This window comes from Styela clava, chromosome 2 (genome assembly GCF_964204865.1).
Source record: "Styela clava chromosome 2, kaStyClav1.hap1.2, whole genome shotgun sequence".
Classification (NCBI taxonomy): Eukaryota; Metazoa; Chordata; class Ascidiacea; order Stolidobranchia; family Styelidae; genus Styela; species Styela clava.
In genome coordinates, this window is record NC_135251.1 from 26,332,516 (window position 1) to 26,620,873 (window position 288,358).

Here is a 288,358-nt window from a genome sequence, read left to right on the forward strand (position 1 = left end):
TACTAAAATGACTATGTCCCTGCTAAAATGGCTATGTCCCATCTAAAATTGCGTCTCCGATATTTTCCTAATAAAATGACTATGTCCGCTATGTCCCTACTAAAATGACTATGTCCGTACTGAAATGGCTATGTCCGCTATATCCCTACTAAAATGGCTATGTCCCTACTAAAATGGCTATGTCCCATCTAAAATTGCGACTCCGATATTTTCCTACTAAAATGACTATGTCCGCTATGTCCCTACTAAAATGGCTATGTCCCATCTAAAATTGCGACTCCGATATTTTCCTACTAAAATGACTATGTCCGCTATGTCCCTACTAAAATGGCTATGTCCGCTATATCCCTACTAAAATGGCTATGTCCCATCTAAAATTGCGACTCCGATATTTTCCTACTAAAATGACTATGTCCGCTATGTCCCTACTAAAATGGCTATGTCCGCTATATTCCTACTAAAATGTCTATATCTCTACTAAAATGGCTATGTCCCTACTTAAATGGCAAAGTCCTAAATGGCTATGTTCTAAAATTGCGATTCCGATTAGTTTCAACTAAAATAGCTATGTCTGGAATATCGGATCAAAATTGATAGATTTATATCGAACATGATCATCACCACAAAATCAATTGTGACGTAGGGTTAAGAAAAGAGACTTTGAAATTAACATCAAATCAACTGTTACTTTGTATCTAGATTCTTGACTATAGATGCAATTTTTCAAGTTCTAATTCTGATTTAAAATTTGCACATTTTTAAAATCAACTATTCTAGAATGTCAAAATAAATTGAATGGTAGTAGTTAATATTTTGTTTAAAACTTACCTATAAGGTAGATATCAAGGTGATCCAAACCCAGGCACGCAAGCCACATGTGGCCCGCCGCTTTATTATCTGTGGCCCGCCGCTTTATTATCTGTGGCCCGCGTCACATTCGGAGAGTAATCAAAAAATCGCATTTCGTGTTGTTTCGTAATAAAATTGAATAGAAAAAACTTTTGACATTTTGTTACATCAATAATGTCACTGAATTGACTAGTGTTATGGCTAGCTGAGGCAACTAGCGAAGTTGAATGATGTGCTTGGCAGTCTAAATCGTTATCTGGCTTTCTATCTTTTTGTTCGGGAATATATGCTAACAATATATATACCGTGTTTCGCCGAAAATAAGACCTACCCTAAAAATAAGACCTAGCCTAAATTTTAGGATTGATTTTAATATAAGTCCTCCCTAATAAGACCTAGTCAATAACGCGAATTTTTTTTTTACCTGGTCGATAGCAAGAAATCTCTCCCATACGTTATAAATGATTACCTAATCTAAAACGTGTGGGAGAGGAAAACGTGTCATTTAAGTAAATGGATATCGGTTTCAATATTTTTTTTTTTATTTGAAAATCTCCTAATTCTGTACTTTCTAATTTTGTTTTTGATGAATAAAATTATAAGACATTCCCCGAAAATAAGCTCTAGTGATATTTTTCGAAAGAAAATTGAAATAAGACACTGTCTTATTTTCGCGGAAACACGGTAGGCATCATAGAAAACTAAAAATCGAATGCGGATTCTATTAGCCTGTGATGGCTATTGTTATATCTTTATAACAAGTAATGAATACAGACTCATTACAAAACTGCACGCGATTTATTTGGACATCCGTCCGTCAACTTAGTTCAAAACAAAAGACCACTAAACAGAGGAAAAACAACTTACGGCACTAGACAGCATTGTGACGTAACAATATAGCACACAAGCAGATAGAGTAGTAAACAAGCTATGATAGTAAGCTCAACATAATATATAACACTCCTTCCCCCCTTTTTGGAAATATTGTACAAATTCAAGAACCAAATATTAAAAATAAATGTACAACACAATTACCCGAATTCCAACATTCCCAATCAAATGGTATAAAATATTGCAAAAACAAATATACAAGCAACGTACAGAATTTCACAAAGAAACTAAGAAATTCAAAGAAACTTTTACAACTATAATTCTGTCCAGTACAAAATTATAAAACTTCTTATAGAGATAGTTTTTCTGGCGGTTTTGATATTCTGCCAGATCTTGTTTTATAAGGTATGTTTGAATTACTGGACGATTCTGGAAAATTAGGAACTGGGTCTACATTGTCTCTGTCATTTTGAGATTCATCAGTCTCTTCAATAGCAGTAGAGGTAGGAGTTGAATTTCTATCTCCCACATCAACATCAGGTATTCCTGTTGGAATTGCAGCTGGTATTCTCTCACTCATTCTAAAATCTTGATTCCCTTCACGTACCATTACATCATCAGCAGAAAATCGATGTCGAATATGATCAAGATGACGTCTAAAAATTCTTCCATCGTTCAAACGAACACGACACATTTGACCCATAACTTCAGTTACTGTGGCAGGTAACCATTTGAAACGAGATCCAACGACTTCTGTAATAAAAACTGGGTCATCAATGTGAAAAGTTCTTATTATTCCACTTGGAACATTCTCTGCTGACTTCTTCAAACGTGATGAAGGTGCGATTAGATCCAGATGCGTTCTAATCTTACGACGAAAAAGTAATTCCGACGGAGTCTGACCAGTCGTTGTATGTGGTGTAGTTCGGTATTTAAATAACCAGCGAACAAGTCTGACTGACAAAGATGCTGGTGCTTGTTTCTTCAATCCAAGTTTAACTTGTTTTACCATTGATTCAGCTTGGCCATTAGAAGCCGGATGTCTCGGTGGTGAAAACAAGTGCTTCACTCCATTTGCCTTTAGAAATGTTGCAAATTCGTCTCCTGCAAAACAACCAGCGTTGTCAGTGACTACAACTAGTGGTAATCCATGTGTAGCAAATGAAAGTCTGACTTTTTCAATAGTTTCATGAGCAGAAACTGACGATGTAATCCACACATCTGGCCATTTGCTAAACGCATCAACAATAACAAGAAGCATTTTCCCATCAACTGGACCGGCATAGTCCATATGTATTTTTTGCCATGGACCATTAGGATAAGACCATGGGCTAGCAGGAACTTGAGGTGCACTGGGACGTAACTGTTGACACAAACTGCAAGATTTCACCAACTCTTCAATATCAGCATCAACCCCAGGCCACCATACATGATTACGAGCAATTCTTTTCATAGAACAAATACCAGGATGACCATCGTGAAGTAATTGCAACACTTTCTGTCTTCCTTGTGGCGGAATAATTACTCGACAACCCCAAAATAAACAATTTTCATGGACACTTAGTTCCGTCTCTTTGCTTCTATAAATTTGTAATTCTGGGTCTATGTCAGAAGATTTTGGCCAGCCCATTTGAGTATGATGCATAACTGCGGACAGTACAGGATCTCTTCTCGTCCAAGACTGAATTGCATCAACTTTAACAAGGGTAGAATCGACTGCTTCAAGAAGATTCACTACATCACCACAAGGCGGTATATAATCCGGTTTATCAGGCAAAGGCAAACGACTTAGTGCATCGCTATTGGCTTGGTTTTTACCTGGAACATACACTAATTCGTATTGATATCCATCAAGTAATACTTTCCAACGGATCATTCTCGGTGGAGCTGCATCAGGAAGTGGCTTATTCTTCCCAAGTAAACCGAGAAGTGGCTTGTGATCAGTTTCCAAAACAAACGGTCTTCCATATAAAAATGAATGGAACTTTGTAACAGCGAATACTAGAGCTAATCCCTCTCTATCCAATTGGCTATAATTACGCTCTGGTTTTGACAAAGATCTGGATGCAAAAGCCACAGGACGTTCTCCTTCCTGCGTTATTACAGATAAAACTGCTCCGATTCCATAAGGACTGGCATCTGCAGAAACAATGACGGCGGCATTTCCGTCAAAATGAGCAAGGCATGGAGCATTACACAATAGCGATTTCGTTTTCTTAAAAGCTTCCACTTGCCTTTTATTCCAGTGCCATCGAACATTCGAACGAAGAAGTTCATACAAAGGAGCAGCAACAGTTGATAAATTTTTAATGAATTTACCATAATAATTAAGCATCCCCAGATATGAGCGCAACTGATGTATATTTTGTGGTTCTGGGGCATCCAGAACAGCTCTCAGATTATCTTCAGTTGGTTGAACACCAAGTTTATTTATACGATATCCAAGATAAGTAATTTCTGAAACCATCCATTTACATTTGTTTGAATTAATTTTTAGACCTTCATTTGTAAGACGCTTGAAAACTTCTTCCAATCTGGCTATGTGTTCTTTATCAGAAGAACCGGTTACTCCAATATCGTCTTGGAAAACACCTACACCTGCTATGTCACCCAGCAGTGTTTCAAGATATCTCTGGAATATAGCTGGGGCACTTGATATTCCATAAACAAGACGATTTGTCGTGAATAATCCCTTATGTGTATTAACTACTGTGTACTTTTGACTCTCTTCTGCCAATGGTATCTGCAGATATGCCTCTTTCAGATCAATAACAGAGAATTTTTCCCCACCAGCAAATTTAGTCAATAATTCATCCACCTTTGGCAATGGATACTGCTCAAGACGACTTGCTTTATTTACAGTCAAGTCATAACTTCCACAGAGCCGAACTGACTTCTGATCAGCTTTTAATACGGTAACCATAGGTGCAGCCCAATCGGATGTTTTACATGGCTTCAAAACACCGATTTCAACTTGTCTATCAAGTTCAGCTTCAACCAATTCTTTGAGTGCAAGAGGTACAGGTCGTGGTTTATAAAATTTAGGCTTAACGCTGTCATCAATCTCCAATTTGGCTTCAGTTTTTGCACAACCTAATCCAGGTGAAGACAATTCAGGATACTTATCAAGCAGTGTACTGATTTTAACATCAGAATAGTTAATTTTGAAAATTGAATTCCAATCAAGTTTGATATGTTTCAACCAATTTCTCCCCAGCAATGGTTTACAGCGGTTACTATTTCTTACCACAGTGATTGGCAATACCATTGGGTTACCATTTTGATACGTTACAGTAACATCCCTTTCTCCCTCTACTGGAATAGACTCCCCCGTGTATGTAGACAGTTTAACATCGGTGTGGTTCAATTCTGCTTTTGGCCACAACTTTTTATATTGCACTAAAGACATGACAGATAGTGTAGCCCCTGTATCTACTTCCCAAGAAATGTTTTTGCCATCGACGTCAAGATCAAGATAGATTGGATTGCATTTCACACCCACATTGTTATTTTGCACGGACGACACTGTATGATGTAATTCGTATGATGAACCAGAGTTTTCATTCGTTTCACTTTCGCCCGGCGTATTCTTATCACCAGCGATACAACATTGAGAATTACATTGCTTACTTCTCTGGCCGTGTCTATACTGACTTGATTTCTTGAATCGACACACACTTTTGGTATGGCCCTTTTTACCACAACAAAAACACTTGGCATCTTTAAATGGACATTCACGGGCAAAGTGCTTAGAACTATCGCAGCGAAAACATCTAAGAGACTTACCCCCTCTAGGCGAAGAAAGCTGTGGTGCTCTAGGCTTGGATTTGCTATCGGAGTTCTTTTCACGCTGCACATCAATTTCATATAATTTCTCTGGTCTCGTGTGACGTTGTTCAATTTGTTTTGTTTGTTGCTTTGCTTGTTCTAGACTTTTTGCATAATCCAGAAGTTCTCGAAGAGACATACGCTGCTGTAGAGCTTTTTCCCTAACTCTAGAATCACATCCACCAGAAATAACTTGCTGTTTTATTTCACGATCAGCATCCGTAAAATCACAGGTAACAGCTAATTTACGCAAACGTGCCACATAAGTATCAATATTTTCGCCAAATTTCTGTTTTGCATTCCTGAAAACATCACATTCAAAATCAATGTTTATCTTTGGCACGAAATAATTATCCAATTTCTTAACGGTGTTGGTATAAACATTATCATTTTCATCTGCATTCGGCGGTTCGGGCAAGTTCTCATACAGGTCAAAAACTTCAGGTCCCGCAAAATGTAATAATAACGCTTTCTTTCTCTCTGCGTTGTCAATCGACATGGCGAGGCACATGTTTTCAAATTGTCGCAGCCATTGTTGCCATTCGTCTGGGCGATTAATGTTGAATTGCGCAACTTCCAATGATGCTGACGTCATTATTCTGTTAACAGTAGCAATCGTGCTTCAACGATGCTCAAATAATTTACTGCCGTTTAATTCAATATAATAACAGGCCTTGGGTTCCCAGTCCAGTGAATGCTGTTCACTATGAATATCCAAAGTCACTGATTATGCTGCAATAATCAGTTCTAATAGGCCGCGAGCCGAGGCCATTTATCTTTCAGTTTCGTAGCGCACATCAGGTAACTACCTGAAAATGATTTTAAAATGTTCCTTAGAAATTTAGTAACAAATATTGCCTTGTTCCCACTTCCAAAAGTTGCACGTTTTACAGAAAAGACGCTTTTACTACAATAAATATGTGTTACCATCTGTCCTATTTTCTCTGCTTTTCCGGTATCATGGGCCAATGAACGCAGACTTCTGCACGACGTAACAGTCAAGTTAGTCAGCTTTAGGTGGATCCCCAGTGGTCGGATGAATATCAGATGTACTCAACTGCTCGCTTTTGCGTTGAGTCTGTGAGTAGCCTTTCCATAGTTTTTTTCAGTTACCGGTAATATTAGTCCAGTTATTCTAAGGAGGTGTTGAAAAGTATAGGTAAGATATTAAACACTTGTATATCCTTGCCATAAATAGCAATTTCAGTTGAGCACTAGCTCATAAGACGTTGTTAAATAGGTACCGTACGGTGCGGTAACTCCAAGGAAGGCTAGACCTAGAATAATATGTCACAAACAACGATATTTTCTGGCTTGCATGAAATGTTTATGATTAATTTAATGACTCTTCTTGACTATTCAGCAGACTTATACTACTATATAGGCCACAGCATATTTGGAAATAGAAATGAATGGCTGTTTCTGTAATGCACGGTTGTGTGAAAGAGAAGAAATTAATCAATTTTACTAATGTCGGTTGGTCTAAATCTAAATTCATAGAGTCGACAAGAACCTGGGAAGCAATGATAAGTTATGCCGGAGTGGAAAGAAAGGTAGCATTGGAAATGATTGAGAGGTGAGAAATGAAGTTGTAGATAAACAGTTGATGTTTCATAATATAGTCTATAGTCCATACTCATACTGTCATAGGACATTTCAGACTGTGATATATCAAAATTTAGTGTAGATATAGTCTAGTAATGGTATGCAAACACTGCTGGACTGTAGAACATGAAATGAGCATATATACGCTCATTTAGTACATCAGATAAAATGCATTATGTATTCAAGGTATTAGTTAGTATTTAGGGGTATTTTTAAAATCATGCTGCTCCAAATATTATTTTCTTCCTTATTTTAGATACTGTACTACAAAAGAAAACGGCAATGTTCCACCAATCCGACCTAACGCAGGCTCTGATCCCTGCTGCTATCAGTGCTATAAAATGGATTAAACAAGAAGTCTTGAAGCTTAAAGGTATATGAGAATCATAATAGTTGCAAACAGCTTAGATGGGCTATTCATATTGAAATACTTTAGCACTTTTCTGCAATTGGAACTGCCCATCAAATTCATGTTGGAGACTTCATTGAGATTTTCAATTCATTTTTTTCCCTCGACTATGAAGATCTTTTGAGGTTAACGAGGTATTAATAAATAAAGCTGAGGAATTTGAAGAGGATATGAAGAATGTAAATGATACCAGGGCACGTCTATTTAACACTGTCAAACATAAGGATTATACTCTCCACCCAACAATGATTCACTGAAGAAGCATGTGGCCCTCAAATCAGTTCTTGAGTTGGCAAACTGCAAAGAAAAATAGTCAAAATAATTTATGAAAGTGTGCCAAAATCAACTTAAATTGCACAGATTTTTGTTTTTGTATTGACTGCAGAAATCACAGTACACCTATAGAGGAAAAGTCGATTTTTGAGATAGTGGATTTCGAAAACAATTCAGAAGAAAGTGAATTATATATTACAGTTGATTTAATAAGTATCATACATTTGTTTTTTTTTTCGGACATTTGTTAGTGTCGTAGTCCTGTTTCTAGAAATATTATTGCCTTTGTTCAAATACATAACCACATAAACTAAAAAAAGATTAATTGTAAATTGTAATATTTCTGTTCACTATGTTATGTACATATTGTACATTCATTTAATTTTCTTGACTTTTGCGGTAAATTTCTAAGTGAGAAATAACTGATTTATTTGTGTTTTCGTGCTCACGATGTTAATTTGTGACTTCATTGCTTAAAAATAAATACGTTTGATACTTGATAGCTTCTATAAAATGGATGTAGCTTTTTATGCTGTTTTTGTTGTAAACTGCTTGTGGTTATTACATAAAATTTATTCTCAAATGTGAATCCGCGTTGTTGGTGTCGCTGCTTTCGAGGTCACTCCCGACTCCTGTCACACAATTAAAGTATTTTTTGTTGTTGGTTACATGTATGCCATATTTTTCGTAATCTACCTAATAAATTATGATTGACTGAGGAAGTCCGATTTTGGTCAGGCAAAACATTACAGGAATACATTTGTGTTAGTGTGCTGTAGGGCTCTCGAATTGTATAGTTCTTATCTATGCGTTGTAAACTTATGGTTATTGAGTTTCCGGGAACCTCTTATATTCAATTTCGCACCAGGATTGTGGAACAAGCTGTAATGCGTTCATTATGTTCGTTTTCACACTAAACTGAAGAATTTATTTAGTTACCAGATGTGCGCTACGAAACTCATTTTCTGGGCGTTTTCATGGTTTCGTCTCACGGCCCATATCCGTGGTAAGGATCTACAAGTGTTTAATAATTTACTTATACATTTTTCAACAACGTCTTAGCATAACTTAACTAATAATAACTAAACAGGGCTATGGAAAGCCTGCCCAACTCAGCGCAAAGTCGAGCAGAAATAACTAATATTCATCCGCTCGCTAACAGCTGGTTTAATTCAATTGTTACGTCATGCAGAAGTCATTGTTCAGTGCCGAAAATGTAGAGAATATAGGACAGATCGTAGCACATATTTCTTGTAGTAAAAGCGTCTTTTCCGTAAAACGTGCAACTTTTGGAAGTGGGAACAAGGCAATATTTGTTACTAAATTTTTAAGGAACATTTTAAAATCATTTTCAGGTAGTTACCTGATGTGCGCTACGAAACTCACTTTCTAGGCGTTTTTCAGGGCCTCGGCTCGCGGCCTATAACTCCGTCGCAGTCCAGCGACTGTTCTCTTATCTATCCTCGAAATTAAGCTGTAACTTCGATATATTTTCCTTCCTTCCCCAAGAAATGGCTACAAAACGGCACAAAAAGGCTTTTTAATCCTCGTCGCCAATTTGTTATATCTTTATAACAAGTAATGAATACAGACTCATTACAAAACTGCACGCGATTTATTTGGACATCCGTCCGTCAACTTAGTTCAGAACAAAAGACCACTAAACAGAGGAAAAACAACTTACGGCACTAGACAGCATTGTGACGTAACAATATAGCACACAAGCAGATAGAGTAGTAAACAAGCTATGATAGTAAGCTCAACATAATATATAACAGCTATGTCTGAGTGATAACTATGTATTTGCACAATAAAAGTGTTTGTTTTGTATTGCACTGTTTACCTATTCTTGGCACTATTGTGGCCCGCGAACAATGCAAAAGTAATTTTGTGGCCCGCGAGGCGACAACCTTGGACCACCCTGTGAATATATATTCCGTATTAGTGACGTCACAAAGGACATTTCCAAGCTAGTTTTCCCAACGTTGCCACATAGTATGACTATACCGTAAAGAAGAAAGAGACAAGGAAATTATCAAAAATTAAGATAGCATTTTTAAAGTGCTTGTTGGACTGCGTATAATTTAGAATTTATTTAGCAAAACACATTTATTGTTTATGCTGGGAAAATTCATGAGTGTGGTATCTTTTTATTGCGAGTTGGCACCATGTTGTATTTGTCGACGCTGGCACAACGATTTTTTTCATTTCTGCCGGATCGAGGTATGTATCAGTCACAGGGTTGCCATATTGGCTTTTTTAACGCCAAATTTGCCATTTTTGGCTTTTTTCAAACGCGTTTGGCGTCAGAATTTCCGTTTGGCTTTTTGGCGTTTTTTTGGCTCTTTTTCAAGTCTATTATAGTGTCTATTATTAAAATCATATGAAATACGATATTTAGTGTGTAACAACTGAACAATACCGGTAGCCTATTACCTGATCTTATTAGCTACCGGTACTTAACATTAGGATTTCCTGGAGCATCGATTTCCTTGTTTGTTACATTAACTCTTAACCCTGTAACCATACCCAATAAAAAATAATTGCAGTTTCTGCAACTGCTCAGACAGATGTTCAAGCAGGGTTGTAAACATTGCCTCGTTTTTATAGTTTTGCGTGTTATTTGTCAGTTTTACGTTCCGATTCCAAAAAATAGTTGTACCCGTAACTGTTATAACTTAATTTCATTATGCCTGATATGGTTTATGTGAGCTTTAGTTTAATTCTGCAATTGCAGTAACGATGTGATTAACTACGCTAAAATTACTGAATTAGATATCAGTGGTCCACTTGCGAGCGGCAGAGGGTTAGATAATTTTTTAATAAAATTGATGGTTTATAAATTCTAAAAGTAAAAAAATTTTCAATAGTAAAGTACGATATAGGGAGACTTTTTTAAGGTATATCACAAGTTTAAGTAGAAACATGTAGGTATATTACATACTGACAGACTGAAGCGGCACCCTGTATTGTATATATTGAATGGTAAAATAAGGCTGTCCGCTTGATATTTATTTTACTTTCTAAAGTTCTATAGGAACTTTACTTTCTATTTGTGTGCCTCACTGAATGAACTGATGGCTCTACATCATCATCAGTATGTTGCCAAGGGCTTAAAATCTCACAAATCATGGGGCTTTTGTACTTAGTAAAATTGTTGGCTTTTTCTGGCTTTTTTTATGTCTTGATTTGGCTTTTTTTGATCGCTGGGGTCTGGCAACCTTGATCAGTCATCATACAAATGCTTGTTTTGCGGTTTGAATTGTTCAACTGGTTGCATTGAATGTTCTGGTTGTGAACGCTGGTGCCATTTCGATTGTGCCCGGATAGAAACCGAATTACGGCAACAATGGGGAGAAAAACATCTATCTTACTATTGTAAATCTTGTGTTTTTCTTGACCATGGCTATGATTTCGAGGTGTCGATGAGAAGAGTTATGAACAAAATTGATCGTGTGAGTTTTGATACCAAAAATGTATATAAATTCCTGAAAGAAATAGCTGAGCAGGAGCAAATGCTGATGGACGCACATAAAGTAAAGCTTCCTGAGTTTCCAGAATCGAGGAATTTTCAGGGTGAATTAGATGAACCGTCCAATACTCTGTTACAACAATTGTCGCCATCGGTTTTAGATGAATATGAACCGATATATACGATAGGTGATGGTTTGTTTGGTACACAGGATCATTTCCTTCATCTTCGCTTCTTAACTATTATTGAAATTCTGTCTTATCCCCAGTGTTACGACATCGAGAGTACAAATTTACATCCAGTCCTTAAAGACTTTAGGATCGTTACTCTGGATCTGAAAAACGTACTACACTGTGCAGCGACAATTGGCAGCCATTGTGGGATGGATTGCTTATTGGCTCTTAGCGCCGCATTGAAAGTTTCATACAACTCCTTACAGCCTTCTACCGGCCCAACAGACATGCGATCTCCCGCTTATTCAATAAGTATCCAGGGTAGGGAGGTTTCTTCGAGACGGGGTCCATATTTTCACATAATGTGGACTACAACAAATGTTCCTGCAAATTTTATTGATTTCGTACCCAATCACTTTGTTCCTTTATTAAAGAGACACCTTCGACAAAGTCAAAAATTGTCCTTGAATACTTGCATTGATCTGGAGGGACCAGGTCTGGAGATTTCAAATTGCCACACTGAAGAATCTGAAAATATGATATCCAGTATGATTTATGCGCAGACTGACCAAAACACTGTAGACGAGGGCTGGCATGAGCTTCCGTTTGGTATTTTCTTGGGTATTTCAGAATTGTTGAAAATATTCAAAAACAAAACCGTGAAAGTTAGTCCTAGAATACCAACGGGGGAGAAAAACAACTGTTATTTCATAGTTGATCACAACGAAAACATACGCAGAAAAGAGAAAAAAGTGAAGCAAATTTTCGAAGACGATTGCGGAAGCTGGAAACAAATCAATTATACCTCCGCTCTGTATTTACTTCAAAATGACGAGGTTAAATATATTTATGAGAAAGGGGGGAGATTTTGCATAAGATCGCGCCACGGAAAAAAACTGTCATATCCAGTTATTGAGCCACAACCCAAAACGAGTGAAATATGGAGAATTGGACGTTATTATGCTCGGCAACCGACTGGCTATGAACGACGAATCACTTGGATCGATGGCCACATTGGTATGAAGGTGGCAGTAGTGGAATACAAGGGCATATTTCCTGGTCATACACCCCATGGAAATGCAAAGATAAACCAACAGGCGTACATAAGAACATCAGCAGACGTTATGGAAAATATTATATCTAAATGTGAAGGCGTTACTGCAAAAAAACTTTATGTTAATCTTCAACAACATGCGGAGAAAAACCCCAGAAATCTAAGACAAATCGAAAATGCGAGGTTCAATCAAAAAAAGCAGGGAGCAGGAATAAAAATATATCATAAAAATTACGCTGACGAGATATTAGAGGTCATTAACATGGCGCAAACAAACGAATTTGTACAAAAAGTAACCCACAGTAAAATGGAATCTGTTAATGTACCTTTATTCTTTGAAGAGCAATGCTTGGATCTGAAGCGGTTTTGTTGCTCAGGTAAAACTATTCTTGGGATTGATAAAACTTTCAATTTAGGACGAGTCTACGTCACAGTTACAGTTTTCAAAAATCTTTCCTTGCTGTCATGTAAATCTGGTGAACACCCATTGTTTTTCGGTCCTATATTTTTACACCACAAATCTGACAAATCCACATTTACAGAATTTTTTACCAACATAAAGTCCAAACTTGGTAGAAAGTTGGATAACTTGACCGTTGGTACTGATGACGAATCGGCCCTACACGGTGCTTTCACATCTTCTTTCCCGGATTCAACTCATGTCCTTTGCAGCAGACACATGAGGGAAAATTTAATAAATTATCTTAAGGATAAGGTCGGTACTAGTGAAAACCTCCGGAGATCAATTGTTAGTGAAATTTTCGGTTTGTTTCATTGCCAAAATGAAAAAGAGTTTGATTCAAAGACTGAAGAAGTCGTATCGTACTGTAAAACCAGGTGCAAAGGTATTGTTGGATACCTCAAAACAAGATTTCTTCCGTTATTTAAAAATAATATTTGGCAAAAAAAGTCACATACAAATGGATACCTGTGGACAAATAACAACAACGAGTCCTTAAACCATGTATTGAAATGCGTTGCCAATTGGAGACAACATAAACTTCCTGATTTAATTCACATGCTTGGTGATATAATCAAGTCGTCGTATACCGATGTGAGAAAGGCACTGTTGAAGCAAGGGCCATACACGTTGTACGGACCATATGCCCAATTTTCGTTGTCCGTATACACTTGGATGCTGATGACGGAAGTCGAACGAAATAAATATTTTAAAGATTTTTTACAACGTGTTCAGTTGTCTTCCCCTGATAAATGTCCTCCTCGTCTTTGTTCATCAACTGATGGTAAATTGCAAACAATATCTCCATCACAAACAGCTGGATTGAAAAAGGGAGAAAAAAGGAAGAGAAAGACTCGAAAAATATAATTTTTCATTAATGACTATTAAATATGTAGACCTTGATAGAGTCGGCCCTTGACACAATTCGTTAATATGCCTAAGCAATAAACTTATTTTAATTGCATCAAGACATATACTAGCTTTTTTTCTCAGATATGCATGGCTATATTAAAAATGTAGTAGATGACATAGCCATTTTAGTAGGGACATAGCGGAAATAGCCATTTTAGTAGGGACATAGCCATTTTAGTAGGAAAATATCGGAGTCGCAATTTTAGATGGGACATAGCCATTTTAGTACGGACATAGTCATTTTAGTAGGAAAATATTGGAGTCGCAATTTTAGATGGGACATAGCCATTTTAGTGGGACATAGCCGTTTTAGTAGGAACATAGCGGACATAGTCATTTTAGTAGGAACATAGCGGACATAGTCAGAAAATATCGGAGTCGCAATTTTAGATGGGACATAGCCATTTTAGTAGGGATATAGCGGACATAGCCATTTTAGTAGGGACATAGTCATTTTAGTAGGAAAATATCGGAGTCGCAGTTTCAGATGGGACATAGCCATTTTAGTAGGGACATAGCCATTTTAGTAGAGACATAGCCATTTTAGTAGGGACATAGTCATTTTATTAGAAAAATATCGGAGTCGCAATTTTAGATGGGACATAGCCATTTTAGTAGGGACATAGCGGACATAGTCATTTTAGTAGGGACATAGTCATTTTAGTAGGAAAATATCGGAGTCGCAATTTTAGATGGGACATAGCCATTTTAGTAGGAAAATATCGGAGTCGCAATTTTAGATGGGACATAGCCATTTTAGTAGGGACATAGCGGACATAGCCATTTTAGTAGGGACATAGTCATTTTAGTAGGAAAATATCGGAGTCGCAATTTTAGATGGGACATAGCCATTTTAGTAGGGACATAGCCATTTTAGTAGGGACATAGCGGACATAGTCATTTTAGTAGGAAAATATCGGAGTCGCAATTTTAGATGGGACATAGCCATTTTAGTAGGGAAATAGCGGACATAGTCATTTTAGTAGGAAAATATCGGAGTCGCAATTTTAGATGGGACATAGCCATTTTAGTAGGGACATAGCGGACATAGTCATTTTAGTAGGGACATAGTCATTTTAGTAGGAAAATATCGGAGTCGCAATTTTAGATGGGACATAGCCATTTTAGTAGGGATATAGCGGACATAGCCATTTTAGTAAGGACATAGCGGACATAGTCATTTTAGTAGGAAAATATCGGAGTCGCAATTTTAGATGGGACATAGCCATTTTAGTAGGGACATAGCCGTTTTAGTGGGAAAATATCGGAGTCGCAATTTTAGATGGGACATAGCCATTTTAGTAGGGACATAGCCGTTTTAGTAGGAACATAGCGGACATAGTCATTTTAGTAGGAAAATATCGGAGTCGCAATTTTAGATGGGACATAGCCATTTTAGTAGGGATATAGCGGACATAGCCATTTTAGTAGGGACATAGTCATTTTAGTAGGGACATAGCGGACATAGTCATTTTAGTAGGAAAATATCGGAGTCGCAATTTTAGATGGGACATAGCCATTTTAGTAGGGACATAGCCATTTTAGTAGGGACATAGCGGACATAGTCATTTTAGTAGGAAAATATCGGAGTCGCAATTCTAGATGGGACATAGCCATTTTAGTAGGGACATAGCCATTTTAGTAGGGACATAGCGGACATATGGGACATAGCCATTTTATAACTACCCGGTACCGGTACCGTATACAAATTTTGCAGAGTTTTTCGAATATCTTCAGTCGTTTTTGATATCATAGATTTCAAATGTTTAAGCCAGTTTATATATAATCTGAATTAATTTTAGCAACACCGCACGGAAAATATCACAATTCTCATGATCATTAGAGCGTAACCATTGCACTAACCAATCATTCATCCGCGCGCTGTGCTTTGAATGCTTGTGGCTTTGTTGATATTTGGCTTTGGGGGTCGGGAGGTTTTGCTGGTTCCGTTAATTCTGCCATTGCAGCATTAGGATAGGATAGGATTTACATATTTATCCCGGGGGAGAGGAAAGCCGATAAGACGGCTTATCCATATGGCGAACCACGGCCTCTCGTCCGGTTACCATTCCAAGTCGGGTATGGGATTAGATTTACTGTATTGTTTGTTTTCGGAAGCATGGACTTGGTGGTGGAGGAAGCCGTAACCGACCAGCGGTTACGTGAACCACCCAACGACGGCGAGGAGTCCAGCAATCCTCTCGCACATAACCATCTCTGTCTGGGATTCGAACCTGCGAACCCACGCAGAGTAGTTAGAGGTGCGGTGGCGATCGTATTCCTAACGCTTAGCCCGTTGAGCCACACCGCCGCGCATTGCAAATGCAACACGAATTTTACTACATAACTTGAGCAATTGGAACACAGATTTATCATGGAATGTAAAGATAAATAGGAATGTAACTTGAATCCTATCAATGTCAGCATTTTGCATCTGATACCGTCAGACCGTACGGGCGTACGGTACAGCCGTAGACTAGTGCTGTAGTGATCCCGGTAAGTTAGATTGGTTAATAATATTAACTACAGAACTATATTAATAATACTGTAGTATAGGGCAGTAGGGGTGGATTTGCATATTAAAATAGAGTAAAAGCAATAACACGGCTCAATCATATGATATGGTGAAACACGGCCTGACGGCCTCTCATCTCCGATTTCAGGATTACCAATCCTGCAATCCATGTCCGGTACCAGTAGGTAGGTAGCCTAGTTAGGGTTTGCTTTTAAATGGGAAATTTTGACTATATTGGATAAAATGAATTATAAGAACATTAACAACTACGGTATGTTAATGCAGTAATGCCCATTCAAAAGTAAAAATGTGCGGAGTCATTTAAACACAAAACTCCAAATACATAAAAACCAAAGTGCATGAGAATAGTCACCACATTTAAAGACATCAATTTTAGTAATGAATAGAAACCCCGGGTCTCGTGTAGTTTCATACCTAACGTACTTCTAGTGGGCGTAGCATTAGCATATTATTTTATTATGTCACTGTGACATCGTAGTGACATAATTTTTGGATGGCGTAATCAGGTGGGGGTTAGGATTAACATATGCAAAAATTGTTATGATACGCTCACTAGAAGTACTTTAGGTACGAAACTACACTAGACCCCAAACCCCCCTATACGAGACAGTACGGACCTTCATATCGGCAAACCGACACTAGAAATAAACTAAAAGGAAGCGCAATCTAAAAACATCACCATTTAGTACGGCTCCTCATACAGCTCCTCATTGTCTCATTTCAGAGAATCCCATTTTGGCGATGAACAAACACTTCTTCTTTAAGTTGCACAAAAAACTACAAAGAAGTGCAATCTAAAAACATCATCATTGAATTCCTCAGGAAAAAATAATCCAAGTCACAAACGGAAAAATATTCTACCGTGGCATTCGTGAATTTAAAGCAAAAAGCGGCAATTTTGGTCACATGACTGCTGCAATTAATTTATATCATTATTGAGACAAACATGATGCGATATGACGTATCTGCTGTTGTACAGACACCCATCATTTGTGAGACACATGGAGTGTCTATTTTATCATTGAAGCAAATGACAGGACATTCTTGGAATTTAGAAAGTGTGCTGTACTGCCATTGAATTCCTTAGAAAAAATAATCCGATTCACTGAAGAACAGAAGGATAAATTATTTTACTGTTGCATTTGAGAGTTTTAAGCAAATAACCCCAATTTTATCGTGTGATGGGCCATGCACGCTATGATTGACTTAAATTATTATTGAGACAAGCATGGCGCGATCTAACGCATATGCTGTCACGCCAGACTCCGTCGTTTCAGAGACAAATAGAGTGTTATTTAACCAAATGTCAGTGTATTGCGGCCCCATTATAACAGAGAATAGTTTAGTGTACAAGACCTTGTTTGCCTATGTCACAATTGTTTGACTCGACAGAACACAGAGGTCTGATATTGATCGCCAATTTATTCAAAAAACTTGCAAAATAGGTTATGATAAGTTTTGCTTTGGCAAAAAAATTACCAACATTGGCTATTCAGGAGTATACTACAGGAAATGGATCTGTATAAAAAAAGTCTAAACTTAAATTTGCATGTATGAGAGCGAATAAACACTATTGTGTTTCATTTATTTAAACCACAGTTGGATTATTATACAAAAGAAATAGAATCAATATAATGTTTCTGTAAGAAATTTATTCACTTGTTTTTAGCTTACTTATTGTAGGCATATTTTTGAGTTTATTAAACACTGTCGTTTTTGGATTCTGGACGATTTATCAATCATCCTTCAAAGTCCAGTAGTCATGTTGTCCTCAGATTTAAAGTCAATGAAAAGAGCTGAATTACAGAAGCTGGCTAAAAAACATGGAATAAAAGCAAATTTGAAGGTAATTTGTTTATTCTTATCGCTTGTTATCATAATCCAAATGATAATTTATTTTATAGTATCTGTGATAAGCCCTTAAAATGAAAAACAATCAAAATTTATTCATGATAATTGGTGATTTCAATTTTAGATTATATTTTTATACCAATAATTACTTTTTTTTTATTTTGCAGACTGATGGAATTATTGCAGCGTTGCAGTCAGTATTCGATGCAGAAAAAGAAAATGCAAAAACACCTGATACTTCACTGGTAGCACAATCAAAAACACCAGTTAATGTGGTATAACATTATGACAAAGTTAATTTGAGTTCGTTTTCGTGTCATGTTCAATGTATTTCTTTTTAGCATTAGCCTTTATGGTCTTAATGACATTATCAAATTGTGTTTATATTAATAATAGGATGGGACTGATATTTATCTTGCATTCTCTGCAGGATTATTTGCAAAATATAAAGATTTATAAGATATTTCCATCTCTCTAATATATCTTAATGAAGTGCATTACTGTATTACCATAACCTATGAGTATTGTTGTGTTATATTTTATTATTTTTCTATTTTAGTTTCCAACTCCGCCATTAGACGAAGCAGAAGATTTGTTCTCAGTCAAACCACCATGGAATAATAGCGACTTAATGTCTTTTGTGAGAACAGTTTATTATATTTTTCTTTCATCAGAAAAACACGATATTGTGTAATTATTAATCATAATTTGGTTCTATTTTTCTAGGTTATCTAGGTTTTTATATTTAATTTTCGAATCAAATGCAACTGCAACTATACAGTCTATGTGTCTTCACAGGACTCTACCCCAGAACAAGATAGCAAGAATGACAAATCTTTGGAAGCAATTCCTGAAACTGGAACAAGAACAAGAAGTTCATCTGGGAAGAGGGTGAGATTACTTGTTTGTATTATTTTCTTTTTCAATCACAGTTGTACCCTTAAATGCCAACTATCCAATAAACTTTTCCAAGGATGTCAAAAACGAATCAAATATTCAGATCATTCCGAATGTTTTGGCAAGGAACTGTGCTGTATGACTATTCATCAGTAAACAAGGGATATTCATATAGTCTTTTATAGAAATTAGGGCGCTCCAGAAGTGTGTGTACCAACATGGGGGTAACTAATTTTGTTCGCCTACTTTACATCAAGTTGTGTAAAGAGACGGAAGCTAGGCTATGGGCACGGGCAATATTCACTTTACTAACACAGACAGTCTCCGAACTTGTAATAGAACCAAAATAACGAAAAACTGAATAAAATTATTGTAACTTAACTGGTACACACACTACGGGTGTGTCGAAATTAGAGCTATCTTTTGAAATTTTAGACTGTTTTTGCATAATTTACCATATTTTTACAAGTTTTTAAGATTGAAATTTATCGGAGAAGAAAGATCTTGATTGCCTGGAAGGGGACATTTTTATTCCAAACCTCATTTTTCAAATTTCAGTTTACTTTGTGTAATAAATAACCAATATAAAATTAGAATAACAGCTAATATTTTGCTCTCTCTGAATATGATTTTGGAGCTTCCAAGATATATTTTATGTATTCTTTTTGTCCTAGACCCCCAAAATAGCTAATGAATCGAAAGATTTTGCAACAAAGACATACAGCGTTGAAAGGGTTAAAACAAAATCAAGAACCGGTCGATCAAACAAAGTTGCTCCCACTTCTGGCAAGAAAACAGCTAAAGTTTTGAAGCGTCGATCTTCAAATGCAGTTGAAACCATACAGGTTAGGTCGTTTTCTGGAACAAGGTATTGACACTTGACAGTCATCGACCTATCATGCAATTGTTTATGAAGTGTTTTACATTTGTTAACCAGCAAGTATCAGGTTTTGCATTACCTACTACTAAATTTATTACCCATCAATGTGTTATTTTGAAAATAGGATGGGAATAAGATATGCTGACTTGTCATATGATATAATTATAAACACACTTTTTATTAAAAAAAATTTAATTAGAACTAATTTTTGCAATAAAAATGTATTCGAAATTTCAATGTTTCCCCGTTTGTTTCAAAACCTGTGGAATACTAAATATGACGTTAGAGTATTTTATCGAATATAGTTCTTTTTATTGACTGATGTACATTCTAGTTTTAAACCATTTTATATATAATCCAAAAGGCTAAAAAACCGAGGAAGAGTGGATCAAATACTGACCAAGAATCTGTAGATGAAAAAAGTGAAGCAATCGACATTGATCTTCAGAATGAAATTATGAATGAAATAAGAAAAAAAATTGATGCAACAGGTATGCATGAGCCTTCCTCTCACATCTCGACTCATTCCACATGTGCATAACAAGGTGTTATATTATATGCATATAGTAGCCTACTATGGAAAAAGGCCATTAAAATTTTATATGGCTCTTTGCTGTTTTTTATAACATATTATCCCCATTATTTTGAGAACTTCCATGCCGCACCGACACAAAGTTCTGTTTTTTTGTTCAATTAACCAGATGAAAAAAGTAAATATGGTGGCAGTGATTCTTTTGCAAGTAGAATTCCAAGATTTACTGCATCAGGTGTTACTATCGGAACAAGCAAGCCTATTACACCTGGAAATAAAGACTGGAATAAACTACACAATAAGTAGGTGTCATATCTGAATTTATATATATTGTACGCAATCTAATATCAATTCTTGAATTTAAAATTCTATTTTAGAAAATTCGATAAACTGGAATCCATTGATGATTATGAGCGAAGAAAAAAAGTGCGAGCAGAAAGATTACTCGGTTCCAACAAGAAAAACAATGCAAGTCTGAGCAAACTGGCACAACCAGTGAAAAGGGTGAGTTTTTATACTTGAATTGACTAGTTGCATAACGAAATGGCAATCTGTGAATTTGGGATATCGTCTGTGAAAGTCCAATGGATAGAAGAGCATTCATCAGAAAAAATTTCTTAATTATTTTATGCATGTTGGAAGTATCTACGTAGTGTTTCAATGAGCATCTCATAATTCATAAGCATACCAAGATTTATTATTACAGACTTAAACAGTAACTAAAAACTCCCAAGAGATTTCCTGATAACTTAATACTGTTATGAATATTAATTCTATCTGGCGAATAGGACGATGCCAATTTTTGGCACTAAAATAGTGGCTTTTTCCATATGCCATTGACCAATAAGTTGAGGCAGAAAAGTTGCGTTACTTTGTGTCTCTGTTTATCGGTTAAGCACCAATGCGCGCTCATAATTTTATATGGTACAGTTAGTTAGAACAAGAACATGTCTATTTCAGTAGAATCATACTTATCAAATTAACTATTCTGCCCAACAAGAGTCATAATTTGGAGTTAAAAATGAAGCAGCAATCATTCCGAACAACCGATTAACTGGAGCATTGCAATAACTAGTGAATATTGTGTCATAAGTACTGCACTAAACGTCCATGCGTTAACTGCTGTGTTGTCTAGTCTGGTGTCTTTTTTCTGGAAATCTGCAATACCAAAGTTCCATAAATAACTTTGGTTTGTGGTCGTTTTTTTTTATTGATGATATCGTCCATACATAGGGAGTGAGTGCATCATCACAATGGGAGTGTGCTTCATCATACGAGCCACGTTATGAATTATGATTGCCACTAAGATTTTAAAAGAAATGAACAGTCTTCGCATTACGCGCTCGTTACAGGGACGTCTTTTCAGCGTATAATGATTATTCTTGTCGCGTGAAATATTCAATCTCTGACAACTACAAAATTCTAAAATGTCTTTATATATTAGTTTAATTGTGTCCAACGTAACTCGCGGTTGCTTCTTCTTACGTCAAAATTAAAACATTAGTTCTCTGAAATGCCACAGCGATCGGTGGACATAAAAATAGGAGATAAACGGTGTATTTAATTTTAATACGTATTTTTGGAACCTTGTCAACTCGTTATCGCCGTTAGAAAAATCTCAATAACTGATATAAAATCCCGAAAAGTACAATTTTATTTCGTACAATGAAAATGCATATGAAGTATATCGTTAAATCAAAAATACATATTCATCGCCGCGATTACGCCACTTGTTAAAAGAGCCGACCTTTACAACGTAAAATGATTTTTCTGTTGTGCAAAGTAATCAATTCGTGACCGATAAGGGCATATTTAAAATGTCTTGCTTTATTAATTTAATTGTCTTCAATTTAACCAGCGTTTGCGTCGACAAAACAAAACAATTTTTCACAATTCACAATTTTAAAATACCTCGGCCATTTGCCGACATAAAAATAAAAATTTGTGGTAACTGCCCGTCGCCTATCATATATTGTTTTGATCCGTATTTTTTCTATTTTGCAAATTCGACAAATTTGAGATGTGCTTGTAACATTGACTCCGTTCAATCGCAATGCTGACACTCCGATTATTTTTAAAGATAAAACCTCCTGAAAAACCCGTAAATCTGCTGTAAATTCTCATGGAGTAAAATTTATTTCAGTACAATAAAAATTGATGGATATACTTCGGATTAATTATCTTATATATCATCACAAACCGGGAAAAAATCGCGTTTTCAACCTTGTTTAATGATAACACGAAAATTTTCTACGACAATTTTAAAGTAATGGATAAAAGGCAAATCCCACCCACAAGTATGTTCCTAAACGGCGACCAAACATAATGTGCGCCGTAGGTACACAAAATTTTGTGATTTTGCGACTAGAAAAGCGTTTTTAGACTGTCGCGGGACTCAACAAAACTTATATTGTTTACGGTTTTATTTTCAGTATTTTATAATGCCGCTTTTCAATCAAATTCAGATCGCGGTTTTACTCCTTCTTTTGTCTTTAGAACATCGCCACCCATGAACGTAACTCACGAATTCACAATTCCGTGCAAAGTACAAAAATAAAATAATTATCATGTTTATCGTGGCACAAATTTATGATTTAGAAAGAATAAAAACCGACGTAAGGGCGTTGACGGCCTAAATAACACGCTGATGAAAACATGGGCGATTTTAGCAGAAGGCAATTGCACGCTTTTTCAGTTTTCACATTTCCGTGCGGGTACAAAAATGAAATAATTATCGTTGTTCCCGCGGCACAAATTTGTGATTCAAAGAGAATTAACACCAATGTAAAGGGCGTTCACGGCATAAATAACATGCCGCGTCGATGAAAACGAACGGCGATTTTAGCAGAAGGCAATTGCACGTGTTATCGGCCACTTTTTCACTTTTCAGAAAATTTAAAAGGGGGGGGTTCGACCCCGAAAACCTCCGACCCCCTGGCTGCGCCACTGCAAGTACCATTGAATGTCTGTCAGTCATTGTAGTCCAATAGGTTGAATTTCTACACCTGCATTTATACTTGACTTATTGCTATTATCATGAGATTTGAAGAAATAATGATTATAACTAATTTGTATTATTTTTCAGAGTGGGCCGAAAATTATTAAACCAGTTGTTCAAAAAGGTCGTCCAAAGCCTGCGTTCATGTCGCCTGCTGTCCAAAGCGGAAACAGGTACACACCCAAAACACCAAAATCCATCATGAAGGACTCAAAAACTGACAATAAAACAGCAAGCTCGAAGACACCAAAAGTTTGTAGCAAAATTATTATATCCTTGTCAACTTTATTGTAATAGTGCCTCTCGTCTCATGCATGCTGAAACCTACCGTACCTTTTGTATTTCAAAAAGACTAATATACATTGAAATGTCCTGTATATCTATATTTTATAATTCCCAACACAACAAAGTTGTTTTAGCGCTCAGCATAAGGATATCTGTCTGTGTTTGGTATGTTTTTATTGGTGTTGGAGAAAATTTGAATTAGTTGGGAGTTAAATTCCAGACTTCTAATTGTGATAATCAAAGTCAAAATAAAGTTTATTAGTCGTTCTTAAAATTAAATACCAAACGTAAAACAGCCGTTTTCTGCTTTATGTGTAACATTATTGTATTACTTATGTGTTCAGGGTAACAACGTCTCGGTATTCAAACCTACTGTCACATCAACGAACAAATTAAATTTGAATTTTGCTCAAAAATCTGCAAAAGCTGCAACACCAAAAAGAGTCACTATTGTTTCAGGTAGTGGTTCTCTTTTGTTTTCACTTTTACACAATGACAGTATATTATAAGCTAGAAAGTCAATTTGCCACATCCGCACACGTGCAGAGCGCTGTGGTGTCTTTATAGTTTGAATTTAGTTTGAACTTTGAATTTATTGGAAAATGCTACGTTCCCGTGTCCGCCATCTTGGTTCACATACTTCGGGAGTACTGAATTTAGTTTCAATATTGTAGCACAGTCGCATTATTAGAGGCTATACCATAGTCATGTATATCTCTTGGAGTATAATACAGGGTTTCCTCAATAGAAGCAGCAATAAGATATTAGATAAGTTGACTATTTCTAAATCTACTAATTTGATATATATTATCCAGATCAAGGCGATAAAAAGCAAACATATATAAAAACACCTGCAGCAGTTTCAAGAACTAAATCTATGATCACACCTGGAGAAAAACAAAAATCTTTAGTTGGGACTCCGGCTGCTCTTTCAACTTCACTGAATAATAATCTGAACACTCCTACCAGCACTAAGAAAAATCCATTTGATCTCAAGGTAAGATGAAGTGAACAAGTAAGTCATATTATGACGTGGAAAGTTTTTTTGAACCTAAAGGAATGCAAACATCAAGTGCTCACAGTCGACTCTTTAAATCGACTCTATCTGTGTGAGATTTTTCTGAATTTTCAAAATGAAAAGGTGAATATCAAATTATTCTGAAATGCTTTTTTTCAGTAACAGTAAACAGTTATAAAAAAGAATGACTCTGTTTATTTTGTTATATGAGATTTCATACAATATTATCGCAGGTTGTTTTGTTGTATAAGCATTTAATTTTTTTTTGAAATTTGTTGAAACAGGAGAGTTTGAAGAAACCATTGTCATGGGTTCCACACAAAGGCCCTTTACGTCCATTCAATGACACATCGAAGAAACCAAAGTTCCAAGATCGAATAAATGATGTAAAAAAGTCAAACATTGGCACAAGGTAGGATAAAATGAGTTTTATATTTATAGTTAAGTACATAAACAATTATGTGCATGATTAAACTAGTCGAATGTATTCATATTTTTTCTGACAATACAAAAATAGAAAATTAACAGAATCACTTTTCTCTGGACATGACCTGATTGAAATTCCGATATATTCTGTTTTCAAAATAGTAGATTTTCCCAATTTGGCCATGGTGGCCTGGTTATGAATAATTGTCTAGTCCAGTTGGTACTTTGGATATTGATGCTGGATATTTATTTTCAGCTTCTTGCTATTTCTTTTTCTACAAAATGTTATTTTTGTTTCCACGTTCGCTTCAAATCTGACTTTCCCCTCGAGTCACAAGTACAGGCTGTGGGGTCAGAATTCCAACTTCCAAGTCAGGGGAGGATAGGAAGCCGGCTTAAACATATAGTGAACCACAGTCTTTCGTCCGGTTACCAGTCCATGTCGGTATGTAATTTGTTAGCCAATTATTTGTTTTCATATGCATGGACTTGATGGTGGAGCCGTAACCAACCAGCGGTTAAGTGAACCACCCTACGGCGGCGCGGATTCCAGCAATCCTTTCGCACTTAATTCACCTGCATGAAAGTTTAACAATACTACCCTACGGCGGCGAGGATTCCAGCAATCGTCTCGCACTTAATTCACCTACATGAAAGTTCAACAATACTTTGACATAACCCCATACTCTCATAATATCTCTCTGTTGGGTTTTATTCTGCATGTTTTTAGGAATCAATATTTCTCATTATTATTATTCATTACCAATTTTAAGGGATAAAAGGAAGCAGAGAGCGGTCGCTGCGAAGAAGCATGCTAAAGATGAGAGAATGATGATGAGGCGTGGAATAAAATGAAGCTTATGCTAATTTTTATGATTTTAAAACAAGCTTATTTAAGCTTTTACTGCCTTGGAATGTTATGTTCAATTTCCTGCCTGTTTTTATTGTTGCTACATGATCTCATTGTTCTTATATTCATTCATCAGTGACTGAGTTACAGTTCTCAGTTTTCTCCTGGAATCCATATTATACTTGCCTGTCTCTTAAAATATGTCTTGTGTCCTATATTTTTATAGTATATGGTTTTTAGAGATGGTACAAACTAACCCCATTGGTTAATCTTATTGGTCTTAAGTTTGGCCAATCCTAAATTACAAACGACAATTAATTCCATTTTATATTTTTTGAAATGCTTATTTTGTTGCAGAGTGACTATGGTGTTTTTGGTTACCTTGTCATTTGCGGCATTCATTGTTATACAGAAATGGTTGTAATATGCCTTTTTATTCCCTTTTGGGGAATAAAATATATAATACTTCTTCTTTTGTATTCTTTCATTAATGGGAAACTTTGTAAATACCACATTCATTCATTGTAATAAAGTCATATTTGGTTTTCATTGTTGTCCTTTTAGTGGGGGATCAAGTTATACGAAAGTGGCTAGCTTTCCATCCACAAATATTACATTGGCTACTTTATGCCATGTGGGAACATGCGCTGGTGCCTGGTTTCATTTTCACGTCACTGTTAATAGATAAAATACATTCTTTCAATTGAATGTGATATTAAAATATTGCAGAAGTGTAGCGAACCCGAACAATTTTTGTGGTTATAATCTGTTGTCGCATCGTTCTAAGCGCTAGGATTACGCTTACCATCGAGCCTCTGATAGCCATGTGTAGATTCGAATCCCTTGAGGGAAGATTATGCGAGAAGATCGCCGTCGCAGGGTGATTCGGGCGACCGCTGGTCGGGTCGGTTTGCTCTACTACCACCAAGTCCACGCTTCTAAAACAACTGGTTAACTATTCCTATACCCGGCGTGGACTGGTAACCGGACGAAAGGCCGTTCGCAATATGGATCTTATAAATCGACCGTTCGCAATATGAAAACAAAATCCACAAGACTATTTGAGTTCCCGCATTACAATTTTTCAACCACACGAGGCTGTCGTTCGTCAAAATATCCCCGCGCAGTCTTCGATTCTTGCGAGCTGCCTGCAGTTGCGCTATTGTTACCCATGTTGTGTATTACTACGGAGTCGTGTCGCGTTGTACGTATTAGTGTTTTATGTCCTCGCTCGGTCAGGAAGTTGTTCTCATTTGGGGTCTCATTACTTCGTTAAGTTACAGAAACAAGTCAGTATGCATTTTGCCACCACTGAAGAAAGTTATGTAATCGTTGGGGTATGCTAGAATGCAGTAATGTCGACCAATCTGTCGGAGATGGGAGCGTTCGGCGAATGTGAAGGCAATCGTACCAAGGATGCCGACTCAGTGTTGCCGACTGGCAGATCTGTGATTGCGGCTAACGAACAAGAGAATATACCCGAAGATGCATTCAAGGGAATTATGAAAATTGATAAGGTATTGTAGTCTGAAATAATAGCATTTTTTTTTATTTCTGACCTAAATCTAAATCATAAGTGCATGCAACTCGCAGAACTAAAGCCAGGCTGCAATGATTGCCTTGAATTCTGCAAGCAAGTGAAACTATAATATTCTAAAGCTGTAAAATTTAATTAGGCCTACTAGACGGGCACTAATTTTTTTTTGTAAATATTGCTCAATGTTTCGTTATATTTTAAAAACTATCATGATGTATTCTCATTCAGTCATTCAGTTTGTTCAAACCGATGGTTCATTCGCTTTTATTACTGTTAAAATATTTTCTTTTTTGGATTATGTTTATAATAGTGTTGACTTTGTTTTTGTGAAAATGGATCTTTCTTCCTGGTTTTCCAATGTCTGAATGTGTTTGGGTCAATATCTTAACCACTAGTTTATTATATCCATGGCTGCATGTGGCTTTCATCATATCTGATTTTTTTTAAAAAATTCTAATTGTTTATAGTTTAGTCAGAGACAAAACAGATAGTAGGTTCCATTAATAAGACACAACTCTAATAATACTTGACACAGTAAACATAAAAGTGTGAAACAAACAATATTCATTCTTGAATATATGCAACTTTTATTTTAATATGTTAATATGAGAACATTGAATTATAAAGTTTTAAGCAGATAAAATTGAAAACTCCAAGCTTTTTTAAATTTTTTTTTTTTGAAATAGTTACCCATTTACCCAATGTACACCTAATTTCCATATTTTCATAGATAAAAAAAAAATTACACAAAATAGCAATGTTAGAACAATATATAGAGATCACAAAAAACTACAATTTGTTTTTTAGTGCATCCATTTTTAAACTTTACAAATATGTTATTTGAATTGGTGTCTGTGCTCTTAAAAACAATTTTACAATCAACTTTGTTTGTTTTTTACAGAATAAAAATCTGCCAAACAGCTTCAGCTCTTTTCCGAATAGTAACATGACTCCTGGAGAGAAACAATTGTCGCATAACATGAGTAATAATAACAGCAGGACATGTAAAACGATGTCAACACATTCTACAGATTCTCAATTATTTTTGAATACTGTATCTGAGAATAAACCAATGGAGACTGCTGCCCCAACTTATACTTTAGATAATGTAATTAAATTCCTATTGATTTATTTTCGTCTGGTTGCTATGAATTTATTTACGAATATTACTCCTTAATCCTCTTTTTTTAAATAAGCAAACTTTTGTTTCACTTTTCATAGCAACCAGGTAATTTCAATTAATTTATAAAGTACTATTGAATTCCAGTTCCAATAAATGCGTTTGTTGTTATACATTTATGATAACAAGTTCATTCTTACTGATAGACAAAATATAGTTAGCTTTTTCTGCCAGTTAATCTTTTTAATATATCGGAATTGAATTACAAAGTAAAATTTGGAATACAATAATTTCTTGAAAGACATTTTTATACGGTAATAACAAAAAAATGTGAAATTGAAGTTTGATTTCTTGATATAGAACTCATTTGATACCTATATTCAAAATATATAATAAAAAATATGGCCATTGAGCATTGTGGTTTGAAATGAACATATTTTTCTTCACAGATATCCTGCATATGTAAGGCACTGAAACAAAGTGAAGATTTTCATAAACTTGAAAATTTTTTGAAAAAAATACCACCAGATGATTATAATTCTGATACAGAAAATATTGTGATGGCCAGAGCATATATTGCCTTTTATAGGTATGATATAGTTCTAAGCGTTAAAATTATTTCTGCTAACAAGATACCTGGTTCTAACTTTTAATGTGTTAACTCTTCGTAAGCTTTGCCCACTGGAAGACACCACTCACACATACCATCATCAACAAGCTTCTGTTTTGTAAGATGGGCTATGTTGTGTCTTTGAACATTTTATCCCAATGTCTGTATAATGTTTCAGAAAATAACTGAAGCTATTTTTTTATTCATGATTCTGTCAAATTTATTTCTCCAGCTGAATGGTATGGCCCATTTAATATTTATTAATGTATTATATTTTAACAGGAATAGTTACAAAGAAATGTTCAATTTATTGGAGAGTCGCACATTTTCATCATGTAATCATAAATCCCTACAAAATTTATGGTATATGGCTCATTACGCTGAAGCAGAGAAGGTAGGAAAGTATTCAAATTATCTTATTACTGAAATTTTTGCTTTTCTATAGATTTCAGACAATATTATGTTTAATTATATTTGAAGTTTTTATAAACATATTTTTATTAGCTTACCTGTCGGAATATTACAAAAGTTCATCGATTTGCCTATTTCTGTAGATCAGAGGAAGGGCACTGGGTGCTGTAGATAAATATAGAATCAGAAGAAAATTTCCACTTCCTATGACAATCTGGGATGGGGAAGAAATGGTTTACTGTTTTAAAGAAAAATCAAGAAAAGCCTTGAAGGTATTTTTAGATTTTTAAGTCTGACATAAAAGTTAAAATTACGAAAAAATTACTGTCCTGAGTTAGTCCTGTGTTTTGAAATAATTCGATAATTGAAATAATCGAATCCTATCAATGTTGAAAAAAAAACACTATGGGAATTTTGTTGGAAATTTAATATGAAGCATTCTCAAAAATAAGCTTCAAATAACACTGTTACACGATTTTTTTTGTGTTGTATAAGCATACTTTTTACTCCATTGTTATTAGCTTTCTGAAATATCTGACTTTTTAATTTTGAATTTTGGGAGAACCCTAGTTCTCACTGAGCGATTTTCATTTTGATCTATTGATTTAATAAACCAGGATTGTTACAAAACAAACCGTTATCCAACGCCTGATGAAAAACGAGAACTTGCAAAAATGACGGGGTTGAGTGTGATACAAGTTAGCAATTGGTTCAAAAACAGAAGACAAAGAGATCGGTCACCTCAGCAGTCGCCAAATTCAAGGTGATTATATCTCTGAATCTGTGAAGAATTGAAATTAGCTGCTAAGTTTGAAATGTGTTTGTATCAAAGTTTTAAAAATTAAGAAATAGTTTTTATTTCTTAGTCTTGTGTTTATGTTTTCATGTTTCCAATAATTTATTCCAGATTTATAGCAACATCTAGGATGGGAAGCCATTAATGTTTTGTCCTGTTTTGTTTGGTTAAAATGACGAATAAATGTAACGATATTTATCAGTTTTAAAAATTTGTTTTTGTATTGATCATTACTCTACTTGGTACCAATGATGATAAAATGAATGAATCAATTTAAAAATAATAATAATCCATATTTAAAATCAGGGAAAAATGTCAGGTAAATTCAAAATGGAATTATTGAGGAACCTCATTTTAATTAAGCAGTTAAAATTGACCAATATAACCGAGCACTTCTCCCAAAAACTTTATAAAATAGAAGAAAAATTTGTTTAAATTTTCTTGCATTACCAAACTTGCATCAACATTTCCTGCATTTGGATATTTGAATATGCTTTATTACACACAAACCAATTTTAAAGTATGGTTAATATTTTAACGTATAAATATCGCTTTCGAGGGTATCGCTTTCGAATAATGAGTTTTTTTTTATCCCTGCTTGGTTTGGAAAATGAAACATGTTCAACTCAAATAACAGTGCTTTTATTGTTTGTGCTTACACAGGAAAGACCACTATGATGTGAATGACAATATTTGCAATCCAAGAATGGACATTGGTAAAATGACTCCTGGAGAAATATCTATGAATTTACAGGGCAGGTTGGTAGAACATGTTGTTTTGTGATTGATAATTTAAATCAGTAAAAACTTGTTTTTGTGAAAAATATAAAATAGTTTGACGAGTTACTCGCGACTTCTTTATATATACTTCTCTTACCTATATATTATTAGCTACAGCTTCGTTTACTTTCATATAGCGAAATGTAAAATAATTTTCATCAACAAAAAGTGTGGTTATCAACATATTCTAGTGAATATTTTTCAGGGCACACATGCAGTTTACAATATAAGTGCAAATTTTTCTATCTATGGGATTACCTTCCACTTTGAATAAAAAAAAATAATTACTTGTAAGAGTGACTTTAACACTAAGCTGAGAATAGGACAAAAATTTCGGTATTTTTTTGAAAAAAAATTTTTTGGTATACCTATGTTTTTCTGTATACCAATTTCTCAAAGAAGATATATTTTGTTTTTTATGATAAATTATATTTTTTTCTCAAGAGTGCCTTCACATGAGTCTTCAAAAAGCATCAACAGTGCAGGAAACAATTTTTTGAAGAACCCATCTGATGTGAAGTCATACTCTACTGTTCCTAATTTTTTACAAGGAACTTTTGAGCCGAGTCACATGGAATTAAAAACTGTAAGTTATTATTATGATCAGAAGTTATCTTAATATTTCTGTTGAATATTACTGTTGAATTTTGTACATTGTTGAAAATGTGGTATTATTGTTAGCTTTGCTATTAATAGGTCAAACGTTCATTGAAAATAAAATTAGTAATTTGAATATCAATATTTTCATGAGAGTGAGACCACTACTTACGCCCAATTTGTACTATCTCTATTATGAAATGATAATTTGGAATATTGGCAACCATGTATTTGCTATTTATATCGCCATGCTGTAAATGAAATCCTATTAAGAGTATCTTAATTTTAAAATTTGTTGCGTTGCATACCATGCCAATGTGTAAACTTTACTTTGTCAATTGTGAAACGAAACTGCTATTTCAGTTTTGAAAGCTGAAAATTGTTGGTTGGTGTCAAATACGGCGAAGCCAATTAATCAAGTAATGATTTCGATAACCATGACAGAATTCATAGCTCATAGTCTTCTGGGGTATTCGATGGTTATTTGAAACTTTGTAACTTGAAGCTCTGTAAATTATCTTGTATCAGCACTAACCCCTTGCTTTATTTTGCCTCGTTCAAACTCACAAAATAAGCCTAGTTAGGCTGTGAATATTATTCTTCATTCTTTACATAGCAATAACGTATTCGACTCATAAGTTTCAATTAAAAGTATAATTTTAGTTTCAAATATTGCAACAATATTCTTTTATTTTTAGTCATTATCATCAACTCAAATCAAATCAGGCATCCAACAAATGAACTCTGTTATTCCATCTAATATGGATGATAGTCAGCTAATTGCTTTGGATGCATTGCAACATTTACATGTAAGTTATATGAACAGTCACACTGAACAGTTCTACTACCAAGTTATCATTTTAACGGCGTACAAACAATCAAAAAACCACAAAATACCACTTCATATCTCTGTTACCAATTCACCATATTTATTTTGTAACCAGGTTCCTCAACTTGTCAATTCATCCTCAAAACTTCAAGCGGGTTCTTTTGATAATCGTACATACAATCAGACAACTCCGAATACAAATTCCGCAACGCCACTATCATCAAAAGTATCAACTGCTTCCATTGCGACACTGAACTTTGATTCCGTATCATTATCGACACCCTTGTCAACACCGGGTTTTATTTCTGTGCAACCTGGCTATGTGAATCCAAAAAAACGTCAACGATGCTTGAGTGACCCCACTGATTGTCTTTTGAAGCAACCAATTAAGACATTTACTGGGACGTTCCATACCATGCCTTACAGACCACATTCGTTACATTTAAGCCAGCCTAGTATTCAGGAAATACAAAGTGTCAATAAGGTCTCGACTGACATGTTTGGAATTGGCGGTAGTCAACATAACGATGGGTTGAATAAAATTGGAGATAATGACAGTTGTGAATTGCGACATAAGATATATCCGGGCATACCAAGCGAGACAGCTTATTCAAATTTCTCTCCAATCAAATATCCATTTCAGACAAGTGGCAGTGAGTCTCTATTACATTTTTTTAGTTTAACATTGATATTGTAATAAAAGTATTAGTATAACAATCTGTTGGAACAATAACATGTTCTTTGCAAAGTGAAGACGTCAAAAATTTTACAAAACTATGTGTACAGTATGTTTAAGAAAGATGAACATGATTATACCCAATTTTTTTATGTATGTAACAAATTTCCTGAATATTCTTAATATAATTCAATGTTAATTTTTTAACAGATCGTATTTCTTCAATTGACAACACAATGTATGGTAGGACAGGTCTTCCTACCGCTCCACAAGTACCCCTCGTCAACTTGCATTCAACCTCTGTCAATATGAACTTGGTTAGCAGTATGCTATCCAGTCCACTTTCTACTACACAAGAACAAATGATGTCAAATCCAACATTATCGAAGCCTGAAATATTCCAAGGATGGGCGGGTGGTTTGCCACGTTGGTCTCCAAATTTTCAGTACGGATTGCAGCATCAACCACCCTTGCATTCCAGCTATAACATGAATGCCAGTAACATTAATTGCAATAATAACAACAATTCGAAGTCTGACTCTAATGGTCAAAATATAGTGATTGCATCCAATTTACTACCACTTATGGTTGGGTCTATGGTCGTGAATGGTACAAATCCAAATATTGCATTGGCTACTGCTGCGGCGACATTGCACGAACTCGGTAGTCATATAACACCTTCCGCAATGAAGGAACCCTCTCCTACATCACCATCTGTACCTACGAAGAAATTGAGAGTTGATAGCCCTCGTGAAGACTGTGGATTAGACTTATCTCGTCCTAGGAAAGCTGCTTCAGAGTTTGCTTAAATTGTTTTAAATGAAGTTGCCAAATATTTAGATTTTCAATCAGTATACTCTTTTCGATACCGGAGCTTTACTATTTACTTTAAGGCTTTAAAAACTTCAATTGAACATGAATGTGTTGTTTGTCATATTAAAAGATCATATTTGAACAGGTTTAACCTAATTGTCAATGCAGTACCACACTGAACATTTCACTGTTGTAGATTGACATTATTGTATCAATCTAAGGTGCCATTATGACTAAACTCAACCATAAATTTTTCACATCCAATCAAAAATAATGTATGGCAGCAATGTGTTTGCACTCCCACAAACAGTCGTAAAAAAAATTTCCGGTTTTGTGCTATTATAATTTGAGGGCTTTCAGATGCAAGAATCTTCATGTTAGTGAGTGTACAGTCACTTTTGATTTTTTTTTAAATTTTTATGTACTTGTAACAGCTTTTTTACAAGCAAAAAAATTGTTCCTAACTGCCGAATTAGAGATTTCTTTGTTATTCTTTTTTTACTATTCACTTTTTCGTATGCCAAGTACTCTTCATTACTCAAAACTGTCTTTATTGGTGCTTTATCTTTTTTTTTGTCAATCTTCTCAGAAAACTGCTCATTTTGTGAATCATTTTGAATCAATACTTTACACAGAAATGACTAACCCTTTTTACCGTAATACTTCTTTCTTTCACAACTTTTTATTTTGTTATACTGTGCTGTCAAATATTTGTGAGTCTGATCACCGAGGTTAAATTTTCCAAACCGAAGACTCATTTACTTTCTGTAACACGAATCATGACGCACTGAAATCTAAATTTGACTTTTTTAACATCAAATTATGACAAGTAAAAGTTATATGATATTGTTCAATGTCTTATGCAAGTTTGTTTTTGTCAACATATTTGATTGAAACATGGCTAAATGTCAGATACAGTTAGTGGTACTTTTCTGTTAACATTAGTTGTAATAGACTTGATAGAAAAATTGTTTAATGTTTCGAATTGTCAACAATGTGCCATAAACATATAGTCAGTGGTATTTGGTCAGGTCTCAAACGTGTATCCTGGCTCTTTACACCGTTTAATTATTATGCAGATACTGTTACATTTTGAGGCAAATAAACATACGTACATACTTTTCTGCTTCGAATTGTCAAAAATGTGCCATAAACATATAATTATAAAATTATATTATAGTACAGCTTATTTTGTTGAGTGGCGTATCACTTTTTAGTTGGTTATGTAATTATTATTCCACACAATTGATATGTTATTCGCAAACAATCAACCAGACCAATGTTGAATCCCACAAAATACTAAATCAATTTTAATTAATTTTATATAAAGAATAAAATGTTTAAATGTTTCAAACACTATTTGGTGCTAGCTTCCATTAAAATGAAAAACTAGGTAATTCCATATTTCATGGCCAACTTCTTCAATTTATTTAATGTTCAAAACTGTACAAACTGTTTTCACATTCATTATATGTTCATCTGTCTCTTGTGATTCATACTGAAATTTTCACCACTGTATGCAATAACTCTTCAAGGTTTTGATAGAAAAGAAATATTTTACTATCACAGCCACTGTCGCTTTTTAACTACATCCAACTTATTTTACCATCGCTGTAAAACTAAAAACCTGACAAGGCTTCTGTAAATTCATCTTGAGAAACTTTGATTTACTATTATTACTGCCAGTTATTTAAAAAATCCCTTGATTTATTAGTCAAGCTATCGTCTTCAATTGTTGTAATTTTTGGATAAATAAATTTCACAACATGAAATGAAAATTGTGTTATGTTAGGACTGATTGATTTTGTCCAAACCTTTTCATTTATATGTTGGCGCAAAAGAAATTGGCGATTATTTTGAACCAAAATTAAGTCTTTTCTTCGTTTCCTACATATAATAATAGGTTTATTTGTCATTTTGGAAAATCGTTTTGGATTTCAATTTGAAATATCCTAGTATGACATTGACAATCATGCGTTATGTGATACTTCTATGAATCAGATACCGGTACAAGAAATTGGAACTGCCACATTGAATATTGTGTATATTTATTTGATAATGTTTTCGTGCCATTTTATTTGTTCAATCATACCTTTGTTACTTTGAACTATGCGTACTAGACCGACACAATCAACTAATATTTTTTTTATTTTATTCTTTACTGATTTTAAATATTTTTGGTCAAATTATGAAGTCGAATTTGCTTTTGGGTTTTCTGTGCATTATAAGTCTTTTTTATGTTAATTTCATTTTACCTTACTTGATGTGTATCTGGACTGATGTATAAATTCTTATTTCATTGAAGTGAGGTTTTTTTCGAAAAAAATAAAAAAAAAACATTTGAAAGGTGTTTTGAACCAATTTCATGAAATTGCTGTACAGAAAGAGTCAACCATTTTCAGGAATTCAACTCTCAATGCAAGTCCTCAACCACAATTTATTTTGGTATTTGGATATAATTCCATTGCAATACAATACAATATACCGCTTCTCAGTGAACAGATGTAATAATACGAAGGCCAACATGTAACTGGAAGGCGTTTTAGGAGTTTGCAGTCATTTTCTTCATGTTGCATTAGCAGACCGGGGTCAATGTAAATATAGCTAACAAATTCAATCCTATCCTTTTTGTTCCGGCCGCGGTTGTGAAATCCACCAACATTTGGGAAAATGATAAAAAGTTCTATTCTATTGAAGACTTGTTCTGTATTGAAGTATCAAATCAACCTCGTCCTGTTGATGTCGCGTGATCAAATTAATGTTTTAGCCTGGATCATTAATCACAAAGCCGCATATCCGCTACGCAACACAATTGACGTTTGACTCTCTTCCTCTCGCCCTTGTCGTCCGCGTTTCGCAATGTTTGATCGATGTTGGGAATCGGGGAACTTCTATTGTGCTGTCGCTCAAGTCAGGCAATAGACGGAGTCGACTTTTCCTCACTCCAGCATTAGTGGGTCTCGTGTAATTTGATAGATCGCTGGCGCCGAGATCTTTTTTCCGGTCTTCGACATTTCTTTGTTTAGTAACATGATGCACTGCATATCGAATTGACTTGCAGTAACACATGCTTCTATCAAGTGGATATAATTGTAACAAATGGACTATTTGTGGGGCAATTTTATCAAATATATTATCATCACCAGTTTGTAAATCGCACGATACATTCTCAATTTTACGGGTATGAAAAACACATACATGCTCAGTATTCAAACTAATACTCTGTCGCAATCGAATACCATTAACGAATGGCATTCAGCGCTGTAAAGTTTCCGAGCATTTACATTAAAACTGTAGAGTGATTTATTGCCACAAAAACAAATTCAACACAAAGGGCACTGTTGGTAGATCTAGAATCCTTAGTACTGACTGAACAATAAAAATTCATGAGCAGGAACCGAGTTTTCAAACTTACTAATACAACATAGGTTAGGCTTTGATACATGGCTTGTGACGATAACATTGCCATGATTTATCCATTCTGCCCGTTCGGCTACTTGTGCCAATACTTTAGTTTTGTTGCGTTTGTTTCGTTTCGTCGAGTCGTTCTGCCGTTTTATAACAATAATAAAATAGAATTTTGCATCAGTAAAGCATTAATTTATATAAATGAGGTTGAGATGAATGTAAAATTCATATATGAAAAAAGGAAGGTCGTCCATCTCGTAGCGATATTGCTTCGTAAAACTGTAACATTAAAAAAGGATGGGTAATATGTCGCGCCACGTGGTGAATTATTATTTTGAGTGACCGGCACCGATCTCAAGCGTTCAGTAGCGAACAGCACATTACATTGGATTTGGGTATAATAATATTTAGCATAGATTGGTAAAGTCTCTCTTACATTTCCACGGAATCATAAGAAATCCCGCGTGTTTGTTTTCACCCCTGCAGGTAAGTAATATGTCAAATGGCAATCCCATTTTAAAAATTAATTCCATAGAAGGAATATAAGATTTCAGGTTCTCCCGTAGTGTGTGTACCAGGTTAGGGTTAGGCCATAATTTTTTTCCGAATTTCCGTATTTTAGTTTTTTGTCAAGAGTTCGGGGACTGTCTATGTAAGCCAAGTGAATATATATATATACCCCCTGCCCATGGGCTTCAGTCCCTTTACACAACTTGATGTAAAGTAGGCGAACAAAATTAGTTACCTCCATATTGGGACACACACTGCTGGAGTGCCTGGTTTCGTAGTGCCATTAGAACGGCATTCCCCATTTTCCGTCGAATACTGCTTCTTTTTTATCGTTATATAGTACATATTGTAACCCAATATGACATGCAAAGCGTTCCGTTGTTTACATCTCATCAACCCGAAATACAAAATCATTTGATGACAGTGTTCGGAGTAATAGATTCGAAAAATACCTGTGGATACATGCAGTGCATTGTGCATACATTATAAAAACCATGATAAAATTGAATAAAATAAAAAACAATTTGTGTCTTCATATGGCGAGGTAGGGGTTTCATCTCCCACACTTTATGAAATTCACAACTGCCCGGAAGAGTTTCTTTATTTCTTGATTGACTTCTTCTATGCGAAACCCGTAAATAATAGGAATTATAACAGTGTGTACTAAAACAAGAACTAAAATATAAACGTTATATGATTTGATTTGGCATGCTCCCACACTTGGACAAATCAGCAACGTTGCAGGCCAAGGAACACAACTTGTGAGAAATGCAGCAACAAACATGACTAAAGTAACAGTCAGTTTCCGATTTTGTTTTTGCCTCTCGCTTAGCTGAATAGATCCGATGGAAATTCGAGATCGAGATGATAAAGTCCGAGATATCGTATTGAGATTTTCCGAACGAAATTGAGATTGTCTGTTTTCTGCCTCCTTGTTGATGCCTGTGACAACGGTAAATGATAGGACAATTAGCGCAAAAGTACCGTACAGCGCAATTTCTACTGAACAACGACAGTGACAGTTGAGCAAAAAAATATCCGCTCGAGCTTGAACTTCACTCTGCCTTTTTAGCATACGGTGATTTTATAGGTTCATTTGTTCACATTTATAAATAAGGCAACACAACGTTATAAATAAATACACAAATACCTTTGTTTATGGTTATCCAAGCTGATACTACGATTGCAACGTTGAATCCAATAACCGTGGCTGCAGTTATAACACAAAGAATCGCTAACAAAAATGTGAGGACTGAATGGCCTTTTCTCCTGTCCCACCATATCATCATTGCAATTCCAGTCGAGGCAACAGACAAAGTAAAAGTCCATATGACAACGCTGATGATTCTGACTCGTTTCGTTGTAACCCAAGAAGTATACCAAAGCGGACATCTCACAGCAATAAATGTATCAATAGTTGCGGCCAGTACAAAGAAATATGATGCCAACAGTGAGGTGGTAAACATTGCTTGTAGGGAATATGTTTCCCAAAAGAAACGTCGTTCACACCTGAAAAGTATGTGTAAAGTAGTTAACGAATAGAGCGAGAAAAATACCTGTTTGTCATTAGGGCTAGGCATTTCGAATCGAATAGTACAATATTCAAATCGGATCAGACTCAGAGCAAAATTTCAAATTGCCGCCATCTTGTTTTATTCTTTCCGCCAATGATCGAGGTAAATTTCTCAATTTTTTTATTAGAGCCAGATTTTTTAACGATTTCTTACATATATATGACTCTTTTCCGTAGTGAGTTATTGATGAAAACGTGTTTTTTATTGTGTGTAAACGCTCAGCAATCTGCCTGAGTGATGTATTCTATGTTTTCCATCTAGTACCTGATACAATAAAAAGGTACATATACTTTTATATCTCCCTAATATTCAAGATTCGATTAAAAAAAATATTCGATTCGACTTGAAATCGCCAGGTATTCGAAAATGCCCAGCCCTATTTGTCATGACTCATAAACTGCGACAACCTGTTATTTCATTAATTTTTTTTAAAGTAGTTTTTCCAACTGTACGCGATATATTGCTCGATGTAAATGTACACGATATTCAAAGTTTAAATATAAAACTTTCGGATAAACTTCTTAAGCAGGGTTGTCCAACGTTTTTGGTCAAAGGGCCACATTTAGTTTACGAATGGTTGCGCGGGCCACTTGACATGGTTGGTATGTTTCAGTTTTCAAGATACATAGATATTTCAATACCAAGTATGACACCGCTTTTATCCAATAAATTTGTCAATATTCGGCGCGATGGACGATGTAGCCATGCATAGCGAATTTTTCATATGACTGTCAGAAATTAGTGATCTCACGGGGGATTTGAATTGGTTCATCAGCTAAAAAAAACTTGCTCTTACAAGTAGCCTATGTGCTGTCAGATATTGAGGGCATAAAAACCGCCTCTTCTAGCTTCAAAGAAAAAAAAGAGATTGAAATACATGGCACACGATAAAAATAAATTCAAACATCTCTCTCCAGCAATACCGCTCACAATGGGACTTAAATAAGCTTTCGATAGCCGGGTGGTACTTCTCGCACGTTTGAATGACAAGGAATAATTTTTTTAGTAGAGGTTTAAATAATGGCCTAGATTTGTAAAAGACATTGGGATTCGAATACTACCGCGCGAGCCACTCGGAAACCTACGGCGGACCACGGGCTGGACGACCTTGTTCTTAAGTCTACTAGTATTGACATCATGGTTCTATATGCCAACGCTTTCTTACTGATGTTGAGTGGAGGTCTATGTAATAAAAGTGTCATTTTATATAATTTTACAAAATTAAAATTACTGTCTTCCTTCACCCTGCGAAATCACAACTTCTCCATGTTTTGGAATAAACCGTACGTATGCATGCATTTGTTGCCCTCTAGAGGATTTTAACAGGTCAGTTTAATTAATAAGTCTGAAAGCTGAAAGCCTGGACATCAAGGGGTATTATATTAAACGTAAAATTTAGCCTTGTAACATATGGCTCAAGTGCTCAATTTATAATTTATGAGACTGCTCGGATGCGAACCCCCAATCATTAAATTTGTGTTCCGAAATTTTTCGACTATCAACAAAATCTGACGAACGAATCTAAAAGGGAATTCCTCTGGGAAATAAATATGCCAAATTAACAGCCCACTAGCCGATGACCAATTCTAAAGCTCAATTTTTCTCTTTCCAAGCGTGTGATACTAAAACGAATGGCCAACTTGGTCGATAAAATATAGGACCTAATATTTTGCAAAAAAATGTCTTAGTTAGAATTGTGGATTAAAGAAATTATTCCTTTACGTGCCTCTCTGGTATTTACCATAAAGCATTCTCATAGTGTAATAACCGCCTCTTTGATGACAGAATCCTATATACTTTTACAATAACATTGTCTTAAACAAATATTCCACGCTATCGAAGATAAATGTATCACAACCGGTGAATAGCAAAACAATTTAGTTTGCCGACGAATTACTATTCAGAAAAACTTCATCAGGGCATGATATGGGAAGCACGATATGATATTGTTTATGATATTTCACCGGTTGTGCTTTATTTATCTTCGACGTGATATTGGTGGCAAACATGCTATGACGAAAACGTGAAAATAACTATTAATATCAATTGAGAATATATATTATAAATATAAAAATTATATTTACTCACGTATAAATTGTTGGACAAACTGATATGGTTCGACCATTGTATAAGACGTAATTAAACGCAAGTATAACATCAGCCAGTGAAAAATGCCAAAGGAAATAAAACATCTTGCACTTCTTCCCCAATTTCAATGAAGCAACAACGAAGAGTAGTAGCAGATTTTCTATCAAGGCAATAACACCTAAGGTTATGATTGAATATGATATTCTGAACTGCTTGACGTCACAATTGTTAACACAACTTGTTGTATACATTGTGCTGGTTAAGAAATATGCTTCAGTCGTTGTGTTTACTTCTTCCTGTAGAAAAATATATTTGCACTTATTTTACCCATTGATTATGTTTACTAGCATTGCTATTACTATTTAAAATTAAATACACACTATTGCGTTAGCGCAGAGTTTATATTTTGCATGACATGGATGGTAGCAGTTGCCAGTTTAGGCATCTGGGTGAAACAAGCATAACTGATTTGATATTGGCCTTTGTATAAATCAAGCCGCCATCAGTGTACATTAGTTCAGTCCTCGTATGACAAGAATCAAAAACCAATTTCAGTAAAAGACAATGACGCAAAGAATCACTGGGAATTGAATATTTTTATTCCCACATTCTGTATCTCATTTTGAGTATATCGTATACCATCATTGTGTTCCATTGGGGGAACACATCGCGTCCAAAATCACCTGATTTGATCATGGGATATAAAATTATTTCAAGAACATGTTCTCCCGAATATTGGACTCACTAACCCCAGGTTCCCTCATTTCACAAAGTCTTGTCAAACCTGAAGCTTCATAAAACAGGGTCACTGTCCTCTGATTATCACGCCATTCTCATGAATCCCCCACTGGTTGGTTATATGGATATATACATATATATAGGCTTATAAAAAATATCAGGTATCATGCGATTACACTAAATATTATTTTAAAACTGGCGCTTCGTTAAAAATATTATGGAATCATTAAAATTGCACCACATTAACTAAGAGCTCAAAACACTTTTTAGTCTTCGACTACCAGATAAGCCTAACTAAATAGTGAAAACCAAATATTAGATGAAACCCGTCCAAAATTTTCGTTAAATAAGGTTTCATTTAGAATCATAATAGCTTGTATGGCTAGTATGTACTAAAGACTATTCTAACCTATCAAATCTTCTCTGAATATTGTAGCCTCACCTTGAATGAGAGACCATAAGAAGTTGTTGATAATTCCGATCCATTTATTTCGAGACCATCAGTAACATAATCCGCTGATCCTTCTTCATCTGACATACTTATAATTAATGGCATCTTCGTTAACATTGAATAACAGATCGTAAGTTCATGAAAAAATTATCATTCAAACTAGTATAATATGAATAGGAATATCTATTAAAAACATCGCAAAATATCCTAGATATGTGTGAGAAAATGTTAACACATCAACTCAGTAAACCTTTCTCCACGTTAACCCTTGTCCATGATAATCCACTATGATAGCTTAATGATAACGATTTACTAAAAGCACGTTGCGGAAGTTACTTTTATACTATTTTTCTGTTAGAAAAAGATTCATGTTAATGGCGTGTACTATGTCTGGTCAGGTTATGACCGTCGCACGGGCGAGAATATTCCTTCGTCGTTTACATATTGGCATATATATCAAACCTAATGAGATTTTGATGAGCAAATATTGATTGCGGGGCGTAAACAAAACTCGACCGTGACATTTTTGGTCTATCTTAATTGTTGCAAAAAGGGAAAAAACTGACTAGCATTTCACGGTATAATCATTTTATGGAAATTAGGAAATACCTGCCTATTTACGGCAAGTCGAGCTTAAAACATTGCTAAATAAATTCCATGTCCATCAGGTCATGGGATATGCCTGATATTTAATGTTGTTCTAGCTCCTGTTGTTTGATTTGATTCATATGTATGTGCCTCGAATTGTATTGTTTGTAAGATAACTCTCATCGCTCATCCTAGCATTATAATCTTATATACTAAGATTTTGGACAGGAATTCCTGGAACGTTTTATTCTGCATCTTCTTGGTGTTAATGGCCGGATCCAGACGGACTTAATTGAAAAAATTTGGCATCTTTATCACAATTGTTTGTTTGGTAGGATGAAAGCGTGGAATTCTTTGGCGCCCTAAATGAGTCTTCCTCATGGCAATTCCAGTCGGTGGTGGACATTTACCCACCGCAAAGTCGTAGAAAGCGAAAGGTCGATGAGTGGATTTTAATACTAGGACTATATATATATAACATTTTTATGCAGCAATTTTCTAATTATCAAATCATTTTACGACACTTCGTTGAAAAATAAAAGAAAATAGGCCAAATAGAAAACCTTGTAATTTAACTAATTTGTTAGTTGCGATCATTATCACGCTACTCTTTCGGTCCTGTTTTCTTGGGCGTTTTCTTCTGTCATCCTAGGGCTGACCGGCGCTCGATTTCAGACGTACCAAATCTAATCTAAAACTCTCAAAACAAGTTTGCCTTTCTCATAAGTTTTTGCGTTCCATTAATCTACTCAATCTGTCCTAGAATGCGCTAAAATACAGGACAATTTTCTCGGATGATTTGAAGGTAATTAGGCGATATTTTTTGAATTCTAAGAATTCATTGAAGCCATGAAAACATATCTTCAAGTAATATTCTCCATCATCTTATATGTTTGCATTACAAAGGATGATTAACCACATCGATGTAAAGATGTTTATTCATAACGTGAAGAGTCAAACATCAAATAATGTTAGAAACCAATTGCTGTTCGATTCTGGCTACTGGAGTAGAAAGGTTGTTTTCAATAAATCATTTTCTCAAATACTATATCGTAATATTTATTTATGGTAAGAATCGTTCATTGGTATATTTTATTTTAATCTTTCTCCGTATGTAATGTTTCTACATGATTAACCTATCGCTGACTGAAATCCGTGAGTAAACAAGTGCTGCAATCTACATGGAATTCGAACATTTTCTGATTACCAGCTTAGACAAATAAAATGTAAATAGAGAACTAAAGTTCCCACAAAAATAGATGTATCTGACCAAGTACAAATCCGTTCGGATCTTACAATATTGACTTTTCAAATACACGGCCATTCATGACAAAAGGAAAAAGCATAACCTCAAGTCAATATAACTAAATCCAAACGCCTGTTAAAAATATCAATTCCAAAAATACTAAGCATCAGCGACGAATTTGTCATATTGATCCTTACCCTTGGGACAAGACCGAATCAAAATATACTTTTTTGAATTTGAAAATATAAACTGGTGACGAATATTTTTGTGCCATCTCCAGAACGCCGATCTCACCGATAAACATTCCCATGTTCTGCTGAGTAAAATCGTTTTTTTTTTACTAGAAATACTGCCCCGTTTTGTGCCGTTCAGCGTAGTAAATTTCAATTCATAACATTCTTTGAATTTATTTTTAAAATAAATATATTTCTGGCATTATATTAATATCCTAAAGGTCTTTGGAAAATTGTAAGATTTTTCTGGTCATGAACGTTTCGAAATTCAGGTATTTTCGATTTGAAAAGCAGTTTTGCTCAAATTTGAATCTGAATTCTGATTCTTCCTCCATGCAACTTGGCGGTCACAATTTGACTCACACGTACGAAAATCTGGAATAAATATAACAGCTACTCGTCCAACTCGTCGCTTCACTGACGTAAAAAACAAAACGTATTATCCTGAGCGACGTTGAACTACATCACAATCCTCATCGAAATGAAAACAATCACCCGTGTACAATTGGAAATGACGTTGATCACAACAGCTGATTTTTCACGTTTTGATTGTGTTTTGGAAACAATCGTGTTTTCGTGGGCTAAAACCAATTTAAATCGATGCTATACATCACTAATTGCCGTCTACGAGCCATTAGGACCATCACCAAACGTTCGTCGGAAAAAAGTGTTCCATCGTTAAGGTCAGTATGACGTCTCATACATGACAATATTTCTCGACGATACATAATTAATAACGGAAGTTACAAACATACGGAGCATAACACCTTATAAGGCAATGTTGACAATTTTTGTCACGTCTACATTTGAAGCAAAAACAGAATAAATGCTAAACTGTATTCGGGTATTATTGAGTATATGCCATTACTTTTTTTTTTAAATTTAATTTCTCATTATTAATATATATTATTCTAATGATGCATGAAATTTAAACAAAATGAATAACTACAGTTGTGATTCAGGTTTTATATTATTTATGATTTTTCTGGAACGTTGAATCAGAAATTTTTTTTTACATTAATATATCTAAATAAGCATCATACGTAAACTTATGACAAAATTAACCCTCATTTTGTTTTGCCACGCGGTTAGTAAAAAGGTTACTAGCTTTGGTTTATGGATTTGGTTCAGTTTTGTTAAGAGTTTTCGACAAAAATACTAAATTTTTTATTTATGGAACTTGTCTGCGCAATCTTGTTTATTTGATATAATAAACTTATAAAACATGTTAAGAGTAAATTTGTCTACAATTTTCTTGTATTTTTTTTTTGTTTCTTGTCATTTTTTCTTTTTGTAAATCAAAATATTGTGAATGGTAGGATACGCTAGAGAATTGAGAGACAAAGTATTGCCATTCCAATACCACACTTCAATAAAATCACACGTCATGCCCCCAAATCAAAATAAATCATTATCGTTCATTATCTAATGTCCACAATCAGCTTGTTACTTGGTGACCATCTTTGGGTATTGGTTATAGATGTGACCAATATTAGCCATTTGATATACATGGCACGAATAAAACAAATTGGAATGACCAAATTGGTTTGATTTAATTTATAAAAACATCATTTCGGATTTTATTAATGTCATGAATTGACATGATGATATGTGCGTGGCCATAAGGTGATACGCCACACTCCTTTTAAAAAAATGATATCGTGGAGCAGATTAAAATTTCGGGTCGTTTATACGTAAGTCTATTTCGAGATACTAACCACCAACTAAACAACGGTGTTTGGATAGATACAACATGATGAGTTCGTAAAAATAAGTTTTCAGTCCTATGACTGTATTATGCGTTCCTTACTTTCCTAGAATCTTGTTTATTACTCACAAAATCATTTCAATTTTATAATTCAGTACAAAATAAAGAATGATTGTTAAATTTGATTATCAGGTTCTCAGGTTTATACTTAAACAAGGTCGCTCAATAAAGGAGAATTTTTAAATGATTAGTTCAAGTTTAATCTGAAGCGATGTTACTGAGACTATACATTGAACTTAATTATATTGGAAATTTCGAAAAATCACAGTAGAAATACAAAACCAATTTTAACTATGATTTATAACTGTAAATAATTCGCAGACAGGCATCAGTAATCTTCCTAGAAAAACTATCCATCGCTGAACGTCGATCATGTATGAATCGCGTATCGCGAAAACAAACGTTTTCTCTGTCTACTACATAAAAACACCTCCCTTCAATTGATGTGTATTCTGTTGTGGAATAAAACACCACCCGATGAAATGTGCCTGACTTTCGTGGACATCTTTTCAATAGCACTGGCATTGTTACAACATTTTCATTGTACCGCTTCACGCAACTCAGTAACAGAGGCGAGTCCCGGTGAGTCGACTGATACATATAATTGTGAATAACAAGACTTATCGTTGACATAAAATATGCCAGGTGGTGGATTGGAATCGTTTATTCAGGTGAATAATAAAATTTTGGTAAAATTCAGGTAAAATTTTGGTTAACTAAAATTAAAAATATACTGGACGATGTACAATGCAGCATTTTCCTGAATAATCATATTATTTAGAGTTCTTCAGGCAGTTGTTCTGTACTATACACAGTTTGTATGATGTATCCATAGTATTTTATTTTAGGACGTGTTGTCTACATTTGAAAGGGTATGCACTGCTAGGATAGATTAGTAACAAGAATACTATGTTCTAATTGGAGTTTTTGAGGTTATCAAAACAGCATACAAAAAATAATAAAATTTTAATTTTTTCAAACATTCTAAAAATCAACTCAAATTTCTTTTTCTAACTTGTGAACTGATTGTCGTTCAATTCTAAATGTATATTTACTGAAGTCAGTGTCAATATAGTGAATGTCATAGATTGCAGTGTTGATTCAAAATCCTCAGATGTTATTACGTGATGTTCACATCACACGCCTCATAGAATATCGATCAAAAAATCAACATTTCGTCTCACCCCCTCGGAGATTAGCTGTTGCACACTATTATTAATATATGTACTCATATTTGTATTTTATGAATAATGCTTCTATTCGCATATTCAATAAGAGATAACGATGGAGTAGGTACATCGAAAATAGGTGACAGTTAGACAAAAATTGAGATGCGAAAATGATTGAAGCATTCTAAATCACGATATTGAAATTACTATCCCAAATCCCACTATTATCGGGTATTTTGTGTTATTTCTTCTAATATTAGGAGGGTGCAATTTTCTATTAAAAAAGGAATATTATATTAACAGTGTGAGTTTAATTGGATAACTAAATGCTATTCAATTAATAATTTTTGGCAATGTATAGAATGAACAAGCATGCACAATTTTCAATTATCATGAAACTTTTTCCTAATCCGTATATATATATGTTCAAATATCTAGAAATTAGAAGAGTGCATTTTTGTGTTTCACGATTGTCCGCATGCTCATCGATCACAAAAATAATTTCCTTAGATATGTGATGATTAATTACAACCTTGGATATTAGATAAATATCTTTTTGATAAGATCTACGAATTTCTCCTAAAATCGGTAAATTTTGGTTTATAATGGCCTAATGAAACATATCAGCACTGCATTGATCGCGCCCGTAGGCATAATTTATTTCAATCATGCGAGGCAAGGCCGTTTGTTGTGGCGACTAAATTTCATGAATGAACGTGACGTTCGTTAATAACTGCTATTAAGCTTATCGGGGGATAGATAAAAAGAGGAATAATAAAAAGATATGCCCTCACGCGACCATAAGCGCATTTTTCTAAAATGCTACTATTTGTGGATTTTGTAATATTCTTTGTACAACGAATTCGTGTTCTGCATTGTGGCATGATAATCTAATTCTAGAGGGTTCAGTAAAACCTATTCGTAATATATATATATAATTTATTTTTTTTCTATCTTCATATATATATTTGTTTTGAGAGTGTTTGTTGTTTACAGACTAAAATATATCCCACTGCTACCACGAATGAAGCTGACCACGTTGTACGAAGAGCGCTTGCAATGTGCCGGCTATGTTATGAAGAGATTGGCGATGGGGTAGAACAGGTAGAACTTTTTGGTGTATTACTAACCGCAATATATATATTAATTATAAAAAAGTGAAATGTTGTCCTCTTTTGCTCATTTCATTTCGACGAGCGCTTTGATTTCATAATGAGGGAACTATCAGGCATATTTAATATAATATACAGTATATAACAAACTCCATTTGCTTCCGTGTCACTTACAAATATTGCACTCTCTCGACGCGCCACCCGACCCACCAAGTGGTACGCAACCAAAGTCTAAACTACTAGAACAGGGGATCTCAAACGGTGCCGTAGACAATTTTTTAGTGGACGTAAAGCTAACTTAAAATATTCGTTAGATTTGATCTTGCATGCCCTATTTTGGATATTTGCATTTCTTTATTTTGTATATTTACGTTCCATCCACGTATTTTCAACGCGTTAATTAAATAAAGCATATTTTCGCCTTACTATCTGTTTTTGAGGTGGGGCGACATTTGACAAATTCTAAAAGGGGCACGGCTCAAAAAGTTTGAGAACCACCGTACTAGAACATTCGACTAGCAGCAACTAACGATGGACAATACTTTTGACTTCGAATTCTGGTAACTTTTGGTACACAGAAATGTTGCACTCCAACTTTAGGATGTTTGGACATTTTGACAACAACGATTTGTGAATTTGGTTCCCAGCTACGAGAAGTTTAGAAATACGTGTTCGACACCGATACCAGTAAAACGTGACTGCTTCATTCAAACCCTGCTGCCATACATCACCCAAGTGTAAGGCTAAACAAACCATAATAATTTGCACCCACCATTTTCTAGGTTGCTGAGAAGCTGAAGGAGAATGTGGGGCCGCATTGGAAGGAAGAGTATGCTGCTAGAAACGCTGAAGAGCCGAGAATGGAAAAAACAAACATTCGAGCTAAAGGGAAATGAAATTTATCAAAATATATATTTATATTCGTTTTATGTTTAATTCTTTTTTTGCGCAACTTTATGCCGATAGCAGCGTGCGAGGAAAAGTAACATATTCATAAGCTGATCTGTCCCAGTAAATATATATATGGACTTCGCGAAAATTACAACGCGGCGTGTTTAATGTCTACTCTAGAAGATGAAAATTCGTTAGTGGTTTCATGTATTTTATCCTCAGTTTGCTAAGTTAGTTTTTTGTTATTTATTGTAATACAACGATTTTATTTGAACACAGAACTGGTCGAGCATAATAACATTAAAATGAGTTAAAGGTCAGTAATCAGTAATCAGTAATTTATTTTTTCACCATTCTAAAGCACACAATGTGAATACACAATACAAGAAATAGGAAATATGGTACCTTAGGGGCCAAGTATGAAGTATTAAGCGTGTAATGGTATGTAATGTTTAAATTGATAATATATATATATAAAGCAGTAGTTTTATCCTTCCTAATCATTTCTGAAGGTTCCAAATTTTTTAATAAAATTTTTTAGTTTGCCGGTATATTCGATCTCGGAATAGTTTCACTATACCAATTGCAGAAAAGTCGTTTATAGTATGGCGTGGTGAAAGATGAAAACGTGTTCGCCAACCACGAGATCGATGTTCTTCACATTAATGCTCTAGATATGTTTTGTTATCATGGATTACAAATGCCTGCCTCTTTCGTCGATAATTTCATACCACATTTCCGAATTGTAAGTTATTCCTCGATTAATGCTTTGCTGTCGGGTCGTTTTTGTCCCACTTTACAACGTCTTGTCCCGTCGTCTCGACTAGGGATGTAAGTTTCAGAATATCGAAGCGATTCGAATCAACGTCAATTCGAAGCGATTCGAAGCAATTTAAGAAAAGGGGGCTTGATTCTATTTAAAAAAAATTCAATAGATGACACAAGGCAATTGCACGACACAACGGCGCCGCCTTTATAACGACCAAAAGCGTTTATTATCCTCACGTTCACAGCTTTCCAAAGCCGTGACACTCCCAGAGTCGTTATATTTCATATTGGTGGCAGCTCTCGAGGAACCAATGGTTTCGCTCAATTTTGTTCGACTACCGCAAATGTTACAATGTTCCACAAATATTTTAAACGTTTCTTCAAATTATCTACATAATATTATTATAATAAAACATCATCGCTTTATACCTTATCAAAAACATGTCTGCGATGCTTCCCTGTAGCATTGCTTCTTTCAAAATCATGGCGCATACGGTACTAACTATAGCGTTCACCAATTGGATAAATTTTGAAGATCAATTTTAGAAGAAACAGTCGCTATACACGCGGTATTATTTGCAAACAGAATTGTATGTAAGTAAATATGTACCTGAGTATACATTTATGCAACAAAAAATAAATTTCAGCCGTAATATATTTGGTAGTTGATACATCCATGCAGTGTGTTTTTCTAGTAACTTTCTTAATTCTTTGGGCTCGTTATTGTTATTTTATCAAAATTTATACTATATTTCTTTCAAATTTGAAGAAATTCAACGATAATATGATGATATACTAAATAGAATCAGATTCGAAAATATTTGAATCGGAACATTGTGATTCTAAATTCGATTCGAAAAAAAATATTCGAAACTTACATCCTTAGTCTCGACCGGTCAGGCAAAAGTCCCGCTTTGGTTCTGAGCCAGCATAATACACGAACACTATCAATTAGCATGTACTCGTTACTGTTTTTGCTGTGTAGCGTACCTGTAGCCAACTTACTATAGGTGAATGCGACAGAGAATATGCGCAGGAACTCTCGATGACAATATGGCCAATGAAGACAGCGGGGATGGCTTTAAATGTAGGCCTATGTAGCAGGGTTGCCATATTGGCTTTTTTAAGGTCAAATTTGCCATTTTTGATTTTTTCAAACTTGTTTGGCTTCAGATTTTCCGTTTGGCGTTTTTTCTGGTTTTTTGAGTCTATTCTAGTGTCTATTATTAAAATCATGTGAAAAAAATATTTTGTGTGTTACAATAGCCTATTACCGCTAATTAATAGCCTATTAGTACTTAGCTACTTAACATTTGGATGTCCCCGAGCATCGATTTCCTTGTTACTTATCGATTTTAATCGGTAGGTATGCTGATAGGTATTTGTCTGCCTGTTTGTTTGTTCGTCTGTCTGTTAGATGCACGCGATATCTCACGAAAGCGAGATTGAATCTGCTCCAGATTTTGCATGTGCGTTCATCATATGTCGTACCAGAAGCCTGTTGATTTTGGATGAATTATGTAGTATAATTAGCTTTATATATAATAATTAAACATATTATAATTAAATTTATTAGTGATGGGACGCAAGGTGTCACTATGGAGTAAGAGCGCTGTTTTGGGGTATCCCTAACTTTCGATCGGTAAGTCTTCGGTCTCTGACCGATATTCTCGTTTATTACCTTAACGCTTAACCATGCCCAATAAGAAATAATTGCAGTTTCTGCAGCCGCTCTGATTGATGTTCAATTGATGCTCGTTTTTATAGTTTTGCATGATATTTGTCAGTTTTTAGTTCTGTTTCCAAAAATTAGTTGTATAACTTATATTCCATTATGCCTAATGTAGAGCTTCAGTTTAATTGCAGTAATCAAAATTTAGTCTCACGAACGATGTGGGGGGTACGTGGAATATGTTTTACACACAGTCTTCGGTTGAATTGTCTAGTATAGGGCTTCTTAAACTGGCGGTTGCGACCCCGCAGAGGGCCGCGCAATGAATTTTAGGGGTCGCAAAGAGTACACCAATATCACACAAAGTACTATATCTATTGTACTTTTCTAGACTTTCGATTTGAAACAGTCATTAATACTAGTGCAGAACACAAATATCACAATTTTGAGACAATACATAGGATCAGAAGAACAATGCCGACTTAACAGGGTTCACGGAAAATTTTTATATATCAGAATGCGTCGCGAGGTTAAAAGTTTGGGAAGCTCTAGTATAGTATAAAATCATAACCGGTAACATTGCGGGGACTTTCCTAACTTTTCCAAGTCCTGTAGCAATGATACATTCTTCATGATTCAGTTTCAACCTGAGTTGCAATACCAACTAATCCGAATCACGTGTCCAGTAAAAATATTGCAATGATAAGGTATAGAAAATTTTCCCGGGTTAAAGGTCGGGAAACAGCCATAGCCGATACATTTTGAGATTTGCTTGGAAGTTGGACCCAAAGTGACTATAACTGGTTTATAGTCACTTTGGTTGGACCGAATTCGCTGTTTAGGAGCTTATTCTCTCAACTTCACAAATCATTGGAACGGGCGCATCACTTACTACGGTACCGTAATCATCGAAATAATGCTCTGCTACAATACTGACAAAAAATAATGTATTGACATTCAGATACAAGCATGACTTTCGTTTATTTCAATGTTGGATTTGTTCATGATATTGAAATTTTTTCGTCAAGTTATTATGATATTACTCAGGTACTTGTACCGTAACAGGATTGGAGTCAGGAATCCTGCAAAAAAAGATACCAGTATATTGCTAAATTTGTCATTGAGGCCGCAATTCTTTATTTTATTAAGCAGGTTCAATAAAGTTCATAAAATAATGCCATCAACTGGAAAACAAGAGCAGATACGAATAAAACTGATATTTGAAAATGCTCCCCCAGAAATGCCATCCTCGTCAAAGTATATGATTTTGGTGAAGCCTGCAATTTGTGGAACTGTTCATGATTTGGAGAACTTAATCATTCGGAAGTTTGGATTTCCTAAAGGTGTAACGGTATCATTAACTTTGGATGGTTTTGTTCTTTTGTCTACTGAAGAAATCTTTATCCTTGATGATAATGATTGCGTCTCTGTGTCAATACTTTATGACATTCAAAAGAAACAGACAAAGAAAAGAAAACTTTGTTCAAATGAGGAAGAAACTAAATCAAAAACTGTGAAGACACATGAAAAGAGGAAGAAAAAAATCACCAAAATTGCTAAATTTAAAAAAGCATCAGGAAAAATCAAGCCCACAAAACGTAAAGCTGATACATCTGACACAAGTTCAACAGATAACGGTAATTGTAAAATAAATGGAATCAAATTGACAAATGGGTGCTCAAACAATGAGCCATCCCAAAATTCAATTAAAACAAAAAGTAAGATATTGGAAAATCAAAACAAGATTACAAATCAAAATATTCTTAAGCTTCAAATGGGTGAAGGTGGTGTAAAATCTCCAACGAATACTTCATTGTGTAAACATAGTTCAACCAATGAAAATATACATCTAGCAAAGGTATCAAAGAGTTTTTCACGACTCACGCCAAACTCTAATAAACAACACATGAACAATATTTCAGATAACAGCATTGCTAAGATAAATAATGATATTCTGCCAATTCCATCTCATAGTAAAGTTGCTGAGTTTAAGGCAACAGGTCATGTAACATTTTCAAGCAGTTCAGATTCAGAAATGGAAACAGATACACACAAACAGCATTCACAACAAGCAGACAATTCTTTGGAGGTCTGGTTAAAATCAGGGACTACACCAATACACAAAGAAGTGGTAATATCGAAAACTGGTTTGAAAAAACCTACAGATCCAGGAGTTTCTACAAATACTTCTGTGATATACGATAATCCTTCTCAAACAAATCCTAAAGAAACCAACAAATCTGATAATGACGAATATGAAAAACCCTCAAGAGACTATTCTACACTTTTGCCATCGACATGGCCACCACGCATTGGCGATATAATTGCATATAAATTATTAGAAATGTCTGAAAACTATACTCCAGTTATATCAGAATACAAAGAAGCAAAAGTGATGGAAATTTATACTTCTGGTAAATCACCAATAGGGGTTGACTCTGTAAAAATGGACATTTTATGGCCAAAACATTCGCGCGATAAAAAGAAAACTGGAAGATTCGAAATGGATTTGAGTGATGATGAACCTGATGATATGACCAATGAACAATTATTAGAATGGCAAGTGATGTTAGAACCACGCAGGATTGATTGAAAGTCATAAATATCTATTCTAAAATCTTATGGCGACTTTCTGTACTATCAAAAACTTTTGTCTTTAGTAGTCATGTTCCATGTGCAAGCTTAGTCAACTTTGATATGAATACTCGATCAATTAAACATTACTATCAAAGTATTCTTGCCTATTTTATGTCGATTCTTTTTCATATGGATCATTAAAATTCAGTTGCGTTTTCTTTCTTAAACTTTAAGACTGCAGTACTTTATAGATGATTTGTTCATTTTTTAAAGATCATACCATTCAGATAATACAAACACAAAACTCTTTAAGTTTATAATTAGATCATCGCCTATAATACTGTTAACAAATCATACTCCATGGGTAAAATAATATTCTCTCTTATTCAGGGAATTTTGCCATTGCACGTGTAAATGCATAGAGAAAGATAGTAAAGAAGCTCATGCGTTGCTAAGGTGTATTTAGAAATTAACATTTTGTTTCTTTGGCATAGCCAAATGGATGAATTTGAACCCTACCATTGAAATATGATGAGTGTCATTTGCATAAGTTAGCTTCATAAAACTACGAATGGCAACTGTACAACATCTCTTTTCAACAAAATTAATGAGTCATTGGATGTCATATTGTCACACCAATGCTTAACACTTGATTCCACACTATTTTGAAGGCAACTTGGATAAGAAAATGAAACATATTCCTCATTACTCTCATGATCAATAACTTTGAAAATGGTGAGAAGAACCATTTCAAGGCAATTGCTCTCATTTATGTTTGCCTTGAAAAAGTATATTGTGGGATAGCCCAATATACATCCAAATAGAGTACAAAGATTTGCTTGAGGGTGCAATGCGACTATACATGATTTGGCATCTGGAGTGTTTGGTAATTCATATAACTTGCAGTAAATGGTTTGGCATGACTGTGCAATAAGCACAAGGTCTTCATTGTTTGCAATAGTGGGTTCCAAATTTGTTTTACTAATGTCTATAAAAAGGGGAAAACCTTTTGATTTAGCTTTGGAGTGTATATTTAGATGCGTGAAAATGGATTCTAAGTGTGATGCACAGGTCTTGACATTCACTATTAAATTGTGACCTTCCAGTGATAGTATGCAAATACATGATATGTTATACGTTGTGGCAGAATTAGGGTTCGTTCGAATTTTTTGAAGTAATTCTTTTAGGTGTTCCACGTCTGTGACCAGTTCTGGTATGTATGCCGGTCTGGTTCCGCAATAAATCCAATGAAGATTTTTCAGAAAACACAAGATGGAGGAAGTCTGTGGTATTTGCTGATTTCTTTTCCTTTTTTGCATTAAATATCTTCGGACAATGGTCACATTGTCGGCCATTTCAATGTCTTAAAATCAAGCAGCAGCACAACTCGAAATCCTACAATTAAAACGTCCTCAGCAACGGCGTAACATTTTCTACGACGTACAATTATATCGGTATATTAACCATCATCGACAACCTCTATTTGTAGAGTTCAGCCGCCAATGTTAGTTTTTGAAAAGTGCGGCCAAATCTTTTCTTAAACGCTCTAATCGGAAGTTTCTTTGTTTGAACATTACGGTATGACAGATTTACCCTCAGATTTGTTTACTTTTTTGCACACGTGACTTCGCGTATATTAATTTAGAACTCTGCGATTGTTACTTCGTAACATCTGTTGAATTGGGATGTGCAATTTAAAATTATCCCAGTATCTTAGTTACCACCGTAAAAGTGTTAAACAGAGCGGAAAACAGCGGGTTGCCTAATCCGTGAATCAATAACGCGAATTTAGATATCAAATGTTTATTGTACGAGATATCGTTCCGCATCGTCAGTCAGTACAGGGTTAAAATCTAGGGCAATCAATTCTCTTCCTTGCAGAGAATAGCGTCATTCGTCGTTAAGCTCTCGTCGCGTTAAAACGTTAGTTTGTCCTTGAAATTAGAATGCTGGTTTACGCTATTGCAGCTATTTTGGCAGTTTTTGTATATTTGAAGTTTATTCGTAGATCTCCAGAAGATTACGAGATACTGTCGAAATATTATGGAGATAGATGCTGGACCAAGGAAGATGAAATTGTTGATACCTCCATCCGTCCCTTCAAGATTGACGTTAGTGATTCAGAAATTGAAGATTTGAATGAGAGACTGGATAACGTGAGGTGAAATATGCTTTGTTTTATAACATAATACTTGTCATAATAACAACTCAGTAAAGTTGATGTCCAAAGACGAACTTATTTGCTTAATATAACTAATAAAATAGCAGCCGGAAATAGAAATTGAGGAAAATTACAATATACTATGATATACCAGTGTAATGCCATATTCAATGTCTGGTGTGATTGTCCGTTATTAGATGCAACAAAAAATAAATTCTGAAATGTGCCCTAGTCATACTGTATTTTGTTTTTTATGTAGACATGTATTGGTTTCTCGTGACTGTTATCATTGTTAAACTTTTATAGATTTCCTTCTCCATCCCTTGAAGACACAAAGTTCACATACGGTGTTAATCAAGAATTCATGAAGAAATTTGTCGACTATTGGAGGAATTCATATTCATGGAGAGAACAAGAAAAATATCTCAACAAATATCCTCATTTTAAAACAAGAATAGAGGGACTGGATATTCATTTTGTTCACTTCAAACCTAAAACAATGTCAACTCTAAATCAGGTTAGTGCTACAAATTTTTGTATGATCCCCGCACAACTTTTATTTGTTCTACAAACTTAGATTTTAGTTTTGATTCCAAAGTTTATTATTGCACAATATTTTTTACTTGCTCAAAGAATGGTTCTCCTATAACAGGGATGGGTAAATTTTTTTGCAAGGCCCACCTTCACAAAATTGTTTTTGCAAATATTCCATTAGAAATTTCACTTTGATGTCACAGTTACTATTCATATTTGCTATAATAGTGTGAAATGAGGAATGACGTTGTTCAACCAGAGTTGGAAATTATTAATAGTTTTAACAGTTCAAGGTTTACTCTAAATATTTTAAATAAAATTCAAATATGATCTAAATTTTGTATGTAGTGTAAGATATCTTCACAATTTCTCCCAGGAGCAGGCTGTAGTTTGCCATTCCCTGTTCAATACTCACTTAGAACTGATGGAGACTCATTTTGAGCTTGAGCTTGATTTAAGCAAGACATCAATAAAAACTTAGTAATATCTAACCAAATAACTTCATACTTCACTATGACATTGACAATTGACATGACAGCTGCTTTGTAGCCTCCAGTGTTTTTTTCAATCCTTTAATCGAGATTTTGCTTAATATGCCTAGGTATAATATTGATGATTGTATTAATTAATTTCAGCCCAGACCATTGATGCTGCTGCATGGATGGCCAGGATCATTTCTGGAATTTTTTAAAATGATCCCAATGTTAACTGATCCAACTTCACATGGTGGAAATGAGACTGACTTGTTTGAAGTTATCATACCTTCAATACCAGGATATGGATTTTCGCAAGCTTCAGAAGTCCAAGGTACGTATTGATATTGGCAAACTGAGACTGTTCGCTTTTGTTGATCATTATTATAAAACAATTGTATTGAGTTTTTAACAAAATTTGTATTTTACATTCACTTTGTTTTGTTTCTAGGTCTGGGCAGTCTGAATTGCGCAAGAATATTTCACAAACTGATGCTGAGGCTAGATCACAAGAAATATTATGTACAAGGAGGAGATTGGGGCTCTGTGATAGGAAGTAACATGGCCATGCTTTACCCAAGGTGAGTGTTTGTAATTAGATGTAGCTGAAGACGATTACTGATAAACATTTTTTTGTGAAAATTCTCAATAGCAAGTTGATAATTTATTTTGTTTTTATTCACTGTAGTTTTGTTACTTCCTTTATACTCATGCGTATAGCAAAATCAAAGTCTTCTGAAACTCAGTCGTTCATCGTTTCATGATTTATTTAGTTTTGTATAAACTCAGGAAAATTATATATACTGTATATAAATGTATTTAATAATCGTCAATGGTGAAATTTTCTCAGTGAATAAGTGATCAGTTTTGACCCTATTTCTTCAAATTTTTGCTAATATTTTCACAAAACATTAAAAGAATGATTAATTTTTAGTGCTGTTAAAGGATATCATTTCAACATGATAAATGGTGGTCGAAATCCATTGACAGTAGTGAAGATGTTGATTGCCTCTTTTGCACCCAATCTCTTTTTTGACAAGGAAGATGTCAAAGCTAATTTTCCTGTAAAGAATCTATTTATAAAGTTATGGAAAGAATTTGGATATCTTCATCTTCAAGCAACAAAACCAGATACTGTTGGTATGTTGTAGCAAGGCTTGTTTTTGTTTTCCCTATTAATTAAATTGAACAGTGTTGAAATTGAAATAGGGACTGGAGAGCTGAAGCCATGGAGCCTCGCCATTTTGATGGAACTGGAGCCAAGCTTGACTTATCTGATGGAACTCGATCTGAGCCGGCGCTACCAAAAAGTTCAATGTCTCTATCTCCTGACCATCTAATTACTTTTTCTCATTTGTAATTTTCTAATACTATATACCAGGGGTGGCCAACCTGCTTTCGACCGCGATTGACTAAAATCTTCAAAATAGATCGCGATCGGTAATAAGGTTCTACACTAAAACGAATGGGCACTGAATGTGCAGATAACTGCACACAAGCATACAAAAAATTCCACAGTTGCCCATTAGAAGTCTTTGTGGGCACTTTATTATTAAAATCGACACAAAATTGTTATTTTTTATGTTCCATTTAAGTTGTTGATTTGATTATTTAATTGTACCCGGAGTAAATGTTTCATCATTTATTTAAGATTTATTTAAATAAGACAATCCAGATAAAGGGCTTGCCTAATTTTTAGTCGTAAGTGTTTAAAAATTCTTCAATAAACCTTGCCAAGTATTATCCAAACAGCGAAAAATAATTATTCTCAAACCATGAATATTACATGACTGCTCAAACTTTAGTATCTAATTTACAATTTCCTCCAAAAGCGATTCTTCGCTCGCTTAGAATCAGAACGAATTGGGCATTTTGATGCCACTTCTACCATTGCGAATAAAATTTATCACACTACTCTTGGAATTGACAATAACTTTTGCATACTGCGAAAGTTATTGTTGGATCGTTTGTCAGTTTAGTCTAGAGTCTAGACACGCGATATTCGACACTTCATTTTTTAACCTTGGCAGAGGAAACACTTGCATTTGTTACGTAATAATATGCGTTATCGGGCTTGCCCAGACTCAAATACTGTATATTGTATTTTGTGCACGTAAAGTACTGTATTCTTCCTGTTGTAAAACACACAACTGGTTTGAGGCAATTTTCGGGGGTATTTCAATAAAATTCACTCAACATCAGACGCGATCGACTGCTCGAGACGTGGCGATCGACCACGATAGATGTGTTAGCCACCCCTGCCATATACAAACAATATAATCTATCCTTTTCAATTCAAAAATCCAATTTCTAATATTAATTTATAGCCAAATTTATATATCTAAAACTTTAATAAAGATTAATTTTAAGTTTGGAATAATGTTTCATGGTAGTCATACCAAAAATATCAATGACTGTAGAGCAAGAGCTGTAGTTCAGCTCAGATTTTTAAAAAGGGGAACTCTCCAGAGCTATTGTGATTTCTAATCAGCCTCCCCAGCCCTGGTTGACGTACATTCAATGTGACATACTTTATTGTTTTAAGGATTTGCTTTGTCTGATTCCCCTGTGGGACTTGCTGCTTATATAGTGGAAAAATTTGCTGTTTGGACCGATCCTGATAGTGTGTGAGTTTTTTAATTATTTAGATCACTTTTCAAATGGGTAATAATATGCAAAGATTTCTTGTACATCTGGTGTCACTTCATGGTATAGGATAGGACATAGCTTCTCAACTGGCGGTCCACGGGTCCAAATTGGGACCTTTCGAGTATTTGATTTAGTTCGACCTAATTCTTTATTTTGAATCCTTGGCCCAACTTTGGAAGTTTCATTTCATAAAATAGTTTAATAGACTTTAATAGTAGGTTATTTTATAATTTGCTCATATTTGCACCAGACTATATATAAAAAGAACTGTAACGCTGAGGAAGCGCAGGTTTAAGGATGTCGAAATAGAATTTCTGGAAAGACTGAACCCCAATAATTATGAAGTTTTGTATGCGGACCTTTGGTAAAAATAGTTGAGTAGCCCTGGTATAGAGTACACATGTTTGAGAAGTTGAACACCGAACATTATTATGTTGTTGGTATTATTATCACAGAGCTATTGTGATATTATCCTCAGAAATAAAAGATTGAATACCTGTCCTAAACCTGTGTTCATTTTACCAGTTTAGGTATTTGCTTATTTTTTATCAGTGACAATGATGATGGCAATATTCCAAAACACTGGACATATGATGAACTCCTGAATAACATCATGATCTACTGGCTTTCTGGAAATGTCACTTCATCTCTGAGATTTTACAAAGAGACATTTAGTGATTTAATGATAACTAGAGAGTGAGAAATATTTTTTGAAATTTAGTGTAAAAATTTTCGTTCAGTACGGTAAATGAATTTAGCTGTTTTGTAGTGAGTTTGTTATATTCCTGATGTTTTTCTGTAGCTTTGAAACAGAGTTTGAATTAATGAGTTAGACTTGAAATATTAAACTTGAAATATTAAATTTGTCTCAGCTACTTGGGTTTTGTTAGTTCAGGTGGTCATGTAAAATATCTGCCATTGCCTATGATTGCATATAATGATATATGCTGATATTACCATTTTTCTGACTGTTATTTAAATATTTTTATAGCATCAAAGTTCGAGTTCCTGCTGGTTTTGCTGCATTTCCTAGCGAGGTTTTTCATGGAATGAAATGTGACATAGAATACAAATGTACTAGGCTTCTCTCTTACACTCGAATGAGGGAGGGAGGTCACTTTGCTGCATTTCAAGTTCCTCATGTGTTGACTGAAGATTTTCGACAGTTTGTGAGACAAATTGAGGTATGATTTCCGGTACTCTCGTGAGTCTCGTAGTGTGTGTACCAGGTTAGGGTTAGACCATAAATTTATTCCGTTTTTTTCTTATTTTAGTTATATTACGAGTTCGGGGACTGTCTGTGTTAGCCAAGTGAATATACCCGCTGCCCATAGGTTTTAGTCCTTTTACACAGCTTGATGTAAAGTAGGCGAACAAAATTAGTTACCTCAATATTGGTACACACACTTTTGGAGTCTGTGTATCTGATATTTTGGTCTGCATGAGCAATCAAATCCAGTCAAAGAGATATATGAACATATAGTTTCAAGTAGTACAATTTACATGGTCTCTGGGTGGCTGTTTTGTGACAAAATGTGATTTTAAGCTAGGTTGTATTGAAAAATTAATTTTGAATGAAATTTAGTTCAGTAATGACCCTTGAAGATCTTTTGACAATTGAAGTTTTAAATATGAGATTTTTCTGTGTGGATGTTTTAAGATATACAGGCTTATGTTGCTAGATGTGCCAGTTGGATTTAGGAACCTTAAAAATGGAACATGTTCAGTCCTATTTTAACATAATTGCTTAAATATATAATATTTTCTCATAGTTTCAGTGTCACCATGGATGACTTTTGCCAAAACAAGTGACGATAAAATATAATCTCCGCTCCCCAACATACAGCTAGCTAGCCTTTCTATACTTGTTTTAATTTTACCAGAGATGTGTATGAAATGTTTTTTAATTGTATTTAGAGGGTCGATCTGAGAGAAAAGATGGATGAATCCGAGTTTGCCCAAGACTATAAGCAGACTCAACTTGATAGATTTGAAACAAGCTGAACATCCATGGTGTCTACTGAAATTATTGATGCCAGATTTTATTGTGATTTTGCAGTGTTAATTCAATTATTCTTATGCAATTGTGACAAGTTCAATACTTTGTGGAAATCGAACCCAAGGATTGATTAGTGGTACTATTTCCCTAATTTAGCAATTTTTCACTTTTTCATCAGCTTTGTAGTGTGTTCAACACATGGCCAACATTCAAGAAACTACTATTATTATTGCAAACGTCTATATCAGTTGTTTTTTCACACATTTTTGATTTGGCTCATTTTAAGATAACAAATATAATCATAGAATCAAGTTACATATAATCAATGGCACAAAGGTTCCTTGGGAATTTCGAATGTTTTCCATGGTTCTATTCCACCAGAAAAATTTGAGAACCGCCAGTCCGTATACTAGATTTGTTGTCCGTTTGCTGTGAAATATGTTGTTTCAATGATCTCCTCGTGAATAGACGTGAGAATTCACTATTTTGATGTGTTGTGAATAATGTTCTAGTTAATGTGAAATCATTGTTTGATATATTGTATGTGTTAATTTCGTTGAAATAGGTTACTTCATTTGTGTGAAGAAATGCATATCAGCAAGCAGATCTACATATGGCAGCGGTGAATAGGATTGTGATAAGATTTGTGAGCGGATTTGTCATCGCAAGTAATTTGGAAAAATTAACAGGCATGTTATATTCATTTATCTCAACCTGTAAGTGAATGGGTGGCTGTGCTTATAGTGAGGCTATCATTTTCAGGGGATATGAGAATCCTGTCAAATGTTTTAAAGCGAAGGTTGTGCCGCTCTAAGGAACTGGTCGTTACTTCCCACGCAGACTAGATATATGCATAGATTGATATTCCTTTACCACGCTGCGTTTTACCATATTCATTTCTTTCGGTCTATATAGCCAGGTAGATCTGATTCCGTGCAAAGGCATGCCGTATCAAACGGGGTAGTTGCTAAACTGTGACATAAAGAAGCGGAGCGATTATCAAGGGTGATTGAATGGCAACATATTACCCCGACTAATTATCACTCGCTTTTTAAATCATATCGGGCGAAAGGCCCGGACTGAATTGACTATATCTCTATTGCCCATGGCTCTGAATAGATCAGCAAGATGTAGTAAACCATGATCTTGTCAGTCGGGTAATTCTTGGTTGCGCCTTCAAAGTTTAAGTCCAACATCGCCCTCAGCATTTTAGTGTGGGTTCTGTCTATTTGGCTTCTATTTTTTTGGTGAGAGAACATATATAGCAACAACCCCATAGCAATATTACGGCTCTTAAAAAGTTTCTGACCTGTTCCGAGAGGGCTAGTCGATTCAGTTCGCCCCAAGCCTCCTTGCGGTGTGATGTGAATGCCCTGATATTCGAAGTAACATCTTGTTTTTGCGATGTTTTGTGTTTCTATTCGACCGTTGTGCGGTAAGGGCATATATTCAGCTTTAGCTCTATTTATATGCGATTCCTTTATTGGTATGAAATTCTTTGAATACTAATGAAGGTTGGACTTTTTCTGCAAAATCATTCTCGGTATTCACAGGTGCCACAAAACCACAAAAGTTTTGTTTTAGATTCGACACCCATCGTTGGTATACTGCAGAATAAATCAGGAACTTTTATATGGGACATATTTCGAGCTTCACTCGTCACATCTGTCCATTAAGTTTTATGTGAGATATCAGACAAAAAAAGGTCGTAAAAGATTTACGCTTGCAGTGAATTCACGAAGGAGACAATCAAATTGGCGATTGGGAGTTATTGAAAACCCTTCTCATTACATATGTTTCGGGTCGGTGTTAGGGCTGGGCGTTTCGAAACACTGTTTCGATACGTTTCGAAACACTGATATGTCGAAACGGCGCTGTTTCGACTTCCGAAACGGACATTATGACGTCATAGCAATAACCATCTGAAATCAGTCAAAATATCATTCAGCGATGTCCAAGTCGAATTTCATATCTGAATTTATTTCGAATATCGCGACTCTCAAATATCGTTTTTAGTGTTTATAAAAATATTGAATATATTTCAACATAGTCGAGATAGTCTGGGTTACTGCGGCAATAAATCTAAAATCAAATTTTGTCGTAAATAATCTTTTTCACCCTTAGTTTCTATAGTGACCGAGCATGTCCTGCATTTGCCCCGTATGAACTAGCTCTGGAATATCATTTAGTATCTATCGCAGATTTTATTGTTACACTGCCGTCGTTAATATTAATATAGTTCAGTGCAAGTTTGCGGTATTAATTTATAAGCAATAATAAAAGCATAACAGTCGACGTGAAATACTCAAATCAGAACTGACTTGAAGAAAAATGAAACACGATTTTCAGTCTTAACTCTCCGTCATTGGTGGATGGAAATTTGTGAATTGGGTCGACTCATTTGATTACGACGATAATCGCGTTATAAGCAAAACAAACAGTCAAAATTTGTGGGGGGAGGGATAATTGTGGCGGAATTTAGCTTAACGATGTCGATGTCACGCTGACGATAAACAGTCACAACAAAAGTTAGCCGCGACAAAAATCCGAATTTATATTAATTTTACTGTTTAATTTAAATCATTTCTCTGGGCGCCTAGTTATAGCTAATTTCAATCAACGATAATATCATGAAAGCCCATTTCCTGTGTTCATGGAGTTAAGAATGTATTTGGAATTCAGATTCAAAGATATTTTTTTAAATGTATTAGTCAAGTATTCGGTTGTGGCTTGGTATTATGGCTCTCCTTGGTATTATTACCCCAGTGGATCACAAGGCTCTGTGACATCGGATAATATAGAAAATGATCCCAATTATTACATAAGATGAGGGCAGGGTCGCATTGATACGTTGAGAGGCCCCATGCTATATATGCTGCTTGTGAGCCCCATCTCTAACAATGACGTAATTCGTAATAATTATTCTGATGCCATTTGGTCACTGCTTTGTCATTAGCAAAAACCTTCATTGAATTATCATTATCGTTTCATGCTCTCGAATTAGCCTCCAGTGCTTCGTTTTTGTGGTTTTAATTCTTGAAAATATGTGCAATTATACATTAAATTCGATGGGTAATGATGGTTTTATTGTTTTTGACAAACGTGTGTTTCGTTTCGATTTCGTTTCGAAGGCAAAATTTCGTTTCGATTTCGAAACACCAGTGTTTCGAAAATGCCCAGCCCTAGTCGGTGTCACGACTTGAGTTGCTCAGGTATGTCCAATCCCAGAAAAAATATTTCATAGTAAGAATATTCACTCCCATCATATTCTATCATAATCGACGCACTACAACAGGGTCGTCCAACCCGTGGTCCGCGGAAGCATTTTAAGTTGCCCGCGCTGAATTTTCAGAATTGAATATAAAAAAAAATGAGAAAAACTATTTTTCGAGTGATGTAGTATACAAAGATGTGATACAACGATTTGTTTGATTCCCTGTAATCACAATCACATTGCTATACGACACTCCTCGAATCCCACCATGTTCATGACCTAGTGCTAATCTGATATTGACAGCAAGCGAAATCAGCTGGGGTAAAAAATCCACTCAAACATAGTTATTCAACTTTATTTAGGATTCTCTGCAACACAACGTTATTTTACAAAAGACGCCAACATGACAAAAATAACAAGGAAATAAATTGAAATTTAAAAATAAGATAATTAAACAAAAAACAGAAAAACGCAATAATACAAAAATTCATCTTAATATTATTCAAATCATATTCCACCAGGAATGTCCGATTTCAGCACCGACTGTGCAAAAATGACAAAAGGGCGATTTCTACAACGAAAAAAGCATTTATCGATAATTTAGGCATTTCAGAAAATATTCCTTATCGTTGAATAGAAACTTAAAAACATTCAATAACGTAGAATGAAAAATTTTTCCTTTAAATAAACATCTGTGTTAATAATATTCTTTGGACTATTTTGATTTTTTTACATTCGAAAACTCGCAAACACAATGCGCAAAAAGATGAAATTAAATAAAAATATGAAAAGAAAGAATAAAATGGTGATATGGGGGAAAGGCTGAGAATAGTGCCAACCGTTTCTCTACAGAAGCAAATCACAAAACCTCTCCTTTATCTATGATGATGTCAATACCCGGATACTTGTTTAAAGGGTACTCCCGAAGTACGTGCACCAAGATGTCGCACAACCTGAACCCTAACCTGGTACACAACCGGAGTTCAGGCTGTGCGCCATCTTGGTGCGCATACTTAAGGAGGTCCGTTTAAAGTTCTACTCCAAGATGAGATCGATTTTGAATACAATAATATTTTCGCAATGAATTGTTTTTTAATAACATACCGTACTGTATTTATAAAACATCTTTTATTTTGAAATTTACTATATGGACACTACTATATCCAGAAGCTGAATAAAAAGACAATTCGACAAATATGATTTTGTCAAGGACAATTTTCTGTGCTCGTTTATTATAGGAAAAGGGGTTAACAAAAATACATTTGTTGAGGAACATATTGAGTGGAAGTACGGCTTCACATTTACAAATCAAAGTAACGATGCGCCTAATACCAGTTTACGTGTGCTGCTAAATATCCTAAAAACAAAAGTTAATTTACTAAATTCCCCCAAATTTTTACATCTTATTACTATGTAATTAGGAATTTTTTACTTGAATTCAACTTAACAGCTTTAACAAAGGCAAGACTATGACAAAAATGCGCTTGATACTTATGGATTGCGGGGTACTATTCCACTAACGCAGCGGCATATCTGGTAAGTCAAGATTTATCCGCATGGTGGTAGTGATGATGATAATGATGAAAATGTTGTTCGCCTTTCCCTTTGGACTCGGGACTTGAAGAATTGGTCACGTGTTTTGACACAGGAGATGAATCAGACGAACATATTGCTGCTAAAACTGATTCTCCTGATATACCATGGTGGTAATGATGATGGTGGTAAATATTAGAAACGGAAGAAGCATTACCCGTTGAAGATTCTTGTAAGTTATTACTCTGTGAGTTTGTTTCAGTCATATTGTTTTTACAACTTGTAGGTAATTCGGTTGTCGTATGACGAATAACTGTTTTGTTATTCGATTCGATGTTCGATTTTGTGAATTCATTTCCCGAATCGCTGCTACTGTCATCGTCCGCTTCGTCGCTATCTCGACGTCTACCGGTAGCTCTGCACATTTCGTGCGCACCTTGACGTTGAAGCTCTTTTAATCTTAGATACATAGCCTCTTGAAAGTGTTGATCATACGGGGAAGCAAATCTTGGATCTTTTCTTCTGTTTTTGAGCATAGCGCTTCGAGGGTCGTTACCATGACAACGGAGGCGACGATCTCTGCTCTTAGAGTTTAATTTATCTTGATTAATTTGGCCGACATCTGGCAGAGTTTTGTGTCTCGTTCCACAAGAATCTTTATTTCCAAGTCCTTTCTTAATTTCTGCTGAATCTGAGTTTTCGTTGAAAGAATTCTGATTGAGTCCATTTAATTTGGAATATAGTTTTTCACGTTCCAATTTTTCTGACGAGTGAATCGGATGATGGTTTTGGTGTTCGCGGAATGATCGTTCTCGCGATCTTGAAATTTCTTTTATTTTGTCGTGATACTGATTGATTTGTCCTGCTTTCAGTTGAGTCGCCGACACATCGCTTCTGTGTCTCCTGCAAATAAGAAATTGAAAATAAAAACAACAATACAAGTCATAAAATTCAAATGTAATAACAACGTGGTCCATGGATGAATCTTGGATACCCTAAGATAGCTACTAAGCCCTAACCGCGCAAAGTGCAATTTTAGTTATATGTTCTAAATTTAGTTGATTTTGTCCAAGTAATGCTGAAATCAATGATATAGGCGGAATCGCGTCTACGTGGAATTTTGACTGACGCGAAACACGCGATATACCCGAATAACGCGTCAAAAAATTAAAATTGATTATCACCGAACCACGAACAAAAGTAAACTAAATAAATGACGTTTATCCACTATAGTTTCTCAACCAAATGCTATTATAGAAATAATCTTTTAGGTAAGATTTTACTGCTGCTATTTTTCATATATATTAGAGTTTTTCACCGTCGAGAGAAATTATTTCGGCTTAAGCTTGGAACGACCTTAATCCTTTTCTCTTTGTTCGTCAGAGTTTGGTGGGGCCTGTGAGGATTAGGCTGATTCATGTCGACGAGTTGTTGTGAGATTTGGGATAACTTACCACTTCTGTGCACTTAAATATTTTATATTTACAAAATATATTTCATTACGCATGGTCAAAAGAAGAATAGCAAGTTATAGGCAGATTTTGGGATGGCCCATGCTGTTTAAATAGTTAAGATTTAAAAAAGATAAAACAAGAGTTTTTTCAAATTGAGATGTGGAAAATTTCCCCATTAGTGATTTTACGCGGAAATGGAATGCTAATCACAGTCAACCTAAGCAAATCCGACCCGACCTTTAGACCAAATTGTAAACGCTAAAAATACCAGACCATCATCTTTTTGAAATGGATCCAAGTATATAGGTGAGGAGATTCGAAGAGAAGAATTTTAATGATATTTTTTTGGTTTTGCCTGATTATGAAAAACGATATTGTGCGAAAAAAGTGAAACGCTTATATAAATATATGTGTAATAATATTAAATTGTCGAAGTGGAACTACAGCAATTCTGATCAACAATTTTTCCCAAAATTTTCCAGGTGTAGTTAAAATATATTTAAATTAGCCTGGTCAACGTAGTAGGGAGAAGTGTAGCCGTTTACAACCGGGATGAAAAATGTTTGGCCGTGTACGTAAATAGGTTGGAAAAAGCCGGGCAGCAGCGCGGCGGGATCTGTTTTAACGCGACTTAGAGCGTCATCCTCTCAAATGCGCTCAACCAGCGTGCAAGGCTAAGTACACAAAAACTAATTCCCTGGTTAAACCACTTTTGTGAAAATAAATAGGAGTTGGTGTTAAATTCTACAGCAAGATCATCTTAGATCCAACATTAGGTGAATATAAAATATGCAATTTATCTTCATCCCATTCTTGGCCAGTGTGATATTTTATCGCGCAGAAAACTTGAAGGTAATTCGTGCTGAATATTCAAAGGGGCGACGTTCCTTTTTAATGAGAAGCGGTGAACGCACTTCCGCATACGCTATTATTGTTTTTCTGTTTCATTGTTTTTACAGTAAAAATATTTTAGCCATAAAATTTTGTCACAATTTTAGTCGGATGAACTCCCAAAATGCGCGCTTATAAAACTTGCTAGCGCCATTTTGCTTCTAACATCCAAAAATTAAAATTTTAGAACAACAATACCTATACAACAAATATCAACATTGGATGGTACATCCATTATATATGTTATTCGATTCCTATATACACAGACTCAAAATATAAATTTGAATCATGACATTTTCAACGAAAGGAAGAACATATCGACTAAAAATAATATTGCATAATTGAATAATAATACATAATTTGTGAAACAGACAATACCGCCAAAGGTATACAGTCAAATTAATGATTCTCTTACACATTATTCATCTACAAAATTATAAAACCGACTGCAGTTATCGCAGTTCGTAAGATTCATGGGGCGATCAAATATGAGTGTGTTTCATGTACGACTCGTTGTTCAGAGACGATCAACATATACGAGTGTTTCATTAATGACAATGCGATAAATACAAGTTACAAAACGACATGTAATTTTCAGAGATCGTAACTTGTCATGATATAAATATTTTATGAACTTCGTCTATGGTGATAGAACTGAAAACGCATTCTTTTTGTGGTAAATTCTTTACTGAAATGTATATAATTTAATAGTTTGCATATTCCAAAAATAGAAAATCATGATACAAACAAAATACCAAAATAACGATCAAATAAGCCGACACTGCGATGACTAGAATGATTGAAAAGAGACTTCTTGGACAGAACCAACCTAAATTGTAACATTTCGAACTAAGCGGCGTTTCTAGTCCTACCCTGGACTTTTAACCTGTGTTAAAATACTACAAGTCTAAAGTGCTAACCAACAGGGTACCACACACGAAGTACTGCAGATTATTGATATAAAATGGTTTCAAAAGAAAATTTTTATACTGCAATAATGCCTAAAGGTCGTCCGCTTAATTTTCAATACCAGTGATACGTTTTGCAGCAGTATCGGCATATATATGTAATAGTGCTTATGTTAATAACGCTACAATTTTACAAACATGACCGCTGGTACAAAATTATATTTTCGACGAGCTAGCAAATACATATAATTTTGTCATCAAAGAAAATGCCGACTTTACTCTGAAGGTATAAAACGTCACCAAGTACACGAAATGAAAGTCGATGTTGAAGTATCATAAATTGTGACATTTCGTTAGACGTTCGATAAACGCTCAGTAAAGGCCGAACGTTGTGTATTAACAGTGAGCGATTTACTAATATCATAGAAAATTGACTATGTATGATTGCCGCATCAGTGGCCATAGAGGTTCCATATTAAATTCTTCATGGATTATGCTCTCTTCATGGGATTAAACGGACATAGCTGGGCAATATAATAGGACCCAACCCGTTTTAGTATTTTAGTAAGACCATAATTGGGCTATTGCTTTTTTCTCAATCCGTGAATAACAATTCCTTTCACACCTATGTCATCAAAATCTTATATTCGTGTAATATTTATGTTGTCGGCTAGATAGCCTTGGTCCAGATGACCATTAAAACTCAGATGAGAAATTCCACCGTAACCTCCACGTTTCAATTCATTTCTTATTTATTTTAAAAAGTATTACAAGAGGAAAAGACGATGTAATAACTTTGTCACAGTAGTGTAATTCGGTATCCGAATCGAATCGGATTAGATTATTAACGACTGTATAGAGAGCATTAAAAATGTGCTTAACAATATTACTTTACAAACTGCACTTTTCCGCTACTGTTGAGGTCTCTAATTCCATTTATTTATGGGCGTGGTTAGTTAAAGATGACTCATCCGTGACCAAAAGTCAATTCAAAATCTTCAAAATATGCGGCCTAACTCTTCCGTTCAATGACGTTTTCCCTGGTGGAAACGTTTTGATGCCTTTTGGGAATATCAATCATTAGCGGCCAACGGTTTCCGTATTCCCTTTTATTCTTGCAGTAAAATTAATAATATCATTAATATAATGTATTTATAGCACACACAGTGCGGCTTACAACATTAATAGGATCTATTAGACACCTACGGGACCCAAAGGAAAGCATTAAACACTTATTAGAGGCGTAATTTGATGAAAGCGATGACTAACTATAAACCATCTACAAAGGTTCCCAAGAACAGAAGTATATTCGGAAACAAATAACAACATTTGAACATTGTGTTGTCATTATTACGGATCACCATATTCCACAAATATAATTTTCCGAGATTATTCAGGCCATACCTTTCTAAATTACAATAACAAATGTAGTCAAAACGAGCTTATGTGAATATTTTTACGAGTAAATTTCCTCAATGCGTAGCCTTCAATATATTCGGCGGGACCTTTATAAAGGGTGCTGTTACATGCATGGATTGAATAAATTCGTGAAAGTGTTTTATCATGGTTACATCCTAAAGATGTTTGAGGTTATTGGGTGGTAACATAGCGATAAACGTTTAGGAAATCGCAATGTATATGGCAAAGATCAAGATATGAAGAGTAATAAATAAATTCCTGTATGGAATTCAAATTGGCTCGATTTCTGAGAGTATAAATTTCAACTTAACGAAATAACACTAATTTTTTTTTCCTTGACAAATATTTATTTTTCTAAAATACACCAAACTTACTGGCATTCTATGATGACTAAATTTTATTGTACTATTTGTGGTTGCAACCGAAATTTATGGTCACAATGCAAAAGCTGAATGACCCAAGGTTTCATAATTTGTGTGATAAACTTTTCGCGGGTGCCCACTTCACGGTATTTAAAAAATTGAACAACGATGTCTAGTACTTGATGTATGTATCTCATTCTTGTATTTGTGGACAATGTGGCAATCGAAAAGTTCAGTTAGTGGATTAATCGTGCTTTTTTGGATTCGGAAAAAAGATTAATGTCATGGCATAAATAATCGATGCCATGCATGGTCAAAATCAGGTCGAAAAAATGGCGTCGGTATCTGTGGCAAACAAGTAAGCTTACATAAGACGACAAGATATATAGAATAATTAATTAGGAATCTCCATCATAATCAACACATTGTCAATTTCGTGTCAAATTTTTCGAGTATTAATCTCAATGTTATGAAAAAACGGCAAATCTGCGGCGATTAATTGCCAGAAAATGAGACAAACAGGTATGTAATGTTTATGAAGTATTTTCGTATGATATGTAGAGATCGAACGCCCTGTATTGAGTTCAACTTTGCGCCACTTTTCGTATATATTCACGGCGGTTGATGAAAAACCACTTATTATTAACTCTCAATCGCTGAGAATTTCCTCAAAACAAGCCCGAGTTAGTTAATATTTATATTCTTTTTATCGCTTGGATCTAAATCTAAATGTGAAGTAATGCATTTCATGGTCGAGACCCGTTTTATAAGACCTAATATGAGGAACACGTACTACTTGCTAAAGAATATTGTGTAAGTGTACGACATTGTCAAGTCATAAAACTCAAGGTACATTCCAACGTTACAAAGGTTTAATATGGCTCAGGGCACAAACAACTTGTGTTTATTTTCTGTCAACAAGGTTTAACCGACTCGGCCAGCGCGGTTTGCCGGAAAGTCGCATAAAAATCCGATTCCGGGTCACAAGGCTTTGTCAGAAAAACAAGCGATTTATTTCCAATTCATGCTTGGAAGGTTGTGAACTAGTAAAAACAAAAACGAGTCGAGTTCATTTATAAAAAGTCACAAACAACTGCTAATCACATCAAACGAAAAATCTAGCTCGAGCGGTTAGCGACAACAATAGAGTTTGGTGAGATCACCGCCACACGGAAGCTAAGATGGCGACGTCACCCACTAAATTATGGAAAAACTAAGAATGAAATTACTTTTTGAAAAATTGAGACTTGTTCTTCTGTCATTCGGTAAATCGTTTTAATATTTCTGAATTGGTTCTCATTGTCACAAAATAACAAGGTGTCGACTATGTGTTTAGATTACAACTTGATTCAAATTAGTCGGTTTACACTCTGTGTGTATTTGAAATCTTGTCTAACATAATTTCACCTTTAGTAAGTTGATGAAAATAAAAAATACTTACCGGACTCTGCTATCATTTGAGATTTTTCTATTTGAAGGTTCTGTTTTCGGACAATCCTGGCAGCGGCAATCCGTTTTGGCTTTATTAGGATTCGATGAGGTGCGATGCAACTTTGACTGACTCTGTCTTTCTGGTGTTACAGATAGTCTCACTCTGACTGTTTTTCTTCCTTGAGGGGATTCACCCACTTTGTTATCAACGGCGTCGTAAATGGAAGACATTAATCGAACCATGTCCTGAAGACAAATTGCATTTGGTTATTCATGGGAAAATATCAAAGTACACGGTATATTCAAATGCCGATTTCCGATGCTTCGAAACCAGCATAAAGATACGTGTAACCCAGAAAATTCAACAATGGTTAAAAATATCGATTTTCATCACTCTGCACTTATGAATGTGTTATGAATGTGTAAAATTTCGAATTTTGAGTAAACCCGATTAGTTTGGTATTATTTAAAATTTCTTGGATGCGGTACCAAATCCTAATATTTTCCAACTTTCCTTCCAATATACCGTATCCATAAGTCTGTACTTCACTTTATAGTTTCAATTAAGAACTCTGAGTTTGCGTGAGACTGAGTTGAGTGAGTTACGACGACCTTAATTTGACTAAATGCCTCAGCACGAACTCTCAATCTTGGATAATTCTGTTTTACCTCAACACTATTGCTAACAACTAACTCTTTTCTATAAACTCTCCATTACGAGTATTTATAAGAAAAAAAATCTCTTGAAAATGACAAAGTGGGGTACTGTCGCAAAATATAGAATCAAGTAGGACGTCAATGGAAAATAATCAACAGAAAAAGCATTTAAAGTCCTTCAATCGATTGATGAAAAAATTTTCAAGTGAAAACACAACCCTGCCAGATGAACACTTGTATATTCACTTTGATATTGAACTGTTTTATCTACTCTGTGTTGTGGTGTATTCGCCACATCAGGGAACAACCATCCGCTCTCTCATGACAGGACTCGCTATCGAATTGGGCGTTAACCAAAACTTAGCAGTAAAAAAATATGTCTCTGTTCACCCCATTATTCAATAAATGAAAGTGCACGCATAAATAATCAGCAAATTGGACGCAAATATATATTATTATTATTATTATAATATACACTACAAGTCATCGTCCAGTTTAGGTGCGATTAAACAATGCGGATCATGGAGGTTATCCAATATTTTGACTTTGATCGGGAATATAGATTTGAATTTTGTGGGAAAATTATTATTGGAAGTTCAATGCGAGATATTTGAATATGAGTAGTCTTCATGACTTATGCAAGTAAATAGACTGTAAGTAGGATGTAACCTCTGGGAAATAATTTTTCAGTTAAAAAATGCATTGTGAAATAGCCAATACGGTGAGCGGCGATTTATTTAGGCATCAGTAAGAATAATTAATGAGTGTCTTATGCTTAATTTTTATTATCAAATTATGAATACGATTACAACAAGTTTGATATAAGGAATTCGGAATAAGGCCTGAAATCGATTTTAATATGATAGCACACGAATTTGGTTCGAAAGGGGATCAGGGCATTCCTACAGATGGCAGCTATTTCCTCTTGTCGCTAAAGACACCGTTTCATAAAATAAATAATTAATGGACGTCACTTCAAAGTGGCATCACCACATAAAACGTTGCCGGATTAGCTGTTAACAAGTCCCGGAAGAGATCTTTCATTGTGCTGTAACATTTTAAGTTATATTTAACCAGACTTGAAACATAAATAAATCGTTCTGTTTACATGTCGTATATACATAAACTTGCTTGGGCGTCTCTGCCCGGAAAAAGGCGAAACAATGAGCAGATTTTACTAAAACGCGGCAAGATGAAAGTCATATATATAATCCACAAGTTAAAGTCAATAAAATTCAACTTATTCTAGTTCAATAGGGGCTTTATTAACGAAAACTTTATTCATATTCGATTAAGCACGGTTTATGCGTGGCAAAAAAACTTTCGAAAGGATTGAACATCTGGAAAACAGAACTTACCGTCAGTTAGAATTAAAGCGTATGTCAGACTTAGAGCTGTCACATAATGTATTTAAATCAAATGTCGCAGAGTAGGAATTTTAAAGGAAAAACTTAAAATCAAAATTGTATCAAAAAATTACATCAAATCTACATCAAAAAATTATTTAAATCGCTCCGATTAAAAACATCAAAAAAAAAACATAAAAGTCAAATATTTTACGTAAAAATAAATTTAACTTCCGTAACACCGATTGAATAAAAGTGACGCGTTCGTTACGATCAGCGCTGAAAGAAACAATGTAATCATTTTGATATTATTCATTTCAAAAGCTCAAAAACAAACCGAAACCCTTTACCATACGCATAAAGCCACATAAAACACAATAATAAACCCTTCATTGGCACGGATGAATTTACGTGGTCGGTATAAATCGGCGCCCAATGAAAATAATCAAATCGGACATAAAAGGCTGGTGTGGTGCGTGCGAACTTCTCATTAAAGTCATATAATGTTTTTCTAGTCAATTTTCCATTTAAGTTAGATTATAAATGGTCCAAAAGTAACATACGATTTTCAAACGCGGCGTACTTTTGGACCATGCCATTTGGTTAAAATAATGTTAAGTAAGCAAATAAATCCGTTTGCACGTAACGTAAATACGAAATTTAGATGGAAGATAAATCTTAAGAAATCATATTATTTATTATATATACCGAAGAAAACGATTTATGATAGTGTATTTGAATTACATAAATAACATGGTATATTACAGTCTATTCTCCGCAGGAGAACGGCAATTACTAATACTTTTAGCACGATATAAGCAGGCTGAGTTAATCAACAGGCGCCAATAATTTCAATATACTAAAATGAATTGTATGGTGACAGGGAAATGTTTTTTCTTGTTTTAACTATTTTTTTTTATAGTTTACTGCCTCCTTTTCAGTGTAATATCATCTAAGACTGGTTAATTTCGGGGTGAAATCATGCATTCTGAACTTAACTTTCAGTCAAACGACGACACTTTTCTTAGTACAAGCAAAGCATCGCTATTTGACTTTAAGCGCATGCACGAATGTCGTTGTCTTGAAGAATTTAACGGGATCTGATTACTAACGCCCCCTTTCTATTGTCAGATTGATAAAAAAAATTACTTGATTTTTCTAAACGATAGTACGAATTGAAGAATTATGCCTTATTAAAATGATAAATTTCAAAATTAGGGCGCCTTATTTCTGATAGAAAAAATAAACAAATAAATCGCTTCAATAACTACAGTTTACGCGACAAGAAAAAATAAACAAACCGAGAAAAATGGTTTCATCCAGAATCTTGCCACTAACGTTTAAAAAACTTGCTGGTGTGGCGTTTACCTTCGATTTTAAAAGACGGTACTTTACGATGTCATTATATTAACATCAGTATAAACGTGGTTTCATTTATCCTATTGTGGATAAGAGGACTGTTTTCCCAAATTCCATCTTTACCACTTCGGGGCTTTTTATGATAAAATGATTACTCCAATTACCCTATTACCATATCAATGACACTGATTTTATTACGTTCGCGTTAAATGCGCGATTCAAGAAGAATTCGATGGAAAATGTGGCAACTGTCGCTTTGCAACAGTTCTCTCTCAACAGATTACAACTCATGACTTCTCAATATTCATTTTCGAACTCTTAAACTGGGGTTGGTATGGTAGGATTGGATGGAACTCCTGATCAGAAATGTTGAGTGAGGAATGTTTGAAGGATTGAGAACAGGACACTACTAAGTATCATCTTGTGGGCTGATTACAAAAGGATTCCTGCTAGAACAAGCCAGAAATTTGGACAAAGGCCTTCAATGAAGGAATAAAACTTTCATGCTATAATATAAAAGCGACCGATTCAGGTCGTTAAACTGCCTAAGTGGTTAAATCCGCGCGTAATTTGCTTCAATCGACAAACGATTGCGGCGCGGGACTGAATGAAGGGCCCTCGAGTCGATGGACTGACTACCGGATCCGAGCATACAATGGCGAGAAACGGATCCTTGAGCAAAAATGGGGTCAATATGAGCAAAGTTGCTTAGTTTATTGAAATCAAATTAGGAGGCATTTGCCAAGACCTTTTATCCTCGACTCGCATTGAAGACGCTCGTTTCGAGTATTCTCATTGCGCAAGCACGTAATGGTATAAACATAGGTAAACACGATATGGCTGCTATGGCAATATATTACGGTATTAGAACAGAGCTATTAAATTTATCAATTTAATCGGATTCTCAAAAATTGCAAGTTATAAATGAACATTGGGCTCTAGCGTAAACATTGAATACACGAAAAAATGTGGTTTGTTCTAATGACATTATAAAAAATTCTATATAGAAGTCATAATGTGAAATGTGCAATATCATTCCCTCTTTAAATCAAATACCGTATTATATAGGAACGCTGTGTCCAAACGCTGACCCTAAAATAAAAAGCGCGTAAAAATGGAAGGCGCCCATAAGCAAACAATAAAGTGGACTCTTAGAATGCCCATTGCTTTACTAAGTGGATTAATGGAATTTTTGACTTCATAATTTCCGCCCCTATGAGTCCGCATTTTTCGCTTTATCGACGTGAAAAGGCGCGCTAATACGGGACATAGTTGAAATATATAACTAAATATTTCCCCAAGTAGATACCTTGCTATTTCCAATCGTACATATGTTATAAGATGCCTATGGCTCACAAACAGCAAAAAAAATCTAACTCATAACTTTTTATTAGAACTTTGTCGTAGATGCACCATAAATAAATCAGTACGAAGAACACAATTTAATAAAATCAGATATTATACAACATTTTGCATGCTCGATGAAGCGTGGCATTACGTCAGAATATCTTCCAAAGTATGGTTATGGAATTATCATTTTCGACTACGATAAATCAATATAACAATTTCATCATTTTTAATGTATTTTCGTCCACAGGTGCCTACAAATATCAACAACGCTTCCGCATAGAAAGGTCAATTGTATTGCATCACAATGAGGGTACAGACAAGCAAAGTCAAAAATCATCCCCAAAAAGGAACAATGTAGCAGTAGGATATCTACTAGACCCGAAAATTATTTTCGTTGTCGGCATAAGCGTTGTCACGCCGATGAGCGCGAACAAAGGCTTTTTTACCGCCTACCGACTTGATAAACGCAAGCCGGAGCGCAAACAACGCGTTAATCCAGAAAACATGCTCTACTGTAAACAATAGGAAGCCTTGCACCCACATCACAAAAATACCACACGAGATTAGGTTGTTGGTTTGCATCAGGCTCGATTGAATCTGACTTAACAAAATGGGCCATATTTGGTCGGTAACATAAGTACGGGTAATGAAATTAACCTCATTGCCCCAGACACAATTTTCGTTACCTACGCACCCCGCGAAATGCTATATTTCCGGTATTTGATGAATTCACTAACATAAAAATATGGAAGTTTTTAGTTGTACCATTAAGCGCTTCAATCAGCGTTAGGTACTCCCGTTGTGTGTGTACCAGGTTTGGGTTGTGCTATAATTTTATCCCGATTTTCCTTATTTTAGTTCTATTACGAGTTCGGGAACTGTCTGTGTTAGTCAAGTTAATATATCCCCATGGGTTTCAGTCCCTTTACATAACTTGATGTAAAGTGGGCAAACAAAATTAGTTACCTCCATATTGGCACACATACTTCTGGAGCGTCTAACGTTAAACTGGAAATTTTAGATGGGAGAAAATTAAAGATTTCGTTTCCGAGCAACACCTAAATCAAAATTTAACATCGAGTTTTAGGAAAGCTCCTCAATATGTAGAGCGAAAAAAAAACTATAATTTTGTAGTCATTCAAACAGTTGTATAGTTTATTAAATCGCATTGAAGAAAAATATTTGCAATGTCTAACAAACAAACTCAATATAACGACAAATTATTGATATTATTTCGGGTCCATTGGAAGAAGTTAATTTTATTAAATATTAACCAGCCTCGCCACCTCAGTGTAATTTGAAATAATGAAAGCTAGTCATTGGTCAGTACTTATGTCCATTAGGGGGTATTAGTTTTCTTGTGATGGGACAACAGTGTCTGATATCTGATAGGATTGACCGGTGGATGATATTGTTTCTGGACTTTCCCTTGAAAATATCATACGAATCTATCGAGGACCATGGAAAAATCGAAGATATTATATTTAATTTAATAGGGGCCTTGTTTGGCAAAACCTAACGCGGCGATATCAGATTGATGGCCAGATACATAAGCTTTCGTATATGGGCGTCGATATCAGATTTTCGTGGTTTGTGCCACCCACGGCGAACAGTAGGTGAAAATATTTATGCATAATATGAAAATATTATATTTAATATGGTCTTTTTTGTACATGTATGCCTTATTTACTTATAAACTATCATGTTAATAAGATCTGTGCATGATTTCGTTAATATATCTGTGCATCAAGTATCGTTGTATATATAAACTGACAAATACAAATAATATATACACAGACTGATGTTTTAATGTTTCATTTTTCATTTCCAAGAAAAAAAACAGTTTTAAAGCTGTGGTGAATCAAACACAACCGCGCTAATTTGCTAACAAACACATTTGTGGCCGACAGCAGGTGTGCGGGCTCATCGTCAAATTTCCTAATGATTTTCTTTTTAGATTTAATGTGCGGTAAATCTGTTTTTATTCTTGTGGAATTTATAATTGTATGATAATTTATATTAACTGTCATTAAGTTTTTACATTTTAATTATTGTCGAGTTCAATAGGCTTAAAATGATTTACCTATAGGTAATTACTTCAAAATTTTAATTTTTTGTACAAATACCGACATAATTGTTTTGTAACAAGTGTTAGGTTTATTTGATGTCTTGTATCATACATACTAGTATATTGTGTCAACTAGTTCAGTTGTATTGAAACAGCAGTTTACATTGTTAGATGAATAAAATTGGACCTAAAATTGGCCCTTGTGGTGGACCAAAAACGTTTGTCACTTCATATTGACGTCTTGTCCATTATCAGTATTTTTCCATTACCCGTTGTGTTAGTATTACCGTATAAATCGGAAAATATAATGTGTGCGTTTATGTGCACTAGATGGAATTATGACAAGCTCTGCTGACGCAAAGATTGCATTATGAGATATCGATCAATTTTTTGTCACTTTTTGCGTAAAAAATATTATCGTATCTATCTTGAATATAATCGTTTTGTTGGGCGGAATATCTGTCCAATGCGGCAAAACGCATTTTCGTGACGTCTCTATATCAAATACTTTAAAATATAGAAATTTACAAATCGCAACACGAAACGTGTACAGATAAATGAATTTCGGTAAACACAACTGTTGATAGATAGGAATATGTTACCGTTTTACCAAACAAATCTGTAACAATTTGCATAAAATAATAAACTCGCTTACCTCTCGAGGAACTCTTCCTGACATCTTGTCAATTTCGTAAAGAGTTATCGTCCATTCGTCTTCTTCATCTTTAGTCTGTAACCATATATATTAATAATTTGAAACTTGTTCATTGACAGAAAGTCGATGTAAAATAATCTAAACATGAATTTGTTATACGAAAAGATACTTTAGTATAATATACACCGTTATCAGCCTCGCCAAATTTTGGCAGAATTTAGACGAAGACGACGCCGATTCAACCGACTTAAGATGTCATATATGACAGGTGCGTGTAGTCAACAAGTCATTCGATAGTGGAAACCCATAGAGTTGAAGTATATGAGAATATTTCTCTGTACTCCTACATTTTTGGTTAAATCGCTGTCTGCATTAAAAATAGTGCATGGACACCACAAACCAGCACCTCACTGACTTATTACATCCGACACATACAAGAGCGCAATAGCGTGTTGACTTTGTATTCATTGTACCGAGAGTTTAATTTAAAAAAACTGCAACGGCCAAGCGCCATAAAGAAGCATGACCAAAGAAGAAGCAATTCGTATGGGCCACACCTGGGGCATTGGAACTATCATAAAATGATAAAGAGCTAGCGTTATCGGCCGAAAGAATCAATGTGAGACGAACCAGGCAAGGATTAACAGAGGAACTAGAAACCATTGCTTGGGGATTTGCGGTAAACTGACAAAGGGTTATGTATATAATAGAAATAAAAAAAATTAACGAAAACAATATTCACGGAGGTTATTTGCAATTCGTTTGTCATGACGTAATAGTCTATAGATGAATAAAAAATAAGGATACAGTTAATGTGATAATAGTTAGGGGTTGGAGGTCAAATTAGAAGGGTGCAGTTGAAGATTTAGGACTGGGTTTCGTTGACCCAAAAGAAATTCAGAAAAATATTAATTATTCATAATATTGAAAATATATGGGAAATACATTTACAAAACATACGCCATATAAAAATACTGATATAGTTGGAGTATTGGTATCCGGAATAGACTTCTAAAAGTCGAAGGGAAAATTTATAAACTCATAGAGCGTTTCAGGGGGTAAATTAAGTGCAAAATTTGCAATAACATCATTCAATATTGCCCAAATAATCCGGCGGTGATTCTACGCGGTCTCGTCGGAGTTGTTTGATCTTGAGCGCCGAATTATTATCAAGCAATAAACGAGAGAACACAACAAAGGTTTGGGCGCTGTTATGCCCCACGCGTTATGAGCACTAATTGGCGACGGAATGCGATGAGCTCCGATATCTATTCTGGTCCCGTGAGCATTTCATACCCGCCTTTTTCCACATAACTGAATAATAACGCACAGCGTTACGAAATCGGAATTTTAAAGTAGGTCTAAACACTGCTGAAAAATTTGTAAGCTCGGGGTCGTTATCATGTTATTTTATTTTTTAAATTATCACTGATAGAGCGGTAGCTTACAAATCAGAACTTACATACTTGAGTACATTTAAAAATAAAACTGGCCAAATAATGAGAAAATACCAATTTTTCTTAAAATTTAGTTTTATAACTTATATCAGCATTTATTTTAGTCAAACGTGAATAAAGAAATTTAATGTACGTGTAATGTTTGAATAAATATTCCATTTTTCAAGTGATATTCATACCACGTTTTGTTCAAAATTCAAGCAAAAGAACAAATAAGCTTGCCGAGATTAAAAGACCGAGTTTTCAGGGCTCAAAATAAATCCAAATGTGCGCCATATGTTACACAATAACATTCTAATCAATTCCAGATCTCGTTCTGGAGTTTCGTTTAAAGGAAAAAATTATTTGACGAATATTCAACATACCATTTGGTTAGTATTTTCTTGAAGACCCGAAGGAACTTTTGATGGAAGACTTTTACACTTTTCAGCACCATCACAACTCCGATATCGCGCAGGAGTATTAGGGAGATCAACTGCAAAAAAAAAATTTAATTAATATATATTTAGGGGCTGCATATAAGAATTATATCTGGATGGCCTGACGCACTAGATAGAATCTCTTTGATTACGTCATTTAGTTCACGAATGTTCAAAATTTAATTCAATCTAAAATTATTAAATCATGATACATGCTTAATTTTCTTCCTAAATGTCCATATATATCTCGATATAGGTGGGTAAATTGAAGCATATAAAAGAGACAATAGAGCATACAAAAGAGACAATTCAAAACTTTTCTACTGGATGTGGAAATCCTTGTATACAGTTGACAAACACACATAATAAATCAATGAAGCGTTCATGAAAAATGAGCTGGATTGTTTCCGCTAGTTTTTTAAATCTGCCCCAACTTCCGTACACACAATATCCCACATAGGTTGATTTATTTTTAATTGTATAAAAAGAAGATCGATATGTTTTTAAGCACCTAATCCCTGTTACTTCTGGACATCATCAATGTGGTATTAGAGTTTCAAGGATCATATTGCATCATATTAGTTTCAGCATGTGACATATATATACAGGACGCTTCTGTCATTTTTTGAAAAATAAATATTCTGTATCTCCATCAGTATCCCATGCATGAACTGCTGTACAGCGCTAGCACATATAACTTGGTATTTGGTCATTTGTCTTTGTTAATTGCGGTTTCTTTGAAGTCTATCGCTTAGAAAGTTGATCGTATCGCCCATTCGGAAATAGATTCAACCAGACAGATTCAATGAGACACCATTTACAGTCTCACAAATTTTTTTCGGATATTTAGTAACTGATCCTAAGCTTTTTGTTTTCCTGTTTCAGAATTCACCTATCGATACACCAATCAGACCGTTGTTTACAACTATACATCTAAACACATATGTGTTGCCTACACTTTGCATCAAAATGGCCACTATATTTTAAAAATTCACATAATCCACACATGATAACGTTTAAAGCGTCAATGGTTCACTTGTCTCGGATTGGACAACGAAATGTAGGATTTAGACGACTTTCATTGAATTGTTTGGTCGCAAAGGATCAAAATAAGCGCAATATGACGCAAAAGAATTACACGGACCACGTTAAACTTCAATCAACTCAGTAAGGACATGGAATCGATTCCGGCCATATAAAAATTGCAAATAAGCAAACTCGTCGGATTTCATTTATACTTAAGAGATGCAAAATGCTATAACATTGAAACATATTTGAAACTTCCATTTCCAGAAAATTTTACAACACTTCAATTGACAATTCTAATCCGAAGTATTCAAGTGTTAATTAAAAGAGAGAGTTGCTTCGCAGCGAAGGGTGCTATTTGCCCACATATGACATTTACAAGGCGAAGCAACCTGAATGTTATTTTAACCAATATTTGAAGTTAATACCAAACCTTTCATGCATCGAAAAACAGCAATTAGCGTTATCGCATTTACAGTCAGCATCCTTCCTTTATGTGGCGTTGACAAACGGCTGTTGCAAACACATGTAAGTAAAAACCGTCTCAAGGTTGCTACCCGCAAATATGACGTTTATCCCAGTTGAGTTGGCATCACAATAACATTATTCCATCATGTTTGGAAAATAAACGTGGATATGTGGCACACACTTGACGAATATTAGTAAACAATGCCTGTATCTACCAAATATGGAAACAAGACTCTTCAAGCGGAGACGTCATCAATTCTGGGTGCTTGTTCCCAGAAAAACTTAAAACCGAATCTCATTAGTGGGCTATGATGAAATAACTCCATATTTAGAAGAAAGGTTTCCGAGAAATCTATATTGCAAGAAGGAAGTGTATTCTAAACATCAGTGACGCAATTTTCTCTTATCGTGGGGTAGATCGGTCCAACCAAGGTTAAAAAAATACTCGGTACATTACACATTCAAAAAGTTCTTACAGATTTTAAAATGATTCGAATGATTTCCTTATTTGACGAAATATTTGAATAAATAAACAGGACTGATGTTAAAATATACTCAATCTCTAAAAACTAGGGCTAGGCTGTAGTAAATAACGCTTAGGCAATGGTAGTTCCAAAACGTTGTCATTTTCCTAAATATCCAACAGTTAAGATTTGGCTGGTGCTTAATTTAATTAGGAGACATACTTGGTTAGCTATAAGATAGGCAAGTGTTTTCTAATCGAGCCTTGGGAGTACAGTCAATGAGCAATGTTCGGTGGTCGAGAAGCACATTGCGCGGTTCTTTGAAATTACCGCATATTATGAATTTACAACATGCTCAGATATAAATGCAGTTTAATGACATACATTTGAGAGTTTGATCAAATGACGTAATACATCCGCGGGCTCAACGTAATGGTATCTAGTTTAATCAAGCATGATCCGAGTAATTTACTTTAAATATACTTAACATCTAATATCGTAATCGAATCAGTATCTTTACAATATTTCATCGAGATTGCCAAAGTAACTTACCACCACATAAAAGACAAAATGATTCAATATATTGCATTTATATTGAATTGTGGTCAGAGCTAAATGTTATTCGCGTATATACTTGAAAATACGCAATTAAATTCTTGTCTAAGCTGTAATATTTTCAAACCATACAAAATATCTTTAGCAGCAACATGCTGAATTTAAATTTGGTAGATATTTTTTCCTGAATACACAGACGAGAAACTATTAATATGAATAGTAGCCAAATTGAAAAAAAAAATCGTATGAAAATAAAAATCAGATTTCTTTTTTATAATCATTTGGACGAAAACAACTCCTATCACAATATCTTCAGACCGTTGACCATTAAAATTTCAATTATTTTTAATAAATGGTATTGCAAATCTCAACCAATTCAAGATGATTTTAAGCATTGGTTTTGCTATTCAATTATCTACTAACAGAGGTTAGTAAAAACCCAAAAAACAAGAACATCAAAGATATGTTTCGGCCGATTTCTTTGTGGATTAAGTATCGAGCATTCTTTATCAAAAATTGCTGTGTTTTTACAATGTTGGTACATATCACATTATTGGATCGAGAGGAAGCTTTATTATTCTTAATGTCAGCGATCCGTATCCAAGGTTAACGACAACAAGTGCGACAGTCACAAAAAGTCAACACCGAAAAGGCGCTATTGTCACGTATCCATGATTGTCCATTGCACAGAGAGAGGAATGCTGCGGAAAGGTGGTACTGTTTGTTATTTATAAGTGCGGGAGGCAGCGGAATCACGCAATTCACACTTGGTATGCATTTCCATAACTTAACATGTGGCCTAAAGCCAGTAGATTGAAGCATGACTATAGGATCAAAGTGGCTAAAGATCCATAAACACATGAACAGTAGGAAAAGGTGCCAAAGTTGCTTTTATAAACTTTTCATATAGAACTAACTGCTATTAACTCCGAGTTCCAAAGTTTCACATTATTTTACTTCTATTCCAACATAACGAAACATGCAACTAATTTGACAAAAAATAATGTTACAAATGAGAGCACAAAATACAGAAGATAAAAGTGACGTTGTAATTATTTCAAAATATCTAAATTACCGGTAATCACTCTTACCTTTCAAATTGGTCTGGTGCATGAATTTATTATGAAATAAAGACTTTTCTGTCGGATAAGATGAAAATCCACATCGGCTTTCTATTGCGTTTCCATTTGCCTGAAATTAACAATAATAGATACTTAATATATTATAGCGAAATTCTATTTTGTTTCTTAACAATTACCAAAATCACAGAAAATTTGGTTTGAGATTTGAAATGCATTTATATAAAACGATATCTTGGAAAAACACAAACATGATTCAATATTAATAACATAACTTAGTTTTTATGGAGCATGAATAGCATCGGTCGATATCCAGTAGTTCATGCGCAAATACTTCGATGTTCTGCGATGTTTACGAAGTATTTGATATCAGTACACACAGTTTTAAAGGTGATAATGGACCATGTATTTTATTCGAATGAATTAACACAAAACTACAGTTATTGAACCGAGTTTTACATACGTATAGGCATGACAACAGATGACAATCAAATTAACAGGTAGGAAAGCTACAATTACCGGATCTGTGATCGAAGTATGGAAATAGATCAAGCGGTTTTCTAAATCATAGGCCGCGTTGGAAGTTAAGTCACGATCAAAGGAAGGCGCGTGCCTTTTGTGTTTAATTTAGAGAAATTACTTCAAAAATAAATTTTCTAATATGTACGGGAATGTTGAGCTTCCCATCCCCATCTCTTTGCAGGGAAAAAGTAATTCGTCTTCGAAATGAGTGAATTCGTTAAAAATCAGAAATAAGGTCGTTTTAACATTATATTTCAATTCGAAATTTCTCTTTTTTTGAATTATTACCAGACCACAAATAATTATCATCGTTAAGCCATGCAATATTATCGTAGTTTACCCAGACCGATCTCTATGAGCCAGTTCAAAGGACTGATATTTGCATTAGAGGTCGTCGTCGGCAAACAAGGGTTAAGCTATCAAAAGGACGGCTAGTTTGATTCTACATTGTCAAAAAATATCGCGATATCCACTAAAATCGTTATCAAATCTGTAAGTTATTCATAATCAAACTTGGACCGTAACTGAACCGCGCCGTGGTGACATATCCCATGTTTTCCCAAGCTCTATCATATATAAGCAGACAGTAACTTGATCCAATACCAAATTTTCTTATCGCACTATTTGTTAACTGAGGTAATAACTTTAAAAATCAGTCAAACAAGTATATTTTCTGACGATGTTTAATTAGACCATGTATAAGAAAGAAGTAGATTGTGTCGTTCATATTTGCACAAACATTGTCATCAAACCGGGACAATCGTTATCAATAAAGTATCCGGTTTGCAGACATTGGCCAGAACAAAGCATTGTCATGTGTGGCTTAGTTGAGTAAACTCGGTCTGAAGGTTCGTTTAATGTACAAATAAAATAAGGAACAAGGACTTTTTTCATTAAAGTATAATATGCAACATGGAAAAAATTTTTTTTTTTGGACACACTGCGCATTGTTGTGCGTTTAATAAGTACCGTCAATATATAAACTAAATCAAACACTGTATTCGCGAACAATGTACAATCAATTATTTTAATTGAAAACACTTTTGATCAAGCGATTGGTTGGAAAACGACGATTCCCTCTATGTAAAAGGAATATTTCCATTTTCCGGCGCCAATAATTTATACCTATACTTGTAAAGACATTTTAGTATTCTGGACATTCGGAAAAATAATAATAATTTTATATAATAATAATAATAAACAATAATATTAGTACTGTGAACAATAGACCGGTTTAGTAACAAGTTACCAAAACAAAAAATATCAACAAAGTGAACCTCCAAATCCTTATATAAAGAGTTCCAACCAATGTTTGGCTGCTACCATCTGTTGTTGAAATAATGATTTTGAATTCAACAAACTATACTAAATCTAACGTCATCTCTCGACCATGCGTAAACCGCGAATCATAATCCGACGTTAACTTTTTCAAACAGAGGAATCATTCACAGGTCACAGTTCAATCAACTTGAAAGGCAAAGATACTATTGTACAAAGGAATACCGTACGCCAGGTGCTAAATGCAGGCCAAACACAATTAAAAATCATATGCTATGAGACGATAGGAGAAGACAGTAGGATATGTTGAAGAAAACCTTTCATGTTTCCGATGGTTTTATATTTCAATCCAGAAAAAATAAATAAACATACCTAATGTATTATATATATATCACAATAGAATAAGGCTCTTTGATCTAGCCGGAACATATTATAATAAACCTTTTTGAAGTTTGGGTACAATACGCATCTCTTTGGACAATGATATTATCATCGGGGTATGTCTGTATATTGTCTTAAATATTGAATTCAAACACACATCGTTGAATTTATATGCACTGCCTTTCTCGAAATCGCTCTTTGATCGGTCATATAGCTGATCATGTATGATAGCATTAAAATATTCGTTTTGTTTTGTATTCAGTTGGTTAGGTTGTGCTTAACTATTTGTGGTATAGTAAGTTACTGTACAATACGTCGGAAGAATATAAATTGTTATGAAGTCATCATAATTATAGCCGACTCTGATATTCAATATCTTTCATCAAATTTAATACATAATATCGTTAAACTATAACAGTATATCATAACAATATGTTTCAAAATGAATAATTTTGCCAAATTCAAAAACTTAATATAAATACAGCACTGAAAATAAACATGCTTTTCTTTGACAGGCGTCACGATCCGCTCGCGAGCCATAGACGAAAAGCCGCATGAAAGAAGATAGAAAATTCCTTGCTTTTGCCAAATCTCAAGTTCAAAGAGGCCGCGCAGCATGTAATCCTATAATCCTTAACCAAAGAAGTCGAAAAGGTCTAAGGCCAGAGTAAAATTCAATAAAATTGGATAATAATAAAAACTAGTGAAAATCGCCGCTTTTTAGCCTAAAGGCGCACAGGAGCGCAATCGAAATATTTTGAAATTTCGAATAAATACAAGTTTAAAAAATCCGTAAAGTTACTGGAAGGTCTAAAATCACCAGATACAAAATTGCAATATTGCTCTCTCGAGGTGGTTGACAGCCAACTACAATTTACCTATGATACAATACCGGAAACTATTCTTAAATGTGAAAAATACTTCTTTCATGGTTTTCAGGTGCATTACTCATGTTACCTTCAAATTTATAGTAATATTACACATATTTCGTACAGTATTTATAACGATATGTAAGTGCATATAAGTAAGCGTGTAAATGGACCTTCCGTTTACCTTGATCTACCGAAGGCATTTCATTGGTGAGTCACGATATTTTGAAAGATGTAAATAAAATTTGATTACGCAATCTTCTGGATCTTCGCAAAAAAATAATTCGACAGAATTAACGCGATAACGTTCTATAGCAGAAAGTAGATTCATGCAGTCTTTTCTATTCAAGGTTTTCTCAATAGAAGAAACCATACTGTCAAATAGTGCTACGTACATATACCTAAACTCGCGAATAATAAAAGGTTGTGAGCTTGTGGCCAACAGAGCTTATTCTTTTTTCTTTACAATACATTTTTATTCAGGTTCTTTTATGGGGTTAAACTCCATTATAAAAGTTCTATATAATAATAATAGGGTATCTGTATTATCAATGCATATACGAATAGGAAAAAAAATTGAGTATCTGAAATTGTTTTCACCGATCGAACAATCTTTCCAAAAAAATTTATATATATAGCACAATTCAAATTAAGGTATTATAATAATTACGTTGTCTTATATTATGTGATTCAATTAACGCTTTAATTGGGGGTTTCATTTTAAAACTGGAACGGTGTAATTAATTCATTCCACATAACTGCAAGTCTGGCTAGTAATCAATAACACTTTAATTTTGAAAAAAAAGTTGGGTTTTAGCTCACGAGGCTTCCACGCTAAAATATTGTTGTTATTGACAGTATATCCATAAAATAAAAATAAAATAAAAATGGCGGAATGCTGCACGGAAGCGGTTCAACGCGGTCTACTTACCGAAGGGGAATCAAGTGTCAGTGCGCGGGAAGATAATGAGCTTTGATTGACTCTTTCATCCTATGTTGAACGAAGCTTACTATGGGCAAATTATTACTCGCTTATTTGTAATCGCCATCGCACGTCGGTAAATGGATTTTGAGTCAAATTGATCCCGCTGACTCTAAGTCGAAGTTATGATTTAAATAAGAACAAGCATTTTTTAGGTTGAATATTCATCTCTATAGACACGGACCGTTGGAAATATATTTTCTCGATTGAGCACAAACTCATACACATAATCGCATAAAATTACATTAGAATTTTTCCGAGTATGACAATTTAAAAACAATGTACCGCAGAGCATGGTTCACTTAGAACCTGTACTCTGCAATTTATTATAATGATAATAAAAAGACAAGGACTGATGGTAGAAGAATCAAGAGAGCCTTGGCACTGTCGCAAAATTATAGTTAAAAACCGTGCTTCCTTCTTCGGGAAAATTCTTCTCCGAGGGCTAAGCTCCGAATATGCGTGAACCTTTTAGCTCTATCGTGTTGCCGATGATCCTTGTCCGAATTGATTTATCACAAGGTCACGGGGCGACCTTCACAACCGTGTGGTCCTATATTCCACACATTTCGATCGAAAAAATAAACAAAAACAATTTTACCGATGTTATATCTTGCGCTTTTGACCGGACGAGGTTAACAGCACTTTAGACTTGGCAAGAGTAAGAATGCTACTGTTGTGTACAATAATTTTGAGTGGTACTACCGCTATTAAAAAGGCTTTGGCTTAAAACATGTTTTTTCTCTGATGCATCCATCGCAAAAAAAGCATATCATATTTTTGTCTCATTATTAGAATTTTGTTTAACACTTATAGACTTGATGAACGAATATTTCATAAAATGAAATTGAATAAATTGAATGCCTCGCTGATTCATTGAAATTAATATAGTATATAGTCATATCAAAGTCGATTCAAATAGAAATATTCTTAGTTTGGGGATTCATTCATAATAACTATTTTTGTTCAGCACCAAAGTAATAATATCTCTAAGACTTTTTATTACACCCCTCAGCATAATAATAACACAATAATAAAAGAAAATTCGTAAAACTCGCCTTCATTACATAGTTAATCATTCAAAGTACCTCGGTTTAATTTGAAATAGGTAAAAATGATCAAATGTGGAAGTACTTTGCGCTATCCAAATAAAGAATGAAAAAATCAATGCCATAGCTTTTGTATAATTCATCCCATTAGTGGTAGCGATTCGCGGGAGAAACTTCTAAATTTTTCTACGTATGTCTCAAACTCTTCGATCTATCCGCCAATCGTATTCGACGTCAAATTATGACAGAAAGAAAAATAATGCTTTAGATTGCAATTATGATTAGAATATAAATAAACGAACAACCGAGAAGAAATTTTGTCAAAAAAATACAAATTCACAGAATTAGATACCATTATTTATAACTACTGAGACTACAATAAATTTGACATAAGCGTATGGAGATTTGAATAATTTACACTGACCCTGCTTTTTAAATCCAATGACATGTCAATAAATCTCAAGTCATAGAACGTCAATACTTGTACTAATAATTTTTGCCTAACTATATTATGTTGATATAACATTATAATTGGATGGAAGCATTAGGTCTTGTAAAATGTCATCGCAGTGGCCAAAATAGATAAAAAAAAATCCAGAAATTTACTTTTGGGAAAATCGTGACTCGTTTTTATCAAAGAAGAAGTAGAATTAAGATGTTGGTCATAATGAAAATAAACCTGCAGCATTTACCCGCTCAGCGTAATTGCGTAATAACACCATTCGGCGCCTTATCGCTTCCCTAAGGGGTGAGACTTCACATCAAATTGTCCATCAACTGCGAGATAGCAAAAGTCAAAGTCCTATTACGATCGTACTAATGTAATCGACCAAACGTGAAACTTGCATGCAATAAAACATGCATTGAATTTACGAAACTGCTTGAATTGGGACTAGTGCGTCTTAGATTGATTTTATACAATTCCGCTCACGTTTATAACTCGTCGATGTATTAAAGATTATTCACATTCGACTATCTATGTCCATGACAGCAAATATTGCTCACTAGAAGTTAATTAAATAAAGTGGAATGAAGTCCGTGAATTTCAAACTTATCTGATTTGACTTCAGTATAGATAAAACGCTATCAACCACTCCCATTCAAAAGAATTCATCTGATAGAGTAATATGACAGTCCGAAGATTTGAACAAGAGTCATTCCAGTTCAAAAATATTCGAATGGTTATATGTAGTCTGAGAATAGACAACTGATCGAGGTGGCCGTCGAAACGCAGGACACGCAATCGATGGGAGTGACGTTCACCCAAACAGGACGTTACAGCGATAGCGCTGTTTTAGTGCATGCCCGTACGCAAATTTTCATTTAAGATCTGGTCGGGAGTCACTACGAAATATTATGCCGCCCAATTGCTGGGTATATCTATCCAGCATCAAACTCTTAATTCAAAAATAACGACGACGACAATTCATAAAACATGATGCAATTTTTTGTGGTTTAGAACCAGCTAACACAAGTTACACAACAATGGCCTACAAACCACGTTCTAGCGCCAAATGTAACCACCCACCCACCGCGATAAACATACCTTGTAGGATCTTGGTGATTTGAGGTTTTGATTCCCTAATCCTACAGAACAAACGAAACCCTATACTTTCTCGCGGTTTGAAGTCTGTCCTATTAACTGTTTCATATAAGAAACGTTGTGTTGGGTCCACATTACTTTTAATTTCAGTCTTAACTATCATTAGCATTTTGCCATATACTTGATCCCATATTCTAAAAGCGTCATGTATTTGAAGAGAAGATCGACCACACATGAAACATTTATTCGTTATTTTTTAAAATTTGGATGTCGCATTTTTGTTCATAAAAGAGTAATATTTCAGGATAAAATCATTATAATGTTCTTATATTTTTTTTCCTCATTCTGTGATATGTCATTTTTTATTATTTACGTTTGTCAGACCTATTTCATCATTTACCGACACTCCGCTAACTTCTTCATTCAGACAAATGATATCATTTCACAATAGCTAGGCACCCTAATCCCCGGACGTGTAAACACAATTGAAGCAAGTCGCGGTCCGTGTTATGTTTGTCATCATTTAAAAGTCTAACTGAATCATACTCTCACAGCGAGAGAAAAATATATATGGCTGTTTCATGCTTGAATCAAACATTGCAAGGCAAACATTTGAACAAGCAAAATGTTATTCACAAAAGACTTCCTACTACCACCTGAATGTAGTGTAACTCACTCATAGAAAACGACATAATTAGACCTCATTTGTGTTGTAATTAAATAATTACATTGACTGATAGTTGTCGGAATTGTATATTCAAACTTCAATGAAAAGACTTATTTATTAGTATCAGTATGTTTGCGAACCTTCATCGTGCTATATAGATAAATTGGTAAAATATTGATGCTATCTATATCTACTATTATATGTAGAGGTACAGGTGTAATCGATGTTGTACTACTTTTAATTTTCGATTATGACATTGTTTCTATTTATGTAGTTAATGCGCAAAGCATATATTGAAATCGTATCTATATCGGGAATTTCGGCGCAAAAATGTGTGTACCATCATGGAGGTAACTAATTTTGTTTGTCTATATTACATCAAATTGTGTAAAGGGACGGAAGCATATGGGCAGAGGGTATGCATATTCACTTGGCTAACACAGACAGTTCCCGAACTCGTTATAGAACTAAAATAAGGAAAATCGGAATAAAATTATGGCCTGACCCTAACCTGGTACACACACTACGGAAGTACCGGAACTTCTATTCTTGCATAGTAGTACTGTTATATATAAAACCTATGAACACTATCTTTTCAAAAAACAACTAAAACGATTGGTCAATTGAATCACCCGTTTCCGAAAGTGGCAATAAAAACAACGTCAAGTGTATACGTCACGGTCAACGTCAAACTTGAAATCCTTCGAAGGCGGTAAACGATTCAACCCGCCTCTCCCGGTACGCATGATTGCCCTTGAAGAAGATTTCGGTCTTTCAGACATTTCAACTCTCACTTCAAACGTGAGGATATATCAAAGTCAATTTTATACTGCGAAGATCAAACGCTAGATGGTATTACACATATTACAGCATGTTCTCAAGTGTAAATTGCAGACGTTATTAGAGGACTCATAACACAAAGTATGCGCAATTTCGCTTTGATAAATTTTCAAAAATGCTAATTCCGACGCAAGTTGGTTTGAAACTTTTCCTCATTATTTTCATATTTGCGTGAGTGTATCAAAAACAACCAAAAATAAATGATAAAATTTTTTTTCAGAATAACTACCAAAACAATCTGAAGGTTCTATATCGCATTGAGCTGGATAAAACATAGTAAAATTCTTGGTCGCAGAATACAAATCGACATTGAATTTGAAAGTAAAGTACAGTATATTATTGGGCTTGCTTATTACGATTCAAATGTCTTCGGGTTGTTTGGTGAAAATGCCTGAACATGATAGACATGTACTACAGTACTAGGTAAAAGGTATCACACAGCCTGATGAAAAAATTAATTGTACACTACAGTCAACCAGCTAGTAGAAAGGCTACCAATTTATTGAGCGGGATAAAACACTAGACGACGAAATAAATGTGTGATTTTGTCACATATTGCTCAATGGAAACGAGATGAATAGGAATTGGTATATTTTATAGGAAACCGACACAATGAGCACCAAAGCACCATTTGAAAAAAGATTCACCAGCGGTACTAAACTAAAACTAGTTGTCCAAGCAAGGTATGATGAAACTGGCCGATGTATATATACTATATTCGAGTCCGATAAGTGGACAATGGGTTAGTGTGATGACAGTCGGCGGAATCTTTGAAATCGAATCCTACGATGTGATTCGAAGAAATTGAAAGACTAAGAAGGGGTGATCTACTAACTCCAAAAGCTCGAGTTTCCGCGATAGGTTTTCGGAGATTAACCCTGAATACATTCACTACTTTAAACGGTCCAATTGCCGTGTTACACAGTCGTAATTCTGGTATGTACATTATCGCTAACAAGATGAGCGCAAACATACGTCTAACTTTGATACCAGTCATAGCCCACTCACAATATTATGGGGGAAAATCCGACGAGCCAAGGGTTAATGTGACGACGACTAGGGTTTTGTTAACCATACAGAGGCAGCAAACGGACGCAATTTCTAGACAGATATTCTATCAATTACACTACTATAATATCATTTTGCAGATGGCGGCTAACGTCCACCGAATCAAACCTTCAGATGAAATTTCTAATTACTGGAGTCGCGTCTCAAGTTTAGGAAAGTTATACAAATTAGTGTCCCCTTCATTTCTCAGTAGCAGTGGCACCTCATAATAAATAAATCTTGGCTATTAATATTAATTTCAATTTTTGACATTTTATAATATTATTTGGAATTCAGAATTGTCAAATTTTAATAGAGAAACGTCAAGATATTAAAAATCTGGATTCTTGAAAAACGTTTTCCGAACAACAATTAATTTCGAGAAGAAAAGCACTTCTCCTAAAGCATGTAAAAATGTAACTACCTTATGACAAATCTCCCTTTGGTCACTTTCATTGCAATGTTTTTCTGTAATTCCACAATACAGGCATTTCTCCTGGTTATCATGGGTTGTATCATGAAACCCAGATCCAATTTTATTATTTCCGTTCTTCCATGTTTCACTTGTTATAGTTGGGGGATCGTTCGATCCTACAAAAAATTTATAGGTTTTATTATTGCCTTTTTAGTCAAATAGAACAAATCATTATATAATACAAAGCTAGCCACATAGTTAAGTTCACAACATTGTGAGTATGCAAGTTTATAGCCTTACCCAAGCGACAAAGAAAATGCTGGTACCTAACGAATTCGATTTTCAGTTGGATGGTGGGGTCGAGTTTGGGGTTGAATTTAAAAAAACACGGCTGTCTTGTTGCTAGACATGGTGACATTTTATTAATTAGAAAATTTCACCCAGGTCCAAACAAAAAAATTCAAATAAATAATATGTCAGATTCCGCAGAGTTACTAGGGTTATCTAGTCAGACACAACGATACAGTACTTTCATTTACAAATTACAATGCCATTTAGTATAAAAATTTCATCAGTGCCAGAAACCATCCAAATATCATGGAATACTTATTTATTAATAGTACATTTTGTGTGTTGAGCTCGGGGAACTTCTCACCTGAACTCCAACGCTTGGGGCCCAGACAATACTACTTTTATAACAAGGTTAGTTAATATGAGCATAGACCCAATACATTTCTTTGAACCGCAATCATTGAACTACCGAATTAATATAACAGTGTGAAAATTATACTGTAAAACGACAAGATCGATTCTAATTGGACAATTAGTTATGATAATAACATAAATGCGCGGAAGTGGTCGTCCGACAAGAGGTTTTTTGGTTTTCTTCATGGGGGTTCGTATCGGATTAAACTAATTACATTGAATTAAATTGTCTAGCAAAGTGTATCCACTGATGTTTTGTGTGTATTAAATATCCTTTCTCATTTTCGACGGTTTGTTTATATGAATCCACACAATCTATTGCGAGATGATATAATCATAGGGTAGAAAAATAATACCCGGCACGCATCAGCGTTTGAAGTCGGGAAAATTGAAACTACGTAATATTATGTTGTGAGTCATTCTTACATGTAAGTACCATATATGAACTGCTTTTTTATATATGGTTCGTATATGGATAAAGTGTTGGAAATTGGAATCGTAATTGGCGAAATATACAATACCCGGTCTGTACAATCAAGACTTATAGATCGAATGTTTTGGAATCGCGCGCGCATTGCCTATACACAAAACTAATCGCTATCCGGTTACCTTGCTCGACCATTCAATGGTTCTGGCCAAAGTCCCTCTTCGTGCGAACACACAGACCTCGTTGAGTTTACATTTACTGCGAAGACAAAACCGCTAGGATCAACAAAAGACATGAAAAGGGGCCGACACTGTTTAGTGTTTACGGTCAAAATCGTGTCGGGTATAGCGATAGCGCCACGTCTAATAATTCTAACAAAACTAAGCTTCATTAACGAGAACAAAATAATTGTGAGTTATTATCTCATAGATGTGTGATAAATTAGATAGTATGTGATGGTGTTTCTATTTAAATCTGACCATATTGCTCGTCAAAAACATTTTCCATACCGATTTTCTAGTTAAAGTTGTCTACATCCGAATAGTTGACACTATAATCCAGTTTTCCATTTATTTTCGATATTAAATAATTTAAACGGGTCTATTTTGCACTAAAATAAAATCTTTAAAATTCTTCAACATACTATTTTCGAACATCAATAAATTATCTTAAATTATTGTATTATTATGGTGTAGTCAAATACCCGATAACTAGAAAAAAAGGTTTGCTCCAAAACACTAAAACTTTTTTTTATATGTTTTGCTACTATGTTTTCCCCGGATTCTATCAAAATTATTTACACTTTTACCTAAATTATAGTTAGTAGCATGAAGAATGCGTAGCACTGATTGGTCATAAATGATCGATACTTCTTGAAGCGTACCGAGTACGGTTGAAAAACAGTTGGGGAAGTGGGTAAACATAGATGTAATGCACTTAGAAGATTTTGTGAAATTGGCAATAAACTTCAAAAACGGTTTCAGTATTATAAAATCGCGGGTTGTCGGCGTGCTTTATCTATGGGGAATAATAGCCCAATAAACGTATTGCTGTTAAATAGTGAATATTGCTCTATATCAATATTGATGTCGTAAAACTACATCATTGTCGTAAACCAAGCGCATTTTCAATACTCAACAACGCCTTTTTTGTTTAAGACTTGTGTACCCACCACCAGGCAAGGCATATGATGAAATAACACAGTTTCACCTAATAATTGTTGCATTACCGACTAGTCCTTCATACGAAAACGCTGGATCTTTGAACCATGCTAAGTTTTATAAATTGTGAAGTAATTCTTACCTTCTGGGGCCTGTCTCTTTCGAACGCTTGGAAACCCTGTAAAAAAGATGAGTGATTTATATCAAAATATCTGAAGAGAAAATACAAAAACATTGATTCTTCCGTTTATGGATGGATAATAGGTACAATCGGTGAAATGATGAGTAGAAATAACTCTTTCAATAGCAGCATTCTCAGGCGAGACCCGAAAGCCATAAAAATAAATTTAACTTGAAGTAAAAAAAGTTGTCTTACAATGACAGATTTTTATCAAAAATATGTAGGGATGGGAAATATTTGTTTAAAATTAACATTCATAATTCATCCAACTTCATATTATTGTAATGTTACTACTATATATTTGTTACATTTAAAAAAAAATGCGAATTAATAGGTACCTTTAGAATTGATAATTTATTTTGCTGCCAACTGCAATATTATGACTGTACATTAAATTATAGAGACCGTGGAAATTGCTGCTAATTTATTTTAATAGAATGTTCCAGGTTTGATGTCCTTTAGAGAAAATCATTAAATCAACACAAATTAGTGTAGAAAAGTACAGAAACTCCCGAAAAAGATCAGGATACAAGATATTATCTCCAGTACGAGCGTTGGATTTACTTAGCATTAAGCTTCCAAACGCGAATTATAATAGGCTACAGAAATGTTTTGATTGATTCTTCGTTAGCCAATCGGAAACTACTTCTCCGTGCACTCGCCGTTGGTCGTCTGTTATATAATATTAGTTAGGCAAATATGTTTACCCCTTGAGGCATCGAGTTAAAGGTCGATTTGAACTAAGGTGCGATCATTCCAGTGTTCGGAAACAATATTTTGATTACGGAAACTCAGCTAGATAAATTGTGACATGCGATGTTATGTTAACTGATTGAGAGTCATAGACAACTTTGGAAACGATTTAAATTCAAACGAGTAGTGGCGTTTTGACACTCGTTGCGATACCAAACGTTGAAATGCCCTTTTTTCAAATAGCCATCATTTCAACATTTGTAGCTTTACAGCTCATTTTTTCAGGTTGTTCCTTTGCCTATTAGAATTCTTGAAACTCACGGCAGATAGCATACACAGACAGTACTAAGTTCTAATGGTAACATTAAAGTTTTTGGACTGTAATAACAGTTGCCTTTTGTGTACTAGTTAACGGTAGTTTTTTTTTACATACTTTGGCCCCGACGTATCCTTGGTTTACTGTGCTTCGCTCCCATCACCGCCAGTCTATCCTTCGGAATTTAATCAGACAAAAATTCATTCAGTAGCAACAGTAGTTGTGAATAAAATCCGATATAGCATATATAAATCCGCTGATTCGATTACAGATTGGTTCAAACAGTCAACCTAACTCTAATGAAAGAATGAAACAGAAATAAATTAACCTAATTTAAGCACTGTTTGACGAGTTTATTTCAAGGGTCCACTTGATGAATGAACATCAAAGTATCTCGACCGACTAACAACTCTACACTTCAGTCTTTTGAACTGACCGCAGATTTACTTTTCGAATATTTGCAACCTAAGCTATTTGCCAAATTGGCAATACAATGATAACGATATCCTGGCAATGTATACTGGCACATTTGAAGGACTACTTGAATGTTTGCTATGCTTCTTCCGATAACGTATCAAACACTGGAGGTTATCTGTGGGGAGAATGTGAATATATACAAAATATCCTAATTACTGAATTACAACAAATGCCGTAGTTTATTGTAATTCAGTATAACATTGGAATATATTATATGGATCAACATTCCTGCTCACCACAATTCGCGGATACAAAGTCCACTTTCTACTTTTAATAAAAAAAAATTCTGTAGATAAATTTTTGATCCTTCCTGGCTAAGTGTGTATTATCAATCCTGAGCGCCAATAATATTCATAAAAACGTCCCGACGTTAACGTCAAATCTCCCTAAAAACCTACTGTTCCTGCCAAGGGAACAAACCATTCTAACACCCGGCGAAAGTTACTCAGTCGGGGCAAAATAGAACGAGAGAGCTCCGCGAACCTTCCGCCGTGTTTACTCTGGCCGCGAGACCGCGGAATGCTAGATCAAAAGAAACGAGAAAAAGAAAATAAGCGGCCTTTGAAGTCTGTCAGAGCCGCTCATTTGCCTTCTTTGTTTGCACGAAAGATTGGTTACGATCGGACTGGCCATGTTTGTGCTGGTTCGCTGTGTGACCACAGCACTTTGTTGATTTGGGAAAGACTTTAGCGTACGTTATTATCGTGGTAGAGTTTAACATTTTGCTACTTAGTCAACAGTTACGAGAAATGGTCCCCTCTGGCCTAGGGTATTTTTAGGAAAGAACTTCCGATTTGCCGAAACAAGTTTGTAAAGTGTTTTAAGAAAACTAAATGTTTGTGATTATAAGAACAGACACTTTTGAGTGACTTCGATACTCCGGTATGTTCGATACATTCGGCATACATTGGAATGATTGGGCAATTGGCAAATGGGTTAAAACTACAACAACGAATGCTGAATTTTTTGTGTTCTATATATTCTTTGAATCCTATCGTGTATTTGATATGTGAAATACATAGGTTATTATTTTTTCAATCGTGCTCATCGTCCAAGACGATTCAAGTCCTTCCAAATTAGTTGCCCTCTGTAATGAATGTAAACATGCTACGTATACGTATATTTGTTTTGTTGAACTTATTGAAATCGAAGTCATTTATTTTCTCATGTGGTTCGTTATTGCGAAATATATATGTGGTTCACGTTACCCGTTTACCTGCTACGACCTCCACCACCAAGTACCTAACAACCAGCCTTACTTGTCCTTTACGGTCTGTTTTGAATATATGCGGTTTTTACATGAAGAAATATTTCACATCTCTATCTCTACCTAGTGTAAATATGATAATGTTGATATGACACTAAACTACTTTCAGCAACTTGCAAACAATGTGGAATAAACGTTTCTGACTATCTTTTTCTTTTATTCGGAATATTGGAATTGTGTTGATAAATGTGAGGCCTATGTAAAGCTAACACAGGTTTCCTCATAATATTCCTCATTTGCAAATCTCATACGTTGAATTTTATCGACTTTTTATCAGTGTTCGATCTTCATTGCCATTACGATCATATTATTCTATTTTCGAATATCATCAGATTTAAATAATTATTTTACTAAGCAGGCGACTTTTACTAAGCCTCTGAGATTTAATTATCCGAGGACACAAGTTTGATTGCCATGATTCCGTCAACAGGATATAAAATGTATTCGCACTTTGCAGACGCGCAACAAACAGGGGATAACAATCTGTATTTGCAAAGATAATGCAATGTTTCGGCGAAACAAATGCCAAATTGTCGCCAATCAAATACGCTTTGGTATATATAATATTGGGGAGTATTGCGATGCGAAAATTAAATTATTTATCAAATTGCGACAATGGCGATTTGTACAAGTTTTCAATCCATCCGAGTTTTCAATAACCTTCATATGATTTGTTTAATATGATATGTATTTGTTTACATTTGAATGAAATTTGACTTAAATTGATGCCAATTACCCATCTACATCGCGCTTTTATGGTAATCAATTTCATGTATCCACTAGAGATGTACCGATACCACTTTTGTCGCCGATACCGATACCGATCCGATACCAGCTAAAAACGCCGATACCGATACGCCGATACTATAAGAAGGCCGATATTACCGATATTCCGATACCGATACTATGTAATTATTACTTAATTAGGGGTGCTGTGTAGGGCAGACGGGTTAAAACAATGGTCTATGAGCGTTGTTCATAGTACACATTATTTCAGATCGAAAAAAAAAGATATATCACATAATATGAAATTAATGTTTGAGTTTGCTTTAACTGATTAAGATACATTGTACAGTAACGCTAGTAATCTCGGTTTTCAATTAGAAAACTCATAAGCCGGGATGTCAAATTTGAATTTAATGTTAATATCGCGACCTTCGAATATCGTTATTCGTGTTTAAAAGAATATCGAATATCACCCACATATTCTAGCGCCGCCGTCCTACGTTCAAATTAAAAGCATTTTACAAATATTGTATTTCGTGGCTAATCGTAATCGTCGACGCAACAAGTCAATGCCAACATGAATAAAGAATATCAATCAGCACCAACAAAAAAAAGGCCTACCTATAACCGTCGAGGAGGTTTTTTTAGTAAAAATAACATGATCTCTTTCAACGAAATAGATTTTATAATATTTTACAATTGCAATCATATATTTTGAGACAGTCTAGGGCTAGGCGGTCATGTCAATATATCTATCAAGTAGTTGTGTAGTTAAACAAAATTAATACCTGCGTAGAGAGATAATTGTGTCGGAATTTAGTTTATCGATGTCGACGGACTAAATGACACACGTACTTGACGACAAACAGTCAGAATTTATACCCGTGCCAAAAGTCTATGTGCCGTTAATAAGGACCCCAATTCCACTGTATGATTTAAAACCGGGCGCCTGATTGCTTTTTGTTATGTGCTGTGTTGATATATTTCTTCATAATTACTATGTAATTACTATGTAATATTAAAAATGTCAATATAAAAATTTGACAGCGAAAATATCTAAATTAGTTGAGCTAGTTTGGCTGATAAATAGCTAAAAACACGATTCTCTCACGGGGGTGGGGACATGTATGGCTCATAGCTCACAATCTCTCCAGACAAAAAATAAATTAAAAAGTAGTATTCCAACTAATCTTTTAAAACATTCTGGACCATATCAAAAAGTTGAATATATCGGAAATATCGGCTTTAATCTAACCGATACCGATACATGGCCGATACCGAAAAATTGCCGATACCGATACCGATACATCGGTACATCTCTAGTATCCACATATTCTACCTCGCCATCCTACTAATAATGAACTTGAAACATTGCTTGTTTATTGTTGGAACATTGTTAGATTTCAAATATGTGTCATCTAAAAGTTTATTATGTCACAAATGTATTTAAGCACGTGTCTAATCGATACGTTGAAAGTTTTGCTTTCAGACCGATTGTCGGCACATCAAATATCTATTAGGTTGTTAATCTATGTGGAAGTACCCCAGGTGCTCGATGTTATTTTGGCTCCAAATTGTATGTATGACGATTAAAATAGCATGTGAACTTGATCTCGTTGAGTACTTAGGACCGCAATTTAATAAGGATCACTTTGAATTTCTGCTTCTGTGACTATCTGTTGCGATTAAGCACTTTCAAGTCGTACTAAATTGATTTTATGGGATCATACCCAGCACAGTCGAAAACGTTTATATTTATTATACAATACACCATAGTCTCAAAGACTACCAGTGAAAAAACTTCGCTGAACAATAAATAAATTTAAATATTTATGAATAATGGACAACGCTATTGAAACTGGAAATTTAATTTTAAAGTCACTATAAATCATGAGCACAAAACTTCCTATAATGTACCGCTGACGTAAATTTCAAATCAAAATCCATTATTTCGAGAATTATACTATATTTTAAATTTGTCGGCCTTTTCTTTAATCGTAACAAAAATACAGCAGCAAATCTTTCATCTACGTATAACTTGTTGTAATGATCGAATTTTTGATTTTGAAAACTATGCAAAATAGGAAGAGACATCAAACGTGCCGTCGATAATTCTCGTGGTGATCGTTTTGCGAATGGAATCAAATTGAATTTCGCCTAGCCCAAAATTATCGTATAGTTATATGGATGGTCAGTAATAATATTTCTCCGTTTTTAGTCTAGAAACCAATTAGATTTTTACTGGGCCTCAGCACGCCATATATGCACGACAACATTGTTGTACATTCCCGTTGCAAGTGATAAATAATATGTTTTACACCACGAGTAAAAGTACTTATTTCAATACATTCAAAAAAGTTCTAAGATAGTTAAAGTTCTATATTGTGGACAGTCAGCAAAAAGTAGTACTTTTAGCCAGAAAAATCATTTTATTTATTTCAAAACTGTCTGTGAGCCTTATGGGATTATTTTTTGCTTGCCATGACGTCATTAAAAATTGCGCAATTTCAATTCACGTGTTGAATCTGAATCATGAAGAATAGATCAGCGTCACAGGACCCGGAAAAGCTAAGACAGTCCGGGTATCATTACACCGATACAGGTATTGGTAAGTTACATATATGATTTTCGAAAAAATGATTGTAAAATATTTCGTTTTGGCTTTCGTGTCCATTTATTTGAGCATAGGTCTCTTGTTTTCTTGCATTATTGTTATTTCCACTAGCACACCAAAAAGGAACATTGGGCAGTTATGGCGTCACAATTTTTAAAAGTCAATGATTCCAAGCGAGATCCTGGGTATACCAACGACCATGTTACTATATATGCAATGTGAGAACAAACCCCAAATAAAACGACACGAAAGTCGGATGACTCACTGCATTTGCGGTATTCATTGCGACTAATTCCGGAATCGGTCATCTGATCATTCAAAAGCTTTAGATCAAGTCTTACCACTGTAGCAACTTACATGGGTAACAGTAAAGACATAGCTGAGCACTGGCTTTGTCGAAAAGATGTCAGAATGAATGACACGTGATAGCTTAATATATATATATGTGAGAATAACAAAGTTTGGGGTGAAATATCGGGTGGGACACGGAGAAACTTTGACAGTAGTAAAGAGTAATAGCTTAATAGCGGCTCAGAGCATCTTTTTTTTAATTCTGAAAATTCGAAATCCATCGGCCCACTAGTTGAAAGCAAGACAATATTGTAAGATTCTTGTTCAAGTTCTTGTTATATAATACTATAAAAACTGTTTATAAGCCAATCACGACATACGGTTCATTGGTCAGATTAGTTATGACAATAGATAGCGGACCAGTCGACAATATATCAAGACAAGATGCTATTTGTCAGGTAATCTAACACAGTGGTTCCCAACTGCCTGTCCTTGGACCGGTCCGCGCCGCTTTTTTGCCAGTCCGCGAGAAATTTCATTGTTTTGTTGTTACTTATCGATCTTAAGATCGGTAAGTATGTTGATAGGTATTTGTCTGTTTGTTTGTCTGTCTGTGAGATGCACGCGATATCTCATGAAAGCGAGGTTGAATCTGCTCCAAATTTTGCATGTGTATTTATCATAGCTCGGATCAGAAGCTTATTGATTTTCGATGAATTATGTCGTATGATTAGCGAGTTATTAATTAATTAGTGATGGGACACACGGTGTCACTATGGAGTAAGAGCGCTGTTTTGGGGGATCCCCTGACCTTCGACGATGAGTCTTCGGCCTCCGACCGATATTCTCGTTTTTATGTCGTCTCAAACGATTTACCGAAAATGAGGTTGCGTCGGTTTATTACGCAATTTCTCTTCCGACGTCATATTGCGACGTCTTTCGCAACATCTTGGCGCCGTGTAATTACACTTTTCGCTTTTTCGTCTCCGACTCATCACAAATACGCTCCATCAAATCTCGCAAGATTTAGAAACCTAAAAATTGACACGCGCTCTTTTTCTGTTGTGCATGCCTTTCCTGATTAATATAACCACACACGTTCTGCATACTTCTTTGTTTGAACCAAAAAAACAGTCAAGAACAGTATAATATTCCAGTAAGATATGAAGTAATATAAGAAACACTGTCACAATATCTTGATAACAAATACACATCACTAAGTAATCGAGCAATCAAACTGTTGACCGCATTTTCAACCAGTTACTTATGCATTATGCAAAAAATATTCTCATCACTGGCTTTAATTAAAACGAAGCAGAGAAATCGGCTGCACGCCGCTGCAGAGTTACGTGTTGCAGAAACTTCTTTGAGACCTCGTTTGCAATCCTATATTGGAAACGAAACAGCAGCGAAATTCTCACTAGAGTTAATTGTGTTTATACATGATTTGGCATGTACATGTTTTTTTTATGTGAGATGCTTTATGTGTGCCTTTCTTCGGCATATTGGGTGCCCAGCACTGCATTTCATTGCGCAAATATATGGTCTTATTTTACGTTTCGCCCATTTCAATTTTTGGCCGGCACATTATTTGATAGTTTTTCATCGTGTGAAATGTTTCTAAGTGTGCCTTTGTTGCCTAGAAGCATATTGAGTGCCCGACATTGCATTAGATTACGCAAATATGTGTTATCCTTTTCTGTTCCTGTCATTTCAATTTTTGCCGGTTCGCGAGTACGTTTAATTAAATTTTATCGGTCCGCCAGGGTAGAAAGGTTGGGAACCACTGCTCTAAAAGACTAAAAAGGTGAGAAGCATCCAGCAACCTACAAGTTCAAACTTTGTGCCTACGGTCTAAAAGCACTTTACTCACGTTACTAGACTTATGCGTGGACATCAGAATACCTGAAATATGCTCTTGGTCGTTTGAATCTTGATGATATATAAATATTTATCAGATAAGTTTAAATTTGGATTTGCATATATTTTGTGAACAAAGTAACCTACTTACTTAGCTAGCATCGATGATATTTGGTATTATATGTCTTGCAGCGTTGTGTCGCTGATATAAGAATAAAAATTCGGACCTCCTGAAGTATGCGCACCAAGATGACGCACAACCTGAACTCTGATTGTGTACAGGTTGGGGTTCAGGTTATTCGACATCTTGGTGCGCATACTTCAGGAGCACCAAAAATTCTCATATAGCGTAAAATAGCACAACCTTCTAAAACCTCGCCTATTGAATTCAGTATTGTACCATTAAAGTTAAAAAACAACATTTTAAATTTTTATTAAAAAACACTAGAATGAAGAAATTTTAACAAATTATTTAATAAAAAATACGGGAAGAATATATGGTCACAAATTAAAATTGACCTTGTTAATACTGTACACAATTGTCATAGTCTTTTCTAAAATTTTGTTTGTATATGGTTGGTACAGATTTATTCACCTATACCAGTGGTTCTCAACCTTTTTTCTTTCGTTGTCCACTTTCGTTGCATGAAAATTCTGTGGCCCACTAACTTTCTCATGCAAGGGAAAAACTACAAGAAAACAAGACTATTTTTTGCCAAAATAAATACTTTCACTTTAATGATTATAATGAAAAATAGCAGCATCATTCATTGCTACTACAATAAAAAATTGACTATAATGACACAAAAGAAACTAAACTTTCCAATAAAAATAGTAATTTTTGATAGGCTTGTGGTCAGAAGGTCGAGGCTGAATGCCGATTATGCTCGGATGATATTTGTTTAAGGCAAAGCTTGAAAAGTTGATTTCATCTTTTTCTTACAGTAGCATATTACACCAATAACCACCAAAATCGCAACGGCAATTAGAATAAGTAAAATTATTCCTATACACAGAGGTGAAGGTGGAATGCAAAATCCTAACGTTTTGGATTTATTATGATTTGTAGTTGAATGAGATTTTGTTGAGACGCTGATAAATGTTGTATTTCCGGGTGTGGTGTTGACTTTTGTCATAGCAAACGATTTCTCTCCAGAACTTGTCATTGATATCATTCGTGGTGTGGTTGTTTTCGAAGGTGGCAACCCGTCTCCAAATGAGCGGGGTTTTGGTTTTCTTCTGTAAACGCATTCCAACTTCCTCAAAGGATTTTTCCAAACGAAGTTTTTTCTACATTTACACACATCATTGATGCAACTGGACAATGGTGGACATTCGCTGCAACTACCTACAAAAATAATACAGTGAAATGTTATTCCCTTACTATTTAGTTCTAGTCGAAATTCGGAGCGCCAAGTCATCATTGGTGAAAAATCTCTTCAGATCAAGTAAAGTTTCGAACGCAATTAAATGCTTCTCACATGTCATGAATGTCAACGAATATATGTATAGCCTTGTTCAACATGAAATGGTTTCAGTTTCATCAAAAGTAACAATGGCTAAATCAAAATGGCGCACAACTAATAATAAAAAATAAAGTAATTTAGTTCGAATGTTAATTGATACCACCATAAACAACGAGTCATATTGGAAGTCAGTTCAATAGCCGACTACCAATTTTCAGGGATATGCTATAAATAATCAAACTGCACTGTAAATTGAACGATATTGAGCATTGAAATGCAGTAAATTACATTTGTTTTTTTCTTTTTTTTCTTTAAACAAAAATATTAGCTGTTTCCAAGATATATGACTTTTATTATCTATCAAAATAGCAAAGTATCTTATGAATGAGTGCGCCTGAACTTTGAGAAAGATTTTTTAAAAAATTATTTAGCGTGAGAAATATCAAACGTGCAAAATCATTAACTATCGTATTTGACTTACTAATATATATGCTCATATTTAATCTATTCAAATATCACTATTTATCGTTTGAAAGTTAACAAAAAAGCAACATATAAGCCTACCTTGGACAGTGCTAAACGGCAGACCAAATGCATAAACCAAAAATATCATGGTTAATTTTCTTCTTTGGTTCATCATGACACACATTAAATCTTCTTTTCAGGTATAGCGAACGTTCTTGGTTTAATATTGACTGATTGTCCGCCTTTCCATTGTTTACTTTTATATGCTATCCGCAACTTATTCTTGCAGCATTGCAATTACCCAAATAGGTCGACGATGAGCAATAAATCATAAGAAACTTAGCTTCACGATCTTCGTCATTCGAGAGGTCCTTAAAAGGATATGAGTAAATACACCTTGCTATTGTCATACGAAGAAAAAAATGAGTCAAGCAATGATGGAATTTTGCAAGTGAGTAGCCTACCAATACAGTGAACGACTAAAAGGGGAAAAAACACCTGATGTTTTCCTATCGTATGGCAAAGAGTTAGATTAGAATTTCTGGTAGAGTACTTGGTTTAGAAGAAATTCCTAATCACCAAAATGGTATTTCCACTCATCATTATCGTTCTCTGTACTCCGGAAAATGTGTCACTCGGTCTATAATAATGGGGGATTCCGCCTATATACTAGGAGAAAAACAAAATGGTATTACTGTCGTTCAAACCAAGAATGTTTCATCTTAAAGTTTTCTGACCATTGCGTCTCTGTTGAACTGGAAAGCAACCATCGATACCCACAGGTCATAGCAGCGACCTACAGGCTACTTTGTTTTTATGAGACTAAAAGATCTGAAATTTATTATAGATAACGTCTTATTACTTTAAACGATTTATGTGTAATAATGCCAATTTGAGGTAATAAAGTAAGGTTAGAAACAACGACTGTCAGGAAAATGTTATTTAATTTATACATTGGACACGAAATTCACTTATGGATTGTCTCGCTATTATGTTGTTCTTGATCTTGTTGGTATTTTTCTTCTTGTTGTTATGAAAAAAATCGCTTTTCTTATTCATTAATAGATCAATTGCTTTAAAATATGTAGTGGTTAAAGATTGTATATTTCGCTAGAACGGTATTACTTTTATTTATTTCTAAATTTTTTATGAATCCTAGGAGATCCGAAATTTCGCTATATTTTCATTTTTCGCCAAGCGAATAAATACTACGACAGAATTCGCCCAAAATCAATAGGCTTATGGTACGAGATATGATGAATACAGACAAATATCAACATACTTACCGATTAAAATCGATAAGTAACAAGCTACAACACGGCTCAATAGTATGGTGAACTGCGACCAATGACAAGCGCCATCCCAACAAGAGTTGATAAGCAGATAAAAATACCTAAATATATGGTGAACCGAGTCCTCTCGTTCAGTTGTCAGTCGAATGTTGTGTAACTGTTGAACATTTGACATTTGACACTTCAGATACATCATGTACCAATATTTCATCTCATTAGATCAGCGTTTCCTAACCTTTTTTGGTCGCAGACTATTTTCTCATCCGCGAAAACCTTTGCGGACTCAAGGTGCGTTTATTGCAACCATACTCTGTGTGAAGAAGCAATAAAGCCAAACACAACAGAAATTCAATGAATTTCAAAATCGGAAATTCGCCGCAATTACGCGTTTGTTAAAAAACTTTTTTGTGTATAATGGACTTTTCTGTCACACAATATTCAATCCACGACAACGACGAGAATTGTCTTTTATATTTTAATTTAATTGTGTTCATGGTAACTCGCGATTGCGTGACTTGCGTCGACTTACGACAAGATGTAAGCATCATCTCTTTGAAATTCCGCGGTCGTCTTCGAACATAATAATGAGAGAATATATTGCCCGATTAAATTCGGCTTTGATACATATTTTTATCGATCTTGCGAATTTGGTATCGCCGTTAGAAAAAATCCTACAATCTGCTATAAATTTTCAGAATGTACAACCTAATTTAGTATTTATAAAAAATATATTTAAAGTATATATATTAGTAAATCAAAAATACATATTCATCGCCTTAAAATTCTCGCGAAAAACTTCTGAAGGAATCGTCGCGTATACGTCATTCGTAGGGCTGGGCATTTCAAATCGAATAGTAAATTATTCGAATCGGTTCAGGGAAAAATTTCGAATCGCCGCCATCTTGTTTTTTTTTATCTTTTCGCGGATGGTCGAGGTAAATTCCTCAATTTTTTTTATTGAAGCCATATTTTTTCAACGCAATTCTGACATATGACTATTTTCTGTAGTGAGCTATGTGTCTGGAGGATCTAATACAATAAGAAAGTCGAATACAATTTTATATCTCCCAAGTATTCGAGATTCGATTCGAAAAAAATATTTGATTCGATTCTGAAATCATCAGGTATTCGAAAATGCCCAGCCCTAGTCACTCGTTAAAAGAGCCGACTTTTCAATGATTTTTTCTGTTGCATAACATATTCAATCCATATGTGTGATCCTTTTAATCTGTGGTTGTGTTGACTAAATAAGAGCAATACTACTCAGAAAATACCATGACGATCCGTGGACACCAAAATGCGTGGTAAAGTGCCCGATTAATTTTTTGATTAAATTTTGCGATTTGCAATGTCTAAAAAAGCGTTAATAATCGGTCGCGGACCACTTTTCAATTTAGAAAATTTGCGTTGCCACCATTTACACCTACCAGAAAAAAAACAAATTATTCCTCGTTGTTCGAACTCGTGAGAAACACTCATTACGTATTTATCGAAGCGTTTACAGACTCTTGTTTTCGTCGAAGATCCGCAAGAGAGTTGTGAAATCCAATCTTTTGATAAAGCGACTCGCAAGTGACCTGTCGCGTCACGTGTTACCAAATTCTCGTATAGTAAATTGCTATTCTAATAGTTGAATATGCGATTATATGCCCAGCCCTACTCAATAACCGGTAATTATTGACTTGATTAATGTTATTTGAATAAACTGGCTTCTCATGTTTTATGTAATTCTAACGTAAATCGTAACTTGGCTGATAGTTAATTAGGTTTCGCAAAAACTTTTGCGGCCTGCATTGAATTTCTGGCTCGTTGTGGACTCATTCAAACGCTCTGCGGACTCATTTGAGACCGCGGACTCGGGTTGGGAAACACTGCATTATATACATGGACTTCGTCGATCAGGAAATGTAATGAACTCGGCGGTATGGCGCATCGTGCTAACTAAGCGATATAGGAATACGCTCACCACCGTACTTCTGCGGGGTTTCGCCGGTTCGAATCTCATGCCGGGTTAAGTATGTGCGAGAGGATTGCTGGACTCCTCGCCGCCGTAGGATGGTTCACGTAACCGCTGGCCGGTTACGGCTTCCTCCATAATCAAGTTTGTGCATCTAAAAACAAATTTAAAAATACCTGGGTAACTGAACATTTCTATTTGTTTGGTTTGCATAGTCAGCTACCTGATTTGAATGGTTCTATTACATTTGAACTCACGTACATTTGAACGAACCCACGTCAATCGCACCTGCATACTTTTGCACCTATGGAGATTTTTTTTACGGATATTTGAACCCATACTAACCCTAACCCATGGATTTTAGCACCTTCATATAGATTGAACCCGCGGATATACGGGTGCAAATGTATGGATTCGTATGTACGTGGGTTCAAATGTACGGTCCCGATTACCGATTTGAATAGTAAGCGGAGGGAAGATAAATTTATTTTATAAATTTTATTAGATAACGTCCAGTACAATCACAAGACTTGCTTTTAATGAGAACCTTGTTCCTGCTTTTCCTTGCTCAACTCTGTAATATCGGAACTATATTTGAACTCTTTCATTTGAACACATGCTTCCGAACACATCTTCCGTAAGTCGGTTGCGATGGGGACTATGAATAAACTTCGCTTCAAGTTCAAATCTTTCATTGATTTCATAAAAATAAAATCCAAGGCAAGCATATCAATTGATATTACAAATGTATAACATATTCACGTAACATAATTTCACTAATTTAACTATGGCATAATATTCAACTTTTCATTATGTAATACTAAGTTGCCCCGGTTAATTGCATACCTTTTCAGGCTTTCTCTTAAACTTCGGATAAAGTTAACAAAAATGCCAAGTATTGGAAGCATACGTGTGTGTGCGCCCCAATTCACTTGGCGTGCCATGGAAAATTTGCAAGGGGTTGCCGATCCCTGCCCTACGTGGACTGATTAACAGACGAGGGGCCGTGGTTCGCCATAAGATAAAACCGTCTTTTTATCGATTGTTTCATAGTAGGACCTTTCTCCGAGCATCGACTTTCTTGTTCACTTTGTGACATTGGCCAATCAGCAAGGTGCAAAAAGTGACGTAACAATGCTCCCTTTTCGCACCCGCTCAGACACTTTTCTCACTCAGACAGATTCTCAGGCGTGGTCGTAAACATTACCTCGTTTTCGCGTTTTTGAACTCTATTCGTTACTTTTCAATTGTGTTTCGGAAATTTGAATATATATCAGATAACTCAATGATCACCCTGTCTTCCTAGGAGTTTTAATTTGATCGCAGTAATAAAAATTTAGTGTAGAAATAGCTCTGATGGACTAGGCTGAAATTCTTTACCGGTAGTTTTAAAAAACAGATTGTTGTATGCGATGAATCGTAATAATGATTTGAAACATATGCCCCATTTTACAGACGCCAACTCAAAAAACCACTCTTAAAATAAGCTTCAAATTTTTGACATGGTTAAGTATAGGAAGAAATTTTCTGGGGGTCAAAGGTCGGGGAAAGGTCCATACCACTGAACTGGACAAGTTTGAAATCGCTGTAACAACTACAGTCAACTACAGTATACGAGACGTTATGGGGTGTGAGGAGTCATACATGATAAAATATGAATAAATAAGTTATCTTTATTTATTACAGTTGTAAACTTTATTTTAATATGATCTATTATTAAAATTATTCTTGATTTCAACATTTTCCAATTTTGAAAGCATGGAGATTCATATCGTTTTGAATTCAAAGTGAAAAAAATAAATAATGATTTTGTCTCTCTCCACACCAAGGCTATATGGCATTTGTTTTTACTGCAATTTTCATCATTTGTTTTGGCATTGTCTACGTTCGGATGTTTGTGTGCGCACTTGCTCTCATTTTCTCAAATTTTATCCAGTATTATGACTAAAATTGAATCTTGGGAAGAATTTTCAAAAGCTGCTGAAAGACTTTATCAGAGCGATCCTTATAATGTAAGATACAATATTAAATATAGACATTGTGATGGTAAATTGGTGTTGACGGTCACTGATGATCAGGTCAGATTGCAGTATGAAACAGAACATTCACAAGATGTAAAGAGAATTGAAAAACTAACGGCAAGTCTTTTGCGGATGATGGTTCATTAAAGAAAATTACAAACAAACATTCAACGACATGTTACAGTGTTATCCATTCCTGCATTTGACTTATTGCAGTACTGCTGTACTGACATGACACACAAGCACACAGACTTGTGATTACTGGATTATAAGAGTAAAATTATAGACAATTATATCATAAATTTGTACATATTGCTGCATTGACACACATTCAATTTGTTTTTAATATAAGTTAGATATTCATCATTCTGTTATTGTCCTACTTTGGTATCACTCAGTACTGGGATCAGAAGCTGTTATTAGAGCCATAGGCAGATGTCTGGCTGTGCAATGACTGAATAATCTGGTGTTAAGGGTTTTATTTTGTATTGATCAAGAAATCAAAATAATATTATCGGTTAATAATTTGATGCTAATATCTTCCGTTTTGTTTGCATTATCACCGATGCGCTGAGTTATTGGGTAAAATCAACATTAAATTAATCAATAAACTATATCTGTATATATGCTGATAATGTTGTAATAGAATACCGTACCGAGTTTAAAAACAATTAAAAATTCAATTTTCATTTCGTAATGATTGTATTCTTTTCCTTTCAATAGCCTACAGTTAATCCATTACTGAAATGCACTGTTTACTTGTATAAAATTATGTTATATTACTCAAACTATAAATTTTATATATCAATATATGTTGAAAAAAAATGTTAAAATTAAAACTAAATAATATAAATTTCTTGCATTCTTCATTTCAAGTTCGTAAGTCTGTAAGTTGCCATGCTTTTGATGATCTGTGGCGAGAAAAGGTTTAACAACTTCATTATATTAGTAATTTATACAGTTGTACATGCATCACAACCAATGAAATGGCATTTTGTTATTGACACATTGTTCGGTTTATAGCCAGCTGCTTGATAAGGATGCTTTTAGTTTGGACAAGCTTGATCAATGCTATTATTGTTCTACTGGTCTTCTTGGTGTAACAATTTTGTTTCTCGATTTTATTACTGTATTATGACATTTGTGCATACACTGTTTGCAGAGGTCATTTAGGTTTTGATTCAAAATGTCTTTAAAGGCGAAAGGTCCACTGCATCAGTTACAAATTGAGGTGGATCAATTGAAAAAAGAGGTAAATTCACAATTGTTCTAGTTGTTTTATTAATGCTAAGCTTTTTGTTACCGTTTCAACATTGGCAAATTATATAGAATTAGTCTAACCTTCTTATGCCTGCATGCAATTTAAAAAAATTCATACTCTGGAATATTTTTTATTGTGTTCAAAATCATCAACATTTATATATTGACTTATATGATAAATATTTTGAACTTTAAGCTGGCCAAGTAGAATTCATGTTTGATTGGAATATTTTTTTCATTGCAGATTGATGCTGCCGAGAAAAGCATTAGAGAATATATCAAAGATGCATCGAGCAATGTGGAATCATTGAATAAAGATTATAAATCATGCATTGATATGAAAATGAGATCTTCTGCCTTATTATTGAGAGCCCATGATTTGAAAAAGGTAGCATACTTGTAACATAAGTAACAAAAGCAGGACTCGTGAATTGCATAATATCGAAAATATATGTTTAAATCCAGTTTTAGTACAAAAAAGTTTTCTATTTCTCATTTACAGCTCGATGAAAAAGTTCAAAATTTTGATGTAAAGAAGAATGAAGAGATAAAAAGGATACAACAATTACAGGTTTGTCTGAGCAAGAACCCAATAATAATCCATTCATATTTAGAATTGTGATATTATTTTCTGGCAAGGCCTTTAGAAAACTATTAGTTTCATTAAATATTACTGTTAGATTTTCAGGATTGTTAATTGGAACTGATTGACTAAATTTATTTCTTTTTTTTTCAGGCTCGATTGAATACATTGATGGACGAAGTTGAATCATCTTCTAGTGAAGTTGAACATTTAAGGTTTGTCTGTCTTTGGCACATGAGAAGCTAAGTGCTTGTGTAACCCTGTACTAGACCTGGGGTATTTGCCTCCCAAAATTTTATTGCGCTACGTAGGAATTTTGTATTGTCTGATTCTAATGTTCCCTTGCTTTCCAAGCCCAATGTTCAATTAATTTATATCAGCAAGGAAACATGAAAAATATGACACAAAAATTTTACTCTTGCGAGCAATGCATTGAGGGGTTCGAATCTATGAATAATAAACGCATTTGAATCCTAGGTCTCTCCGCCACAGCCAAGAACAACCAATCGCTCAATCTTCTCACCCTCAGAATCGAGTCACTCATGATGAGGAAGAAGTTGAAGATGGAGATGAGTAAGTGTTTTCATTTTTATTCTTTCATTAACATAATTTGTGTATAAATAGTAGTTTAATTATCTGGTCTGCTAGAATACAATGCTGAAAATGTGATTCCCACACTCTAATTTTTCCTTCAACTTCAACAAATATTTGAATCTATTTTTTTTTTAAATGTTTCAAGTCCAATTTTAACAATTCAGAAAAAAGTTAATTGTGTATGTTGCATAATTGCATAAGATGTTCGGTTTCATGGCAGCACCGTAAAAATGTTAATTGTTGGAAAATTTCCAATTTACTCTCTATTTGTCGCATTTTTATCCTAAACTAAGTTGAAAATTGAAATTCGAAGATTGCTATCCTCCATGCAAAAATGTAAGAACGAGCCCTATTTCATCTTGATATTTCATAAACTGTGGAATATTTAGGAATTTTATCAATTGTCACAGTATACTACTCACACAGGATCCTGACAAGACATGCAGGGTTCAAAATAAACTGGCAGTTATGGTAACCCAGTTACTGTATGTGCCATTACAGATTTCCCAGGAGTAGGAATATCCAGCCTGGCCGCCTACCGGCTTGCAGTAAGGGCACTCAGATTTGCTTTGATTATTTTGAATAAATTAAAAGTTGCTTTGTTTTTAATAACGATTTCTTTCATTTCTTGTTCCTGCTATAGAACGGAGGAAGAAGATGATGAGGAAGAAGAATATGAAGATGATGAAAATGGAGATGAACTATATGAAGTTCTTAATAATTTTAAAGGAGAACAAGAAGGCGATCTAACTATAGAAGAAGGGGATGTTGTATCACTTGTGTATAGGCAGTAAGTAAAACATAAGTAAAATAACAATAGGATCGCTAGAGATCTGGGATGTAAGAAAAAATGGTAATTATTATAGTTCGTTCTCACTCAGTCCGATATACCCAAAATATAAACAAAACAGGTATCTAAACAATAATAATTATTTAAATAGGTAGAAATGTGATGAACAAAATATATCCATGCCAGTTTGACCCGTGTCTAATCATACTTTGCACCAGAAAGGATTTGCTACAGCAGTTCTTTATCCCTAAAAACTAAATTAGTAGGCTACGTCTACACTTATCAAATCTATCAGATCCTAAGTAATTTTACTAGTCAACTGCCAAACTCTCATTTACTACTCTATTTTGATTCCAAGTTGAACGAATTGATCTTTGCTGGTAGGTTATTGTTTTATCATTGTGGCAATTATTTTGCGGTTATTAGCCCATGAATGTGCGTAGCAATCAGTGATGATCTAATATCATTTCTATCCAGGGTCGAATGTACTGGTATTCGAATAATCAATTTATTTTGGATATCTCCACTAAAGATTTTGGCTAAATTTGATTTTGCTTCAGATTGACAAAATTATCAAATTTTCAGTCGAAGTTTTCCATTCAAAGTAATGTAATATATGGGCCATTCCAAGCCAAAGTTGAATTCCATCAATTTTTTTAAAAGTGTAGTGAAAGTAATTTTTTTTAATTTTTGATATCAAAAGACATTGGAATTTTATTGGACTGCATTCATTTCATCGAACAATTTAAAATTTCACCCAGGTTTTTGATGGTTTATAAAACATGGCCTGAAATGTAGAAATTTTGGTATAATTGACATATTTTGTGATGATTTCTGTGCAGGTACAGTTATTTCATTTGGAATTGACGCACTGGATTTAAGTTAATAAAGTTTAAATGTTTGCAGTGCTGTAGAAAATTTCTTCACCCATTTAAGATTTATTACCAGAATTTAAGAGATGATAGAGGCCGCTATTCCGAAGTGGAAAAATGTCCTGTAGTTTCACATACAATATGCTCATTATTGGCATGGATTTATAGTGTTACATTAAGTAACTTGAGCAACACATAGAGGGGTAGTTCAGCTACTGCACCAGAAAATATTATGGGCTTCTACTGTACCATCGCATAAATTTACACAACACAACACAACATACTATACTGTTAGTGCATGGTGGATTTGCCGTCCTGTAGTGTCACGCTATATTTTACTATATTTTTTTTATCTACTAAGCAAGTCTTGGTTGTAACTTTTGTGCAATTTTTTACATATTCAATAAAGCAACTGATTGGACAATGAAACAAAACATGTGGCTGAAAATGTGAAAATATATTGCAACCAAAAACATGCAAAATTTCTGGAATTGTCCTGTAGTGTCACTTGGAATAGCCCATATGATTTATTTGTGTGTTCGATCAATTCAACCCCGTGCCAAACAGGGTTATAAAAAGAAATTGTAATAGCTTATTTCAAATTATGGGCGCCCACTTGTGCCCATAATACAAGTCTCGTTCTTTTCTCAGGGATGATGGATGGTGGAAAGTGAAAGATGAAGATGGTAATGTTGGGATGGTTCCATCAAATTTTCTCCAAGAATATGAAGATGATGATGATGAAGAAGAAGAGAGCCAGCTTCAGGAGGATACAGGTTAGATATTGTTATTCAGGGATGGCCATTTCCGAATACTGAACTATTCCGAATACATTCTAAAATAATGTTTTCGAATCTGGAATTCCGAATACATTCTAAAATCGAAAATAACATATTTTTGTTTTAGTTTATAAAACCAAGTAAAATAGGAAATAAGCTTCAATAGAAATATCAGGGTAAAGCCACAAACCAACAGTATATGTATACAAAGTAATTGATAGTTTGTGGTTATTATGTTTAGCATATTGTTAAGTCTGAAATTAGCAATAAGTTAGAGGATAGATAACCACCACTGCCAGGTGTGCAGCCAGGATTTTCAAAATCAGAAATTCCCATTGCCGTCTGTAACATCCACCGGGATTCCGTGCTCGTTAAAAGAACCGTCTTTTCAGCGTATAATGATCATCCCGTCACGTATATTATTCAATCCATGATAAATACGAGATTCTAAAATAGCTTTATATATTAATTTAATGTGTCCAACGTAACTTGCGGTTGCTTCTAATAATATAACAACGCATATATATTTTTCTGTTGTGCAAAGTGATTAATTCGTGCCGATACGGGCATATTTCAAATGTCTTGCCTTATTAATTTAGTTGTTTCAATTTAACCTGCGGTTGCGTCGACAAAATAAAATCCTCACCACTCTAATATGCCATAGCAATCCGCGGACATAAAAATAAAAATGTGTGGTGAACTGCCCGATTATAAATCTGCCGTAAAATCTCAGAGTAAAATTTATTCCAGCACAATAAAAATTGATTGAATATACTTTAGATTAATTATATTATATATATTCTCACAACCCGGTAAAAGTTGCGTTTCAGACCTTGTATGATGTTAACACAAAAATTTTCGACGGCAATTTAATTAAGGTAATGGATTAGTGACTCAATTAGTGATGATATGTTTCTAAACGCGGACCAAACATAATGTGGGAATTTTGCGGTTTTCACTGCCTAGAAAAGCGTTTTTTAAACTGTCGCGAGCTTCAATAAAACATATTTTGTTTACAGTTTTATTTTCAGTATTTTAAATTGCCCGTTTTCAATCAAAAAATTTGTGTTTTCTTTAAAAACTCGCCGCCAATGTACGTATTCTCCGTATTCACAATACTGTGCGAGTACAAAAATAAAATCATTGTCATCGTTATCGTGGAACAACTTTGTGGAAAATTTGCGTTTTAGAGAAAATAACACAAACGTAAAGGCGTTTACGGCCTAAATAACACGTCCGCTGATAAAGCAATCGCGCGCAAGTTCCTATCGAGAATGTTTTCACTCAACGGAAATGTCTTGAAAGCGGCGTCGAAAATGTGTGACGTCACACAAATATCCGATATTCTTATGAACGCTAATTCCGATATTCGAATAACGAGATATTCGAATACATTCCAATTGGCCATCCCTGGTTATAATGCATTGTCTTTTAATAATAAAAAAAATGAGGGAAGTTTGACTCATTGTGCCTTATAAATACACTTGCGATCGCATCCTTAATTACCCTGCACTGGTTCATAGATTTGAATTGTGTGGAGGATAATTATGTGCAAGAAGATTGCTGGTGAATTACTGCCTCCACCATCAAGTCCACGCATCTGAAACAAATAAGTGGCATACTTTTTCCATACCCGACATGGTCTGGTAGCTGGATGGGAGGTTTGTTGTATGGTTGAGCCGCCTTATCAGCTCCCCTCTCCCCCAGGATAATTATGAAAATCCTATCCTATTCTAATAATTTAGCAATCCTGGGATGCACGTTTGAATTTTGATTTCAGCATCAGCGGCTAGTTATGAGCTCGATAAAAAGCGAAATACTGTTGTCATTCTATAACGGAGTGATTTTACTTTTGCCTATTCTAAATGAACTTTACGTTTTCAGGAGAAGCAACCGCTTCACAACCGCCAACTGAAGGTGAATCTCCAACAAGAAGGTAATTAGCACCATAAGTACATCTGCGAAACATTACAAATGATTTCTAATTAGCGACTTTCAATTTGTTCTTCGTTTCAGTGGGAAAGCATTGTGGAAAGGCATAAAAGATGCAGTTAATGAGGTAAATATCTATTATCACTCATATTTATTCAATATATATATATATGACATTAACTTTTGCATGTTTTATTACATTACCTAATCTTTTCGTGTTGTACCTTCTGATTTAGTAGCTGCTTCGTCTATCTAGCTCTTAATCATCAAAAATGCTGAATAGCTGATTTCAGTAAAAATTGCTCGATTGAAAAGTGTTGTAATTTGTAGGCTATGTGTTCCTAATACCTGTTTGAAGTCTGATGATTTCCATATTTTTTGATTAAAACTAGATTGAAGTTTTCCTTTTATTTTGAAATGATCAGGCTAGCTGCCTCGTCTAATGAGACATGGATTAGAATTACTTGAAATTTAAAGTACTGTACTAAGAAATACTAAGATGCATTCACTAATTTTATGCACTAAATATGATAATTATTTTATAGAGTAATTTACTCATGTTTCATGATTTCTCTTTGAAATCTGTTTATATTTAATTGGTTATGAAGTAAAATAGATATTTAAATGGGATGTGTCGTTTCAGATAATGGATAAATCTGTCAACAGATAATAATATTATGATAGAGGGTGAAGATAATTCTCAAATACTGGTACTTAAATTATAATCTTCCATGTAATATATTATAATTAAATCTTGAATTACAAGTTTGGGAATATGTACGGTTAATTGGTTATCTGGAATTTCAACATCAAATCTATTTCAACTTGCATTTGCTATTCTATCTTGTTTGATAAATCACGTGTTTTATAACAAAATGGTGAATGTCAAATTCGGAAAAATTACAAATAAATGCTTTTTAAACTGGTTTTCAAACTAAAGTTTGAAAAGATATTCATCAAAGTACTTCAATAAAAAATTAGAGGAGATTAAAGATGAAAAAAAAGTTTTCTTCAATTTCCTAAAACTTTATTTTTCCAAGTTTCATTCTTTGGGTCAAAACCCTTTGATATCATCAAAGTTCCTACAAATTGCTATTCTGATTGTTTTTGAGAATCCATGTGCCATTCTTCAATAAGTTTTTAATAATTAATCAGTATTTTTTTATTGGATTTAAATCTGTGCTTTCTTCTTAATTTCATCTATGTTGCTCATCATAATTCATAATTCCTGGTAAGTAAATCACTCGTTTAAATAAAGAGCAATGCACTTTTTAAAACACTTTTTAATAAGAGTTGAGATCATGACGTTTTGCACTGCACATATGAGTTATTGATGAATATGTGTAGAATATTTTGTATCTATATCTTTGATTTTTTTTTGCATGTTATCCGTTTCAATTATTTGTCACTGCTGTGTAAATTTCACCTTCATTACATTGAATAATGTTTTGGACTTTGGAAAATACAACGTTTGTATTGTTAATTTGTGTATGATTACAGAGAGTGAAAGTAATTTTATTAAAACGAAATTCTAAATCAGGAGCTAATGATATGCTATGATAAGGTCAAATTTAGTAATGCGGGCTGACTTTGTTTAACCGGAGATGAAAAAATTTTAATATTATTTAACCAATTATAGTAAGATATTTTAAATAAAGTTTAAAAAAAAAATGAATTTTGTATAAAGAACCGGTACTGCAGGCCAAATAAAAACTCTAGGCCCATTTCAAAAATCCTCCGGCTCAGATTAAGAAACACCAATCTAAAGATTGCCGGCACTTATTTTGTTTTAAGAATTTTTACTTTGATTTAAATGTTCTGTAAAATGAAAGATATTTGAAAAATGGAGATAAGCATTAAGTAATATTACTTCTGTATATTTTTGCAGCCTGCTAAAACGGATGTTACTGATGTCTTGGCTGCGTTGGGAGCGATTCCTGCTGGATTTCGTCCTTCTACTTTGGGGAGATTTGTATCCCAAGATGAATATACATTAAAGAACGCTGTGCTTCCATCCTTCACTGAATCCAACACTGGTCTTCAAGATCTGCATTGGGATCCTGCATTAAATCAAGTATGCATTGAATCAAATTGTGAACTTTGTGTATTATGGTATGAATTTATGATTTGCTACTTGAAAATAACTGTGAGGAAGAAGGATGTGCAATAATGGGTACTCCTGTAGTATGGGAAACGAGATGGTGGACACCGGAACATAGTATGTGTACTAGGTTAGAGTTAGGCCCTAATTTCAGGGGAGTCACTTGGCTAGTCCTCGAACTCGTAATAGAACTAACCCTAACATGGTACACATACTACGTTCTGGTGTTCGCCATCTTGGTTCGCATACCACAGAAGCAATAGCTTTATGTACTATATGTAAGTAGCCTTAGAATAGCTGTTCAAAATCTGAGTAATCCAGCTTTTTTGAACGTTAAAACTGTAAGCTAAATTTTACATATTATTACTGTCTCCTCTGAACAGATATATAAAATTTCAGTTTCGAAATTTCACTTGGTAGAAGTATTGTGTGGGATTACTTATGGAGTCCCTATTTATCTGTGTTTTACATTGTCCATTTGATATGTATTTCAGATTAGATCACTTCCGACTCGAGTGCTTCGTAGTTGTAGATTGTGGAGTTGTAGAATGATTCCACTTGCTGGTTCTGGTGTCGAAATACTGAGCAGACATATTCGCCTTGCACTTTTTAATGGAACAAATGTGAGTTGAGCAATATCACAATTGTATTATTGATAATAAAGTATAGTTTGCAGAATTGTTTTTGCATTTGGATCAAAGTAATAAACACCCATGACTCATCTTGTAAGGAATCATAAAATCATGTTTTTTGAATATGTATTTTTTACTTTGGTGAACTGATTGGCTAATGAATTCCACATGATTTGAGTAGAAATTAGGCTCTGCATACTGTCTACTATTTCTACTCAAATCACATGGAATTCAATTTTTTTTGGAGGGCGATTTGCCTGGTAGTTAAAGACTTGGACCTGTGTTGGCATCGCAAATTACACATCTCGAGTTCAAATTCCATGGGTGCAATGAATTGGCTATACAATGAATCTGGTCCTTCCGAATAATAGTAGTTTTTTACATATCGTTGGATATCAGTGACTGCTTGTATCAGGCCTTGTTCATAGCTAAAGGCGTGAATATGGGTCGTATAGAAAATAAAAAATTACACTTTTTCATCTTTAAGAAAGTAGATTCGCTTGATGTTTTATGAAGTCACTGATTTTTCCAATTGGCACTTGAATTTATCAAACACTTATCATAGATTTTCTATATTAGATTGTCAGCAATGTTCACACAGTAAGAGCAAATAGTTCAACAAACTCACCGAAGCTATGGACATTTTCGCCTAGGGTAAGTAAATAACACTTAGGAACAACTTGATGTTGATTAAACAAACCCATTTGTTAATTTATATCAATTATTTAGGTAACTGGAATACTTCCTAGCCTGATGGATGGCTCGTGCTTGGTACGATCTGATATTACACACAGCAATCTTGGAATTTTATTTGAACTTGGGATTACCTATATCAGGACAGTAAGTTGCATGATATGAAAACCTATTTATTTTTTGTATGCTTTCGACAGTGAATTAATCAAGTAAAAAACTTTGTTTTTCTCGATGTATTCTTCAATAGATTGCTGGCTATGGATAGGCTTCTAGTTGAGCTTGAGTATTCATTGTTATTTCCGTTAATTCAAATTTAGCCTCCACGAAAAATAATACACTTCAGCGACGGCCCGTCTGCAAAATACAGTGATTCGGAAGAGGAGGGCGCTAGAGACAGGCTTGTTGTATGTATATTGCGGCTGCAGTTGCATGTCAATTTGTCTGAAATTAATGTAGAGATAATTCATTCACATGAAGCTAGTTTTCATTGCAATAGTTATCACACTTGCATTATTTATCACCAATGTAGTTTTGCAGTTAATCCTTGTTTAATATACTCAACATATTCGTGATATGAAAGGTGTTTGATATAGCTCTCCTAATATTAGTAGATTCCATTTGGGGATTGGTTTGACTCGTAGTTTTTCAAACTTGGATGAAGTGCCTTATATGTGTATTTGTTTCCTAATAATATAATAACACTGGGTTATTCGGGATGCTGTCCAGGGCCATTAATTAGAAAAAAAAGGAATAGAAAGAAAATAAGATGTAGACTAAATAACCACCCAGGCTGTTAAAGCAGTTGCATTGATTCGCTCTCATTGAACAGCTATTTGTGTTTAGTCACATGTCTGGAAATATATAGTTTAGCTGATCCGAGGTAAATAAACCCACATAGAAAGAGATTTCACTTCATGTCTTGTCTCGACACTCTTTTTTGTTGTTGAAAGGTAATTTCAGTGTACTTAGGAGATGGGGCTTGACTGGGCTAAATTTCTACTTAATTGTTTTTGGTATAATAGGGTATAAAGAGTCTTCTAAGACGCGTGTTCAAATTTTCAGCCCTTTAAATCGAGATTAGTTTAGTTCAGATCTCTCACTATTATAAGATGAATAACACTCATCAAATATATATGTTTTACTAGTTTTCACCTAAATAGAAGTATGTACTTAATGTGCACATTAGAAGATATTTTCGTTTACGTGTGTGGTGGTTTTAAATGTCATACTACTTCATCATTGCATTTTAAGATAATTGCATAATATTCCAGGTTTGAAAGATTGTGTGTATTTTTTACAGCAATCTTTGAATGTAATTTGCATTAATATATTTTAGTTCTCATCTTGCAAATTAATTTTAATACACTATACACACCAAATATGCTATTTAATTATTTTTTGATGTTCTTGGTTAACAGGTGGATTGCTAAACAAAGTTTTCTCAATTTTTTTACAAAATAATTGTTTGAAATTTACAAACTTATAATTTTTGACTGTGAATTGTATATTTATGTTAAATGGTTATAAAACGAGAAACAATTTTTTCAATAATTTTGATGTTTTCTGTTTCTGATATCTTTGTTAATGGCTTTGATACCTTAGTGTCCCACATGTCCCCCAGTTTTTCCACACTTACGGTAACTGTTTTATCCTGGATGTGTCCCACATTTGTGCCACATGCTCCACCCTTGTCCTATTCATCCCATTCCTTTGTGTGGGACAAATTATGCAAGTGAGACGAGCATGGTACATGTGACACATAGGACAAGTGATGCAAGAATGTCTAGTTCAAGTTTCACTAAACTCAATACCAGATGAAATTTATATCATTTTGCATTAGACTCGGCTTTTTTTATTCTTGTAAGCTCTGTACTGCTACAACTTGGAAGAATAAATTCAGCAGTATGGGAAGCACTGAATAAAACGTAAATAAATCTTGACAAAGCTTATATGAAACTGGTGAATGCAGTTCTAGGGGGGAATCATTTGTCATGGACATCTTAACAGCTTAACCTTATTTTACGTTGATTTCACAGAAGACAGGAGAACATGCTGAGTTAAGTTGTGGATGGGTTTTCTTGAAGCTATTTGATGAACAAGGGATGGCAATTCCAAACAAGTAACTTATTTTCCAAATTTAGATTAAATTGTTGGTTATAGTTAGGCCTATATTCATATCCTGACTAACCTGTTTAAATTACGAATAAATCGAATTAGTTGGCAGAACTGCGATTTAGAGTTCATGACTACTGTGTTGGTTCCGTGTTAATGTGGGAGGGTAACCAACTTACATTGATTCACATGAAGTGGCTGATACACAAATTGCATTTTATGAAAACTTTTTATACACTGAAACAGAACATATGAACTCCCAGTGAATGGTGGAACTCCGTTTGAAAAAGGTGTTGAAGTCGACCCTTCAATATCAAGAAGAGGTCTGTATATTTTGATGCATAGACTGCATGTCAGTATATTTATTATCACTTATATTTTGCATACTTTTGAGGTCTTAAAATAACTCCTTTTGAGCTACCATTTAGATGTGTGAAGCTTCTATTTCTTAGAGAATCGGAAACGTTCAATTTCTTATTGAATACCCTCACACAATATTTGTATGGTTGTAGGCTTTGGATAAAATTCATTTCAATTTATAAAAAAAAAATTTCATAATCATCTAAATTTTATTTAAATATTATTTGTATACTTCATAACTTGATAAAGCTATTGTTTTATTTAGCATCTTCAAATAGGTTCAGAAATTTATTGACAGCAAATAAGCAACCAAAGCTCATCATCAAACTTGGAACTCCAAACAATACTAAGAAGAAAATCATGAAGTATGTCATGATCATTTATAACTGTCTTTGTTTACTCAGTCACTTGTTACCAGTACTTATGAGTGAAAAGGCCAAGTAGGAACATTTTCTAATATATTGATTTACAACCATTGTTCCTAGGTATGGGCAATTCAGAATAATCTACTATTCTAGAAAACTTAAATTGAATCTAGAACTCCAAATGCTATGCTATTTTTGTTGGCAGTCATCACTCGATTGAATTTTTAAAAAGCAAAAGTGTAAATTGTCTTTTTATCTAAACAAAAATTATGCAAGAATTTATCAAGATAAAATGCTGCTCTCTGATTCATAAATTAGATGCTTGAAATACGGAAATTGTTATATGAGATCGAAACGGAATCTTGTTATCGGAGATTTTTCAATTCGAATTTGGTCTCATCTTTGGATTTGGATACTTCTGTGTTATAAAAATTCATAGAAATAATATCGCAGAAATATATTGGCTATGTGAAATGGTGCAAGTTTGCTTCAATATTTTTAAGACTTATTCTTAACTAAAGGGCAATAAATTTCATCTATCGCAATGTTTAAAAATTATGGTTCATTTGTTTTTTGTCTAGTTTTCTGTTTTATTTTAGTCTTCTTCCGGCGAATATTGTTCTTCCATCTACTTATTGTGAGCTCGTCTCGTTTTACCGACGAATGTTGGCTGATGCATTGATAAGAGACAGACTGTCTCCTCGAGATGCCGATCCCATTCCTTGTCCAGTTTTATCAACATTTCCCAAGGCTTTGATGCAATCTGATATTATGGATGCTCTAAGGGTAATTATTGAAGTATAATGATTCGTAAAATACCATTTTATTTTGGGATTTATTCATTTTTTTTCACTTGTATAGAGTGCTTGGATGGATAAAGTGAAATCAATGAGGAGAGGTGACAAGGTATCAGCAATTCTAATTCATTACATATTGTATTTTATATGTAATCTTGTTTCGAAGCATGTATCTTTAATGTAATATATTTAGAGAGATAAAGAAAATATGAAGACCCGTTTCCGAGCTGTGTTTTTGGAAACTGTATATGTTCTTATGCATTCTGCATCATTACCTGCAGTGCAATGGGCACATCCACAAGTTGAACAAGTAAGACTTAATGTTTTTTGGGGCTTTTGTTGATGTTTTTTGACTTTTCATTTACGGTAACTAATTTATTCCAGGAGAGATGGCAGAAAATATTTCAGCATGTACAAAATGCTAAATCTGCAGTGACAACAACAGCTGGTGTCAAAATTGATACTACCAATGCAGTCCTTAAAACTTTGTTGTCATCAAATGTTGAACATCTACCATTTGACATGGAGGAATTGAACTTTAACCTCACCGAAGATCACAAGAATTTGTTGTCAGGACTTGTATGATGCATACAAATTGGAGCTGATTCTCGTCATATATGACACCAAATGTGATAAATATATCGCATTCGTTTATTTGTAGTGTATATGTCACCCATTAGAATCATTTTCTGGTATCTTTTTGAATGCAACTATGGTATCATTTAATTTTTTTGTAAGAATACCAGGTTGCAGAACATGTTTGTATTAATTACTGTGCCTCATTAAGTGCAATACTCCCCATCGTGGCATACAGCATGGGCCAGGAGCCACGGTGACCTAACCGGTATTTTATAATGACCCTCACGAATAATGATAACCAATTATTATTGAATTATTATATTTTTGTTTCTGTTGCTTTAAATGTTTTATAGCAGCTCAAACGGGGGCCGGTGGCACCCCAAGGGGGCCACGAAGCAGGTCAAGGAGGACCACGACACAAGGCTAAGAATTCACGAAGCGACTTTGTTTGCATACTTTCCTTTTAAAATAAAATACTCCGTTCTTTGTGATCGCAGGGTGTATTCTCTTTCTTGCGCGTTAATTGTTTGATCATAATGGAACTTAGAATCTACCAATCAAAATAGTTCGCCGGTAGGCCGTCAACCTGTAGACGGGCAGTTTCACTTGACTGCGAGATAACATTCGCTATCGTATTATAGACTCAAAAACCCATTTGTAAATTCCAAATGCCCAAAATATGAAAATGCAACGACAGTCACGTTGGCTTTTACTTTACTAAAGAAAATCGAGATGACAGAGAATGTGCTCAATGCTTGCATGTAATTACCAATAAATCATTACCTCCATCTAAACTCCAAAACCATCGTGACAAAAATCATCCCCAGGTGAAAGACGTTGATATCGGTTTCTTGGCTGTCAAGCGAGTTGGATCGGTAAGATATTGGCCAAGTCCGGTTTTATCAGCGGAAAAGCCCGCTATGAAGTAGCATATCAGATTCTTACCCACTACTTAGCAAGAAAGCTCCTTCATTGCTAGTTCAATTTGCCGCAACTCACTTATTAGTGCGAATCTGGTTTTTCTGATCTTGTTACCATCAAAACAAAATCTAAAAACTGCCGTTAATGGTAACAGTGACATTCGTCCGGCTATATTAAAGACGATGTCTAGCATTAGAAGCCTCGTCAGACAGTTCCAAGCGCAAGATTCCCATTGATTGTATACTAAAATGCTTTCACTTTCTTGTCTGTGGTTTGCTTTTGCATTCAATAAAAGATCGTAAAAAACATAATACAATCTAACACGTTTGGTTTTTTGAAATGGCGAACAGGGGTCCCACAAGTGCCAAAATGCGCCGGAAGGGGGCCACGAGCTATGAAAGGTTGAGAATCACTGTTTTATAGTGTTGACATTACTTATAAAACAAGAGAGCTATGCTCAAATATATGGACACGTAGCGCCACCCAATGGCAATAATTTTGATGACGTCATAGCGAAAAAAAAAGTAATAGCCTTCTGGAGAAAAATTTTATCTTCAACCACTGAAAATTTCAAAGCAATTGGTCCAGTATTCGAAGAGAAAAGCGACTTTTTAAAAACGTGTCAAAGAACAACAACAAGGATAACAAGAACAAGAACAACAACAACATAATATTGAAACGATCGTTATGTCCACTACGTGTCCAATAAAATCTCTCTCTCGGTCTCTTGTGAACGGCACTTGGGAAAATTTCCAAACCCGGTCTGCCGCGGAGTGGCGGTATAGTGCTTGCCGCGCCGCTTATGCTGTTACTTCAGCGTGCAGGAATAGGATTCACGAATCCTTTAGGAAGCATGCTCTGATGCCAGTGCAGGGCAAAGCGTTCCGGTAGGGCTATATGCAACTCACAGGGAACCCACGACTGCGACGGTGCATTTCCTCGTTTCTCAAACGTCAGAGATTCAAACTCATGAGTATTATTTTTTATTAATATAAATTGGCGACTAAGAATTTTTTGATCCCATCTCAGTTCTCACGTTTTACTGTTTTATGGTTTTGCAACACTTTCTGACTGACTGCATGTTGAAAATTTGTTAATTAAGACAGTAAGAGGTCATGTAATGTGGAAATGTTTCGAGACAATCTGTCTCTACTTTTGAACAAGACAATAGAGCAGACAAGCAGACTTGTAGGCCTATGTTAAATATTAATACCGGTACGGTAACCTTTGAGATGACCAGGCCCAACAGGCCTATGAAAATTGATAATTTAGGTTAGGATCTAGTCGACATACCAGTAGCCTCCCCCCTAACCCCTAAAAGGCAATTTTGGTCATGTGGCGGCCGACGCATGTTGGATTGATTTAAATTATTTTTGAGACAATCATGGAGACAATCGATCTGCCGTTGTGTCACCCCCTCGTTAACTGGCTCGTTTCACAAATAGATTGTTTTATTGTACCAAATATCGGGACATCATGGAATATGAGAACTGTGCTCTACTGGAACTGCAGAATTGGCTTGTGTCAATATCCAAATAGTTTGGTACCGGTACCGGTACCTATTTCTGTAATACAGCCATCTATCAAGTAATTTATTTCAATTTTAAATATTCTACACATACAGACATAATTATGTGGGGAATTTTGTGTCGAAGTCGCCTCACCTATATCTGTATATGCTATATTTCTCTAAAAGAATTCAACATGATGCATGTACTGCAGTGTGACAGTACTATCAACTATATTTTGGTGTAATTCCTAACTTCATCTGGACCATGCTTTTTGTTTGAGATTTATTTGATTCTGTGATTGGTTAAGTCAGCAAGTTAAAACCTAATGATTCAATTACATTTTCAGCTAATGTTGTAAATAGGTGAATTTCAATCTTAATCATGGCTTCAACCAGTTCTGATCCAAAGGCTGAAGATGCATTCAATACATATATGTCCGAAGTGAAAAGAATTGAAGCCGCGGATTCAGTACTAACACCAAAACAACAGATTGATCGTTTAAATCGACCTGGATCAACTTATTTTAATCTTAATCCATATGATGTTCTACAAGTTACGCCAGAAACTCCTCTACCAGATGTTAAGAAGAAATTCAGACGCTTATCTATACTTGTTCATCCAGATAAAAATTTAGAACAAAAAGAGCTCGCACAAAAGTCATTTGATGCTGTCAAAAAAGCATGGGAATTACTAAATGATGATAAAGAAAGAGAAAAATGTTTAGGTGTAGTTTCAGATGCAAAAGTACGACTTGAAACGAAATTGAAAGAAAAAAGGAAGAAATTGAAAAAGGAAGGAAAACCTGCTGAAATACCAGAAGATGATCCGCATGTTTATGAATCAGAACTACACAAAGAAACTTGTAAACTTTTTGCTGACATGGCGATTGTTCGTAAAGAGATGGAAACTCGAGAAATGAATGAAAGAAAAAGGAAAGCGCAACAAGAAGCTGAGGAAAAAGAAAAAGCGAAGCAGCAGAAAGAATGGGATAAAAACTTTGAGGAAAGTCGTCAAGGTAGAGTTTCCAGTTGGCAAAATTTTAAGAAGGATAAAAAGAAGAAGAAAAAAGACACGAGGGCACCTTTCAAACCTCCGAAAGTCAGAATGGAAGAAAGATGATTTTCCTCTCATTATAGTTATATTCATCAAACTTATATCTCTAAAACTTCAATTGTCTTTTGTTTCACATCATATCGAAATAATCTTGAAAATTAGAATTGATTGTGAAACCTGTGTACTAGGCTATAGTATTATGCATTGACATAGAATCATCATTTTGTTTCTCCCAATTGGGGTCAAACTTTACAGTAGTGAATGAGTCCCCACTAATTTTAAATTATGTTTCATTTAGAATATTATTATTGAAACAGTTTTTATATGGGTATGGTTTTCAATAATCTGTCAATGTTATTAAGATGGAATTTATGGATTGTTCTATGTATTTGTAATAAGAATTTGGTGAATTGAAAAGCATATATTTTTCAGCAAAAAAAAATCAAATTGGAAAATTTAAATAGTACTGCATTGTGACACAAATTGTTTTTCACCAAGATTATATTAGTAGTAATTTTCCGTTTATTTTGTTATTTTGTCTCACTTGACAGGTATGCGGCTATATTAGCTTATTTTTTAAAGTTTATTGAACTATGCTTCTTTGTTATTTTCAGCTTGTGTCACTGCTTAGTTAATTAGTTAAGAACAAAATGGATTGGAAAAAAATTGTACGAAGTGAATACATCACGCTTAGATCGGCGAAGAGATATCAACGTAGTGACAAAATTAAACAAGCTTTCATAAATAACAGAGTAAAATTGAACGAAAGAATTTCAAAATTGGAACAAACAAATGAAAAGTACAAAGTACAACAACCAGATTCAGAACCGGTTTTTACAAATAGACCATTCCTTCGATGCTGTACAGTGAAAAGTAGTGTTCATGCTTTCCGTGATCAGTCTGTTCCTTTATGTACACTGCAAGCTGTGCCAAGTCTTCCTGTTTATTATACATGGGTCCCAGTTCAACAGGATTTCATGGTTGAAGATGAAACAATTCTACATAACATTCCATATATGGGGGACGAAGCTTTGGATAAAGATGGAAGTTTTTTAGAAGAGTTGATTATGAATTATGATGGTAAAGTGCATGGGGACAGAGAAGGTGGTTTTCTAAGTGATGAATTATTTGTTGATCTTGTTGATGCACTGAATAAATATAATATCAGTCGTAAACGTCGTCCTTTGAGAAGTCGTTACAGAACTGATAGTGCTGCAAATGAAGCATCACAAGACAACACTACAAGCGAATCAAGCAATGAAGATGCAGATCCAGCGAAAGAGAAGGAAACTGCAGATGCGGAGCAAAATAAAAATTCAGACTCGTCATCTGCTTCTGGTACAAACACATTTCCTGCAGATGAAATATTTGATGCTATTGCTGATTATTTTCCTGATAAAGGTTCAGGTGAAGATTTAAAAGATAAATATAAGGAGCTGACTGAATTGATGGATCCCGATGCACAACCTCCTGAATGCACTCCCAATATCGATGGTGCAAATGCTAAATCAGTACAAAGGGAGCAAGCATTGCATTCTTTTCATGAATTATTTTGCAGACGCTGTTACAAATATGATTGTTTTCAACACAGTCATCTTTATAGACCACCTATTAAAACGAGTAAACGAAAAACTCAAGATGTTAGAACACCTACAGAACCTTGTGGTGCTGATTGTTTCCAACACCTTGAAGGTGCACAAGATTATCGTGAAATATCAGAGAAACCTCACAGACATTTGCAGAGAGGATTGTCAAAGAAGAAATCTCAGCTTAAAGGCGAAGGAAGAAGTGGGAGCAGCAGTGGAAGTCGACCTAGTACCCCTGCCCCAAGTGAGAGTGAGATGGATACAGATGCGACAGATACTGAAAAACTACCTACAACACAATCAATGACATCATTTCTTGAACTCGTTCCTGAAAATTTGACTAAAACTATATGGGATGGAGCAGAGTCAACTCTGTATCGGGTATTAAGAACAAATTACCCAAACAATTTTTGTTCGATTTCGAAACTTATTAAAACTAAATCTTGCCAAGAAGTTTATGCCTTTGCATTACTTGAAGCTACACGCTCGCAACATGACAGCGGTTCACAACCTCATCCACATGAACATGATTTGAGAGATTCAGCTTCTCCCAGAAAGAAAAAAAGGAAGCACAGACTTTGGTCTCTCCATGCTAGAAGAATACAACTGAAACGAGATTCGTCCAGCAATCATGTTTACAATTACCAGCCTTGTAATCATCCAGGACAGCCTTGCGACAGCAATTGTCAATGCATTATGGTTGGAAATTTTTGCGAAAAGTATTGCCAATGTCCGTCTGATTGTCATAATCGCTTTCCAGGATGTCGTTGTAAAGCTCAATGTAACACCAAGCAATGCCCATGTTATCTTGCAGTGAGAGAGTGTGATCCAGACCTCTGCTCTCTTTGTGGTGCTGACCAGCTCGGCACAAATGCAAGTAAATGTTCTTGTAAGAATGTTTCAATACAAAGAGGTCTCCATAAGCATCTACTTTTGGCTCCATCTGATGTTGCCGGATGGGGAATTTATATAAAAGAAGATGTGCCCAACAAAAATGAATTCATTTCTGAATATTGCGGAGAAATTATATCTCAGGATGAGGCAGATCGTCGTGGAAAAGTTTACGATAAATACATGTGTAGCTTTCTGTTTAATCTCAATAATGATTTTGTTGTGGATGCCACTCGTAAAGGAAACAAAATTAGATTTGCCAATCATTCCGTTCATCCTAATTGCTATGCTAAAGTGATGATGGTAAATGGTGATCATCGTATTGGAATTTTCTCAAATTGCCCGATACAAGCAGGAGAGGAATTGTTCTTCGACTACAGCTACAGTCAATCTGATGCAGTAAAATATGTTGGAATAGAAAGAGAGATGGAAGTTTCCTAAAACTATTTGAGAATCATTATAATAGGCTACTACTGTAAATAAGTATAACAGTTAGGAGTTTTGTAGACTATTCTGATTGCTCACACTGCGATTCACTTATTGAATCAGGCAATTGAAAGCACTAGTATGGAATGTTTTCTTTACACATATTTATTTTGTTTGACGTGGTCCCTATTTTGCCAATGCATTATTGCGTTGGCTTTTCGTTTTATAAATTGAGGATGCAGTAGACATCCCCAGGGGCACAGTCAGGATTTTGCAGCGTAGAGTGGGGGGGGGGGGGGTGGGGCGGGGTCGGAGTCAGAAATACCCATGTAACGCATGAGGAAACAATTGATGCGATTATGCTACTCATTAAAATTGTGGTTAACGTATCTTGCGGTTGCATCGTTTCACATAGAAATAACATTGTATTTGAACTCTAAAATACCATGGCAATCAGTGGATATAAAAATGTGATATGAATTCTACAATTAGATTTTACTTTGGATTCATATTTTTGCGACCACGCAAATTTGTTATTGCTGATAATAAAATCACAAAATCTGTGATAAAATTGCAGTACAGTTTATGTTAGTACAATAAAAAATTGATTGAACATCAGTATCAGCATAATCCAAAAAAAATTGAGTGTGGCCCTGACGATAATTTATTAACTGATGGCATGCATAATTGACTGTTTTATCTTCAGTGACTATGGTATAGTTCCAACTTATTATAATGTGTTCCATGGCAACTCAGGCCCCGAAAACCCCCTGGCTGCACCACTGGACTCTGCTGTCTCTTTTGCATCATTTGCTGCTGAAACTTATTCATAATTTCTTTATTTAGCTACTGCATTTTTTTGTTGTTGTGCCAGACATTATAATCTATATGTTGTTTGAATCTGCTTGTTGTGATACCTTGTGACTGTCATCATATTTTTAAATCATAAAATCTAAATGTTTGACCAATACTGTTGTCTATAAAATAAATGCACATCACTTGATTCCAGAAACCTTTATGATCATCATAGAAATCCAGCATAATCAGATTTATTGGTTTATTGAAACATCTGTTCTATATCAATTGCAATGGTTTTGTACTTTTTAGTTTAATATCTGACATGGACTGAACTACATAGGCTATGTATGTATAAAATAATTTTATAGACAACTTCATTCATCATGGCAATGGAAGTCACTATGCAAGAGGGTAGTGGACTGCCATTGGAAGACAGGTAGTACTTCTTTATTTAGAGTTATTGTCAACAGGATCTCTGAAATTCATAGTATGGTAGTGGTATGTTTATACCAGTTCAAAGAACATATTGAGTTGATTTCATTGAGCAGACTATGATCTTAAATCACAACAACATTCTAATGCATTGTTGTTGGCGGCTTGACACCATTATTCACTCAAGAATAAGTGACAGATACTGCTAATTATTCTGCAAATAATGCGGTTTTCGATAATTTTCGTCATTCCTGATTATAACCATATATTTCTTCTGTGCATGGTTATCAATGATTAATAAAATTTGAGTTGAGTGTTATATTTCTGTCTAGAATATTGGCAATGTGTGCTGAATATCCTAAAGGAATCGGTGATGAGTTCATTCAGAAGAAAGAACCTCAAATTGACTCAAAGGAAAGAGTTGCTGCAATCAACAAGTTGCTTACAATGGTTGGTTTGTTTTAAATATAACATTGTAGTATTCAGTATAATTTTTGTTAATATAAAATTTCATTAATTATTTGTGAATGTGTCGGTCAATTCGATTGCGATTTTGCACCATGGTGTTGCTAACATAATAGTAACAGCATGTTTAATAAAATTTCGCTATATTAATTTCCTGCCCAGCTTTGGTCATGTTTATTGTAATGAGATCAATCTAGAAGCAGGTGGACAATGATTTTCTTGCCAAGATTCTAACTACACTAAAACAAAATTCGCCCACCTGTTGGAGATTTCTTAAATATATCTTAAATGTTCTGTACTTGGGTTTTCAGGGAAAGATAGAACTTCTGAAAGGAACTTCTGGATTGATATACAGATTGAAATGTACAACCGGAGCAAGGTATCTAGAGTGTTGGATTGTAATGAAAATTATTCTGCATCCACATTGTGCTTGGTTTTGGATCATATATGTTTTGTTAACTTTTATGACATGATTTCCCCATTTGCGTGGTTTGTGACGAAACATGGGTCTAGAGTTCATATAGTCACCCATTATACTAACATTATACACAAGTTCAATCTATTTGCTTTGTATGACATATATGTATTACCATAGTATCAAACAGCTGGAAAAGAGGAATTGACAAGAATCATTTTGTTGTCGAATAGTGGAATTTTGTCATAAAAATCTGTTATTGTGTAAAACTGGCCAATTTTGATTGCGATTTTGCACCATGGTGTTGCTATCATAATGGTTACAGCATGTTTAATAAAATTTCGCTATATTGATTTCCTGCCCAGCTTTGGTCACGTTTATTGTAATGAGATCAATCTAGAAGCAGGTGGACAATAGCCTTTTCACTTTTTTGGCAAGATTCTGAATAAACTAAAAGTAAATTCGCCACAGACGATGGCCCCTAGTCAAAAGGATCAAAGAGTCCTTTTTTGAAAATATGACATTAGCTACTTTGGATTTACTGCCATGGCATAATATTAATGGGAGACATTTCTACTAATTACAGCCAAATCAAAGGAATTGACAATCAAGATAAACTTGTGTATCAAGTTATAGAAAGTGCTGGTAATAAAGGAATATGGATTCGAGATATTCGACACAGATGTAATTTAATGTTGACGGAAGTTAACAAAATATTGAAGAATTTAGAAAACAGGAAATTGATCAAAGCTGTCAAATCTGTCACGGTATTTTCATTGCAGTCTTGTATTTTTGTTGAGACGTCCTAATACTGCAATCTGTGACTATTCTTATTCCAGGTTGTATCTGTCATAGCAAACTTATTTGAATGGTGGAATTTTGTAATAAAAATCTGGTATCGTGTAAAACTTGTCAATTTTGGCTGCGATTTTGCACCATGGTGTTGCTATCTAAATGGTTACAGCATGTTTAATAAAATATCGCTATATTAATTTCCTGCCCAGCTTTGGTCACGTTTATTGTAACGAGATCAATCTAGAAGCAGGTGAACAACAATATTTTTACTGAAACTAAATTATCTCTAGTCGATAACTGATAACCAAGGTCTGTCATGTTGCCAGTGTGCTTCTGATTATGAAATCTGTGAGTGGATTTTGGACTCTATGCCAGTTATTTACAGCTTTCTCTAGCTAGCATCTAAGAAAGTGATTTTAAAACATTCCCATAAAGAAACCTGGTCCAGTGGTCTGGTAACTGGAGGCTGTAGATCGTGGTATATTTGAGTGTCTTCGTCTGTATTTCCTATAAAGATAGATTTGAAAATACGATCCATCCTGATTGTTGACTTGTTTACATATTCAACTCATGACTAGTACAAGCGACTAATTCTGCTTTCAGTTGGTAGGATTGTTATGGGATTCTTCAATAAACATTTTTATTTTTTATTATGTCCTAAATTTTTATTTTAATAAATATGTATTTCAAACAGTAGTAATTTCATTCAATTTTTATTCAGGCTTCTAAAAAGAAAGTATACATGCTTTTCAATCTTGAACCTGATAGTTCAATAACTGGTGGAGCATGGTATTCTGGACAAGATTTTGAATCCGAATTCGTTGATGTTTTGAATCAACAATGTTACAAATTTCTTCAACAAAAAGAGGAGAGCGCTGCAAGTGAGGTTTGGGACCACTTCATATTATTCGTACACTGAATAACTAGGCCTATCTTATGGTGGTACTATATTTCTGCAGTGTACATTTTTGTTATTTGTCTTGTACTCAATACCTTGTGAATGTCATATGTTATATGGACATATATTTTGGAAAGGTTTGGAGTAAGAAAATTTCAAAAATTAATGAAGGGTAAAATTACTGCATTTGCCAGTTATTTAAATATTGCATCTGGTGTACTATCTGCAACCCATGCTCGGTGTAGTCAAATCAACGGTAACACTTTCATGGATATTTACTTTGATAAATTCCTCCTTTCAAGCGAACGAATGCTTTAGTGATATTCTATTCTTACTACTTTTGTTGTTATAGACTGCTATTAGCCCAAATGCAAGACAAGCTGCTTCTTATGCATCTTCTGAAGAAGTTTTAAATTTTATTTCAAACTTGGGAATCAGCAAGGTATGTTCATGTCATATCCATACATAATATTTATAATTTTGGTTGATCATTTGAAATGTAGTTTGAACTAGGGTTGTTTTAAACTAGTAACAAATAATTTTATGAGAGGTTGAAACAGCCTATTTTCATAATGCTTCCAGCTTAATTATTCACAATAATATGATTTTTTTCGATTTTTTTCCCAAAAATATTTCTCATAGTATTTGAGATTTGGATCGCGATACAATAATAAATATGATTTTGTAATATTAATAGTTTTTAATAATTGAATGTGGACAAAAAATAATCTTTCTTTTTCAGGTCAAGTTGTCAGTTGAAGATATTGAAACAATATTGAACACCTTGATTTATGATAGTAAGGTAGAAATGATGGTTGTAGGAACTAAAGATGGAACAAACAAATTATACAAAGCTGTACATTCTCTTGTTGAAGCAACTGACATGACAAGAGCCCCGTGTGCAGTTTGTCCTGTAAGATACTTTGAATTGTTTCTTTAAAACTTCCGTTCACAGCCACGTGTATCAATTTTATTAAATATGATCATATTCTGGATACTGCTTACAGGAACAAAATTGTTAATCATACGTTTTTTTGAACAATTATACAAACTAACTCTTTAAACAGGGAGCATAGCAAGGTCACAGGAAATCACTCAGAAATAAGGGAAAATTGTGTCCGGCAACATTATCTCAGATATGCTGAGATATACTGAAACTGTATAGAATGATGGTGGTGACATTTGTCATAATTCCCTAGATTGGACTACCTATCATTTCATATCTTTTCGTTCAAAATTCTGTAATATTAACAATACCTATTTCCATGCTCTTCGTATCGCAAACATAATATGTAGGGTATGTAATTTAATTAATATCCCAATTGGCGATATTTTATAAATCTTACAATTCTGAAAGCTGTTATTTGAGACAGACCAAGAGAAAACTTTGTTTCGAAGTGAGGCATTAAGAATAATTTTTGTGTATTTCCGCAACCCAACTTTGACAGTAGCTTGATTGGTGATAACTTTTTTTTCAACAGTTGCGATTTTGCACCATGGTGTTGCTATCATAATAGTAACAGCATGTTTAATAAAATGTCGCTATATTAATCTCCTGCCCAGCTTTGGTCACGTTTATTGTAATGAGATCAATCTAGAAGCAGGTGGACAATAGTGTATTTAACAATATTACTTACTGTAATATTAATTGTAATAAATAACATTAATAGCTAACATATATTCTAATGTTCTTTACTTTAGGTATTTGATCAATGTCGACCTGGTGGTGTTGTATCACCAGAAAAATGCGTCTACATGAGTGAATGGATGGAATACTGAGCATGTCCAAGTTGAAAAAAAGTTGTGGCCCTAATCGTCTGCCTTGTGGTATTCTACAATGCATTGCCTGTCAAGCACGAGTTGAAGCTGATATTTCATCTCCAAGGGGCATTAGGAGTTGTTAAAGTTGCATGATGAAGGTGCATTCTAGTTATGGAGCCCTATCGGCTATAATATTCAAGGGAACGCATGGTGTGGTTAAAAGGAAAACTGTTTTGGTGATAGTCGAAAGGAGGTCCAATTCAGCATTTGGACTGTTAAATTTGAAAATATTGTATTTTCACTCATTGAATAAATTTTAAATATCGGATTCTCATGGATTTGGAATATTATGTAGTATACTGATGGAAAATGTATCCATCTTCACATGCATGTGATAGGAGACAGGATAGATATTTGTCAACGTTTTTGGTGAACTTTTTAAAACCGTCTGAACACGTGAAATAAGCCGGCTCCCAACGAATGTGTTAGTGTTTTATCTAGATCATTTCTCTAATGTTGGTTGTATTTACCTTCGGAGTAAGCCGTAACTGAAGAGCGCTAAAAAGACCGTGGGGTGGTCGAGAATTGTATCGGGATTTTGCGCAAGTAATTATTCAGTCTCTATATGGGAATTTTACAGGAGAAAACTATGAGAGCTCGATTCAGTCTATGGGATTTTTACAGGAGAAAACTATGAGAGCTCGAACGGATTACGAAGCAAATCTCTTGTGTTTCGTGAGTTTTTTTTAACAATCCTATTGACCCTGATGTTTTTTAGTGCTAAAAATAGCTGTCTGAGTCGTGTTACGCACCCTTTAGTTTAGCACATTTCTTTTTTATACATTTCACGCAAGCCCAAATTTGCCGAAAACTTGAAATACTTCAGGTAGTTGCACAGACTTTATGATAGACTCTCGGACTGGAAAAATTGGGCATACGTGTCCTGTTTATTTAATATACTGGTAAAAGCCGCGTATTGAGTTATAACTTTGAAACATGCCAAAACCGACTCCGCAGCTATGGGTGACACGTTAATCAGTAGTCTATTTTTTACCATACATGAAATACACTTAGTGAATACAGAATTTAAAAAGAAACGAAACTCGCATTTCTGGTTGAAGAGAGGCGCGAGAAACCAATACTGGCTATAGAGCAGCGGCACCCGTGATTAAGCCGAACAGTAATTAATAATATCGTAAAAAAGTCAAACAATGTTTATTAAAATACATAAAAGAAATAAAATCTTAGAGGCATTCTCTTTATCCTTACTGTTATATCAAATTAACAGCTATCTCAGTTGAGAACACGCTAACCTTTATTATTCCCTTATATTTTGAAGTCGGATTGGTATATAGTTTAATTAGTATAGTTAGAACTTAAGACGCTTCAATTGCCCGGATGGTTGGTCGTCCCCCTCTCATTTCTCGACAGTCGAGGCGTCTGCCTCTTTGATCATCGACATCGCATCTTCGTAAAGCGATTGTTCGGAAGGCGACACCCAGCGATGGGTGTCGCTGCTCGATCACCAGTCTTGGTGTCTCGCGCCTCCCTTCACCCTAAAGTACCATATTTCCTATTTCTTGTATTGTGTATTCACATTGTGTGCTTTGGAATGGTGAAAAAATAAATTACTGATTACTGAGTTGAGACTCATTACTTGACTACGAAGCTCACAATTGTGAATATATATGCGTTAATGTCATGTCTTCTTAGACTCTAGAGCAGTGGTTCCCAAACTTTTTGTACCATCGCCCCCCTGAGTAGTTTATACAAGTTCATCGCCCCCCGGCACTGCGTAAAAAATGTAAAGTCTGAAACGAATATATTACAGACCGAATAACGAGACAAATCATAGTTTATAGTATTTTTTAATGAGATGGATGAGCTTGGTGTTCTTCAGCGAGATTTTTATAATATCTAAGATTACCCTGTTTACTGATGGAAAGGCGATTTCGTTGTTTTGATAGCAATAGTAGTGTAGCAAGTACATAAGGATATTTACTGTGTATTTTAATATTTGTCTCCCCGGGCATAGACTACCTTGTTTACCTCGTGGTCAGGCGTGGTCGTGAAAATTACCTCATTTTGGCGTTTTTGAATTATATTCGTTAGTTTTTAGTTGTTTTCCGGAAGTTTAAATATAAATAAAATAAGTCAATGATCACTTTGTTTCCCCAGAAGTTCCCCCCAGTTTATTTACAGTAGGCAAAAATTTGGTGTAGAAATATCTTTAATAGACTAGGCTAAAATTCTTCACTGGCACTTTTAAAAAACAGATTGTTGAATGGTATGAATTCGATTTTAGAATGATAGTTTGAAACAAATATCCCGTTTTCAGGCAACAACTCGCAAAACCACTCTTAAAATGCGCATCGACAATTTTAAAATGGTAAAGTATAGGAAAAATTTTCTGATTATTTTACTTCGGCCGCCGTATTTTGCCAACCACTGGGATACGGAAACGACCGTATCTTACTGCGAAGACGAGTCCAACAATCCTTTGCGTGTGATAATCGCCTACGTGATTCAAACATACGAAAGCACGCAGAGTATAGTAATCAAGTGCACGATGCGCCGAACAAAAAAGGTTCTCTAGAAATCGCCCCCCTCTGTAGCGTTATCGCCCACTTTGGGAATCACTGTTCTAGAGGTTTTCAATATCAACAAAATTCAAAAGATCCAACAAACACGAGCAGTCTGACTAGTCTAAAATCTAAATGATGCACACGCCCACTTACGCCAAAAAGAAAACAACACATTGAAGTAAATTAAAAAAAATACACGACGGTTAATTCGGGCGTAAATACTTAGGTGTGGAGTTTAAACATACAATTTCTACTATATATACAGAGTGTCTCAAAAGTAAGCATACACTTTTAATTACTCATCATAGAGCGTTCATTACTTCAGAAAACATAGTATGGATGGTTCCATTACATTTGAATCCACGTACATTTGAACCCATGACAATTGCGCCTGTATGGTGGCCCATCGTTGTCACGTGTAAAATTTAAAAAAAAATGAAGAAATAAAATGAAAAAGCGAAAATAAAAAAATAGTTGTAAAAAAACATAAAAATAATTAAAAAAAAAAAATAAAAAAAAATTGAAATTAAAAAAAATATTGAAAAATAAAACAAAAAAAAAAAATTAAAAAAAAAATTGAAATTAAAAAAAAAAAAAAAAATTGAAAAAAAAAATCGGATAAAAAGAAAATAAAAAGGTTGACAACAATGGTCCGCCTCGTGGCCCATCGTTGTCACGCGTTTTTATTTTTGAAAAATTTGATGCTGCTTGGGACCAACGTTGTCAGGCTTAATCCTACACGCACAAATGTGTTTCCTGGGTTTCTAACTCACTACTGATTTTCATGAGCAATATCCAATAAATTCAACATGAAAATGTTCTATAAATTCTCCATGCTACAAGTTCAACCACAAGCAATATATTTATAATAATGATAAGAGAATATAGAATTGGATACGAAAATTTGTTTTTACGTGTAGAAGGTAATTTAATTGGAAAATGCTGCTTAACTGCTCAGACACTCGTGCGATGCCGGTACGGTAACGTCTGACCGTACCGGTACCCATGCAATCACTCGTGAAAGAATGGGAGATACGGATAGTCTCGTAGAATATAGTCTACTGAAACACTCTCTGCGCCTGCCCCATACCGTACAGCCGTAACGTACCGATCCAGACAAATGATAAATCGCCCGTGATCAACCATTTATTTCAATCCATACCTCGACTCACTATATTCTACTAGGATCATGGTATGGATTGAAATAAATGGTTGAACACTGGCGATTTATCATTTGTCTGGATCGGTACGTTACGGCTGTACGGTATGGGGCAGGCGCAGAGAGTGTTTCAGTAGTCTATATTCTACGAGACTATCCGTATCTCCCATTCTTACATGAGTGATTGTATGGCTACCGGTACGGTCAGACGCAAAGCGACTATAACCGACTACCGGTATTTGGTAAGATGGTACGGTACCGGCATCGCGAGTGTCCAGACAACTGAGTAGTTAAGCAGCATTCTCCAATTAAATTACCTTATACACGTAAAAACAAATTTTCCGAATTTTCGTATTCAATTCTATATTCTCTTATCATTATTATAAATATATTACTTCTTGTTGAACTTGTAGCATGGAGAATTTATAGAACATTTTCATATTGAATATTGCTCAAGAAAATCAGTAGTGAGTTTGAAACCCAGAGAACACATTTGTGCGCGTAGGATTATGCCTGACAACGTTGGTCCCAAGCAGAAGCAAGTTTTCTAAAAATAAAAACGCGTGACAACGATGGGCCACGAAGCGGACCATCGTTGTCAACCTTTTTATTTTCTTTTTATTCAATTTTTTTTTTTTTAATTTTTTTTTTTTTTAATTTTTTTTTTTTGTTTTTTTTTTCGTTTTTATTTATTTATTTTTTTTTAATTTTAATTTTTTTTTTCATTTTTTTTTTAATTATTTTTATGTTTTTTTACAACAATTTTTTTATTTTCGGTTTTTTATTTTATTTTTTATTTTTATTTTCAATTTTACGCGTGACAACGATGGGCCACCATACACCTGTATGTTATTGCACCTATGGAATTTTTTTTTGTTTTTCGGATAGTTGAACCCATACTAACCCTAACCCATGGGTTTTAGCACCCGCATATAGATTAAACCCGTGGATATACACATGGGTTCAAATGTACGTGGGTTCAAGTGTACGGTCACCAGTATGGATAAGTAGTAAAATTTAGGTATCGTTTGTATTTTTCATCAAGTCACAGAATGACAAGGAGATAAACCCAAGAAATTAGATGCAAAATTGCTGATTGGCAAGAAGCATATGAATCTAAACATTTTGGAACTTGACCAATTCTTCGGCGGATGGCATTGTTTCCGATGCGTGAAATCCGACCTGAAAGTTCCTACACTTGGGGGGTCCGTATGACTTTGAATAAAAATTCAGGGGTCCACAACGAAAAGAGGTTGTGAAGCCAACAAATTTTTTTTTTATGTCAATCCTAACCCCCACCTGACTACTTCACCGAAAAATTACGTCATTCCGACGTCACAGTGGGATAATACTGTAATAAGGCCCACCGAAGTATGCGGATGGTCGTCCAAAACGCGCAGACGATAACCCGAAATCGAGCAAGCTATTTCTCTCGTTTTCTCGTCGCAACGATCAGATAGGAGAGAGATCGTTGACTTTCGCAAGTTCTTATCGGCGGCGCAGGTGCCATTTCGGGCGATCGTAATTATACTTTGGCAATCCCTATGACGTGATGGTGACGTCGTAGTGACGTAATTTTTGGATGGCATAGTCAGGTGAGGGTTAGGAATAACATATGCAAAAATCGTTATGCCACGCCCACTGGAAGTACTTGTGGTACTAAACTATACTAGACCCGATTAGGCTAGTTAGTTATTTGTTTTTGGAAGCATGGACTTACGATAACGATACCGTAGATTGTCTCCCTGTATTTGTATAACAGGTATAGGTGCTGCTGTGTTACAGGTCAGCAGGTATAGGTGGCCTTGTTTAGAGCGAAATGCGCACGAATGAACATTGTTTAAAAAAACTAGCCCCATAAACAGCATTAATCAGTCTACAGCCGAGCCAGACAGCAAAAAAACGCGGCGGTGTGGCTTATTGTGCTAAGCGTTATACCATTAATATCGGTAATGGCTGTACCGTACTACTGTACCGTACTGGTACTTGCAGAAACAGAGGCCACACTGCCATATGATTAAGTTGTCTTATTTGTTTTTCCTTTTTCTGTCTTTGCTCCGATACCGGTAAATATGGAAATCTCTTTCAGTTACAATGGTTTTTCTCACTAAACTGTTGATGCTCACGTGATTGGATATTTTTAGTTGATCTGTGCGACCTGTGTCTTATCATACCGGTACTTCGCACTAGAAAGGATTTTCTCCAGCAGTTCTTTATTTTTAAAAACTATCTGTTCCATCTCACTTTTGAGTTGTATTTCGATTCAAGTTGCAGGAACTGATTTTGGCCGATAGGCTATTGTTTTGTCATTGCGTCAATTAATTTGCTATTATTATGTGATGAATGTGTGTAGCAATCAATGAGGTTGTAAAATATCATTTCTAGCAAATCAATCATTCGAATTGACCAATCTAAGTGCCTGGTATTTGAACCCATAAAATAAGGTCAAAAATAAAGACACATGTAAAAATAAGGACAGTTCTTAGAAATAAGGACAAAAATATTTTCTGAGTGACCGATGTAGTGATAGTCTACAAATATTTTTATATACTGTATGTTTCTGTATTTCAAGGCCCAAGTTAGAGTTTTCACTCTTTTATACTGTATATAATTATATCACATCACTTCTCTGCAATGGCAGTACAAGCTCCTGTGGCTGGTAAACACTACATATGCATTTATCCTGCCTATATTAATAGCAGAAAAACTTTGGCGGAAGGCAGGCGTATTGCCAAGTCAAAATGTGTGGAAAATCCTACTGTTAATGAGATGAAAGATGTTTGTGCTGCTGCTGGGTTGAAAGTTGTTCCAGAAAATAAATTGTATCCTAGAGAAATGTTTCGAGGAGATGTGTCTGTAAGGGGAAGAGTAAGAGTTCAACTCAAAAATGAAAAAAATGAACTAATGTCTGATCAATTTAAAAACAAGATGTCTCTAATGATATACCTTGGAGAAATGATCCCCAAACTGAAATCTCGGATACAAAAAACAGGAGGTGCGGAACAAGTGCAGCAAAAAGGAAAGAAAAATCAAAAGAAAAGGCGATGATGTCTGTTTAAAAATATGTTTGAAGCCAATGACAGAAATGTGTTCAAGCAAGGATTCAAACCTTGATGCATTGAAATAACGAATTCCGTTTTATATATGTGTGCAATGGTGATTTCTGATAGTTCACCGTAAAATGTTTATGGTTTGGATCACAATATAAACACTATTTAGGAATCATGAATTTTTTTATTTTTAACTCAAAGTTGCATGTATCTTTCCTGCTATCGAAGTGTAGAACTGAATACAAAAGTGGCTAATTTATGATCAACATCGGGGTGATCGAGAGTAAATAATATAAAAACGAAATCTGGTGATTTATGTTGTGTATAATACTGCTGCGACTACCGGTAAGTCATCACTAAAATATGATTTTAAGAATTACTTGTAGATTTTGCATCTCATCATGAAAATTCCATGTTTTTTTTCCACGATGATATAATTAATGTTAACCATATTATTGTCATTTTATTTACCAGGGACGTGAATACAAGACATGTGCTAGAAACATTGTAATATTTAATATAATAGCAATAATCATTGTTGCTTTGTGCATCTTACAACAGACACAATCTACTCTTTTGATAATTATTGAAATAGCCTTTTTTATATTCTTCGATGTTCAATGTTATTGTAAATGATCACGAACCTGAATATAAGGCATAATATGTTTAGCTTAAAATGATCCATAATTGAAAATATATGATCCAATGAAGCAATATGTTATTAGCTGTTTTTTGCTTTCTGCCTGTTTGGTCATGGATTAGTATGCCCAGACTACAAGAATAATATAGCAGAAAAAAGTAATATTATAAATTGAAATACATAGTTCATACTTTCATAGTATACCGTAGGTCTGCTATCTAATATGTGCTGGTTTCAATTACGTATGGATAAACTTTTCGTGACAACTTGTTTCTTCACAAACTATTCATGATAGCTGAACAATTTTTGAAGACTGTTGAAATAGCTTTACAGTTATATCCATATGATTTGGTAAATGATCTTGAAGAAGATATGTGTAACTCTTCCTACATGTATCCGAATTAGTCTTTTTTGTTTTAAATATATGAGATCCAAGCTCCAAATGTCTTATCCATTCCAAATATTTGATCTAAGTTGTTCTCAATGTCATTTGATGAAAAAATTGCAATGTCATTACTATTGTTTGAATTGGCATGAGATGTACTTTCTTGTATTTGAAGTCACCATTTCATTGTCTATTATTTGTTTCGTGTAAAAAGATGCAAAGATTATTTTTAATGGAGAAAGAAATGTGTGTGCAGTGTCTACATTATTGCCGTGTTTTATTTGATTTTTGGTGTATTTGACAGAGATTGTCTAGTTTTACTATCACAGTTTTATATGTAGCATATCATTGTCCCACGAAGGAAGTATGGCGCAAGATTTTTTGGCAGAAAACAATCTCTGCGGTCAAGCTATTCTTGGTCTCGTCAGTCGAGGAAATGCTGTGATTGCTGAAATTCTCAGATTGTCAGACTTCATACCCCCGGTGTTTAAACTGGAATCAAAGGCTGATCAATTGAAATATGGCAAGTTTATTATATATACAGATTTCTGTTTGCAATTCACATTTTGCTATGAAATAAAATATTACCGTACTTCAAAAAGTTAGCATTTTAGCTTTGCATTCAAATGTAATTATCCCAATATAAATTTGAAACAAATGTGACACAATTTTGATATCGAATAATATATAATTGTGGAAAAAGTAAATTGAGTTATTTTAGTGGAAATAAATTTTAATAGCTTTTCGCACTCTCTGATTGATTCATATGTTAAAACTCGCAGGTGAAATCATCTCAGATTTCAGTTATTTTCGAGCGGCAGAATTTTATGAGAACAGAATTGAAAAAAATACTCAACTTCAGGATTTGGATGATGAGTTCAGAGAAAATCACATCAGCATATTGACTCGATTCTACCTCACTTTTGAAAGTATTCATAAATATGTGATGGATCTTAATAGGTTTGTACATTATAATATTTCGTGCAATCCACTTTCGAATCTAGCTAGACTTAAAATTTATTCTTGTTAATATTATTGGTCAGGCATTTACAAGACAATATTATATTATATAACTTATTATTGAAGTCCATATTGAGAGAGGCATAATTCGGGAGACCAGAAAAATTTATATCCAATTCTGAACTCTTGAGCGCTTTCAAAATGAATCCAGCTCTGAACTATCACTAAATGTTTTTATTAACGAACGCTTTTTCTTTAATTACTTGAACTTGATTTGACCTTCTGTCAATTTGTTGACTTCTGTTATCACCTTTAAAATCTGGAATTTTTTTTAAAACTCCCAACCCGTCTGAGTTTAAGATGACAGTTTCATAGTCTCCAAAACCAGTCAAAACGACGCTACCGTAGTACGTGAACTAAGATGGTGGACACCAGAACATAGTATGTGTACTAGGATTAGACCATAATTTTATTCCAATTTTCCTTATTTTAGTTCTATTTCGAGTTCAAGGACTAGCCAAGTGAATCCTATACCGTAGTATTTGTACCTGAAACCCTGACCTGATACACATGTTCCGGTTTCCGCCATCTTGGTTCTCATACTACGGGAGTACCGTCAAAACATGCCAGACTCTAACCCCACAGCCATGAGACAAAATCTCATGCAAAGTTGCAAATTATACTCATATAGTATAACATCCTGAAATATAATATTTTCATGTTTCACCTGTCATGCTTACTGATCACATAGGGTTTGTTCCTAAAATCACTCGAACATAATTTCTTTTGTAAAATTTTAGTCGACAAAAATTTATTTGTCAAATTGGTAATTATCTTTTCGTCAGGTTTTTAGAAGAACTGAATGAAGGAATCTACATTCAACAAACCTTGGAATCTGTTTTAATCAATGAGGATGGGAAACAATTGTCTGTATGTTGATTTATGCTGCATTAGAAGTTATGATTAATATTTGATATGTTTTATAATCTCTTTTGTAACATTGATAATCATTGCCTACAACTAGTTAACACACTTTGTGTGAGCTATTTGTACAGTTCATACCACACTTAGTATGAGTTATATTTTGTTCAGTGCAACAATTTAGGAAATGCAATAGTTATTGAAATTTTTTTTAATTTAATCACTAAGCCGATTAAACAGTTTTACATACATTTGGATTTGCTGTGTAATATAAGAAAGGTTGTATTGTCTGCACACATATTATGACATCCTCATGCAAGTGTTGATTGCAGGATTTGCATTTATTAAACATTAAACTCTTTATAGAGCCATGTAATCACACCAGTTATTAATAATGTATAATATAATAAGCACAAAAAACAATACAATGGTAACATCAAATCTCAGAAACATGAAATTGAATGGTGCATGGGGTTTGAACCGCAGATATGTAATCTGCATTGCCGGTACTCCCGAAGTATGTGAACCAAGATGTCAGACACTGGTACATAGTATGTGTACCAGGTTAGTGTAAGGCCATAATTTCAGTTACAAATACTATGAGAGTCACTCGGCTAGTTCCTAAACTCTAGAACTAAAATAACAAAAATTGAAAAAAATTTATAGCCTGACCCCAACCTGGTACACATACTATGTTCTGGTGTCCGCCATCTTGGTTCACATACTTCATGAGTACTGCATTGACAATACATAAATGTCTAACACTTTACCTGCTTGGCACTGCCCACGATCCAAATGTGAATTAGAATAGTCCAAAGTGCATGCATATAGTGTGGGCAAAAACATCTTTTTGTAACTTCTAAACTGAAATATTATTGCCGTGAATGAGAATACTAGAATAATTTTCTTGGTTTTAAGAGCTTCAAAAAAAGTAATTGATCTGATAATTGGTTATCATTTTCAGTGTGAAGCACTGTTTCTGTATGGTGTGATGCTTCTTATCATTGATATGAAGATAGATGGATTGGTCAGGGAGAGAATGATGGTTTCATACTACAGATACAGGTTTGTATTTACTTATGCCATGATTATATTAAGGATCTCTTGTATTTTTTCAGCTGTGCGCTTTCTACCACAAGAGATTACCATGGGCTTCAAATTTATTATTTTTATTTTATGAGTATAGTAGGCTATATCATGAGAATGTAGCCTATAGTTAAAGATTTTAATATTATCTTCAAAGGTAGGTCAATCATGTCGGATCAAATTTTTGCTTGGTTTCTCGTCTAAATCAGGAACCATGTCACCCTGGACCATGGAATGATAAATCATTTTATACATTATGACTCCTAAATGCACAGAAGTACATAGTCTGTACATAGCCCTCATAGAATGTACGGTATGTTATTCGTTGTTTTCAACTTCTGAATTTTTCATCCTAGTGGTGCAGCACGTAATGCAGGCTCAGATTCCAACATTGATGACGTTTGTAAATTACTTCGTAGCACTGGATTGTCTCAACAACCAGGTGCTAAACGTCCACCTGGATATCCTGAAAACTATTTTTCTAGAGTTGAAGTAAACCCAACATTTGTCAGTATGGTGATTGGAAGAATGCGTTCAGATGATTTGTACAGTCAGGTGTGCTTTATATTTCTTGTCTGAAATTCTCAACTCAAACAATACCTTTGCAAGAATTACCCTTCATTTTTTTGTTCATATACAATGCTAAATCTCATTTCCACATACCATGGATGTCAACGGAGATTATTAATAATATTATTATTTATAATGTAATTAGTAATTAGTTTAATATTTCCCAACTCGAAAACATTTGCCATTCTTGTAAAACAATTTTTCTGAGAATTTTGAATTTTAAATATCAATTGATTACATTTTTTGGTACTCATGTAGTATGTGTACCACGTTAGGGTTAGGCCTTAATTTTAGCTACAAATACTAAGGGAGTCACTTGGCTAGTCCCCAAACTCGTAATAGAACTAAAATAAGGAAAACTGGAATAAAATTATGTCTTTACCCTAACCTGGGTTACATACTGTGTTCCGGTGTCTGTCATCTTGGTTCACATACTACGGGAGAGCCCATTTTTTGCCCTATTTTATAAGATTGTGTTATATTGTAAAAGTTATGCTATATTTGCTCTAATATATCACTCATATCAGACGAGTATACATTTTATTACAGATTGCAGCATATCCTCTTCCAGAACATAGAAGTACAGCACTTGCAACCCAAGCATCAATGCTGTATGTGGCTTTATATTTCACTCCTGATATCCTACATTCTCAACAAGCAAAGATGAGAGAAATTGTCGACAAATATTTTCCTGATAATTGGGTAAATAGAATATGAAGTTTTCAGTGCTTTTTCAGTTTAGGTTTTGGGATATACCGTACATATAATTTTTGTGCGATACAGCAACAGGTAAAGTTTTCCACAATTTAATCCTGGGAAAGATTTGTCTTCATGACATTTAGGTACCGGTATATTAATATCTGAATGATTCTGATATCTGATTTTTAAGGAAAAGTTATCAAATTCATTTTAAATTTCAACATAATTGTAATTTCACCATGATTAGAAGTAAACTAAGGCAATAAAACATCAAATTTAAACATCCAAATTCTTAGTTTGTTTGATTTCAATTCTTTGAAAAGTTTAGGTCAATGTGTTTATATGGAGGCATTTTACAGGTGATTAGTGTATACATGGGCATCATTGTGAACCTAATAGAAGCTTGGGAACCATATAAAGCCGCTAAAACAGCATTGCAGAATACATTGGATCAAGGCAATATCAAAGACCAGGTAAGCGGTTTCTTAATTAATAATGCACATTTTCTATGATTCAATTATAATCATGATTTTCCAATTCGTTGGAATAATTTCTATATTTGAAAATGTCTGTATCTGGTAATCACACAGCATACAAAATTGGAATGATAAGTACGGATGTCAGGGATATTTTCACAGGATCTTTTGAGTAAAAAATGGCAGAACATATTTATAAAAGGGTATTAGATGGGATTATTAAAAAAATATTATAAATAATTGATTCATTTTGTAGGCGAGCGGCTACCTATGTTGGCATCGCTGGCTGGCAATGACCACCAGCCTCACCTCACCAGGGGGTAATAAATTATGTGGGCAATGTCGAGCTGGCTAGGTTTCGGCCCTTCCAAACTATAGTAGCTTCTTACCTAGAGAAATTTCGTTTGGAGGCTTGTTTGGAGAGTAAGACATAAAAGTGTGCCATATTAAAAAATCAGAAAAAAGTAGACATTGAATTTTACACAATATCTCTTTTCCTTGTCCATGAATATCATGGACAATTATTGTCCAATTTGAAAGTATTTCCATTTTTAGGTATAGACATATTTTTCAAACAAACATGAATAGTTTTATAGGGCATTAAGAACTAAGAAGTCACTTCGTTGTTGAATGTCTTGCTGTCTGTGAAATATGTTATTTATCGTTTATTTCATTTTAAGAAATTTATTGTAAACTTCAATCCTCTACACCAGGGGTGCACAACACGGGGCACGCGTGCCAAATTTAGCACGCCATACGTTCAAACATGGAGCGCGAACGGTTTTGTGAACAAAATTTTTTTTTATTTATGATATAGGTACATTAAAATATCACGTTTATATCAAAATCATCAGTTTTTCAGAAGATTAAATTGTTTCAAAAAATAGATATTTGTTATTATTATGTATTATTATTGAAATTTGTTTGATGTGTTTTACGGGAGTTAATTTACAATACGAATCATTGTGCGTGGCACGCGACAAGATTATTTTGAAAAATTTGGCACATGTCCTCATTTGAGTTGTGCACCCCTGCTCTACACGATTCACGCAATTGTGTTCTATAAATTTTCGATGTATTTATTAAATAACATAGATCATGGAGATCTTTGTTTTGATACAATCACATTACTGTTCAGAATATTCGCATAGGAAATACTCGTATTTTCATTTGTAAAAATTGTTTTCATTATTGTTCTGATAATCTCTAGTCATTAAATCACATTCATGAATTCAATGCAAATTGTCATTGATAATGTGATATCACAAAAGATATTGAAAAAACCAAAACGACTGAGTATAAATGTCATATTCAGTTATTTTGCAACTACAAAACTATATTTTGGCTCAAAGAAAAGTTTTTTGCATAAAGAATAGTTCTGCTCTTCCTTGTTTGCTCATTTTGTCTCTCTTCTTACAAGGTTCATGGCAGTGCCCTTTGGTACCCTGATTATCCTAGGTGTTCTGGGAATGGCAGCAGGTACATTGTTTGGCGTGCTGAGTCTAGTCAAATGGCTGTATGTTACTTTTGCTTTTTTCTCCTGCCTCGTTGCCGCTCTTTCTATTTCTTTCAAGTGAGAACCGTGTAGTTTTGTTTTCACCATTCGCTTCAAACCTGGCAAGGGAGTTACTTCTTTCTTCCTGTAACTATTCCCTGAAGTTGCTGGCGTCACAAACGATTGAGGTAGAGGAAAATCTGAAAGATCCGCAATTTTGGAAGAAAGTCTTCTGACTTGTCTGTGTTCTTCTTTGTGTTTAACCATCACAGCTTGTGTAATGATAAGCAAGAATATGATGATGATTAAAAATGTGTAACCAGTTAGGAAGTAGTAAAGCCATTGGGGTATTGTGGCACAGTGTGGTAGCCCAATGTTGCTGTCTTTAGAACTCTTTGGTGGCTTTTCCACTGTTCCTTGATCATTCTTTCTCAGCACTTCACCTAAATGGCATAAATTACATGCCCAGCCGAGTCGTCCCGGTAATTCATTTGTAGAAACTCTGCCATCTTCATCTCTCTTTGTATACTCGTATGTGATGGAATAGTTTTCAGGATGGTATTGAAAAGTGAAACTTATTTCTTCACATTTTAATCCCATTTTTGCATGTTTTTTTGAACATTCAAAGTGAACGTCGAGGCTTAAATCAACTTGTGTTAATATATTCTTGACCCCAACTACATAATATGAATTGCTTCGTGTATGTAACAGTATTGCGGGAGTCGTTGTGTCATTCTGTATAAAAAAAAATGGTAGGGAGGGAGTTCATTTTTAGCGAATGTTATGTTGAAATTTGGATTGAAATATGTGGTGAATCTGTGGTTCCCAACTGCTGTTCTGATGGTTTTTCAGGCGGTCCCGAGAAATTACTTCTGCCGGCGTTACTGCTTGGTTACCGAAAAATCATACTTTTACAAGTATGATATTGATTGCTGACGATGTTATGACCGACGTTGAGTAGTCAGTCATTTTGTTAATTCTCATAAGTTTCTAAAGTCTAAAAATCTTTACCTGGTGTTTTAGTCCAGATCGCCCGCCCATAAAAGTGAACAACGAGTATTATCATATTTAGACAACAAAATGAATGTCTCTTAAATCAAAAATATGAAGGGTGCTGTACTACACAGACAGTTATTACTTTTTGTTCCATTTATATCAATATATTGTATCCGGTTTGTGAAGTCATTTTATTTTATTTTACCGGTCTGCTGGTAAGGTTGGGAACGAATCATTATATCTTGTTTGGTTGTTTCTAATCTAATGCTCATAACTATCTTTCATTCTATCTCCTAGCTTCTGTATGTTATATAATGTATGTTTACAATAAAATATAAATTGGTGGTTAGAATATTAGTCCCTTGTATTCTTGCAATAATAGAATGATCAAGAATAATTAAATTGACATGAATTTCAGAGTAAATTTCAGGAAAAAGGGAGTATTGGTCAATTCAGTATTGTCATTATTACCTGTTTATATTCCAATCCAACAGCTGGCGTTATCTTAGTTACACAATGCATAGCATTGAATGAAAATGCTGCAAACCAGACTGATCCAGCTCCTGCAATTATTGTCGTCAAAGATAACAAAACCAGCAGTGGTTTGATACAATGAGTTGACCATGGTTTGCTTAGTGTTATATAAATCGCTTTCCACGAGATGACAGTTAGCAGAATAGGTAGGAAGATGCCTAAAATAATATATATGGGATTGTATATGAGTATGGCCGTTTATGCTCTAGGGTTCGCACTCATGGCCATCAGTTTTTGGAACCTGTCTGAAAGTAATGAATTTGTTTCGGTCTTCTTTCGAATTGAAAAATTCTCAAGTTTAATCTTTTTAATTTGTCAAAAGTATTATTGAATATCACATCCTAGGACCTAGATATTTATAAAGGATCAAAGAATGTTAATTTGCTGATGTCAAGTGATATCAGCTATGACTTTGAATGGGCATTGATGTCGTGTTCAGAATAAATTTGGTGTCTCTATTGAACTGGGCACCATGATGTCCCATTATTATTTTCAAATCTTCAGATAGCTGATGATTATCATGGCAAATGCACTGATGAAGCTAAGTCTTCATCAGGCCACAACTAAGCTTGATATCGAATCCAACTTGTAAAATATAAACATAGGAACGCTCATGTCTTTTGAGCCATTTTAAATTCGATTTTAAAAATATTTTATAAATGAAACATAAAAACAATTAAATATCATATTTCAGTGTATTTTAGTTCCTAAAAAATAGGACTAGTGTGGTTACAAATGCAATCCAAGAAATAAATTGATGGTATCATCTTAGGGATGACTGTATGACTACCATCCAGTGATGTTTGAACCAAGTTGAATATTTAAATCAGTTGCTTATTTTTATTGAGGAATAATTTTGAATATTTTCATTTAAAAACTATCATTTTGAACACAAGAATAACTGCATCTAATTTCTGAAACTGTAAATAATAGAGAAGGAATGAAATCATTTTTCATCTTGACTTTTATTTGTTATTCGATAAACTCAACCCAATTGTGAGTTCACACTCAAAAATATTACTTCAGATTGTATATTATTTGGTTTTTGCCATCCTTGCGAAAAAGTCCATCTTCTTGACTCTATTAAACTATTATGGTTTGACAAACATTGAATTGTACATGATTCTGAAATTTCTGTTGGGATTACCTGCGATAATAAGCTTTGCTGTTATTCCTGGCTCGACAATTGCTGAACATTGCACCACGTAAGAATAGATGAGATACAACTGTGCTGGACCAACAGAAATCATGAACATGCATTCAATAAACATCTTGAAACATGGAAACACATGCCAATGTGTCGATTTGCAATTGGATTTAAATTTTGTTGAGGATTCATCTGATATTTCAGTTCCTTTGTCCTGCAAAAATGTAACAAGCTTTTCTTAAATTAAAGCTAAAGGATAAATTTTGTGAGAATTTTCTAATGTCACGTAATAATGCAGTTTTGTATGAAATGAATGCAATAGTGTTGTAATATATCTTAAGAGAAATTTTACAACTTGATGTTATTTAAATTTTCCAGAAAAGCACCTCGCTGTAGCAATTGTCACATACATGATCGTGCGTGGGTCGCCCGCTTTTCTACAGGGAAGTTATAATTTGAGGGCCTTAACCGTAAAAACGAATCTTTATTAAGATGCTGCTTGGAGAAAATGAGTGAAATTATTTCTTTGATTTCTACATTTCTGTGTGGTTCAATGGCAGCTTAAAAGAAAGTCAATGTCTTGATATGAAATTTCAAGCAATGGCCAACCTCATAACGTTGCTCATTATTAAAAATTGATGTACTCAATTATCCATTACCAACCCATTACAACGGTGGTCACCAAACTTTATAGACAGGGGGTCAGGTATGAGTCAAACTGTGTTGAAAACGGACTGGAAAAATATTTTTGTCAATGCAAAATATACTTACGGTATACTTGTTATACTACTATACTAATGCTATATAATAAATTCACATAAGTTGGGAAATCCATTCAATTTATTCAACAATATAAATTCTACATTTCGGAAAAAGTTTTGAATATTAAATTCTTTATCGCAGAATATAGGTCAAGTACATCGCAGCAAAACAAATATACAAGATTTCACAATTTCTTCGTGGTATTGCAGGCCAGATGAAGTGACACAAAGAGTCGGATCTGGCCCGCAGGCCCTAGTTTTGTGACCCCTGCAATACAATAATACTATAAACTGAATAAATCACTGTAATTTCAAAAGTAAATTTAAATAATTAGAATCGGACGCTTCTACTTACTGTTGTTGAACTTTCGCCATCCTCTGTATCCTGAACATGATCATAATATGAATCTTGCGGAGATATTTGGTTGCTTTTTACATTCCCAAATTCAGCTCTACATGCATTTTCTTTTTCAGTGATAATCAGTAGTGCTAAAAATAGGTCAAGAATATGGTTGTAACTTTCTACATGAGCATAAGCCGGTACTCCCGTAGTATGTGTACCAGGTTAGGGTTAGGCCATAACTGGTTACGATTTTCCTTATTTTAGTTGTTTTAAAGGTTTGGAGACTGTTTGTGTTAGCCAAGTGAATACACCCCCTGCCCATAGTAATCAGTCCCTGTGCACAACTCGATGTGAATTAGGCGAGCAAAATTAGTTACCTCCATATTGGTACACATACTTCTGGAGCACCCATAAACCAATAAAACTTGGTTCAATTAAAAAAAACTATTGTGATGTCACATTATTTTTGGCGTTTATCAAGTTCAGCACTTTTCATTCAGTTTTTTTCTTGGTATATAAAAATGACTACCATTGAGAAATAATTCTGATTGGATTTTATTGGTTCAGTCATTCGCCATCTTGCTGTATCATACACTTATTTGTATTTGAGGCATTGTGTACCGCCAATTTCAATTTATAAAATAAGTTTATATTTAAACTCACTTTTTCCTGTTGTCCACATGAAAAAGACAGTAAAGACACTCGATGCAAATGTCATTCCAGCAAAACTTAATTCAATGTTCAGTTCTGTAAAAAGCAAGTTTAACATCTAATGCTGCAATTTAGACTGAAGCAAATCTCAACCACGTTTTGTTTCAGCTCAGATTTAAACCGGGCACTTTTAGTCGTGGTTCATAAACATGGTTCATTAAATATTAGTGCAATATCTTATGAGGTGCTGCTTATACAGAGCCTTGTTCAGAGGCATGAAATGTTGTAGAAATTTCTGCTACAATGTGTTAAATTAAAAAACAAAGCATTAGACTAAACTGTACTCCGAAGCATGTGAACCAAGATGACAGACACATCGGAACGTAGTATGTGTACCAGGTTCCGATTAGGCCGTTATATAATGCCAAAACAGAAAGATTCCGATCCTTTCTAATAATAGTAACTCCATATCATATCGTTAAATATCAATGGATGATGTATAGGGTCTTGTTAGGAGAGAAAGGATAAGCGTTGCTTAAAAATGGTATATTGGGTCTGCTACCATAGGTGGGCGAAGTTTTTGTACCAGGGGCCAAATAATTTTTCCCATCTAGACTGGCGGGCCAAATGTGGAGTAAAAAATTACATTTTATGAACAATATTTACAGTGTTGCAAAAGCAATGGTGGATCAATCTTAATATTTGTAAATTCATTGAGCTATTTTTTAGCTAAAACATTAAAATTTGCTTTTAGTTCGGTCGTGGCAGCATCGGGCGTGCCAGATTGAATTAGCCAGCGGGTTGGATTTGGCCCGTGGGATGTAGTATGCACATGTCAGGCCTAATCTTATTGTTTGATATGATATTCAAATACTGCTTATAAAGTACAGGTAGATGTTTCAAAAAGATTGTCATTGAATCAAATATGGTTTTTAATGCCATAAAATCTTTCAGCTTGCATATTGATTCAATAAAAAGTAGTATTTGTACCTGAAATTATGCCCTAACCCTAACGGTAACCCTGTTTCGGTGTCCGCCATCTTGGTTCTCGTATTACATGAGTACCAAAAATTATTTGTATTTCAACTTATGGTAGGTACATCACTTACCTTGTGGATAGAAAAAATTAAATTTCCGATAAAAGTACAAGTATGAGATGTATATATCAAGAGGCAGATTAATGATGGTGCATAATGAAGAAAAGAAGTATAACCATTCCATTCCATGATCATAAAAGCTATGAAATACTCCACCCGCCACCTTTTTGAAGAAATTTTCAATCCATCCATAAAATGGCCTCCAAATTTCATGACACATTGATTTTAGAGATTCGTCGACTTTGCCTAACATGGTTCTATTGTCACTTCACTTATTTGATAATCACAATGGAATAGTATTTTGTAAACGCTATTGAAAAAACTTTAAACTTATCCTCACTCACTTATTCAGTAATTATGTACAAAGTGTCCAGAAAAAAAAAAGAATCCACAATTTAATAATTACTTCTATTAAATTGAATAAAATTAATTTAACACTTGAACTTCTGTTTGTGCATGATTATCTCAAAATTTCATTAATCTAGGATGCTTTGTCAAGTTTTATTCCCTGGGATATGTTTCGATTGACCTGGGTACTGTTTTTCGAGTCACCTTATTTTAGTCCATTTTCAGTAGACATTAGGATTTTTATTATCATTATAATATCAAACTACATTCCTGGACTCAATCTATGTCTATATCTGGCATTCTGATTCTTTCCACTAGTGACAAGGTTTTATATTGTATGATTTTTAGCATACATATTATTAATAATTTATAAAAATGTCTTTTTATCTCCAGAATCCCCCTAAAGCTTTTCTCTTTGGAATAAATAGCTTTCACATCATAATTATGAGACTTCCGTTATTTATTGTGCCATAAAAATCACACATGTGTTAACTTTTGGACTTCTAATAATGATTTAGTTAGTTGAAGTTGAATTGAAATTGGACCAAATCTCTCCCTTCATATTGATCCCAAGACCCTAGCACGACGATTCGAAATTAACTTGACTCTGCACAGTGTACTTAGGCAACAGAAGTAACTAATGTATTTGTAACTATCAGTTGGGGTTACTCGAGAGGCTATCTACCTTTTCCTTGTTCTATGCCTTGTGATAGTGGATCCGTATAATGCAAGGATGCTGTAGCATGATGGCTATTTTCCTTCTCATCCAAGAGTCTTGCTTCAAAACAACACAAATGTATTTCTGTAATACATTGTCTGACCGCAGTCAGATTGCTTATGTAGACTTTGCAAAAATTAAATTCTATTTCCTGTTACCAGATTCTGTTGAATTTCAAGTGTAACTTAAATTGAGATTTAAAATTTGAATATGGAAATTCTTATCTAAACATATCTTTATTATATTGCACTTGCAACTAGTTGTGTCAGCTCTTGAGACAAATCTAAACATGAAAGATGGAGCTCAATTATTTTTCCATCTTCAAATGACCACCCTTTAGTATTTATAATCAGTTTTTAGACTAAATAAGATATAAAATTTACCTCAGATTGCCTACAAATTAGGTTCTTATTACCTGTCCAAACTTTTCAAATTGATCTACTTAATCGTACCAACATTTCTAACTTCAATATATATATTTTTGTCTAACCTACATTGACACACAATACTACATTACTTCTCTCTCTCCTACGCATGAAATTTGGCTACATATTAATATAAAGTTACAATATATCGACACCATAAAATATCAACTATCCAAAGCATTGAAAAATTAATGTCAACCTTTCAGCAACATCCAACAATGTTTGATGTGTCATCAAACTTGAGTGCGCTTCTAAGAACTGAGTTCATCCAAAAACCTTTTTCATACTAATGAAACTTATACTTTTTTTTGCTCTTACAGAACTCACAATAAATTCCTCAGCTGTGTATACATGTGATACCAAGCATTTGCTATTGTTAAAATGCACATCTCATCTATGACCCATACTATGACAAAATGAGACAAAACTCTAATTACTTTCAATCATCATTTTCTTGACGCATTTCGCTAATATAATATTAATTAAGGAAAACAAAAGGTTTAAAACCCAACGAATCTCTTTTTTTCTTCAGGAAAAATTTTTCAATCCTTCAAAATTAATATTTAATTTTTAAGTAGGAACTGTTGGTGTCATTTCTGTCACTCTTACCAAGTGTTATGAAGGGATTTAGGAAGATCATTACATTTTAATTAGCCTCGTTGACAATGTCTGCTATTTGAGGGAAATCGAAAATGTATATTGATGATATTCAACTGTTGTTTTTCTAATACTCTTGTATTTGGTGTGTTAATTTGTTTTATTAAAAATATGGTAATTAGTTGAATAGTTATAGCTAGCCATCGTGTCTAACTGCCTCTCAAAATTTGGGTTGCAACAAAATATCTTTTCTTTAAAAAAAGCTTTTCGTCAAGTAACTTGTTATTTAGTGAAATTTTAAAATTATGATTTAAATCATATTTAAGAGATATTCCTAATGAAAATACTTTGCAGAAAGTCGGCAAGAACTAAATTTAAATATTTCATTATGATTTTTCTTAAAAAGAAAAAAAATATAATAAGAAAAACATAACTGAAATTTTGAATTCAAAAAACACCTTAAATAGAATATGTTGACAACAAATGTTTTTTAATTCCTGAAATCAGTGTTGAATCATTGACTCGACTCAACTTGGACCTAGTCATCTTTTTCGAAAACTTTTGTCACTCAAGACATTTCAGTGAAACGGCTCGAACTCGTCTATCTCCAGAATTAGGATTTGAAAAGAACTTTTAGCAAGTCTTTGAAAAGTGAAAAAAAATTGGTGAAATATCATTTGCCACAAATAATACTGCTTGATTTTATGGGACTCGTATTCAACCTGAGACTTGAAAGATCAGTACCCAGCACAGTCTTGAACTCTGTGTATATAATAAATTAATAATACTTATTTTCGTATTTCGCCGATGCCAGAAAAATAATGCTAGAAATTAATTTGGGACCATACATCCCTAATTATTAATGGTTATTTTCAAATAATTTCATTAGAATTAATAAATTAGCCTCACTTCAAAGAAAGAAGTATAAAAATACATAATTTTTTCCAGGGTGCAAAACATGCGACAAGATTGAAACAACTCATGCCACAGATTGATCATTTTTTGAAAGAAGGAGTCTTAACTGAAGATTACGTGCTGGACAACATTCCCAAAATCATGAACTGTATGAGAGAATGCAATGTGAATTTGCGATGGTTGATGCTGCATACTGTTAACACTCGTATGTTTGTTAGTGATTTTACTAATGACTCGTTTTGGATTTAATAATAGCAAATGTAAAATATAATTCTATTCACAGGTCTGGATCATATAAAGAAATGCAAACAAACTCGTGACATTGTCATCAACTCATCTGGCATTAAAGCTGGACATATTTTTCAACTTATGCTCAGCACTGCTCAGCTTGAACTGAAGATGACTGATGTATGTTTGATTTTTATTGTATACAACACTTTTTCCCCACCTTTCGCTGTAAACAAGGTCCACTGATATCTAATGATATGCAAGGAGCTTTTATTTTTGGACTAGAATCGCTCCTGGTTCGGAATTGCTTACCCAATTCCTTACACCCTGGGTGAGGTGGGGGGGATGGGATTTGAACCCAATATGTGTAATCTGCAATGTTAAAACAGTTAAATCCAATGCTTTATAGGTCATCATGCCTTCCAGTCACTTTTTTTTATATCTGTTGCTATGTTAGTAGTGGGCGTAATATGGTTATGAGTTTTACAAAAGTTTAAATTTAATTTACAGTACAGTGCTTGATGCAATGCATAAAATATACTTAATTTTGTTTGTTTTTTAAAACTAGTTCTGTGCTAAGCTGGAAGTAATTATTTCAAATGAAGACCGTCAAAGTCAATTTCCTTCAAGAATCACTTAAAGTCATGTTGGAGTCACCTTGCTATTAACAGAATTTTTGGCAACAAGAAAATCTTGTTTTACCCCCATATTTTTCTGACTTTTTTCAGATGTTCAAGAAAATGTTGAAGGAGAAGGAAGGGAAATGGGAGAATTACAAGAAAGAAGGAGTGGAAAGGATGAATGAATTAGCTGAAGTTTTCTCCGGAACTAAACCACTAACAAGAGTGGCAAAGAATGGTATATTTCATGTATATTTTATTTAAATAGACTAGTTGAAACTAACATTTGCTCAAACTGATGTAACAATTGAATTTGAAACCTAACTTTAGGCTTTGCAATAGTAAGTTGAGTGTATTTAGTTAAAGAAACTAACATTAACATATTGACAGCTTTGAACCAAAAAGGTGAAACTTGAAAAAACTATTTTGAGCAAATGAGTAAAAATATATATTTATGATTTCTGAATGCCTCTTTTTATTCAAATACGGTACTTTGGCAAATATTGATTCTAACATTGCTTTAAAATCGGCTTGAACAGAATTTATTTCTACATACCGTATTTATTCGATTATAACGCGCAAAATTTTGAACTGAATTTTAGGCAAAAATCAATGCTGCGCGTTATACACGAGGTCTGAGAAATGCGGTATTGAAAATGTGGTTTTAAACATCTGAAACGTGCGTGCGCTCGCGCATGCACATTCTAATGCAGGACGATTTCGTGCAAGCACATGCACATGCGACAGCTCAGCGTGCGTTTGACATTCGTGCAAGCGTTCGATTTCGTGCAAGCACACGCACATGCGACAGCTCAGCATGCGTTTGACATTCCCGCTGCGTTGAGAATATTTATTTGCCATTATCGTACTGTACTGTAGATACCCATTATATATTACCCATTATCTATTATGGCAAGACAAAAACGTTCTGCATATAGGGCTGCATTCAAACTGGAGGTTGTTGATTATGCGGAAACTCATGGAAATAGAAAAGCTTCTAGAGAATTCAATGTACCAGAGACAAATGTCAGAGATTGGAGAAAGCACAAAGTTGTTCTAAAAGATATGAACAAAACAAAGAAAGCGCAGCGAGGGAGACAAGCCCGGTACCCAGAGTTGGAGAAGGAGCTTTATGATTGGATAGTTGATCAAAGATCTAGTGGGTACATCGTCACTTCGCTCCATATTAGACTCCGTGCACAAAAGATTTGCAAAGATTCAACCTCTAAAGCATCTAATGGTTGGGCACAAAAGTTTATGAGAAGGCATGGACTTGCACTACGCCAGAAAACAAAAATTGCACAAAAGTTGCCTCAAGATTTAGAAGAAAAGTTGTTGTTTGGTGAATCAGAGACTGAATCCGATTTTGAAGAGTTTTGAATTACTGTGTGCTTTTAATAAATTTTTTGTTCATGCTGTGAGTTGTTACCTTATGTGCTTACCAGTAGTTAGTAGAGAAAAAATAAAAAAAAGAATTTTATACCAATTTTCATTCAAAATTTAAAGGTGCGCGTTATACACGAGTGCGCGTTATAATTGAATAAATACGGTAATTTTATCAACATTCACCTTTTTGTCTTGAACCCCGCCACCTTATGAGAGTATCAAATTAAAGGTTGCAGACTTGCAGTAAATTTCAATGACATTAGACGGCATTATATAAATATTCATAATGTTGTGATAATTCTCATCAATAATGCATTTTTCAAAATATAGCAGAACTTCATCATATTTTGCAAAAGTAAACGGATTTCAGCAGATTTTTATATTTAAATATTTCAAATATTTTTTATTTTATTTTTCGATATGAATTGCTACTTATATTTTGGTTATACACATAAGCTTGATGTCTTTCGCAGATTAAATGACTATTTCAATTTTTCAAAACTTATTTTAGTTCATAGTTATTAAAATCAAAATTAGTAATATGGTAAGATTATCAGTTTACAAAGAATTTCATTTGAGACTCTGCACAATTGTTATGTAGCATTCAAACCCTTTCATATTTTCTTAACTCTCAATTAGTGTGAAAAATAATCAAAACAGTTCGTGTTAACTGTTAAACTTATTCTAAGAAATATTGTCTATGAATATAAATAACCTATGTTAGCTTTTAACCAGTTTAGAATATATATTCAAAACTTCACATCCAAAGTATTTTATTCAGAAAATATTCGGAAAATCAAATTATTAGATTTATGGCCAACACTACATTTGATCATTGGGTGCCCCTGCTCCCGTAGTATGTTAACCAAGATGGCAGACACCAGAACGTAGTATGTGTGCCAGGTTAGGGTGAGGCCATAATTTCAGGTACAAATATTGCGAGAGACACTGGCTAGGCCCCACACTCATAATAGAAATAAAATATGGAAAATTGGAATAAAATTATGGCCTAACACTAACCTGTTACACATACTACATTCCAGTGTCCGCAATCTTGGTTCACATACTACAGGAGTACCGATCATTGTAATCATATACAAATGAATAATACATTACGATCAAAAAGGTTCCAGATTTTTGTGACAGATAAGTTCATATTTTTTACAGATCATCTGAAAGCTTGGTTTGAACAAATGTCAAAACAGATTCAATCGTTGGAATATGCATCGTCCACATCAGCAGGTCGAAAAATTGTTCAATTGATGCAAGCATTAGAAGAAGTTCAAGAGTTCCATCAACTTGAAACAAATATGCAGGTGAAATTGGATTTTAGAATCGTGCACTTCACAGTGTGCATACATATGGATGAGAATTGTAAATGTATCTATGCTACAAATGGTTAAGAAGATTATTTTTCAAATTGCAATTGGCAATTGCAGATGCCTAAATAATTATTTTATGAAACTTCAAACAAACTGTTTGAAACACTGATGTTTAGCACAGATCTTTGAAATGCTTCCATTCAATAGTTTGAAACTTGTGTTTATAAATGATTTTTTCATTTCTTTATTCCTAGCGAGATACTGTATTATCAGCTGGTATGTAAGGCGCAACTATTTTCGAAAGAAGCAGACTTTACCCAATTTATGACAACATGGGTGTGTGTGGGGTTTGAATCGAGTATCTTTAATCTGCAATTGATATTCAAGTCCATCATTGTACCACTGCATTTCTGGTGTTCATACAAAAAAATAAATTCAATCAATGACCATCTATGTACCGGTAATTGTTTATCCAATTGCTTTGGTCAGTAAGTATATATGTCAATGTAACGTTCTTTATTATTCTAGGTCAAACAATTCTTAGCTGATACTAGATCATTCCTGCACCAAATGATAAGAACCATCAATATCAAAGAAGAAGTTTTGATCACCATAGAAATAATTGCGGACTTGTCGTATGCATGGATGATTCTAGATGAAAAGTAAGTTTGCTAAAATATGTGAAATATATTGGAAGTGCTGGTGTCTGATTACTCCTATATTTAGAATACATACAATTTTGAATACTAGTTTTGGTTGATTTTCTGTTGTACTTGTAACCTCGATTAAATTTCCTACTTTTTTACACTTGGCACAGAATGGGTACTCCCTTGAATAAAGATGGCGGACACCCGAACATAGTATGTGTACCAGGTTAGGTTTAGGCCATAATTCCAGGCACAAATAATACGGGAGTCACTTGGCTAGTCCCCGAAACCGTAATAAAAGTATAACAAGAAAAATTGGAATAAAATTATGGCTTAACCCTAACCTGGTACACATACTATGTTCTGGTGTCTGCCTTCTTGGCTCACATACGGGAGCACCCCAGAATGTATATTGTTTTACAGTGCAAACGAGGATTTGTGTATAAATTATTATATTGTATTATTGTGGATATATATAATATATTTGATACGCATCTATTCAGCATTTTACCAAATTCATATTTTTTGTCATCTTTTATACTAATTTAATATGTTTTGCATATGCTGAATTTGACTCAAAGGTATTTTCCATCGTTTTGTTCTAGCTACACTGCTCATATGCAAGAAGGAATAAAACAGAATCCATCTCTCGTTATCAAATTACGAGCAACATTCCTCAAACTTGCATCTGCTCTTGAACTTCCTTTGTTAAGGATTAATCAGTCAAACAGTCGAGATATGATCAGTGTATCTCAGTATTATTCTGGTGAACTTGTGGCTTATGTGAGAAAGGTAAATTGTTTTCTAGTGGTTTGCCGATAAATATTTTACATCTGACAGGTTCTTGCATCTGTAATGAATCATTGGTTATCTATTTTCATACCCGACTCGAATCTATATCAAGGTTTATCGAACTATTTCTATCTCTGATGAATATGCGAAATCCTCTCCTATTCTCATAGTGAACTAATGCCTACTTAGGATGCTGCTCTCCTTAACTGGATATAAATTGTTCAGACTAGGATTTTTCTAGCCAACTAACTTAGGTACTCCCTGGCCTTAGTATGTGTACCAGGTCAGGGTTGGGCCATACTTTTATTCAGATTTATCATTATTTTAGTTCTATCATGAGTTCAAATACTGTTTGTGTTAGCCAAGTGAATATACCCCCTGCCCAAAGGTTTCCGTCCTTCTACACAACTTGGAATAAAGTAGGCGAACAAAATTAGTTACCTCCATATTGGTACACATAGCAAGCTTCTGGAGGGTCGTAACATTTTGTATTCGATAACTTGTATTAAGAGCCAATGATCAGATTTAAAATAAGTCCATGGTTTTCATAGTTTTTTGATATGCCGTGTAACAGTGACATAAATTATAGTAATTTATTACTTGGCAAAAGCGTATCATTGTTTGTCCATTTTTGGATGACATATTGTAAAGCAATTGCAGAAAGCAGAACAATCCCTTGTTCCCTCAATCTATCTTTCTATAGCAGTGGTTCTTAAACTTTTTCGAGCGCGACCCAAATCTGAGTTTTATGAATACTCGCGACCCAATCCTAAATAACGCAAAATGTGTTTTTAATGTTAGTACAGTTTGACTCAAATACAGACAACTATTTATTAGAAACAGTCCATTGACTCAGTGAGATTGATGAAACTGAAATTTCCTTTTCATTATATCTTCAATACACAGCTCTATTTTAATTAACGCAATACGCAAGTTGTCACGGATATCGAGGCGATTGCGAGCTTAGTTTTGATAACCGTCAGTACCAAATATCCTCGCTCGCACAAGTGCCTTGTCGCGAATTGTAGCAGAAAAGGCGTCCGCTGTCCGTCGCAAACACGACATCCTAGCTGGCCTTCGGTATCTCTCGCAATATACAACTTTTTACTCATCAGATGTGCACACACTGCTTCGTTCGCGGTAAATGGTGCCTTGAGATGAAGTCACATTTTCTCTAGATATTGAATAATCTAATGTTGAGAAGCGAGCTTTTTCATTGCGTCGTCTATTACAATTTACATTACCAAATAGACACCCATTTTTGGTTATTTTAATCCACTAAGGCGACATTCCACGCGGTCAACACAACGACAAGCGACGTGCATGGTTACCGATACCACAAAAATAATACACATGACTGGCATATCAGAATTGTGATGTAACAATGAGCTTAAGACAGTTCTTTCCGTGAATGAAATTTTATATTTCATTATTTTTAAATACCAGAGTTTAGAAGCTAAATTGAAACATTGGGAAAGCTGAAAATTCGTCCTTCTCCTCTTAGATTGCCCTTGCATTGACGACCTTGTTGCGACCCATTTTTAAACCTTCCGCGTCCCATGTTTGAGTCGCGACCCATACTTTAAGAACCACTGTTCCATAGGTTAGTTATACCTGCTTTTTGATTTGCTTTTACTCTTAGGTGCTTCAAGTTATTCCTCGGACCATGTTCAGTTTGTTGGCAAACATAATCAAAATTCAAACTGAACAAATTCGTGAGTTACCAACAAGACTGGAGAAAGATAAAATGAGAGAATATGCCCAACTAGAAGCCAGATATGAGGTTTGAATTCTTGATTTTGAAATTGATATTCTTGTCTTTTCTACTTTTTTATCTTCTTGCCCATCATTCACTTATTCGTGATTAAAGATTTTTCAATACGAATAATGATTAGTAAGGTACTCCCGTAGTGTGTGTACCAGGCTAATGTTAGGCCATGATTTCATCCCTATTTTTCTTATTTTAGTTCTGTTACGAGTCCCGGGACTGTCTGTGTTATCCAAGTTAATCTACCCCCTGCCCATAGGCTTCCGTCCCTTTACACAACTTGTTATAAAGTAGCCGAACAAAATTACAAATTAGTTACCTCCATATTGGTACAAACACTTCTGGAGCGTCATTAATAAAATGTGCTGTTGCTGACTTATTATGAACTTTTTATGAAATAATTTCAGATCTCTTAATTCGTTTTTCAATATGCTTGATCGTTATTAGTTCAATATTCAAAAGATTTCCAGCTACAGATATGCACAACTCACATTCAAGATTTAATTGGATTAGTTTATATTGTGTTCATAAATTTGTATTGCAATGTCACTGAAGAAATAACTGAATAATATTAGTAAAACTACACTAAATACAAACTAATATTTTTATGTTTTCACTGTGAAACAAAACAACAAAATTACTCTCCAGGTGGGAAACTGCATATTTGTAAACAAAAAATCTAGAACACTAGGATATAAATTACTGCATATGATTCTAAATTGATATAATAAAATTTATGACTTATTAGACAATTAAAAAAATTTTCAGGTGGCCAAGCTAACTCATGGAATATCAGTTTTCACTGAGGGTGTTCTGCAGATGAAAACAACATTAGTTGGTGTTATAAAACTTGATCCTAAACAGTTGCTAGAAGATGGAATACGTAAAGAACTTGTTCAGAAAGTCGCATATGCCATGCATCAGTCCCTGATATTCAATCCTAAAACTAAAGGGGTAAGTTGGGAATTGATTGTAGACTGGGTACTCCTGAAGTATGTGAACCAAGATGGCGGACACCGGAATGTAGAATGTGTACCATGTTAGGGTTAGGGCATAATTTTATTCAAATTTTCCTTATTTTAGTTCTATTAGGAGTTCAGGGACTAGCCAAGAAAATCCTGTAGTATTTGTACCTGGTATTTAGGCCTAACCCTTACCTGGTACACATACTACGTTACGGTGTCCGCCATCTTGGTTCACATACCTCATGAGTACCCTAGACTTCATGTTCGGATACAGTCATCTCAATTTGCACTGTAACCTTGTATTGACTTAATATTGCATTCACTAAGACTCTATAATTCACAATATCAATATATTAATTGATTAGGTAATTTTACCTTTGTGAGCATGCCCATATTTATTATGCAACTTGAATTTGTCATATAACTTAATTGGGTAATCACGTAGTATGTGTACCAGGTTAGGGTTAGGCCATAATTTTATCTCGATTTTCCTCATTTTAGTTTTATTACGAGTTAGAGGACTGTTTGGGTTAGCCAAGTGAATATACCCCCTGCTCATAGGCTTCAGTCCCTTTATACAACTTGTTGTAAAGTAGGCGAACAAAATTAGTTACCTCCATATTGGTACACATACTTCTGGAGCGCTGTTATATTATCTGCTTTAAATTTTAAAGAATAATTTTGTTGTACCGAAGCATATGGTTATTCTTGCTTGATATGAAGATTCTTACTTTTGGAAATTGTTTTTATTGAACTTTTGACGATTCTTATCTGACTATTTATTTATTTTCAGCCTAGTGAACTCCTTCCGAGGCTGATTCAACTTGAAAAAACAATTGATGGTTACAAAAGATCATTCGAGTACATTCAGGTCAGTAATGCCTGTTCTGTACTGTTAACCATCCAGAATTTGTTTACCATTTTTTTGGTTTTTCCTTGTCTTTTTGGCCATTTGTGATTTTCGTAATGGATCTTGGCGGTTTGGGCATTTTGCTGAGCATTAAAAATATGTTGATCTTTCTGATTACTCTGTGTGAGTTGGCAGGAGAATAATTAAGTGCAAAAGGATTGCTGGCCTTTTCGCCATCATAGAGGGTTTGTATAACAACTGCTGGATAGTTATGGTTCATCAACCACCACAGTCATAAATTGTTAACTATCCACATACCCGACATGGAATTGTAACTGGACATGAGGCCCAGGTTTAATTGAGCAAGTCTTGTCAAGTTTATATGAGAATCCTATCCTTCGTTACTCGTCTTAATAAAATCATTTTACGTTTATATTACATAGTTGCTTTACATAGCCCTGTTCATTGCAATCACTTAAAAGTTCTTATCATGCAGGATTATGTTGATGTTTACGGGTTAAAGATCTGGCAAGAGGAAGTTTCGAGAATCATTAATTATAATGTGGAACAAGAATGTAACAGCTTCCTCAGGCAGAAGGTATTTTAATCAATGCTTTTGTATTCATTACCTATGCTTGCTTGTCGTTTTTCTGTTAACCAATTACCATTTACTGCAACAAACGGTTTACGTTATTGAAAACAAGTTATCAAATTCTCTAACATGCTTTATTCTTGTTGCATGAATATTTATGATATTATTAGTGTAATGGGAAGACTGAAGGCGTCAATATTTAATTAGTTGGGCCTAGTGCTCAAGCAGTAGACAGCTGTGTTGGCATTGCCTTAGTATGAAAGTTTAATGTTAGTGTGTCACTTAGCATAGTTTGCATGATTAATGATTAATACATTTAATATAAGTAATAAGTTCTCGGATTTTTAACGTCACAATGACTTAATATTAATTCCTAATATCTTCAGTTATTTTTTTTATTTAGGCGTAATTTGTTCGTTTATGTTTTCAACGTACTTTGTGTTTGTAAAAAAATAAAAAAAATTGAGAACATTTGAATTCTTTCAACTAAGCTTTTATTGTGGAAAACCTGATGCGGCCCAAACCCACCCAGACTCTGCCCCCAGTGGCCCCTAGGTAAATTAAGTTTGAGACCCCCAGTATAGAGCCATGTTCTGGGCGAAAGGTGTGAATAAGCATTGTATACGAAAACGGCCTTTTTAATGCTGATTTTAGAAAATATACCGTGATCATAAACAAATATACCGGTATTTTGCAGCAAAATAGTTACGGTATGTATGTATATAAAAAATTAGACATGAATCATTTCTATAACCAAACTAGAAAATTCAAAGACAAAAAAATTCCGATCATTTGAAATTTGCATTTCAAATTCTGTTTATATTTATTAAATGATTAAAAATAATATTCAATCACAGGTTCATGATTATGAAAGCGTATACCAGTCAAAAGACATCCCGATTCCTCGCTTTAGACCCGTGGATGGATCGGTGAATTTTGTAGGACGCTTGGCAGTTGAAATTTTGCGTATCACTGATCCAAAGTAAGTGAAACTTGTACTTGTTATTGTCATTTACAATCTGGATTTTGATTTCTAATATCATTTTAATTTTATTAGTTTGATGCTAATTGTGTATTTCAAGTAGTTAGTCATTCCTCATGATATGGCCGGGACATCTCATATCAAATAATCATTTTTGTTACAGTAGTTAATAAATTCGCATCTCATACTATTTAAACCTAGAAATTTTTCAAATCAAGAGTCAGTGAGTTAGTTTTGAAAGCTTAATTGGTGCTTATCTACCTGTATTCATTTCTGCAGTATTCATATTTTCATTATATAATTAAATATATAAGCATATACATTGAAGGGACTCAAAATTATAAGAACAGGTTCTCTACTGCATCAAACTCCAACAACTGGTTCCCTAATTTCAGAAAACTATGCTAAACCTTTAGCTCTATCACAATACAAGAACATGATGTAACTGCACATAATAGAAACAACCAAACTCTTATTTATTTACTAATGCATGTCACTACCTAAGGTACTCACTAGTCGTCAGATGTGGTGCACATTACCCATTCACAAAACATCTAAAACAAGAAAATGATGGGTCATCACAGACCATTTTTTTACACTCCTGATGCCTAAATATCTATTTTTTGATTTAATTGCACAGAGTAACTTCGTACGTTGACCTTCTGAACACTTGGTATGATCTGAAGACCAAACAAGATGTCATCGATAACAAAATGTTTTCGAGGTATTTACTTTGAAACTCAACCATATAATTTATTACAAATTCATTTGATTTATTTTATTTGCAAAATTGAGTTCTGTATAAATTTGGATAGATATTTGTGATAGATATGTTCGGATTAACTAATCATTAAAATAATATATAGTTGCCTGCAGATATATTTATAGTAAGTACATACGCATCTGAAAGCTTGGATCCGAGTTTCATATACATTTATGTGTGGGAACATTTTTGTTTTTTTCTTTAAGAATCCAGGCCAGCCTTGGAACATATGGTTTGAGTGGATTGGATAGATTATTCAGCTTCAAGATAGTTCGGGAATTACAGAATTTCACTCGTTTCCTGCATGTGAATGTTTGTAGAGATAAAACTATGATGGAAATGATGAGTGGACTCACCAAAGCAGTCAATCCTGTTCGAGGCCTTGTTGGTAAGAAATGAATTGTGTAATACCGCTTGTTTTTCATACCCGCAATAGGGTCTACGCCTCTTTAGATAAAAGAAATCAAAATTGACATAAAATTTGATTTCTACAAAATCACTGGCAAGTAGGCATGGTTATATATTCAAGTATCTATGCTCAGTTATTAACTGCTTTTACTGAACATTATTACCAATTGAATTAAATTAGTCTAAATAGACTGTTAGGTTCTTACATTACTGAATGCCAGGATTAACGTGCTGCATTGTGCATTTACTATCGACTATTTTATATTCTTCAGAGAATCCTCTTAAACTGTATCCAACTGTGCTTCAAAGAATCAACAGGAATTACAACAATTCATTTGTTGATGTTATTCTTCGTGTTGGACAAATTCAAATTTTACGAAGACAGATTGCTAACGAACTTAACTTCTCTTGTAAATTTGACTCCAAATTTCTTGCTTCTGCATTGGATACAATGAACAGGTCTGTATGTTACTAGTTACTATGCCGTGACAACTCAGGTTATGCCACTAAAGTCTTGTATTTATAAAAAAAAAAAATTCAGTACTTTTTATACGGTAAATATGACTTTTCAACCTTGGGATACAATAGACTAGCAAGACTTCAGCCAATCTTTGAAAAGTGGCAAACACCACTGAGCCAGATGTACGAATCCCAGCCTCTGGGGCGTAAGCGTACAAATTTGATTTCTTATTACTGTGTCCCTGACTCCCTGCTAATAATAATTTTTGTATTGTGTTATCTCGACTTTGCAATAGAAAATAAATATTTCTATCAATAATATATCAGCAAATTATTTACCAAATAAACGATTTGTAGTGCCAATCACGTATTGTACTTTATAGAGCATAACAGTAGTCAATGTTCATAATATACTGTATATTGTGTTTATATTTCTTCATCTTTAATATTCAGAGCATTATTGACATCAGTACGAGCCCATTATCAAGATCCAACCAAACCTTATCCCAGTGAAGAAAATCCAATATTATATGAATTGGGATCCTATCTTGATACAGCTGGACTGGGCTATCCTCTTGACAAGATTTACATCACCACAAAGTATGTATCATGTGTTGTGGGTAAGGCTGGACAATGGCTCCAGTTTGAGGGGCGAGCCACTGTATATTCAAATTCATTTTTCCCCCCTCGAGCACAAATGCAGTTTTGCGAAAATGGAACTGAAATTGAATAATAAAAGGGTTTTCATATTTGAAATATGAACTTCAAACCTAAAATTTGGCTTTGAAACTTTCAAATTAATATATGATATTGGGTTAAAAATCAAACTGGAAAGGATAGAATGAAAAATTATATAACCTCGATGATTGAGAGCTGGAGAATCTAAAATTTCAGGTAGCTCCTGGGAGTTTGGCATGTTGCATGTCGAAACTGAAGTAAGGTTTAAGTTCTTCAGTCTCCAATATTTGTCCAATCTGCATTCCCATTGTATTAAATGATTTTCCGATCTCCCGAGTTTTGGACATATTTAGGTTAGGAGACATTCATATCAAACAGAATCTTTAAATTTTTGTTTTTGTTATCAAGGCGGATTCAACATTTCGCTTTATTGTGCTTCACATTCACCATTGCTCAATTGCAAAAGCTTGTCTACAGCAAGTCACTATGTGAGTAATGTTCATTTCTCTAAAGATTGGCATAATCTCCATTTTATTGAAAATCTCATGCAACACATGGTTTTCAGCTCAATAATAAAGTGATCACGTGCTCCTTGATAGATTAAATTACTTTCAAAATCGATACCTTAACTCTGAACAAGGCTCCACGTAGGTAATGGCTCAATAATATGGTCCTCGCCATTCTCAACTATATTTATATCATTTGTTATTTCAGTAATTTTCAATTGGGCCCGAACATGTTTGTTTTTAGCCTCAATCAAGAGACTTGAATAGATGTCATCCACGTTGACTATATTGACGTGTCATAGAGTAAAGTACATTGGCTTTGTAAATTGACTTTTTATAGCTTTGACTCTAATGTTTTCCATTTTCCTTTTAATTTATTACCTTTTTTCATTAAACATGGCACATGAAATAACTGATAAAAATATGTCCAAACACTACTAGATACTTTTATAAAATATCAGGGGCACACAAATGGATCATGAAAATTTGAGAATCACAGTAATTAATCATTGGCTCGCCACCGCATCTCTGATTACCCTGCGTGGGTTCGCAGGTTTGAATCCCATGCGGGGATGATTATGTGCAAGAGGATTACTGGACTCCTCACCGCCGTAGGGTGGTTCACATAAATGCTGTTCGGGTACGGCTTCCTCCACCATCAAGTCCATGCTTCCGAAAACAAATAACTGGCTAACTAATCACATACCAGACCTGGATCCGTAACCGGACGAGATGTCGTGGACTCGTGGTTCGCCATATGATTGAGTCATGTTATCGACTTTCCTCTTTCTGGGGATAAATATGTACCGGTAAATCATATCCTATTTAAAAAAACATTCATTCTACTGCTTACTCGAGAGTTTCCTATTCCCAGCTAAGAATCAAAAGTTGAAGTGTGTATCCTAACTGCTATCAATTGACAGGTGGCCTCACTTGCAAGAAAATAACTGACCCAATAGATGCTCCACCATTTGTTATTGGAATGCATACTCTTCTAAAACAATTCCATCCAGAGGAAACTGAACGATTCCTTGCATTGTTGGGACAATATATTCGATCTCATGTCAATGTGGGAGTAAGGTAAAAAACAACGTTTTTTATTTCATCTAGTGTGAAAAATGCACGATGGTTTCCTTTGCATCCATTTCTAAAACTAAATTGTTTATATTTCCTCTTAGTTCAAAGATTATGGATCTCTCACCTGAAGTTGTCAATTCTCTTGCTTTCATTGAAGATTTTCTATACTATGGAAAACTAGACAGGAAGGTATAGTTTTGTACTCATAATTTGCTAATCTGATGCTGAAAAGTTTACATTGGAGATGAAGTTTATCACCATTTTTATTTTTCTAGGTTCTTGAGAAGCATATACCGGCATATCTGATGGATGAATTTCGTAGCAATTTATCTTAAATTCATATCTCTTGATTGAAGATCATCTGATAGCTTAATCATATTGAATCAGTGCAATATTATGTTATCTCTGTAATAGTTCTATTTAAAACCCAAGATTATACAATATTCTGATCAAAAGTGTGTTAATGCCACCGGTGTTTTATATAAAATACCATGAGAAAGTACTTATCATCCGATCAACATATATAGATTGAGAGCCAGAGATGTGCAGCTGACTTAGGGAAGCGACGAATCCTAAAAGATTCGGCTCGTGTCCGAGTCCAATACTTTTACATAGATCCGAAATAAATACATAAATTGATGGTGTTGTTCGCGTATATTGGCCGTAAACAAAACATTTTGTAAGATGATACTTTTAACAATAAGTCAAAACGCTGCACATAAACACTACTGCTTTCGGGACAATCATCTTATTTAGTTGGCGCTGATAATGATAAATAAGAATACGTAATAGTTGATTGCGATTTCTTTCCATGACACAGATAGGAAACTAATTCAAACGTCGTTGTGAGCGCGTAGAAGGAGTGAAGGGTTAATTCAAGGACTCTCTTTTTACAACGCAATCACTTAAAAAACAACTCGCGGCACATTGGAAAGCAAAAATAAAATTTATTAAAATTAATTTACGACGAATTACGAGTGAGAATTTACCTACGTCTCTCGCTAACAGACCCATGCGATAAATCTTGTGTTATGTTTTTTTGTTGTCTTTCTGCGCCTGTCGTATCGTTTCAATTTCCAATTTTTCATAAACGCCGTCAACACCGCTTTTTTAAATTTAGAAACGTCGAAACAGATAAGCAAGTAAATAATGTATTCTATGGAAATTTAGGTGAAAATATTATTTCGACCGTGTAGAAATGCCATTATTGTCGATTTATTCAAGTATTTAGATCAGTGTTTTAACTCAAAGCTGAGTTAAGTGAATACTCAACTGAATTATTCAGGCAATGACCAATTGGCGGAGTTTTTAATCATCATTATAATACGAAAATAACACGGACACGATATAAAATCAAAAGCATAAAAAAGTCAACTATCAGCTACACATCTGATCCCTGGGATAATATTGTTCGCTTAAAATTGGGACCGTAATTTACAAATTGTGATATATATGGAGGATCAAGTCCTACGCGGAAGATAAAATTAATTTGTGTTGTGAATTCACTCTTTGATAGCTCTTTAACCGCGTACTTAACATCTTCGCCGATGTGAACTCACAATTTTGTCCGAAATATAAAAACCAAACTACGATGTCCGCCATTGCGTGAGAATCAATATTTACTTGTGAATAAAAAGTGCTTTAAAATATAGTTTACCAACATTAACTGGAATATCGGCGGCCGAAACGATCGCGGAGACAAAAAATGATAGGCCATTATGACGAAATTTTGAAATAAAAAACGCGTTGAGGCAACTGAGTTTTCAGTCTTCTATTAAATTTTGAATCGAGGTATTTCACAATCCGGTCTTCGGTAAAAATATCGTCACGCTAATAACCGAATTGCGTAAGTCATTTTTGGCGATTTTGATTTTTTTTATTTATAAAATAGGTATTTGTGTAATGCTGCGCACCTGTTTGTTAACTCAGATTTTATTTTAAGAATTCCGAAACCCATAAAAATGGAGATTTAGTAGGCTATGACATGCACATTTGTGCAATTGTTTCGTCTGATTGAATTATCATTGTTACCGCAGGACTGTTGTGATGTCACAAAGGCAAAATAACCTCGGCGAAGTATTTTCGAGTTTTTGCATCTCAGATTCTAGCTTAGCGCGTATTAATTTGAATTTATACTACAGTATAGGAAGGCGTGCAATTGTGATATTCACTGTCCGAGTCCAATTCACCTTGGTTGGCTTTTATATTGGATGCATTGCTGTTTTATTCTTTATATTTAATCTTAACCTTATTTCGGTGGGTGTGCAGAACGTGTTATATTGATGAAATATATATTTTTAAACATAAAAAACAATGTAATTTAAACTGAATAGCTTTTTTGGGGGATTAGACATTGTAGATACCGAGAATTACATTCGTTTTTAGAATTTTTAGTTTTCAGGACTGGTGCATATTTATAGTAAAGTTGCAAAATTGCGTATGTCCACAAGTCATAGACGCATTTCTGCCTAAGTCACAGTGCGCCATTATGACGTCACATAACTGCGTCATACAAATTAACTTAAATCCGGCTACGATCAAAAAATTGAACCAGTAATCGATCATTTTAATAGAAGTAGTTCAATTTGCACATTGTTTTTTGTTGACCAGTAAACAGGACCGTTGAGGGTCATCGATACTCCTACACGTAACTGTGGAATTTCGCTGTGAACGACGCATACTTTTTAGTTTATTAAACGTCGTCATGAGTTGCACTTTTGACAGACTGTTTTAATTTCACTGTAAGCACCCTGTTAGAAAAATCCTGATTGGATAAAAGAGAGAAATAGCGAGAGAGAATCGGCTGGGCACTCTCGTGGAAAAACAGAACGAAAAAGTTGAATTTTTTGTCGAATGCAGCATCAGTGTGCGATTGACTATCGCGTGACGTATGATATTCCGGACTCATCAAAGACTAGAGCCGAATCCGAGTAATAAATTACAAGAGATTCTGCCACGAATCCGAATCTTGTCGCGTCCCTAGGCCAGTTGTGCTTTATGCTTAATTTTTGCTCTTGTCTCTCAGTTAAACCTTCCGACGTTTTGCCTGATGACCTAATCACTCTGAGGCTGAGCGATAGCGCATTCTCTTGCCTCTTCCGCGGTACTCCGGTTGTTACTGAAAATTTTCTAACTGTGGCTGGAGCACAAGATGAGTTGTAAGTCCCTACGTTATTCACCAAGAGAACTTGTGCACCAAAATTGTGAATTTTGCAGAATTCATGAGAAATGTTTTTCCTAAAAAGAAAATCAAAAATAAAAGTGTAGCCTATACTTACATTTGAGACCCTGTATGGTAGAATTTGTATGTTCAAACTCCACACTCAAGTATTTACGCCCGAATTATCCATCGCGTTTTTTTTTAAATTTACTCTAATGTGTTGTTTTCTGTTAGGGGTAATTAGGCGTGTGCATCAGCACGTCTAAAATCTTTTTAGACTAGTCAGACATATTTACGGTCAGACTGCTCGCGTTATCCAACTGGGTGCTTTTGTTGGATCTTTTTATTCTTGTTGATATTGATAGCCTTTAGACATGACATCAACGCATATATATTCACGATTGTGAGCTTCGTAGTCGAGTAAGAGACGTTTGCATGAGTCTCAACTCGTCTACCGAACAATCGCTTTGCGAAGATGCTGTGTCGACGTTCAAGAGGCAGACAACTCACTAGCCAAGCAATCGCTTCGCGGAGTTATGATACAGATGCTCGTGAAGCAGACGACTCGACTACCGAGCAATAAGAGGCAGGCAACTCATCAGCCGAGTGGTCGCTCTGCGAATTAAAGTTACAGATGCTCAGAGGAAAACAACTAGGGGAAGGTGGGCCACGTTGGGACATGGGGCACAGTGAAAAATCAGCTCTCACACTCATACTATATCCGGAATCAGCCATGCGTTACGACGTCTAACACGGCCTTTCGGTGAGACATTACGTCCCAGAAAACAGACACTGGATATGCAGAGCGATTCGAGCTATAGGGCGAAGTTGGTTTTGGTGGGTTGAAAGTAAAATTTTGGCATCTCGGTTTTTTCTTTTTTCTACTCTAACCTTTCAAACAGGACAAACCACTGCAGGGCTACTTTTGGATAAAGTCATCTGTGGAATATTCATAACGTTGGCGGATTGGTGTGCCTTACTAATCTTGACATAGAGCAGTCTGAAAATGTTTAGTGGTTATGGGGAACAATGAACCGGGGTTCAGTGGGACATGGTTCATGGTGCCCCATTTGGGAGTGTTTTATCAATTAGTTGCTTGGAGTCCTTGGGAATTGAAACAATAGAGTAGTTTACTTAGCAATGAAGTTACTGCAGTACCGGTACTGCCAGACTGGTACGGTATGGTAACAATAATAGGCTAGATACCATATGTCTAGTATTTTTATAATCTTCAGATCTTGCATAGGGCGGTACCGTATGCTGGTATGGGTCTAAACTACAAGATCATTGTATTTTTTTACGTTTCTCAGAAAATTGTAGTCATATCAGATCTTACGGTACCTCAGTTTAGCAGTTGGAAATGCCTCGTAAAAGAGCCAGAAAAACTACTATGGGTCTGATTGACCCCGAAGTAATGAAGCAGGCAGCAGAAGATGTGGCGTACAAAGGTAAAAGTATGAGAGCAACAGCTAGCACCTATAATATCCCAAAGTCTACTCTTTTGAGATACGTTAGAAAATGTAAAATTTCCAGAGAGGAAGGCAGTTCAACATGTATGCTTAACATCAAGGATTTTGAGCCAAATTATGCTGTGAGGAGGATTTTTACAGATTGTGAAGAAGAAGAATTGGAGGAATATTTGATTGAGGCGTCGAGGCATCATTACGGATTGGCCAGGAAAGATGTTCTGGAGCTAGCTTGGCAATTCGCGGTCAGAAATGGTAAAAGGGTCCCTGCATCATGGGTTAAAGAAGGAAATACGAGAGCAGGGCCTGATTGGCTTAGAGGTTTTTTGACAAGGCGTACCAAGCTAACGCTTCGCCAACCTGAGTCTACAAGTCTTTCTAGGGCAACAAGTTTTAATAGAAAAAATGTTGACGATTTTTTTGAAAATCTTGAAACAGTCATGAAAAGGCATACATTCCCAGCTGAGCGTATTTTTAATGTAGATGAAACAGGCCTTACAACAGTGCAGAAACCCTGCAGAGTTATTGCAGAAAAGGGCCGGAAACAAGTGGGTCAAGTGACATCTGCAGAAAGAGGAACGCTCGTGACCATGATTGGCTGTATCAATGCCATTGGGAACTCTGTTCCACCCGCATTTATTTTTCCCAGGGTTAATTTTAAATCACATATGATGATAGGGGCTCCGACTGGGTCAGTGGGTTTTGCATACAAGACAGGCTGGGTCAATAGCACAATTTTTCTAGGCTGGCTGAAGCATTTTCTTACACATTCGAATTGCTCAAAATCCAATCCTGTCCTGCTTCTCATGGACAACCACAACAGTCACATTTCAATCGAATCTGTAGAATTTTCTAAACAGAATGGAATAGTTTTGCTCACTTTGCCTCCACACTGTAGCCAAAAACTTCAGCCTCTGGATAAGACAGTATATGGGCCTCTAAAAGCGTACTATAATACTGGTGTTGACTCCTGGCTTGGTGCACATCCCGGTCAAACAATTTCTATATATGATATTCCAGGTATAGCCTCCTTAGCATATGGTAAAGCGTTCACTCCTGCGAACATTGTGTCTGGATTTTTATCATGTGGGATTTTCCCTCTCAACAAAAATGTTTTTAAAGATGAAGATTTCCTCTGTTCATATGTGACGGATCGGCCAGAGACATTCCAGCAGGATTTTTCTGGCAGTGATGATGTAGCACAAGCAGATAAAGGTTTTGAGCTGTCTCCAGCTTCTCCCAGTGATGCAGATTTGCCAACAACGAGTGCACAAGGTGGATATTTATCTCCGAAAGATCTGCGACCTTTCAAGAAAGCAGGACCAAGAAAGAAAAAGCGATCTAATAGAGGGGCAAAAACACGCATCCTCACAGATACGCCTGAAAAAGATGCGATAATTGCTAAACTTAGTAAAACAGGTCCTCACCAATGTGCTTCCAATAGGAGGCTGTCGATTGAATATTTGCCCACTCCACTGATTGAAAACTCAAGCAGTGATGATGAAGAAGAGGCAGTGAATCCAAGTGTGGGTGATTACGTCTTGGTAAAATTCAAGGCCAATCGCTTGGGTGACGAAGTTTACTATGTTGGAAAAGTGATTGATATTGATGATGATAACGATTTGGATGTAACTTTCATGCAAAAAATCCTTTCAAAAGTAACAAGGCCAGCATTCGTATTTCCTGATGATGAGGATTTGGCAAGTGTAGCGGTCGGTGACGTTGTGTGTATCCTCCCCATTCCAAGTCAGGTTGGGGGAACAGCAAGGGCCTCAAAGCACTATCGCTTCGGCATAGATATGTCTAAGTGGAATGTTCAGTAAATTTTGTGCCACTTGGGGATGTCGAATAAGATTGGAACACTTTTAAATTCATAATATTCGATAGAATATCCCCAACTATATTTTGAGCACAAAATTTTTATTGGTATTAAAAATGTCAAAGCATAAGTTACACTTGAACATTGGTTAAATTATACAACAGAAGACAGTTGACATTTAAGCAGCTTTATCAATTATAAAAGAAAAATTTGAATCTGAAAAAATACAAGCTACTTTTGCACCTTAATAAACATAGCCTAATTCAGAATATATTACCAATTCAAAAATGGAGAGTTTTTAAAGTTTATTCGAATGAGAAATAATTTACCTTCAGCTGGAATAGGATTTCAATTGTAAATATATCTGCTAGTTTCGTTGTTTAAGTTTTTATATGTTTGTTTGTTTCGTTGTTTGTTGAACATAGTGAACATTTTGGTGATTGAACTTTAGTTTTTTGTTCTGTTCTTCTAAAGAACAGTATTTGATATTTGTGACCTTTACTACAAACTGGTATTGTCAAGAAAGTTATGGAACTCATTTTCAATTTGGCATAATCCAAAACTTAAACATTGAAGTTATTTCAGATTTAATAATACAAATACAAATTTTTTTTAGTATAATTCACAATAGCAGAGTGTTTTGATAAGTGTTGCCCGGAAAAGTTGATTCAACAATTTTTTGAAATAAGTGTTTTGGTTGAACATTGATTTTAAAAATAGGCCCACAGTTAATTAAATGATGATGCTCATTCGTTGCTTATTTTTATTTGCATATTTCGTTGAGTTTAATAAACTTTCCCACTGTGCACCAGGGTGTGTCCTAATGTGCCCCACTAGTGGGGTGCAGTGGGACACTTGACAAACGTTTTTTGAAGCGTTTTGGGGGTGAAACTAGTGTGGCTCGGGTATTTCTTAGTCAATGAATAAGAAGTACATTTACCCCTCTTTGTATTAGTACTGCAATGTCAAATGAATGTGCTGGTTATAGGGGTCAAAAGATGCAAAAGAAAAAAAGTGTCCCAACCTTCCCCACTTTCCCCTACTCGACTACCGAGCAATAAGAGACCGCCAACTCGCTAGTCGATTAATCTCTGCGAAGTTATGGATGCTCAGAGGCAAACAACTCGTCGACTACCGAGCAATAAGAGAATTGAGATAGCGATTGGAGACCGCCGACTTATCGATCTTCCGAAAAAAAGTTAATTAATTAATAAATCGCTGATTATAAAAAAATAATTAATAAATAACTCTCTAATTACACGACTTAATTCATGCAAAATTAATAGGCTCCCGGTCCGAGATATGATGAATGCACATGCAAAATTTGGAGCAGATTCAACCTCGCTTTCGTGAGATATCTCGTAACATACAAAAGTGTCTAACAGACAAACAAACAGACAAGTACCTATCAACATATTTACCGATCAAGATCGATAAGTAACAAGCTCGATAAGTAATGAAGTGAAGCAGACAACTAACCAGCCGAGCAGGTGCTCTGCGGAGTCATTCCTGGACTGTTATTTATAACAAGGTCAATCATCCACAGGGAATCGACGTAGTCGAGAATCAGATAAATAATTATTTCGCCCTTATAGTCTAACGAAGGGATAATCAAATTTTTAATACAGGAGGGCCAGATACAAATACCTGGGCGAAACCGCGGGCCTGAGCCACTGGTTCTCAACCTTTTTTTCTTTCATGGCCCAATTTCGTTGCGCACAAATTCTGCGGCCCATTAGCTTTTTCATTCAAGGCGAAAACTACAAAAATAACAAAAAAAATTTTTTGCAAAAAATATACACTTTCACTTTGAGAATAATTAGGTGAAAATTACCACCATGTAACAAAAGCAGCATCATCATTCATTGATACTACCGTACATATATACTACTACGATACTACCATCAAATTTCAACAACCACCATCAAATTTAACTTCATCAGCAACTCTTAGCAATTTTTAATAGGTTTGTGGCTAATCTGAAAATTTCATGTGGCCCAGTAATCGGCCGTGGCCCACTGGTTGAAAACCAGTGGTCTAAGCTAAGACATTGCAAATACTAGCTAACAATACCTCTAAGCGGCACGTGATTTATTGTTTTGAACGAAAATGATAGTTTGGAACATATGAGTCATTAAGCGCCAATCTCCCCAAAACACTTTCAAAATCAGCGTTGAAAACTTTGCAATGATACGGAAAATCATTGGGTCAAGAGTCGTCCATATCTTAATAGGTGCGTCACCGTCATGCTGTTGATTTTTTATTGTTACGACTATAAAAACAGGAAAATCAAATGACATCCATTGACAAAGCAGTATCCCCCGAAACCTCACAGGTATTGAATTTTGTCACGTGATATCACGTGACTCTGAATTGCTGAATTGCTAGTTTTGTTATGATATACAATACAGACAGGTATGTAGGCTACTGTATGACGCTACGCACGCATTATTTGTGATTTGACTAGCGGCCAGTCTGATCGTAGTCAAATTGGAAAGTCTTCATATTGCAGTATTAAGATTACTAATACGGATATGTTGTTTTGTTCTAGTTGAGAATTTGTGATATGTTGTTGTTCTGAAGTCCGAATTTTGCTGCGTAAAATTAGAAGAAGGCGTGCTACTAGCTTCACAGTGCTGCAGTGGTGAATTTCGCCGATGTTGCGATTTACAGATTTAATCTTGGGTTAGTCAGTTAGTAAGGTAGTTTCAAAGTTTAGGACAGTTAGGAACCGCTGATTACCCTAAATCCTGAAGGGTATAATTATTTGCACAATCTGTAAAATATAATAAAATCCATGATTTGCCACTCTCTTCGAGGTTGAATAATAAAAAAAAACATCATTTTTCTGTTGGTTCTGATGAATTACCGGTATGGAAGATGTACCAAATCCAGGTTATCCAGCAATCTAAGGCAACAAACGTCATACTATTTTTTTTATAATTATCATCTGATTACAAATTGTTTTTGATTATAGTTTTCTCTACTCTCTAACAGTTTGTATGAGTACCGGTACTACGGTAGTCTTCATAACTGTAAAAACAGTTACATGACTGTGCAATTAAATTGTCATAAAATTTACAAAATATTGGTTAATTTGTCTTTATTGAGAATGTAAAATACACCGGTTACCGTATTTCTTGTTAGAGATCACAAGATTATCTTACTACCTACAGACCTAGTAATACCGGTACATGTTCATTTTCCTAATATTGCATCATGATTTTATATCTTTATCATTATTCATAAATATAGGCTATTATATTCAGATATTTCTTTTATCTGATTCTATTTTCTAACTAGATTTTAATTTTAGTTTTGCTGTATATCAAACAAAATAATCTAGAATGTCGTATGGAAAATCTAGCAAAAAGGGTAAGATTGTAATATTTCAGTGCATTAGCGAATGTATGCATATCGAAAATAATATTAGCTTTCGAGCTTTCATGAGTTCTTATCTGCTAGTTTGTTGTATTCATAATTGAATAATATGTTATGATCCAAAATTGCTTTATATTATTTATGGAAATAAGCAAGCACACTATTCTGACATTTCTAAGTATGCAAGTACTTCTGAAATCAATGTACCTTAGACAAATGATTATTAACATTCACTGGTATATCCTGTATCCATTTAAGTTAAAAATAGGGATCTCAATTAATTTTAAAGTTCGGAGTTGCTCATTTTCTGTTTGACATACCCATTCGCACACATAGGTTGTAAAAAACATATTTTGCGCAAAAATTAGAAATTCTCAATATTATTATCATTAACTGAATTCTATTTTATTATATAAACTATATTATATTTTCGTTTTTGGTTGACGAAAAATAAATCTCTCTCTTTCTATTTATTGAATTCTTGATGATATGAACAGGTCAATCATTTGTTCCATCTTTTTTTCCAGAAAAGCAATCAGGATATCCCTCTGCATCATATCCGTCTGCCCCTGCCGCACAGTACCCACCAGCACCACCTGGAGCATGTAAGATATATATTATTCAATAACTTCACTATTACATTAATGAATTTTATAAGATATTTGACTTTCTCAAATGTATGAAAAAATATTGAAATTCATAGAAGAATACATACCCTTCAATTACCACAATTTTCTACTTGAACATAGCACTGATTTTACTTGACGCTTGTTCTGACTTGGTGTGAGTAAATTTTTTCTAAATATTTATTCATTATTCAAAAATGTTTATACCACTATGCTTGTCTCAAATAGAGGCTTTTATAATGCTCAGTAAGAACTCATGTACTCAATAGGAATAGTTATACATAACTTTGAGATGCAATATATATCAAACCTTATAGGTCGTGTTTTGGCTTATTTTTGCAAATACGACACAGGTGTTATATGCCAGGCCAAACCAAATTACAAATTGAGGGTAAATTTACACTGGACTCTAAAACTCTAAATTATGATCCACTTTTGAAAATGACTCTGACGACTCATCGTTGGAAAAAATTTTATGGGTTAAATAAATTTTGACTCCAGCTTCCACTTTTGAGCACCTGTCAAGAACGCTTATTCAATGATTTTCAGTTTCTGTCACAAATTTGACTTTAATTAACATTAGTAGTCTGAAGTCTATAATTAACATTTTCTAAACTTCAAAGGCAAATGCATTTGATTAAGAATTGACTGATCCTGACCCGATTTATATCTTTTTTAATCTCTGATATATTTTATTGTTTTGTGAAACAAATTATGATATATGTTTGTTGTTATCTCAGATGGAGGACAATCTTATCAACCTCAGCAGGCTGGTGCAGGCTATTCAGGATACCCAGGCGGTGCCCCGCCAGCATATGGAGTACAGGGTGGTGTAGCACAAGGAGCGGTAGGTTGTCAATTTCTCCTATAGTTCCTGTTTGTCATAATAATTTAATTTTATACTCAACAAGACAACAAATTCTGATTACTCAATCCTAGCAAGTTCTGATATTTCCTTATAGGGAAGAATAGTTTGGAAATAGTCTAACCACAAAAGTATTTCAATTTTATTTAATCAAAAAAATATTTTCTGGTTTATTGTTATCAGTTAGCTTTTATAGAATTTTATTTTAGTCTTTCAAAAGATACTGATGCATGAGAAAAGAGATTCACAAATGTGCATTCTTTTTAGCCACCTGCATACTATCCCCCAACTGGAGCACCCCCACCACCAACTGGTTATCCACAAACTTACGGAGCACCCCCAGGACACCAACCTCCAACTGGATATCCACAAACTTATGGAGCAGCCCAAGGACCCCCACAAACTTATGTTGTTCAAAATGGGTTTGATGCTGGTGCAAGATTCAGCCATGGATCTGCTACTCTTCCAGTGAGTATACTTTATTTAAAGATTAGCCTCATGAGAATATTCAGTATTTTACAAATCCTAATTGCAATTTAGCAATGTCATAACAACAATTTGCTTCTGAGATGAAGTTATTCTTTTATACGAATATTCATTTGTGATTGGCTCAGTGTGGTATAATAATAAGAATCACAATTTTTTTTGATCAATTGCACAGGGTCATTCATGGAATCTTGTCCAAAATACAAATGAGCTTATTTTACTAAAATGGTGATTCGAATTCCCAAAATAACTCCCAAAATAAACTAGATTTGTACAGGTCAGAGATGATTCAGATAGTACACACTTGTACACATCCAATATGTTTTCAAAAACTTTTTATTTTTTCTTTCACAGCCACCCCCACCAGGTGTGATGCCAAGTGCAGCACAAGTAGCTGCATCTCAAGGTCACAATGTTGTTGTCACACAAAAGAAGGGAAATGTTTGGACTGGTGGGTCAGATGGCGGTTACACTATTTGGTAAATTTTGATGATGAACTTCCGTACTTAGAAATAGATCCTCAATGTCTGTAATTTTGAATTATGTATATTTTTGACATGTATCTTTTAATGGTGTTATATACACTTTAATTATAGGTATACTTTTAGTTTTTGTATATATTTGAAAAAATCTTGTGCTTCAATTCTTAATACAGACAACTGATTTCTCATTATTTTATTGTATGCATACCACGGATTGGTGTTACTGCTTAAATGCTGGACTGTACTAAGCTTTTTACCCTTCACATAGCAGTTTTTGAATAGATTTTTGTTCTTACTTTTTTCACTAAAATACCATTTTCGATTCCTTGGGTCCGCATTTTTCCACTATGCAACACCTGAATATTGTTGAAGTGAAGTCGTGGTTCAGCTGTTCTTTCACTTATAAGCAGAGTTTCCATAACGTCTTTATTTCTAAGATTTGTCCTTATTTTAAAGGACTTTGTCTTAGAAAACTTTTTGTCCTTATTTCTAAGAAACGTCCTTATTTTGACATGTGTCCTTATTTTAGGGGTAGATATTTTTATACCGAGCACTTAGTTTGGTCAATTGGTTAGCTATAAGCCTATTAGGCAACGTCCTATGGACTTTCTTCTCCCTTGGCATGAATATGAAAATCCTATCATTTGATCTGACAGGCTAGCAAACAACTGTATTAAGAACATATGTAGAAAAAATAAATGTGATTGTTTCTTTTTTGTCGATATAAATACAAAGACCTGTACCACAAATTTCTTTTTGACGTTTGGATAATATTCATAAACGCGATGTTACGTTTTTCCGTGAGGCGTGAGCAGAGTATTTCCAAGACTTGCGAAACTAGTTTCAGGACTTGAAAAGCATGCGCAGCTATCATATTGACCCGCGAGTAATTCCTTGCTGAGGATAGGGAGGGGATGAGGGTTCAAATTAGCTAGCTAGTCCAGGCATCACTATATATGCCACACTTGTGTATACACGTATTGCAGCTAACAAGTGAAAGAAATTGATCGTGGGCCGAAACCAAGTTACTCAGTGGGAGTTTCTACCAGAGGTACGCGTCTAAAAGATGTGTTTGAGTGAATATGGTACTGGATCCAAGAAAATTAGTTTTTTATTTCACACCACAGTATTCAGAAAAATCACTTATCGATATAACTCAACAATATAAACAAGCTTTGACCACCGAAAAATTCAAACTGAAGTAGAGTAATTGGTCTAATAGTTTAAGAGAAAGGGGACAGCCTGATAACAAAACGATCGAATAATGGACAAGAGAGCTATGCTCAAATATTTGGACACGTCACAAGCTGTCGCTATTTTTCATTCTGACACATAAAAAACGATTCTCTTGAAGTCTACATAAATTTTTGAAATAAGTAAAAGTAATAGCCTTTTGGCGAAAGAATCAATCTTTAACCACTGAAAATTTCAAAGCAATTGGTCCAGTATTCGAAGAGAAAAGCGATTTTATTATGGCGAGGGAGAAGAAAAACAAGAACAACAACATAATATTGAAACGATCGTTACGTACACTGACGTGTCCAATAAGTGGAATGTATATGTATAATGCATTTGCAGTTCTTTGTATTTTCGGCTTCTGATCGTATATCAGAATGGATATATAAATAGCTTCCAAATTGGTTCAATCTTTTCAGAAATAGTGTTTTCGTCATACTCAAACAAAAGAATGTTCAAATTGGAACTGCTTTTGAAATGAGAACAAAATCTCGTCCCCTTTCTCTCGCACCTAAGTCGGGGAATTTTGACTTTGAGTACTTTTATTTCGGTACTTCGCCAGTAACTCTGGGCTTTCCCACGCAGGAGGGCTAAAACAGTATTTATAAAAAAAAATACAAATGAGATCTAATCTAAATAAGTAATAAATTGAACAATTAATGAAAATAACACGCCAATATAAAAGTAAATAATGTGGCTTATCTAACTGGGCCAGCCCCCCAAAGAAATAGGAAATGAATGTCGGATGCTCGTTGATTGGCTCGCAATCTGGCGGATATATAATTGGAGTGTAACATTTGAATCAACGCCAGTCGCGGCCAACTCGCCGAGCAAAACCACACAGAAAACAACAAACAGAAAATAACGTGAAACAATATTGCTGCGAAGGGCTGGACAGCTCGGTAGTGGGTTCTAAAGATGAAAACTACTGTATAATAAGTACCACTCGCCTTTTTCTATCAACCAAATTAAGTGATGAGAAGGTGTGAAGTGGTCGGGAAAAAAATAAATAAATAAAAGACAATTGATCAAAATTATAAAAAGGTGACATATGATAAATCTGCAAATTAAAACTGGGATAATGGAGGCGAGCGGTATAAAACTAATATATATATATGGCTGGGCTTACCATACGTCCCGCTTTAGGCGGGACAGTCCCGCTTTTTAGCGTCTTGTCCCGCCGTCCCGACAAGTCAACCAGAAGTCCCGCTTTTGCGTTCAGCCATCCAGCATAATACACGAACATGTTCTCGTTACTGCTGTTGCTGTGTAGCGCAACGCTAGTCTACTTGCTGGAGGTGAATGCGTTATTTTGTTTGCTTCGTTGTTTCCCGCTAACATTGTTAGCGGACGTAACACATGTAAAATCAATTCTAATTGGTCCTGTTCGGACGTTCACGTGAATATAACATTGAGCAACGTCTTTTTGAAGGTGTTATCTAAAGAATAAGCAAGCTTAGCGAATGAGTAAATTCCCAATGCTTGAAAACGGCAGACTATTTCATTATTCTTTATTCCTTTTGCTGTACATAAAAAAATCTAAATTCGGATCATTTGTATCGTTAGCGTCTATTTCTTTCTATTTTTCTAAATGAATCCGATATTTATACAGAGAATATGCGCATGAACTCTTAATGACAATATGGTCAATGAAGACAGCCGGGATGGATTTAAATGTAGGCCTATGTAGTAAAATCGGAAACTGTAAAGTTACAGGATCACAGCTAAGAGGTCGTGTCTTTGGAGACGTCCCGCTTTGAAGTCCAAAAAATATGGTAACACTATATATGGGGTTCATGCCCATTGCCGAGCGTGAATGTGTGGAGGCAAGTGGTGGGGGGAAGGAATAATTTCAACCAAACAACTTAAAGCCACTGGATCAGTTATTTCAGTGAGCAAAGGACTCAAACTACTTCGGGAAACCGCTAGTGCGAATCAACCGGGTGATTATGACCAATCGAATTATATTCGGGACGTGATCTCTTGAAGTCCAGAGAAAATTTTGAAATAAATAAAAGTAATACCCTTCTGGAGAAGAGTTTTATCTTTAACCATTAAAAATTTCAAAGCAATTGGTCCAGTAAGCAAAGAGAAAAGCGACTTCTTCAAAAGGTGTCAAAGAACAAAACGATCGTTATGTCCACTACGTGTCCAATAAGAAGTTGTTCTCTACAATTTACTGAATTTAGTTACACGGAGCGCGGAAATTTTCTGTTGACATTTACTCATTAACATGAACACCAGTAATATAAATCTGCCAGGAAAAAATTCTCCCTTTATGCATAGAATATCGTCAGGCTATGCCTAAGTCATTTTCGGCGGTTTTGAGTTTTTTATAAAATAGGTATTTATGTAATGCTGCGCACCTGTCTGTTAACTCAGATTATATTTTAAGAATTCCGAAACTGTCTGAGTCCAATTCACCTTGGTTGGCCCTTATATAAGGGCGCATTGCTGTTTATTCTTTATATTTAGGCTTATTCCAGTGTGTGTGCAGAGCATGTTATATTGGTGAAATATATGTTCTTAAACGTAAAAAATAATGTAAATGAAACAGATTAGCTACTTTGGGAATTATACATTGTAGATACTGAGAATTACATTCGTTTTTGGAATGTTTGGTTTTCAGGACTGGTGCAGATAGTCAAGTTGCTAAATTGCGTATGTCCCCGAGTCATAGACACATTTCTGTCTAAGTCAGCGTTTCCCAAACTGTGCTCCGCAAGAGTCTTCCGAGTGTTCCGTGGAAAGAAATCAATAATACGTCTAAATTGGTCACCATGGCGATCTAAAAATCGTGAAGTTGTCGCCCAACTGACCGTTCAATTTCGCGTCACCGTCGGCCTAAAGCGGACGAACTAAGGTAGGGTAGTGGTATTTTCATTAACCGTCGGCCTACCTTTTTGACTATAAAGTTCATTGTCAAGTTTACAGCAATCCATTTGGTTTTGCTATAGGCAAACAAGTAGGTACTACTAAAGAGTATAAGCAAAAAGTCAACTCTTCTTCCTCCATCTCTGCCTGGTTTGACTTTGAAATGCTGAAAAATTTGCTCATGCTCGCTAAACTCGATTCAGCAGGTAAAAAAAACTGCAGGTCTGCAGCTCGCGAAATTGTAGTAAGGGCTTCTATCTCCATTAGACGTAACATCAGAGGCAAAAGGTATATTGGGTATGTTTTAACACTATTCTATTAGTTTTCGCGGCGCATTTGGCAACTCCCCACTATCCATTGGGAACCGTTATATTACACCGTTTATCTTTATCAATTTCACCCTTTTATTTTTTGGTGTTCCGCGAGGCGAGATAAAAAGTGTAAGTGTTCCGTGGCCGAAAAAGTTTGGAAAACGCTGGTCTAAGTCACAGTGCGCCATTACGACGTTAACTTAAATCCGGCAACGATCAAAAAATTGAACCATGGCAAATTATTGACTCTCGATGGCATAACCATATCATTAGGAAGTTTTTTACGTTTTTCTCAAAACTGCTAAAAAGGACTTACGCAATTCGGTTATTAGCGTGACGATATGTGGTTATTTGTTATTCATTGCACCAGTCCCTTCGGAATAAATTTGGGAAGAACGAAGGGATCAGGTGTTAAATGTTTTCATCTAATATTGGCTCTTGTTTATAACAATAACAAAAAAGGTAGAACTTGAGAATTGGAGTAATTCCGCCATGAATTCATATCATCGATTCACCTTAATTTGAATCACAATCTAGTCAAAAATTTGGGGAAGGCAAAAAGATCGATATATTTAGACCTAGAAGATCAAATTAAATTACAATGGAATGCACATTTACCTCCCTCAATCTCATTCGACACAGTAACAATATCATGTTGATGCAGCTATTGCAAGAGACAGAAAACGAGGGGGTTAAAATGAAAACTGTTGGCATATTATATTTTACGTAATTTTTATATGCAATAAATAAAAGTAAAAAACAAAAAATAAATGTTAAAAATGTAATGATGCATTGCAACGTATGGAAAACGTTTCGCCCAAGAGTGAAAGATTGCAAGGGATAATATCATATTCGCTGTTAATAGTTCCTATTGAAACTGCTAACAAATGTAAAAAAATAAGACGAGAATATCGGTCGGAGACCGAAGACTTATCGATCGAAGGTTAGGGGATCCCCCAAAACAACGCTTTTACTCCATAGTGACCCCGTGTGTCCTATCACTAATTAATTAATAACTCGCTAATTATACGGCATATTTCATCGAAAATCAATAGGCTTCTGATCTGAGCTATGATAAATGCACATGCAAAATTTCAGATTCAACCTCGCTTTCGTGAGATATCGCGTGCATCTAACAGACAGACAGACAAACAGACAAATACCTATCAACATACTTACCGATTAAAGTCGATAAGTAATTACCGATTAAAATCGATAAGTAATAACAACACAATGAAATTTAAATATAGCATATTTGTTCCAGAAAATATGTTCATACTCCGTGAGTTTATTTCTCTGAAACAGTGGTTTTCAACCAGGGTTCCGCGGAGCGCTGATATTTCGTCAGTACAGTCCAGGTGTTCCGTAAATTTACATTCAAATTCAAATGTCAACATTAATATATATATATATATATATACATCTATTTGCTGCATTTCGGTCTCATGTTATTTTTTGCTGCAGTTGGGCTACCCGTTTTCTGTGGCATATGGTGAGCCACTCACAGTGTTATTTTTAGCGGTTTTCAATAAAAAATGGTATGACAAAATTTCACGCAAGTAATACAGTTTGTTTTAAATATAGTGGAGTTGGTGCCCAATCGTCGTCGCCCAATTCCGAGGGACTACGTTATTTAGCCTATTTGCGGGAATGAGGAACATCATTGGATATGGTCGACACCGCGAGCTGGCTATTTAATCATAGTCCATCATTAAAAACGTTCCCGCTTCCCCTAAATGCTTTGCTTGTAAGCCACTGCCCACCTGTTGAATATATTTGTAAAAATATAGTCTGCAAAACGCTCTGCCCGGAAACAGAGCTCAATGACCTGTAAACATTGAAATCACTCGAGTGTGACTAGATTGACGGGTACTCGCATCCGAGACCCAAAAACCCGATTTTGCAAAAAATAAACCTCTTCCTTTGGCCTGATCACTTTTGTGGGTTTTGTAGACATCGTGACAGACCTTCTTGCCAAGTTTGGCACGGATTAGTTCCCTGTAAAATGTTCGTTTGTTCCCGAAACCCCGAATATACTTTCGTATCAAGTTTCGTCGTGCGTAACGACATCTGACTCTGACTGCGCTTTCGAACTGAAGTGCTCTCGGTTGCCTAATCACAAATGAGTTTCTCGTGTAACAGACGATATTAGACCATGCACATGAAAATATGAGACTACTCATTTAATTATTTTTATACACGTAATAGATGACACACATGGAAAAATAATAAATTGACAGTATAATTACTGAAAAGTATTGTTCAGGAATTGTTCAGAACTAAAATCTCATCGTCTACAAAATTATATTTTGCGAAGTAATTGCAATTTCAAAAATATAATAGACTATTTTATTGAGGTCAAAGTGTAACCTGAAAAGAGATCTAATAGTGATATTTTGAAAGTTGTTCATAGTGGAGTTTTGAATACCACATGACAAAATTTCCATAATTTCATAAATTGGATTATCTGTCAAATGACTTTTTGCTGATTGTTACGAAGTCGTGCGTTAAACTTCAAACACATATAAATGAGCGAATTTTCAGTCAAACTTAATTTTTTTTTGCATTAGTCGATGTGAGAATTTTATAATTATATCTTAAGGGAGTGGTTTCAATTACCTATATGACCTCGGACCCCAAAATGGAAAATTTGTTCTAGTGCATTTGGATTAAAAGTTTTAGTATATTCGGATATATTTCAACATAAGAAAGCTAAAAATGTTATCATCAATAAAATTCGAAAAAATTGGATTTTAAATTTATTTTTTCATCGTTTTTTTCGGCCATCACTTTTGATATATTTGATGAAAACCAATGATGTCAATACCAATCACTTGGTATTTCAGAGACGCATTAAATTCGCAAATAAATGGGGTTAGAAAACTAATTATCGCATATCGAAGTTACTATAGGGTTTCATCGATTATCTCAATTTTGTGCGTTCGATGTCGTTTTTTGTTGTATTCAAATGTATTTGTCTATAATAAGTGCATTACACGTGCTTTACATCACTTTTAGGCAAAAGAACTAGAAAATATCGATTCATGATGTTGAGGGTCTTGAAATCGCCATAATTATTAAGTTGTTTTGCGATAATTTATTGTATTAACAATTGAAAGTATTTATATGAGCAAGTTAAAACTACACGTTGTATTTTGGTACCTCCCACCATTCGAACCATCACCTGAATAATTACCCGTTCTTTGAAATAAAATATATTCTTTCAAATATAGTTACCATTTCCAGAAAACTTTTACCATTACCAGAAACTTTTCCTAATAAATGCAATATTTCGTGTTCTGATGACCGTAAGTTGCATAATTATATATTTAAAACGGGAGAACAGAGGGAATGGGGGTGGAAAACGAAATAACTCGGCATCGTCAGGAGCAATTCAGACTTTCCATACATAGACGTGTCCTAATTCCTGCGTTGCCACAAGTCTCAGCAACAAATTGTACCCCATTTGTTTAATTAGAAATGCTGTCGCTAAAAGAATAACATGAGCTTTTAAATATGCCAGAGTTCCAGTTCGTTAGAAAAATTTCAAGAGCTAAGTAGATCTTTTTAATCTGAATTTCAATTACAGGCAATATATATATCTGAGTGGGATGCGTCCAAATTAGTCCACAGTGTATAGGCCATTAACTGATTTTCTTATTTAATAGTCGGAAAATAGTTACGCCAGTTAATGTAATTAATATTATGTGTTTACAACAATGCGGAAAAATCTTAGTAAAAGTACACAGTAATCAAGAATAAATATCACGATGACCGCTATATATCACGCACCACACTTTTTCTAGTATTTCGTTGTCAGCAATTCAAAGTCCAGAAACGTTATGAAGGTATTTCGAACAATTTTTACAAAATGAATAAAAATAACCTATATTCATTTGCCAAAATGGGCATGGTTTCAGAATCCAGTTTCATTTTTAAGATAAGGGAAAATCAATATGTAGATCAAAAATTGGTGCGCGTGTTTCGTGCCGAAATTTTAAAGAATTTAAAAACCAATTGAAAGATGCATTATCAGAAACTTAGAAAAGAGGGGCGATATTACATATTAGAAAATAACCTGAGTATCTTTAAGAGAGAATGTAAGAGTAAATTTATTTCTCATTTACTTTTAGTTTCACACCAATCGCTTATTCACTTCCTCATAAAGCATAAGGTACATGTATAGGTACATAAATTTTGAGTTTGAGAATTAGATACAGATGTTAAAAAAAGACATTCCTTGTCGATCACCAACATATTTTACCAGGCTCGCACTGATTTCGATTGTAGTTTTGTTGGCATACTCAGAATCAACACTCACTTAGAGGCCAGCTTACAATGCTATATCACTTATATTCATGAATGATAATAGATAAACTTTTATAGTGCACAAGAGGGGTTTGGCTGATAAATAACTTTCCAATCATACCAACGGTTTGTGGATATTCGGCCAATATGTCTTTTTTCCGATATTTGCTGAACAACTTCTTTTTTCAGATCAACCATATGATTTTTCTTGAGATATTTTCTAGTTTTATCCTCACCGAATTCTTCATTCTCCAAATACCATCTTTCCTTCCACATGTTTTTGAATGACTCCGAATTATCTTATATACTGTACAATGAAGCACATATTTCTTCAATCATTTATTGAACCGCTTTAACGTCTTTCATTTATTCAACCCCCAAAATGGAAGCAAAGCGCTTTGTTTTTTGTCTGTTTTCTTGTTAGCATCGTAATTCACCACATCTGCGATTAGGAAAACCACGCTATTTGATCTAAAATGCATCTTCAGCAAAAAATGATTTTGTTGATTTGGTTTGGGAAAATATAATAATGTACCGGTATGGATGTTTGGCGCTCCAGAAATATGTGAACCAAGATGGCGGACACCGGTACGTAGTATGTGTACCAGGTTAGGATTAGGCCATAATTGTATTCTAATTTTCCTTAGTTCTATTACAAGGTCGGGGAGTACCCAAGTGATTCCCGTAGTATTTGTTCCTGAAATTATGGCCTAACCCTAACGTTGTACACATACAATGTTCCGGTGTCCGCCATCTTGGTTCACATACTTCTGGAGTACTGAATGTTTCATATTCATTTATCGATATAGATAGGTACCAGTTTATGGGACGACGTCGCCGCTTTTTTGTTAGCTTTCAAGCAAAATATAAATAAAGTCGGCAATAGTCAAGCGTGTTGTTAAGAATATGGAATATGTTGCCAAATCAAAAATTGTTATCATATGTATTATGTATTATTAGTTAATTTTCTGATTGAGCAATGCTAGAATGTACAGAATTGATTGGTTTGAAAAACTTAATCTTTAATGCTCAAAACAAAAACTAATCGGGTGTCTATGAAACTAATGAATATTTGACATTATGATAGTTGTTCAATAAATTATATTCACCTTCAAGTAACGAATTGAACTTTGGCAACTTCATTCACAAGTTGTGGCAAACAGTGATTCATATCCAGGAGTTCAAATAAAACTATTAATATGCAACTTACTAAATATTAGCTGGCAGAACAAAACAACATAATAAAGTTTTTATATATGGTCCATTGAATTGATATATCAGCAAAACCCTGAAAAGAAACTCTATAAACACTCCTAATAATATCACGAAAAGACTCTATTCTGTCACTCTGGAGAGGATTATTATGTTTGCTCCATATATTCTCATGGCTGCCATAATTAGATAGTGAGATACTTTGCACACTTGAAGAGATATCCCCACCAATTCGATTAATTATGGGAAATCCTTACCAAGTACGGTAAGGCGAGCAAGATCCGAATCGATAACTAAAACCGACTTCTCATCGCTCCTGACTAAGCAGATACATACTATATATGACGTAATAGGTCCAGTCTGCAAGTTTGCACATTTAGGGTGAAATTTACCATAACAGTACTCCAAGTTCCAGATATGTTTCCAGCGAATTATTGGAATACAATACGATAGCGAAAAATATTTCCTGTTAATCCTCAAAATCTTGTCAAAAGATAACCGGGTCTAAAAAGAGAAATCATGATATATATTTGTAGCCCCAACTTAGCAAAAACAACTACAAGATAGATAGCTGGGCCTAGAAACTGTCGACAAGAACCAGAATCACAAAAAGTTTCACACTTTTTGCTCTTAAAGAAAATAAAGTCCAAACTATTTGTGCGACAGCAAAATGTGGCCCAAATATTACCGTCGCCCAAGTACAGCGAAAATAACCCCGTGTTGTCGATCAAATCGATAAAATAGGAATACATATATATAAATTGCATATTTGCTATTTTACAACCGACCGTTATGAATATTTTCGATGGGTGCATTGGTTTCAACATAATTTTGGTAATTTAGAATACTGAGTCACCACGTGCTATTTTTGTCAGGTTTTGGCGTGCTCGTTTCAAACTAATTCCATAAGAGGAGAAGGCTGAAGTATTAATCGCAGTGCATGTTATGGATTTTTCTCAAAATTGCAATAATATATGTAAAGTTCGACTGGTTTCTATTATAGTAGCACAAGATACTATTTACCTCTGGAAATAGGAAATCTGATAACAATGATTAGCGTATTGCAAACCATGTCGAGTCAATCAGTACATTTGTGATCACGACCATTCCAATAAATTGTATTCGAAATTCAAGTAATGTGAAAATTGTGGTAAAGTGTACGAATTATATCAAAAAAGGCTAAAACATCATCAATTTACAACTTTACTCCAAGAATATAAATCAGTACATAGCCATATTTTTTTTATTCAGTTGTTAATCTTGGGGATAATACAGGGCTTGGCATTCAGTTCCCGAGATAAATATAGCGAAGAGGTAATTTACGTCTGCTACTCGTGTATGATGATTAGGGTGCTCGCCGCACATGAAGTTTGTGCATTCCTTCTATATGCAATCAGAGCAAAGTATGTGTGTTTGTATAAGCAAATTTACTGAAAGCAAAGTTACGCGCATCACTCAAAAATATAGAACAATGATCTCTGAGCAAAGTTACAAGAGACAAATGAAGTTGAGCGAACTTCTGATACATTTTTGCACTTTTTAGCAAGGTTTCTAGTGCTTTTTGACGTTTTTTTATTGTTTTTACACGTTTTAACAAGATAATCACGGCGTAGAAATAAGAATTGTAATTGGTTAGGACTGCAACACAAAATAAAAACTTCATCACAAAACTTAGATTTTGAAATGTTTGTTTGTCGAATTCAAAATTTACCGCAATTGTAAAATTTGAATTATTCGTTTGCTGAATATGAAAATCTTATAAAACTTCGAATTCTAAACCTTTGTTTACCGAATATAAGATATAATTTCACAGCTGTTTGCAAGTTCACTAAATGTTTCGTTTCTGCACTTGTTTCAGTCCTATACATCATTCAAAAGAATATGAGACAAAATAAGCATATGGTTTGCCTTGAAGTGGTGGGAGTGACGGTGTCGTAGCAATTGTGTTCATTAGACAGTGGGTAAAAATTTATAATTGAGTACGCTGTGAACAATCAAATGGCGATAAACAAGAGAGTTATGCTCAAATTTATGAGCACATAGCGCAACATAGTGGCAAAATTGTGATGACGTCATATCACACGAAGAAACGAATCCCATACAGCACACCGGGATACTTGAAATAAATAAAAGTAATAGCGTTCTAGCGAAAAGTTTAGTTTCAAATTGATTAGTCCAGTAATCAAAGAGTTTTTTTCTGCTACAAAGAGCAAGTACAACAACAACATAATAACAAAACGATCGTTATGTCCACTAACGTGTCCAATAACGCAGAATGCAGCCAGCCTTGCACAATGGATATGACGGCAAAATAAATGACATGAAAGAGGAAACACCCAAAAGTTAGATATCAACCCTAGCGGTCTAGATTCACGTTGGATGGATCGTTTACAACGTAACGATTTGTATATGTGACGAATGAGAATGTAGTTATGATAAGTCTCCGCGGTCATTTTCTCACGGTGTTTCGTATTTCCACTCAGAACGAGGCTTCACGGAAACTGTAACTCTTACGTAAAAATCTGAAACTTGCAGCTTGGTAGAAATATACTGCTAAACCAAGCAGGTTTCGAACCTAAAATACTTAATTCTCAACCGCCGTGTATAGAGGCAGGGTGTGTGGTAACTACATATGCGTGTTATTTGGGTTTTTAAAAAACTTCGAAGTCTTCTCAAGATCCACTGCATATTTTAATCCGTCTCCTGTTCATTTTAATCGGTTCATATATTACTCGATTCCACACTTTTACGCTTTAAATTGAGCAACTTGACATTCGAAATGTCTATCTTCATTATCTCCACGTTTTAGCAACGGATAAAATTACTTATCTAGAATTAAAAAAAAAGTCGGTGATTTGACAACTATTTTCATTTATAAGTTTACCGCAATACTTCCCACTGAAGTTAAACTTTAATTACTTATTGTATTTGAGATGTTTTTAACAACTGATTAATTTCAGCATTTCAATCCATTTTCCTTAAATGTGTGATAATTATGATAAAAATACATTCGGTTATTATCGATTGTTCGAGCAAATATTCATTTCATCTTAAAAGTATTTCGAGATATTAGGAGGAAGTAAAAATCTACCACGAAGGGTTAATTTATACTTTAAAAAGGATACCTAAGTTCATAATATGCACAATTTCTTACGGCGATGAACGAGATCCGTCAAAGATTTTAGGCTAGAGCGAAATGTTAACAGGAAAACATGTTTCTCACTTTGGAAGGACCGTTTGCAAACGCGATGACCACTACACTACGGAAAGACATCAGGGTCGGTTTCAAGCCGATTTCACGAACCACGGGTGTATATGTTTCCCTATATAGAAGTCTCCCAAGAGTATTGTTCATTTTAATATGACCCACCGGCGTATGCGTTTCTGTAGTGTAGTGGTCATCACGTTCGCTTTACACGCAAACGGTCCGCATCGTTTAAAAATTGGTATTTATCTAGTTAGTGTTAGGAATGATTTGAAAATTGGAATTTCTTGCGCAATCTTTTTTTTATTATTTAATTTTGAGTGGTAGCGAGTGTGTTTATTTTTTGCCCTAAGATCCGAAATTTTGAAACAAACGATTTCATGGCATTTAAAGTTAGACACAAAGTGGTAAGAACGTCTTTTTCAATACTATTTTGCTCTATTCTAGAGCTATTCACTGATATTTGGCCGTTTTGGGGCTTACTATCAGTTCATCCTCCAAAGACTTACGCTCAGCGGCACCTAGTCACTACCCCTGTGCTACGGTGACTGACGAGGACACCGCCGTCAAAATATTACTTATAGGCAGATTTTCCTCGAGGCAAATTCGGTAATTAACATGCTGCGTTTGTTCGTGCGGTTATATATGTTTATTGTATATTATTACTAAAAGTTTGTAAGAAAGGGATAGGATTTACATATTGGTCCGGTGTATGTATGTATGTTTATTCGTCTCGTAAAAGCAATATAAAAGAATTAGTAATTATAAATACTGAATACGGTATGTATGCACAAGATCATACTGGCCTAAAACACGAATATGCGTCATACATCCCTTTTGATATGTATAAATTATATTACGGTACATCAAATACGTATAATATGGTCCTTTATACAGACAGTTGTGCAAAGAGGGTGGGTGGGTTTGGTAACAGAGGTAAGAGTGGAGTATCCAAAACTGTGTGTACAAAGGAGTTTGTATAACAAAACAACATCTCTATATATAAATACAGACACAACACAACATGAAACACACTGCATGTAAATATAGTAATAAGATTAAGAATTTGGATGTAAGTACAATACCATTGAGTGATGATACCACATATATACTATAAAACGGGGAAATGGTCAAGTTTAAAGGGTGTGTATACATATATGGTATGTACCACACAAGGGTGATAGTGTTGTGAGTGGTCTATGGCTGTTCTGGCAAAAATGTGACCCTACAAGTTTTGGTGCAATGTGATAATGTTATGTATCAAATTATTCACTCTTCTAAGGTATTTTCGATTTTTGGATTCTGCCAAAAGCGATGAAGTTTAAAAAAAAAAAAAAAGGAAATTTAATAAGAAGCATTTCCACACACAATCCGGTGGGGGTGATGAAAGCCGAAATGACTGCGTAATCAAACCTGAGTACCACGCCCTTTTGCCAGGTTACCAGTCCGTGTGGGTTATGCGATTAAAAATCGGTTATGCTGTCCAGTTAGTCAAGTTATCAAACATGGAATGATTTATTGATGCAACCCAGTGGTTTTGAATTTTTTTTTTTTTTTTGGTGAAGCATAATTCCAGTGGAACATTTAAGAGGCCCGAGGAATCCAATAGTGCGATAGTTCAGTTGTTTGAATAGTAGGCTACATATAGAAAATCTAATACTGGAGACACAAAATTATATTTATGCAAGTGTCGTAAGTTTTATAATATTGGCGAATCTAAATGGATTACGAGTTGGATTGCGCGAGACCAACTTACTGTACTTCCAACATGTGGTCGACTATGTCGAGTATATCATGTCTTTTTATAGTCTTTCTTGGCAGTTTAGTGTGTTGGCCTGTAACTTTGCTCAGATATCGGTCTCCTGTATTTTTGAGTGAGTGCGCGTGATGTTACCAAGTTAGGCTTTTTCAGCTCATCCTCTCATTGGACACTGAGTGTACAAATGGATCTTTACAAGTCAGTGTATTAAATATACATTATCCAACTGGAGATCCAGAGTTAAGACCTCAGTCCAGTCGCGCTTATATGAAGATCCTACCCAAAGCGAAACCCATAAAGGCACAAGTAAGCTTTCCTCACTGCTTCAACTTGTAATGGGCCGGAATCGATTCTCTTGCGTTCTTCCTTAGCTTGGAAAGTTAGGAGAGAGCCTTCAAATGATCAATGAAATTGTGCAAGATGATTAATGAAATCCATCAGTCGATGTTATGGTTGACACGAATCATCCAACTGAGCGAAGTCGGGCCAATTTTGCCAACCAGTAAAATTTAGGCTAGCCCTACTCGCGGCCAAAGTTAAGAAGTTGAGACGTTGAGCCCTAGTTTCGTGGAGCTGATGACTTTATGTAAATGTTTAATCTATGGCTGCAAACATTATACATAATGAGATTTTTTCCTCCGGTAGTGGGAAAGCCTACAAGAAAACATCTTTTTTATATGGCGTTCGCTTAGGGCTAAATTGGTCGCCATGTCAATCACGTCATCGTAAAGTTGTCGCCCAACTAACGACTGTTGAATATCGCGTCAACCGTCGGCCTAAAGCTGACAAACTTTTTGCGGGTGGTGGCATTTTCGTTAAACCGTCGGCCTAGCTTTTTGATTGTCAAGTTCAATATCAAGTTTACAGCTTTTGGTTTTGCTGTAGGTAAACATGTATGCCTAAAGGATAATGGCAAAAGGTCAACTTTTCTTCCTCCACATCTGCCTGGTTACACTTTAAAATGCGGAAAAAATTACTTATGTTTGCTAAACTCGATTCAGTGGATAAATAATAATAGATTGAGCAGATAAATAAAAGTACTTCATTGTTACGTAACATTAAAGGCACACACTACGTAATTAAAGTAATCGACATAGAAAGGTGAAAATAATTTATTAATCCATATACCCAGCATTTAAATTAAAAAACAAAACAAAAATATCCAATCATATTTTAGGTATTCTCGGCGCATTTAGCAACTCGCTGCATTGCATCATTTTTCTTTATCAATTTCATTTTTGGTGTTCCGCGAAGCGACCTAAAAAGTGCAAGTGTTCTGTGGCTTGGGGTAGGGGTGGCGGGAGGAAGCCGCCAGCAATCCTCTGGTACTAAATTATCCCCTACGGGATTTGAACCTGCGAATCTAAGCGGGGTAGTCTTAGGTTAGAAATCAAGCGCATTCCTAGGGCTTAGCACGATGCGCCACTCAACGCAAACGTAGTCAGCTGCAGTGCACTGGCTGACATAGGTACTAAATACATCAAAATACGTGTATACCCTTCCCCTGGGTGTTGAAATCTCAGGAATTTTCTTTACGGCCTTACATACCTGTATCATGATCGTTCTTTACCAAGAGGTCTAATCTAGAGACAGACTCAAAGTGCTTCAAACGGACCTAAGGTCTCCGCAATCTATTCGTCTACTCAAAATGGCATTAATAAAATTTAAGCAGCAGCAAATACATCTGAGGTATTAAATAGAGTAATTTTAATTCACCCATCAATATTGATCGCTAAGTAACAATTTGGTGTTGAAATCTCAGGAATTTTCTTTACGGCCTTACATACCTGTATCATGATCGTTCTTTACCAAGAGGTCTAATCTAGAGACAGACTCAAAGTGCTTCCAACGGACCTAAGGTCTCCGCAATCTATTCGTCTACTCAAAATGGCATTAATAAAATTTAAGCAGCAGCAAATACATCTGAGGTATTAAATAGAGTAATTTTAATTCACCCATCAATATTGATCGCTAAGTAACAATTTGTTTTTGTTACGTTCTTATTGTGGGGCTACGTCAATAACAGTCCACCTCTTCACGAGCTCCATAACACCAAATATTTGAATGGTCTCGAATAGTTGATCTATATATCCTCAGTTGTTGTCGTCGGTATGCTCTTGTCTTGAGCAGTCAATTATTTACTTCACATAGAACCGTGATTAATCTCGTTGCTGATGTTATGTCTCCGCCGTTTGGTTTGGCGAAGAAATTACTATATAGTAGGCATCGAAACAACGTCACATTATGACCTCCCTTTTAACGACATCGCCCGCACGTTATAGTAAGAAAACTTAAAAGTATTCTTGGCTGCGCCAGTTAATGAGCTAAGATTTGTACGCCAATGCAGAGAATGCATTGATATAACGCTGAACCTGTACACGCCGTTATTCTCTCATTGAGTTGTAGGACGGTTACATTTTTGATGGCATTCACGTGCGCGTTTACTCGACAAATGTAAACAGACAAATGTAATGGAATTGCTGGATTCTTTGTACTAAGCTCCCGTCACTGATGCAAAAATGTGTGATCTGAGCTAAACACCCCTGTCAAGTTTTAAAATAAAAAATGAGTAATTATGCAGTTAGGGTTTTGGGTTAGAACGATTCGAAAATTTGAATTTCCGGCTGAATCTGCATCCCTCACCTTAACTGAATAAGTACTATTTTTATTTAATTCGAGCGTTGGCGGGGTGTTGTTTTGGGGCGGGGCTTGTTACAAAAGATCCTGAGAATATTACTGTGAACTAGGTATTATACGATGAATAAAGCAAATCCAACCGCCATTTGCATTCTGCAACTTTGAGATCACGCATCAGAAGCGTGATCGCCTCGTAACGACAACCTGGAGTAATTAAAGTAATCAGGTAAAAACATTTGATTACCAACAATCAGATAGCTTTTTTCGTCAGATATTTTTGCGCGGGAAGCCACAAGCGACATCGCTTTCAGTCAGTCACAAATGTTCGTGACAGGATAAGATTTGATTTTGTGTAGGATGTATGGATAGGCTGACTGTTGGGTTAGGACAGCGAGTTCGAAACAATATTCAGGTGAGCCAAATGTTCTTTATACCCATTGTTTTCATTGTTATTATATTGCTTTCAATTTACTATTGTATAAGTGGTAAATTAGAGGTTTTCGGGCCTATACGAATTGGACTTATTAACTAATACAGAAGTCTAGATTGATGGATGATTCTCTTCTGCATCCAACTCACTAACAGCGGGTTCCATCGTTTTCTCACAAATAGGTCAAACTTAAAACCTATATGACAATACATAAGCTTATCATGAAGAAACTCAAACGTAACACATTGATCTACGTAACTACGTAAGCTGCATTCAACATGGTACGCTTAACATGAATGTAATGCATTACTTTCAAAACTTTCGCAAATGCAGCGCAAAACCATGGTTTAATAGAGATTCGCCATAGCCTTTTTACTTTAATATATTATTGTGTATGGATTGGATCTTTGTACAAAGACCCTACCAACGTTCAAAATAAGAGAATTAGTAATTATCCAGTTTAAGTTAGGAATGCAGATTGCACTGGAAATTCAAATTTTTAAATCATTCCTAACCCCAAATGGATAATTACTAATATGTCATTTTAAAACGTGGCGGGAGCTTTGTGCAAAAGATCCGATAGATTCAGTCCCACTGTCCATTGATTATGCTAGCTACATTTCTGCGACAGTTTATTTATTAATATCTTAACTTTTTTCAGATGAAGAAATATTGAAGGTTAAAGATTCAAAGACACGAACTAACGGACGAGGAATATTACAAGTAAATATTATTTGAACATTTTATTTGACTTCCGAAGCCTATTGATTCCTGTATACCACTGTTTTTGTTCAAAATGCTAAAAAATTCGATGCGAGCGCACCGCGTCTCTGGTCTTGCGATCAGAGTCAGCATTGTTATGCCACTTATCTGATCATGTGTTTTCTCTCGAAATTGTAAGATTTATATTTTCACAAGTTTAATTGTATTTCGATTCAAAATTCCAAAAAAGTCAGATACTACTGGGTTTAAAATGCTAAATAGTTCGATGCGAGCCAACATTGGGTGCTCCTGATGTATGCGCACCAAAATGTCGCATAACCTGAACCCTAACCAGGTACACGACCTGAGTTCAGGTTGTGCGCCATCTTGGTGCGCATACTTCAGGAGGTCCGAACATTGTTATGCCGCTTTTTTGATCCTGTGCATTCTATCGAAATTGTAAGATTTAGATTTTGCACAAGCTTTAATAATTGTGTTTCAAAGCAGAAGTCCAAAAAAGTACTATAAATATAGTATCTTGTATCAAATTGGTGTACTCTTTGCGACCCCTAAAATTCGTTGCGCGCTTCTCTGCTGGATAGCGATCCCCAGTTTGCGATCTCTACCGTGAACAATGTGATAATGCTACAAATTACTGATCAGAGGTAATTAATTAGTCATATACTCCATGAAAGAGGTAAATAAATTCATTGAGTATTTTATTGTTATTGTAATATTTGCAATTTGTGCAAATTGAAGACTACACCTGATATGTTATAGAGTTTATATTTGAAATTTGATGTCAATCGCTGAATAAATTTTATTCGTCTATTTGTCTAAATTTTCTAAATTTTAAATTTTATGAAATTAAATGTCGAAATTTACCCGTTACGTATTTTATTAAAACTTACGTATATTTTTAGAAGAAAATATTCAGAAAAGAGTCTCACTTTAACAATACAAAATGAGGTACAATATGATACACTAACATATCATTTTAACTGAAGGATGTAATTTTGGTGAAATCAGCGACATGGTTGAAAATGACCCCAATTGAATTACATAGTTGGTTTTTTGTATCTTTAGCATAAGCGTAGCTTTGTAGTGTCTCTGTCAAATAACATTTGTGGGAATTAACTACCTGAAAATGGCATAGTTGGCTCAACGAAATTTAGTTTAATTCAAATTTAGAATTGGCTTACACAAAATCACGATCTACGGTATATATTGATTTTCAGCGTTTTAAAACACTGCTTGAAAGTCGACAGAACAATTTATTATTGCACCAAAAGAAATTCGTCAAGTGTCAGATTTTCATCACTGAGTGAGATGGAGGCCTATCAAGTCTGAAGAGCAAGTATGTAATCGTATCATTTGAAATCTTTCAATTTACATGTCTATAAATAAATAATATGTTGTATTTTTTTTCGGGAAATCGAAAGACAAATTATTACTTTTAATATTTTGAGTATAATCGCGAAATTACCTATTCTGTACTACAAATTAACTGTAGCAATATCCGGTGATTGATGGCGTAGTCAGTATAGCGCTGCACGTTCAGGGGCTAACTGCTGTGTTGTCCCATCTGCTGTTGTTTCGTTTAATCGTCCAAACCGAAAGACCAATTACTATCTTGTAATGTCAGTTTAGGTAAAGTTCATTGGGTCAGCATAAATAAAAGGCGTTTCGTCGCAATAGGTCGTCACGTTGTGATTACTACAAACAGTGAATTTTTTTAAAGTGATACTATAAGTTAATCCAGCAGTGTATATCTGCCTAGATACTGAAAGGATTTGAACTATGCCTCGTTGAGTGCAATTCGGTTAAAACACAACCCCAACTTAATAACCATGCAAATATTAAAACTTATTGTTTACCTTGTTGTTTATCATAGGGTGCCTATATACACACTAATATGCCTAATTTGTTGAAATCGTAGTCCTGGCCTTTTTTATTAATCTGATGAGCGTTTTTGCCACAAATGGTAATGGTAATCAAGACTAATTTCTTAAATTTAACTGTAGCTCATCGTGACTTGCACGCTCTGATAGTAAACAGTTGATAACCATGTCATTGATGTTCCCAACTATACTTCAAACTGAAATCGCCCCAAATTTCCAATAATGATATTATAAGAGTGAGTCATACTAAGTGTATTAAGATAGCCGTTAATCTTACACCTTAAAGAACTCGTATCCCAACTAAAATTTTCAAAAACGATACTGTGTAAATTATATTCAACCAAGTGTAAACTTTTTTTGGTCCATATCCCCTTGGTAAAAGTGCTAAGTATTCATATGTTCATGACTGTTTAAATTTAGAGACATGGAAATATATGTCATATTTTCCCGATTGTTGGTGCAGGTCACGCCGTGTTATGCCTAATCACGTGTGAAGAGCTTAATTCATGTAAACTCTCGTTTATAATCTCTACTGAATGGTGTTAGTTGAATCGTTTATACGGCACACGCCGTCAATATAAGATATAGGAGTTTCAAATCTCTGGAATTCTTACTTTTTTAATTAGATATTAGAAACTTGGGTGTCGCTGCTCGATAACCAGTTTAAAGATCACTATATACATGAGATCTACTATAGTCAGCCTATATATCCGTTGCTAGTAGTCTCAGTAATCATACCGTCCCATGTTCATAAGTTTTCGAATCTGGAAATATAATTCTTATTTCCTTATCGTTTATTCCGTAGTAATAATCTGTCCTGTTCTTATTTATATATATATATATGTCTACAATGTCTGTGGCTGAAGTTATTTATTGACCTATATTTTCAGGAAGTTGCTGGGAGGGAAAGACTATAGAGAACTTGAAGGTAAAGTATAACACACTAATAAACTATTAACTATTTAAGATTTAGATAATGAGATACAACATAGCACACTGACAGATCATTCAAAATAAGTAATATTTATTGATTTTTTGAAGGGCGTAAATAAAAAATTTGTTAGATTTAATCTTACCGCCTTATTTTTGATATTTTCATTTCTTGAATATGTAGCCGTATTTTCAACGTGCTCTTCATGAATATAAATATATTTTATATGATGTGTTGCAATATTATACGCTGACAAATCATTCCAAAGTAATATTTATAATTTAGGGGGAAATCTGTGAATAATTTGTTAATAAACAGAAAATTAATATTTTCATTTTTATGTATCTAAACTCTAAAGTATAAGCATAGTTTCTCTGTGCTCCTGTCAAATTACATTTTCTGTAACTTATAAACCCAAAACTTAATAATGACGTAGTTCGAACATCTATATATAATTCAAATCAATATCATACAAAATTTACCTACATTTCATTATCTCAAATAAATTTCAGCTTTCTGAAACACTTCTTGAAAGAGGGAAAGACAATTCATCATTATATCTAAAGACATGCGGAGTTATTCGTCCGATTATGCATCACTGAGAGACGTGGCTGCCTCGAGTCTAAAGAGCAAGTATGTTATTAAAATCTTTTGAATCTTTCTAATTTACATTCATCATCACTATTCACGGATCCCCAAAATCAATTTTAAAATTGGTATCTATTACTATTCCTAAATAAGTTAAAATTACTTTACTTAATTTAAATGCTAAACATTTTAATAGGCTTAATACCAGGTGAATTTGCATCCCAATTTCTTAATTGAAAACCGGCATTATAAAATATTAAAACTAAAATCTAAAACGGAAGATATCACCATAAGTTTTGTTCTAGCAGTCTCACAGCAGATTGAAAACGCTTTTCAGACATTGTAAATTTGTGTTATGTTAGGATTTCTTCAAAATGTATACCATATAGGAACTGAAATGGAAACACAGTAAATTGTTCGCGCGATGTACCTTTTGTCTATTTTGAAACTACCGATGGAGCCCAATACGACTTTTTCTCTGTATGTGACGATATATAAGATAATTAATGCAAAATATATCGAACATTTTTTTTTTGCAATATTTTTAATTACAATCGTTCGTATTTTGTCGATATCTTTAAAATAATTTTGAGTGCCGAAAAAACAAATCAAATTTGATTAACTTCAAAATACGATTCCGGTCTACTTATAGTTGGCAGTTTGGGACGTATTTCGTGCAATTTTCAAATAGTGATTTTTCATTTATTAAATAATCGTAAAAGTTTTCCCGACTAAAATTCGAGTAACGAAGAACACGAATAAATTATTATGACAAGATATTTTGAATGCTCGCACCGGCTATGAATTGAATATTTTACTCGAGAGATAACTTTTTATCCTCTGCGATCTTACTTATATATAATGTCACATTTGAATTTGCGCTCGTTGTCATATTTCGACACTACTGATGTTAAATTTTATTAGTGTTATTACTTCTTTGGACAGTCACAAAATTGGACAAGTCAGTATTTTATTAAGTAATCGGAGCGCCTAAGTTTCTTCCACGGAGCACTTTGAGAACCTATGCCTTAATAGACCAGGGAAGAAATTTTCGTAAAAGTGTTTGAAGTATCGTTGTACATGTTTAATAGCTGAGTTTTAGGCAGAATATTGTACAATTTTAGCATCTCTTTGAAAATTAGCTGTTTGCATCTAATAATTAAATATTCACTCCAGCTCACCATATTAAGATTTTGTGGCAACGCTTCCGAATGGCCAAAAACTTAATATGGATACGTAAATGGAAATTGTCTGTCAAATGGAATTTTTTTTGGAAAACCCCCCAAATACTTTATAATATCATGATTCGGACAACTATCGTTTTTTTTCTGGCTAATAAGCGAATAAGACAAGAATGAATTTTAGCAATAAAAAACCGTGTTTTTGTCATATTGCCGCCTAATATTCGGAATAAAACTTGCAATACTTTGTTCCAAATTTTGTCAAATTTTCGTCATTGTTGAGAAGGAACTTTTTCCCTTGTGTTTGCAGTAATACTGTTAGTTTAGGCACCAATGCGCGTTAATAATTTTATATGGCAAAGTCTTTAGAACCGGACCGGTGTTCATTTCTTAGTATCGTTGGCATGAAATTTATTGGTATCAGCAATTATTCACTGGGGCAATGGTTCTCAAAGGGTGGGGCGCGCTTTGCAAAAGGGGCGTAAACAATTTTGAGGGGGCATGTAGCTAATTAAATCTATTTTTTGTTTGTTGAACATATTCGTGCAGTTTTTGGATATTTATCAATTAATTCTAATCAGCACAAAAGCAATTGGGCAATTCAGCACCAAGCAATTTTTTTGGCATCAGGTCGCGCATGTAAGATATCGTTAAAGAAGTGCTCTTCATCGTCATCTCGCCTAATGACCACGTAGAAATGCCTTTATTTCAGCTTTTAAATCAACATTCAGATTTATCTTATCACAGTATCTAATTGATTTATTCCGGAAATAACACTGACACCAGTATGGACCATAAGAAACTCAATTACCGTCTCAATTATGTGTGCGATAATATTATTCGCTTAAAACTGGGACGTTTAATTTGCCAACGGCGATGAGTTAGATCCAAGCCAGCGCAAAAGATAAAAGTTAGAATAAAATTGGAATTTAAAAGCGCTCCTTAATGTCATTAACATCTGTCGCCGATGTGAACGCATATAATTCTACAAAAATTTGAAACTTCGATCTCCGCCGATCGGCAAGAATTAATACGTGCGCACAAGAACAACAAAGGTGGTAATATGAAAACGTTCAGGGGGCAAAAAAAGTAGCGATAATGACGAAATTAAACAGTAAAAATCGCTTTGCTGCCAATTTTCATTGTTTCTAATAATTTCCAAATCGACCTCCGACCTTCTTTCTGAACTCCTGTTGCGTATAAAAAAAAAAACGCGAGAGATTGAGAGCTGTTGAGAAAGAGCTGCGTGTTTGTCTCTCCACAATTACAGAATAAAATATTTGAAAATCATCGAAACAGACCTAAATATCACAATAAAATACCATTTCTGTTTCTAGCTACCGTAATCATAGTATTCATGAGCAAACTTGCAAAAACATTTATTTGTAGCTCTGAATCGGAATGTGTCACGTCTTTCCCAGCTAAAGTTGACAAGCTATATTATTGATTTCGGTATTTTATTTTCATGCCGAAATGATCGACGTCAGTTAATTGCATAATATAGTTTATTTTCGAAAATCTCGTTTGGAGTTCCGCCACAATTTTAAATTGAAAAAAGTGTTCCGCGGTACAAAAAAGGTTGAAAAATCACTGTTCCAGAGAGTATTTTTTTCTTTAATTTTTGGTGACATTTTCGTCAGTCACAATCTCAACTCAACCCGTTTACTAATTGAATGACAATTTTTTTTTTGATAGCACTTGTATCATTGTTACAAACGAGTTCGTAAATGAAAGAATCCAGGTTTCTGACTTCTGCCTTTTTTGCATGGTTTGTCAAATTATGAGAGATTTTCATTAAAAAGATTCATCTTTATAAAAATCACGTATCGATGCATTTCTCAAATATAACATATGGATTTTATTTCCTCATTTCATTGCATTTCATGGAGCTCCATTTGAATTAAATATTTTCTGCGCTGTTGGAACCCTGCCCTGTGCAGCGTGTTCCCATTCGTCTAATTATATTTAAATTGTAGGATCGTTAAACGATTAACTGTTCACTAAATTATCAAGTTATAATATAATTATAACCGCCCACTCTGGGAATCACTGGTTTATACCACCTGGTAGTAAACAGTTAATAACCATGCCATTCATGTTCCAATCCAGAATCGCAATAAATTTTCAATACTGGTAATATTGGAGTGAGTTTAATCAAGTACATTAATATAACCGTGAATATTACTAACTTCGGTACTGGTTAACCATGTAATTTGTGTCCCAAACTGAAATTTTCAATAAGGATAATATATAAATTAGGCCAATTGCACAAATGTAGCCGTAAATCCTACACACCCGACTTATACTTCCCTTGGTAGTCCTAGTAGCCAATACCCATACGTTTCATGTTGATATGTGTTCGAAGCTGGCAATCCTCGGTACTACCAGTAACCATACAATTCATATTGATAAGTGTTCGAAGCTGACAATCCTTGGTAGTCCAAGTAACCATACGATTCATATTGATAGGTGTTCGAAGCTGGCATTCCTTGGTAGTCCAAGTAACCATACGGTTCATATTGATAAGTGTTCGAAGCTGACAATCCTTGGTAGTCCAAGTAACCATACGATTCATATTGATTCAAGTGTTCGAAGTAGGTTGATAAGTGTTCGAAGCTGGCAATATTCCTAATGCGCTGTTATTAAGTGCGAGTATTCATATCTTATATTCATGCGTGTATGTAATATGTATGACGCTTTATTATTGCAAATATTACGACTCTAAAATCGTTTATCATGAGGTACCGAAGCTAACATGTCCTTATCATTCTGCATACCATATACCATTTTTTTTTTATTAATCTTGGAACCCGTTTTCACCAGAGGGTATTAATGTAGTTGTTAATCCCCTCTCCCAAAATTCGTGTCCTAAAATTAAATTTCCTATGATATACTATAGCCGCAAATACCTTATAACCAGTATAGACCTTCATTGGTAGTGTTCCTAGAACCCATGCCCCTCATGTCCATAAGTTTCAAATCTAGAAATATATTCCCCATTTCTTCATAGTTTATTTCGAGTATTAATATGTTATGTTCTTATAATGAATGTAGAATGTCTACAATCCCTGTGGCTAATTTAGAGGACCTCAATATTAGGTAAATATAACGCACAATGCCTGTGGTACACAAACATTTTAAGCCGTTCAAGTTTGGAATATCTCGCGTCTCGTGTAAATTACTTGTATATCTATCAATAAATAATATCTGCAATTTTATCGGGAAACCTGCTGACAAAGTATTATTTTTATTATATTGAGTATAAGCTCAGCTTTGGTTTGTCTGTCAAATGGAATTTATTTTGGAAAATCCTCTAGTCTAAATACTGTATAATATCATGATTCGGACAACTATCGTTTTTTTCTGGCTAATAAGTAATTCCAACCGAGTGTATCAATGTGAATTCTATACGATTTGGCATTGGTTAACTACGCCATGCAAGCCCCAAAATAAAATATCGTTTCCAGTGGCGATACTGTAACGCAGCAAATCAGCAAATAATTTTATTTAAACAAAAAATTAACATTTTTATTTTTTTAAACTTCTAGTTTAGCTTAGCTACTCTGTGTCCCTGTTAATTACAACTCCAAAGATTGATAAGGACATAGTTTAAAAGACTATGTCTTTAACCAAATCTCTTTTCTGTATTTCTGTTAAATAGCATTTTTTGTGATTTAAATATTTTGATAGTGTCTTAGGTCAACGAAATTTAGTTTCACCTAAAGTTAGATGGACTCGGTATACACATGAACATAACATTGGATTGATTTTTTTTTCATGTATTTTCAATATAACAATACGAGGGTCCTTCAAATTAACACAGTTTTATATTATGGCACTTTTCTATCACACCGTCTACAAATTATGCAAATTTAGCTACAGTTCATCTCAGATATTAGAACTTACACGTTCAACAACTAATAAATTAGCGATCAGTAGAGGTTGCGCGAGACTAACTCCCAATCCTTTCTCTATGCCTTTGCGCTAGTGGAATTTACCAATGTGTTTAACATTTATCAATGTGTTCTAGGCTCAGATCTTGATAGCCAGGGTCTTTTTAATGTGATTCTTTTAAAGGCGTTGAATTCTTTTTAGTATTGCTTCTAAATTCTTTTCTTGTGGTAGTTGTCGAGTCCGGAGTTTGGCAGGATCCATTCGGATACAGAAGTCACGCGGAAAGGCTAATATAACGATCAGTAGAGGTTGCGCCAGACTAACTCCCAATCCTTTCTCTATGCCTTTGCGCTAGTGGATCCGTATGCATGTAATGCAAGGATGCTTTAGCAAGAATAAAATACCATAATATGCAATTCAAGAGTCTGCTGTGCACACTAACACAAATATATTTCTGTAACGTTTCGTCTGACCAAAATCAGACTTCCTCAGACAAGCAGTTTACAACAATGACAAGAAAAGAGCAATCATGCAGTTTAAATATGGCGATATATAAATTTGTTTGAAATTAATTGTGACCAAACAATGAAAAAACAGTTATTGATATTCAGAAACAGATGGAACATGGACATGGAATATTTGTTCCGCGGCGTACTTGATTTCACAATAAGTTTTACTAGAACATTTATCAATGTGTTCTAGGCTCCGATCTTGATAGATCTTGATAGGAAAGGTCTGAGCCTAGAACACATTGATAAATGTTCTAGTAAAACTTATTGTGAAATCAAGCACGCCGCGGAACAATTATTCCATGCTGAGAACCGATCGCATTTTTTTATTTCGCAATCTGTTTCTGAATATCAATAATTGTTTTTTCATTGTTTGGTCACAATTAATTTCAAACAAATTTATTTATCGCCATAAACTGCATGATTGCTCTTTTCTTGGCATTGTTGTAAACTGCTTGTCTGAGGAAGTCTGATTTTGGTCAGACGAAACGTTACAGAAATATATTTGTGTTAGTGTGTAATAAATTAGCGTTGCTGTTTGTATAGCGTTGCGCAGTTGTAAGTTTTAGTGAACCCGTCATCTCCAGGGATGTCGCGCGCTTTGGTGTTTGTGCTTATATGATAGTGCTCTTAGATGCTTTCTGCTTATGACTTTGAAACATCTTGGGTTGTTATCGAAAACCTAGGATTTTCAAGATGAAACTTTTCATGTTTTATACCCTTGCACGAAATTGGGTTTTTATGTAGTTTGGATTGGGCTCCTAATATCAACTGTTCGATACAATGGGGTTTGGCGAGAGCTTTCAGGATAGCGCAGGGATAGCGCTGATTTTTTTTCGCCAAGTTAGATCGAAACAGCTAGCGAGTCCGATCGAACGCTAGAATACGCGTGTTTCAGCAGTCTTTGGAGTCTAAAAAGCGTTTCAAGGTACGGAAGTTTGCCATCTATGATACAGAAAAATCTTTTTTTTTTCTTTTTAAAAGAGGGGAGGGGGTCGACCCGCAAAACCACCCCCGGGCTACGCCACTACGTTCACGGGCAGGTGTGCAGTTTTAGCCGGTATGCAATAAATTTTTCTGCTTTGTTAATATATCCAATTCCAATATATCCAATTCATATCTAATTTATCAAATTACATTTTCTGTCATTCATAAACCCAAAACTTGAAATAGTTCATATAGTTCACATAATGACAAAGTTCGAAAAATTATTGGTACATTCAAATTTTTACCCCCCAGCCGAAATTAGATCAAATTAATTAAAAATTTTTTTAAAAATCACATTGAGCCACCACAACTTTTTGTTGAATCAAGTTTTTTATATTAGTGCTCGATTTAATGAAATATTCAATTTTTCCCCCGCTATTGTGTTTCATTCTCAATTTCGTTTGCACTGTATATTAAATATTTAAGTATATTACCACAGTTGAATATGTTTCTTTGGAAAAATGAGATTTCGGAAAACACCCCCGCTCGCTTTAAAATAACAAATTAATAGTTGTTCAGCTTGGGTTATATGGTTCGGGTTAGGATTGATTTGAAAATTTGAAATCTGCATTCGGTTTTTTTTTTTTGAAGTTGATGCTTTCATTGGATTGAATTTATATCTGTCATTAAGTTAACTCAATCTACCCGCCCTCCATTTGAGCCAAATCTCATCGGAAAACTTGATTAGGGCGCTTTGTGCCAGACGCTTCCCGATACGCGTGTGCCTTTCGCTCAGTCGTGTCGCGTTGAAAATGAGAGAAATTTTTTATTTATTTTTTGGACACGTAGTGGACATAACGATCGTTTCAATATTATGTTGTTGTTGTTGTTGTTGTTCTTGTTCTTGTTCTTTGACACGTTTTTGAAAAGTCGCTTTTCTCTTTGATTACTGGACTAATTGCTTTGAAATTTTCAGTGGTTGAAGATGAAATTTTTCTCCAGAAGGCTATTACTTTTATTTATTTCAAATATTTCTGTTAGCTCTGTAAGATTTGTTTTTGTTTGCTATGACGTCACTAAACGTTCTGCGGATATCGGACGCCATTTTGTGTCCAACGGACCATCTTGCAATTTCAATTCACGCTGTCACAAGACACAGGACCTTCTAAAGATAGAGAAGTTCTGGTACCGTAACACAGCGCGGTGCCACTGAACTAACTCGTAGCTGTCAAAAGCTTGAAAATCCATACAAATATGAGAAATAAAAAGATGAAACTTGGCAGGTGGGTAGAGTTGTGTTTCTTTTTCTCGTAGCTGTCAAAAGCTTGAAAATCCATACAAATATGAGAAATAAAAAGATGAAACTTGGCAGGTGGGTAGAGTTGTGTTTCTTTTAACCATATTTGAAAGTTTCGCGTTTCTACATTTGAAGGAGGGGGAATAGGGGGTGTGCAATTCCGATACGTCGATAATATCTTTGTCAACCAATTTGCGACCACCGTGTTTTCGTCTGTTTGATTGCTGTGATGTGGTGCTTTGTTTATAATTTAACGAGTTTTGTTCGAAATAACCGTGTTCTTGAAATATATGACGGTCAGAAATGCAATTAGAAGCCCAATGTTTTCACGCTGTCACAAGACCAACAATTGTCCACCAATTTGCGACCACCGTGTTTTGTCTGTTTGATTGCTGTATGGCTGCGTATGCGATAGTTTCGACGCAGCAGAAACGATGATCAAGGCTTGAAATCCGTGGTCGCACACTGGTCGCAAATACGTCTTTCGAGTGCCGTACTTTGGGGATTTGTATAGTTTTAACCCTTTGTCGTAGAAAGTTAATACGAGGTTTAGCGTGTAGAATAAATGCCGCCAATGCACCCACGGTGAAAAAATTAACGGGTTAGATATATTGGTTTTTGTTTTATAGCGGTTTGAATGAAATTGTCCGCAGACTGGCTACACCACCCTAGGCCTGGTGAGTTGTCCGTGTAGTCGAATTGTCCATCAGCCCTAAACGGCTATGACAGTCACTGTACCAAAAATTGTACCTCGATTCGGCTGGTGTTAAGTTGACGCATGTTATTCAGTAACGTTTTTATGTGAAATGTTTGACTGTGGTTCGGTACCTGATCTGATAATACGGTACATAATTGACTCATATCACGAGATATTTCAACTGATGTTTTAATTGTCACAGGACCTAAAATATCTATGACAGTCCCTGTACCGTCACGGTCCCCCGATACAGGTACTGATAAGAGTGCCGTACTTTGGGGATTTGTATAGCTTTAACCCTTTGTCGTAGAAAGTTAATACGAGGTTTAGCGTGTAGAATAAATGCCGCCAATGCACCCACGGTGAAAAAATTAACGGGTTAGATATATTGGTTTTTGTTTTATAGCGGTTTGAATGAAATTGTCCGCAGACTGGCTACACCACCCTAGGCCTGGTGAGTTGTCCGTGTAGTCGAATTGTCCATCAGCCCTAAACGGCTATGACAGTCACTGTACCAAAAATTGTACCTCGATTCGGCTGGTGTTAAGTTGACGCATGTTATTTAGTAACGTTTTTATGTGAAATGTTTGACTGTGGTTCGGTACCTGATCCGATAATACGGTACATAATTGACTCATATCACGAGATATTTCAACTGATGTTTTAATTGTCACAGGACCCAAAATATCTATGACAGTCCCTGTACCGTCACGGCACCCCGTTACAGGTACTGATAAGTCACCGCCGGTATGTTAGTCGTTGGTCACCGCATATGATTTTTGGGGAATTGTTCTGCGTGTCCATATATTTGAGCATTGCTCTCTTCACCGTTCTGGCAAGCCCAAACCTTGCTTTTGAAGCAAAGTGAATATTCAATTAACAAAGGGCGCATGTTTTCGCGAGTAATTTCGAGCGAGCGCATTTAATGTTTGTTTATTATTGTGCGGGTAATGATTACTAGCTTATATACGCGCTGAAAACGATTGCTCGCTAGCTCAAATTACTTTCTTTCAAGTAATAACATATTCCTCTGTATATTTCTAACTTTGAAATACTTACAGACATAAAACTCGGAGAATTGAAAATATGATAAAGAGAAATTACGTGCTACCGTGGCCACAAACAATCGGACAGCATATATCATGCTTGGAAACGACGCAAAAGTTTCTTATTGCTTTTGTTTTGATTTACTCTTTTGACTTAGTGCACGATGAGACGTATACGTAAAGGATATTAACTCTTACTCAACAAACATATTAGGGTCACATTTTTATGAGCACCTAAGTGTTTTCCCGGCATAACAAATTAGTAGTTGTTCAGCTTGGGTTCGGGTTAGGAATGATTCAAAAATTTAAAATCTTATTCAGGGATGTTTTTTTTTTTCTGAAATTAATTCTTCCATTGAATTGAATTTAAATCTGTCGTAACTTAAATGCCCGACTCAGATTTGTGTTTGGTGAATTTGAATTTTTATTTAAATAGAAAAAAATTCTGATAAATAATAATTTATTTCTAAGTCATTGTCGCATGGATGTCTTAGCCGTACAAAAATACATTGGAAAATGCCCAATGATGTTTATTGTTCTTACTTGAGTAAAACAGTAAAGATGGAAAGTAATAATGTTAAGCTAAATATTGGAGAAATGCAAGCAAACGTATCAACAAAAAAGCGCTGAACGTTTCCACGAATTTAAGAAAGAAATGAAATGGTTACTTCTAATTCTCTGATAAAGCGTAATAAATTGGTAGATTTAAAAACACGCAACATGAGAACTTTTCTTTATTTTTCTAGAATTTTCTGATTTTGTCGTATTGATACTGATCAGTTTGTTTTTCATTAGAGCTTGCGTGTACTTTTGCAGAACAATGCTTTATTACACAATGGTATTTTGCAAACATCTTAAGCTACGTGGTGAAGAGATGAAAATGAACTGCATAATTCTTGTTCCTAATACCATGTTTTATTCATACAAGATTCCCCACACTATATCTCCGCCATAACAAAAAGCTTGATTAGATGTTTGAAAGCCATGCACAACAACAGATTCATAAAAAAGACCAATTTATTGGTGCAAATATTTGACTGAAAACATATTAATTGAAAGCGAAAGTTTTTCGGATTTTGTCTCCATTAGTAAATTCATTAGAACCGTTAAGTTTTAATGTCAGACACGACATAGTTTTGGTGGTAAAAAATGTAAATCAAACAGCTGGGGTGTACAAATTATAATAAAGGAATAATAATACATACATTCATATAGTTTTTGATTGTTATCAAATTGTTGTGTTTGATTATTACTCGATCTGTTTATCCTGGGTTTGTGCGCTTGATATTCCAGCGGTTGATGTTTTTGACTCCTTTTCAAAAGGTGCAGTCCGTCTGTCGGGTATCTAATGTAGCAAAGAAATGTGATTTCTTGTGATTGGTTGCTAAATCTGTTGAAGGCTGCAATGTTGCATATTTGACGCTTACACTGGATATTCATATTTTTGATCGCATAGAAAACAGTTCCAAACAGGCTGGCAGGCAGGCCCGAAAATATCCAATTTAGACTGCACACATGCCGAGTCATATTAATTAAGCCCTCGCTTAATCGTTTGTTCTTCTATTTTAGCTGATTATTAGCTCTGCTAATAAGTGGACATTTAAAAACTTATTTGGGTATACCAAGGGCATGCCACTATAATGTCGTATTACCATACAGTTCTTCAAATAGCCGCGTTTTCATTACTTTAACTTGTTTCTAATTTCAATGTTGGATAGTGTTAGATTAATTTTAGGTTAAAACACGTCCAACTAACTGTTAACTGAAGGCGCTTATATTCACCCAATATGCTGGATAATGCCTCTGCTACAAATGCCTAGCACTGGTTAAACTTGTGCGTGCACTGAAAAATATACACAAAAGGAAACTAATTCATAATTTAAAGCCGAGATAAATAATGATTATGAGACAGAATGTGCTCGGGCGCTAAACTGTGTTTGGAAAGACAAAGTTTTGGCGTTGAGTAGTTTTAAATTTCGCCGACGGAAATGCTTTGCTTTTATTCATTTCGTATCACATTAATGAAATTTGAAGCGCCAAAAAATAAATAAAAATATGCTCGTTGCGTAAATGAGCCTTGTTGGTTGTAATTGTGACAAAATTATACTACTTTGAGCATTTGAAAAAATAAAAATGCGGATTCTACTTGCTTTCATGCAGAGGAAAATATGGAATACATGTAAAGAAGAAAAATGTCTGTCCATTTCACATTTTTTTCTGTAGCTCCTTGCGTTTCAGACTTATTCATTTTTTGTTGTTGTCAAGATCGTTTTTGATTTTACAGTTTTTTTTTCTCTTGGTTTTAAAAAGACCATTTATTGTGAATGTTCACACGCATTTTCTACTTGAGTCTCTTGCTTATCGTTTGTTCTCCTTTTCCCCCTAATAAGAGGTCATCTATGAACTTGTCCTGGAATCACGATGCCATGAAAATATAATGTAATTGTAACTTACGGGTCGTCTTCTGATAGTATCGTTTTTATTACTTCAACTTGGTTCCAATTTTAATGCTCGATTCAAATTAGAATAATTTTAAGTTGAAACACGTCTAAATATTAACTGAGGGCAGCCAAAAATTGCTAGGTTCATTTTGCAATAATATCGTCTGGCTTGAATATTATTCATATTACTATCGTGTATTGTTTACTTGTTTTATTTCATTATTAATTGAGGTATATTGGCTTTTCATTAATTTCAATTTCGGGTTGGAGTGGTTAAATGAGTGTTCTACTTTCTGCTTAAAACAAACATCAATGTCGTTATACAGTCAGTGCTGGTCAAAACTAAATTAAAAGGCTCTCGGTAAAACGTATCGGGCATCGGTGATAATATTTGGTATCGGTATTCGTATTGATATCGGCTAAATGTAGACTGATATTTCCACGATAAGTAACTTTTTGATCAATTCCAGAATGTTTTTAAAAAGTAGCTCGAAATACTGATATGAAAATTATTTTTTGCTTTTCACGGTATTAGCCTCGTTAAGTATGAGCAATGCTGTTTCCCAAACGCGCGAATAGAAACGCGAATAGGATTATGACTTGATTTTAGCCATTTATCAGCCCAACTAATTTGTCTATTTTTGCAGCCCATTTTTTATATTGACATTTTTACCATTACATGGGAATTATGAGGAAATATATCAAATGGGAATTTTTAGATTTGTAAAATACAAAATACGACGTTATAATGGCATAAAATTCTGCGCACGCAACTCGATGTATCAGTTAGATAGAGTGAGTAAACATTTATTTATTTTACCCCCCACAGTAGCCAAACCCGATGAGTTTTCTAACCGAACACCGATATTATTAGCGTCAGTGTGCAATGTATTTAAACCAAAAAACGTATCAGGATTCAAATATTAATTTCTTATTATCTGAAATATGTCTCTTTCAAACTGAAAAATTGTGTGGCATGAATAATGCTTGTAAACTGTTACTTCAACTAGTTTGGACTGCACACTTGAAATAATAATTACATATCATGTAAATGTCGGCAAGTTCTGCTTTAAAATATTGATATCGGCGTTTTATCGTTGTTGTCGGATCGGTATCGGCGTCAAGTGGTATCGGTACATCTCTCTTGTTGGAATCTCAAGTATAATGTAATGGACGTTAATGTTATGTTTAAAATAGACATCCATCCCATGCGTTATTGTATCAAATGATATGTTGTAAAACAATGTACTATTTCACTGCAAACATTAAAAACTCGTATGATATCGAATAGCATCCCTTATTATTCCACAATAGCATGTAATTGGTTACACATACTAATAGTAAGATTCATTTCCTCAGCTACAGACAAAGTTTAATTGTTTTATTCCGTATATATGTTTGATCCGAGGTTATTTTGAAAGTTATCGGCCATTGTACTTTTGGTGAATGACCGTTCATAGACTACTCCCTTTAAGAAAATTTAATCTCCTGTTCGTGGGACGAAAATAAGCATGTTGACGTAAACAAAATCTTGTATCGTCTTGTCTTCTCATATTCTTGTTTGTTTATTATTATTTCGGTATTTCGGATCATTGCAAGTCGGCTATTTGAGAGTTGATGCTCGCATTAGAAGTTTGTCGTTTAAGTAGTGTTAATTTAATTGCCGTAATAAACGGATTGTTTGCTTGTTTTATATTTTGGTTTAATAGGTTCATTCATATTACATAAATTATTAATGTTGCTATTGTTTGAAATTAAGTATGTTGTCGACATACTTAGGTTGGACGTAAACTTTAGCAACCCTATACATCTACAATATGCGTTTCGACCTCTACAATAATCATTTTTATCACCACACTATTTGTCGTATTTCATCACATATTATTCGTCTCTCGTACATTGTTCATGTAGATTGGATATTTCATTGCCAGTAATGGACAATCATATTCAAAGTTGTGGAGTTGTTAATATTGTGAAACTAGAAGGTTATAAGTCTGAGGGAGTTGATGACGCGCAGCGTCACCGCCCAACACGTTATAGGCGCCTTGTAGAGCCTCATCATACGTAATAAGTTTCTCATAATTTACTTCCTCTACTATAAAAAGGCATAATAACTAAATGTATATATATTTTTTCAGGATTACTCAATTATGAAACTTGACGACTCTTTCTGTTTTTCAAAAGAAAATGAAACTCAATTATTCAAATAGGAAGAAGAGATTTATTGAAGATAACTAAGATGTGCTAGCCAACAAATGCGTCCACACACAAGACTTTGATATAGAAAAACTGACTGTTGGTTTGAAACTGTATCCCATTGTCATACGTACTTTGAGATCGTATGCATGTGCACTGATTACCAATATGTGGTCGCAAACAAATGCACTGGGCAGTACACACGAATGTATTTATATCAAATAAGACTGTTGTTTAAAACTATACAAAAATGCCATACACACTGTAAAAGGATTATGAGCGGAAGTTCAACATGGCTCGACCCGTGAAGAACTATTTATGTAATTTGAATAATTGCAAACAAATTCTTGATTATATATTCATTAATAAACTGAATTATAGCTCAGAAAACTGAATACAATTGTTATTTGTATTTTAACACCCTGTAATGCAATCGTTTATTTGACGTCCTGGTATGAAAAAATTAAAATATTTCTTTCGTTTTACGTTATACTTATATTTTTATTACTGTTATTGTATATTACTGATTTATTATTTATATTATTGTTTTAAGCTTTTTTTGAAAATATGCTACTTCCATGTTTGGCTATCTTATTTGTTATATTCATTATTTTCTATAGTATTTTTAGATATTTTTTAACAGGAAAACAAGATATCGTGAAGACAAAGGAAAAGTATTGACATGGATTGCCATGGCTTTTTTTTTTAAATATTTGTTTCGTTATAGATAGATTTAGACCCATTCCCGCCATTAGGAAAAATAGGGTTTTTTAGGCTTAGATATTTTTAATGTTATTCTAGCTTCTCAGGCACAGAACTATAAAGGGACTGGAAAAACTAAGAGAAGACGGATCCAAGGAAAATCTACAAATTACATGTAAATATGTTTACTAATTTCATTAGGCTTAGATATTGTTAATCTTATCTTAGCTTTTCAGGCACAGAATTTTGAGGGCACTGAAGAAATTGAAAAAAGACGGAACCAGAGACAAATCTAACATACCGGTAAATATGTTATTATTATTATTGAATATTTATTAATAAAGCTTTTTTCGATAATATGCTGTATCCATATTTGCCTATCTTATTTGTCATAATCATTATTTTCTCTCCTATTTTAGAGATATTTTCAACAGGAAACAAGATATTGTGACACCGACAAAAGAAGAAAAGTATTAACAGGGATCGCCATGGCTTTTTCACTATTAACATTTTATTTGTTATAGATAGATTTAGACCCATTCCCGCCACTAGGAAAAATAGGGTTTCTATTAGGCTTAGATGTTTTTAATGTTATTCTAGCTTCTCAGGCACAGAACTATGAAGGGACTGGAAAAATTAAGAAAAGACGGATACAAGGAAAATCTACAAATTACATGTAAATATTTTTACCAATTCTATTAGGCTTAGATATTGTTAATATTATCTTAGCTTCTCAGGTACAGAATTTTGAAGGCACTGAAGAAATTGAAAAAAGACGGAACCAGAGAAAAATCTAAAATACCGGTAAATATGTTATTATTATTATTGAATATTTATTAATAGAGCTTTTTTTGATAATATGCTGTATCCATTTTTGCCTATCTTATTTGTCATAATCATTATTTTCTCTTCTATTTTAGAGATATTTTCAACAGGAAACAAGATATTGTGACACCGACAAAAGAAGAAAAGTATTAACAAGGATCGCCATGGCTTTTTTATTATAAACATTTTATTTGTTATAGATAGATTTAGACCCATTCCCGCCATTAGGAAAAATAGGGTTTTTATTAGGCTTAGATATTTTTAATGTTGTTCTAGCTTCTCAGGCACAGAACTATGAAGGGACTGGAAAAATTAAGAAAAGACGGATACAAGGAAAATCTACAAATTACATGTAAATATTTTATACCAATTTTATTAGGCTTAGATATTGTTAATATTATCTTAGCTTCTCAGACACAGAATTTTGAAGGCACTGAAGAAATTGAAAAAAGAGGGAACCTGAGACAAATCTAAAATACCGGTAAATATGTTATTATTATTATTATTATTGAATATTTATTATTAAAGCTTTTTTAGTAATAGCTATATCCATATTTGCCTATCTTATTTGTCATAATCATTATTTTCTCTTCTATTTTAGAGATATTTTCAACAGGAAACAAGATATTGTGACACCGACAAAAGAAGAAAAGTATTAACAAGGATCGCCATGGCTTTTTTATTATAAACATTTTATTTGTTATAGATAGATTTAGACCCATTCCCGCCATTAGGAAAAATAGGGTTTTTATTAGGCTTAGATATATTTAATGTTATTCTAGCTTCTCAGGCACAGAACTATAAAGGGACTGGAAAAATTAAGAAAAGACGGATACAAGGAAAATCTACAAATTACATGTAAATATTTTTTACCAATTTTATTAGGCTTAGATATTGTTAATATTATCTTAGCTTCTCAGGCACAGAATTTTGAAGGCACTGAAGAAATTGAAAAAAGACGGAACCAGAGACAAATCTAAAATACCGGTAAATATGTTAATATTATTATTGAATATTTATTAATAAAGCTTTTTTTGATAATATGCTGTATCCATATTTGCCTATCTTATTTGTCATAATCATTATTTTCTCTTCTATTTTAGAGATATTTTCAACAGGAAACAAGATATTGTGACACCGACAAAAGAAGAAAAGTATTAACAAGGATCGCCATGGCTTTTTTATTATAAACATTTTATTTGTTATAGATAGATTTAGACCCATTCCCGCCATTAGGAAAAATAGGGTTTTTATTAGGCTTAGATATTTTTAATGTTATTCTAGCTTCTCAGGCACAGAACTATGAAGGGACTGGAAGAATTAAGAAAAGACGGATACAAGGAAAATCTACAAATTACATGTAATTATTTTTACTAATTCTATTAGGCTTAGATATTGTTAATATTATCTTAGCTTCTCAGGCACAGAATATTGAAGGCACTGAAGAAATTGAAAAAAGACGGAACCAGAGACAAATCTAAAATACCGGTAAATATGTTATTATTATTATTGAATATTTATTAATAAAGCTTTTTTTGATAATATGCTGTATCCATATTTGCCTATCTTATTTGTCATAATCATTATTTTCCTTTCTATTTTAGAGATATTTTCAACAGGAAACAAGATATTGTGACACCGACAAAAGAAGAAAAGTATTAACAAGAATCGCCATAGCTTTTTTATTATAAGCATTTTATTTGTTATAGATAGATTTAGACCCATTCCCGCCATTAGGAAAAATAGGGTTTTTATTAGGCTTAGATATTTTTAATGTTATTCTAGCTTCTCAGGCACAGAACTATGAAGGGACTGGAAGAATTAAGAAAAGACAGATACAAGGAAAATCTACAAACTACATGTAATTATTTTTACTAATTTTATTAGGCTTAGATATTGTTAATATTATCTTAGCTTCTCAGGCACAGAATTTTGAAGGCACTGAAGAAATTGAAAAAAGACGGAACCAGAGACAAATCTAAAATACCGGTAAATATGTTATTATTATTATTGAATATTTATTAATAAAGCTTTTTTTGATAATATGCTGTATCCATATTTGCCTATCTTATTTGTCATAATCATTATTTTCCCTTCTATTTTAGAGATATTTTCAACAGGAAACAAGATATTGTGACACCGACAAAAGAAGAAAAGTATTAACAAGGATCGCCATGGCTTTTTTTATTATAAACATTTTATTTGTTATAGATAGATTTAGACCCATTCCCGCCATTAGTAAAAATAAGGTTTTTATTAGGCTTAGATATTTTTAATGTTGTTCTAGCTTCTCAGGCACAGAACTATAAAGGGACTGGAAAAATTAAGAAAAGACGGATACAAGGAAAATCTACAAATTACATGTAAATATTTTTTACCAATTTTATTAGGCTTAGAAACTGTTAATATTATCTTAGCTTCTCAGACACAGAATTTTGAAGGCACTGAAGAAATTGAAAAAAGACGGAACCTGAGACAAATCTAAAATACCGGTAAATATGTTATTATTATTATTATTATTGAATATTTATTATTAAAGCTTTTTTGGTAATAGCTATATCCATATTTGCCTATCTTATTTGTCATAATCATTATTTTCTCTTCTATTTTAGAGATATTTTCAACAGGAAACAAGATATTGTGACACCGACAAAAGAAGAAAAGTATTAACAAGGATCGTCATGGCTTTTTTATTATAAACATTTTATTTGTTATAGATAGATTTAGACCCATTCCCGCCATTAGGAAAAATAGGGTTTTTATTAGGCTTAGATATTTTTAATGTTATTCTAGCTTCTCAGGCACAGAACTATAAAGGGACTGGAAAAATTAAGAAAAGACGGATACAAGGAAAATCTACAAATTACATGTAAATATTTTTTACCAATTTCATTAGGCTTAGATATTGTTAATATTATCTTAGCTTCTCAGGCACAGAATTTTGAAGGCACTGAAGAAATTGAAAAAAGACGGAACCAGAGACAAATCTAAAATACCGGTAAATATGTTATTATTATTATTGAATATTTATTAATAAAGCTTTTTTTGATAATATGCTGTATCAATATTCGCCTATCTTATTTGTCATAATCATTATTTTCTCTTCTATTTTAGAGATATTTTCAACAGGAAACAAGATATTGTGACACCGACAAAAGAAGAAAAGTATTAACAAGGATCGCCATGGCTTTTTTTATTATAAACATTTTATTTGTTATAGATAGATTTAGACCCATTCCCGCCATTAGGAAAAATAGGGTTTTTATTAGGCTTAGATATTTTTAATGTTATTCTAGCTTCTCAGGCACAGAACTATGAAGGGACAGGAAGAATTAAGAAAAGACGGATACAAGGAAAATCTACAAATTACATGTAATTATTTTTACTAATTCTATTAGGCTTAGATATTGTTAATATTATCTTAGCTTCTCAGGCACAGAACTTTGAAGGCACTGAAGAAATTGAAAAAAGACGGAACCAGAGACAAATCTAAAATACCGGTAAATATGTTATTATTATTATTGAATATTTATTAATAAAGCTTTTTTTGATAATATGCTGTATCCATATTTGCCTATCTTATTTGTCATAATCATTATTTTCCTTTCTATTTTAGAGATATTATCAACAGGAAACAAGATATTGTGACACCGACAAAAGAAGAAAAGTATTAACAAGGATCGCCATGGCTTTTCTATTATAAACATTTTATTTGTTATAGATAGATTTAGACCCATTCCCGCCATTAGGAAAAATAGGGTTTTTATTAGGCTTAGATATTTTTAATGTTGTTCTAGCTTCTCAGGCACAGAACTATAAAGGGACTGGAAAAATTAAGAAAAGACGGATACAAGGAAAATCTACCAATTACATGTAAATATTTTTTACCAATTTTATTAGGCTTAGATATTGTTAATATTATCTTAGCTTCTCAGACACAGAATTTTGAAGGCACTGAAGAAATTGAAAAAAGACGGAACCTGAGACAAATCTAAAATACCGGTAAATATGTTATTATTATTATTATTATTGAATATTTATTATTAAAGCTTTTTTAGTAATAGCTATATCCATATTTGCCTATCTTATTTGTCATAATCATTATTTTCTCTTCTATTTTAAAGATATTTTCAACAGGAAACAAGATATTGTGATACCGACAAAAGAAGAAAAGTATTAACAAGGATCGCCATGGCTTTTTTATTATAAACATTTTATTTGTTATAGATAGATTTAGACCCATTCCCGCCATTAGGAAAAATAGGGTTTTTATTAGGCTTAGATATTTTTAATGTTATTCTAGCTTATCAGGCACAGAACTATAAAGGGACTGGAAAAATTAAGAAAAGACGGATACAAGGAAAATCTACAAATTACATGTAAATATTTTTTACCAATTTTATTAGGCTTAGATATTGTTAATATTATCTTAGCTTCTCAGGCACAGAATTTTGAAGGCACTGAAGAAATTGAAAAAAGACGGAACCAGAGACAAATCTAAAATACCGGTAAATATGTTATTATTATTATTGAATATTTATTAATAAAGCTTTTTTTGATAATATGCTGTATCCATATTTGCCTATCTTATTTGTCATAATCATTATTTTCTCTTCTATTTTAGAGATATTTTCAACAGGAAACAAGATATTGTGACACCGACAAAAGAAGAAAAGTATTGTCAAGGATCGCCATGGCTTTTTTATTATAAACATTTTATTTGTTATAGATAGATTTAGACCCATTCCCGTCATTAGGAAAAATAGGGTTTTTATTAGGCTTAGATATTTTTAATGTTGTTCTAGCTTCTCAGGCACAGAACTATAAAGGGACTGGAAAAATTAAGAAAAGACGGATACAAGGAAAATCTACAAATTACATGTAAATATTTTTTACCAATTTTATTAGGCTTAGATATTGTTAATATTATCTTAGCTTCTCAGACACAGAATTTTGAAGGCACTGAAGAAATTGAAAAAAGACGGAACCTGAGACAAATCTAAAATACCGGTAAATATGTTATTATTATTATTATTATTGAATATTTATTATTAAAGCTTTTTTAGTAATAGCTATATCCATATTTGCCTATCTTATTTGTCATATTCATTATTTTCTCTTCTATTTTAGAGATATTTTCAACAGGAAACAAGATATTGTGACACCGACAAAAGAAGAAAAGTATTAACAAGGATCGCCATGGCTTTTTTATTATAAACATTTTATTTGTTATAGATAGATTTAGACCCATTCCTGCCATTAGGAAAAATAGGGTTTTTATTAGGCTTAGATATTTTTAATGTTATTCTAGCTTTTCAGGCACAGAACTATAAAGGGACTGGAAAAATTAAGAAAAGACGGATACAAGGAAAATCTACAAATTACATGTAAATATTTTTTACCAATTTTATTAGGCTTAGATATTGTTAATATTATCTTAGCTTCTCAGACACAGAATTTTGAAGGCACTGAAGAAATTGAAAAAAGACGGAACCTGAGACAAATCTAAAATACCGGTAAATATGTTATTATTATTATTGAATATTTATTATTAAAGCTTTTTTAGTAATAGCTATATCCATATTTGCCTATCTTATTTGTCATAATCATTATTTTCTCTTCTATTTTAGAGATATTTTCAACAGGAAACAAGATATTGTGACACCGACAAAAGAAGAAAAGTATTAACAAGGATCGCCATGGCTTTTTTATTATAAACATTTTATTTGTTATAGATAGATTTAGACCCATTCCCGCCATTAGGAAAAATAGGGTTTTTATTAGGCTTAGATATTTTTAATGTTATTCTAGCTTCTCAGGCACAGAACTATGAAGGGACTGGAAGAATTAAGAAAAGACGGATACAAGGAAAATCTACAAATTACATGTAATTATTTTTACTAATTCTATTAGGCTTGATATTGTTAATATTATCTTAGCTTCTCAGGCACAGAATTTTGAAGGCACTGAAGAAATTGAAAAAAGACGGAACCAGAGACAAATCTAAAATACCGGTAAATATGTTATTATTATTATTGAATATTTATTAATAAAGCTTTTTTTGATAATATGCTGTATCCATATTTGCCTATCTTATTTGTCATAATCATTATTTTTCTTTCTATTTTAGAGATATTTTCAACAGGAAACAAGATATTGTGACACCGACAAAAGAAGAAAAGTATTAACAAGAATCGCCATGGCTTTTTTATTATAAACATTTTATTTGTTATAGATAGATTTAGACCCATTCCCGCCATTAGGAAAAATAGGGTTTTTATTAGGCTTAGATATTTTTAATGTTATTCTAGCTTCTCAGGCACAGAACTATGAAGGGACTGGAAAAATTAAGAAAAGACGGATACAAGGAAAATCTACAAATTACATGTAATTACTAATTTTATTAGGCTTAGATATTGTTAATATTGTCTTAGCTTCTCAGGCACAGAATTTTGAAGGCACTGAAGAAATTGAAAAAAGACGGAACCAGAGACAAATCTAAAATACCGGTAAATATGTTATTATTATTATTGAATATTTATTAATAAAGCTTTTTTTGATAATATGCTGTATCCATATTTGCCTATCTTATTTGTCATAATCATTATTTTCTCTTCTATTTTAGAGATATTTAAACAGGAAACAAGATATTGTGACACCGACAGAAGAAGAAAAGTATTAACAAGGCTTGCCATGTTTTTTGTTTTGTTTTCAATATTTTATTTGGTATAGATAGATTTAGACCCATTCCCGCCATTAGGAATAATAAAGTTTTTATTAGGCTTAGATAATTTTAATGTTATTCTAGCTTCTCAGGCACAGAACTATGAAGGGACTAGAAAAATTAAGAAAAGACGGATACAAGGAAAATCTACAAATTACATGTAAATATTTTTTACTAATTTTATTAGGCTTAGATATTGTTAATATTATCTTAGTTTCTCAGGCACAGAATTTTGAAGGCACTCCCTGAAACAAATCTAAAATACCGGTAGATATGTTATTATTATTATTGAATATTTATTATTAAAGCTTTTTTAGTAATATGCTGTATCCATATTTGTCTATCTTATTTGTCATAATCATTATTTTCTCTTCTATTTTAGAGATATTTTCAACAGGAAACAAGATATTGTGACACCGACAAAAGAAGAAGAAAAGTATTAACAAGGATCGCCATGGCTTTTTTATTATAAACATTTTATTTGTTATAGATAGATTTAGACCCATTCCCGCCATTAGGAAAAATAGGGTTTTTATTAGGCTTAGATATTTTTAATGTTATTCTAGCTTCTCAGGCACAGAACTATGAGGGGACTGGAAAAATTAAGAAAAGACGGATACAAGGAAAATCTACAAATTACATGTAAATATTTTTTACCAATTTTATTAGGCTTAGATATTGTTAATATTATCTTAGCTTCTCAGACACAGAATTTTGAAGGCACTGAAGAAATTGAAAAAAGACGGAACCTGAGACAAATCTAAAATACCGGTAAATTATTATTATTATTGTTATTGAATATTTATTATTAAAGCTTTTTTAGTAATAGCTATATCCATATTTGCCTATCTTATTTGTAATAATCATTATTTTCTCTTCTAGTTTAGAGATATTTTCAACAGGAAACAAGATATTGTGACACCGACAAAAGAAGTAAAGTATTAACAGGGATCGCCGTGGTTTTTTTACTATGAACATTTTATTTGTTATAGATAGATTTAGACCCATTCCCGCCATTAGGAAAAATAGGGTTTTTATTAGGCTTAGATATTTTTAATGTTATTCTAGCTTCTCAGGCACAGAACTATGAAGGGACTGGAAGAATTAAGAAAAGACGGATACAAGGAAAATCTACAAATTACATGTACTTATTTTTACTAATTTTATTAGGCTTAGATATTGTTAATATTATCTTAGCTTCCCAGGCACAGAATTTTGAAGGCGCTGAAGAAATTGAAAAAAGACGGAACCAGAGACAAATCTAAAATACCGGTAAATATGTTATTATTATTATTGAATATTTATTAATAAAGCTTTTTTTGATAATATGCTGTATCCATATTTGCCTATCTTATTTGTCATAATCATTATTTTCTTTTCTATTTTAGAGATATTTACAACAGGAAACAAGATATTGTGACACCGACAAAAGAAGAAAAGTATTAACAAGGATCGCCATGGTTTTTTTATTATAAACATTTTATTTGTTATAGATAGATTTAGACCCATTCCCGCCATTAGGAAAAATAGGGTTTTTATTAGGCTTAGATATTTTTAATGTTATTCTAGCTTCTCAGGCACAGAACTATGAAGGGACTGGAAAAATTAAGAAAAGACGGATACAAGGAAAATCTACAAATTACATGTGAATATTTTTACCAAATTTATTAGGCTTAGATATTTTTTTATGATTAGAAGTTCAATTAGGTGAATTATATTAATTAGTTCGATTTTATTAAATATTTTATTATATGATATTTTTTTCAGAAGATTACTTACCAAGAAATAGAAGAAGCCGAACAATATCTGTGAAGACAATCACGATAAGGTATAATATAATGCATTAATGACTGGGTTTTTATAATATTGGTAAAGTCTTGTTTCCCAAATTAGTTAATTCGTTTGGAATTTAAATATGGGCATAGGGCGTTTCAGATTTTTCTGGAGCGCGATAGGACCCCATCAACAAGTCCTAACGAGTGGAAAACCGACACCTCTTGGGTCCACATGGAAGATCGGTATTTTATTTTGACAATTTACAAAATACTTTTTTATTTTAATTATTAAAAAATACAATGTTACTATTTGCAATGAATATATATTACTTATTATTTCATCAAATATGTGACTACTGCACTTACTTTGCAATATGTTTTAGTTGTATTTTGCATATATATAATAAATGAAAAAATAGATCTGTTTAATAAAATAACGATTTTGACTGTTTTGTTTTATTCCGTATCGAAATGGCAGATCTAGCCGGGCTATTGAATTATATAAATCTACCCAGCAATTGTCTGTATTAGACAAATATTATAAGTTCGCGATTGATGAGGGTTCCCGAATAACTACAAAAAGAAATGCATTGAAAGGTTTCCAAGAAAATGGGTGAATTTTATTTTGCAACTTCATGCATGGGTGGTGAGCATAGTCAGTGTTACTTTGAAACGTGGGTGAGCATAGTTAGTTTTACTTTGCAACTTCATGCATAGCAGTTTTGCAGCTTCATGAATGGGTGAGAGTTTTACTGTGTAACTTTATGCATGAGTGAACATCACTTCATGCATAGATGAATGTAGTCAGATTCCGTCAATTTTACTTTGTAACATAACCGGCAGTTTTACTTTGTAACTTCTTGCATGGGCGAGCGTAGTCAGTTTTACTTTGTAACTTCATGCATGAGTGAGCATAGTCAGTTTTACTTTGTAACTTCATACATGGGCGAGCGTAGTCAGTTTTACTTTGTAACTTCATGCATGAGTGAGCATAGTCAGTTTTACTTTGTAACTTCATGCATGGGTGAGCATAGTCAGTTTTACTTAGTAACTTCATGCATGGGTCAGCGAATCAGTTTTACTTAGCAACTTCATGTATGAGTGAGCATAGTCAGTTTTACTTTGTAACTTCATGCATGATTGAGCATATAGTCATTTTACTTTGAAACTTTATGCATGGGTCAGCGAATCAGTTTTACTTAATAACCTCATGCATGAGAGAGCATAGTCAGTTTTACTCTGTAAATTCATGCATGAGTGAGTATAGTCAGTTTTACTTTGTAACTTCATGCATGAGTGAGCATAGTCAGTTTTACTTTGTAACTTCATGCATGGGTGAGCATAGTCAGTTTTACTTAGTAACTTCATGCATGGGTCAGCGAATCAGTTTTACTTAGTAACTTCATGCATGAGTGAGCATAGTCAGTTTTACTTTGTAACTTCATGCATGGGTCAGCAAATCAGTTTTACTTAGTAACTTTATGCATGAGTGAGCTTAGTCAGTTTCACTTTGTAACTTCATGCATGAGTGAGCATAGTCAGTTTTACTTTGTAACTTCATGCTTGGGAGGGCGTAGTCAGTTTTACTTTGGAACTTCATGCATGGGAGAGCGTAGTCAGTTTTACTTTGTAACTTCGTGCATGGGAGAGCGTAGTCAGTTTTACTTTGGAACTTCATGCATGAGTGAGCATATTCAGTTTTACTTTGTAACTTCATGCATGAGTGAGAATAGTCAGTTTTACTTTGTAACTTCACGCATTTTGTAACTTGATGCATGAGTGAGAGTAGTCAGTTTTACTTTGGAACTTCATGCATGAGTGAGCAGAGTCAGTTTTACTTTGGAACTTCATACATGGGGTTGTACTTTGTAACTTCATGCATGGGATGAGCGTACTTTGTAGCTTCATGCGTGGGTGAGCATAGTCAGTTATACTTTGTAACATCATGCATGAGTGAGCGTAGTCAGTTTTACCTTGTAACATACTCAGTTTTAATATAAAACTTCATGCGTCGGTGAGCGTATTCAGTTTTACTTTGTAACGTCATTCATGCATGAGTGAGCTTAGTCAGTTTCACTTTGTAACGTCATGTATGAGTGAGCGGAGTCAATTCACATTTTTAACGTCATGCACGAGTGAGCGTGGTCAGTTTCACTTTCTAACGTCATGCATGAGTGCACTAAGTCAGTTTACTTTGCAACGTCATGCATAAGTGAGCATGGTCAGTTTTACTTTGTAACGCCATGCATGAGTGAGCGTAGTCAGTTTTACTTTGTAACTTCATGCATGGGTGAACGTAGATACACCAAAGAAATTGCTGACTAGCATGACGGAGTATAGCAAGTTAAAAACCATAAAGGGGGGATTCGTTTTTCGTGCTTGGGAAGAATCAGATAAAATAAATATTTGACGAGAGAGTCGTGCTTGAGGAGACCCAATAAAATTTATATTTGACAAAAGAGAGACACCACCATAAGTATATCTCATTCTGCATGTACACTTGTGCAAGTGATCATTTCTATAGAAAATCTTCTTTCTAGGGTCACTTTGGCGACGATCTCCATGTTTAAACCAGAAACGTGACAATTTATACCAACCAATTTCGACACGCAGTTTTGTACATATATGTTGAGCAATACAACAGAGTGTGTCAATATGATATGTAGGGTATAAGCGACTTAGTACTTATGATGAGGATCTACATTCTACAAGAAGCCTATAACGTGTTGGGCGGTGATATTTTGCGCTATTAACTTCCTTTGATGTATAACCTGCCAGATTTCTCGATAATTAAAAACTCCACCACTTTGAATATGATTGAAATATATTGCAGTCGATGAAATACCGACAAGTAAATGTGATGAATGAAACAACAAAATTGTGTGGTGATAAAAACAAATGATTCCAGTATCGTAGATATAGACGTGTGAATAATTTTTGCAATATAGAGGGCCCAATAAATGGATATAGTAATGTTGAGAGTTGCTAAAGTTTACGACCAACCCAGCAGGCAGGTTTAAACATACTTTATTCTAAAATATGCAAACAATAGCAACATTAAATTATGCAAAATAAATCAAACTCCTAATACTAAATAAATAGTAAACAGCCGACTGGCAATGATTCAAAATAATAAATAAACAAGAATGAGAGAAAAAGAAAATACCTATAAACGGTTTTGTTTACGCCGACAGGCCTATTCCTGCCTACAAACAGATGGTGAAATTGTTTCAAAAAAGGAAGTAATTTATGAGCGGTCAACCAAATAACAAAGCTCAATGACCGATATCTTGAAATAAACCCTGTCAAATATATACAAAATAAAACAAAGAAACTTTGTCTGTAACATGCTACGTCGAGATGGTAATCAATTAATTTTAGTCTCTGCTTAAGATAGTTATTTAACCCAATGTCAGGCATTCAAACTTGCACAAGGCTTTAAAATGCCAGATCAAGCCCCGCAAACGGCGCTTCAGAAGTGTGTGTACAAATATGGAGGTAACTAATTTTGTTGGGCCACTTTATATCAAGGACAAAAACCTATGTTAAGGAGTATTTTTACTTGGCCAACACAGGCAGCCCGATTTCAAAATATAACTAAAATAAGGAAAATCTGAATGAATTTATGGCTTAACCCAGTTCACATACTACGGAAATATATAACTTATAAACTTATGGCATTGTGTAAAATATGAACCAGCTTGCAATTTTATTTACAATTACCAGAATAATAATGAACGTGAAAGACTTCTAACATTTTCCCCCCATGTTTGTTTTTTGTCACAATATTCAAACATAGGTGAAGCAAGTATTTGCCTAAAGCAGCGGGCTAAGATTTTTTGCAATCTTGTAATTTTCATGGCATACGATGCATCTGTTATTGAAGCTGACGTTTGCTATCTGTGCCCAAATCGTACGGTAGCCTACTTTCAGTTGATTAATTTTTGCTGGCATAGTTTCGGAAGAATAACAAAGTTGCAAAATAATCGCAATAACGTTTGTAAATTAGATTGTAGTCTATTATTTATAGGTCAAGAGCAGTGGAATGAAACGTAATGAAGACTTGGATAATGCTGTTAGAAGAAAGAAACATATATAGTCCAGTACCGACAGGCTGTGGCTGCTAGGACGTGTTACCGTAAATGATTTTGGGAACCACTGAATTAAGTAATAGAATCAGGTGCTTCAGGCAATAATGAAAATGGGCACCACAGAAATATCTGCACTTCAGTAATTTCCATAGACGATTTTTCAATGGGCTCAGTGTTTAGAATTAGACTAATTGGCAGATTCGAATCAGTCAAACGACATATACCTCGATATTGGCCGGTTGAAATAAAATACTCAAATAATAACCTGAATCTGTTTGTGAGGATGAAAAAGCTGACTGAACGTGAGAAATTTGGTTCGCGGATTCACTTCTCAAATTATCTTACGCATCTTTTTGCAATTACGCATTTTTATCGAAAAAACTAAAATGATCAAGAGCTAAAATGAAATATCATTTTATTTCCACGAATACTGTAAAAGTGTAAAGCAAACGCAAACGATAGTTTCAGATGAACGACTTCCATTCAGCTATAACAACACTTCCTTTAAAACAATCCAGTATGTGTATTGTAATTTTTGAGAGTTAATTAGCCTAGTCGTGGGTTGTCATGCGTGACGTTATTGAATAAGCTAGATTCTGATACACCAGGGCAGGGCAGGAACAGCACACGATACAGGTGGTCGTGGTAAAAAAGGGAGGGCATGACAGCAGGCCAAGAAACATAAAAATGGTGCTGGTAGAAACCTGGGTAGAGAATAGAAATTAGCGAGTGCGGTCCCGCGGAGGAAAATAATAAAAACGAGCAAGCAAATCGTCAGTCGATAAATAATACAATACAAGTCAAATGAAATATGGCGAACTCGGCGACCACATACACCACATAACGTTTGCACCTAATATATGACTAAGTATTCGACTTCGGTACTCCCGAAGTATGTAAACCAATATGGCGGGCACCGGGACGAATTATGTGTATCAGGTTAGGGTTAGGCCATAATTTTATTCCAATTTTCCTTATTTTGTTTTATTTCAAGTTAGGGGACTAGCCAAGATACTCTCGTAGTATTTGTACCTGAAATTATGGCCTAACCCCAATGTGGTACATATACTACGTTCCGGTGTCCGACATCTTCTTACGCATACTTAAGGAGCACCGGCTATCGTGTCCATCTATTTGAGTATCGTTCTTTTATTATTTCAAATATAGTCTGATGGTGAAGATGAATAGAAGGAGGTAAAGTAATTGCTGACGTGTAAGTATGTCCACGGTGCAATATACTGCAAGGAAGTATTCGCTGAAGCAATGAGGTAGCTAGTGGCACATTCTAGAGCGCATATGCTGTGGGCAATATGCTTTGTTCATGAAAAAAGTGCAAAGCGAAATAAAGATCGCAGAAAATCGACTTTCAAAGTATACAATGCAGTAAATTTCTACTAGACTCCGTATAGCGAGCGACTCATACGTTGAGTAAGTCTGTTGGCGCTTTTCTAATTTGGTGTTGGCATAATATAATTTGGTGACGTTTTAATGCAGACAAACTTAATCAAGGAATAATGATATGGTAAGAACGCTGGCGTATAATGAAAAATATTATCACAGGGTAAAATCAAATCTAGAAACACTTTTATTTATGGAAGTTTGACATTCCTCAAATTCTCGTCTTTGTTCATGTGTCGCAATTCGAAAAATATTCTTTTCCTTTGATGTGTCTGAATAGCTGAGTCAATTAACTGGCCAAGTTTAATTTAAATCGCCAATCCGAATCAATAAAAAAAGATAGTTCCCAGGTTATTCGTTCCTAATGCGAAGTCTTGAATAATTAGAAAAGCCATAAGCATCTCGAACAGTGATTATCAAAATTTTAATATATATCGTAATTTCTACAGTCTGTACGGCAAAGTATATTATATTTCCAAACCGCGTAACTATATGACCAGGCTCATTGACTAGATTCGAGCCTTGAATTTCCAACTTTTTCGCGGAATATAATGATTCAAGGCATAATGATTCAATGATTAAACAAGAATCGTTTAATTTTAGAAAGTTAGATAAGTCTTTGGCAATATTTAATTGAGCAAATTCACAAAAGAGTAATTTACCCTGTACAAAGATCTGCATAATAAATTTCAACACTTGTGACAGGAGCCGTTGTAAGTTAGGTAGAAGTTGTCTATTTTCGTATATAATTTTTGATAAAATTAAAACGCACTATAATGTTTTTGTTTCTAATAAATACGTGCATCCCGCCCTTTCTTTACCTCATATATATTTTGACATTTCAGTTTTGTAATGCGAGAATTATCCTCTTTTACTTTTAAGTGGACCTGATATGACTCAACACGGTATGTAACTATGATTTTTACAATATAATATATATTTCCCATTATTTGTTCTTTCAGGGAAAAAATGGGCTTGAAAAATATTCGCAAAGGGTTGGAGATATCGTTCAACTCTTCTTATCATATAACGAGGTATTAAAAAAGCTATTGTGGACATTCCAACATCTTGTTCAATATTTGTATCATTGCGGTTGACATACAGACAAAACGAAATTAATCAAAATTACATGAAGAATGTATTACAGGAACAAAACAAAACAGCACCGCATTTGTTTTGTGAATTATTGAGGAGCTTTAAAAAAATCATCCAATTAGTTATTGATTTTCAAAAGAATTCTTTACGGCTTTATGCTTAGCAAGAGTTATTTGCAAACTTCAGAATGTGGAATTCAGCTACAGAGCAACAACATTAAAAAATTTAGTTAGATAGCAAGATTTCATTTTAGGTAAATAATGATGCATCATTCACTATAACAGATATTACTAAAGTTGTAGGAGCAATTTACAAGGTAAGGAAAATATTACATTTGGGATATTGTCGTTGAATAGCCATAAATTTGACTTGATAAATTCATAAAAAATATTTTTTTGTTATTATTTGCTATACACTATCAAATACATCTATTTTGAATCATTTTTAGTTTGAATTGAGTTTCAATTTGAAAAACAAACAAAAAAATGAAAATTTCTTCTGTTTTTCAGAATATAATTTTATATTACACGCAATGGGTCAGCAAAACAGTTGAAAACTCCGGTCTGTGTTGTATTGTGTTCGAGCATTTTCTGGAAAAGGGCGAATGCCGCTTAATCTACGTTGTAATTGTTTGCACCAAAATTGTTCAGGGAAGAAATATTGTTGGCGGTGAAAATCTCTTGAACTTGTCCCATCCAATTCGTTTCCAATCATTTCAAAAATTATATAATGCTGTCAGTGTTCATCAACCCTGTTAAAGATGCTAATGACGTTATTTTCCAGAATTCGTATGACCCAGCCGATGAGGAATATATCATAAATGAATTCCTTCGGCGATTAAATGAGGCAGCAAATACAAATATTGAATAGAAGTTGATTTTTCGTCGGGAATATATGCTAACAAAGCCGGCTCCATAGAAAACTAAAATCGAATGAGGAATCTATTAGCGTTGGTTGGCTATGCCTGATAACTAAATATTAATGAAAATAAAGCTGACCAATTGAGACAGACAATCTTAAACGGGAACTTTCACAGTTATGAGTTTGAAATCTTACACTAAATGTAGATATAATGAGATTTTTGTACGTTTTAGTGAGTTTTTTGGTAGTTTTTGCATGTTTTAGCTTGATAAATGACAAATAACGATCAATGTGTTTGGACAATATTCTATACAAATATTGAATAGAAGTTGATTTTTTGTCGGGAATATATGCTAACAAAGCAGGCTTCATAGAAAACTCAATTCGAATGAGGAATCTATTAGCCTTGGTTGGCTATGCCCGATAACTAAATATTAATGAAAATAAAGCTGACCAATTGAAACAGACAATCTAAAACGGAAACCTTCTCAGTTATGAGTGTGAAATTTTACACTAAATGTAGATATAGTGAGATTTTTGTACGTTTCAGTGAGTTTTTTGGTGGTTTTTGCATGTTTTAGCTTGATAAATGACAAATAACGATCAATGTGTTTGGACAATAAAAGTGCTTGTTTTGTATTGCACTGTTTACCGATACTTGACACTATTGTGGCCCGCAAACAATACAAAAAATAATTGTGGGCCCGCGTGTACCCAGTGTATATAGAATACGTCAGCGTCGGAAAGTTCTCAACAACTTTTATCATTTTTTTGCTGTTCCGGTGAAGATATCCGGTCAATATCTTTTGTTAAGTCACTTTCATATTTCTTCCTATCTCTATTCATGAATCGATATTTTTTTCCGTCTATGTAATCAGAATGTAGAAGAAACGTTTTAAAACTGCTTTTTTCGATATTGTAATCGTACAAATGTGATGATACTCCACGTTCGGCTGATTTATAGTCGATGTTTACAGCACATCCTGCGATACTGTCGATCGTTATGTTAGTATTTAGAACATTGAACCATTCTCCGTTTGATATGTCTCCGTTCAGCTGATGCGCCGAATCATGTCCCTGAACACTTTACTCATTGCTGCCATACGTTGCAGTTAAAAATATGAGAACATGAGAGAACATGAAGCCAAAAAATAAAATGTTCCGTCCCATCTTCACCAACCAACAATAAAATTATTCGGGTACAGTTGTTTGCCAGGGCAACCTGTGAAAACTCAATGCTGCTGGATGCAAGAGAATAACATGTCGTTTTGCTTTATGTGTTTTTTCATTCCGATTGTAATGATATTGAAGACGTACTTAAGGGTAAACAGTACATCTCGCTTTTTATGTGCGATTCAAGCATGGATGAAACTTTTTCAAGCAAGGAATGTATATCGATATACCGTGAATTCACACGACCATCTGATGTATGTTTTCTAGGCATATATATGATAGAACCAATTTTGGGCATATCTTGAATGCATATTTCAAACGTATTTTGCGTATATTATGTAGTTTCTATAATCAGTATAAATAAATCTATATCTTATCTTAGAAAAAGTTTCGACAAGTTCTTTTTCAATATCTCGTTGTTTTGGTAAAATTGCAACTATACCGCCTTCGAAGCCAATTTCCATTTTTTCTAAATTTCTATTTATCAACCGATATTTTCCGTCATCTATATATTTATAATAAACTGGAATTTTTTTGTATTTTTTTCGTTCGATGTTGTGCCAATCGTATCAGCAAATCCTCCGCGCTTGGGTGATTTGTAATTGCCCATTGCCATACATACTTTTATCCTTAGTAATGCAGGTGACAGGGGTACCATCCAGACAAATGCAAAGGATAAATAGCAGCAAACTTGTGAATGATATATCTATTTTCATCTTTAGCAACCAACGTTAAATTGTTGAATCCTTGCGTCTGTCGCTACGACAAGAAGGGCATAATCATGATATGTTCCTTGTTTGCGCGTTTTATTGATTGCAAAAGAAACGTGAAATGATTTGTCGGCAACATTTTTTCGTACAGGGTCTGTAATCTCAAAAAACATACACTATCATCGCATAATTTTGTAGGTAGCTAATCAATTGACACGCAGCCCCTGCTCACAGCAACTATAGGGTAATCTATGTCATCCATGCAAAACGATTACAAGCGTGAAGGATTTGCGTATGAGGTTGACTATAACATCGAAAAAGAAAAATACAAAAAGTTTAAGTTCATTACAAATATATAGACGCCGGAAAATATCGGATTATGCATAAAAATTTGGAGAAATTGGAAACAGGCTTTGAAGGCGACATTGATGTAATCTTACCAAAACAACGTAAAATTGAAGAAGAACTTGTCGAAAATTAAGATAAGATATAGATTTATCTATACTGATTATAAAAATTACATAATGAATGCAAAATATATTGACAAAAACATCGAAGGAAACTCGAGAGGGGTTGGGTAGGCATGCGCAATCGATATCCGACTGCAGAAGATTTTTTGCGAGTCTTCAACAAAATGATTGAAATAGGAAATGGATGGAATGCCGTATAATATTGTATTTTAAATTTGTATATGTAGAAAACTAATAAAAATAATTTTTCCGAAGAACGATGTGTTGTATGACATTACTCTCTCTAAAATATTCAGTGGGGTGTTAAAATATATTCAAGTCAACTTTTATCTTTGATGAGTAGTTAAATACTTGATATATATATTATACAGGGTGCCTCAAAGTAAGTAAGGGAAGGTGGGCCACGGGGCACAACAGAAAATCAACTCTCACACTCATACTATACCCGAAATCAGGTCTGCGGTTCAATTTTTGAATCCGCCCTTCGTTGAGTTACAACGTCCTCGCAAACGGACAACGGCTTTGAGCGACGTAAGTTATGGGATAAAATTTGTTTGGAGGGTTGAAACTAAAATTTTAGCATTGAAGTTTTATTGTTTTTCTACCATAGCCTTTCCAACATGACAAACCAACGTCTGATATTTTTCAGCTTCAGTCCGCTGTAAAACATTCAAAACGTTGGCGTTTCGATGTGCATTCCTAATCTCGACGTGGGGTAGTGAAAATATTTGTTCCTTGTGGGGAACAATGGACCGGGGTTTAGTGGGACATGCTCCACTGGGCACAATTCGACAGTTTTTGATTCATCAAGTGCTTGGAAGTCTAGAAATGCGTTATGTTTTGAGCACTATTAGGTAACCTTTTGACCCATAGCTCAATATGAAATGTAAACCAGATTCAATTTGTTTTGATGCAGGTTCGAAAAAGTAAATAACTTGCCTTTGGTCGGAATTAGAAATTTTGCTTGGTAATATATAAATGCCGGTTTTATTTTAAATATTACATCATTGTTTTTTGTTCTTTTTGAATGTCCCCAGGGCCTGTCCGAATGTGTCTCACAAGTGGAACACTTGACAGACGTTTTTAAAAGCATTTTGGTGAAAAGATGTGTGTCGCTAGGGAATTTCTTAGTTAATAATACTTTGCCTTCCTAATTTATATGCTTCTTGCCAAACAGCAATTTTTCACCTCATTTCTTGGGTCAATCTCCTTGTCATTCTGTGGGTTGATGAAAAATGCAAACAATATCTAAATTTTACTTTTAGGATGTTTCCTGATGAAATGAACGCTCTATCATGAGTACCTGAAAAGAAAATCATAATTAAAAGTGTATACTTACTTTTGAGACACCCTGTATATATATATGCTTTATATTTATACTTACGTCCCGTTTTAAGCGGGACATTCCCACTTTTCACGTCTTGTCCCGGCGTCCCGACCGTTCAGCCAAAAGTTCCGGTTTGGCGTTAAGTCAGCATAATACACGAACATTACCAATTAGCATGTTCTTGGTACTGTTGTTGCTGTGTAGCGTGCCGGAAGCCTATACTTACTGAAGGCGGTTTTGTTTGTTCCGTTGTTTTCCGCTAACATTGTTGGCGGTTCATTGGTACAATTTGTTACGTGTAAACCCTGTACGTTGCTAGAGTACGCAAGAATGTAACATCGAACAACGTCTTTTTAAAAAGGTGTTATCTACAGAACAATATGGTTGGGCGAATAAGTAAATTATCATTGCTTGAAAGCGTACATAAAAAATTCTAAATTCGAATTATTTTGTATCGTTAGTAAACAGTAATATAGAGTATAATAAGTAAATTCTCATTGCTTGAAAGCGGCAGGCAATTTTATTATTCTTTTTGCTGTACATAAAAAATATCTAAATTCAAATTATTTTGTATCGTTAAAGTCAATTCCTTGCTATTTTCGAACTGAACCCGATATTTAGACAGAGAATATGCGCATGAACTCTCGTTTACAATATGGTCAATGAAGACTGCCGGGATGGCCTTAAATGTAGGCTTATGTGTTAAAATCGGAAAATGTGAAGTCGAAAAAATCACAGCTAACGGGTCTTGGTCTTTGGAGGCGTCCCGCTTTGAAATCATTAAAATATGGTAACTCTATATATATTCCATGTGAATGTAATGAAACGGATATAAGTAAATCACAGCTATTTGCTCGAATTCGGGGTGAGTTTGTCTTGAAGTAACACAGGGCTTTGTATTTTTTTGTAAGAAAAGCAACGTGTGGCAATGAGGAAAGTGTTCAGGGACATGATACTGCGTATCAGATAAACTGGGGCAGATTGGACGGTAAATGGTTCGATGTTCTGAATGCTAACCTAAGGATCGACAGCATCTCAGGGGGTGTGTTGCAGCAAACGAATATAAATCAACCGAACGTGGTAGATTCTTTTATCAGTTAGATTACAATATCAAAAAGATAAGATTTAAAAAGATTCCCATAATCTCTGATTATATAGGAGACGACAGATATCGAATTATGAATGGTGATCGGAACAGGTTTGAAAGTGAATTAACAAAAGACATCGACGCATCTTCGTCGGAACAGCAAACAACTGATGAAAAAGTCGCAGAGGATTTTCCGACGCTGATGTGTTCTATGCATAATGATTACGAAAATTTCATAATATACACGGGAAATCTTATTAACAATGATATCGAAGCAAGCTCGAGAAGTGTTTGGTTACAAATGCGCAATCGGCACCTGACAGCAGAAGATTTGTTGCAAGTCTTCAACAAAATGATTGAAATAGGGAATGAATGGGAAATTGTGAAATTGCATTTTTCCAAATGTGTTTATATTGATAACTTAGAATTAAATTGATGGCTAATATTACCCTCTCGAATATATTCATTATCTGGAGCGTTAAAATATATTCAAATCATGAATACAACGTTCATACTCTGGTGCAGTTTAAAACTCAAAATATGTATATATTAGTATGCTATGTATTTCCAATTAAATGTAATAAAATTAGTATAGATAAAAACACAGATATTAGCTCAAATTCTGGTTTGAGTTTGTATTGAAGTAACACGTTGAATCATTAGTCGCAGTCGTCGCATGTTGAGAGATTTAGTTTTATGTTTTTGATAATACTACAGATATTTCGCGCGATACAACCACAAGTTTAAACAAGCAATTGCCGACTTCTTGAACATGAACCGACTGTAAACAACATAAAAACACATATCTTTGAAGTTTGATGAATATGTGCCATATAGCAAAATATTTGTGGATGAAGATGATTTTGTGTACAATCATCTTGATTTTAGGCGTTTTTTGGTAAGTCTGATAAACGGTATTCTTGCTACTAAATGGTCTCTTTCTAACCTTGTACTGGCCAAATTCGAGAGAGACTGGTGCAGATTGGTGCGGTATATAAACTCCTTGAACTCTGAATCCCCAGAACGACGCTACTCTCTCATCCTGACATCCCACGGCGTCTCATCAATTCGACGCGTTAAAAATTTGTAATATCCCTAATTTTAAATCAATGTAACTTCTAAACCATTAGATATCAGATGGTATGTAATATGTCTTATAAAAACTAATCTAGTCTTTTATTTATAACTGGCATCATTTCTTACGAGATGTTTTAATGAGATGTGTGAGCTTATTTTTAGCCCCATCTACTAATTTTTTGTATTTTGGTAAGATTTGACAACTTTTTTAGAAATGTGTCATCAATTTATATAAAATTTTAAAAAATAAACTCAATTACCTATCAGGAGATATACGGATGACTTTCTTAAATTACGCATAACTCATTTTGTTGCAGAATTTGTGCTATCGATTCCAATGGTTTGTGAACAAAATTGATCAACTATTTTGACGCCAAGTTTGCGTAACAACGCAAAGGGCGACGACGACATTGTCGTGATAACGTTCACGCGACGTTTCGCGCGTAACGCTTTGCGTAAGGTAGATTGCGCATTTGGTTGTTCACAGCTTGAGTTCAGATTGTGCCATTATTGCATCAGTAAAATATCCTCGGACGCAGATGAAACCTCTATATTCAGACGAATCTTGATCGAACATAGATAAAATTGCTAAAAATTTAAAGGCCATTCTATATATGTTTATTATCTGAATATGGGACGCAAATGAATGGCCAAAGTGAAATATTTGATTCTCATGCATGTATAAGGTTCCGCCGGAAACACCAAGGCTAATTCTTCACCTTTGGATATCATGAAAATTGAAAAAAAAAATGCGAATGTGAAAGACATGGTGGCACCAGTAGCTCACCTGGTCAGTGTTTTACATTTTGCGGCCTCATTCGATTTTCGAAATTTATATTCATGAATTCGTTCATTGTGGGCATCGTCTATTATAGGATAAAATTCGCCTCATAGCTATTTGACATGAATACAAATAACTCGTGTCTGTTTATATAGGCGTTAATTATGAGGACCTAATTATCTAAGGTAATTTACTTTTGTTATTTTGTCAACTTCTTTGCACATTCTGTCGCATCAACCCATAATCTTACCGAAGCATTGAATGAAAATCACAAAATGTATGCAGGTTTTCAAATTGAGTTGGCTTGTCTGACAATATTTCTCTTACGGAATATTTTTTAACTTTGCTTCAAGTAAAGTTATGATGTTTGACGACTATAACTAGATAAGTATAAATCACTATTTGTTTATTAGGCTATCAGTAAACAATGTATGAACAGAAAGTATATGGTGAATAACGAATACCAATAAATATATATACAAAAAGAAATGCATAATGCTACTGATAATCCACTATGCGCTCCCAAGTTTTTGGATAGCGTTCCAGTTTAGACAAAGACTGATATATAAATGAGCATTGTGACAAATAAATGTTTGACACAATTTTGCGATATCAATAATTGCAAATTATTTTAAATTTGTGTCATTAGTCGGTTTTCTTGTGTCTTAATGACGGAAGTGGTAGATCTTGATTTGGCAAGGTATTAGGCATGTGTGAAGTTATTCGTGTAGACAAGGGTTGTTATAAGGTTGAAGCCTGGATAACGCTCTAGGTCATGATGATTCAAGGTTGTCGCGGGCCACAAATTTATTTTTTTATTGTTTGCGGGCCACAATAGTGCCAAGAATAGGTAAACAGTGCAATACAAAACAAACGCTTTTTTTATTGTGCAAACACATAGTTATCAGACATAGCCATCCCAGGCTAATAGAATCCGCATTTGATTTTCAGTTTTCTATGATGCCTATATTATTAGCATATATTCCCGACCAAAAAGATAGAAAGCCAGATAATAATTTAGATTGCCAAGCACATCATTCAATTTCGCCAATTGCCTCAGCTAGCCATAACACTATAGTCAATTCAGTCACATTAGTGTCAAATATATGTATCATTAATATGTAACAATATGTTTTTATGATTAATTTGATTACAAAACAACACGAAATGCGATTTATTGATTACTCTCCGAATGTGACGCGGGCCACAGATAATGAAGCGGCGGCGGGGCTGGGTTTAGACCACCCTGCTCTAGGTAGTTTCTTATAGTTTAAAGATGTTGGTGTCATCGGGGACTCAGTTGTTGGTTTCCGCGGGTGGTTGGGTTTGCTCTCTGGTGTTTATTCTTCTGGAGTACGGATTTTTGCTTCATCATCAGGCGGTATTGTTAGTGACCGGTCAACGCTTTTGGACGTGCGGCCATGTTGAATTTGTGGCATGTATGGGGATGCCATATTTTGAAAGAGGTCGATAATTGGGCTCCTAGGATACATTGGTACATATCGCCTAAGAAATTTTCTGTTCCTCATGATAATTCGACCAGATCCGTCAACTTTAACCATGTATTGGTCAAACTGTTTCACCTCTATGATAATTCCAGTCTTATCCCATTTATTCGGATGTGTGCCAGTTTGATTTTGGATTCGGACATGATTTCCAAGGCAGGGAGTTGTCGCATGTGTTCAGTCCAGCGTTCCGCAGCCTTCATGTGACGATTCCTCAAGGCTTCCTCTCTGGCTGTTCTTGTTTCTCGCCATGTCTGTTGAGGTACGTATTTTCCGGGTGGAATAGGAATAAAGTCCCGAATTGGCCTACCAAATACCTGCATGGCCCGAGACATTTTAGTATCCTGATCTGGGATGTTGCGATATTGTAGCATCGGTCGCTGGAATGCATCCGTGTTTAATTCTCAATTTGTGAATATCTGTCGACTATGACAGAGTAGTTAAACACTTTATAGTCAAAATAGTCTGCACATATAAATTGGATTGGATATACTGGTTGGATTGTGGGCGTAGGTGGGTTGCTTGGCTGAGATGGTGCCATACGATTGCAGTGCTTGCATCTTGTCCTCGCAGCTGTGATACCATTTGGGATGCCTGGCCAGAAAACGGATGTCTCTGCTCGTGATGTCATGACATAGAAGATGATGGCAGAATGAGTAGATTTTAGGATGCGTTCCCCGAGGTACGGTGGAACCACAATCCGGTTCTTGTAGAGCAGGGTGGGCCTTTTTCGGCTCGGGTGCCAAAATCGGCTAAATTTACCGACATAATTCTTCCGCGTGCCTACCAATATAGAAACAATGCTTTGCTACTGTCAAAACAAAAAACTTTTTAAACATGTGCAGACAGATCCACTATTTGGTAAAATATCAGTCCGGCAAATAGATTTGATTACTTTTCTTATTCTATATCAGTGAGCCTTCTGCTGCTGCATTACCGCTGATGGAGATTTTACATTGGTTTTATATTTGGTAACTTTCAAAAAAATAGACAAACTACTCGTTTCATCTTTTGGGATACTCCTGTTACGAGATTTAATAAAGTTCATAACTGAGAACAGAGATTCACAAGCATATGAAATGAAAACATACATGAGTAATGCAGTTGCAAAGTTTTTAAGACACGAAATATTTTTGGCAATGGCATTCCAATCATGCAATAATTCGTTTTCTGCACTTCTCTCTTGTATTCCCTTCCCTAATCGCTTATAGTTCTTTCGAAATCAATTTATAACAGTAAGGTAGCAAATAGTAACTCTAACCAACATGAGCTATACTTCATAAATCAGGCAGAAATGAAGAAAAAGGGCAGCACAGACGAACTATATTACGTAAGAATGTAGCCAAATGAATGCTGCGGTCTTCTCGACAAAATTTCTCGAGACCTCACTCTTTTGTTACGTCATAATATAATTCTTTGTAGTCAATTTTGGCACGCGTGCCAGGGGTTGCCCACCCCTGTTGTAGAGTATTATCCCGTCGTAAGTGTGGAGGTCGTTACGAAATCTATGATTTTCGCGTAGTTCCACGGGGAGTTCATACGGAATTCTGGGATGCCAATTTTGATCATAGTCATGAGTTTTGACATGCCTGGGTCGCTATTAGTGGCTACTTTCACGTCGTCCCATGTAACTGATTGTAGGCTGTTGAGAGCATGGATTGTGGTGGCATTTTCGCAGGATGTGAGAAACTTCTCTGATTCATTAGATATGCAGATGTTAGCGATGAAAGAGCCAGGTAGAAAGGGTATCGAATTATGATCATTAGAATGCTCGATTGCGTTATCTAATGCAGATATGTCATCAATCAATGTCATCTTTGTTGCTTTACCAACTGGATGTCTTGACATGCTGTCAGCCGCTAGGTTTTTTAGGCCTGGAACGTGTATCATTTTGAAATGGTAGCGTAGCGTAGCGTAGCAACTTTTCTTTTAAGTTCATTAGGTGAGGGTTCGAAATGTTCTTCAGTGATCTGTCTCCAAATATTTTCAAGAGTGGTTTGTGATCAACAGCAACTGTAAGGTTCTCGCACCCAAGAACAAAATAGCGCACTCTCTCAAGGGCGTCAACAACAGCTAGGGCCTCGCCTTCTACTGACGCATAGCGTGATACCGACAAGTGTTATTTTCCATCCTGATTTGCAGCAGAATGGGTTTTGTGTGGGACATGAACAGTGTTTTTGAAGAAGCCGGAATCCTATCCCGGTTTTGCTCCAATCAGTGGTTAGGCATGTGGGTCTATCTTTGTCATAGATTTCGATTCAGTTTCTCTGATGATTGTTTTTTTAGATTCCTCAAAGAGCTGGTTGAGTTCTTCCGTCCAGACAAATTTGGTCGACGGCTGGAGCTATTGGCGGAATGATAACATCTTTTCATCTGATGCAAAAGCGTATGATACCTGGTTCACCATGCCAAATCAGGACCGGGCATCGGTTAAGCTCGAGCCACTGAACAGCTTGGAAAAATGCTTTTTCAATGCTGTCCGACCATAATAATGTGTCATCGATACACTTCGTTTTGTCAGAAATATCAGAGGCGATTTCGTCAAAACGTCTGCTGTAGCCATCGCCAGATGCAATATATCCCTGTGGGGCTGTTTTGTATCGGTATCTGCCCCAAGGTGTGATGAAACTTGTTAGATGGCGGTCATCTTTGTGTAGGGGTAGGCTATGGTAGCCGCTCCAAGCATCGAAAACTGTCTTCTTTGTGATACGAGGTACCTGGTGAGCTTGGTAGAAAGGTGATAAAGTGTGATGTGTTTCGCGAGTAGCAAACTAGTTCAGGGGCTGTAGATCAACAGTTCGTCGAGGCTTACCATTTTTCTTTGCGCATATAACCATTTCGTGGCACCATGTGATCGATAGGGACAGGTTCGATTACTCCTAGTTGAGTGTTTAGGGAACAAATGAGTATTTGCTATTGTTTTTGTATTTGCGGTTGTTTCTGGCTATTTCTGTTGCTCTCTGATCTGATCTTATGAAGACATACTCCTGGTTTCGAATACATGTATTGCAATTGTATATTTACAAATACAAAGATCAGTTCAAGTCATGACTGTTAAATCTAAGTTTCACTGCAAGCCCGAGTTCGTTAATTACTTGTCTATCGTTATCCCCCTTTTCTCTCCTAACGAATGGTCGCTTTTATGCTGGTTTTGGTATCCTTAGGGCATGACGCATTATCGTCATCGTACCCTACAGCAAGGGTCCGCAACTACATTTTAGCGCGACCAAAAATGATTCCAACTTCTCGCGACCCAAGCATTTGGTAAACATGTAATTAGTTATCGATTTTAAGACTATTGTCGACACTAGCATTTTTCTTGCACAAAATTATATGAAACTTATCACATAAAATTGTGAATAATAGCGTTTATTATGACTAATGCAAATTATAAGATTTGTTTATAATACACAACATATCAAATCGAGGTTTAATTTGGGAGACAGCAACTCGAAGATATTTTTCTACCTCTAGCCTTGATGTGTAATTGTATTTTATGTATGAAAACGCTGATAGGCGGGAAAATGTATTGGTTTTTTAATGAATTTTGGATGCTTTGCTGTAAGATACACGTGGAACCAATCTTTATACAATATTCGCTGTTATTCCGCTTATATTTAGGGTTTGAGTGATGTATTTCTATCCGATGAGGGTGAGAAGATGAGTTATTTGTCGGGCGTTGATCCCCACTGCTATAAGTGCTCCCTACGGAGCCTCAGGGCTCCGCGAGCTATTCTTTCACTTGGAAAACTGACTTGGTTAATTTTGTATCTGTGAAGAAGCATTACCATCACTAATAAAATTTGACGACGGTGGTTTCAAAATGTGGTAGTGATTCAAATATAACATTATCTATAACTAAGGGCGCAGCAGCCATGGTTTTCTATAAGCAGGGTTGCCATCTACCCAGAGCCAAAAATAGGCATGAAATCATACACGAGTCTCCCACTTTTTATCATTAGAAGTCGTTTCGAACATGGTTGTACCGTAAATATATACTACAACGTTGTACGCAGCTCTAAAATTGCAAAAAGCTATGGAAAGAGACGAAGTCACTGCCACACGCAATCTCTAAGACAAGGGTCGGCAACTTTTGTCGCTCCCGAGCCAAAGCCAACATATTTTTTCAAGAAAGTTAAAAACTGAACGGGTGGCTGATGAACCACATTATTCATACAGATTAGAAATTCAAATTTCGGACTTTAATAGCGAGCGAACACTGCGACAACTCGTTGACTCAAGTCGTCTTATTATACAAAATATTTATAAATAATATTTAATGCGACACTAGGTGACACACTAGATAAAATCAAAATTTTCTTAATTTTATTTTGGTTAAGTAATTGAAAACAAAAGCGATTTTTTTTCATAAAGATTGGAAAACGAATTATTAATGAAGAACAAAAATAACATAACAACGATCCGTAGGTTTAAGTGAGCACTGTCGGCCGGATTATTTTACTCCGTGCGGCGGATATGGCCCGCAGGCGGCCGACCTCTAACCTAAAGTCCTCATACTTTGGTTTCCCACAATGCTTCTTGTGTTTTTATGGTAGTATTGTGGGCACCGATTACTGTTTTCCACCTTTCTCGATGTCGCAATAGCAGTAGTTAATAAAAAAAAAATCTTTTCATGTTCGAAACAGAACTCATGGTTACGCTTACTCTAAATTGTAGTTCGTCCCTAAAAACGGTATTCCTAAAAACTAGCAGCAACTATTGTGTGTGTCACAGTTTGCCTGGAAATACCGCAAACCCCATTGTTGACAGAAAAAGTTCGTCCATCGTTTCCACGCAAGCTTTGTACGCAAAACAAGTATTGGTCATCCACGTTTCTAAGACCAAATAAGCACGCGACTCAAAAATAAGCACTTTACTTAGAAATAAGCACATCGTTACTTTATAAGACGCGGGCTAGAAAATAAGCAAAAATCTTAGAAATAAGCACGGTATGGCAACCCTGTCTCCCGAGCAACACTCATCGCTCAATCCATGGCCACCCGTGAATTTAAAATGTCTTGTCATATCGATTCAATTGTGTTCATCGTTGCTCGCCTTTGAGTTGACTAATATACTACACTACGGCAACCATGGAATACTTTTTAACCGTCTACTGGCAAGGAATGGATTGAAATCGTATTTTTGAGTTGCTCATTCAGCACTTAGGATTATCGCAATGTTTCGTTGTTAAGGCAGAGTTTGCAGTTATGAAGCCAATTATATTTGATACTTTCATATCGAATTCGGTCTATGCATAAATGTATCAGTGATTTCTAGATGCAGTGATGAGACAAATATCGACCGACACAGTAAAATGATCAAACTTTCATTGGAGGGTTTAAATATGGGGTCGGCAAACCACATTCGGATTTGGCCCGCGACGCTTCACTGAATTATATTAACAAAACAGCTATATTGACGAATATATTCTTTACGTGTCAAAATTTGTTTTGAGAAACTAAATTATATTATAACCTAACAAGTATATAATTCACATTCACTCGTTTATTGAGCCTATAATTGATTATAATTAGAGAAATGGCAACAGAACGTAAAAAAGTTGATGCTGAGCGCAAATGGTTTAATGACGCTGAAAATATTCAAATAATCAGTCTTCGCGCACTGCTTGGAATTTCTGGGTGAAAAAATTTGAGTAATTGGTCATTCCTTTGGTTTTTAACTTTCTAAAATACGTGCGGCCCGCCAATGACTTGCAACCTTTATTTTGGCCCGCGAACGACAGAAGATTGCCGACCTCTGATTTAGACTTTAGAGCCAGTGAAGTTATACAGTCCTTCCAACTCAAATCCTCGACCCACTGCCCTATCTCCCTCCACTTTCCTATCCTCGATCCGCTGCCCTGTCTCCCTTGCCCAACTGCTCCACATCCCTATCCTCGACGCACCGCCCAATCTCCCTTAACCTTCTTATCCTCGACCCACTTTCCTATTTCTCCAACCTTCCTATCCCCTCCGACTTTTTTATCCTCGACTCAATGACCTATCTCCCTCAACTTTTCTACCCTCAATCCCCTGCACTATCTGCCTCAAACTTCCCACCCTCGACCCACTGTCCGACCTCCCTCAACTTACTTATCTTTGACCCACGACGCTATACCACTGAGTACCTAACCTAACGGCGCTAAAATTACGACTCGACTGTCAAAATGAACTTTACCACCTTGCGACCAACTCCCATGTGTTATACTGGTCGAGTATGCCAATGAGATGATTCAATCGTACGTCGACAAAACATGATTGACGGCATTCGTAAATGTAGGCTGGAATCTCAATTGGTAATCAATAACCATAATTAGTGGATTAAAAATGTGCTACTAATTAGGCTACTGATGGCATCGGGCTTGGCGTCACTGTTTTCAAAATTTTAACAGGCCTTTCGATATCGAAATATCTGAGTTCCTTTTCAGAAACTCATTTAATGTCGCCTGTATTTCCGTGCAGGGCAAAACGACGAGGAAGTAATCGAATATTTGCACGCTTAGTTTTTTTCAACGAATGTTCTGCCATATCCTTGTTGTATATACAAATTTTTTTTACGTGGCTGAGGAGGCTGAATAGTCAAAAACAGTCAAAAATATAAGTCGCTTAGTGAGTGTAATTCCTTCAAAACTATTTTTAAGACATGAAATGTTTTGTCGTAGCTAGCGTTGCCAACTGCCCTCCAATCCAGCGGGTAGTCCCAAAATTGAGCTTATCTTATTTGAAACTTATGAAGCTGCAAAGGACGCAGCTTTTACTATAAAATGTCAAAGAAAAATACTTTATACGAACAGCAGCACTATTGCTCATTTCGGATCGGCATCATATTGTCACAAGACTCACGACATGACCAATTAATAAGGGCATAAAACGGCTTGTTAAAATTTAGAAAACTGTCATTCCCAGCAAGAAACCATCAGTAGCCCAATTAGTAACACATTTTTAAACTGTCAATTATGGTTATTATTTACCATTTGAGATTCCAGCCTACATATTATACGAATGCCGTCAATCCTGTTTTGTCGACGTACGATTGAATCATCTCATTGGCATACACGACCAGTTTAACCCATGGAAGTTGGTCGCAAGATAGTAAAGTTCAGTGTGGCGATCGGGTAGTAAATAATAGTACTGAATAGTATAGCACCGTAGGTCAAAGATAGGTAGGTTGTAGCAGATAGGGCAGTGGGTTGAGGATAGGTAGGTTGAGGGAGATAGGGCAGTAGGTAAAGAGGGGAAAGGTTCAGGGAGATAGAGTGGTGGTTTGGGGATGCGAAAGTTGGGGGATGCGGCAGTGGGTCGTGGATAGGAAGGTTGAGGGAGATAGGGCAGTGGGTTGAGGGAGGTCGGGCAGTGGGTCGAGGATAGGTAAGTAGATTGATGTAGAGCAGTGGGTCGAGGACAGTTTTCAAGTGAACGAATAGCTCGCGGAGGTCTAAGTGTCTTTAACGGAGTCCTGAGGGTGCGTACGGAGCATTTTGAAAACCTAAAGTCTACGTAGTAGGATGTAACAATGCGAACAACTAAGTAACGAATGTTTCCTCGACTTTTGATCTCTTGAATTCTTCCTCTTGGATCTACACTCTACCATTGCAAAGTTATTGGTTCTTATTTCAAGAATTAGGACTTAGTTATTTGATTAGGACGTATATTTACCAAAACACAACTAAAAAATAACAAACAACACGCGAAAATTGCCAAAACGAGATAATATCCACAACCACGAAAGACTGTCTGAATGGAAAAAGTATCTGAGCGCTTCTGAAACGTTTATTGTTACTTCATTTTTGCAATTATGCTGATTGGCCAATGTTACGACAGTAAATAAGGAAGTGTATACTCGGGGAAACATTCATAATCATAATCAGTGATTTATGAAGTTGTTATACATAAATACGCTACACAGACGCAATGCTCATATTTATGAAAAATTTAAATTGTTTCGCGATCCAGAGCGGGGGGTTTCGCGTCCCAAATTTGGGTCGCGACCCCGTAGTTGCGGACCCCTGCCCTACAGTACGTCTAATTGTTACGTGTTTTATGACTAAGATATTACTTCTAATTTTAAGATTAGAGTGACTAAGTTTAAACACGTAATCTATTAACCAAAAGCAGATAGTTTACCCAATATCCTATAGTCCTATAAGTGTCCCTGTCTAGGCCGGCTTTTACCTCTTCTTTCCAGTGGAGGGTTACTGGTACTGGTGTGTGATGAACGACAGGCTTTGCTTTAGGGTCTATCATAAGTTTTATTGGCGGCCCGTCCATCATATAGGGAGCGGTTGGTGTTCGCAGGTGTTGAAAGTGCTAGATTTGTATTATTCGATTAGATACTCCTGTAGCTTCTGTCGATTTTCCCCATTCGGCGAGTATGGTAACGACGTTGGGATTGGTGGGGGAAGTTTGCGGCGGGGACATGTGCATATTTATATGTCACCATTTTTAGTCCCTGTCAAAGTTTTGTCCGTCATGTTAATTGATGTCATTTTCTTGTTGACTCCGCCAATCTTTGAAAAATTAAACAAGTTCAATGCATGCTTTCCTGCTCAAGAACAGCTTGTCCGAGCTGTCGGTAATGTAATTGATCTGACGGGAACGAACTATTTTCCCGTTATCAGTTGTTCCTGAAAATCTTGCAACTAGGGCGCCAAGGATATGTATCCATTTGTTATTGGTCGCAGTCATTGTTGTTGGGGTTTGAAATTCTTTTTAAACCCCAATTTAGCAAAGTCAGATGGCAGTATGTCGATCATAATATCAAAAAATAGCTGTGGATCTGACTTGCGTTTTTCCCAACTTTGGCACATATTGGTGGTGGTCCAGAGCCATTCCGTTGGATGAATTCTTGTAAACTGAGCGTAATGAATTGGACATAGAGTTCTCCATGTCATCAGGTTCCTGTGATGATTTGACCATTTTTGACGATGTTTTGCCTCTACAACAGTGGTTCTTAATCTTTGTGAGCCTGCCGAACCCCTGCGCTATTCTGCAAGCTCCCACCGAACCCCATTGTACTGAACGGTTGAAATTAGAAGCCAAACCGTAACGTCATAAAGCGGAAGCTAATTCTTGCAAGGTTATAGAATATGAACATTGTGATGAAACCTTAGATATCAATAACCATGTGAGAATAACCATTGTTTTGTCACAATGGCGTTGGCGGCAGAATGAGCAGATAGTTTTTGTTGTATAAGTTATGCGGGTGAACAGGCGAAAACTGATAAAAAATAACTTTGAAAATCCGAAAGATGATAATATACCCCATAAACGTTGGTAGTTCAAGCAATTTGTTCTCAAACTTTAAACTGCGCTGAAATGCGAATAAAATCGTTTGCCAATTGTTTTATTTTACAGAAATAGAGATAGGATTAATTCGGCGCCATATCGAGGTTGTCCTGAATGGATCATAATAATTTCGGGTAAAGCTCTGCGATAAACTATTCCTTGTCGCAAATTTATCACCTAGTGAAATTCAAACACGCTATGATTTTGCATTCATTCATGTACAATTACTGCCTATCTTCAATTTATCCGTAAAATTGAGTTAAATTTTATTAGTACGGTAGAATATGAATAAGGGTAACACCAATTAATTGTTCCATTCAATTGTTCAAGTCATTAGTAATTAGTCATCATGAACTATAGTTATTTTTGCATAATTAGTATGCAGGGTGATAAAAAAGTCTCATAATATGCAACTGTTTCAGAGCACCTTCGTCGAACCCCTGGAACAGCTCCACCGAACCCCAGGGGTTCGATGGAACCCAGTTTAAGAACCACTGCTCTACAAACTGATTCAAAATGATGTAGTTTCAAGCAGTGGTAGTAAGTCTGATTGGAAGCAGGACAGGAACGTTATTTGATTCTCAGTGGAAAACTTTTGCCGTGTCCTGTTTCTCCGCAGTAAGTACATGTGGCTTGCATCTTATCGGATGTGGGCTTGACTTGAATGCGCCCCTTTCAATATGAGCTGATGGCGTCTGTGGACTGGGAATCTGTCGCTTAGCAGACTGTCGCTTGGCCACGAATGCGGGCGCCAAAGTTTCTTACTGGTTCGTCTCTGTCTTGTTTCATGTTGGCGAGCTTGACTCTGGCGATCATGGCATTTTTCTTTGATAGCGTTCAGTATGTCTTGTTCTGATTTTCCTGTAAGATTAGGTGAGGTGCGAGTTAGATCTTTGCGCAGTGGATCCTCACAGCATTCCAATAGTTGGAAAATTATGTCTTGGCCAAATATTTTTGTGGCAGCTTTGTAGTCTGTCCCTCTTGATTCAAAATATGTCCATTCTTCAGTTGAGCTAGCAGATGTGATGGTTGGACGGTTTACTTTCTCAACTTGGGTTGTGGGTTGTTGAGTTTTTTGTGCGCTGTGTGTGGTAGCGTGTAAATTCAGCAATGCAGCAACAATATAGGCCTCATCCTCTGTTTCAAATTCACATTCGTTGATTGGGCATCTGATCTTTGGCATCTTGATGTCACAAGGTATCCCACATAGGGTAAATCATAGATAATTATATATCACTATTTGTTTATTAGGTCATCAGTAAATAATAATTTACCCACTATATGAAAAGAAAGTATATGGTGAATAACGAATACCAATAAATATATAAACATAAAGAAATGCACAATGCTACTGATAATCTACTAATAACTTTGTCATTTTTTAGCTCTCATTCTAAAAATAGGTTGGCTCTGGTTTTACTTGCAAAATTCTGTTGACAAGCTGGTATATATAATTGTGATGGATCATGGCTAAGGCAAAGTGCTAAATTTGTTTTCGATTGATATTCATGCTAAAATTTAAAACAAAAAGATATTTTGTAATGTGGTTTAATATTTTGATAAAATTATATTTAAGCAGGATCAAAAAAACGCCGCTCCCGAAGTATGTGCACCAAGATGGCGCACAACCTGAACCATAACCTGGTACAAATACTATGTTCAGGATGTGCGCTATCTTGGTGCATATACTTCTGGAGCTCTGAAAAAAAAACGGAGGTTGGCAACAGCAAGCGGATGTGCTTGATGAATATCCAGCTTGTCAAGTTGAAAATATTACAACAAATTGACATGTAAAAATAGGAACAGAGGAATAAGACTCGAAAGCATGAAAATGTTTTGTGAAACCGTACGTATATGCATAAGCTGCCGGGAGACCATTATGAACGTAGAGGATAAGAGCATGTATATATACTGGAATGAATTTTCTCGAATCATTGACTATACTCTATCGACCGTAAAGGAGATTTCGAATTTTCAAAACTATTAGTATATTTTGCAATAGAAACGTGAATAAAAAGAGAAGTGAGAATCTGTGAATGGCTTGTGTGTAAATCTTGCCAATCCTTCTGACCATTACTTTTTCCGACGGCGTCTATATTAAGAAACGTATAGCAGTCACATCGCATGAACTAAACTGACAACACAATCTTGTCCCAAGCCAAGCTAATTCGTGGCGAGTTCGCCTTACGTAATATCAATACTTTTCGAAATTCTCAAAATACCCAAATCAAAACCTAATTAACAATAAATTTGGTCATAGTAATTATATTTAACGTATTTTTTAGCATTTTTTTTTATGAATGGCTAAATTGTCAAATAGTGATATTATCTTACAGGTTACGAGTTAGTCATTATTTTCATTCATATACGGGTGTGATAAAATATATTTAGATAATTATAAAACAACGTAATAAGCGTTATTTTTTAAAATACAATATTCTGAATAATAGCAAACATCGAGGACTGTTGATGAAATTAGTATATATATATATATATATATATATATATATATATATAGATATGTAACTAACATTGATAAATAATAGTTGGTTAGAATGTTAGATCAAATAATGACTTCAGTCAGTTTCTGGACATGTTGAAGGAGAACATTTTGCAGATATTGCGACATCATGCAAGACGTTAATGAAGGCTGCAACCTGTCACAAAGTTGGATTTGGATTTGGAAAAAATCCACGAATCACCTGATGATCTGAACAAAGTAAAGCACACAAGTTTTTTCGATAAGATTCTGATATCACCAGACCTTGCATATATATACAGCTAAGGCAAAACGAGACTGCTGTTCATGTCCACAATGGGTAGAGAACAAACGTTTGAACTCAATGGAAGGAGTATTTATATTCCGGTATTTGTACTAGTTCATGATGCAACAACAAATACTTCGACTTGGTAATTTAATTTACAATATCTTCCAGTACTTAAAAAGTTTGCTATAAGTTTTCATACCTTTGTCGAGTGGACATAACAAAGCCGCAAAATAATTTTCATGTCAGAAAGAAAAACTATAGCTGCATTGTCTAAAAGGTTGTCTGATTAAAACAAATAAAATTAAATGAGTTTAACTGCAGACCAACACAAGAATAATAATTTATCTATATATCGAATATTATATTATATATGTACATGTATTAGTAATTTTACCCATATTTGACACCGCTTCATTCGCAAGTCCGTTCATTTCCTCTCCGTGCGCGAGGTGAATAAATTCTGCAAACGTTCAATTTGTGTCAAAAAATTAACAAATGTTTTAAATTAGAAGAAAAATAATAAAAGAGTTTATTAGTACTTTTCATTGTTATGCTAATCAATAACTTTCCACGACGTTTTGAAAGCATTCAATTGGGATACATTTTGTGTACACAACATACCATCGTCTGATTTCCTAATATGATAAGTTCCATCTCCTTCATAGTCAACATGAAATTCAAATTCAACATATCTGGCAAATAAAACGGTGTTACAAAAATTGTCCTTCTATGCAACCTGTTATCTAATTTTATAATTGTGTTTTCGAGAATTTATTGGAAAGCATTATTAATTAGTATGCTATCAGATCCGAGGAAATAGACTCGTAACTCTTGGACGAGTTCTCAGGTAGATTTGGTAATTTAAACAACATATGAAAATGTAGAAGAATCACTATAGGTAAATAATTTATTTTTAATTTTAGCTATTTTCAACAATATTTTACTTATTGTAACACATTTATACTCTGTAGATTTTGCTTTTTGTTTTCATATATTTACCTGGACCCATTTTCCTTTGAAACAGCTTGGAATCCAGTTTCTGTAGACGTGATATTAGTGAATCAGGCACAAGAGACTTTAGACGTTGTTTCATCAGTCCAGAATACCACGTAGTTTTTGATAACTACAAAATGGGAAAAACCTAAATTACGGTGTTTCCCCGAAAATAAGTCCTATAGCCCGAAAACAGGACCTAGCCCAAATTTAAAAATGATTTTAATCCAAGTCCTACCCTTAAAATAAGATCTAGCCGATAGCGTGAAATTTGTTTTGACCTAATCGAAGGCAAGAAATCTCTCTTACACGTTTCAAATGGTTAAACTAAAACGCGTGAGAAAGGAAAAGTTTCAATGAGTAAAATCTTCATTGGAATTTATGAATCTAGTGACTGGCATGACATTCCAGAGGATGATGATATGGTCAATTTTGAATAATGGCAGTTTTTTGTTTAATAAAAACGTGTTATTTTTAAGTAAATGGATATCGGGTTTCATATTTTGTATATTTGAAAATCTCGTAATTTTCTACTTCGTAATTTTGTTTTTGATAAATGGCATCCTCCCATATAAGCCCTAGTGTTATTTTTTGAAAGAAAATTAAAATAAGACCCTGTCTTATATTTGGGAAACACGGTGTATGTTAGCATTGGTTGATTAGAATTTAATACTAGTTACACAAAAATGGTTTTGACTAATAACGGATTGGAAGTAATTACTTTAATATTAACTTAAAGAGTCATGTTTTTCATTAAAATCAGCAAAAACAAGTGGGTTCAACACACTTCTATAATTTAGTCTCAATTTGAGTTGTTATCTTCATCTCCACCGTACCTTTCCAGCATCGATTTCCATGCCCTCTGAAATACAGCTTTTCTGTAACTGACTTGCATTTGTTATCAGTGCAATTGATGACAATAGTAAGAGTAATTCAACAATTGAAATCATGCTCATTATGACCATAAACGCTTCGTGATTTTTCTAATTTACCTGTAACAAATAGGGAAACGTGTTGTTCGTATATGGGTTTGCTTTGTATAAAAGTTCATCTGTATTATATGTATCAAACAAAGGTTCCTTAAAACGCCTTATTCAAAACATCTCAACTATATTATCAAAAATTAGAAGTTTATTTCAATGAAACAACCAAAAATAGAATGAACTGTTGTTCACATAGCTGCAATGTGAATGCTGCTATAGTCTATATTCCTTTTTCATTTTATAGTTCTTGAGTAGAATCTTACTCATTGTTTTGTTCTATCCTTCTATGTTTACTTTACGTCAAAATGAACTGTTTATAATTTGGGTGAAGATTCTCTGAGTCAGAGGACGCACAGGATACACGCAAAAAATCAATTCATGTTGTGACGATACAAATCTGTGGCAGTTCCACATAAAATATCCTGATTCAGTAACATTTGAATGAACTAGTTTGAATGAAATATATTTTATTCGCATTGCTCAATTTTTTTGTATATATATATATATATATATAAGTATATTGTTTGCATTTAATCAAGTACATGGTTATATTATATTCATATAATGTGTTTTATTCTGTTACTATTCAAATTGTTGCTTAGACATTTTTATGGTTGGCATATTTTGTTATTACAAATAGAATCCTGTAATAAAATATATAATTAATTCCATGAGGATTCCCCGAGCCTCCAAAATACTCCATTGGGGTTCTGCTCCGCCATAAAGGTCAAAAATATAGCCCTGGAATTTGGAAGACGCGGTGATTATTCCTATCTTGCTTTGTTTACAAATAAAAGTAATCAACTACGTCATACATTGTCCTGCGACTACAGTGCGTCGCCAAAGAATCAGTCGTACTGATTTTGTGTAGTTATGTTTTACTTGGTTGCAGCTGGGTGCGTTTGTTTTGAGAGATTCGTTTGTTGCACATTGCGTTCGACTCTTATTTTGTCATTTCGTTAGTTATTATAATCTGTTGAAATGGAAAAAGGGATCTATTGGTAAGTAAGTACCTGTTGGATTCAGATTTATGGCAATCATGCCTCAAACTGTGATACCGTTGACTGTGTAAATATATATATTTTTAAAAATATCCAACCATCATTTTTAAAATGAGGTTGGTGCCAATGCGTAATCGTTCACTTCGAAATTGCTGGAGAAACATAGAAATATCCGAAAAAGATATCGATAAATATTGAAATAATTTTTTAATACAAGATGGTAACAAGTGCTGCGACTTATTGTTAATAGCATTTAAACTCACGGTCGTATAATTTCATATTTATTAAGATCGCGCCAGTATGCATATTTTGGTGCTCCAGAATATAGTAACTAAAATAAAGCAAATGGAATATTATGAATGGAATAAATAGAATATTACAAATGGAATAATATAAATTATTGCCTAACCCTAACCAGGTACACACACTACGAGAGTACGCACATTTGTACATACTACGCTTACCTCCTAAGGATGTATATATTTAAAACAATGTTTTAACTTCGTATTTTACATTTAGTTTGTTTCTATACCTCGTTCTTCTCTGCCCTTGCTTTGGTGAAGGTAAGTGCTTTTACTGTAATATTTTCGACCAATAAATTTATTTCTCTTGTTTTTGAAAAAGGTGATGCTCTAATCAAATGCCTGGACAAGTTACTTTTGAATATGGCGTTTTTCATATTGATTTCGATTTCAGAACCATACCCGGAAGCAGAAATTTCTGAAGATAGCAAGAACCTGTCTGGCAGATCCGCACAAATATTTGTAGATCCGTGTGTCTTGAATCCCTGCAAACATGGCGGTACTTGTAAAATTCGAACGAGGTATGTTTCTTCATTTTGTTGTATGGAAGCTTCTCATTTGATAAAATAGATTGTATATGGCTTCAATAATTATCTTTTAGTAATAACCTAATAGCTGTTTTGCTCGTATGAATACGTATATACAATAATGGACAAAGAAATATATAATATCAGAACTGACAATTGCTTTTTATTCTTCTTTCGTTCCCTTAGTTACACATGCAATTGTCCGTTTGGGTACAGTGGACTCAACTGTGGTTTTGGGACGGCTACATCGTCATTCTGCTTTCCTGATCCTTGCTTGAATGGAGGTACATGTAGCTTTCAAACTAGTGGATACAAATGCTCTTGCCCTGGGACTTTTCGTGGAATTAGATGTGGTGAGTCATTAGAATTGCAAAAAATAATCCTATAACGGACCAGCCACGCATCATTTTGAACAGTTTGTGGCGAAGAAGTGGGTATGAAGGATCAATTTTTTTATGCAATAGAAATCGAAAATGTTGAGAATACAAAATGAGCAAATATTAGGGAATTGTTCCTGTCGAAAGCTGTAGGATCAACCCGTCAAAATCTAGGATGCATAATATGAAATAAAACTTTTATTTATATTTCAACAAAAACAATTAAATCTGAATTTCAGTTTGAAGTTGTTGAATGTTAAGCATAGATTTTAGTTATTTAGCGAAATATTTATAGTCTTTCAATGAAAATATCCGATTTGGACAGAAATTCCAGTAAGGACCATCCCTTGTCAGACGAATCCATGTCTTAACAATGGAATATGTTCACCAGCAAGAAATGTCATTGGCAACGCCTATTTTTGCATTTGTCCCCAGGGTTACTCCGGGCGTAGATGTGGTGAGTTCTTTTTGTTCTCTTAATGAAAAGTAGATTCAAGATATAAAGTCATATAGGCTAATGCATTCTTGAATTGTCAAAGTAATCGTTGGGTAATTGTTAACTGGAACAGAACTTGCAAATTCTTATGAAACTATAGAAGATAATTGAGTTGAGATCATTTTGATGTAAACACGATTTTGATTACAGTGCCAGATAAATCAGGAAGACGACTGAACCTCATGTCGGCTGTATGTAGTAATAGGATTTCGTATTTTTTAACCGGTCCTTTTTGGTATGAACTCACAACAGGATTCCTCATTTATGATAACCACGTCGAACTTATAGGTCTGTAACAATAGAATAATGTAACATGACAAGAACGACCTAAATGTCATTTTTACTATCAGGCCACTACGTAAGCTTCACCGACATGACACGCTTTAAATTTATTTTGTAAATTTCGAAACGCCAAATGTAACGCGTCGTCATCTGCGACACGCGTTTCATTTGCTGTGATCGTCTAGCCCAGGGGTGGGCACGGTTTTTGAACCAGGGGCCAAAAATTTGGCCTACCTCATGTAAGTGTGACGTGAAAAGTTATATTTTACGAAAAATATTTTGGACCTCCTGAAGTATGCGCACCATGATGGCGCACAACCTGAACTCAGGTGGTGTTCCAGGTTGGGGTTCAGGTTATGCGACATCTTGATGCGCATACTTCAGGAGTACCAATATTTTTAGTGTTACAAAAGCCAAAGTGAAAACCAACGAGCCTCGTGATAAAACCAAATTTAATTGCAAACTCAACAAATTCATTGGGGTATTTCATAGCCTAACATCAGAGTTTGGTTTTAACTTCATTGTGGTGGCATCAGACGGACCAGATTGAATTACTCAACAGGCCGGATTTGGATTGGCCAGATTTGTAACACTGTGAATATTTTTCGTAAAATGTAACTTTTACGTCACACTTACATGGCCGGCCAGTTTGGGTGGGCAAATTTTTTGGCCCATGGCCCGAACACTGTGCCCACCCCTGCGCTAGACAATCGCAGCAAATGAACGCCAGACTCTAGCCTCTACTCTAAAGCAAAAACCAGAGCGTGTTCGATGATTTGACGCATGACATTCTAAGGGTGGGTTTACTTAGCCCGCACGAATCCCCTGAATCTTACCAATAATTTTACTTATCCAAAATTTGTTCATTAGCATTTCCATGAATATCTTAATTGATTAAATTTACAATATATACCAGAATTGTTTCGCAGTGTGAATTAGCTTTACTTCCAATTTAGTTTGTTCTTCTCGGCATTTGCAGAAACTTTCACTCACGTTGTGATCCCGCAGTATCCCGAGGTTTGTAATCCGAATCCGTGCAAAGGTGATTGTCAATGCACGAAGTCGTGTCGCCATTCTTCTGGATATTACTGTAGAAGCCCGACTGGATTCCTGGGGAAAGACTGTACTATTCGTGAGTATTGTCTATTTTTATGCTATATGAGAATTATGTTCAGATGTATTTCGACAACGACGAATCAACAATCGCTCTGCCTGGGTTTACCCCGATTAACTTTTGGATATATTTCATGGAAAAGTATTACAAGTTTGTTTGCATTATATTGTCAGCACCACCTACCCTGATGTGTGAGCCGAATAGGATCATAGTGATTGTTGAAGATGCTTTTATACGTGAATATGAGCAAGGTATTGAAAATACCAAACTTGCAATTTCTCAAACCGCGGATGGAATTGCCACAGCTTCACGAGATTGCTCGAGTTCATGTGAGTATGAATGCCTATTTTTTTTTTACAAATGAAAATCGTTTGCCTATCTTGATAATGAATGGTTTACATTGGTATCTGACATGGTTTTACAGTTTCCTTTAAACAAGGCTCAGCACAAGCGCTTTTAAGAACGATGGGTTAGAGTAAGTCAGCATAGCTTATGTTCTGCGAAATTCACCACCGCGCCCTAAAACTTTGTCATTTTCCACCAATGTACCTCGCCTGTTTTCCACTAGTTCACTCTAAAGCTACAGCTTCTGTGTTAACGTAATGTGTATTTAAAACGCTTCTGAACTAAACTTTACTGCTGTTAACGAATTCAATGCATTATGATTATTCGCCTTTTGGACTTTCTTGTCGTACTTGACCACTTGTGACCAACAGAAAAACCTAAAGTCTGATTCGATAACCTTACTAACAGATTCATTTGAATAAAGAGGTGAATTTCTGACAAAAATTCAACAACTGGCGCGGATAAATTACTGACATAGATTTTAACATCTGATAAGATTTAACATCTGACGCAAAATGCTGAATTAAAAAAAAACATAGCTTGTGGATTATAAAAATTAGAAAAAGCATTTCCAAGGAGAATATTACATCTAAACAATCATTGTGTCAAATTCAATGAGGCCGTTTTAATGAAAAGCTCCCAGTCCCCGTTCCGTTTCTTACCCTGTTGGATCAAAATATACATAAATCAAAAAAAAGGAAAAAACATTTCATGTACAAAATCAAACAAACAGAAATGCAGATTCATTAGTGGTGATAATACATACTGTATACAGACACATTCTTCGTCGTTTATTGTATTGAAAAGTATTAAAAAATATTCAATACTACAAAGTATTGAATATAAGTACATTAACCGGGTTAATTTAACCCATGTACAGTCGCTGAATAGTCAACGATGAAGATAAGGTAAACTATAAAAAAAAATATGGAACAAATATACACAAACCACTGATTTATCATACATTTAATAAATCGCAAATAACTGTCAACACAACTCAATGGCCTGATCTCCATCAAGTCTAATTGAAAACAAAGAATGACCTATTTTTCTCTCTAAAAAATCATATTAAAAAATAGTTATCAGTACATTATTTTTTAGTCGATGGCACCAGGCACACCTTTACCCTTCATCTGCCTTTTACACAATGTGCCACTCAAGCTAAATTGGGACCGGACGGCCAAACAACCTTCGTTAACAACATATGGCTCAACAGGGTTCTTGGTGAAGGATTTGACATGCCAGTCCCTGCCATTACTTTTGAATGTACTTATCAGAAACAGTACAGCATTGTGACTTCGTTAAAACCAGCGTAAGTTCGATTACAAATATTTAATCCAAGGGAGTGAAGAACGTTTTTTGTATTAACGATATTAGTTTGTGTGAGAGAATTTAAATCATAAGTGTATCTGAAATTTTGTGGGATATCTGAATTACCTTGCTTTATAGGTCGACAGTCAATGTTCTATTATTCAATTGATCTGCTTTGGAATGTAATTTACAATATGGCCTCAAAGTCGGCATATTATTTCTTATTGACAAATAGTTCCCTTCACAGACGTGAGCAGCCACTACTGATCAAGAAAACTGGAACCCAGATTGTGCAAGGATCCATCGAGTTATGTAAAGTACCTTATTCTTGCCCAAACGCATGTCCCTCTCCGTATGCTCTTACGCAAGGGGCAGTGTATACAGTGGGCGAAATGATACATTTGAATATAAATGGCGGTAGGGGACAATTTCAGGTAAGAATGAATATGCTTGTATTTATATTGTGTATAGTAATGTTTTTCATACAAAGGACTACGACAAACTTTTTATTTTTGTCGTTTTTGTTTCGTGCTTTTATATTTGATATATATATATATAGACTTATTCCCCAGCCCTCAATTGCCAATTTTTGGTGTAAAAGGGTAAGGGTACTTCCGCAGTATGTGAACCAAAATGACGGACACCGGAACATAGTATGTGTACCAGATTATGGTTAGGCCATAATTTTAGGTACAAATACTTCGGGGGTCGCTTGGCTAGTCCCCGAATTCGTAATAGAACTAAAATTAGGAAAATTGGAATAAAATTATGACCGAACCCTAACCTGGTACACATGCTACGTTACGGTGTCCACCATCTTGTTTCGCATACAAAAGGAGTACCGAAAGAGCCTATAACGTTTGGAAAGTTAATATAATAATATGGAAGCAAATGTTGTTTCTACACTGAATCCAGTTTTGGAGATTACCACATTGCACAGCTCGGGCAAGAAAGCTAATGATTTAAGCTCTATCACACATTTTGTTTTGAACAATATTTTTCTTTAAACTAATGCAAAATTTCGATTGCCAATTTTTATTTTCACCCCACGTTCAGGGATTAATTACAATCAATGAATTGTCTCTGTCATGCGATGATGCACCGAATGGAAATGGAGCAGTCACCTTGATCAGCGACGAATGTCCGTTGAAAAATATGCCTGTCGTTATATCACACAGTGGAGTATCGCAATCCGTATGTATTTCATTTCAAGTACTGAAACTGCAAAATTGTGAGAGGTTTTACATTCACGCAAAACTTCAGTCTTGCTCTGAAAATGTAAGTTTGTTGTGATGTTTTCAAACTTTTAATCGTGAAATAATGATGTCGCTTTTCTGCTATCTAGGGCTGCGTTGTTTTTCATACCGCGGATGGAACTTGTTTTCAACTTGGTCGTAAACGTCGTGACGTAGAAGATGAATCAATTACGTTTGAATATTTTGAAAAACGTTTTGGTCCGATTCACGTAATAGACGGCGAAGTAGGAATACCGAATGAACTGTTGTTCCCGGGTGACGAGACTGGAAATTTTTCTGTCGAGCTTGTCGACAATCCAACTAGAATTGTGCAAGGATTGCCTGTTCACGAAATACCATTTACATCGAAGGGTTAGATGAATTTTTATTTGTTTATATACATTTAAGGATGTTTCATGGTTATGTTTCTTGCGTATTCCAATCTAATCTACTTTCTTTCTGATATATAAGTAGCCAAATTAATTCTGCTAAAGGCATAATATTTGTTAGGGGAACAGCATATATACACAAATATTTATGCATATATACATACATTTACTGCTGCAAATGTATTTTCGAGTTCTTGCTTTTTTTCAGATGATACCACTGACATTGCAATCATGGTCGTCACTGTTGTCGGATTTTGTATAATTTTTTCACTACTTATTTCTATTGTGTTGTATTTACGAATTCGCAAAGAAAAATTTCTTTGTATTTATTCATGACGAAAATAAATCTAAGACTGTTGCATTTTGTTTTTGAATACTCTTGTGCCGCTACTAGACATATTGAAAGATGTTAAACTGCAACAATTACCCAACCAGTATCCGGGTGTTCTTAAAATCTGCGGATCGATTACAAATTCTGAGGAAGGCGCGATGCATACATACATGCACAATATATATAAACAGGAAATGCAATATTCAAAATACAGATAGCTGAGGTGCTTAACTGTTTGTTCACGATTAAATAGCTTACTGAATGTGTAGTATATTTTTTTAAAAGTCTTATCAAATTATTGGACACGGAATGTACTTATGAATGGTTGGTGTGAAAATTTATTAGACTTGGAAAAACTTCTGGACCAATTGCTTCGAAATTTTAAGCGGTTAAAAATTGTTGTTGCGAGAAGGCTAATACATTTATTTATTTCAAAAATTGACTGAAAGTTATGTGTGATGGCGCCGCCAAAAGTCCGGTCCAGCGATCTGATGGTCAGGGGACAACTGTACTGTGTAAGATTTGATACTATTTCATTTTGACTTCCGTGTCCATATATTTGTGCATTGCTTTCTTGTTGTAGGTCAAGTCATTTATTAACAATAAACTATGAAACCATGTAACATAAATTGTAAAATAGGGTTGCCATACCGTCCGGACATGTCCGGAATTTAGGGTTATATTTTGCGTCCGGGAAAAATTTGAAAAATGCTCGAATGCCAGGAATCCGGAATTTTACTGCATCTGCGATCGTACTGTGCACACTGCTAATACAGAACATTGTTATTTCGTACCGTGCGCATATTTTTTACTACGAGGTCATGAAAATAGTCATGCACTGTCCGGAATTTTTTTTTTAAATATGATGACCCTATTGTAAATGTCTTTCATGATTTATTCGATGCCCCTTTCATTGGAGTGAAATCAGCCAATGTTGATGCAGCAGAACCGATGTGATATACAACAATAGAGTACTGTCTTTTGACCTTTGTTAAAATAAAGAAAAACATGGTTTAAAGGCTATTTTACAAATGCCCATTTGTTCGAAATTCATCAAAAGATTTTTCATCACCTATCCCTATGCCATAATAATTCAATGCAGCATGTTTTGGTAAATTAGGCTACATTAAAGATTTACCTTTTCCCATCTTGCTGATTGATTCGGATCTGCGTCAATGTCAAACATCGAATCGACTAAGCCTGGGAAAGCAGTACTTGAATATCGGTCGTGTTGGCTGGGTGCATAAATTGCGTGTTTGTGTGCAGAGTTTCCGCCAATATCTTTTCCATCAATAAAAGCCCTTTCCAGTTGAATTAATTGATCATTGACGGCTCTTATTTCTAAGGAACTGAAAATGATGTTGATCATTACATATTCATTAGCGAATTACGTAAGGGTGTAGACGACACGCAATGTAATCTAGACCAGTGATTCCCAAAGTGGGCGATATCGCCCCCCAGTGGGCGAAAACGATACAGAGGGGGGGCGAAAAAGTCTTAGAAACCTGTTTTATGTTCGGCGCACTTAATTCTGTACTCTGTGTGCAATCGCAGGCTTGAATCACGTGGGCGATTATCACACGCGAAAGGATTTCTGGTCTCGTCTTCGCAGTAAGGCAAGGTAGTTTGCGTATCCCAGTGGTCGGCAAAATACGGCCGGAATAAAATAATCTGGCCCGGGACGATTCACTGAATGGACCTTACCCTGTCCTTTGACCGCGGAAAATTCTTCCCATACTTTACCATTTTAAAATTATCGGTACCTTTTTTAAGAGTGGTTTCGCGAGTTGTTGCCTGTGAAATGGCGTATTTGTTTCAAACTATCATTCTAATACACACCATTTAACAATCTGTTTTTTAAAAGTACCGATAAAGAATTTTAGCCTAGTCTATCACAGCTATTTCTACACTAATTTTTGATTGCTGTATTTAAACTGAAACTCATAGAAAGACAAAGTAATTATTGACTTATTTTATTTATATTCAAATTTCCGAAAAACAACTAAAAACTAACGAATATAATTCAAAAACGCGAAAATGAGGTAATGTTCACGACCACGCCTGAAAATCTGTCTGAGTGAGAGTGTCTGAGCGGATGCGAAAGGAGGCATTGTTACGTATTTTTGCATCTTGCTGATTGGCCAATGTCACGAAGTAAACAAGGAAGTCTATGCCCGGGGAAATATCCAAACGGCGGTTTTGACGATGAATTTTTTTTTATTTATAATCTACGCTCGAGGAGTAAATTACATTTTTTTACGTAACAGAATTTATCGCGAGACACGTTTATACTGAATTATACTATATCCTAACAATTTAGTGAACAGCCACTCGTTTAACGAGCCTACAATTTAATTATAATTAGACAAATGGAAACACGCAGAAAAGTTGATGCTGAGTGCAGGGCTTCAATAGCGCAGTAAATATTCGAATATATTGCAAAGCAATAAGGAAATAAAATTCATATTCTATTCGAGAGATTGATCACTGCATAATTTTTGTAAGAATGTATCTTCTTAAAGAAAATATTTATCAAAATTTCACAAATCATGCGAAAATATTCACTTCGATGTTTGGAAGTACGTATTTGTGCAAACCATTATTTTCGAAAATGAACATTACAAAGAACAAGCAAAATATAAGGCAAGAGTACACGGCGGTTTTTGAGGAGGTAGAACCCTGGATTCTTTCATTTCCGACCTATTATATGGTAAAAAGGGGGGTTTTCAGCCGTGCTACTATTGCTATTAAAACAACGAAATCACCTTTCCATCAGTAAACGGGGTAATTTTAGATATAATAAAAAAACTCGCTGAAGAACACCAATCTTATCTATCTCATTAAAAAACACTATAAACTATGATTTGTCTTCTTATTTGGTCTGTAATATATTCGTTTCTGACTTTATATTTTTTTGTAGTACAGGGGGGCGATGAAGTTGTATAAACTACTTTAAGGGGGCGATGGTCAAAAAAGTTTGGGAAGCACTGATCTAGACACCACCAGAAGTATTTAGTTAGCAGTTGAATAATAATCTTCAAGTACTGTATATCTCTCTTGTTCAGTTAAATTACTCAAAACTTGTACGATATAATATTTGTGCTCAATGTAAAAGATTTGTTAGCTGTTCGTAGTAATAAAATACCTGTTTCGATCATCCATATTATTTATCCGTTTGTGAAAATGTATGGCTGCTGTTTCGAAACCGTAGACGGCTTTTTTCAGAACATCTAACGTAAAAGGTATGAAAGTATTGATTAGTATATTTGTACACGCTTGTGAATATTCAAACTTAAATGTAAAGTAAATTTGTGATATCTATATTCCAAAGCAAGTTCATTAAATGTATTTTTTCAAAGTAAGTTATCAGTAAAAGTATTTGCAGAAGAGTTGCAGCGGTGACTTTCAGCGATTAAATTCAACTATAGGAGACTCCAAACAGAAGAAGCCAAAACGAACGTTACAGTTTTATTTAACTGATTTTGAATATATATTGCAAGTTTACCTAAGTCGATGCCATGCTTCTTCATATTTTCACCATATTTTTTTATCAAATCATCTTTGTGTTTATTGAGCATTACTGCATAGTACGTCATGTTCATCGGCAAGATGACATCATCGACGAATCTTCTTCCCAGTTCCGCCATAACTCTCGCGAGTGCCTGGTGATACGTAAATTTCGGATCTACAAATTTCTTCATGTAGTCAAATGTTTCGTAAACCGAATGATAGACTGGATAAAAATCGAGTCCTTGTCGCTGTATCAAATAAAAAATATTCTGAAAGCTACCAAGAATTATAAAATGAATGTCCTCATCGTGGTATATTTGATGGTGACCGTACATTTGAAACCCATGCGTATATCCACGGGTTCAATCTATATGCGGGTGCTAAAACCCATGGGTTAGGGTTAGTATGGGTTTAACTATCCGTGAAACAAAAAAAATTCCATAGGTGCAATAGCATACAGGTGCAATTGTCATGGGTTCAAATGTACGTGGGTTCAAATGTAATGGAACCATATTTGATAACTGGATGTTCCTTGATGACATGAGAAAGTTACATTTATTATCACAGTCACTTAGGTCTTCACGTAAATGAAGAACACTTTGTATATTATACAATTCAAGAGTCCTGCTGCACAATAACACAAATTTATTTCTGTAACGTTTCGTCTGGCCAAGATCAAACTTTCTCAGCACCTTTGCCATATGCGCATACGGATCCAGTAGCGCAAATGCATTGAGGAAGGATTGGAAGTTGGTCTCGTGTAACATCTACTGATAGGTATACTTGGTATATTGTTACTTATCGGTTTTAATCGGTAATTACTTATCGATTTAAATCGGTATGTATGTTGATAGGTATCTGTCTGTCTGTATCTTAGATGCACGCGATATCTCACGAAAGCGCGATTGAATCTGCTCCAGATTTTGCATGTGCATTCGTCATATCTCGAACCAGACGCCTATTGATTTTAAATGAATTATGTCGTATAATTAGCGAGGTATTAATTAATTAGTGATGAGACACAAGGTGTCACTATGGAGTAATAGCGCTGTTTTGGGGGATCCCCTAACTTTCGATCGATAAGTCTTCGGTCTCTGACCGATATTCTCGTTACTTATCGATCTTAAGATCGGTAAGTATGTTGATAGGTATTTGTCTGTTTGTTTGTCTGTTAGATACACGCGATATCTCACGAAAGCGAGGTTAAATCTGCTCCAAATTTTGCATATGCATTCATCATAGTTTGGAACAGGAGCCTATTGATTTTCGATGAATTATGTCGTATAATTAGCGAGTTATTAATTAATTAGTGATGAGACACACGGTGTCACTATGAAGTAAGAGTGCTGTTTTGGGATCCCCTAACTTCCGATCGATAAGTCTTCTGTCTCCGACCGATATTCTCGTTTACTATTTTGATAGGTCAAGTGTTCTCTTAGTCGTGAATGAACTGACATACGTATAACTGCTCGAAGCCGATGTAGTCAAGGTTCGCTGTTCTTTACCGTAGCTAAACACATAGTGGATACTTGGATAATAAAATATGGCAGCCAGAAAATAAAACTGTGTAGCTGGTTGCATGATGTCGAAAACGCATTGACCGATTTTCACAATTTCAATACTTACTATATCACCCACGTATACAAGATCCACCACACTGACCCCAGGAACTTGCAAAAAAGCAGTATAATCACTCCCCGAGCCAAGTTGTCGAATACTGTAAAACGAATTCAATATTAGGTTTCAATATACAGGGTGATCAGACCAAGTGTAGACAAATGTTCATTAAAATATCCACAATATAAATGTAGAAGAGGAAAAAAATTATTTCACAGAAAATAGCAGTATAAGGATAAATAATAGAATTCATTATTATTTTTCGATATATCCTCCCTTTGTCTTCACTACACGCCTCGATCTGATTGGAACTTGACTGCACGAGGCACTTTCATCTGAAATTTTGTTCCAACAAGTCATCAATCGATGCCTTATAGCAGTTGTTCTCAACCTGAGTTACGCGCACCACTAGTAATACGCGGGAGCTTTTCAAGTTGTACGGAAGCAGCTTTAATTTATTGCAATATTCAACTTTTGTATTCGCTAAACGGCGTTTATAGCGCTACCAGTCTTTGTCTTTTAGAGATCACTCTCGCCCGTTACTGTCCACCTAAAACGAAATGGACATGTTTTGCCATTTTGCGTGTTACGTCACAATACATCTTATCATAACCACTAAATCCGAAACCTCGGACGAATACACTATGATGAGTGCTAGCTGCTATCACGAATGCTCCCTTATTTGCCGATTTATTAATGCAGATGCATTATGACGTACACGTGAAACATGGCCGAGAACATGCCCGTTGCGTTTTTGCTTTGCTGGATTTTTAACGCTATAAACGCTGTTCAGCGAATACAAAAGTTAATTGTTGCAATAATTTAAAGCTGCTTGCGTGCCACTCGTGGTGCACGCACCTCCGGTTGAGAACAACTGCTCTAAGGCATAGAAATATGACTTGTTGGGACAAAATTTCAAAAGAAACCATACGTGCCTCGTTCAGTCAAGTTCCAATCAGATCGAGGCAACGGGAATATATTTCGAAAAATAACAATGAATTCTATTATTTATCTTCATACTGCTATTTTTTGCAAAATGATTTCTTTCTCTCTTACATTTATATATATTGTAGATATTTTAAATAACATTTGTCTACACTTGGTCTGATCACCCTGTATATATATATATATATAAATATATGATGTTAATTCATATTTCATAAGAGTGCTCCGTCGCTTAAAAAGTGTTTTATCGTTCTTGCCCAAATTATTTCCAAACTTTTGAAGCAGATGAATAATATTTAGACATTTTTTGGGTCGAATTGCATGATAACGACTAAACAAAGTTATCTGATTTTCTTACATTCCGCTGTATGGAGGATATATATATCATAGGAAGTTATTCAGGCGCTCCGGAAGCATGTGTACCAATATGAAGGTAACTAATTTTGTTCGCCTACTTCACATCAAGTTGTGTAAAGGGACTGAAGCCTATGGGCAGGGGGTATATTCACTTGGCTAACACAGACAGTCCCCGAACTCGTATTAGACTTAAATTAAACAAATTGGAATAACATTATGGCCTAACCCTAACCTGGTACACATACAAATATTTGTAAAATTACAATGGCTTTGAGTTGGAATCTTTTGGATTCGCTGGCCAACGTCTTTTCCAAGTATCATAAATTGTTTTTCTTCCTGCTTCAACCTCCGCCTTTTCGGGATTTGGCAAACTTGCAGTGACGTTGAATATTACATCAACAAGACTAGGAATGCTTCCCGCATGAAAGGTGTAGCCGCCAAGAATCGCCGTGTCTGCATTTATATAGACTACTGCACGAGATGCAAGATTTTTTTGGAATTCCTGAAATTAGAAAATATATATGCGGCTTGTAGTAACATGATTACAAAAAGTATAATTGAATCAAAACGAATATTCACTTATGTAAGCGAAATCGCGCCATTCTATCAAATTTATTGTAAATTGAGTACATTATACTCGTGAGCGTATATACATATTAATAATAATAATAATAATTCGAGAATATTTTGTACAAAGACTAAAATTCAAACTATAGTTTGTATTGATTTGTTTTCGTGGTGTACTTGATCATTGCTTATGATTGCAAATTATAGAAACAACTGGAACATCAAATAGATGGGATTTACTAGTATTTTACTTTAAGTTTATTGAAATGAAATTATTATATATATATATAATAACTATTCCTACTTCCACCCATTCAGTCGATCCCATGAGTCCATATTCTTCGGCTCCCCAACTACAAAGCATAATTGTTCTTCTTGGCTTCCAGCCATTTTTAACAGCGGTTCCAAACGCTTTACCCAATTCTAACAATATGGATTGTGCACTTGATGGGTCTATTGAGCCGAACACCCATGCATCCCTGTGAGCCCCAATTATAATGTATCTATCTGGATACAAAAAATTCACAGATGACATGAATGATTTATAGTAATCAATATATATATATATATATTTGTAGCTGAAAATTGCTGTGAATTATTTGAGTTTTCGAGTCTACAGATTAATATTCTGCGTCACAACTTTAACAGCTTCCTTAATTGACAAAAACGGGTTAACAATTTTGAAAACTGACTTTATTCTGTGCTAGTGGAAGTTGGAAAAAAACGATACTAACCTGCTTCAACGGTTCCGCGAATATATCCGATGACGTTGTGAGTTATTGCTCTTTCGTTTCTCGTGTTTACATGCATTTTAATTTTACTAAAAAGAAAATTTATTTTTTACCGACACAATCCAACCATGCGTTTTTGGTCAAATGTAATACAAATTTTTGTCAATAGTATATATTATAGAAGGTACTAATGTCGTAGAAAACACAATTTCAAATTAGATGGTTCGCTCAATATCGTTTAACCACTAAATACTAACAGTATGTACTCAATGAGCCGCGGGAAATGAAGACACATTTCCGGATATTTCCTCATATAAAATTACGCTCTCTGCTGATAACACTAAAACAAGAGAATGATCACGTGATTTGAGGGAATTATGGCTGAGTTACAGCACTACGGCACAAAAGAATCAGGAAATTCCTTCGATTCTTCGAACTTTTTTTCAAATCTTTAGTTCATGATTCTCGTAAGAACTTTGTATACACGTATTGAGGTTATTATTGTATTCCCATTATCTGTTAATTAAAAGATTTCAATTTGTTTGCGAAAGCTCTGCAAAATTGTTATGCTCGTTAACAATTCCGTGTCATGCTTACATTCACAAAACTTGAAATTCACAACATCACTTTGCTATACCTTTCTGCGTGTTCACTAGTAAAACCAGGTCCCAGACGATAAGTTATGTTCAACCTTCCCTGCCAATCTTTTGGTGCCACTGACCCAGTCAATCTTGATAAGTACATCTGCGCATCATCGTACCCAAGAGGTGTAACAGGTATGTTTGGAACCATGAGTTCTTCCTCTGATATGCGCCAGGCAGAATCTAATGGAAAAAATATGACAAAGTGATCAATGTCTCATGTGAAATTGGTTTGCAATGATGTAATACAAACAGATTTTATTCAGGCTATCAACTTGCTACGTCTAACACAACATTGCGAAAATTAGGTTTACTTTGATTTGCGGTGTATGAATAACCTTGTTTATTTACCCCAGTTGTCGACAAACTTTCAACAGAACAAATCAGGTAGTGAGGAAATTCGTTACAACATCGGGAGATTTATCGTTGATTACATCATATTTTTAGGCAATTGAGGATGTTAGCAAAACGAAATAACTACCATGACAAAAGCGTTCACCGATTATGACAAAATCAGACGACTTTTTGTGTGCTCTACTGATTTACTGGACTACCAACCCTCATCGTCTTGATCTCGCCTTGTAGTTTCGGTATTCGTTGAATTTATTCGATAAAAATATTCGATTTTGCCCACCTATAGTTATTTGGTTCGTATGTTGATGTATATTTAAAACGATAGAAAGTGAAAGTGATCGGTGCCGTCAAAAATTTGTAAATTCTAGCTAAAGGTTGTCTACCCCTAAGCTAGGTATTTACCTATGGAAGGATAATTTGGTGTTTCTGGATCTCCGTCACCAAGAAACACCGTTCCTCTCTGTGCTCCAGTACCAGGCAGAAACCATTCATCTGGATATACTCCTTTGTCAGCTATTGTGTATTCATTCGGGTCCGAATATAATATCATACCAATACATCCAGCTTGTTCCGCATGCGAAACTATAAATTAAACCACCGTCAATATTAATGTTGGACAGTAATTTGGTATTTGGATTCGAAATGAAATGGTTCATACTATAAAATTGACTATTGTTGATACAGTGCATAAAGAATCAATCGCTTTTCATTTCAGCTACATGACTAGTCGCTTCAAAAATGTTCTGTAGTTATAGATAGATAGATGTATGTTTCCAAACATTGCTATTTTTATATTTTGTCTCGTTGTTTCTTCTGGAATATTGACCAATAAATGATCCCACTGCATGGACAATATGAATGATCAATTTTGAGGATCACGTGATCATCAAAACACCAAAATATATGTGCCCATATATTTATACAAAACTCGCTTATATTAAATTGTTGTTGTTTTAGAAATAAATGTACTTTTTTTATCAACGATTTGATTTCATATCAATTTTGCCTTTCTGAGGAGTTAATGCCGTGCTGACACGAATACCAAAATATTCAATAACACAAGCTTCGACCAAATCGAAATTTACCTTTATCTGCTCGAAATATCTTTCCGTATCTTGCAATACAAATCTTTCCTTTCAAATCGATCGACAGGTTTTTTCGAATCAACTGGAAATCCTCAACACGACCATAATTAACGTAAACAAGATGTCCCTGAAAACGGAGAGGTATTTCACAAAATAGTCTCAAGAATGCATTTTAAGATCTCGAGCTGTCTGCATTAGCAGGATGTGCACTAACCAGGAAACTGGTAATTACATGTCAGAAGTTGAGAATAGTATTATTTTGACTGTAATACTCCGCTGATTTGTATTGACGCATAAATTAAAACCACTGTGCAATTCCCCCCTTTTTTATTGGATTCGTGAATTATGAAAGTCAGGATAGTCTATTCTATTACATAGACTCTATGACAAAGCAAGAACCCGCGAGATAAAATAAACATGTTTTCCTTTACGATATTCTGAGACATAACGTAGGCTATAACCTCTTTCTACGATATGCAACTCCAGGCATTCTCAAAATGTCATCAAGCCCACGAAAAATATTTTACCTCTGGATCACCAGCTGGGGAATAAGCATTGAATGGATTGACAACATCGCTGCTATTTTGAGATTCGTCCAATATTTTTTCCTTTGGTTGACTTTTGAATACTTCATTGCCTGTATGAAACTCAAGAAAGTGAAATGGACGTGAATAGTTCTTGCCAAATACTAACCGTCCATTTCTGTTGTTCAGTCAGAACGCCCAGCATATATATAGCAATTCGTTTACTGTAACCTTAATTCCCTTCTTCGTAGAATATTTCGATAATGTTTTAATTAAACCAGTAAACAATGTTGTAGATGTTTGTATCGTTGACCCGGCCCAGGTCATCATTCATTAATGATTTGAACTTTTTCAATCATCTAACTGAAATGACTCGGAATTATATACGAAAATAACCGTGTGTACAACTAGTCTTAAAGTCCAAAAAAAGCTTTTAAAGGTATATATAAAAAATGACTAGACTAACCTGTTTTGGTCATTATCGCGACATAGTTCGAATCAGTTTTATTTGGATAAGACAATAAAACTTTGTATGGATGAATTTCGACTTCGAGGCCAGATTTTTTAAAGCTGTCAGAGACATATTTCACCAAATCATTTTCTTCAACTTCTCTGCCCGCAATGTGTGGTCGCTTCGTGAGGAATCTAAATCGTTGTACAGGAATGATGTTGATATTTTATCTTCAAACTAACAGGAGTAGCTACTATCTATTCGTTCTATGTTATTCGAAATATAAAGAGTCTGATAGAAAGAGGTGACTGGATATTTAAAAATCGGTACTTCACAAATCGGGCACAAATGGTTTCTGGGGTTAGGTTAGTCCAAGTTAGGAAAAGTTTATTTCCCCCTGTTAAATCTCCCTTTAACACTGTTTGCAGGTACTATTAGGTACTAAAAACAACTATAAGCATAAATATAGCCTCATGCCCGGTATCTATGCCCAGCAATTTGATGTTGCCCTATTTTGAGTAGTATGCAACTCGAATTGTATAAACGATTGCGTCAACTTGTTAGTACACCTCGATATATTAAATGTTAGTAGTTACCTTAAATTGTCTTCCAAACTCTTTCGACTAATCCCTTCGTACAATAATTTTGCAACATCGGATTCAGACTTCGTATCATGTTGATCATGATATTCTAGTTTTTTTGGGATTCCGACGATCAAAACTCCTAAACCAATACCGAGCACTGCACAAGCAGCAGCGATAAAAATTGCCTTCTGGTTACTTATTGTCATGCTGCACAGCTAATTTCTCAATCACTAATTATAGCTTACAGTTCATTGCAGTAGCGTTCTTATGTAGAATGAAGACAAAATTATTTGTGGTTAGCAAAATTATATATCGATGAATCAAAACAAATGAAATATAGTTATTAAACAAATTCTTAATTTAAATTTACGAAAATGGTCAAGTAAATATCAATAGTTGGAAATAATACCGGCCTTTGTACAATATTTGATTTCTATCTCTTTGGTTCTTCTCAATATCGAATATTGTCGATATCCTTCAATTTTTATATAAATCATTCCTCAGAAAATGGATTTAATATATTAAAAGATATTTTACCTTAACCACGCTACTAGTTTTTCTCTAAATATTGCTATAAATGAAAGCATCTGTGTTGTTGTAAATTATGTATTTTTACTCACATTTTCTATCCGTATCAAGTTTCTGTTTTTAAGTGAAATTCGGTTTCAAGTTATACGGTAAGTACATTAATTTACGTTTAAAGACACATAAGCTCTGCGTACGATCAACTAAAGAAAGAGTACGATAATGCTTTATGCCCGCAAGGGTTTCTGCCAACAAGTTACAATTATTGCAAAAATATTTTCTATTTCGCCGAAGTTTCATTTTGCATTTGTTTATCCATCTGAAAATCTCTCTTCAGTGAACTATTCTTGGGCTTCTAGCCATAAACTGTCCACAAACAAAACAATTTACGCATGGGGGAAAATATAAGACATAAAACTGCCGGTGCGCGTAGTTTTCGATAAATGCACAATAGGCGCCAATCCATGATGTCAAAATACCCCACAACAGCTGATCGTTGATAACACGAGAAATGTGATGGCAGAAAATATCTCTTCGGGGAAATATTCTTTGGCTGTTGTCAATAAACTGTCCACAAACTAATCAAACTGACGCTTGGTGGAAAATAAAAAACATAAAACTGCCGGTGCGAGTAGTTGGTTTTTATGAGTGTACAATATGCGCCAATCTATGATGTCAAATACCCAAGAGCTGCTGATCGTTAATAACACGAGAAATGTGGTGGCTGAAAATCTCGCTTAAGTGAACTATTCTTTGGCTATTTGCAATAAACTGTCCCCAAACTATTCAAACCAACGCTTGGTGGGAAATATAAGACATAAAACTGCCGATGCGCATAATTTTCGATAAATGTACAATTGGCGCCAATTCTATGATGACACAATAACTCACGACTGGTGATCGTTGATAGTACGAGAAATGCGCTGGATAAAAGTCTCTCCTCAGAGAACTATTATTTAGCTGTTGGCAATAAACCGTCCACAAACTAATCAAATTAACGCTTGGTAAAAAATATAGAACGTTGTAGCGAATGTGGATTGTAACTATGGATTATAATATTATTAAACCCCTTCATATTAATAGTATGTTACATTCTCTAAAAATGGGGCATTTATATTATTGCAACAGCGATAAAGCCTTCATGCTATGTATATACCCTTTCTCGAATTGATCAATTTGATGACGTATGTTTCCGGTTGTACGCTGAGAGATGGAAATATGGAGTTTTTCATGTTATTCTGATTTTGGCTTCTGGTACAACTGCTTTAAGATTTTGAGTGTACTCGATATATCTGTGTTTGGATCAATTGTATTGTGAAAGTTTTAAAACAACAAACATTCGCCAACCAATACATTGTGAGTTATTGACCTCTGAGGAGTTCAGATTGGAGTTACAATCCCATAACGTGTTTTGAGCAATTTGATGACGTATGTTTCCGGTTGTACGCTGAGAGATGGAAATGCTGAGATGGAAATTTTCATCTTACTCTGATTTTGGCTTCTGATATAACTGCATTAAGGTTTTAAGTGTATTATTTGATATATCTAAAACAAACATTCGGCAACCAATACATTGTGAATTATTGACCTCTGAGGAGTTCAGATTGGAGTTACAATCCCATAACGTGTGATTAATAACACGGGGACTCTTTTCCCTATAACGTAAACTTGTCGGTGCGCGTAGTTTCCGACAAAAGTACAATAGTTACCAATCTATGGTATCATATTACCTCACAATACCTCTAAACGAGAATATCGGTCAGAGACCGACGGCTTATCGATCGAAAGTTAGGGGATTCCCCCAAACAGCGCTCTTACTCCATAGTGACACCTTGTGTCCCATCACTTCAGATTGGAGTTACAATCCCATAACGTGTGATTAATAACACGGGTACTCTTTTCCCGATAACGTAAACTTGTCGGTGCGCGTAGTTTCCGATAAAAGTACAATAGTTACCAATCTATGGTATCATATTACCTCACAATACCTCTGAACGAGAATATCGGTCAGAGACCGACGACTTATCGATCGAAAGTTAGGGGATTCCCCCAAACAGCGCTCTTACTCCATAGTGACACCTTGTGTCCCATCACTAATTAATTAATAACTCGCTAATTATACGACATAATTCATCCAAGGCTTCTGATCCGAGATATGATGAATGCATATGCAAAATTTGGAGCGGATTCAACCTTGCTTCCGTTAGATATCGCGTGTATCTAACGGACAAACACACAAACAAACAGACAATAAATACCTATCAACATACTTACCGATCAAGATCGATAAGTAAGAGAGTCTAAACATTACCCCTATTTCTAAACTAACTTTCCGCATTGGCAACCTAAAACCACTTTGGAGAAGTGCGCATCCAAAGGGGATGATAGAATTACTAGATGAACACAAAACATAACGAATTTCTAGGCCTCTAGCCACTCAATGGATAAAACACTGATGAATTATTCGCAATGAAGCATGCCTCATTGAACCCCGGTCCATTATTCCCCAAAAGCGCCAAACATTTTTAGACTGTGTCAAACTTTGAAACGAATGACAGAGTTTGGATATATATAGTATGAGTGCGAGAGCTGATTTTCCACCGGGTCCATGTCCTGCCGTAGCTCACCTTCCTCCATGGGCTATTTAAAATAATATTCCGCAAACTTAGTTAAATTATGTTTGATTTATCCAATTTCCCGAATTTCAATCTTAGAGCACATCCATGGAATCCTCGCACGCATTATTTCTTTTACTTTTGGACGTCAGGAATAAAAAAAATAACCTAAATTGGATTAGAAATAACCCAAATTGGTTTGACCAGTATACCATGGATATGGAGAAGCAATGCTTAGATATATTGACATCAACTGTTAGGCTTTAGCTGATCACTGAGTTTGTTAATATAAGATCGATGGACAAGCGTGGTAGAATGACTTATTCTTTTGAATTATATACGATCAAAACATTGCTAAGCCCTCACGTCCCACGAGGCAAACCATGTCGCATATATCCTAT

The 288,358-nt window shown here is 34.8% G+C and overlaps 18 protein-coding genes and 4 long non-coding RNA genes across 24 annotated transcripts; 17 read left to right on the forward strand and 5 right to left on the reverse strand.

Annotated features, from left to right (window-relative positions):
• The first annotated feature begins 6,776 nt into the window (after positions 1 to 6,776).
• Positions 6,777 to 9,542, forward strand: LOC144419873 (uncharacterized). Its single transcript, XR_013474335.1, has 3 exons — positions 6,777 to 7,084; positions 7,370 to 7,486; positions 7,908 to 9,542. It is a non-coding gene; the product is annotated as an uncharacterized LOC144419873 (long non-coding RNA).
• An 8,500-nt stretch (positions 9,543 to 18,042) lies between these two features.
• Positions 18,043 to 26,686, forward strand: LOC120336369 (nucleolar and spindle-associated protein 1-B-like). The gene is made up of 13 exons (XM_039404039.2): positions 18,043 to 18,248; positions 18,421 to 18,528; positions 18,813 to 18,893; positions 19,052 to 19,144; positions 19,825 to 19,995; positions 20,395 to 20,521; positions 20,732 to 20,864; positions 20,940 to 21,066; positions 23,648 to 23,812; positions 24,190 to 24,304; positions 24,661 to 24,842; positions 25,148 to 25,275; positions 26,063 to 26,686. The coding sequence occupies exons 1-13, from the start codon at positions 18,165 to 18,167 to the stop codon at positions 26,142 to 26,144; spliced, it is 1,596 nt and encodes a 531-aa protein (XP_039259973.2). The 5' UTR covers positions 18,043 to 18,164; the 3' UTR covers positions 26,145 to 26,686.
• Positions 26,687 to 27,198: 512 nt separating this feature from the next.
• On the forward strand, positions 27,199 to 36,612 carry LOC120335679 (uncharacterized). Its single transcript, XM_039403249.2, has 11 exons — positions 27,199 to 27,656; positions 28,578 to 28,784; positions 29,246 to 29,385; positions 29,689 to 29,800; positions 29,961 to 30,089; positions 30,435 to 30,580; positions 31,277 to 31,372; positions 31,838 to 31,979; positions 32,689 to 32,799; positions 32,935 to 33,472; positions 33,706 to 36,612. The coding sequence occupies exons 1-11, from the start codon at positions 27,495 to 27,497 to the stop codon at positions 34,302 to 34,304; spliced, it is 2,382 nt and encodes a 793-aa protein (XP_039259183.2). The 5' UTR covers positions 27,199 to 27,494; the 3' UTR covers positions 34,305 to 36,612.
• A 62-nt stretch (positions 36,613 to 36,674) lies between these two features.
• On the reverse strand, positions 36,675 to 43,381 carry LOC120336205 (melanocortin receptor 5-like). Its single transcript, XM_039403826.2, has 4 exons — positions 43,069 to 43,381; positions 41,889 to 42,184; positions 39,377 to 39,735; positions 36,675 to 39,168 (listed from the first exon to the last, which is right to left on the reverse strand). The coding sequence occupies exons 1-4, from the start codon at positions 43,192 to 43,194 to the stop codon at positions 38,780 to 38,782; spliced, it is 1,170 nt and encodes a 389-aa protein (XP_039259760.2). The 5' UTR covers positions 43,195 to 43,381; the 3' UTR covers positions 36,675 to 38,779.
• Positions 43,382 to 47,423: 4,042 nt separating this feature from the next.
• Positions 47,424 to 52,334, forward strand: LOC144419845 (uncharacterized). The gene is made up of 3 exons (XR_013474309.1): positions 47,424 to 47,583; positions 49,078 to 49,185; positions 49,976 to 52,334. It is a non-coding gene; the product is annotated as an uncharacterized LOC144419845 (long non-coding RNA).
• Positions 52,335 to 53,292: 958 nt separating this feature from the next.
• Positions 53,293 to 55,516, forward strand: LOC120335265 (uncharacterized). Its single transcript, XM_078109998.1, has one exon. It carries the CDS (start codon positions 53,513 to 53,515, stop codon positions 55,115 to 55,117), a length of 1,605 nt encoding a protein of 534 aa, XP_077966124.1. The 5' UTR covers positions 53,293 to 53,512; the 3' UTR covers positions 55,118 to 55,516.
• A 1,429-nt stretch (positions 55,517 to 56,945) lies between these two features.
• Positions 56,946 to 63,451, forward strand: LOC120335264 (epoxide hydrolase 1-like). Its single transcript, XM_039402749.2, has 9 exons — positions 56,946 to 57,262; positions 57,569 to 57,779; positions 58,432 to 58,603; positions 58,721 to 58,850; positions 59,204 to 59,409; positions 60,815 to 60,896; positions 61,471 to 61,614; positions 61,910 to 62,102; positions 62,836 to 63,451. Exons 1-9 carry the CDS (start codon positions 57,048 to 57,050, stop codon positions 62,920 to 62,922), a joined length of 1,440 nt encoding a protein of 479 aa, XP_039258683.2. The 5' UTR covers positions 56,946 to 57,047; the 3' UTR covers positions 62,923 to 63,451.
• A 3,021-nt stretch (positions 63,452 to 66,472) lies between these two features.
• LOC120335263 (uncharacterized) lies at positions 66,473 to 100,422 on the reverse strand. The gene is made up of 8 exons (XM_039402748.2): positions 100,225 to 100,422; positions 99,060 to 99,095; positions 96,635 to 96,801; positions 87,045 to 87,144; positions 83,387 to 83,496; positions 81,565 to 81,639; positions 74,140 to 74,375; positions 66,473 to 68,567 (listed from the first exon to the last, which is right to left on the reverse strand). Exons 1-8 carry the CDS (start codon positions 100,265 to 100,267, stop codon positions 67,673 to 67,675), a joined length of 1,662 nt encoding a protein of 553 aa, XP_039258682.2. The 5' UTR covers positions 100,268 to 100,422; the 3' UTR covers positions 66,473 to 67,672.
• Positions 100,423 to 106,738: 6,316 nt separating this feature from the next.
• LOC120336336 (uncharacterized) lies at positions 106,739 to 109,674 on the reverse strand. Its single transcript, XM_039404000.2, has 2 exons — positions 109,373 to 109,674; positions 106,739 to 108,690 (listed from the first exon to the last, which is right to left on the reverse strand). Exons 1-2 carry the CDS (start codon positions 109,455 to 109,457, stop codon positions 108,245 to 108,247), a joined length of 531 nt encoding a protein of 176 aa, XP_039259934.2. The 5' UTR covers positions 109,458 to 109,674; the 3' UTR covers positions 106,739 to 108,244.
• Positions 109,675 to 114,685: 5,011 nt separating this feature from the next.
• On the forward strand, positions 114,686 to 129,673 carry LOC120335333 (nephrocystin-1-like). Of its 2 annotated transcripts, XM_078110000.1 has the most exons (21): positions 114,686 to 115,795; positions 116,048 to 116,191; positions 116,306 to 116,374; positions 116,540 to 116,601; positions 116,864 to 116,959; positions 117,624 to 117,770; positions 119,294 to 119,418; positions 121,306 to 121,357; positions 121,438 to 121,480; positions 123,242 to 123,427; positions 123,949 to 124,077; positions 124,666 to 124,740; positions 124,816 to 124,926; positions 125,097 to 125,183; positions 126,816 to 126,898; positions 127,138 to 127,214; positions 127,517 to 127,616; positions 128,216 to 128,402; positions 128,478 to 128,522; positions 128,607 to 128,723; positions 128,798 to 129,673. In XM_078110000.1, the coding sequence occupies exons 1-21, from the start codon at positions 115,730 to 115,732 to the stop codon at positions 128,996 to 128,998; spliced, it is 2,202 nt and encodes a 733-aa protein (XP_077966126.1). In that variant the 5' UTR covers positions 114,686 to 115,729; the 3' UTR covers positions 128,999 to 129,673. The 2 variants fall into 2 exon arrangements, with proteins under 2 accessions (XP_077966126.1, XP_077966127.1); XM_078110001.1 differs by lacking the exon at positions 125,097 to 125,183 and having other exon boundaries at positions 128,798 to 129,581.
• A 2,074-nt stretch (positions 129,674 to 131,747) lies between these two features.
• Positions 131,748 to 133,091, forward strand: LOC120335280 (dnaJ homolog subfamily C member 8-like). Its single transcript, XM_039402764.2, has one exon. The coding sequence runs from the start codon at positions 131,806 to 131,808 to the stop codon at positions 132,541 to 132,543; it is 738 nt and encodes a 245-aa protein (XP_039258698.2). The 5' UTR covers positions 131,748 to 131,805; the 3' UTR covers positions 132,544 to 133,091.
• A 36-nt stretch (positions 133,092 to 133,127) lies between these two features.
• Positions 133,128 to 136,487, forward strand: LOC120335278 (histone-lysine N-methyltransferase EZH2-like). The gene has a single exon (XM_039402762.2). It carries the CDS (start codon positions 133,128 to 133,130, stop codon positions 135,393 to 135,395), a length of 2,268 nt encoding a protein of 755 aa, XP_039258696.2. The 3' UTR covers positions 135,396 to 136,487.
• Positions 136,473 to 141,272, forward strand: LOC120335279 (DNA-directed RNA polymerase III subunit RPC6-like). Of its 2 annotated transcripts, XR_013474334.1 has the most exons (9): positions 136,473 to 136,614; positions 136,943 to 137,060; positions 137,387 to 137,454; positions 138,077 to 138,257; positions 139,007 to 139,171; positions 139,536 to 139,625; positions 139,926 to 140,096; positions 140,885 to 141,022; positions 141,071 to 141,272. XR_013474334.1 is itself a non-coding variant. In XM_039402763.2 (8 exons), the coding sequence occupies exons 1-8, from the start codon at positions 136,562 to 136,564 to the stop codon at positions 140,960 to 140,962; spliced, it is 924 nt and encodes a 307-aa protein (XP_039258697.1). In that variant the 5' UTR covers positions 136,473 to 136,561; the 3' UTR covers positions 140,963 to 141,272. The 2 variants fall into 2 exon arrangements, 1 of the variants encoding a protein (XP_039258697.1); XM_039402763.2 differs by having other exon boundaries at positions 140,885 to 141,272.
• Positions 141,273 to 147,238: 5,966 nt separating this feature from the next.
• On the forward strand, positions 147,239 to 149,068 carry LOC120335306 (signal recognition particle 19 kDa protein-like). The gene has a single exon (XM_039402797.2). The coding sequence runs from the start codon at positions 147,323 to 147,325 to the stop codon at positions 147,734 to 147,736; it is 414 nt and encodes a 137-aa protein (XP_039258731.1). The 5' UTR covers positions 147,239 to 147,322; the 3' UTR covers positions 147,737 to 149,068.
• Positions 149,069 to 149,128: 60 nt separating this feature from the next.
• Positions 149,129 to 178,000, forward strand: LOC120335291 (WASH complex subunit 5-like). The gene is made up of 26 exons (XM_039402781.2): positions 149,129 to 149,286; positions 149,546 to 149,723; positions 150,569 to 150,653; positions 151,609 to 151,709; positions 152,087 to 152,285; positions 152,850 to 153,002; positions 153,359 to 153,472; positions 163,536 to 163,707; positions 163,786 to 163,910; positions 164,459 to 164,588; positions 166,904 to 167,052; positions 167,587 to 167,720; positions 168,311 to 168,497; positions 170,140 to 170,280; positions 171,034 to 171,219; positions 172,024 to 172,101; positions 172,577 to 172,678; positions 173,530 to 173,654; positions 174,295 to 174,378; positions 174,624 to 174,805; positions 175,098 to 175,284; positions 175,738 to 175,884; positions 176,371 to 176,450; positions 177,392 to 177,548; positions 177,647 to 177,734; positions 177,821 to 178,000. Exons 1-26 carry the CDS (start codon positions 149,130 to 149,132, stop codon positions 177,878 to 177,880), a joined length of 3,501 nt encoding a protein of 1,166 aa, XP_039258715.2. The 5' UTR covers position 149,129; the 3' UTR covers positions 177,881 to 178,000.
• Positions 154,564 to 160,842, reverse strand: LOC120335298 (uncharacterized). Its single transcript, XM_039402790.2, has 6 exons — positions 160,512 to 160,842; positions 159,415 to 159,498; positions 158,764 to 158,897; positions 157,648 to 157,861; positions 156,438 to 156,658; positions 154,564 to 155,705 (listed from the first exon to the last, which is right to left on the reverse strand). The coding sequence occupies exons 1-6, from the start codon at positions 160,750 to 160,752 to the stop codon at positions 154,872 to 154,874; spliced, it is 1,728 nt and encodes a 575-aa protein (XP_039258724.2). The 5' UTR covers positions 160,753 to 160,842; the 3' UTR covers positions 154,564 to 154,871.
• A 3,427-nt stretch (positions 178,001 to 181,427) lies between the features above and the next one.
• On the forward strand, positions 181,428 to 185,015 carry LOC144419992 (uncharacterized). Its single transcript, XM_078110285.1, has one exon. The coding sequence runs from the start codon at positions 182,066 to 182,068 to the stop codon at positions 183,992 to 183,994; it is 1,929 nt and encodes a 642-aa protein (XP_077966411.1). The 5' UTR covers positions 181,428 to 182,065; the 3' UTR covers positions 183,995 to 185,015.
• Positions 185,016 to 187,214: 2,199 nt separating this feature from the next.
• On the forward strand, positions 187,215 to 190,579 carry LOC120335305 (uncharacterized). Its single transcript, XM_039402796.2, has 5 exons — positions 187,215 to 187,365; positions 187,899 to 187,976; positions 188,738 to 188,844; positions 189,130 to 189,330; positions 189,703 to 190,579. Exons 1-5 carry the CDS (start codon positions 187,338 to 187,340, stop codon positions 189,829 to 189,831), a joined length of 543 nt encoding a protein of 180 aa, XP_039258730.2. The 5' UTR covers positions 187,215 to 187,337; the 3' UTR covers positions 189,832 to 190,579.
• A 17,107-nt stretch (positions 190,580 to 207,686) lies between these two features.
• LOC144431238 (uncharacterized) lies at positions 207,687 to 226,798 on the forward strand. The gene is made up of 6 exons (XR_013479878.1): positions 207,687 to 207,784; positions 208,464 to 208,525; positions 209,743 to 209,861; positions 211,296 to 211,333; positions 211,849 to 211,969; positions 226,055 to 226,798. It is a non-coding gene; the product is annotated as an uncharacterized LOC144431238 (long non-coding RNA).
• Positions 226,799 to 242,481: 15,683 nt separating this feature from the next.
• Positions 242,482 to 245,195, forward strand: LOC144419888 (uncharacterized). Its single transcript, XR_013474345.1, has 3 exons — positions 242,482 to 242,532; positions 243,007 to 243,038; positions 243,232 to 245,195. It is a non-coding gene; the product is annotated as an uncharacterized LOC144419888 (long non-coding RNA).
• Positions 245,196 to 266,583: 21,388 nt separating this feature from the next.
• Positions 266,584 to 273,481, forward strand: LOC120335331 (uncharacterized). The gene is made up of 12 exons (XM_078110052.1): positions 266,584 to 266,742; positions 267,262 to 267,305; positions 267,439 to 267,565; positions 267,758 to 267,924; positions 268,274 to 268,405; positions 269,706 to 269,858; positions 270,014 to 270,169; positions 271,287 to 271,497; positions 271,744 to 271,930; positions 272,553 to 272,774; positions 272,842 to 273,103; positions 273,329 to 273,481. Exons 1-12 carry the CDS (start codon positions 266,723 to 266,725, stop codon positions 273,454 to 273,456), a joined length of 1,809 nt encoding a protein of 602 aa, XP_077966178.1. The 5' UTR covers positions 266,584 to 266,722; the 3' UTR covers positions 273,457 to 273,481.
• LOC120335294 (putative N-acetylated-alpha-linked acidic dipeptidase) lies at positions 273,464 to 285,062 on the reverse strand. Its single transcript, XM_039402783.2, has 14 exons — positions 284,830 to 285,062; positions 284,249 to 284,427; positions 283,786 to 283,895; positions 283,259 to 283,385; positions 282,576 to 282,755; positions 281,816 to 282,002; positions 281,182 to 281,267; positions 280,752 to 280,954; positions 280,144 to 280,382; positions 278,588 to 278,678; positions 276,957 to 277,209; positions 276,597 to 276,681; positions 274,590 to 274,800; positions 273,464 to 274,437 (listed from the first exon to the last, which is right to left on the reverse strand). Exons 1-14 carry the CDS (start codon positions 285,021 to 285,023, stop codon positions 274,339 to 274,341), a joined length of 2,244 nt encoding a protein of 747 aa, XP_039258717.2. The 5' UTR covers positions 285,024 to 285,062; the 3' UTR covers positions 273,464 to 274,338.
• Between the last annotated feature and the right edge of the window lie 3,296 nt (positions 285,063 to 288,358).

Excerpts from the sequence above, each read along its gene's own strand:
- LOC120336369 (XM_039404039.2), top strand. The coding sequence starts at position 18,165 with ATGTTGTCCTCAGATTTAAAGTCAATGAAAAGAGCTGAATTACAGAAG. Across the intron at positions 18,249-18,420 it reads GAATAAAAGCAAATTTGAAG|ACTGATGGAATTATTGCAGC; the intron begins GTAATTTGTTTA and ends TTTATTTTGCAG. Across the intron at positions 18,529-18,812 it reads CAAAAACACCAGTTAATGTG|TTTCCAACTCCGCCATTAGA; the intron begins GTATAACATTAT and ends TTTCTATTTTAG.
- LOC120335679 (XM_039403249.2), top strand. The coding sequence starts at position 27,495 with ATGTCGACCAATCTGTCGGAGATGGGAGCGTTCGGCGAATGTGAAGGC. Across the intron at positions 30,581-31,276 it reads CAGCAGTCGCCAAATTCAAG|GAAAGACCACTATGATGTGA; the intron begins GTGATTATATCT and ends GTGCTTACACAG. Across the intron at positions 31,373-31,837 it reads TCTATGAATTTACAGGGCAG|AGTGCCTTCACATGAGTCTT; the intron begins GTTGGTAGAACA and ends TTTTTTCTCAAG.
- LOC120336205 (XM_039403826.2), bottom strand. The coding sequence starts at position 43,194 with ATGTTAACGAAGATGCCATTAATTATAAGTATGTCAGATGAAGAAGGA. Across the intron at positions 39,736-41,888 it reads GTTTGTCCAACAATTTATAC|GTGTGAACGACGTTTCTTTT; the intron begins GTGAGTAAATAT and ends CATACTTTTCAG. Across the intron at positions 39,169-39,376 it reads TTGGATAACCATAAACAAAG|GCATCAACAAGGAGGCAGAA; the intron begins GTATTTGTGTAT and ends CCGTTGTCACAG.
- LOC120335265 (XM_078109998.1), top strand. The coding sequence starts at position 53,513 with ATGTTGGATTTGTTCATGATATTGAAATTTTTTCGTCAAGTTATTATG.
- LOC120335264 (XM_039402749.2), top strand. The coding sequence starts at position 57,048 with ATGCTGGTTTACGCTATTGCAGCTATTTTGGCAGTTTTTGTATATTTG. Across the intron at positions 58,851-59,203 it reads ATGGCCATGCTTTACCCAAG|TGCTGTTAAAGGATATCATT; the intron begins GTGAGTGTTTGT and ends ATTAATTTTTAG. Across the intron at positions 61,615-61,909 it reads GATTTAATGATAACTAGAGA|CATCAAAGTTCGAGTTCCTG; the intron begins GTGAGAAATATT and ends ATATTTTTATAG.
- LOC120335263 (XM_039402748.2), bottom strand. The coding sequence starts at position 100,267 with ATGGGAGCGAAGCACAGTAAACCAAGGATACGTCGGGGCCAAA. Across the intron at positions 96,802-99,059 it reads AAAGAGACAGGCCCCAGAAG|GATCGAACGATCCCCCAACT; the intron begins GTAAGAATTACT and ends AATTTTTTGTAG. Across the intron at positions 74,376-81,564 it reads CAGGAAGAGTTCCTCGAGAG|GACATGGTTCGATTAATGTC; the intron begins GTAAGCGAGTTT and ends ATTTGTCTTCAG.
- LOC120336336 (XM_039404000.2), bottom strand. The coding sequence starts at position 109,457 with ATGTGTGTCATGATGAACCAAAGAAGAAAATTAACCATGATATTTTTG. Across the intron at positions 108,691-109,372 it reads GCCGTTTAGCACTGTCCAAG|GTAGTTGCAGCGAATGTCCA; the intron begins GTAGGCTTATAT and ends TTATTTTTGTAG.
- LOC120335333 (XM_078110000.1), top strand. The coding sequence starts at position 115,730 with ATGTCTTTAAAGGCGAAAGGTCCACTGCATCAGTTACAAATTGAGGTG. Across the intron at positions 116,375-116,539 it reads AAAGGATACAACAATTACAG|GCTCGATTGAATACATTGAT; the intron begins GTTTGTCTGAGC and ends TTTTTTTTTCAG. Across the intron at positions 125,184-126,815 it reads GCGCTAGAGACAGGCTTGTT|AAGACAGGAGAACATGCTGA; the intron begins GTATGTATATTG and ends TTGATTTCACAG.
- LOC120335280 (XM_039402764.2), top strand. The coding sequence starts at position 131,806 with ATGGCTTCAACCAGTTCTGATCCAAAGGCTGAAGATGCATTCAATACA.
- LOC120335278 (XM_039402762.2), top strand. The coding sequence starts at position 133,128 with ATGGATTGGAAAAAAATTGTACGAAGTGAATACATCACGCTTAGATCG.
- LOC120335279 (XM_039402763.2), top strand. The coding sequence starts at position 136,562 with ATGGCAATGGAAGTCACTATGCAAGAGGGTAGTGGACTGCCATTGGAA. Across the intron at positions 137,455-138,076 it reads AAATGTACAACCGGAGCAAG|CCAAATCAAAGGAATTGACA; the intron begins GTATCTAGAGTG and ends TACTAATTACAG. Across the intron at positions 139,172-139,535 it reads AGGAGAGCGCTGCAAGTGAG|ACTGCTATTAGCCCAAATGC; the intron begins GTTTGGGACCAC and ends TTGTTGTTATAG.
- LOC120335306 (XM_039402797.2), top strand. The coding sequence starts at position 147,323 with ATGGCAGTACAAGCTCCTGTGGCTGGTAAACACTACATATGCATTTAT.
- LOC120335291 (XM_039402781.2), top strand. The coding sequence starts at position 149,130 with ATGGCGCAAGATTTTTTGGCAGAAAACAATCTCTGCGGTCAAGCTATT. Across the intron at positions 149,287-149,545 it reads GGCTGATCAATTGAAATATG|GTGAAATCATCTCAGATTTC; the intron begins GCAAGTTTATTA and ends TAAAACTCGCAG. Across the intron at positions 163,708-163,785 it reads GCTGCATACTGTTAACACTC|GTCTGGATCATATAAAGAAA; the intron begins GTATGTTTGTTA and ends TTCTATTCACAG.
- LOC120335298 (XM_039402790.2), bottom strand. The coding sequence starts at position 160,752 with ATGTTAGGCAAAGTCGACGAATCTCTAAAATCAATGTGTCATGAAATT. Across the intron at positions 159,499-160,511 it reads TAATTTTTTCTATCCACAAG|AACTGAACATTGAATTAAGT; the intron begins GTAAGTGATGTA and ends TGCTTTTTACAG. Across the intron at positions 155,706-156,437 it reads TTGGATTGGAATATAAACAG|AATGACACAACGACTCCCGC; the intron begins GTAATAATGACA and ends TTTTTTATACAG.
- LOC144419992 (XM_078110285.1), top strand. The coding sequence starts at position 182,066 with ATGCCTCGTAAAAGAGCCAGAAAAACTACTATGGGTCTGATTGACCCC.
- LOC120335305 (XM_039402796.2), top strand. The coding sequence starts at position 187,338 with ATGTCGTATGGAAAATCTAGCAAAAAGG. Across the intron at positions 188,845-189,129 it reads GTGGTGTAGCACAAGGAGCG|CCACCTGCATACTATCCCCC; the intron begins GTAGGTTGTCAA and ends CATTCTTTTTAG. Across the intron at positions 189,331-189,702 it reads ATGGATCTGCTACTCTTCCA|CCACCCCCACCAGGTGTGAT; the intron begins GTGAGTATACTT and ends TTTCTTTCACAG.
- LOC120335331 (XM_078110052.1), top strand. The coding sequence starts at position 266,723 with ATGGAAAAAGGGATCTATTG. Across the intron at positions 270,170-271,286 it reads ACGAGATTGCTCGAGTTCAT|TCGATGGCACCAGGCACACC; the intron begins GTGAGTATGAAT and ends ATTATTTTTTAG. Across the intron at positions 271,498-271,743 it reads GTGACTTCGTTAAAACCAGC|ACGTGAGCAGCCACTACTGA; the intron begins GTAAGTTCGATT and ends TTCCCTTCACAG.
- LOC120335294 (XM_039402783.2), bottom strand. The coding sequence starts at position 285,023 with ATGACAATAAGTAACCAGAAGGCAATTTTTATCGCTGCTGCTTGTGCA. Across the intron at positions 276,682-276,956 it reads GAAGCATGGCATCGACTTAG|ATGTTCTGAAAAAAGCCGTC; the intron begins GTAAACTTGCAA and ends CTTTTACGTTAG. Across the intron at positions 274,801-276,596 it reads AATATGGATGATCGAAACAG|TTCCTTAGAAATAAGAGCCG; the intron begins GTATTTTATTAC and ends CATCATTTTCAG.